Source organism: Lygodium microphyllum, chromosome 17 (assembly GCF_053477565.2).
Source record: "Lygodium microphyllum isolate KBCC chromosome 17, Lygodium_microphyllum_v1.1.10, whole genome shotgun sequence".
In the NCBI taxonomy this organism is placed as follows: Eukaryota; Viridiplantae; Streptophyta; class Polypodiopsida; order Schizaeales; family Lygodiaceae; genus Lygodium; species Lygodium microphyllum.
In genome coordinates, this window is record NC_141151.1 from 118,449,766 (window position 1) to 118,738,123 (window position 288,358).

The 288,358-nt window shown below is 42.6% G+C and overlaps 1 protein-coding gene and 1 pseudogene across 2 annotated transcripts; both read right to left on the minus strand.

Annotated features, from left to right (window-relative positions):
* Positions 1-47,023: 47,023 nt before the first annotated feature.
* On the minus strand, positions 47,024-235,790 carry LOC148022293 (mannosyl-oligosaccharide glucosidase GCS1-like). Of its 2 annotated transcripts, none has more exons than XM_087697922.1 (23): positions 235,468-235,790; positions 218,070-218,143; positions 217,821-217,962; positions 217,581-217,690; positions 203,233-203,404; positions 202,096-202,182; positions 158,121-158,189; positions 157,887-157,983; positions 141,399-141,481; positions 141,161-141,271; positions 124,130-124,251; positions 103,346-103,453; positions 103,187-103,260; positions 102,547-102,666; positions 67,390-67,457; positions 67,091-67,231; positions 66,952-67,002; positions 50,586-50,642; positions 50,366-50,479; positions 50,131-50,222; positions 49,167-49,276; positions 49,013-49,076; positions 47,024-48,827 (listed from the first exon to the last, which is right to left on the minus strand). In XM_087697922.1, exons 1-23 carry the CDS (start codon positions 235,753-235,755, stop codon positions 48,689-48,691), a joined length of 2,493 nt encoding a protein of 830 aa, XP_087554048.1. In that variant the 5' UTR covers positions 235,756-235,790; the 3' UTR covers positions 47,024-48,688. The 2 variants fall into 2 exon arrangements, with proteins under 2 accessions (XP_087554048.1, XP_087554047.1); XM_087697921.1 differs by having other exon boundaries at positions 47,028-48,827; positions 50,327-50,479.
* LOC148022294 (uncharacterized) lies at positions 52,561-56,415 on the minus strand (annotated as a pseudogene).
* Positions 235,791-288,358: the final 52,568 nt, after the last annotated feature.

A 288,358-nucleotide genomic window follows, 5' to 3' on the forward strand; every position in this document is an offset into this window, starting at 1 on the left:
GGATCCTAAGTTTGTGAAATGCATTTATGTTTACTTTACATGATGTATGCCATGTTTTGTCTTTGACCAAAAGCCTACTTTCGACTAGATACTTGGATGATGCAAATTATGTTGTATCTTTTGGTGATTCCTCATGGATGCTTACCTATGGGAATCTTGTCTTGGTATGAGGTGCCAAGTTTGGCACTCTTTATCCATTACTTGTATCTAGGTCTATTGACTATGTTTTGACAGTGGTTACCATACCATATGTATTCCCTTTTGTAGTATCTTCCATCCCTTGACTATAAGTGTTTTGATTCTTGTGATCATTGTCTTTATGGTAGGTAGACTAGTAACTCACATAATAAGTTTAGCATTATGCATATAGGTGAGCCTCTGGCTCTTGTTCATTTTAATGTTTGTGGACCTATGCCTTGCAAGTTGTTAGGTGGTGGGGAGTATTTCATTACTTTCACTAATAATTACTTGGCATAAGGCCTGTGCATATCACATAACACAAAAAACAGAAGTCTTGGCTACCTTTCATCATTGGCTTGCTTTTGTTAAGAACCAATCTAGGTATAGGCTGAAATGCCTACAATTTGACAATGGGAGCGAGTATGTACCTAAAGCCTTTGAGTAGTTTTGTGATGAGAGGGGTATTAAGTGTTAGTTGACGGCCTCGTACACCCCACCCTAGAATGGTATGACTGAGCACATGAATAGGATGATTTAAGAGCGAGTTCAGCCAAGCAAGCTTACCGCATCACTTTTGGGCTGAGGCAGTTACTACCATCATACATTTGATTAATTGATTCCCATGCACTGCTCTTGACTATTAGATTGTAGAGGAGGTATGGCCTTGAAAACCTCCACCATATGCTCATTTACATGTCTTTGGTTGTGAGTCTTTCTACCATATTCCCAAGGACAAGCGCAATAAGTTGGATCCTAAGTCGGTGAAATGCATCTTTCTTGGTTATAGGGATGTAGGTGAGATGGGCTATCACCTATGGGATTTGTAGGCTCAGAAGGTCATTCTCAGCCATGATGTTGTTTTCGATGAGGAGAAAATGCATCAATAGCACGAGCAGGTTGTTAATGCACATAGAGTGGGTGATATTTTAAGAGGAGCCTCAGGTTTCTGTATAGCTAGCTAGACAACCTGGAATAATTGATACTCAAGTGGCCCAAGACCTTGATGCTAGATAGGATGCACATGTCCCATAACTTGTTTTGTGATAGTCTACTAGAGATAGATATTAGCTTGATTGGTTTGCATCCTCTATAGATTATGTTATGGGGACAAATGCTAGTGAAACTCTTACCTATGATGAGGCCATGTGCATAGCTCTTGGGAGAGGGCCATGTGTAGAGGTAAAAGTCACTCTTGGGAGAGGGCCATGCATTTAGAGTATGACTCACTGCTAAAAAATTATACATGGGATTTGGTTTCTTTGCGTGGTGAAAAACGTGCTTTGTCATGCAAGTGGGTGTACAAGTTGAAGAGTGACCATGGATTCCCTAGGGCATCCTATAAGGCCAAATTGTTTGCTAAGGGTTTTAAGCAGGAGCATGGTGTTGCTTGTGTGCTTTCACTCGGGCTCTACCTTTTAGACCTTAAGTTACAACTTAACTATCAAGACTTTTCCATTTAGGAAATACTTGTTTACTTCAAGATAAGGGTGCACATTTTCATAATTCAAGAACAAAAGAAGAAGATACTTTTGGAAGGCCAAATCTCTCCATTTCCAGGACACCCTAGCTACACCAAAATGCTCAATGCAAGAAGGAAGAGATATCATTAGAAAAGCTAAGGGGTGATATACTTCAGTATATCCATGAATACCTAAGTTTCCAACAAGTGAAAGCTGAGCATGTTAAGATACTAGGGAAGCTCCGATCGCTTGATATCCCTTAGATGAAGTGGGAGTTCATGAGTATGGATTTTATAGTAGAGTTACACTCAATTCAAGGAGGATACAACTCTATCATATTGACAATGGATATACTAATAAAAGCTGCTCATCTCCTTCCCGTTGATACAAAACAAGGCACAAGACATTGCAAGGCTCTTTGTAAAAGATATTTTTAGATTCCATGATTACTAAAAAGGATTATTAGTGATCGAGATTTCCTATATACTTCTTAATTTTAGAAGGGGTTATTTAAAGCCATTGGGACCTAACTTTGCTTTAGTATAATCTACCATCCTCAAATAAATGGCTAGACAAAGTGGGTCAATCAAGTTATTAAAGGCATATTAAGTGCATATTGTTGTAGGGAACCTAAACAGTGGAGTTAGTAGAGTTTTCTTACAATGCCTCATATAATCAAAGCATCAAGATGGCCCCTTTTCAATATTTGTACAGGTAAGATTGTCTCACACTACTTCACTTTTCTAATCCTACCCCAAAGGTGGAAGTCTCCAAAGATGATGTTGGATAAGATGGGTGAACAAGTTAAAGCCATCATATACAATATTTAAGCATCCAAGGATTGCCAAAAGACCTACATCGATCTTAGAAGGCAGGAGTGGATATTTAAAGAAGGAGACATGGTTTTTATTTGTGTTCTCCCAAAGAAGAGCTCATTGTCATTGGAAGAATTCAAGAAGCAGAGTCTAGGATAGTGTGGGCCTTACAAGATCCTCAAGTGCCTAGGGACTAATGCATTCGAGTTGCAACTTCCAAAGCACTTGAAATCCACAATATATCTCATGTTAGCTTATTAAGAGCCTATGTTTCTAACCTTGGGCATATTCTTGATGATGATCAACATGTTGTAATGCCAAGCCAAGGGATCCTTGAGCTTCAACTTGAAAAAATACTTGATGCAAAAGAAATAATCCTTAGAAATATAACTCTTAGGGAATACCTTATGTGGTGAAAAAAACTATCATAAAGAGAATGCCACTTGGATTGATGAGGATACTTAATGTATACAATACCCTCAGTTTTTCTTGAGGTGGGGACATCTCAATTTCTCTAAGGGGGAGAGGATATAATGTCCTATGCTTGCATGCAAAAGGAGACCAAAGCATTGATGTTAAAAATAATAAAAAATAATTTTTTTTTCACAAAAAATGATGTAGCTATTTAATCTATCATTGCACTGATCATTGTACTCAGAATTGATCGATAACTTCATTGTTCCTATTATCAAACTGATTGCCATCCTTAAACATGGATATGATGAGGAAAACAATAAGCTCATAGTTGCACTCTCAATGATAGTCGAGAGATAAGGAGTTCAAATCCATCGATTTGGAGAAGTATTCTATATAATAGACTCCTATAGTTGAGATTTTTTTTTGGGTTGGCAAAAATCATTCATATATATATATATATATATATAGAGAGAGAGAGAGAGAGAGAGAGAGAGAGAGAGAGAGAGAGAGAGAGAGAGAGAGAGAGAGAGAGAGAGAGAGAGAGAGAGAGAGAGAGAGAGAGAGAGAGAGAGAGAGAGAGAGAGAGAGAGAGAGAGAGAGAGAGAGAGAGAGAGAGAGAGAGAGAGAGAGCCAAACAAGGCACACCCACCCCCCATCATATTCTTCAACTCCACATCCCCATATCTCATATCTAAATGCTACTTTCCTCCCCCACTCATAATCCACCAAGGGATCTATCATTCAAATGTTTTAAACCATCATAATATTTTCCCTCTTCTACTTATATCAAGATCATTCCTTGAGAATGAGATTCTCCTTCCATAGTAATTGTGCCTTTTTCTAATTGCCTTGCTAAGTCTCAGACTCAAGAACGCTTGAGGTTTTTTTTTTCAAGAGTGATGAAGGCTCATGGATGAGGGACACATTAGAAGGGTTTGTGTGCTCATGATGTCTCCAAAACAAAGGAATGCGGGAATTGGAAAAGAGGTGCCACATGCAAGCAATGTTTCTATCACAGAGGGACTCAAGTCCAGGTGCCCTTCATTATGCTTTAATAAACATTTTGATACGATAAGTATTAGTAGGTGATATTATTACGAAAGGTTAGGATATTGTATAGTGCAACTACTAAAGTTTCCAATAACCTTATGATGTCTCAAGACCTTAGGAGGGAGACATTAAATTCGTCACCTAGGAGGAAATATATGAAAGGAGTATCCCCTACCATGATGGGACTAGTTCTCATGTAGCATGTTATTTTTTGAGAATTATAATAGATTCTTTACTTATACGATCTCTCCCTGAGGTTATCTCAAAAATATTTCTTGAGCGCAATGGTGTGTGAGATCCTGTGATGTTGGATGAACAAATGGGTTTGTCATACCTTTCCCAAAACTTTTGTGGTTTTTCAAAAAGACTAGGTGGATTCAACCAATCAAGTGGTGATCAAACAAACATTGTGCATGCAGAGAAGACATGCATATGTTGGAGTCGATGTGTCTAGTCGTGTGGTAACACTCCAACACAACATTGAGGGAGAGTGCCATTAGAGGATACATGAAGTGTATTCCACATGGAGACTCTATGTGTGTGTGTGTGTGGTTATTGAGGCTTGAGAACACCATTAGAGGGTACATGAAGTTGGTATTTGGATTACCAAGAGCATTGTTTCATTTTGAATCCAAGTAAAAATTGTTTAAAGCATGTTCTCATTTACATCTTAATCCTCTTTTTCTCTTAATATTTGTGTTCATAAGTTATTTAAGAAGTTTTTTAAAAAAAGTCATGATTGAATGATATAGTCCTTTCTCTTCTTGCTTGAGGACATGGATAAAGCTCCAACAAAATAGTAAAGTCATATTTGCATAATTGTAAAAGAAGTGTGTTCCACATGGAGAGGGAAGAACTATGAGGGTTTTATATATCAAGAGTTGAAGCCAAAAGGTTGGCCATTGCTTGGCAACTTGTACTATTTTTGATGCCTTCAGCAACTTGTTGCAACTAACTTCATATTTAGGAGGAACCAAGACAATTATACTAGAAATGTGGCAAAAAAGTACAAGTTTTCTAGCTAGAAAAAAGCTAAGAGATAAATGTTAAAAAAGCACATTGATTTTTAGGTGGATGGAGGGCTATATTGAAAATATTTTTTAATGGGTGTGAAAAAGGTGGTTTTCTTAGATATTGGTAGGAAGGGATACTATTAGTGGTTTATAGTCATAGTCAACATTAACTATATGAATGGCTCAAATGTTTGACTAGGAGTAAGCTTATTTGTAAGACATTACTGTTTGGTATTTACTCTGCCTTTACACCCATTAAGTGTTGATATATGGTGACTATCCCCACTTCTGCATGCATGCAAGGTGCCTTAACACTCAAACGGCCTCATGAGGCTAGGGTGGCACTTGATGCAAATAGTAGAGGTAATGGAGGGGAAAAGACTTAGAAATGTGGAGAAGCAATGAACTGGACTATGCTGGTGCCTTGCGCAATAGTCTTGATGATCTAGATATTGAGAAATTGCTACATGAAGATCAAATGAAGTTCAATGACAAGAGGAGAGCGACAATCACAAAAGAGAAGCAAGTACTACCCACCCACATTGCCTTTTCACTCTCTAAGCTCAATCAAAGGTACTTAGAGTTTGCTTATTGTGGATTGTATATGTTCATCCTTGGCCAACCTTCGACAGAGGAGGAGTTCCCCAAATGGTTATGGAGCATGTTTGGAGGTAGGGCTTCACTATCTCAGTTTCATTTTGTGGGTAAAGGTTTCTTTATAGTTGTTGTTGGTTCCAAGTTGAGAGGGAATGGATCATTAGCTTTGCGGTGGGTTTCAAAGGAGATTTGAGTTATTCTCTGCCTTGGTCTTCTAGCTTTTCATCAAATGATGTGCTATAACACGAGTACCTTGTCTGGGTGTCTTTTAAAGACGGTGAAATGTATGATTGGGATCTCTAGAGAAGCAACAACTATAAATTCATGCTTGTGGGTGTGAGCCTGCTTGAAAATACATACACTCTCTCATTATAGGTTAAGTAAAAATGGATCCGTGGTTCATACACATTTGAAACCAAATTATTTTTAAAATATCAAAACATTTGTGTTGATGCCGAATGCAATATCTTGTGGGAAAATGGTTTAGTTGAACAAGAGTTATTTGTGAGTGATGTAGTTCCAGAGAAGGCATAATTCCAATGAGTCCATACCACATGTCTTATCTAGATCTTGAGACTTGGAAAGACTTTGCACATCTTGGTATTAACTTAAGACATTTACACAATTTCTTCTTTGAATATAATAATGGGTTGAATTTTAGAACTTAGCTTTGGGTGAAAAATGTTATAATATGCATACTATGTGTTTCTAAACAAAAAAAGACTACATCTATACTATTAGTTAAGGAAAGGTGGGGGGCGGGTGCCTCGTGGCAGCCCCCCACCGCGGCCGCCCCCCGCCCCCCCTCCCCGCGGCAAAAATTGCGCTTGCCCCGGCACCGGGGCGAGCCTAGGTGCGGAGCACCTAGTTGATATAGAGCACAAGATTTGGAAAGGGAGTTTCTAAGTTTCGAGCTTTTGAAGTCATTTAATTATAAAATGATTATATTACATTGCAACTATTGAAGTGAGATAATGCCAAGGCACTTAAAATAACTTATTGATGAAATGCATGCAAGTAAGTTTGTAAACAAAAATAATGCATTGCAAGTTTATATGTGATATGCACTTAAATAACTTATTGGTGATTTGCACACAAATAAAATTTAACCCTTTTCAAGAGTTGAAAGCTCTTCTAGAATTTTTTTGAAAATCTTATTCAATATTTTGAACATGATAGACAAGTGTTAAATTAAACAATAATTTTTTAACACATTAAAGTTTGGCATCATTAGATAAAGAGGCTCTTTCTAAAGCTTCATTCTTCCATATGCTACTTGTGTACTCCTCTTTAATGGTGAACATTGAGTTTGATTGACATCTCTCAAATTTTGCAGGATAGCAAGCCAAACTTAGCATTGAAACGATAGACATGAAGCTTATACGGTAGTTATCAAAAGATGTAAGTTTGTCACATGTAGGACAAAAGCTCCATTTATACTCATGAGATTTTGGTATATGAAAAATGAGTTATTGCAAGATGTCACGGAGATATAACAAGCTACCCTAAAGTACTCACAAACGTGTAGGGATTCACCAGATTTTATGTAGTGCTGGTCAAGAGGAAAATTATTAATTATTTAAATACATGGTGGAACATTTGTCAACCACGTTCGCATAGCACAGGGGTAGTGCATCCGCCTTTTAAGCGAATGGTCGTGGGTTCGAACCCCACTGCGGACAATAACCGATTAGGGGGTTATTAAGATATATATATGTACCTTATGTGTACCTTAGTGGAACTATCCTTATATCCTTTTTTCGTTGCATCTGCACGCGCTGGTCGTCCGAAAGATCGAGAGAGATGTTGGAACAAAAAGCACATTACTAATTCTGCCTGTACAGCAGACTTCTTCCAGCCCAGCCCCATCAACCCAATAAGCCAAATGCTTCAGTACAGTTAGTTCAGTTTGGCATCTTGGAACCAAGTGGGAGATCTTTGCTAAGAAATGGAATACTTAAGGCTAGTAGGTCGGCCTTTTCCAAGAAAGGAAAGAAAGTAAGGACAATTGGAACCCCTCCGAGGTCTCCATGATGGTAGTATTCTTTCCTTTTAAGAAAGGAATATGCTAAGAAATGGAATACTTAAGGCTAGTAGGTCGGCCTTTTCCAAGAAAGGAAAGAAAGTAAGGACAATTGGAACCCCTCCGAGGTCTCCATGATGGTAGTATTCTTTCCTTTTAAGAAAGGAATATTACGCTTCAGCATTGGAATTAATTGAGAGCAAATTGGCATAAAATTTTTTTGGCTTTGAAATTGCCTTCACAATTGAGTATTTGCTTGAAAATTAGGGCATGGGAGCAGTAATGATTGCTCATAAACTCAAGAAAAGGGGGCCATTTGAAGGTAAATGTTGCTATGGAAAAGAGGAAAGCTATGAGACACCTATTTTGGGTGGCTGCATTGCTGCTAGTGTGCCATGAGATACTACCTCACTTGGGCTTTCAAGAGCTATAAATCATAAGTTTGGGCTTCTATATTTGGTGAACTAGGGAACATGAAAGGCTTACGAAGCTAAGGGTCGAATTGATTCTTGAGGGGATCAAAGTAGAAAGAAAATGGGATAAGACCCTTAACTTCATAAGTGTGGGAAAATGGGACAAGAGTGTTAAGGCTCAGTGCTACTGGAGTATAACATGCATGGTAGGAAAACTAGCAAAAAAGGACATGGCTAAAGTGACAACACGCTAAGATTAGTACGATTCTCATAATCAATTGCATTAGATTTGTTGTTGTTAATGTTGTCAATGTTTTTGCATATGAAAATCGACTTCCAATGTTATTAGACTCTAGGATATGACCCACTGCATGTATGGAATAGTTAGGAAGAAGCTTCTTATAGATGTAGTATGGCTCGTATGTTCGCTTCAATATGGAGCAACATTGATAGATTAAAAATTTTTAATGAAATTTTGACAAAAAAAGCCATGGAAAGTTGATAAATTAAAATATTCTAATAGAATTTCATTGGCTATGCCTTTTATTTTATCACACCTCAAGTGGTGGATTGGGCATTGAGATTTTATAAGGGATTGTATTTATCTCCAAAAAAAGTGGTGAATGGGGTGTTGAGACTTTATAAGGATTGCATTTAAGAGGATTAAGTGATCAATTTTGGCCTATCTATGCGATATCATGTTGTGATTGTGGCTTTATTTTTTTACCAAAGCTCCACAATTATCCCCATCCTTCAAGATGACCATAAGATCCTCCCAAACCTCTCATTATTAGATGTCTCACAAATTCCTTTGTTTTGGTTCATTGTCAAGCTATTGTTCTTAACTTTTAAAGGTGTGATTTGAAGCCATCCACCTCTCCACCTAAGTAATGTGTCCATATTGATTGCATCTATCCACCATGAGTAAGACTAGTTGGTCTATGATTCATTTTCAAGATACCGTTCTTACATTTTAAGTGTATGATTTGAGGCCATCCACTTCTTCACCTAAGTAATGTGACCACATTAGTTGTAGTTATGCACTATAAGTAAGACTAGCTAGCCTAGTAGGCTCACTTCAAGTATTTGTGAGTAGAGGGAAGTATAAGTGTGCCTTCCCTTTTCTTACAAAAAAGGGATAGGGAAACGTTCTTTACATGCAACAAATATTGTGTGTGTGTGTGTGTGTGTGTGTGTGTGAGTGTGAGTGAGTGAGTGAGTGAGTGAGTGAGTGAGTGAGTGAGTGAGTGTGAGTGTGAGTGAGTGAGTGAGTGAGTGAGTGAGTGAGTGAGTGAGTGAGTGAGTGTGTAACTCCCATATAATTGTAGAACTCATGAAAACATGTGACCATCACCACTATATCACAACATTCCTTTTGGATGCATGCCTTAACACTAGAAAAAGTATTTGGAGGGTTGAGGTATAAGTGTCTTCCATTTGGGCGAGAGAGACTTGTCATAGAACTCGTGAAACCATGTGATTATGACCGCCATCACTTATTTGCATCTCTATGATCCTCCCATCTATGTCTTAAGACTAGAAAGCATTTAGAAGGTTGAGGGACACGTCTCTTCCACTTGAGAGAGAGAGAGAGAGAGAGAGAGAGAGAGAGAGAGAGAGAGAGAGAGAGAGAGAGAGAGAGAGAGAGAGAGAGAGAGAGAGAGAGAGAGAGAGCATAATGACAAGAGCTTCAATAAGGGGTCATTGACATACTATCACTTTAGTATCGATACACAAAATAACATATGTAAGCTCAAGGGGATTGAACTGCACTCATGTGCCTACCAAGGAGTTCAATTGTGAAACAAAATAATAGTAAACTATATTAAAGACTTTGGTGGATACAAATATACATGCACTTTACATCTCCCTCTACTATAAAGATTTAGAACAAATGTCATATTTTAGATCTATCTAAAAAAGGATCCCAAATCTTTAGACTCTAAATGCTATAAAGAATATTTCTACTGTACATAAAAAAGCATGAAAACTTAATTAAGCCTACAGGTTAGCAAACATGATGACACATTGAACCTTAACACATAGAGAATGGCATGGTTTGCATAGCTTTGAGGTATATAGAAACAATGGTAGGTATCTTTTGATTCTCTTACTCGTAGAATTAGGAAGATTTTCTATTTAAACTACTTTATAAACTATTTTCATCTTATTTAGGACTCCTCTTACTTATAAAATTATATCTCTTGCGTATAAAAGTTTCTTGATCTAAAAGAATAGTCAACCACTATACACATACATGTGCATGCATGCATGCACATGCATATGCATAGAGGCATACACAAGGGCATGCTTATTGTGAATGCTATAGAAGTATAATACTATTTTTTCTAGAGGATTTTCCTTGTCAATTTGAAGCCCATTTATTAGCAATAAGGCTCAACATCTGTCACACCCACTAAGTGCTAGGATAATGATTGGAACACCTTATGACACTTACAATTGAAATTATAGAATGGAGTTTATGTCATTTTGTTCTCATCTTCTTTGTTTATCATGTTCTACTGCATAACCTTGGTTAAGTCACATGAGCTATTAATTTATTCATATGGATTTATGAAGATTAATTTCTACTATGAGATCAACAACTCATCACAAAGATGGGTTACATGTTGTTTTTGAATATGAAAACGTGTAAAGTCTCCATTTACATTGGATCGCATTAATGTAAGGGCTCTGACAAAGGAGATTTGTGCTTACACTTACCAACATGTTACATACAAAGGAGATCAATACCTACTAGATATTGTCCAATAGCTCCAATAAGAAAACAAAACATTAAAAGAGGAGCTAAATGGAACAAGAAACAAAGTTCAAGAATTGAAAGAGCACATCAACTAGGTGAAGGAATGCAAATACTAAACCATCCATAATGTTCAACAATTTGAACCACAAAAGGAGATCCTAGTAAAGAAAGTCATAAGAAAGATCAAAGAAAAAGAGCTTGAAACTTGGGTCACAAGGGAATCAAGGTAGGTTGCTTGGATAATGTATGGGACAACATCAAATTCTTGGAAGATGAAGAGATTTAGAAAGATATTTTTATTCTAGAATAGGAAATCATACAATGAAAGGTGGGTAGAGCCATCGCTTTCATTGACATTTGGGATTCTTCAAGCATGGTCAAAGGAAAATGTATGATTCTAAGATACACAATGATGTACGAAAAAATAGAAGTAAGGAAGTAAACTAGATCCTTGCAAGAATGTAAGATATGGATGGCAGAAGAGCTCACATCCTAATAAAAAACAATAAGCAAAAATTAGCTAAAGTACATGAAGCCCAAAGACATGGAAAATGGGTGGTTTGTATGGTAGAGCCATCATTGCAAAGTTCTAGATATCGGGTAGATACCCAATGCAAAACAAAACTAACCACCTAAAAATGTCATTGTTGGGGTAAATGCCAATGGCCTATAACCTACAGCAAGCAACCCTTGTATATATACACACGGGACAATAATTTATAAGTGAAGATAACAAAGAACGATGGTATCATTTATTTTAGAGGCCCTTGGTTGGTTCCGATAGTAAAGGGAATATTTGTTTGAATATTCCTCGTTTGACTAGGGAAGGTATGATGGGATAGATTGACCAAACTACCTTCTTGGAATATAAATGAAAGACCCCTCTCGAGCCATCATTGATTTATCTCTTACCCAACCAATCAAAGCTCTTTTAGCTACCCTTAGGCTCTTCACCTATTATCTATCGAGATCACCATCTAAGCTTCACAATGGAAGTGCATGGATGGACAAATCCATCTTTATATTAATTTGTTTGGAATTAAAGGTATTGTGTATTCTCTATTTGCCCAAATTTAATTTGTTGCACCATGTATTTTTTTACAAATAGATGGCTTGTGGCTTGAGGAGCCATTGAGGCTTGATTTGGGGGACTTCCATAGCTTGATTGGGTTGCATTAGAGTAGCCATTAGTGGCTAGAATTGATGAAGAAAGACTTAGATTTGGATGCTTGGAAAGAGCTTTTGGATGCTTAGAGGGATTGAGCAACATTGAAGCTTTCCAAGAGAAGATGAATCATCATTATCTTTTATTTTTCTTCTTGCAAATGTATGTCCCATAGAGGGGAAAGTGAAAATACCTTTAAATTATTCACTTTGGGAGCCATTTTATCAAATTTCAGTAAATATAGAGCATCATGTAGAAGTCACAACTATGGTAGCTTAACAACACTTCAATGTTTTGGCCATTGCTTTTGCATTCGATATCCGATTGATATGTTCTATAGATCAAAGCAAAGAGTGTGATGAGAGCCATATATATATATATATATATATATATAATAGAGTTGATTCTATGTAATATTTAGGTTCTCCTTTTTACATAGAACAAAATTGTTTTGGATTAAACAACACTTTTAAAAAACAACTTGCACTTAGAGGCTCCTAGATTACCCTTAGCTTCAGATTGCATATATATTTTGACAAATTTGTCATGTTAAAGGATTTTTATTATGATTTATGCTCATTTTGTAGAGATTATATAAGTTGAAATTGATTTGTGAATGAATTTTGCATGTATTTGGTATTTACTGACTGTTTTATGCTCAAAAGATAGCTAAAATACTTTGAAAAGTTGCAAAAAAATCGTATACTTTCGGGAGTGCTGAAATTTCATTTTTGCATCAAATTCTACATTAGTTTGATATTTGAATGGCCATATTTTGGCTTTGTGGGACACTTTGTTTTATGTGCATACATAGTTTTGTCCTTATGGTTTCTTCTTCAAGTTTAGAAAATGAATTATTCAATATTGAAAATCTTGATGGTATGAACTATTCATACTAGAAAGAGTAAATATACAGTGTATTAGCTCAAAAGAAGTAGGTGAAACTAATCAAATATAATAGTAGAATTAAGCCTCAAGACATAGATCCAAATATATGGGATGAATCACATGAGTTGGTATACTCCACTATTATGAAGACATTCTCAAAACATTTGTATTTTAATGTGAAAAACTCGAAAGGTGCATGTTGTGTATGGAAAAAGCTTACCGATTTGTTTAAAAAAGAAAGTGTAACTTAGTAGGTTTCTTAGTTGAAAAAACCCATTGATAACCACATGGAAAAGGGTGCATTGATGTCTAGTCACCTTAATAAGCTTAATACTATCTTCAACCAATTGACATATCAAAAGATTGTCTTTCATGATTTAGTGAAGGCCATGTTCTTATTAGTTACCTTGTGTGAGAGTTAGGATACTTTGATTGCCATTAGTCACTCCACATCCATGGTTGGTCTTATGAGTACTAATGCTGAGAATAGTTTGCTCATTGAGGAGGTGAATAGAAAGGATAATGTAGGATCAAAGAGCTTCATTGCACTTACAATGAGAGAAAGATCAAATGCTCGGGGAAATTTTCATTAGAGAGGCAAGTCAAGAAGCAAGTCACATAGCAAAATGGGTATGGAATTCTTCTTTTGTAATAAGAAGGGACACATAGAAAAGGATTGCTACAAGAGGAAGAACAAGAAAAAGGGAAGAAAGACAAATGAGAATGATACTTGTGTCACTTCCAAATGATTCTTTTTTGTCTTGCGTAATGCATGATATGTTCTAGACTTGACAAAAAGTTTGATCAGTATAAGATAGCTTGATAATTGTGGTTATAGAGTAATCTTTGATGATCATGTGTGGAAGAATTTGCAAGGATCTCTTGTTGTGGCTAAAGATTCAAAATCTAATACCTTGTATCCTTTTCATGTTTTTGATGTTAAAGGCCATGTTGTAGTTGTCACTAAACAACTATTTGTTTCTTTAAGGCATCATCAATTGGGACACATGCCAGTCTTTGCAACGAAAGCTTTATGCCATTTGCATTATTTTCCATCTCTAAAATTTTCTAATCTTGGTTTTTGTAAGAATTTTCTCTTTGGAAAGCAAAATAAATTGTCACATAAGAGAGGTAGTGGAAGTAGAAGATTAAAATTTATTGATTTTATTCATAATAGTTTTTTGTGGGCCAATGCCCATAGTTTTATTGGGTAGAGCATCATACTTTGTCACTTTTATAGATGATGCCATAAGAAAGGTTAGACTTAACTTATCACTCTTCTTATTCATAAGAAGCGTGATGTATTGGATGTATTTGACAAGTTATTGGCATTTGTAAAGAGTCAATCATGCAATAAGCTTTTGTACTTTAGGACTAGTTATGGTAGAAAGTATACCTCATATGCCTTTATGAATTTTTGTGAAAGTTGTGCTATCAAGAAAGAGTTGCCAACTCCCAAGAACTCTGCTCAAAATTGTGTGTTGGAAAAGATGAACATGACCATTCATGAAAGAGTATGTAATATGCTCACTAATACTGGTCTCACTAATGGATTTTGGGCTAAACCTATAAAGTCAACAATGCATTTGATCAACAAGTATCTAAGTAAGCTATTGGATAGCAAGATGCCAAAGAAGTTATGGTCTAGTAGGAGACCTAGTTATGATATTTATGTGACTTTGGATGCGAGGCATTTATGCATATACCCTAGGGAGAAGCAGAGTAAGCTTGATCCTAAGTCCAAGAAATGCATTTTTCTTGGCTATGGAAAATTAGATAAAATAGGCTATTAGTTGTGGGATCCTAAATCTAGAAGGATAGTACATAGAAATGATGCGATCTCTAATAAGGAAAAGATGCATAAGCAACCTATCAAAATGGTTAAGATACGTAAAGTGGTACTTTTGGAGGATAGGTAGCTAGCACATGAGTAGACTTACATGAGGATACTTAATAGCTTGAGGGGTTTGTTGTGGAAGGTAATGAGAAAAGTTGGTGTGTAAGCTACATAAGATCTTATATGGTTTGAAATTGGTTCCCAAGTAATAGTATCATAACTTTTATGCTTTTATGTAGTCTTAGGGGCACAATAGAAGTGAGATCAATTTTACTGCCTATGTATTAGGATGGCTAACAATGATAGCCTTAAGGACTTAATTCTTTATATGGATGACATGCTGATTATTCGAAACTTTGCTATGGATGTGGATGCATGCTTTAAAGAAAAGGTTGCATGAAACCTTCGACTAAAGGGAGAAGCCCAAGTGGAATCACGAGCAAGCAGAAGTAAGAGAGGTGTGAGCTATGGTGGATGCAGTAAGAGAGCAAGAGAGAGAGACTCAAGATGTGGGAACTCCAATTTCACAATGTGTGATCAGTCTTCCCTTTATTCAAATGTCACTAAAGAATAAAAAATGAAGTGACAATGATGGGCGCCTGCATCAGGCAGCTAGGCACATGTGCCTTTACCCCAAACTCACTACACCCATAAGGTAGGCATTGCGCGTCGGCTATGTGAGAGGTAGCCATGGCCGTTCGGCTTGAAACACTTGATCAATAAGCAGTCCGTAGGTCTCGGGGTAGAGCTCCCTAGCTCCCCTTCATTTTGGTTCCGTTGCTGAGACCAACGGAATAGAGCCTTGAGTGCCACACGCATCGAATCTAGCATAGAAGTAGGGTTTGCAGCCCGAACCGGTGCTCGAGATAGTTAGGAGATTTAGGAGGGTTTAATCCTTGGAGCAAGTAAGTATTTTGATTTGTTGTTGAATATTAGAGTAGGACCATCTATCTCCATCTCTATTTTTGATTTCTGTGGCATTAGGTTAAGATTAGGATAGGAAAAAGAAGGAAAACAGAAAGGGTTCTGCTGCTGCTGGAAACAGGGAAATAGGGGCACAAATTCTGGAGTGCCGTTTGATTCGAGCACCACAGTGATTCCAGGTATGTTTGACATCTCCTTGTAGTGTTTTGCACCTATCTGGAAGGCACTGGATGATTCCATGGAGTAGGCGCTGAGTTGGGATTATCCTCAAAGTAAGCTTCCTCTTCCTCTCAGCCTATCTAAAGAGAGAGAGAGAGAGAGAGAGAGAGAGAGAGAGAGAGAGAGAGAGAGAGAGAGAGAGAGAGAGAGAGAGAGAGAGAGAGAGAGAGAGAGAGAGAGAGAGAGAGAGAGAGAGAGAGAGAGAGAGAGAGAGAGAGAGAGAGAGAGAGAGAGAGAGAGAGCATGCTATTTTATGTTGATAAGAGAGATTAGTTATAATTTATGTATGATTGCTTTCTCTATACACTTTGATATATTGTTAAATAAAGGTGTTGTCAATTACGAGCACATGGAAATTTAATCTAGAGTCCAAAAGCATCCATAGGTCTAATCACATTAAGTCCATTCACTTGTTTCCTTTCTCTTTTATATGATGACTTGACAAACTTAGTTTTATATGATAAATTAAAGATTCTCTACCAATAAACTTATATGAGAGCTAGTTGGGGCTCTTTTAACTAATTCTATTTTGAGATTAATCTTTTTGAATCCATTTAGATTCTTTTAATAGTTGAGTATACCTTTTAGGTTTCTACTTTCATCCTTGCCCTTTGATCCCTATGTTATCTTTGCTATTTTTATGCAATCTAATAATCAACTTATGTAATATTTTTTCCCTTAAAGTGATTAGAATAGTTATGCTAATGTTTTAATATCTACTTGATTTCTATGATGTATATTCCTTACCTTGCCAAGTATCCTAGATTTTGATTTAAAAGAATTCCATAATTTCTACTTTATTAAGTGTGAGAAGAATGAGTTAAATGATTAAGAACAAAAGTGCACCTCAACCTCATGAGAGATATGTGAGTTGTTGAAGTTTCATTGGTGGTAGAGGATGATGTGGCAACATTGAGTATATGTGTGTTGCCGTTTAAAAGCTTTGAAGGTCTCCAAATAAAGCTTTAACAAACTTGAGACTTTGAATCATAATCCCTTGATCTCTATGAAGATGGGTAGGCTATATGAGTGAGCTTATGTGTCCAAATAGTAGCTAATGGGACTCAAGAGTAGCGAATAGGCTATATGAGTGGATCTATGTGTTCAAATAGTAGCGAGTAATGGTGGCAAAGAGTAGAGCTATTGAAGATAGAGAAGGTTAGATAGGAGAATGAAGATAACCAAGCAAAGGAGATGCCCAAGACTATGAAATAAGCCAAGATGATGGTGGCAACCAAGGTGGTAGCAAAGCCACAATTGTAGTTGTGGTTGTCCTTATCTCCCCCCATAGTTGAACTCATAGGTGGTTCTATAGCCAAGCTTATGTGTGCATCAAGGGACATGCATCAATATTTTGCAAACAACAAAGCGTGCTCTTACATGTGATTTTAAATGTGCTTTAATTGAACATTTTTCATGAGCTCAAATGCAAATTTAAACATGTTCCATTTGAATTATCATGTTTTTTAAAATGTGAATTTAGATGCTATACATCTACAATTCTCATAATGTACAAATAAATGTGGTATTTGCAAGCCAAAAAATGGGAGCTATGAATTGTCGAGATATGGCTAGAGCCATATTTTAGCAACCAATAGCTATATGGTTTCTTTTTCACTCCTTGCATATACGTTGAACATTGATTATATGTATCAAACACACTTATAAAAAATTACAAGGAAGAATATAGCTTCACATAATAAAATGTGTTAGATATGCTCAATGTGCCACCCTCATAAGGTGCCACCAATGATCCATGGTGCTCAAAGTTGTAAGGCCCCTATTATGAGGAGAAGCCAAATGTGAGCCTGGACATTGGTTGAGTCCTGACTTGTATATCAGATGAGGTCTATGTGACCGAATGGCAAAAAGGTGACCATTGTGGGTCTAATCTTTGGGTTGGACTGAGTAGTTAAGCTGGTAGCAACTCGAGGCACATTGCATGGCCTGACGGTAAAGGAAATATTCCTTGGAATATTCCCTGGCTGACTAGTGGAGGCTCATATGGTAGGTTGGTCATGCCGACCTAACTGCCTTCACGGGCTATAAAAGCTAAACCCCTTTTCACAGCCATCGATCATCTATCTTTCACCCAGTCAGAGTTGTTCTAGCTAGCCTTAAGCTCTTCACCTATCTTCTATCTAGATCGCCACCTAAGCTTCACTGTGGAAGTGCAGCACGGGTGGACAGAGCCATCTTTGTATCAGTTGTTTGGAGCTAAATAAATTTTCTAATTCTCCTCTTATCTGTTGTGTACTCTCTATCTCTATCTCTTTCTCAGATTCTGTTCATTGTGCCGTGTAATTTTTACATGGTATCAGAGCCTAGGGGTCTCTAGGGATCGGAGAGTGCGAAAGAGGCAAAGGCTTCAACAGCAAAGAGGAAAAATGTCATCTTCCGAAAGCGGTTCTGGTGCATCAGGAAGAGGTGTAGGAGGTGGTGCTATTGTACTAGCTATTCAAACACTGAGGATTCGTCCACCAACCTTTAGCGAAGGAAAGTTAGATGGTACAAACTATACCTTGTGGAAGTTCAAAATTACAACTATCCTTGATTCTTATGAGCTTCTGGAGACTGTGTTGGGGACTGATGTAGAACCACAGCCTACCCCCGACCAATCAAATCCTAGTGTGATGATTCCTCCCAATGCAGATCTTCTATGAGCTTGAAAACGAAGGAATGTAGATGCATTGTGTGCCTTAGTTACAAGCTGTTTTGACAGTGTTTTGACTTTGATTCAGCATACAACCAAAACATCAAAGGCTTGGAATGTACTGAGGAGTCAGTATGAAACACGAAACCAAACAAGGATTCAAAACTTGGAGAATCAACTAGCAGAGGAGAAGTTTGTTGAAGGAGAGACAACTGAAGCATTCAGCACTTGGATTAAGAATTTGTGCGACCAGATGGCTGGTGTTGGGATACAAAAGACTAGCGAGGAGCTAGCTTGGAGGTGTCTTCGGATTTGTCCACAAAATTTTGATGGACTAGTAATTGCCCTTAATACTCAGGTGAGACCTCAAGCTTTGAGTTTTGAGGAGTTTTGTGCATTATTACTGGAGGAGGAGTTGAGGCTGAAAGCCCGAGAAGGAAGCAACAATGGAGATGCTACATTCTCTGCCAATGCAAAAGGCAAAGGTGGTTTCTCCACCGAAAATGATGGTGACAAAAAGAAGAAGGGCGGTAAGAAGAAGTTTCAAGGAGAGTGCTTCTACTGCAAGAAGAAAGGACATGCAATCGCAGATTGTCGTGTCAAGAAGGTAGATGAAAAGAATGGTACCCTTAAAAGTAAAGGGAAAGAGACAGCCAATACGACTGAAGTAGAGTTGGAGTTATTCACGACAACCATTGAGGAGGTGTGCTCCTCGGTGCAAGAATAATCTACCACTGACTCATGGGTGTTGGATAGTGGGGCCTCCCGTCACATGACCAACAAGAAAGGTCTATACAGTTCTATGCAGCCTCTACAAGAATCTATCACTGTGACGATTGGAAATGATGCAAAATGCCCTGTTGTGGTTACATGTACTATTTCATTTGTTGCTGCTAATGGTGATGTCAAAAAGCTTTCAAATGTGTTGTATCTTCCTAAAATTAGGAGAAATCTGTTATCAGTTGCTACCATAACTGATCTTGGTCATGAAGTGAGGTTCAAGAAGACAGGTGCAAAAATTCTTGACAGTGATGGCAAAGTTGTTGGCAAAGGAGAAAGAAGGAACAACCTATATGAGCTAAGTGCTCTTACAACCACCGTTGGAGTGGGCACAAGTAAACTTTGGCATGAAAGGTTTGGACACATTGGATTTGCAGTGTTGAAGGAGATACACAAGCAAGGAATGGTTGCTCACCTACCTGCAATGACTAAATTGAAGGAACCATGTGAAGCTTGTATGGTGGGCAAGCAACATAGAAAGGCATTTCTATAAGAAAGCAAGAATAGAGCACAGGCTTCTCTAGAGTTGGTGCATGTTGACTTGTGTGAAAAGATGCCTACACGGGCCTTGGGGGGATCTTCTTATTTTATGTTGATTGTTGATGACTACAGTAGGAAGATGTGGGTGTACTTCCTTCGTGATAAGGCTCAAGCTTTTGATAACTTTAAAGAATGGCTAACACTTGTTGAGAATGAAACATGGAAAAGTGTGAAGAAATTTAGAACAGATGGTGGTGGCGAGTTTAACTCAAAGGAGTTTGAAGAATTTTGCAAGAGCAAAGGGATCAAACGTCAATTGACGACGCCTTACACACCTTATCAGAACGGTGTTCTGGACCATAGGAATTGCACCATTGTGGAGATGTCAAGATGCATGCTAAAGGGCAAGGGATTGCCTATGGGCTGAAGCTGTTAATACTACAGCCTACATTTCAAATCGGAGCTACACAAAGGCTCTCAAGGGAAAAACACCCTCATGAGGCTTACACTGGTAAGAAACCATCTGTCTCACACTTCAGAATTTTTGGATGTGAATGTTATGCACATACTCCAGACGAGAAGAGGAATAAGCTACAACCAAAAAGCAGAAAATGTATCTTCTTGGGTTATAGTGATGAGCAGAAGGCTTACAAATTATATGACCAAGAGGCAAAGAAGATCATCGCAAGCCGTGATGCGGTGTTCAAGGAGCAGCTACATACAGTGGAGGAGGAGAAGGCAAGTTCTTCCAGTTTATCATCAAGCGAAGAAGTAGTCCACTATGAACCTGTCCGGAGAGCTGTCCCTATCCTTAAGGAAGAGGAAGTATCATCTTCAGATGATGAGGAAAAAGTTCACCAACCTGACATCACCCCACCGGAAAAGCCATTGCCGTGTTGGGTGAAGCAGCTCTATGATCACAATAATCCTATGCCCACATCTATTGAGGAGAAGGCAGATGGACCAAGGAGGTCTCAGAGAATAGAGGAGCAAAGGAGGGCTTCTACTCACATGGTCAATATGGCCTTGATGGCTGAGATTATGAGAGAAGTAAAGGAGCCAACTGACTTAGAAGAAGCACTTGCAGATCCAGCATGGAAGGCAGCTATGCAAGTTGAGTATGACATCATAATGAAGAATCACACTTGGGAGAGCTAGTGGACTAGCTAGCAAAGTGGAAGGTTATTGGCACCAAGTGGCTCTGGAAGGTAAAGTACAAGGCTTACGGTACCTTAGAAAAGTACAAAGCTAGACTGGTTGCACAAGGATTTTCACGGGTTGAAGGGTTTGATTTTCAAGAGTCATTTGCCCCAACTGCTAGAATGACCACTATTCGCACGTACTTGCAGTGGCCGCCCACAAGCAGTGGCTAGTTTACCAAATGGATGTTAAGTCAACGTTCTTAAATGGTGACCTCAAGGAGGAGGTATACATGGCTCATCCACTAGGGTTTGAGGCCCCCCATTATGAGAACAAAGTATGTAAGCTGAAGAAGGCATTGTATGGGATGAAACAAGCCCCCAGAGCATACCAGTGGATAGATAAGTTCTTTTTAAGCTTAAACTTCAAAAGATGTGCCTCAGATGCTAACTTGTATGTTTACAGGGATGGTGAAAATTCTGTAGTGATTGTCCTATATGTGGACGACCTTCTTATTACAGGTGACTATGAATATATGATCAACCAAACTTGAAAGGCTTTGAGTTCTGAGTTTGAAATGATAGACTTGGGCTTGCTGCACTATTGTTTGGGAATTGAAGTCTAGCAAGAGCCAGTAAAGATATTCATCTCTCAGAAGAAGTATGCATGGGAGATCTTGAAGGCATTTGGCATGACCGAGTGCAAGGAGATAGCTATACCTATGGCGGTGAATGCAACGTTATCCGTTGAGGATACATTAGCACTGGCAGACATTGGGAGGTACAGGGGGATGGTCGGCAATCTTATCTACTTGTGTATTACCATACTAGATATCAGTTTTTTTGTTGGTGTTTTGAGCAGGTTCTCAAATAAACCTCATGAGAGTCATTGGAAGGCTGGGATGCGGGTGCTCAAATACTCGAAGGAAACTCTTGACTATGGTATCACATGTAGTTCTGGAACTTCTCTTGTGGGGAATCGTGACTCAGATTGGGCAGGAGACAGTGATTCTAGGAAGTCATTTTCTGGTTATTGTTTCTCTTTGGGTTCAAGAATTTTCTCTTGGATTAGTAAGAAGCAGCCAACAGTGGCATTGTCTTCTACCGAAGCAGAGTACAAGGCAGCTTGTTTTGCTGCATGTGAAGCAGTATGGTTGAGAAGGATCCTATGGCATATGGGAGTACAAGATGAAGAACCAGCTATGCTGAGATGTGACAATCAGAGTTGCATTGCCATTGCTAAAAATCTAGTGTTTTATGCATGCACCAAACATATAGATCCAATATCACTATGTGCATGATTTGATGGAGGATGGGATAGTGGAACTGGTGTACTATCCAACAGAGGAGAATGGAGCAGATATCTTCACCAAAGCACTTACGAAGGATCTGCTTCAAGTTCATCTTCATAGACTCGGCATTGGGCCGAGGAGATAGTTCACCTATGGGTGGACATTGAGGGGGGTGTTAGATATGCTAAATGCCCCACCCTCATAAGGTGCCACCAATGATCCATGGTGCTCAAAATTGTAAGGCCCCCATTATGAGGAGAAGCCAAATGTGAGCTCGGACATATTCAAAAAATGTATATTATATTCGAGACAATATTTGCACCACACAAGTTGGGATAAATACACGAAATAAGATAGCCACCAAAATAAATTTCTAAGCAATCTGTTAACTACTTGAAAAGCTAGATCTTTCTTTCCCATATTCTTAGAAATATAATGGGTTTCAACAAATATATGAGCACTACAAATAGCTAAGAATTCTCTAGATTTTTTTACTTTGCTAAAGGCCACCTCATTCTTGAAAGACCACACATAACAAGATCTTTGAGCATTGCCAAAATATTCTCTATTTGTTCATTCAAATTATCTCTATCTTTGAAAATCAGCTCCTACCTAATTACATGTTGAGTGCAAACAATTGTATTGCTTGCATTCCTTCACAAATGGTTGATGCTATAACAATCTCAAAATAAGTGCTTAACATTCTCTTTAGATGATTTACATAGCACATGCATTGGTGACAACCCTGACTTGTATATCAGATGAGGTCTATGTGATCGAATGGCAAAAAGGTGACCATTGTGGGTCTAATCTTTGTGTTGGACTGAGTAGTTAAGCTGGTAGCAACTTGAGGCACATTGCATGGTCCGACAGCAAAGGGAATATTTCTTGAAATATTCCCTAGCCGACTAGTGGAGGCTCATATGGTAGGTCGATCATGCCGACCTAACTGCCTTCACGGGCTATAAAAGCTAAACCCCTTCACAGCCATCGATCATCTATCTTTCACCCAGTCAGAGTTGTTCAGCTAGCCTTAAGCTCTTCACCTATCTTCTATCTAGATCGCCATCTAAGCTTCACTGTGGAAGTGCACAGGTGGATAGAGTCATCTCTGTATTAGTTGTTTGGAGCTAAAGAAATTGTCTAATTCTCCTCTTATCTGTCGTGTACTCTCTATCTCTATCTCTTTCTCAGATTCTATTCGCTGCGCCGCGTGTAATTTTTACAAAATGTATAGTGTGAATATAGAATAAAAATGAGACCAACCAAATACTAGTCTTTATTGCATTATCAAATATAGAAGGTGTACATAAAATAAAATGTACAATGTGAATATAAAATAAAAATGAGACCAACCAAATACTACTCTTTATTGCATTATAAAATATAGAAGGTGTAATGATTAAGACTATCTACCTTCAAGCTCTCTAGCATTGATTGATTGCTCATAGCTTTTTTAATACCATAAACCATTAGTAGATTGCTCCTTTTTACATGTGTTATGAAGGGGGATTGAAAGGAGTGAGAAAGAAGAAAAGAATAGAAAAGAGAGAGAAGGACTGGATCAAGAGAGAGGAAAAGCAGAAATGAAGAGAGAAAGAGAGAGAAGCCATGAAAGTTGCAAGAGAAGGTGAGATGAAAAAAATTGTCTTGATCATTATTAATATCTTCATAGTCCTTTACGTTCTATCCCCACCCCGAAGGTTTTTGCCATCAAAAACAAAATAGGGACTTATTACAATGGCTAGAATGGTAGGAAAATTACTACTTTATTTCAATATTACAACGATACAAAAAGTTTTGGAACAAGAAACATGATTGAAATGAAGATTGAGACCGAGCCTTTGTTATATATAGCATGTGGATGCCTTCAAAGTGAGTACTTAGCCACTAAGTTCACTTGTCTATAAGTAATAGACAACTTGTTATTCAGATTAGAACCTCTGGACAAAATCTTAAATAACCTTTCATAGATTGGTTTGAATGGGGCATGGCATATATCAAAATGAAGCTCTTTTGGAGAACTTTAACTAGGTAGGTTACATTTTCCTGTCATTATGGCAAAGTACAATATGTTCCAAATGGTCGACTAGGGATGAGTGTTTGTAGCAAAATAGGGCCAAGTGTAACTAGTTCTTAGCCCTTGCAGCACTTCCATTTGATCAAAATTTTTGAAATATATGGCCAAGTTTTTCATCCACCAAATAGGCTTGTAACTTTTCAATACAATCACTATAGAGCTCGATACCTAGGGACACCAGTCATAAATATATGTATGTATCACGTGGGTTCAATTTAAGGGATTTCAAAAATACCATTTTAACACATTGTTTACATACAAAAGGGTCCTGTACAAAGGGATTACTTACAGATTGAATAGAAAAGGGTTATGTTTTATTAAGGGAAAATTCACAAATAAGGATATTTATAAATAGGCCTTGAATGCACGTGGTATATAGGATATACATATAGTGAATTCCTCAAGGCTAGGTGATGACTAGACCTTTACATGTATACATCCTAGAGAGAGAATCGACCATTATATAGTGATATACATATAGTGAATTCCTCGGGGCTCGGTAATAATTAGAACTTTACGTGATATACATACAATGAATTCCTTGGGGATCAGTAATGACTAGAACTTTACATGTATACATCCTAGAGAGAGAATCAACCATTATATTATCTTTGCCTCTCATATGAATAATGCCAAAATCATGGTTTTGAAGTGTAGCCACCTACATACATTGATTAGGAGTAAGATTTGATTGGGAGAGAAAATACTTAAGAACCTTGTAATCACTTTTAACCGTGTATAAATTGCCATACAAATAATGGTCATAAACATTTCTTGGTCATACAATTACATACATTTCTTGGTCATAAACATTTATTGCCATTTTCTTTTTTGTAATCTTGCAACTTTTGAATGCAATACCTCCATGGTCTTGTAACAAAACTATATCGGTCTATGACCCTTTCACTAGCATCATATTGAATGGTAAACTCCTTAGAGAAGTTTGGGAAAACCACTTTGAGTGCTTGCACACTTTGAATCGAGCATTGAAGTAGGGAATCGATGCTTGAGATAGGTAGGAAGTGAGGGAGTTAAAGAGGTATTCAATCTCCTTTGCAAGTTTTTTCTATTTTTTGGATTTAGGTAAGTAGGTTGGAGTAGTGTAAGTAGTTGCTTGTGATTTGGATGCATTTAGATGAGGGAAAAATAAGGAAAATAGAGAAACACACAATAGGTTTTTTTGTTGTGATAGTAGGCCCAAAACAGGGAAAAGAGAGCTTCAAGGTATTAGGACAACAAAGAGAGAGAAGGGAGAAGTAACATGGCAAGAGAGAAAGGGTTTAAGAAGCCAAGAGGGCATAGAGAGAGCTCATTTGTGTGCATTCAGGGGAGAGAGAGAGAGAGAGAGAGAGAGAGAGAGAGAGAGAGAGAGAGAGAGAGAGAGAGAGAGAGAGAGAGAGAGAGAGAGAACATTCCCATAACCTCGAGCCCTATAGGTATGCTCTGAGTGTCAACTAATGCTTGTTGATCCTAGTTAGGACCCTAGTTGCATTGTTAGAATACGCACCAAGAGTATTTGAGGGATTTTTTGTCATTTTGTAACCCGATCATCGCACTAATATGTCATTTGTGTGGCCTCAGATAGCCTCGACCGACTCGGACAGTTTGAGTCACAAGTCCACTTAGACAACCAAAAAATCGTATAAGTTTGAGACTCGGACTCGGATCTTGGACCTAATTTGGCCTCGGATGGTCATCCGCATGGAATCAGATGTCAGGCCACTTGGATTTTGACAAGTTGAACTTGGATGGGCACTCGACTCCGACGTCTGAGTTTACAACTCACACGCTACAATTCAAACACTGTCACTTGGACGAGCTATGCAGAACCCAGATTTTGGCAAATTGGAACCACCCCAAGGTAGGCAGAGGCCAAGCTAGATGACACTCTTGTAGGCCTCAAAATGTGTGGAACGGCTCATAAGGCCACTAGACACATGAATCTCGATCTAACGACTAAGAGAATGACTGTGGTCATTGACCCTCAACTGTGTGTCCTAATGGAAACCCGAACTAATTGAACATACCTGCTACCCCTCAAACCACACATTTAGAACACCATAGAGACCAAAATGAGCTAGCTAGAGTGGCCGTTAAATGCACGAAGGGATCGGGAAAAGCATACGCTGCACTATATTGTTTTCATTGAATCTGCACACTGCATCGATTGAATATTTGATGCACACCAAAAAAAGTGAAAGCCTAATTTTGCATAGTGCACTTTGAGGAGCACACCACTAGCATCTAAGTGCATGTAACATTGATGGTTATTTTAAATAATAAGGAATTCACGCAAAATAAGATAAGTTGAATGAACTAGCTAGTAGAAGGAGATCCCACACATCAAAAAATGGCTAAGGACACTAATTATCGAACACTGAGAGACTTGAATCGTCAAGCAGCTCCAGGAGCAACAATGACATGCATGATTAGGGATGCAACTCTACTAAACTTGATCAATCTGATCGATACCCTAGTCGCTCAAGAAATTGGCAACATGTCAAGGGCCAGCACCAACCTTGAAAATGAAGAGCTTGACTTGGGATAATTCCCGATCGATATCCAACAAATGATAATTTGGTATGACTTGCAAAACAAAATGGAGCATCACGGTAGACCAGCTAAAGACATCATAGCAGCCGATCTTGACGAAGAGTGGAAGTTGGCAAGGAGATTGGTATAAGGCATAACTACCTACAATCAAGAGCAATGAGCTCAAAAGATGAGGCAAGATATAGAAATGCACAAGGTCCAATGCGTCTTAGTGCTCGCCAATCGAAATAGGACAAGATCAAACGCTAAGAGGGAGAGAGCACTAGAGGCTGATCTTACACTGAGCGAGCTTTGAAGTGACTCTTAGACAACACGACTACAGAATAGAGCAGAGAAGCCCTCACAAATTCGTTGCTCTAGCAGGACTAGGAATCACCTCAATTTCTAAGAGCCAGACTAAGATCCCTATGGTTGCTAAGCAACTCGCAAGTATAAACCTGACAATGACTCGTATAGCTTTGTGGAGCATTTTGAGCAAATGTGCAAGCCGAATGGCCTCATGGACCTCGTTCAATGTGCGCAAGCTTTCGAACTTTGCCTAGGAAACAAAGGAAAAACATGGCACACTAGTCTAGACAATGCCGAACACAATAACTTTGACGATAACCTCAAGAGTCTCTTCATCAAGAGATTCTTTGAGGCAAGATACTCTCACAACCTCATTGTTAGGTTGATGAACATTAGTCAAAAGAACAAGGAGGATATTAGAGACTATGTCACCCATATGCGGAGTCTCTACAAGAGAATCCCAGCCGCTACCGCAGAGCAACCTAGTGAGCGAGTGGTCTCCACTGTGTTCATAAGTGGAATCCAAAGTGAAGAGCTTTACAAGGCCTTGGTGAGAAACTCAATCTTGCAAAGGGATGTGCTAGCTAGGGTCTTCGAAGAAGCCATACGGGATGACCTACTCAAGGAGAGGAGCTCAAGACCCACAACCTGAGACAAATGCCCCACTAACCAATCCACCAAGATGGCATCCATTCCTAAGTTATCGAGTCCAACCTCCCACATGCCTCAAACCCTCCTACGAGCGTAGATCTATCTTTACATTGGCCTTGGATCTAGTGACTAATATGGGAATGACTTAGTCACCTACATTAGACGATTGGATGCTACCTTCACCATGCTAGCTAGGAGCTATGAACGGCTGGGACTTAAGGCTCCTAAGTGAGCCATTAGCAGCATATGTGTGCTCCTTGCCATGCACCTGGGAAGAATTCGAAATCATGTTTGTCAAGATTCCCATGGTAGCCAAGGAATTGATTGCCACCGAAATCTCTCTCGAGAAAGCTTGCACACAATGACTAATCACATCCTATAGCAGGAGAAAAGTCTGTGCAACAAGCTAGGAGCTTGAAGAGATAAAAAAGCTAGCCAAATTTGACTCTTTGGTACGCTCTTCATCTCCAATGGGAACAAAAGGGCTGCCAAATTATGACCAATGTGGAGCAGAGACGGGCAATCAAAACCTTTGGGTACAACCCAACCTATGTAGAGCCTACCTCTTTCAGAGTACTAGCTATTGATTGATTGCAATCAACCATTAGAAGACCACATCATGACCCAACCACCTCTATTTGGATCAAATCTTGACCGAGGAAGAACTGCATATCACTAGTAGGATGAACTTCGACAACTTCCTCATTGATGTCCCGACGACCTACATTACATATGTAGGCATTAGACCTCATGACATGGACCATCACACTCACTTGGAGTATAACCCAACCTTCTACGATTGGCTCATGATGAAGTAAAACATGGCACACATGCACTTCATGCCCTTAACCCTTTATCCCCCAATCCTTGGAAGGATTTTTATCACTCCCAAGGGAGGGGGTAAGGCAGAAAAGAAGACATGACTTGAACCTTAAACCAAACTTTAAAAAAGCAAAAAGGATTGATAAAAGTATTTGTACTTAATGAAAATTTTCACGAAATTCTAGGTGGAACTATGTGGACTGATTGAAGCAAAAGTTTCATTCTGTACTTGAGTACTTCATCTTTCTATATCATATATTCATAACCCCCTCATCTTTTTTCAAAAATACATTTCAAGTAAACTAGTAGTGAGTTGTTGCATCATGATAGGAACCTGAGGTGGCCAAGGGCACGACAAAGGTAGCAAGCTCCCATTCACGAAAGAAGAGTAGGACAAATACGGCCTAACAACGGAAATAAGGGCCTTTAAGCACCTTAAATTCAGAAGCATTTAGAACTTGGAAAGTGTAGTGATGAAAGAGCGTGGTAAAACAGATGGTCGACTAGGGTAACCTTGGTAAATATATGGAGAAGGTCGGCCAAGCCATCAACTACATCAAGTGTGCAAAATTCCCACAAACTTTCAATGCGAACATGAACCGTGGCACCATGATAGTGAGACAAGGAGGAGAGACTCGCATAGTAGAAGTGGAGTTGAGCCCCGAAATAGTGGAAAGAGCTCTAGGGATGGTCAACAAGCCTGAGAGAGGCAGCCCAAAAGAGATCTCTATAGTATGTTAGGGATGGACAAGGCCCAAGTGTACACGAATGATGGAAGCAGCCTAGCTGACATCCCCCTTGACCTCGACATTAGGTTGCAAGAAAAGACAGTCCATGCTCTATTCTCTAGCCAGAGGTACAATGCCTTGATGAGCAGGATTGGAGTGCCACTACTCGAGAGCCTCACGGCCAAGTCTCTCGATGAAATCAATTAGAATGGCTATGTGCGCAAGACCATGGAAACCTTAGCGAAAGCGCTATAGCCACAAGAGCCAGAGCAGCAAGTGGAGAGTCTCTAACTTCCACAGTGGAGATAGTAAGGGAAAAGCCAACAACCAAGGCCTCCAACATAGGTTTTGGAGATGTGCTCATTGTCATTATCCAGGAGGTTGTGGGGGACTTGGAAAGACAAGAAGTGGTAGAAGAAACCCCTGAGCACTCACACGCCCATAGATCATTGCTTCCTTGTGCAGTCATCCGAAAAGAGGAAAGCTCCCCAGCAGCAACAAGAGGCCTCGAGTGAGAGAACCACTAGTGGGGAAGGGAAGGAGGGCTTAGTCCCATTAGGCCAAGGCACAAAAAGAAAAGTCAAGTTGAGCATCCTAAGGAAGAGGAAGAAAACCATGATAGAAGAAGACAAGGAAGTAGAAGCTGCATAAAAGGAATTGAGAGAATTAGAAGATGAACAGAGAAATAAGCGGGAAGAGGAAGAGGAACAAGTAAGAAAGGTGGAAGAGGAGTCAAGAAGGGAGGAAGAGGAACGAAGAAGGAAGCAAATAGAAAATGAGGAAACGTTGAAAAGAGAAGAAGACAAGCAAATGGCCCTAGTGTTGTGGTTATCGGTAGTAGAGCAAGCCTCCTAACTCGAAGAACTCACAAGGAGAAGCCCAAGTGATGAGCCAAGCTCCAACGCTACAACAAAAGAAAGAGCTCAAGGGCCCATTGTGCGAGGCAAGGGAAAGACCCCCATGAACTGACCACCACCACGGGCCTCGATTGCCACAACAGCCACCACCTAGGAGACCTTAGAAGGGGGAGTTGACCAAAGCAATGTGGTGGTGTGGATGTAGTATCTCCTGAACTCGGTAAAGTAGCTTGGCTCAGCGCCCACTAGTGTAGCGGAGCCCCAATAATAGGGACAAAGAGATCTGCTAATGTGGACGCAGAATCTAGAAAAGGGACCCAAAGAAGTCCAAGGTCGAAGCATCCACAACGTCTATGCCATTGGCCATACCCGCAGCGACCGACCAACTATGATGAGTAGTGCAGGAGCTCCTAGGCCAACTTGAAATGATAAAGGAAGACATGAAGGCCACCATGGTGGAATTGGAGGTGGAAAAGGATGCATTCATTGCTTATCAACTAGACTAGAGAAGACAAAGTAGATAACCATCTATCAGAGGGGGGTGAACGACCTAAATAAGAAATTAGAAGCAAGGATGAAAATGAAAGTGGAGAAGGAAGAAGAAAGTGCAAAAGAGCTATAAGTGGAAAAGATAAAGGGAGAAATGGGGCTTCTCAAGCCTCATATAGGGGAAAAAGGATATGAAAGAGCAATTCAAGGAGCTCATCGAGGAGCTGAAGAGAGGGTAAAGACACAAGCCCATGGAGAGTTCCAAAAGGAGAGGAGGAAAAATGAATGACTATTGAAGGAACTACAAGAGGTTAAGACCTAGAAGGACACAGAGTTAACTAAAAAGCTATTGGAGGCAGAGAACCGGCTCCTCGAGACCATTCAAGACCAGGAATGGCTAAAAGAAGAGCTAAATCACCACAAACATGACAAGAAAAAGATGTTGTCAATATGGAGAGAACAAGAAGAGGCAGTGACAATGCTGTCACCAGAGCTGCAGTGGCTGAGTCAAGGTAAGATGGAGGAGAAGGCGGAGGCCTAGGAAGAGAGGAACCTTGGAACAGTTAGGGACTTGGTCAAACACCTTGCCCTAGCAAAAAGCATGAGAATCATGGCAAAAGCAAGGGCCGAAGCAGTGAAGGCAAGGCTAGAGGTCCAACAACACGCCTTCCTCAATACAACGCTTCATGTAACTCAAGCCAGGGATGATGACCCTATGAAAGGGCTAAAGAGGAAGGTGGAGGTCTTAAGGAGAGCCATAAAATATGGGCTTCAAGATCACACCCCAAGAAATAGTACTAGCCCAAGCCATTGGAGAATAGAAGCATTAAGAGCAGCCAACCACAACAGTCTAGGAAAAACCACCAAGGGATGAAGGGCCCAATTTTGATCTATCTATCAACACTGAGGCACAGCCTGGTGAATAGAGCCCTCCCCCACCTCTGACAATGGAAGAAGAAGGCCAAGAAGAAGATCCTACCACCGCAGAAAGAATCATTGAGGCCAAAAGAAAACGTAGAGAGTTGACTGGCTTCACGAGGAGAAAGTTTAATGCCAGTCCACAAGACATGCCTGATATCCAAATGCCGCAAACCGAGGAACAACTCCCTATCAATTGGGCATTGGAATTAAACCATTTGAAGCAGTGGGAGAATGGGTGCCAACCATTTGAATTGAAATCTTCTACCCTTATGCCCTAAATTGAGTGCTACCCCCTCAAGTGGTTGAAGGAGCCATCCAGGTTGCAAAGAGACAAAGCAGTGGCTAGACGAGAGGACTAGAAATCCCATGTTATGGAGAAGAGAGCCTATGAGGTATTGGGAGGATAAGGTTACAAAAGAGCCAAGAAAGGTCAAAGCCTATGAGGCCCAATCTAAATGGCATCGAAGAATCTGGGACACCAATTTGGAGGCATGGATGGATTTTTGCAACATGCTACTGTACGAAAGGGATGATCCCACCTACTTGGCTTACTCAAGGTGCCATGGTGTGGATTTTGACCAAGGGAAGCATGGTAGGTAAGACTTCCCTTTGATCTACAACGTCAATGCCACCACTCTTGAAGAATGCCTGCACTTTGAAGCACAATACCTGACCTTCCATTATCCACTTTTTGGATGAGTTCACGGCATGCTCCGACCTCGCTTTCCTTTACCACTTGTAATTACCTCCTTCTCTTGTGAATTCTACTAAAACAAAAACCAGTAGCCCAAGAAGAGCGCCTACCACCCCTCTATTTTGATATCAATGTAGGAATAGATAGCTGTATAATGACCCACCTAATATTAAGGGTTGCTCTCTTGCCAGCCTTTTGCATTAGCCTTTTGGAAGATATGAGTGGACAAGAGGTTCTCAAAATGTAATAATCCTTTTCTCTCTACTACCCCTCTCAACGTAAGGATTAATCAACAGGCCCCCAACAGGGCTACATGCAAAGCCATGCATTCCTTAGCAAATCTCTTAGACCCCCCCCCCCCCCCCCCCTCGAAAATGTAACTATTGAAGAGGATTAAGAGGAGGTTTAGTGTACTTCCCCCCCAATGTAGCAAAAAAACAAAAAGAAGAGATAACAAAGAAAAGACCCACGTGAAGCAATAGGAAAGGAACAAAGAGCTTTCTCATGTAACATCAGAGTGCCACAAATACTACACCTCTAGGGGTTCTCAAGCTAGATATGTCTGGCAACCTCGTTTAGCCGGCTCCGCGTGCCTAACCCCCTAGTCCTCTGTATCCCCCTAGTTTGCACTTATGGCATATTAAGGGCAAGACACACCTAGGGAGTTTGCGCTCAGACCTATCTCCCTAAGTCACACTCATGGCACCTCCCCTTGTACAAAAATTGGGTCCTCAAGTGTGGGCCAGCACCACAGGCTTCCTTGAGATTCGACCCAACTCCCAGTTTCATTGGCATGGACACCCCCACTAAACGGTGAGGTAGACACACCCCCAGGTAGCGCACTTCCTTTTCCTTTTCAAGTATATTCAACAATCCACGACCAACCCTCGACTTTGGAGGTCCCCATCACCCACTCACTCTAACTCTCGACCTCCATAACCTCACATCCATTTTGTGATGCTTCTTCTCCATGTCTAATGTCCATGAAGCCCCATCCTCGACCCATCTGGCAACCTTTTAACCACCTGCGCCCTCATCAACAAGTGCCTAAAGTTCCATGGGATTGGCACTTGACTAGAAGGGGGTAATGTTAACCCCAGTGAAAAGAAAGCAAAAATAAAATTAAAACAATGCAGGGCAAAGCCGGAAAAGACGGCCCAACTAAAGAAATAGGAGGAAAAAAGGCCAAAAGTGCAAGGGCAACCTTAAAAGTTCAAGGCAAGCACAAAAGAGGAAATGCACATTTTAAATATAAAAAACATACTCTAAATCTTTGTTGAAGAGCACCAAGCTCCCTCTTGTGCAATTTATAAACATAGATGAGCATGGGTGAAGAAATAATATAAATAGAAAAGAAATAGGAAAAGAGGACCTAGGCTAAAATGTCCAGTCATGTGAAAAAAGGGATGGGTGCCCAAAAGGGATTAGGGCTTATATAAAAGACAAAAAATGAATGAAGAAGCTCATTCTTGTGTGTGGCCACTAGCTCTTCTATTCTTTTTCTTTTTGTTCTTGCTTGCTTGAGCTCGTGCTTGAGAGAGGGAGTGTGAGGGAATGAGTATGTGAGGGTGAGGGACTCTAGTGGAGAAGCTCTCCATCTTCTCCTCTCTTCTTTTTCTCTTGTCTCCTTACGTGCGGCAATGGAGCTTGGAGCTTGAGGATCGAGCTTGCATTTTGGATCGTGGAACTATTGGAGTGCTTGAGGGAGGAGGCAACTCGATCGAGCATGGGGGTAAGCTTACTACACTCATAGGTGTGAGAGCTTGTATGACTATGTGAGAGGTAGCCATTGCACTTGGCTTGAAATGCTTGAAACAATAAGCGGTCCATGGATCTTAGTGGTCAAGCAAGAAGCTCCCACAAAGAGAGAGAGAGAGAGAGAGAGAGAGAGAGAGAGAGAGAGAGAGAGAGAGAGAGAGAGAGAGAGAGAGAGAGAGAGAGAGCACTTGAAGCATCCAAAGCTCATTTGTTAATAATTTCTATTTGTCGCTTATTATTGTTTGTTATAAATCAACTACAATGAGAGCTCCACAATCGGCACTCCATAACTTTAAAGGGCCTAGAACTTGGGAGGAGATTTAGGGTCCACCCAAGGCCATTGGCCTCGATCAATTGGCCTTGATCAACTTCAGTATTGCAGAAGAACTTAGCTCAAAGGATCTTGTCCAAACTTATCGACAAAAAAATGATGATCTCAAAAAAATAGTTTTAGCAATCAAGACAAGCAATATGGGAAAATTTCCAAAATAATCCTCATCAATTAGAGTATTTGTAAAAAAAACTCTAGCTAAACAACCCATCATGGTTAATACAACAATATCAAAGTTTTAACTAAGAAAATTCTAATTCATGCTAAAATATCATAGTCATCATCAATATGCTTAAAAATTGATTAAAGTTCTCCATACTTATGTTTTTTTCGTAGTTATAAAAAACATTCTAATGATCATACTCATGTTGCTTGCTAGATGGTAGCAGTCAACAACTGAGAAATACAAAATTTCCATATCAAAGATTTAGTACAAGCTCCACTTCATACACATTGAAAAATGCAAGCAATACATGTATTGAGTAATAAGACGTGCTTGCCAACAACCCATCTACTAGAGACCTTGCCATGTAGTGTCACTTATTGTACTACATTGATACGTTTGATATCCCTATCAACTATTAAGGTCACAATGAGTTTTTGGAGACCTACCCTAACATAAAAGGACATGCACTATTAGAATAAAAACCCTTCAAAGGGATGTAATGTCCAAGTGACTATGAACCCTATAGTTGTAGACTTTTTTTTGTTGCTATACTTGCACAAATCCATACCTTTTAGGTGCATAAAACTCCTAGAAACCATTTCCAAATGCTCCATGTTTAACTATGGTGTTTTCGTGCTCAATAAATTCTATGAATTGGATCTAAAAAGGAGAAAGTTCCTCCATAATGCAGTCTTCTCTCGAAAGCCCACCATCCCAATGATGTTGCGTTAGAGGCACTTCATGGAAGACCTCTTTTATGACAACCTCCACACAAAACTTGAAATATTTTGGCTTGAGATGTTCTATAACATAAAAAAGTTCTTAAGAGAGATGGGAGTATTATAGGTGTGAAGTAAGCCTCACCTTGATCATTCACAAAGCCATAGAGAGGACAATAAGTACCAAAGGTCTACAAACCAATGAAGAAAGATTAGTTGCTAAAGAGAGAAGAACCAATAAAATATAAGACTACAAATGATGCCCTAAGAGAAGAAACAAGAAGAGGAATCAATGATATAAAAATCCTATCCCAACAAAAAATTAGTCAACCAAGGTGAAGTTGATAAGAACCTCCTCAAGAACCAACCCTACCTTGAATCCCAAAGAAAACAGTCAAAGAAGAGTTGAGGAAATGTGTGATCAAAAGAAAACATTGGTAAACATTGAGAAATAGGTTCTTAAAGGGGATAGAAAAGCCTTTATTAGAAAAAAGCAAAGACATAATAAAATGCACCTTAGAATAGCTCCAATACCTACTGATTGTGTTGAGTTAGCTGCAATGGAGCTTCTGTGTAGAGATGCATGTTGAGAGAGAGAAGAGATAGAGACACACGATTTGTGGTACTGAAGAGTGTACCTCAATAATGATTTTAGATAGGTATATGTACTATGTACAACCCGGCACTTATAGGCAGACATGGGCACTGTCCTTTATCCCAACAACCTCCCCCCTAAAGGTAGTGTGCCCAAAGGCAGAGGAAAAGAATCAACTAAGTCTAAGTATGTACAAAGCTAAAAAGACTATACCTATACAATACCCATCATCTGTGCAGCAATGGGCCAAACCTGTTTGTTGGAAGTCCTTTCTTGAGAAGGTCTGTACGGTTATCATCAGTGTGCACCTTGACCAACTCAATGCTCTTGCTGTCAAGTACCTCTTTGATGAAATGATACTTCACCTGTATGTGTTTTGTCTTTGCATGAAAGATAGGGTTTTGTGCTAACATGATAGCACTCTATCACAGTGGAGGACATGAATCTCAGTAATCCCAAGCTCAGCAACCAAACCTGTAGCCATAAGGCCTCTTTGCACGCCTCAGTGGTAGCCACATACTATGCCTCCGTAGTAGACAGTGCAACACACTTCTGTAGCCTAGATAGATCCCTTGGTGAAGTTAAACACATACCTTGTGTAGTGGACTACTTGCAGTCTCTGCATGTCCAATATAGTTTACATCTGTGAAGCCAATGACAAATGTCTTCTGCTTACCAAAGAAGATTCACAAATCCTTTGTGCCCTTGAGGTATCTCATAATGCCTTTCACTGCTTCCCAATGCTCCTTGCCAGGTTTTGCCATGTAGCTGCTATAATCACTCCCATTGCAAAGGCAATGTCTCGACGTGTAGCAACCATAGCATACATCAAAATGCCGACGGTTGAAGCATATGGAATCTTGACCATTTTATCCTTTTCATCATCAAATGTAGGGCTGTCCTCTACATTGAGTTTCACATATGGAGGCAATGGAACTTTGATTGCTTTCCCCCCCTCCATATTGAAACGCTGCTAAATCTTGGATACATACTCCTACTGAGATAGATAGAGTAACCCCTTCAATCTATCTCTGAGTATCCGCATCCCAAGAATGTGATTGGCATCACCAAGATCCTTCATGTCAAAGTTGCCATGAAGAATTTTCTTCAATGAATCCAAGGCATGAGTATCCCGGTCAACAATCAGCATGTCATCAACATACAAAACTGAGATAATTAGGCTGTTATCTGCTGCCTTCTTGGTGTACAAGTAGTGGTCAACTTGACTTCCCAGAAAGCCCTGAGACTACATGAAAGTATCAAACTTATGATACCATTCCCTTGGTGCTTACTTCAGCCTATACAAACTCTGTTTCAATTTATAGACCATCGTCTCTTTGCCTTTAGCAACAAAACCCTAAGGTTGCTATATATATATGTCCTCATGTAGATCACCATGTAAGAATGCAGTCTTTACATCCATCTGTATGAGCTCCATATCTTCAGCTGCAACCAAGCCCAAAATGGTTCTTAGAGTAGCTATCTTGACTACATGAGAGAAGATCTCATCAAAGTCAATTCCATGTTTCTACTTGTATCCCTTTGCAACTAACCATGCTTTGTACTTTGGCGAAGAACCAGAAGTGACCTTCATCTTGTAAACCCACTTGCATGGAAGAGTTTTCTACCCTTTAGGTAGTTGCACCGAGTCCCAAGTACCATTCTTATCAAGTGAAAAGTGATTCCATTTTCGACAGTATGTCCTTGAACCACTTCTTGCTGTCCAGTCTAGTCATTGCTTCCTTGAAGCATGATGGCTCACCATAGTCAGTAACCATGATATAATCTGGAGCATACTGCACACTAGGAACAAACCTATTTGGTTGCCTTGAAGGTCGGGTTGACCTACGCAGCGAAGGTTCTACATTTGCTAGCTGCAGGGCCTGCAAATATGCATTTATAGGTTGATGTTTTAAAATATGGCCCTCTAATTTTGCATGTATAGGTTGTCTTGAAATAGAAGCTTGAAATTCTGCATGTACAGGTTGTTGTCTTGAAATTCTAGCATGCTGTCCTGACAGCTCAGGTTGTCCTAACTACATGTTTTTAGGCTGAAACTGTGGTGTATCATGGACAATACCTTCTTGGTCATTTCCAACACAATTTCTTGCATTTTCAAGAGTATTTACAGCATGTATACGTTGCTGTCCGCCGCTGGGCACAAATGGCTGTCTAAAAGGTACATCCTCCTTGAAAACAACCCTCTTGACTTCCTTAGACTTCTCGGGCTACTTATGCATGTGATCTTCACAGAAGATGACATCATTGATGCATACTATCTTTCTTTTCTTGAGATCCCAAAGTCTATATCCTATCTCACCCTTGTCACCGTATCCTAGGAATATGTATTTATAGGACTTTGGTTTCAGTTTGTTGCATTCTTCTTTCTGTATATGTGCACAAAAGCCTCATAGCCAAACACTCGCAAATGAGCATAATAAGGTGGCTTGCCTGACCACTCTTCTTGAGGGACTCTCCCCCCCAAAGACCTGCTCGTCGGTGACCAATTAATCAAATGAACAACTGTCATAACAGCCTCTACCCAAAATCCATGGGGTAATGCAACATGAGACATCATCCTATGGACCTTATCTTGTATGGTCCAATTCATGCGCTCTGCAGCTCCATTTTGGGGTGGATCATGAGGGGTAGTGAGCTCCCTCTTTATCCCCTTGCTATCACAAAATGCTTGAAAGACTTTGGACACATACTCCCCACCGTTTTCAGAGCGAAGACACTTAAGTGTCTTATCAGTTTGGTTCTCAACCAATGCCAAGAATTTTTGAAACCTGTCAAGCACTTCGTCCTTGCTATACAAATAGGGGTAAACCCATACCTTCCGTATAGCATCATTGACAAATGTGACAAAGTATTTCTTTCCTCCTAGAGATAACCCTGGCATCTGACATACATCGGAATGTACTAACTCTAGAGGCCAAGATTTAAGTGAAAGAGACTTTTTATGAGATGTCTATGCATGCTTACCATAAACACAATGATCACAGTGCTCAAAATTAGCATTACGAAGACAAGACAAGTAACCCAAACGAGAAATTACTTTCATTCCTATTTGACTCACGTGTCCCAATTGGCCATAACACAAGGAAATACTTGGTTGCTTGGTCACGACAACATGGTCATGCACACTAGATACTTGGAGAGAATACAAAGTATTACTCTTTGAGCCTCTAACAATAACCCTAGATCCTCTGTAGATCTTCCATTTCCCATCGCCAAATGTAGTATGAAATCCATTGTCATCTAGCTGTCCAGTACTAATCAAGCTCTTCTTGAGCTGAGGTACATGTCTTACATTATGAAGAGTGAAGATAGATCCATGCTAAAACTATAGTTGCACACTGCCAATGCCTACTATGTCACATGCATAGTTTGTAAACCACTCATGGTGAGGGGTGACATGAAAAGATCCACCTTAATCCAAAATCCAAGTGTGCATGTCATCATCCATATCGGCTATCATAGCATGTGCACTGAAACATGAAGAGACAAAGGGTACATCATTCCCACTATTGCTCTCATGTGACTGACTACATTCACCTCTTCAATCTTTACACTGTTCTTCTTAGCAGGCTGACTCTCTTTCTTCTCTTCCTTGCTGTCATCCGTCTTCTTACCCTTCCCTTTCTCTTTCTTCCATTTATAGCAGTCACATTTGAAGTGACCCTTCTTGCCACAGTGATGGCATTCAACATCCTTACCACATGATTTCCTGCGTCCCTTGCTATTAGATTTGCTTTTCTGCTGTGATCTGCCTCTAGTATGCAAAGAAATGGAAGACTTACTGGATGCATTGTTTTACTGATTCATTTCTTCCATGAGTAGAGAACTCTCTACATCAGCATACAAAAGCATAGCATTAGAATTGCTCATAGCAATCCTGAAGGTATCCCAGCTCTTTGGCAGAGTGCAAATTAAGAACATAGCTCTTTGAACTCATCATCAATATTGAACTTCAAAGCAGCAAGCTAGTTGAAAATGGAGTTAAACTCACTAAGGTGAGTAGACATTATAGTACCCTCTTTCATACGTAAATCCATGAGTTTCTTCAGTCACAATAGACTTTGCTTGCAACAGTACTCTTCCCTGGGCATACAATTCTTCCAGTTGCTTCCAAATGTCATAAGCAAAATCCAACATTTCAATGTTAAACAGCAAGGCATCAGAAATTGATAGCTCAATGGTCAAAGTGTGCAAGATCATTCAACTCATCCTAGTCGTCCTACTCTACATCATCTGTTTTTGTTTCCTTTACTTTAATTGGCTTTGCTTGCTTCTTTTGCAACAAGATATTATAGCACTGCTTTTGCCAAACTGTAAAGTTGTGTGCTCCTTCAAGCTTCTTGATATGCACAAGATGATTGTCACTGCTACTAGCCATGATCCATAACCAAATAATTGTATGGCAGTAAATGACAGCTAATGCCAAGCAATGGAAGCTCCAAAATCCACTTAGTAATATGTTAGGAATATCCCCAAGTATGTAGCAACAAGAACATACATAAGTTCATTGCCCAAAATGCCTCAAAACATTCAATGAGAGTAAACATACCAATTTCCTGACAAAAATAGAGTGCAATCTTGAAATTCTTGACAATACAGGTGGTTATTTTGCAATTCAGGAGTGCAATCCGGTAATTCCTGACAATACAGGTGGCTATCCTGCAATTCAGGAGTGCAGTCCTGACATTCAAATTCAAAACTGAAATAACCTCTTAGACTGACTGAGATTGAGCTCTAAAGATCATGCAAAGCTGCTTAAAACATCACCATGATGTTCTTGCATAGAAACATATCAAATTTCCTAACAGTAAGGTATGCTATTCTAAATATGCAAGAAACTGTCTTGAATGTACATCAATAGACTTGTAAGTAAAGCTGATCCAAAAATGAGCTTTAATCACAGCTCAAATGCATTTGGGAATCAAATCCATGCATGTAACATCAACCATAAGCACAAATACATGGTATAGAATGCCTGAGACCAAGTCTAGAAGCAAGACATAATGCATACACAATCAAATTGTCATTTAGCCCTATTATTCTAGCCGCAAAATATGTCTACAAAATGAGCCAAATCCTTGCCAAGATTAGCTCAAAATGGCCTCAAGATAATGCCACATGGTTCCCAAAGCATCCAATATCAAGATACATCCAAATAGCTATCATATGAGCTTTAATCTCAAGAGAGCAGGTGCTTCCCTGTTTATTATAGATCTAAATATTGTGTATTTCAGGCCTGAAGTTGAATGTATATCAGCCCCAAGTGTAATACTACACTTCCATGCTCAATGTTAAGCATTAGATGCAAAGTATGGAGCACGACCATGATGCCAAATGAAGAGGAGTAGCTTGATGTAGGTCTTGAGCATGTTGAAAACCAAATCTGCATACCCACATTGATGGTGCCTTCAGCCCTGAAGAGATTGGAATGTTGGTCCAAGTGTTGGAGATTATGGGGAGGGTCCCCAAGTGGCCAATGATAGCTACCAACAAGCTCAAATGAAGAGGGAAACTTCAAGCTTCAAGAAGAAGCTTCAAACCTTACTGCCCTGTCTGCAGACTCTTCATAGTGAACTATTCTTCAACTTCAAGCTTGTGCACCTGAAGAAATGGCAAGCTCTTGATTGCCTGAACCAAGCTCTGATACCACTTTGTTGAGTTAACTGCAAGAGAGCTTCTGTGTAGAGACGCGAGTTGAGAGAGAGAAGAGATAGAGACACATAATTTGTGGTACTCAAGAGTGTACCTCAATAATGATTTTAGATAGGTATATGTACTATGTACAACTTGGCCCTTACGGGCGGGACACGGACACTGCCTTTATCCCAACAGATTGAATCAAGCCAAAGGCCGGAGACAAAGGTAAGGATTCATGATAATACATCATGCCACCACATATTGATTCAACCTTAAAGCAAGCTTTCACTATGGTGCAATAAGTAATGAAGCTCCTAGATTCAATGCGTAGCTCAAACCAAAACCCTAGCAACCTATATTAAAAATAATACCCACTCTCTCTAGAAGAGACCTCTAAAGGAAACCTATATATAGACCCTTGACTAAGCTTCAGAAGGGCCATGATACCATCATAAGGCTGTCAAATTTAGGCTATCATGGCTAAGGAGTTAATCAAAAGTGAAATCAAGCACTTAAGGGAATGATTAAAAAATAAAAGGGCTTTCATGAAGGATGAGCTAGATCAAACGCAATAAGCCTAGAATTCCCTAAAAAGGTAAGGTGAAGCCCTTGAAGAATACCATGCTACATTCTTTGAAAATAATAGGAGTATGATATGGCCAAACATTTGTTGAGGCTCATTGTGAGTGTGACCTCTTACGCAGCACATTGTCCTCCCCAAGAAACTCATTACATAATAACAAAAGAATTTCTATCAAGTCATGGAGCAAACAACCACCCTACAGAAGAGGATGACATGGCAAGCTTAAAAGCCAAGTTATAGGCTATCAAAGCAACACTAGCCAACAACTTTAGTGCAACCATAATTTCTATGGAGTTGAAAAGACTACAGAGGACTAGTGTCAACAATCTCATTGAGCAAGGTTACTCAAAGGAGTGGGTAACAACAATAGGATACATTTCAAACTCCTCTACAAAGGATGCTCTACCTCACTATTAAGTCTAAAACCTTTATCTCCACCTTATTTTGTTGATTGATCACTTTTGCCCAACATCTTTGAGTTTTTGGTGCTAGCATGGTTCAAAAGGTTCTTCCATTGAATAAGGCTGATGCCATAGTGAGAAAAATCTTTTAAAAAATGTGGCTTGCTCAAATATGTGCAATCGAGTACAATTTTTTCTATGTGATAATCACAAATGGTGAGTTTCTACTCATTCAACTTTAGTAGAGTTTTGTGACTTGCGACTCCAATAAGGCAAATTTTTTGAAAAGAATCAAATTGCATGGACAAGTTACTAAAGTACCAAGTGTTAAAAATCATATTGACCTTGCTTACTTGTAGATATGGACCCCCTTTTAACACATCGAAGTTTACAAATGCTAATAATCATTTTGACCCTACTTATTACACCTTTCCTTGTTGTAGATATGGACCCTCTTTTGATCCATCCAAGGATATGAGTGCTAATAATCATTTTGACCTTGCTTACTACATCTTCCCTTGTAGATATGGCCCCTCTTTTGATACATTTAAGGGCCATTATAATTTCTAAGATATTAAATATCAATGAAAAGGAAATTTCTATCTCTTTTAACCTCAAATCTCATTCCCTCCTTTAAGGCCTTTATACATCTCTTTATGCTACATTGCCCAAACCAATTTATTATCTCTAGCTTTGTGATACTAAACAAACTAGGATCCCTCATGATGAAGAGAGCTTGTTGGAACTCTTTTTTGACATTACTGCATGTATATGATGCTAGGGTAATGATTTGCATGTTTCTTTGCACAATCCTCCTCTTTACTTGTTAGATACCATAGATGAGGTGAGAGACAATAGGTTCCTAACCTACAATCACCCATTTCTTTGTAACCACCCCTTCATCTTAGATTATCACAAAAACAATGCATCTTTAGTAGAAACCTCATCCTCAAATCCCTTAGACCAACACCTCTCTCAAAAGGTATGAAATCTTATAACATTGTATTTAATAGAATGAAAAAAGGAGAGAAAATACAAAGAAGAAAATAAATTGAAGAAAGAAAGGAAAGCAAAAACACTTCCATTATAGGTGACACGTTTACCATTGCACCTAGTGTTTCTCAAGTTAATGATGCCAAGTGACCTTGAGTTGATAGTATCCATTAACTACTTGGCAATTTTCCCCATTCACACTCTAGGGTCCTTAAGTGCAAGATATGACTTCGTCTTGGAAGCACACATGTCTCCTTGGACACATTGCACATGTATTAATTATGTACCAACATTTGAAACATCAAGGTAGGGACATATCCTCAATGTAGTGCCAAAGGGACTCGCACAAATCTATGAGGGGAGTTATGTTACTAGAATTATTGATCTATGAGAAAAGTGGAGGAGGAAACAAAGGAATCAAAGAAACTTAGCATGAAGATTGGAGAATGTATAGCAAGTACAAAGGAGATGCCATTGTAGAAGGTATCTTAAATTCTTACCATATCTTGTAAAATTGATGTATCAAGATCTCCCCCTTTGAAACGAGAATGAAAAGGCTTCGATCAAATGTTGGGCATTATAAATAAAAGAAGGTAATCAATGTTAAATCAAAAAACCATAATCTTAACCTTAAAGCATATGAAATGTTAAATGGAATAAAAAGGCTCATTCTTGTGTGTGGAAACTTTAGTCTCTATTCTCTTCTCTTTTTTCTCTTCTTGTATAATAGTGAGTGAGGGAGGGAGGAAACTTGAATAAGTGAGTGGGGGAAGTGTGACGCACAAGGCGTGCGTAGAGTGAAACTTCCCACTTTGCGTTCGTCACCCAACGGTTGTCACTGTGATCCCCCGCAGTCTTTCCCCACCTTTGCTTACAAGAAGGCACTTTGCTTAGAAAGAAAGTAAAGAGCAAGATAGCTTTGGGAATGAAAGAAATGGTACTTGTATTATGAAGGCGTAAGGCCCGGGTGGAGGGAGGAACACCCAGGCGTATGCGAAGGGAAGCTTCTCTACTCATTCTTTTCTACTATTTTCTTCTTTCCTGCAAAGTTTGAAGCTTGGAGCCATCCATGGAAGTTGGAGCTTGGAAATGGAATCTTGGAGACCTTAGAGATTGGATCTTGGAAGCATGGACCCAAGAGGCATCTAAGCATAGAGGCATTGGAGTGCTTGGACCATTGATCCTTGTAGATAGTTGGAGGCCATGCATGGATCAAGAACCCATTGGATCTATCCCACCTTCATGACTATGGTGGATGGAGGAATAGATTTGGTAAATTCATGTGTTCCATGAGATTTAGCATGCTAGATTGCTTGCTTAGAAAATAGAAGTTTATAGCTTGCTTGCCTAGGATAGGGACAGTGGATGAGGAGCATCCTTTGTTAAAATTAGGACACCAATTGAGTGCAGAGAGCTCTTGTGGACAAGAGATCCATCTGTGTCCTATTCATGTTGAATTATTTGAGAATGATAATATTGGAGACATTGAGAGTTCTGGTTTTAATTTGATGGTGCAAAATGCCTTTGACTTGCCAAGTTATGAAGGGAATCTTGATCATTTATGTGAGCTAATGTCCATTGAAGACAACTTTGCAATGAGGGAAACAAAAAAAAATGAGAATATTTATGTGATGAAATGCACCAAAAACTATGTATCAGATAGTGAAGGCATGAGAGGATACATGGCATAACAAAATTGTTAGAGGGGATAATTTAGTTGAAGACTTATATTATGACCAAGTTGAAGGCAAGATTGACACATATAACCAGCTTCTTAACAACTCTTGTTAAATATCTTGATCATCTGAGCAATCCTTGGAAGGAAAAGAAGTTAACATTACTCTAAGGAATGCAACTAGTAGTACTCATTTCAATGAAGTGTAATAGTGAATAGCATTCACCTAGTACTAATAGTTAGCATTAACACTACAATATATTAATGTTGTTTTTGCCTCTTAATTTTATAATATACTTAACTTCATATGCTTCTTGCAAATGATGTGATATTGCATTGCATGCATAGATGATTAATAATAATTGATTTTCCATGAGCAATACAAGTATCAAAAGATACAATTCATAAAATGCATATAAAGCTTTAACAAGCATGCATAATGAAGCCCCACAAAAATTCCATATTCTTAGCATATGGCACATATTTTCAATTTTGTGTATTCACAATAATGCTGATTATTTAAGTTGTTTTGTTTAAGTGTTTATAATAGTTGCTTGCATACTTTTCTTATAAATGTAGGAGCCCTTCATAAGAATGTTATAATCTTTAAAGCTAAGGTACACCATATTGGCCCATAGAGGTGAGATGATAAGTAGCACCAACACATTGTTCATGCCTTAGGCACCAACACATTGATGCTTTTAGAATACTGGTTACCATTGTAGCAAGTGGGGGTTCATGGTGGAGGGGTAAAGACAACATACATAAAGATAATGATATAACTAACATTTTGAGAGAGATGATGTGTTGTATATGTGTAGTAAAATTGTAGACATAACAGAAGCACCATGATCCAAGGACAATGGAAGAGTAGAGCAATCATGCCAAAAAGCTTCAATGGGCAATACCCCCAACTCCCTCTCGATCCTCCATAATATCCAATAAGACTCTCAAGCAAACTTTCAAATTGTTTGATTCAAACCATCTTATGCTCTTATGTAGCTTGAGATGCCTTTTGACTCTATTAAGTCTCAATTTCAAGGAAAATGTAAACATTTGAACACATTATCCCTCCCCCCCACCTTTCTTTCCCCTCCAAAACTAGCATCACAAGGAGATATGGACAATGGGAAAGCCAAGAAACCAACCTAGAAAACTTAAAGAGGATACCCTCAACTCCCTCTCAATTCCCACTTAACAACCAATCAAGCTCTTAAGCAAACCTTAGATTTGTGCAATCCAACCCCACTTATGCTTCTATGTAGCTTGACATGCATTTTATTCTAGCAAGATCCTTGAGATTTAGAAAAGCACAAGACATTCTTAGTATCCCCAACTTCACTCTCTTGACTTCTCATTTTAAGCAATGGGGCCCCACCTTATGCTCTCTCTTGAGAACTCTCCTACCTTTCAAAAAGGTGCAATAATAGTCATGATTTTTTATTATTAATGTAAATGTAGATTTGAACATCCAAAAACTCCAAAAAAGATCTAGTTGACACTTTTCTACTAGGCAAATCCATCATAGTTTTGTGTCAATTTGAGTGGCATGCAATACTATTTGCTACAAGTGTAAGTCTAACACTAAAATGATCTCGATTGTTCATTTGTTGTACATGTCATAAAAGAGGCTTTGAATCTATTGCAAGCCCATTTCATTCACCCAACTTAGCTTAATGGAAAAGAGCATTTGCTCGGGAAATTTAATGGTAATTTGCTTTTACAAGAAATTGCATGAAGGTTGGAAGAATAAAAATCATGCCCTTCAATTATAATCAATGCAATCTAGTTTTTGGGTGAGGCCCAATAATTTCTAGTGGCCTAAAGCAAATGTACAAGTAGATGACACTAAGCATAATGTCAAAAAGAGAATACAACAAGACATTCAATGAGTCATCCCCCATGATATATTTTTTTCCCAACCAAGTTGCATGAGTTTTTTAAATACTAGAACTACACATGCAATATGGCACTCAAATAAAAATATTTGGGGCATCGTGATATTTTCATCAAGTAGATCTAAATGAAGGGTTCACAAAAGAGTGACACTGAATAGCTAATAGAGTTACACTCACAAATGAGTTGCATAAAGGTTTTACAAAGTCTAGAATCTAACAAATATCACATGGCACAATTGTTAGGCTTGTAAAATTCTCACTATATTGTGGCAGGATGAATTTTTCTTTGGGGTGACATCACCACATTGGCTCCTTTACCCTAGAACAATATCCCAACTTTGGATGGCTTACTAGTAGCAATTCTTCTTCAAAATCAATCCAATGAATCTATCAAAAACTAAGATTTTCACCCAAGACTGTGTTGTTTTGTAGAAGTCTGTATGATGCTCCGCAAGACCCATATGCAAAATGAAGTGCAGTATAAGGGCTCTTCCTTTGAAAACTCTCCTTCCTTTAGTACATCATCTTGTATTTAGAGAAAGAGTGGCAGGTCCTCCATAAATGGTGCATGCCTCCAAGTAGCTTGTGATGTAGGTGTTTCACACAAGGCACAATTTTGTGAGTTCCATGTGAAAATAGAAGATGTGAGTTGTATTTCTTGCTGTGCCAAAGGCAAAAGTTTAAAATCTGAGGCATAGTTAGGCCCAGTTCAAAATGTGCAGAAGGCCATATTTAAAAACATACGTACAGGCTCGTGATGCCGACGTGTTAAAAGGGGATTTGCCAATATGATTTTTGAGCGAAGATATACATGTCAGACCTTAATGTACCGAACAAGGCCCATTAGCTTTTTGGAAAAAAAACGAGCCGCAAGATTTGAACTCCTGTCCAGATTGTGTATATATTACGTTGCCACATAAACTAACAATCCAAGCAAGAACTTGTGAAATCTATGGCCGGCTGTTAAATATATTCACATACAATGCAAAGAAAGCATGATCCACACAAGCATTCGTCTGCCATTGTCTGAACGGGGCCTTAGCAGCATGAAGGTGTGGAGAAGAAAGCATCATTAGAGGGGTAGTACAGCGAGTGTACAAAGGCCCTCTTATCCATCAATGCATCGTTTGTTATTTTTAATTTGTAGGCTACAGGTAGGGGAAAAACTCAATGCTGATCAATACCCAGGGTTGAACACAGCAGATATCTCAGATTCCATCATCCCACTTATCTTATCCATCAGAATATACGCCAACTGAGGGAGATCTCCCCCCATCTTGAGCTTGAACAGAGCCAATCGTAATCTATCTGGCAAATCAGAATTCTGTTTGCAAGCATCTGATGCATGCAAATATTCCAACCGCCTTTCACTAATGCACTGTAACATTTACTTTCTGTTGAATATATTTAACTCATGTGCTCCACATAGTCGCGCTTGACTCTACAAATGGGCACTGTCTCAGTCTAGTAAAATAGTAAGCTTCTATTGCTCAGCTAACAGCAGTTACTGAGCATGTGAAGATGCGGTCCATCACTGAGGACAAGAGATCGATGTCTTGCTCTTACTCAGGCCATTCTTTCAAGCCCGCCTGAAAAATCAACAAGTCACATGAGTAGTATCAATCTACGCAGAACTCATGATGAGATGGAGAACCTGAATGTACTGCCGCCTATCCATTTCTGTGACGATCCATCTACCGGGCAGAGATATTCATTTCCTTAGAACGTTTCAGCCATGATCAAAAGAATAAGGGACGTCCATCCACTGAAGGGATGGGCTCCTTTCCCTCTTCCTTCAGCAGTATTATCATACTGTTCCCACAAATAGCCACTCTCGTAATAGGAGTCGACCACATTCCTGCAAAGCTTATCCTCGATTGATTAATAGACTGATACTGCAATCTCCAAAAACTAGAGTCTACAACTAATGCAGCCCAATTATTAAAAGTTACCCCTTCTCTGGAGCTCAGCTAATATGATATTACAACATAATGAACTGCACACATGATGTGCACACACATAAAAGGCAGAGGATGATAGAACCTTATCAAATTTTGTCGTAATTGCGAGTACAGCTGTAGAGCACTATCCTTGTACGGGCCAGGCACTGATGCATATAAGAAAATGAGTAGACAGAGACACGGTCAACTAATGAAAGTGCGTTCTGAAACAAAAAACAAGAAAGGATTCCCTATACCTTTGGAATAATGATGAAGCGAAGTCAGGATCAGATAATTCAAGTTGATCCACACAGGTCCCCTCCAATATGGTGGATCATGCTCAGTGTTATGCTTCATATACAAGGAGCTGCAAAGATCAAAACCGTATTAAAGAAAGCTTTGCAAATTCCTGCCTATCTTAAAACCGTATTAAGGAGTTTGTCCGTGGATGCATTGCTCTATGCACCCATATAATTTTCTTTGGCTATACTATGAGGCTGGGGAGGACTCAGATGAGCAGGATTAAAGCAACATCGGCTGCCACCGAACCTGAACACTCATACAAACAGGGCATCCCTTAAAGCTTTTCCATTTAACTTCTGGGTAAGACTAGACAATACTTTCCTGTGGAGATCTCAGTCTTCCTGTGGCTTGTTGCACATGCCATTAGCAGTTGTTAGATGGCTTGGATATCACCAGTTCATGCTACTTATGTGACTGTCCCAAAACTCGAGGTATGTAGAACTCCCAGGTTGGTCTTTTGTGGCACAGTTGAGACTGATAGTGATCTGAAGGGAAGTAGCGTAATTTGCCCACAGAAAGAGGTCCAACAGGTGGCTACGAGGATATTCAAGGGAGTCATTCTTGCCTTGTTTCTGGATAGCAGCTGAGCATTTTCTCACAGCAGACTTCGTACAGACAGAATGACTTTGGGGCATTGTCACAAATGGAGAGTTGATTTCTACTAATATTGTTTGGTGCATCTAGACAGCCAGACGCAGCCATGCCACTGAGGCACACTACCTATCCACACAAGAGACCCTTTCTAGGACTCAGACAGAGATCATTCACAAGCTTCATGGGAGGATGACTTTTAAGCACATGAGGCAGAGAGATGGGTCTCCCAATACTGAGGCTCCTGGAACCTTCTTTCTGCTAGCGTCATGTATGGTGTGGTATTTAGGGGAAAAAAAAATCAGGGGTATGGGTGCTGGGACTAACCTTGTAGTTGCTAAAGATCTGAGCCCATATCCTGTCCACAGGAGTTTCTCATCTTGAATAAGTTCCAGTTGTCTTTGAAGAATAGGCGAGTCCTAATACACAAGCTCAATATCCTCATGATCTGGCATATTACATACAGAGATGCTTGGAAAGAAGATCAAAGAGCATTAGGGAGCTCTCATGTTTCCACACTTACGGCTGGTATGATTTTCATAATAAAGGGGAACAGGCTCACATATCCAAAATGTGGAACAAGCCTCAGTCGTGGATGCCCATGTGTTTCTCTGACCAAGTCTCGGTGCATATATCCAGTTCTTGGATCCTGCCAAACTTTCCAGGCCAGTTTGACCTGCAGAAAGAACTTCCACATATTACCTATGAAGATAGTTGCGAAAACATCTGGTTTGGCAAGCATCTTGTACTTAAATGAAAACACCTCTTTGAAGCAAAGTTACCTTCTCTGTATGGTTCCCGTAGTCATAATAGCGACCACTAACTGGATCATAGTGAAGCTGCCATTTCATGTGCATTTACAGACAACGGAAACAGTACAACTCATTAGTCCAGGGTATTCTATGTGAGAGACGAATGCTTAGATGAAACATTCCTATTCACTTTATCCAGCAAAAAGAGAAACAGTGGCTTGAAAAATATGAATATGAATATGAATTCAAAACAGTTCAGGTAACATCCAACTCATTTCTCAACTCAAAACCTTCTCATTGGGGCCATGGCATCTGAATCACAGACAACAGCAACATGCTAGTACTAAGTCAATCAACATCCAACAAAAATCCACTGCACAAAATATGAATTAAAGTTCTACCGCATGAACTATCAGTAACATGAGCTGGGTAATCTGTGGGACCCTTGCTGAATTTTGTGCTAAGGTTGTACTAGTGCAACATCTACTTTTTCAAAAAGGGGAAAAAAAGGTGAGAGGCTCTAAACATACGAATCTGGTTTACATAAATTTCCATTTTAACATCCAACTCTTATTGGTGAAATGTAATCTAGAGCAAAGACAAAATAGCTACTTAGGACCCAGTACTAGTGTTTGTATATGCTGACATTTTGGCAGCACTAGTGGCTCTACAATGAACCAGACCCTGAACTCCCCACAGCTGCATGGACAAGGAATGGCATATGCTGACATTTCGCAGCAGTGGCTGCTCTATAATCAACCAGACCTGGACTCGCCCATAATTGCACGGGACAAGAAATGGGGACAGGTATAGAGGATAGGGAACAGAAATGAATTGCCATCCCTCTGACTATATAGTCACATGGGATGGGAACTAACTACCATCCCCTATGCAAAGCAGAAATGGCAATGGCCATCCCTTGAAAGACCTTTGAAATGGCAATTGGCCGTTTTTACTTATAGATCTTTAGGACAGCAATCTGTAACTGACAAAGGGTAAGTGCCATTCTCAATTGAGTTCTTTCAATGTTGATGGAATCTTACAAATCCAATAGAACTATCAAAAACATTAAACAGCAGGACTGAAAACTGAAGAACTGCAGAAGCTGATGGATAATCAGAAAAAGTCATGAAGGCCATCAAGTTCCACCACAATGCAGCCCTGCATGTGACAGTGTGTTTGCAGTGAGGGTGCCAAGAGTGAAGGCTTGAGCTTCCAAAGGGAATGGTTGGTGTTCTAAAGAAATGCTCGACTACAAAGTACAAACACAATCCTATGACAAATGGACAGATTGATAAAGAAACACAATTAGGGTAAGGGTAACACACAGACAATGAACACAAAAGATGAAAGAAATCTGAATAATAAATGAATACAATGCTTAATGCAGCTAACACACTTTGCAAAGGTGAAATACTGACCCACAAACTCTTTTGTCTCTAGGACCATGGCAAAGAGTATGAGTAAAAGAATGTGATGGATCCCAAAACACAGCATACAATCACCAAATATGTCTGGCAGCAGTAAACACAGCTCCAAGATGGCTGGATCAGCAAAATGCAGCATGTTGATGATGTGGCATCTGAGGTGATGCTGCAGATGGCAGAAACACAGCCTAGATGATGATGTCAGCCATCCATGCAGGCTGCTATGCAAAAAACACAAGCTGGCAGAGAGGAAACAGTAGTAAACACAGGCTGAACAGGCTGGAAATGGACGCCACCTATAGGTAGGGTTGTGTTCATACATAGTACAGACAATAGGCACTTTTTGGCCACTCTCCAAGCCTACAACATTCTTTTTTTTTTCTCCTTTCTTTTTGTTCCTTCTTTCTTTCTTATTTCTCTCTCCCCCAAGCCTCTCTCTCTCTCTCTCAAGCTTCTCACACCCTCTTTTTCTCTCAAGCCTCTCTCTCTCTCTCTCTCTCTCTCTCTCTACCCTCTCACTCTCTCTCAACCTTCACTCTCTCAAGCCCACACTTCTCTTATTTGTATGATCATTCATGTATGAGTATCCACTCCCATCTATGTAGTTGTAAGTTGTAGGTAGTAGTAGCGCATGTTGTGCATGCAACATCAAGTTTTGGCATGTTACCCTCAAGTATTCATATTATATACTCTAATAGCATTGCTATTTAGACATGAAACATCTATTCTATTATCTTTAGTCCAAAATAATCAAGTTAATTTTTTTTTCGTACGAATATCGTACCGTACCTTATAAAATCTTAAGGTACCATTTGTACTGTATTTTATCGTACCGTACCGTATCGTACCTGACAACTATGACTATAGGGAAGGACAAAACGATAGTCGCTGCAACAATGGAGACGGACGGAATAGCAATGGCCAACAATTTGGGAGTGCTTGCGGCTTGGAAAGTGGCGCCAATAGCAAACAGTAGTAGGCAACAACTCAGACTAAGATATCCTTCGAGTTTAGGCAGGGTTGTCAAGTATGAAAGGTACGATATGGTACAGTATGATAAAATACATTACTGATTGGTACCTTGTGATTTTATAAGGTACGGTACAATATTAGTACGCAAAAAAAAACAAAAAACTTGGTTATTTTGGATCATAGATAATAGAACATATGTTTAGAGCTAAAATAGCAATGCCACTTGAGTTAATAGGATGAATACACGAGGGTAACAAGGTAAAACCTCATGCACAACATGTGTAACGCACTACTAAAAGAGAGACGGGAGTGTATATGTAATACATTATACAACAAAGCAAAGTGTAGGGTAGATGAACAAAGAGGCTCTTCATTCTTCTGAGAGAATGATGAAATGATATATTAACGCCTACAAAAGGCCAAAATGACCTATGAGACCATGAGTTACAATCATGTGTATGATGGTACAATTGTCTGGGCAAAATATGTAGCACAAAGCAAAATAAAAAAGGAAACTAACTATGGCTATGTGTAAACATAGAGCTCTATCTAGTAATAATGAGCTCCAAATGGTACAATCTCATGTGGGTATGGAGGGCCTAGCTCTAGCCTGAGCAATAATCCCTTGTATCCGCCTATGAAGGTGTCGTCGGTGTCTGTGTCGAGGCCTAGGACGTCTGGATCGGCTAAGCTGAATGGCTCGATCAATCAATACTCCTTGTCTCTGTGTGGACTGTGGCGGTGGGAGAGGCTCTCGTTTGGACTGTGGCTGTAATTGTATTGAAGTCTTCAGAGTCTCATTTGCAAAGAAGTCAGTGAGCTACCTCTACAAAGGGCCTTGGTGTCCTGGAGCAGCTGTACTCTTGAGGAGCATGTCACAAAGCCGTCGTATCTCAAGAAGAAAGAAGCCAAGGTATCGCTGATCGGTAAAATCGATAACTCTAGATAGTGGTCCAAATCCGTCTCTAAAGAGACAGTGGAAACGACCACGGACCTCATAATATGCTGGGCAGCGGCATATATAATGCACCTCTGTCTCTGGCTCTAATTGGCATATCTGGCATATGCACTCCTCTGGTGGGATGGATCTATATCTGCCCGTCTCAATCTCTAGCTGATGTGAGGAGGTACGGAATTGGCCAATAGTACATTTGATCCCATGGGAAAGGTGGGTTCCATGTATCTTGGGCAAACAATGAATCCATCGTCAGTAGTGTGAAGGAAATGCTCGCGGTAGAAAGCCATCTTTGTTCCTAGCTTTTGCCCTGGCATTAGCCATATCCGCCTGATATCCAGCTGGGTAAGATCCATCCTAACGATCTTGCGAATCTCTAACTTGCTCAGATCAAGAGATGGTGCATCAAGGGAGTACTGGAAGGGGGGTAACTTGTCCATGCTAAAGCCATGCAGCTCAAACCAAGCCGACATCTGTGCATACCAACACGAAGTATCACCCTCTCTAGCAAGTTGCCTGGAGGACTCAAGGGCCAACCGTGAATATCTGTGTCTGGGTAAGTCCCATAGGCTATGTATGTATGTGACCGATCAGGTGAGGGCTTCTACCACAATCGGTGTAGCTGCTAGCTCGGCTCTGATGATCTCATGTGGCACTGAGGCCTTACATCTGATAATCCTCGATATCATGGACACGAGGGGTTTCTCCATCGACCTCCATCCATCATAAATGCGCCTTGATCTGCAATGGTGGTCAAGACTGGGCCCCCGTATCTGTACTCCATAAAGTAGTGTGGATGTGACCAGTGTATCGAAGAGCCATAGCTTGGTGCGGGGTTCTTGGAATTGCACCTATGAGCACATCCTCTCCAAACCACCTAGTGTTGTGTATCCGCGAGTCAGTCTAGCGTTTGCTGCCTCTCGCATGGAAAAGGTGGGCCCTGTAAATAAGACTCCCAGGTATGTATAAGAATCCACATACTCCAGTTCCTCAGATCCATATGTAAATTTGGGCGCTGATCTCCTGACCCACTGTGTAGTATTAAGTACCTTCACCTTGGTTTTACCACGGTCCATTGAAAGCCCACTGTCCTAAGTATAGGAGTGTAATGCGTCCAAGTGTCTTTGTAGACCCTCTGGAGAGTTGCCATCCTGAGGTTCATCTTCTGCCTAGCTCGCCCTCTGTCCTAGGTCGCATGTGCACATAGCGGACCTGATCTCTCCTGTCTTTCTTGTGGCGCCCTGCTAAGTCGGACTCTGAGGGTCTATCTATGACGACCTGCTTTCATCTCGGGATGACTTCTCCTACCAACGACGAAATGGAAAGCGACACTTTGGCTTTGCAATCTAATGGTATCGATATGGCCTTTCTGGATCAGTAGATTGGGCAAGGGAATGACAAAGACTTTGCCGATCCGGATGGTGATTCCTTGGCTGCTGAACTCGGGCTGTTGCAGGATAGTGAAGAGACGGGCAAACGTCGTAGGATGTCGATCGAAGAACCGGTCTTGGGCCCGACTTTGTCTCAGTTAGAGATTCATGCTTCGTGTTCACCCCCCGATGGATCTTTACAATTCAAGCTGGCCACTACCAATCATCTTATGTCAGATTATGTCCATTGTAATGAGGATAAAGCTAGCACATTACCAGATGGGAATCAAGTAGTTGCAGTCATGGGAACTAACCTGGTTTTACAACAGATAGTTGCTTTCCATGAGAGGGCAGCCATATTTTATTTTACTAGGACTCCTTTGATCACTAGAATTCGTGCTTGACTGCAGTCTATGCTTCCTAGTTTTGAACACTGCTTTGAAGATATTTCAAGACGTATGCAGTTCATGTGTTCCCTTGGAGGCCCATGGCTAAGTTTCAGGAGGTGCTGAGACAGGCATGCCCAATTTGGGTAGAGGTGGTGGGTTTCCTTGCGCATCTCTGGAGACTCCTCCCTCTGGTTTTGAGAACCATTGGAGAGGTTTTGGTGAAACCTCAGTTGGCTTCCCACTATCGGAATAGGGCATGTATGCTTTGGAATATAGGGAAACCTCGCCCGATGAAGATTCGTTTTGAGGCTCCACGGTTACAAATGTTGGTGTATGAGTTGAAATGGGGTACTTTTGCAGGACACTGTTTCAGATGTGGCCAGTTGGGCCATTTTATTTCGGAATGCGACAAAAATATGGAGGTAGGGCAATGCCCTATGGACCCTGATATGGAAATGCAAGACCACCTCCCTCAGTAGACGATTCAAAAGCCCGTGGCTGATCCTAAGCAGCTTTCTCAACATGGTCGTAATGAAGGCAAGAAGGACGTTTCCCATGGTGATGGGGAGCGTGCTTCGCTTGCGGGTGGGCGGAATTCGCCTCTTTAGGAGGATTCTTGGGTTACAGTGGTTTGTTGTAATGCAAGACAAGATTCTCACTCCATTCCTGCCCATCCTCTGCCGCCCCCTATCACTCAAACCTTTCAACGTAGAGGAAGGGGGCTTTATATGAAAGCCCAATCTTTGCGTGCTTCGGCAGTAGAAGATAAAAGGCCTTCTCATTAAGCTCTGCGCTTCGATGCACGTGGGAGGCTTGTGCCTCCTCGGGATGTTTTCCGCTCCTAGCAACAGCACTTACCTTCTCGTGCTTCCATTGCCAGCTTGCAGAGGGCAAATCTTGTTGATGTTATTCGAGGTGAAATCGAGAGATTTCAAGCTGCCAAGGCTATTCATGTAAAAGGGAAAGGGAAAGCGGCGGTTCAATAGTTCTTCTCATTTGTGATTTATTATGAAAATTGCTCTGTGGAATGTGAAAGGTAAACTTCGGGAAAAAAGCAATATTGGTTGTGAAAAGTGGTGCTAGTTGGAAAATGGGATGTTTTCTATGCTGTGGAGCATAAACAACATGCTTTGGCTAGTGGATCTTCATATGTATATAAGGATTATGAAATTTTCTTTAGTGGTCATTCTCCGCACAGATCACGAGTTATGTTGGCTGTCAAATCCTCCCTACAATTATTGTTGGTCTCTCAAGACCCTTGTGGCTGATTTTTGATTCTTGAAATAATTTACGAGGGTGAGGTTTTGTGGATTCTATGTGTGTATGCTCCTTCTAATGCAAGGGAACATCGGTAGCTTTGGGAAGACCTACACTACCTTGCCATGGCTCGTCAAGGCTTTGTTATGGGTGATTTTAATGCCTATGTTTCTGCAGATCAAGCAACCTCTCCGCATTCAGTTATGGATGGTCCTAAGAGACAGGCTTGGGACGCTCTTGCAGCAGCATCTTTGAAATAGGACATGTGGTCCTGGATGTATCCATCACAAGTTGAATAGACTTATCGTTCTTTTCAGCATCAAACACTTGGGCCAGACTGGATAGGATATACATCTGCCAAAGTGACTCTTTTCTTCCAGTAGTCATCGATATGCACATGGAAAACCAACATGTTTTGTCTAATCATTACCCTTTGCTCCTGGAATTGAGCCACAGACCTGTTCATGCATTTAAAAGGCCCTCCTTGCCCGTTTGCCTCTTCCGTTTAATCAATCTTTTTTGCAGCTTTTTAAGGATAATGCGTGAGCGTTATCCCAACAATATGGTATTCAGCATGCTTCCTTGTTTCAAGCTGAATTGCAACATGCTCAATCCTTATTAGCTCATTCCTTGTCTCTGTGTCAGTCTGAGATTCCAATGATGGCTTGCTCACATGCATTGAATGGCTAAAAGGAAGGGTCAAATCTCTTCAAGAAGAGGAATACGCAAAATACAAACTGTTGGCCAGAACCGAAGCTTTACATGATAACAACTGTCAAACTCATCAAATTTTTGCTCATCTACATCAGAAATATGCCTGAGAAAATATTGTGCACTTAGATGGGCAAGGTGATATGGTGACCGATCCTGCCTCTATTATTTGGATGATTGTTGACTTTTATAAGGCCTTATTGAGTCTGCAAGAGATTCTTTCTGATGCTGTTCTCTTTGCTCGAACATATATTTGTGACCTGGTTAGTAATCAGGTCAAACCAGAATGGGTGAATCTAATGGAGGCTGATATTTTTGAAGAAGTGAAAGAAGTGTTGTCTCACTTGCCTCGAAGGAAAAGTTCAGGTTGGGATAGGCTTCCTAATGAGCTGTTTTCAGCCCATGTGCAACTGCTTAAAAACCCATTAACTCGCTTGTGTCAACATGTGTGGAACTCTTGTATGATGCCTTTGGATTGGAAGATTGCTGTCATCACGTTGTTGCCCAAGGTTCCCTCTCCAACCTCTTTGAAACAATGGAGACCCATTTCTGTTATGGGATCATTATATACAATCTTCTCCAAAATTATTGCCAACAGATTGCAGAAAGTTTTTCCGCACCTCATTTATCCACGTCAAGACGGTTTTATGAAAGGTCGGAATATAATGCACAACATTTTGAATGTTCCGCTCGGAATTGACTATGCCAAAGCTTCTAGCCAGTAGGTGTTATGCTTCAGCTGGATATTGAGAAGGCATTTGATCATGTCAACTGGTCTTTCTTGCGGCAATTAATGTCTACAATGTGTATTCGGCCCCATATGATTTCTCTAGCTAATACCATCAATTAGGGTGCTGTGGCCCGTATTGCTCTTAATGGAGGGATTACGGAGGAAATTGCCTTATCTCGGTCCCTTTAGCAAGGCTATCCTCTCAGCCCTTTGATGTTTCCTTTGGTAACTCACCCCATACTCTCATTATTGGATAAGTTGGCAGCTCAAGGTGAGGTAGTCGGCTTAACTCTTCCTGGCGGTGACTAGCTTGTGGGTCAATCTTTGGCAGATGATTCTTTTATGTTCTTTAAGGCGGATCGTATTAATGTTAATCGGGCAATGGTCACCTGGAATCTTTTTGCTTTGGCATTGGGTCTTCACATTAATACTAAGAAATCCACCCTTCTCTCCTGTCCGGAGAATGATCTGCAGGCCTTGGGCTCGAGTGGAATTGTGATCAGAAGGGGTAATATTACCATATACTTGGGATATCCTATTGGTGTGGAGGTTGCTCCCCAAGCCTTGCTGGATTAGATGGCCTCCCAAATTCATGATAGGTTCATGTACTGGAAATCCCAGAGTTGGCCACTACATATTAGACTAAAAGAGCCCAATGCATTGTGATCAGTATGATCTCATTCTTTCTTCGATTGCTTCCTTGGACTAAGAAGTTCATTTTGGATTTGGTTCAGCCTATCAGATTTATGCTCTGGAAAAAGAAAGGAAATCGTTTGGGGTAGGTATGGATCTCTTGGCAGGATGTGACCACTCCGAAAAGGATGGGGGATGTAGCCTTGCTAGATGTCAATTTGCATATGGCGGCTTTAAGGCTATCCTTGTTGCAGAGTCTCTGTATTCAGTGTCATCCTTGGTCAGACATTGCCAAATTCTTCATAGAAAAGACTGGCATCTCTCATGGTAGCATGGTTATTCATGCTTCCTAGTGGCAAGCGCTTAATTCTACAAGGCCTTAAAGGTCTCCTAGTCTTTTCTCCTTTCTCATTCGATAGCTTCCTAGAAAGAGATGCTTTGTTTTGCAGTTTGGCGTCCCTCGGATATTCGTAAAGAGAAAAATTCACTGCAATGAGAAATATTGGCTTGCTCAAGGTTGTTGGATTGGCCACAAAAAGATTTGCAGCGAGACAAGTTCAATCGGATGGCTAGATTGGGGTTGAAGATAGTCCGTGATGGCATTATTCTTGGGCACCCCTGTCTTTATTTCCTTTAGGCGTATTCGTCAATACTTTAGGGTGCCTCTTGGATACAGGGACATTTGGTCGTCCGTACAGGACAAGTCTTCAAAGGTTCTTTCCTTTGTCTGGGTTATAGCCATTGGATCCTTGGCATGATTGGATGTATGTGCTTCTTGATGATTTTGTGAAAGGCTAGCTAATCAGATATATCATCAAATGGTGAAAGCCAAGAGGTGGATCATGGGAAAAGTGAATAGGTTATGGCATCATAGGGACACTAAAAAGAAGTGGCGGGAAAGATTTATCTAGCTTTGGAAGTCTAAGGTCCTGTATCAGGGAAAAATGTTCATGTGGCGGCTGCTCGTTGGGGGGTTTTCCAACGGGAGAAGTGCTTCATGCCCGATAGATCTCTGTTGGGCATTGTGTTTTCTGCACTGCGTGTGATGAGACATTGCTTCACCTCTTTGTCTCCTGCCCTGTTGCACGACAGATCTGGAATTTCATTTTCCGTGCGTGGTCCTCGGTGACTCAGCACCGCCTATTAGTTCGTTCGTGGATTATGGGAAATATATCCTCTGTATTTCACTCATGCCTCACTCACGCCTACGCTCGATCTGCTTCTTGAAGCCGTCTAGCTAGACCCTTGCTGCTCCGCCAATTCAAATTGCATACGCTCTGCTCGTCAGCAGTCATCTTGCCTGAGACTAGTGCTTGCCTGGACTAGTGCCCACCACTTGTGCTGTGCCACTTGCCAAACTGTTGCATGCCTTGCCTGTACTTGCCTTTAGCGCCGCCTGCAGTTGCTAAGCCTGTCAATACCTGCTTGACAGCTCCTGTTCGCCCGTCGACTGCGCCCTGTGCCGTTCGTCGCATGTCGTGCCCTTGGTATCACAGCTTTTAAACGTCCCACCCGTTGCTGCATGCTCCGCCCGTCAATGACGCCGCCTGACACTTGCTTGAGACGGCCTCCTGTCAGACTGCCTCACCACGTTAGTTGTAGACAACCCGTCCGAAGTGCCAGTCAATCAGCCTGATACCTGGTGCCAGTCAACCCGTAAATTTCTGGTAATTTTTTAAATTTTTTTTAATTCCAGTATAAATTTCTGGAAGCAAGGGTTCCTATGCAGCAGACACAGCATTCAGAAACGTGTCTGGGACACTTTGGATGCAAATTTCTCAGGCACATTCATAAATTTTTTTGGAGCTTTCATATTTTCTAAGGACATTGGCATACGCACTGCAGTTACAGTTACAGAAAGACTGTTTTGGACAAACTTAAGGCAAGAAACTTTGGGGATTTTGCTGGTATAGTGTTGCTGAACACTAAATGCACATTGAATTACATGCATTAAAGACAGTTTTGACTAAGTGCACCTCTGTATACTAATTGCAAAAAGTTATTTCTTGCAATTTCTGAAAATTTTCAGATTTCCAGTGTGGTCTTGCTTCCACATTACTCTTTTGCTTTTTCATGGTAAGTGATAATCATGGCAAATCAAGGAGAAGATGTCTTCACCTATGTATCCAAAGAGGACAGATTGGATGGAAATAACTATTCACTTTGGCCCTTCATGATGAAGAATGTACTTGTGGTAAAAAATCTTTGGGATTATGTCAGTGGAGAAGAAGCTCGACCTGGAGTTGTCGCTCCAGCTACTCCTCCTCCAGGAGGACGTGCACAGCGGGCACCTAAGCCTGCCCCACTTCAACCACTTCCACAAAGAACAACAACTCAAAAATCATGGGATACATGAGATGCACAAGCTTTGTCGCTGATTGCATTGGCAGTTCAGTGGTCAATTATCCCCCACATTCATTAAGCAGCTTCTTCATGAGAAGCTTGGCTAACTTTGGAGCAGATATTTGCAGGCAAGAATGAGACTCGCATACTTGCGAGAGCAACTCATGAATGTTGATGAGTACTATTCGGATGCACAGATGATATCTACCACTTTGAACTCATTACCTCCTTCGTACTTGGCTTTTCATATGGCCTTAAATCTCACCACGAGGATTGGTGCACACCCAATCACTTTTCTTCAGCTAGTGAGTTTGCTCTTAGAGGAGAAGCAAACAAGAAGAAATAGTGGTGTGGATGCTATAGCTCCTGACCAAGCTTTTATGGCTAGACAGAAGGGTAAAGGCAGCCAAGTGAAGAATGCTCCGCAGAGTTCTGGAACTTTTGCCACATCACAGGCAAGTAAAAAACAAGGGGGTACATAAGTCAAAAAGGGTAAATGCCATTACTGTAAGAAGCCAAGCCACTACATCACTGAGTGCAGGAAGCGAATCGCCAAGGAGAAAAAGGAGTCAAGAATGTCTGTTTCTGATGCTCCTTCCACTAGTACCAAGTCCGTGTCCTTTGTTGCAGACAAGGACTGTTGTTTTTACACATGCAGTTATGACACCTCTTGGGCAGATGGAGCATTTAGCTCTACTGAGGATACACGCACTTGGTTTTCTGACAGTGGTGCTTCGAGGCATATTACATCTTGCAAAGATTTATTTGCATCTGTTCATGCAGCTCCAGTTGGCAAGTCTATACAGTGTGCCAACAATGCATCATATACCCTCTTCGAGGTATCGGGAAGATTATGCTCACAGCCATTGATGATTCTATTCTCCGCCTGCATTATACTTTATTTGTGCTAGGCATAACGAACAATCTGCTCTCTATTTCTTCTTTGGCACGTTTTGGATTGTAGGTCACATTTGATGATGACAGATGCATGGTGAGAGACAAAGAACACATAACTTTGGCCTTGACAGGCACTTTATGTCATGGGTTATACGAGTTGGATGCTCTTTCAGTTGATCAGTCAACGTATTTGACATTCACTTCTAATCCTGCCATGATATAGATAGAGTTATGGCATGCTAGGATGGGGCATGTAAACTTTAGCAGCTTGATGCTCTTGCAGCGTATGCAAATGCTAGATGAATTACCTCTACTGGAGAGAGCTTCTGAGCACTTGTGCGAAGGATGTATTTTGGAGAAAATGCATCGCTTTTCATTTCCCCGTGATGTTGCTTTTAGAGCTACAACCAGATTGCAGTTAGTGCATTCGCATGTATGTGGGCCTATGCAGACAAAGTCATTGGGAGGATGTTAGTATTTTGTGACTTTTTATTGATGACTTTACTCAATTTTGCTAGGTCTACTCTTTGGTAAAAGAGTCAGAAGTGTATGATGCATTCTTGGCTTTTATTGCACTTGTTGAAAATCAGTATGGTTGTAAAATTAAGACTCTCCGTTCAGACCAAGGGGGGAAATACATGTCCTTTATGTTGAATTCCTTTTTGAAGCAGAAGGGCATTGTCTATCAGTACACTACTGCTTATAGTCCACAGCAGAATAGGGTTGCAGAGAGTAAGAATCGGTCACTCATGAAGATGGCCAAATGTATGCTGAAGGCAAAGAGCTTGCCTCACAATTTTTTGGATGAAAGCAGTCATGTGTACTTGCTATGTTTTGAATAAATACCCCACCAAAGCTTTGAAGAAAATTACACCTTTTGAGGTTTAGAAGAGCCGGAAACCTTCTGTTGGACACTTTCGTACCTTTGGGTGCCTTGCATATGCACATATTCCAAAGGTACTTAGAAAAAAGTTGGATAACAAGGTTGTTAAATGCATTTTTGTGGGATATAGTAGCGAGAGAAAAGGCTACAAACTCTATGATCTTGTTTCTAAAAAGGTGTTTGTTAGTAGGGATATACTATTTAATGAAAAATCAAAATTGTCCTTGACTGGTTTAGACACATATCTAGCCTGCCCGTGATGTATTTGAAGGGCTGCTGCCCATTACATTTGGTGATTCAACTGGAGTTTCAGCGAGTGAACTCAATGTTTAGCCAGTTGCTCCTTTGGAAAATGTAGAAAATCAGCCATTGGCTGATCTAAATATTCAGCAAAGTGCTGAAACTGAAATTCAGCAAAAGCTTACACACAGTCAGAAGGCAAGACAAATGCTTAGATACTGCACATACCATGGAGTTCGTTATGGCAGCAAGCACCCTTGATGATGAGGAGCCTGAATGTTATGCACAACAGACTGTGCATTGGATGGCAGCAATGCAAGTTGAATTGGATTGTATCATTAAGAATCAAACATGGGATTTGGTGTCTTTGCCATTTGGCAAGAAATCCATTGGAACAAAATGGGTCTACAAGCTAAAACGGAATGCAAATGGATCCATTGACAAATACAAGGCAAGGCTTGTAGCCAAAGGCTATGCATAGAAGAAAGGCATAGCCTATGAGGAGACATTTGCTCCTACTTCCCGTATGATGACCATCAGATCTATGGTTGCTTTGGTTGCTCATTATGGATGGACTGTACATCAATTGGATATTAAAACTGCATTTTTACATGGGGAACTTCATGAGGAAGTATATGTACAGCAGCCCATTGGTTTTGCAGTTGAGGGCTTGGAACACATGGTTTGCAAGCTGAAAAAAACGTTATATGATTTAAAACAAGCTCCTAGAGCTTGGTATGCAAAAAAGAGGGGGGATCCATGCTGATCATTTGTCTTTATGCTGATGATCTCTTGCTTACAGGGACACATGCTGATGAGATTTCAGCATTTAAACAAAATTTGCAGCAAACTTTTGACATGTCAGACTTGGGGTTTTTGCATTATTGCTTGGGCATTCTATTCATACATGATGCTAGAGGTATTGGGTTATCACAGCCAAGATACATGGGTAAACTTATTGAGAAGTTTGGCTTACAGGATTGCAAGCCAGTCTGTACACCAATGGAACCTGGACTTAAACTGTCATTACATGATGACAGTGATTTGTTTGATATACACACATATGCTCCAGCAGTTGGATGTCTTATTTACTTATGCAACACTAGGCCGGACATACAGTTTGCAGTTTCAGCCCTGAGCAGTTATATGCATCAGCCATGCATGTCACATTAGCAAGCTAAGCGTGTCTTCTGTTACTTGCAGGGTACTAGATCTCTTGGATTGCTTTATGCCAAGGGGGGAGCTTTGAAGTTACATGCTTATAGTGATTCTGATTGGGCTGGTGATTATGATTCACGTCACTCTGCTAGTGGCAATTATTTCTTTCCTGGCTTGTCTTGCATATCTTGGTAGAGAATATGAGCAAAAGAGTGTATCATACTCTAACAAATCCCAAAATGCAACAAGCAGTCACCAAATATGTATGGCAGCAGGGAATGTGGCTCAAAGATGGCTCGATCAACATCAAACAAAGCAAGAAGAGGCTGGATCAGCAAAATGCAGCAATGTTGATGATGTGGAACTGAGGCGATGTTGCAAATAGCAAAAATGCAGCCCAGATGATGACGCAATCAGGCTGAATGATAATGTTAGCTGTCCATGTAGGATGCTATGCAGAAAATGCAAGCTAGCAGAGAGAAAACAGCAGTAAAAGCAAGCTGAGTCACGATGAAATAGGTTGGAAAAAAGTTATCAACCGTAGGGGAGGCAATAGTTGCTAGTAGTGGAGAAGGGCTGAACAACAATTGCCAACATGCTAGAAGTGTCTAGAAGCTAACGCCAACAACAAGTAGCAAAGGCAACAGCTCGAACTGAGATATCCCGCATGCGGGAGGTAGACAGCAAAGCTCATGCACTAGGAATTTGCAAAAGTGAGATTAAGTCTAAGTTGTGGGCAGCCTGTCTATTTATAGCACGTTGCAGCAGGTGGGCAAAGCACGTTGCAGCAGGTGGGCAAAGCTGGCCAATGCTCCAGAGGCCAGGCGCGCTGTTTGCAGCCTAGAAACATTTGCACAGGAAAGAACTGTCCAAGATGATTGCAATGATACAATTTTAAAATGTGAACTGAACTAGAACAATATGACTGAAAACTGAAAGCTGAAGAACACAACATATAATCATGAAGAAATCCAACACAATGCAGTCCCTGCACATGACGCACTGTTCCACATTGCTATGGACTTTATATTTGAGCTTCCTAGGACACCTACAAGGAATGATGGGATATGGACCATTATTTGCAGGTTCAGTAAGCAAGCACATTATATACGGTGAGGAAGAAAAAGGCTAATCATATGGCACACTTATTTTTGCAGCATGTGTCTAAGTATCATGGCATGCCAAAGTTGATCATCAATGATTGAGACCATCGAATGACCAGTTTGTTTTGGAAGGAGCTGTTTGAAATATGGTTACCACGCTGAAATTTTCTTCGTCCTTCCATCAACAAACAAATGGTCAATCAGGAGAACAGTAAGCATCAAGAGTGAAGAATACTGCAAGGATGGGAGAAAGAATGAGTGAGTGTACAAGCTATCCTATAATAGCTGCACACAACCAAAAACAACATGGGTGGGCCAAGAAAAGAGGAAAATGACCAAGAAACAAGACCAACCAAGACTAATTTGAAATATGGACATGACTGGACAGAGCTCCTAATGTTCCTTACACAGTTTCCTACGGTGAGTTTGAAAAGAGACATGAAAAGGGCATGAAAGTGTCAAACACATAGCCTGGAGTTTGGAAGCACCTTCCCATGCTGTTAGTAGTAACTAGGAAAACTAGTGCAACTGGTGAGTATGTGGTAGCAGTGAGAGGGAGGAGCTAAAAAAAGTCTGACCTCCTATTGTGGGTAATGATGGTAAAACTATGATGTTTCTTTCATAACTTTTGCTATTTAGCAGAAGTTTCACAAAAGGAATATAGTTCCCTATTGTCATGTATTCCTTCCCAAACTCACCATTGGGAGGGGATAGTTTCAAGAAAGTTTGCAGTTTTGGCCTCCCAAACTCACTGTGGGAAAGCCCATAACACGTTCATGACCAATACATGTAAGTGATTGACAAAGTGAAGTAGAAATCCCAGCATTGTGAATAATTCCTAAAAGGATTAGCTGGATTCTATGCAGAGTATAACCCTTTTCCACAAGCTCCTGAATTAGAAATGATACTGCATGCTGTTGGCAAATTCAAGATATGCTTGACTGTCATGACAAACAATGCTTTTGAGCAAACCAAATCCACCACAACATATTGAAGCACCCTGTGGAATCCAAATGGTCATCCGCTTCTCTTGTAGAAAGAGAGACTGATTTCTGCTGTTTGGTGAACCTGCCTATTATAAGAATCCAATCCTTGCATATTGATGATTGCACACATCCTTTCTGTGGTAAGGTTAACCTCCAAATTCAAATCTCAATATCTTCTAGAATTGGTCCTTCAGTATATGTGGAAATCACAGGGTGACTTCAGTAGCAAAGCAAACAAGAACAAAATGCAATGATACATCTATTGAAGGTTGCACAGAACAGCATTTGAAAGGATACCAATGTGAATCAAGTAATAATCATAACAGTACTAAACATGGTTACCCTATTCAGCAGCTGTAAATCTGAGAGCCACTTTGCTGTTTCTTCATACTCCTGCACATGGTAGACCATTTTAATGATACACAGTTCCTTCAAAAGATGTCTATAAGTCCAAAAATGTGGTACTCTGTACGTGTTGTACCAAGTTTTCTGCATCTACTAGTGAAGTAATCAAAGCCATCGACCTTGCTGCCAAAGCCATCCAACAATGTAGGTCTAAATGTCTTTCATCTGTACTAGGATGAGATGCACGAGGATAATCATCTAATCCAGAAGATAAAGTCTGCATTGTAAAGATGAAATTAAATAGTTAGCCTTTCATCAGAATTCCAAAGAGCCTTATTCTTCTTAATCTGGTGAACTTTATCACCCCTGCATTAATCGCATCTTGCAAACTACAAAAATCTATGCATTGTCACTCCTGAATTTAGGTTTAATCACCTTTGGATTCAGTTCTCGAACGGTTTCTGTGCTTCTTCCATGCCAAAAGTAGCTCCCATGGATTTTTCCTGAACGGACCAGAATAACAAAAACAGAGCTTTAATGACCTTCTATTTCACATTCAAACCTAGCCTTAAATTAAGGTGGTTTCTGTTGTCGACCCTCAGCAATCTCTACAATATGAGAATGATTAAGAGAACTCCTGCATCTGTCCAAATGGTAGCATGTATGCATAGGTGCATCACCCCTTTAACAATGATAACAGGAATTAGAACAGTGTTAGAATAATGCATACAGTTAACAATTATGTAAGATGATATTCTTTCAGACGAATTTACATGGTGTTCTTATGCTAGACACTCTCGGGATAGAGGAAATCAAACCCAGAAACCAGAAACTGCAATTAATGAAGTGCTGAGCAGATTGCACAGCAGCTAGTTTCTGGCATCTAATGGATGGTTCTGATTCTAATTAAAGCCTTCTCATCCATATAAGTAGCAGGTACATATGAAAGTGTGCCTGTATCTTGGTATGACACAGTAAGTTTGTGTGTTAAATACATGGCATAGTTTTAAATATGTGCATGTACTTGTATTCAAAATACAAATCCTGGCACTGTTTAAAAATCAAAAATCAAGACTTCTGTCAGCTGTTGGCCAAAGTGCCGTTGCAGTAACCACAAAAGGTGGTGCATCCTGCTTTCATTTTTTGGAGATCCCCAGCTGATAAAGAGGATGCTTTCGCATCTGAGCTCTTTCAGCTGATTTTCAGATTTTCACTGGGAGTTGATGTTAATTGGCTGACTTTCAGCTGATTTAAGTGCAGTAGGGTTTTTGAAATTCTTTGCCTAAGTTCTGCATCAATTTAATTGTACCTTGGCTGGCTGCCAGGTTGACTCATCGCATGTCAATTCATATTTTGTCCTTAAGCTTGGTGGACATACCTTGACTGCATGATACACACAAGTTACTTCAATTTGAAGAAGTCACAAATTCATGGTTTCTCTTGGCCATCCACTACAAATTACCTTGATTACTGTTGCGTGTAAAGGCCCTTACACTACTCCCGTGTGTATATATATTACTTTACACATGTGAACTCACCCTTGCGGATGTAAGTGTACCGTACCCTAAGTATAAATACACTCTTTTATTCTTTGTGTGTACCACACTGGTACACACCCATCGGTCGACTCTCACTCACTCACTGTTCACTAAACCATTGCCGCACCTCGATCAACATGCATAATCTTTTGCTTCCGCTCGTACTCTTCAAACTGGTATTAGAGCACAAGAATTGATGCAGATAGTCATGACCTGCATTCATTCATTCATTGGCAATCGTGACCATTACCAGACAGGCAACAACTATCAACATTAGGTGCAAGCCTAACGGGCACTCCACAGATTTGACAGATTGTCGACATCTGGTCTGCAGCAGACAAACACACAGCAGGTGACCAGCTCAGGCAGGCGACACGCGTAGGCATGACAGGCAGGTTGGGTAGCAAGCAATAGGCGCAGGCCTGGCAGAAGGCAGAAGGTCGACTCGATAGTTGGCAGGTGACCAGATTGCGCGTGTCAGACAGACGGCGACGGGCCAGGACTGCAGGCGACGGGTCATGCAGGGGCGATGGGCCAGAACAGTCAATGTTTTGACATTTATTTATTTATTTAATTTCTTGAAGAATCAGTCCCCTTATTTTAGCCCATGTTTGTGCACACAAGCACAGAACGCAGATCTATGCGAATTAACACATAAAATTTGTGGCTTTTCCCAAATTTGATGCAAGACATGCATTACAATGACTATTGACCCATAAATTGTAGACATTGGGTGCACATGCCTTGAAAATTTTGGGACTTTTCACATATCAGTGAAAGTTTGCTCTGTTGAGCCAATTTCATTGAAATTTGTGCACTCTTGGCCCTAAAAGTTGGGGCTTTTGTAGAATTCATAAAATTTCTGCAACATTTACCCATATTTGATGCTTGGGAAGATGTGTTGATGCAATTGGGGCAGATTCACTGCAAAAAATTTGGGGCTTTTCACATCGGTGATGCACATTTTGAGTTGATTAGAGCCTAATAGTGAAATTTGCAGCAGATTCATTGCTAACTAGGAGAAATTTGGAGAAATTCACTTCTAGTTCTGGCTACACATCGCGCTGCTGTCCCCTCGCCAGACACGCGCGTCCAACTGGTCGCCCGTCCGATCGCGCCTTCCGTTTCGACTCGCCCACTGTCCGACTGTCCTGCATGCTGCCCGCGACTGATCTTGGCCGTCTCTGTTCTGCTCGTGCGCCCTCGCCCCCAAGGTGTGTAACGGCCGCCTATTCCCCCTCTTGCCTGGCTGTCCCCCAGGTTGACCGTCTCTGCCCCCCCCCGCGCCAGGCCACTGTCAGTTACTTGTGCGCGCCGTCCGATCTGCCCTAAACCCCCCCCCCCGCCCCCCAACCCCCAACCGAGTGCTGCCTGGACGAGAGGCCTGGCCCACGATCAGTCCCCCCCCCCCCCCCCCCCCCCCCCTTTTTCTTTTTTCGTCCCTTCCCCTCCAGTTGCTCCCTCCCCCCCCCCCCCTCTTTTTCTTTTTTCGTCCCTTCCCCTCCAGTTGCTCCCTCCCCCCCCCCCTCTTTTTCTTTTTTCGTCCCTTCCCCTCCAGTTGCTCCCTCCCCCTGCAGCAACTCTCCATTCAGCGACACAGCAGCGCAATAGGTAGGTTCTCCCAGTAGGGACGGGCAATGGAAACCTTTGGTCAGACGCCAGCGTACTCACCGAGTGTCCCCCCAGTCGAACACCTTGCACGTAGTCCTCTCTAAGGAGCAACTCTTAGCCATCCGAGCTAAGGAGCTGGAACTAATGGAAACAGCAATCTATGGTCAGGTAGTAGGACATTCCCCAGCTAGGGCCTAGCTTCGGGACTGGCTCCACTCCACGCTGAGCATTGGCTCGGCGCAGATCATGGAGGCGGTCATGTTGGGCCAAGGGATCTTCATGGTCTGCCTTAGCTCGGCAGACGCAGCTCGCGAGTTACTCGCCAGTTCACCTTATGCATCCACGAAGGGGGTCATATACATGGTCCCTTGGTACAGTGGCTTCACGGTGGAGGTGTTTGCACTCCACAACAGGTTTCTTCGGCACCCGGTCACCCTCCTCTTCCCCGGCCTGGCGATTGAGTACCGCCAGCTAGTGGAAGACTTCGGGAGGCTCTTCGGCACTGTCCTTCCCGCGTCCTTCGCGGATGCAGTGACAGCGGCAAGGATCCCAAAGGTACGGGTGGCCGTGAAGGAGGTCAAGAATATCCCATAGTTCCTAGAGATTGAGGCAGGCGAGCATTCCTTTAGGTAGAAGGTCATTGTGAGTGGGCAACCAGCACAGCCCCCCCTTGCCAGGGTTACCACCCCCTCCCCACACCCACCATGCATCTCTAGCCACTCCACCATAGCGCGATCCAATCCACCCCCATCCCCCCCCCTACCGAGCACTCCCCCCTGATCCGCACCCAAGTCAGGTGAGCCCCCCCCAAACCCACTCCCCCTCCTCCCACAGGAGGAGATGAGCCACACACACCTACCTCCTTTACACACCAGCAGTCCCCCCCCCCCCCCCCCCCCACACAGCCACCACCTCATCTGCCCTTGTCACCCGCCTTACTTTCCCGAGACAAGCACAACTACTGCCACAAGAGTTTTTTCGCAGTGGCCCATGGTCTTACCTGCGAGTTGCGGAGTGCGGAGAGTTCCCACTACGTCTAGAGGTGGGGATCTTCGTGGTTCGTAAGTCAAGGAGGGGCAAGGTCCACCTACTAGCACCACCGGATGGACCAAACTTCGCTTTCTTCTTCCAACCATCCTTCTCAGAGGAGTGGACGACTACACAGATTGAGGAGGAATTGAAGAGTCAGGTGGTAGATCACATCTCCCAGTGGATGGGAGATGAAGGACTAGCACTGTTTGCACAACAGTAGCCAGGCTGCATGATGGACATTAACTGATGGACATTAACGGTGAGAAGCATTGAGGGATGTGATTGCGTGGCCCCCGGCACAGGCGGCCCGCTTCTACCAGTGTACAAAGTCGCAGTTTTCAGCATGGCTAATAGATGCATTGATAGTACCACCTAGAGTATCTATCACCCCTATGGTCGGGCTAAGGGCCACCATGGGGGACTAGGGCTCACCATCCAGGCCAATGGCAAAACGTACCTGCACGCTTCGCAGTCTCTCCTCCTCATCTGTAGCTTCCACGCCGAATAGATGCATATTCGGTCAGTCACAAGTTTCCCCACGAGCCTACACCTTGCATCCTGGAATGTGAACATTCTCCACTACAATGGAGCACGTGGCTTGAGGTAGTTGATTGTCCGACAAGAGCTGCAGCCTGCCCTCGCCGGACGGATAGACATCTTGTTACTACAAGAGCACAAGCTCACCCTCGCCCAAGCTCAGTGGGTTGGGAAGGTACTGCCAGGCAACTCGCATACTTATTGGGAGCAAGCCATAGGTGCCCACGGCAGAAGCGGAGGCGTATGCACATCTATTGGTCCGAGTCTCACCAGGTGTGTACGAGACCACGGGACGATAGTGGCAGGAAGGGCTCTATGGATCAGACTCAATATGGGGGACTCGTGTGTTGGAGTCTTCAATGTCTATACCCCTACGGAGGTTAGGGCACGTAGCAAGTTTTGGAGGGAAATTGTAAATGGACTCCCTGAGGTGGACTCCTGGATTGTTGGAGGAGATTTCAACAATCTGGAGGCTTTGGAGGACCAATAGTGCAGGTGAAGAAACTACTAGGGCATGGCCGGGGAGGAGCAGGAGGCATGGGAGGTCTTTTTGCTTGCAGTCAGAGCACGGGATGCCTGGAAAGACCCTGCCTTCCACAAGAGGGAGACGTCGTTGGACTTCTCTTGGGGATATAGACAACTAGGCGGAGCCTTGCTGGAGCGGTTGGAGAGGTTTTATGTGGGAGAGTGGGGAGGTTCTCGCGGAGGCCAGATTGAGCAGTTGGCAGGTACCACACTATCCGATCACTGCCCGGTTCTCCTGGCACTTGATCCCCCAGCATCCGCCCTAGATACACGATCCTGTTGGATCCCTGACTCAATCTATAGAAGGGAGGAGGTGTCGAGACAGATAGAGCAGATCTGGACAAGAGAGTGGGAGAGGAGGGATAGGATAGCAAAGGAGGTCGCAGAGGTCCTAGCCGAGTCAAGTAGAATTTGCCAAGAGGCAGCCCTACAAGCCAGGCAACAATGCTGGGAGAAGGAGAAAGCACTCCGGCGGGACCTGGCAGCTACGCAGAGATTGTTGCAGGAGGCACCAGGGGACCCCATCCTCCACGCACAAGAGGTACGTGCGCATGCAGCCATTGCTGGCCTAGAGGACAGGTGCTTGGAGTTCTCTTTCCGCAATTCAGTAGCTTTTTGGGCGCGAAAGGGAGACACGATGTGTAAGGAGTTCTTCCACGTGCACCAGCCCAGCACCGCGGGAGAGTAGATACGCAGCCTTAGGGATCAGTATGGGAGGACCCGTTCTAGCCCTAACGAGGTGATGGAGATTGCCACTGACTATTACACACGCCTCTTCCAACAGGAGATAGCTTCAATTAGAGAAAAAAGATGCAGACAACAGGTATGGGATCACATCCCGTCCCTTGTCACAGAGGAGATAGGATACGTCCTCCTAGTCCCCTTGACAGAGAAGGAACTAGAGGAGGCTTTTCATACACAGGATGGGCAAAAATGCCCGGGGAGGATGGCCTCTCTAAGGCCTTCTTCACTACATACTGGGAGGTGGTGAAGGACCCCCTACTGAGGACTTTCCAGGAGATATTCTCCTCAGGACAGATGCCAGGGAGGCTATCGGCAAGCCTTATCAGTCTCCTCCCCAAAGGGGGAGACCGGTTGGAGCTATCCCAGTGGAGACCGATCACCTTATTGTCAGTGGCCTATAAGGCTCTGGCAAAGATGATTGGTAAACGATTTCGCCATGTGCTTCCAGACATCATTCATGACACACAGACAGGCTTTGTACAGGATAGGAGCATCCTAGACAATGTATTTACATTCTTTGAGGCAACAGAGTGGGCTCAGCACAGTGGGCAAAGACTGGCAGTATTACTATTGGACTTCGAGAAAGCCTACGACAGGGGACTGGGATTGCCTAGAGGGTACCATGGTGAAGTTAGGATTTCCCCACGCTTGGATTCGTGGAGTCTCCGGCCTGTACAGATCAGCCACCAGCAGGGTTCTCATAAGAGGAAGGCGAGGGGAGGAGGTCCGAATGGAGAGATCGGTCCGACAAGGTTGCCCCTTCGCCCCATACCTGTTCCTATTTGTCGCAGAGGCGATGTCCCACTTCCTCAGGTCATGTGTGAGTGGACTACGCAGCCTCCGACTTCCAGTGAGAGAGGAGACTGAGTTGCTAGACTCAGAGTACGCAGATGACACAGGACTCTACCTAGAGGATGATGAGGTGATGCTGGAAAGAATGAGGTTGGCTCTTGAGGTGTTCTGTGTTGCAGCGGGTGCGAAAATCAACTGGCGAAAGTCGGTTGGCTTCCTCACAGACCCGAAATCCAACACGGAGTGGGGAGTCCACTTGGGATTTAGATGGGTGAGCAGAGGGCAAACCGTCCGATACCTAGGGTTCTAGGTGGGACTTGATATCACTCCTGCCCAGCAGTTTCTTCCTGTTCCAGAGTCTATTAGGAGGAAACTGACCTATTGGAGCACAACTCGCCTCTCACTAGCCGGTCGAGCCTTGGTGGTTAACCAGGTCCTCCTAGAGACGGCCTGGTACATCGCCTCGTGTTGGTGTTTCTCCTCATCATGCGCAGGGCAGCTTCGCTGCCTGGTGCGGAATTTCCTCTGGTCAGGGTCTGATGGCTCCAGAGACTCCAGGGCCAAGGTGGCTTGCGATCATAGACCCAGAATATCAGAGTAGGGCCCTCTTGGGCAAGTTAGTTGTCCGCGGTCTCATACCAGGTGGGCAAACCTGGAAGGTCTTACTGCAGGAGGGCCTTCAGGATTGTAAACCGAGGCTTGGCGGGGAATGGAGGCCGTCCCTGAGATGGATCTTCACTTCAGCCCAAATTACCCCGCCCAGATCACCTTTCCTGCGCAGCCTACTCCGCATGTGGCAGGGCCTCCGTAAGGCCCTAATCCAGAGCCCCTCAGGCTACCAAGAGGAAATGGACCGTCAGCCGGTGATCTGGAACCTCCAGGTCAAAGACAGGGAAGGGGCACAGTTGGGTGAGCGCCCCCACATCCAGTGGGTTGGGTGGGAGGCCGGCTTGGCTCGCTCCATCAGGACATGGCGGGAGGTGTATAGGATGGCAGACAAGGAGGTGCTACAGCGAGTATTAGGGTGCTCGAGAGGAGTGGAGTTGAGGAGAAGAGAGATAGACGCAGCAATACCTCCCGGCAGCCAGGTTCTCTCCAACAGGCATCCCTCTTCAGGTGGAAGGTAGAGTGGGCGGGGCCCCCTAGGGAACCTTCTTTACCGTTCAGGAGCGGGGACGTCTGGCCCTTAACAGAGGGCAACAGGATGAGGGGATTGCCACTCTCTCATGGAGGAGGATTTGGGTGGTGGGCCTTCAGGGGAAGACCTAGCGACTGGACCCCTATGTCTTCTGGATGGAGCTCAAGGAGTGGCGCCTTTGGATCTGGGAGGGTAGACCACTTGATGAGCTGGAGTGGGACCCAGGAGAGTGGATATGGCCGGCCTCTGCGGTTGCAAAAAAGCCACCCAAGCTCCTAGAATACACTGCGAGGATTGGCAAACATGTACTGATGCAGGAGGATATGGATTGGGCGCCGTCATGTAGCAAACACTGGGCGGAGCACAGCATCACGGAGCCCTTCCAACAGACCTTCTGGCGCTGCTTATGGGATAGCTGGAGGCGGAGGAGGGTGTCGTATTTTTTATGGCTGGTGGCACACGGAGGTTTGGCGGTGGGAAGCTGGCTTGCCTAGATGCAGAAGAAAGGAAGTTGTAAGCGCTGCACACAGCAGCCTCTAGAAACCCCAAAGCATTGCCTTTGGTCTTGTGAGGAGGCTCAACTTGTATAGAGAGGAGCATGCCGTATCCTTCGATGTATAGCCCCCAGCCTTGGGTGTATTTTATGGGGAGCTTTTTGTTGGCAGGCAGTTAGCCAGGGCCGTCACCTTTTGTATGAGGCCGGGATGCACGACATGATTTTCATGATCGAGGCAGGGTCATGTGCAATGGTTAGTCTGGAGGATTTACCCATCCCCCAGGTACTAGAGCCCACAGCAGACCGCTCAGAGATATGGGAGATCATAGGGAGTCTTACTGGATGGCATATTTGGAAGGCGCCATGCTAGGTGGTCTTCGGCGGAGAGAGACTTTCAGCACTTACGACCTTGGCAAAGCTATGGACCTCCATCATTCACTCCCTCAACGGCCGATGGGAGCAGGTGCAAGGTGAGTCCATGGCGCGTCAGGAACTCCGTGGTCACTTCATGCGTACCTAGGGTGGCCAAGGCCTATTCTTTGTGCTGCAGGCAGGTAGTCCCGTTTTGCGATGCATCAGCTGCAGTTTATTCTGTTGAGCTTGAGCACTTTGTTGTAATCAACTTTTGAGTAATATAATTAGCCACATTTTCTTAGAAAAAAAAAATAACTAGGAGAAATTTGAACTTGGGATGTTTCAAATGTTGTAAAAGGGCAGCTTCTCTTGGTACATGTATTGCTGAATGCTCATTATGCAGTGAAACAGTGGTATATACAGCACTTGGGTTATTGCATTTGGGCATTATGGTGATGTATTACTGAAGTGGTAGCTGTTATTCATGCAAATGTATCAGATTTGATTTGTGTACATGCTGTAATCAGTACTTGAGACTGAAATTGCAGCAAAACATCTACTTCTTGGACATCTTGGAAGTACAAGTATGTATACTTGCTGTTACGCTCCGCAACTTTGCTAATTGGCTGAAAGTATTCAGCACTTTATTCTAGTTTTTATTGCCGAAGATGGCTGGCAGTGCATCTACATCTAACACAAAGAATCTCTTTGAGATTCGTAAATTTGATGGCAATGGCTTCGATCTTTGGAAAGATCGTATGCAAGGTATACTCTTTATGAAGGATTATGATGATACCTTGGCAGAACATAAGGCTATTGCTTTGTCAAATGAGGATTGGGCTAAAATGATTAAAAAGGCCATTACTTACATTAAAATGGCTGTCACAAATGATATCTTGGTTGATATCTTGGAAGAAACTCAAGGCTACATACGAGAATACAACTCCTGTCAATCAAGTACATCTCATGCGAAAGTTGGTTAACTTGAAGCTTGATGAGTCTAAACCTGCCTCAGAGCATTTGAAGGTTTTCACTAGTATTTTAAGTCAGTTATACAGGATGCAGGATTGCCAGCTTTTGATTCTAAATTGAGGGCTATCTTCTTGCTCATGACATTGCTTCATTCATGGAAAGCACTGGTTGTATCATTGAGCAACAACCCCAACTTGACATTTGATGGTATGCATAGTTCTATTCTCAATGAAGAGATTGGATGCAAGGCAAGTGGGGAAAACAATGGATTAGCCTAAGAAAAACAGCAAAATGTCACTTGTTATCAGTGTGGTCGCAAAGGGCATAAAAAGCCCGATTGCATGTACTTTAAAAAGAAACAAGCTAATGAAAAAGGCAAAAAGAATGAAAAGGATGGAGCCTCTACCCCTAAGGAAATAGAAAAAGAAAATGTGGTATCTAGTGTTGTAATTGAGGAGATAGAAGAAGATACAGATGCTGATTTGTTGGTTGCATCTTCATATTCACATGCTATGATAGTGAAGGACATGTATATCACTAAAACAGATGTGATAGATGCCTTGTTGTCAGCTCATGATGGTTTGTCACAATCGTGGATTGTTGACAGCAGTGCTTCATTTCATGTAACTTCATCTTTAAAAGTGCTTTTCTTCTGATCTAGAACATAGAAAGTCTATCTAGACAACAACCATCCATGTGATATTGAAGGAATGGATACTCTACACCTAGCTCATGGAAATGGTCAGGAATTGATCCTTCATGATGTTAGGTATATACCTGGCATCAAGAAGAGCTTGCTTTCTGTTGGACACCTAGACAACAAAGGTTACTTCACTACTTTTGGTGGTGGAATGTAAAAGATACAAAAAGGGGCTATGCTAGTCACTAGAGGTGGTAAAAAATGCACTCTATATTATCTCTACTGTAAGGCACTTCCTGGAAAGTTTGCTGCAATTGCTGAAGTGCAGTCACACATGGAGTTATGGCACAAGCGTCTTGGACACATGAGCCAAAAGGGTTTGCAGGCACTTTCTTCGCTTGGAAGAGTTGTTATGAAAAACTCAAAGCTTAACTTTTGTAATGACTTATGTTTTGGGAGCCTCTAGGAAGGCAAGTATCTTGGATTTTGTCTTTTATTGATGACCATTCTAGAAAGCTATGGGTTTACTTGCTTAAGCAGAAAAGTGAGGCATTGGATGCTTTTAAAAGGTTTTATGCATTTGTTCATACTCAAAAGGGTTTAAAATTAAAATGCATAAGAATAGATAACGGGGAAGAGTGTATATCTAAAGAATTTAATAAGTTTTGTGATATCAGTGTGATTAAACGTGAGCTTACAGGTCCTTATAATCTGTCATCTAATGGTGTGGCTGAGCGAATGAATCGCACATTATGTAAGAAGATTCGGTGCATGCTGTCCGCAACTAATCTCCCGCAATCGTTTTGGGGAGAGGCACTTAAAACCGCACTGCATAGATTTCCACATTATGCACTTGAAAGTGGCATCCCCCCTGAAGAGATTTAATTTGGCAAGCCTGCTTCATACGACCACTCAAGAGACATTGGTTGCGAATGCTATGTACATGTATCTATTGATAGCAAAACCAAACTTGACATGAAATTTCATAGAGGCATCTTCATGGGTTATGGAGATGAAGGTGAAATGGGCTATAGAGTTTGGGTTTCAAGCATGAAAAAGGTGCTATGCAATCAGGATGTGGTATTTAATGAATCAAAGTTGCTAAAAAATGTTACATCTAATGACTTAGACAAAAAGAAAGTGAAATTTCAACATGATCAACCACTTGAACAGCCATCAGCCCACTCAAAATTCAGCTCCATTTGATGCTAATTATGATAACCAATGTATCATCATTGAGCCACATGAAAATAGGTAGCAAGGGGATGCTGAAAACCAACTTGGGCAGCAAAATCAGCATGCTGAAAATGAATTACAGCAGCCTAAAAATGTATTATAGCAACCTGATTATGCAATTCAAGAACCAAATAATGAGATCATTGACATTCCTTTGGATGTGGATCCATTGCTTGATAACACAGATCATTGGATAAGAAGATCTACATGTATCAGAAGACCTATACAAAATTTTGATCCCTCTTTGGACTGCATTTTGCTCAAAGGCAAAGGTGAGCCGCTTACGTATAAAGAGGCATTATCATGTGAGTTAAAGAAAAAGTGGGAGTTAGCTATGCAGAAAGAAATAAAATCATTGTATCAGAGTGATACTTGGGATTTGGTTCCATTACCCAAAGATAGGAAAGCTATTCCTCACAAATGGGTAAAATAAAATCAAGTGTGTGGATGGCAAACAAAAATACAAAGCCACGCTTGTGGCTAAGGGCTATATACACAAAAAGAGGACATTAACTTTTAGGAAGTCTTTTCACCTCTTATCAAAATGACCACTCTTCGAATATTGTTTGCCATTGTAGCATCTATGGATCTTGAACTTGATCAGATGGATGTTAGGACTGCATTCATGCATAGTGATTTGGAAGAAGACTTAAACATGAAGCAACCAAAAGGCTTTGTTATACAAGGCAAGGAGCATTTGGTGTGTAAGCTTAGGCAAAGCTTGTATGGTTTGAAATAGGCTCTTAGACAATGGTATAAAAAGTTTGATGCATTCATGCTCTCACATGTGTTTAAAAGAAGTAATGCAGATCACTGCTTATATATCAAGAAGGCTGATGATGGAATCCTTATTATACTTGTGCTTTATGTGGATGATATGCTTATTGTTGGTAAGCTTAAAAGCCAAGTTAATTCATTGAAAAAACAGCTGAATTTAGCATTTTCCATGAAGGACTTGGCTCTAGTTGAACACATTTTGGGCATGCTTGTGACGAGAAATCGAGTGTAGCAACTCTTGTTTCTCTCATAAGAAAAGTACATCAGCAAAGTACTTATTCGTTTTTCTATGGCTGATGCTAAGCCACTTGAAGTTCCCTTACCAACATATCTTAAGCTTAGCAAACCAGATTACCCAAGAGATGATAAGGCAGCCAACTCTATGAAGGGTGTACCTTATGCTTCACCTTGTGGTTCACTTATGTATGCTACGGTTGCCACTAGATCTGACATTGCTCATACAATGGAAGTTGTGAGCATATTTATGTCAAATCCTGGCAAAGCACATTAGGAAGCAATGAAATGCATCTTACGATACATTAAGGGCACACAAAGAAAATGTATTTGCTATGGAAAGGGTACATTGGATCTGCAGGGGTATTGTGATGCACACATGGTAGGTGATTTGGATACTCGCAAATCTACTAGCGGGTACATCTTTACCTTGACTGGTGGGGCAGTTTCTTAGTGCTCTACATTGCAAAAGATAGTAACACTTTCTACCACTAAGGTTGAATATATTTCAGCCACCCATTGAAGCTTCGAAAGAAGCTCTTTGGCTTGGTCCTTTGGTCAAGAATTTTGGGCTGCCCACCAAAACACCTATACTTTGATGTGATAGCGAGAGTATTGTATGTCTGGCTAAGAATGCCATGTTTCGTACACGTACCAAACATATTGATGTCAGATATCATTTTATCATAAAGGTTCTTGATGATGGTCTAGTCACACTGACTAAGATCAAAACACAAGATAACCCTGTGGATGTTCTCACTAACAATCTTGCAAAGGCTCCACGTGAGCATTGCATTTGACTAGTGGGAGTTGGTTAATGGTTTGCTTAAGACGTTTAACTAGTAGGTTGTTGGGTGTAAACGCCCTTATGCTACTCCCGTGTATATATTACTTTACACATGTGAGCTCACCCTTGCGAGTGTAAGTGTACCATATTGTAAGTATAAAATACATTCTTTTATTCTTTGTGTGTACCACATTGGTACACACCCATCGGTCAACTCTCACTCACTCACTGTTCACTCAACCACTGTTGCACCTCAATCGACGTGCATACTCTGTTTTGCTTCCGCTCATACTCTTCAATTGCATCTCTATTTTGTGGCTTGTTTCACAATTCTTGTACACGATGGCAAGATAGAGGGGGAGCTAGACATGCAGTTCCACTAACCAGTCTGAGACCACGTTCCAAGTCTCATTCTTTGAGTAAGGATCACACAGTGCTCATTTAAATGTGAGGGGATTCTTGACCCATTTATCGACACACTCAAGGTGAGTAGTCATTGAGATTTCAAATCTAGTCAAACATTATGTTGACTTTTTAGAGACAGTTGTTGTATTACTGAAAGACGCAAGGCTTATATATTAAAACGCTATAGCTATGTTAGATTGAAAAGAACAAAAGGGAGATAACCCAAGCTTTTAGAAGTCATTCTCATAGCAATCTAAGTTGAATAGGAGGAAGGAAGCAAAATCCATCAAAGCCTGCTATCCTCCAACCATGAAACCCCACTAACGGTCTCCCTTCCCAATTGTTTAGAAAAGATGGTAGATCCTCTACTAATGACAAAGAGCTGGCCACAAAACCAAACATTATCAAGGTCCTTCCTCAACAAGGCCAATGTCTACTCTTGTGGTAAATGCAAATGGACTAGGAAGATCTTACCTCTCTAGAGTGAAACAATGTCTATTCTAAATAATTGTACTTGGGAGAAATACAAAGAATCACATAGAATATAGCTATAACCCTCTAGATGGAAGGTTTCATGTTCAATAATACGGCGTAGAGAAGGCTGAACAGAAAGTAGAGAGACCTTGAAGGATCCAAACACAAGATGCCATAGATGAACATCCATGATGGCATTGATGGTGCACACCCAAGCATATTAGCTCTATGCATGATGAAGAGATATAGACTATAGGCAAAAGACACATTGATAAAGAATCTACTCGAAGCATTTGATAAATCACGTGCACCTCTATGAGTGCTTGGCCGAGCATGAAACCTCTATTTAACACACATGCAGACAATTAAAAAATTACCATTTTTTCATTGCTACACAAGGTCAAGAGAACAAACTTTTGAATGTGACTTTTTTCACTGCCAAAGAGGTGCAAAGAACAAGATATGGCATACAATCATTTATTTAAAGATGAAAAAGAAAACCAATTGGGATACAAATGCTAGACCTATAATTAATCACTGTCTCTAATATCATCCTAGTAGAGCATTATCCAACCTTGATCATCCTATGATAACAGGAGAGGTTTATCAAATAATAAACATCCATCTCAGCATAGCTTAGTAGCTTTAACCAATTGTGAGACTCTCTTAGTAGGGCTTCTATGCCATATCCAAGGAGGGCAAGACAAAGATCTGGTAGAAAGCCATTCGAGTACTTTGGAAAATTCTAAAAAAGAGGTGGCGCTTGCTATCTTCTAGGTCACAAAAGCATACATGCATTGGGAAATCCAATCTAGAAAGCATCCTCAAAGATTATGCTAAGATCTATAAGACTGGATCATCTTTCAGGTCTTTGAAGGTATTCAAATGAATCCTAAATCTTTCATGTTTTTGAAGGGATTCAAATGAATCCTAAAAACATCAAGATAATTTAAGAATGGTGTGATCTTTGTGACATACATGAGATGATCTTTTCTTAGCTTATGTTTCTATTACCGCTACTTCATCAAGCATTTTATACATACATCTTCTCCTCTTCATGACCTTACAAAGGAGAAGAGCTTCTTCCAATGAAGGAAGAAAGAGAACGTAGCCTTCACAAAGCTAAAATAGCCCTCACTTCAAGTCCTATTCTTAGCATTCCAAATTTAGAAAAACCATTTGTATTGGAAGCATTTAAAATCCATCGTCTAAATGATGTGGAGAAATATTAAATTTCAACAAATTTATAGCAATCAGGCTTTCATCCAAATTATTCCATCAAAGATTATTATATTCTCAAGAACAATCACCTTTGTATCACTTTTCATGTTCAACAGAAAGTACTGAAAGAAATCATGAGCATCCTTATGTAGGACATAGAGAAAGACTAGCCACTTTAAATGGAATTGTGAGTTTCTTTTATTGGTCAACATTACAAAGAGATACACATAAGGCTTGTTTAGGTGTGAAAAATCCAAGTATGAAACTAAAAAGACTCTAGGATTATTACAATCTCTTCTAGTGCTTGATGCTCCATGGAATCTACAATGGATTTCATCTCGCGTATTCCAAGAACACCTCAAGATCATGATATGGTTTGAGTCATAATTGATAGATTCAACAAGCAATCATATTTTATTCTATATCATAAAACATTCAAATCCTCACAAGCTACAAGATTTTTCATTCAATGTATCTTTAGATTACATAATATGCCTTTTGAAATCATCTCAAATAGAGATTTCAAATTCACAACCTTTTTATGTGCTTTATTTGAGAACATTGAAATCACTTTAAAGTCCTCATATTTTCATGCTCAATTTGAAAATCAAACAAGGTTTTCTTTAACCTGGTGCATGGATCCACAATAAACTATGATCACTCATCGGTTCTCTGAATCTCACTCTTTTGGATATGTTAAAAGCGTTTGTTAGCAAACATAAGTCACAATGGGAGAAGTATCTTTCATTGCCAAAGTTGGCTTACAAAGATACAACGTACCCATCCATAGAAAAATCTCTAAATGTGATAATACAAGATAAAGTGATTTTTTCTCCAATCATTCGGACTAAACATAATATTTCAGCTGCTGATGATTTTACATTAGATTTAAAAATAGTAATGGATTAAGCTCAAGCTACTATTAAAGCTACCCAAGGGCAGCAAAAGAAGGAAATAGATAAATATAAAAAACATTTGGGTCTTGAAATCGGTCAATACATCTTGTTGAAATTTATTAAAAGTAAGCTAAATTAAGGTTCTAGTAAATATTCATATTTTCCAAAGCTCTCCAATAGATACTTCGAATCCTTTAAAGTAATGAACAAAATAAATAAAGTTTCTTGTCAGCTAGAGCTTTCTATTCATTGCAAATACATAATGCCTTCTGCGTAAATTTGCAAACCCTTGCATAAAACCAAAACTAGAGGAACCCATTATTGAAGATTCCACAATAGTCGAAGAAATAAAATATCTCTTGAAACTTGAACAAATTTCGTTTTATAAGGAGTGAACCATAAGAAGTGACACTGTGACGCAAAATATTTCAAAAATTTACATGCAATAGATGTATAGTGGATAGATGAAAATTTTATAAATGATTACCTAAATATTTTGTGACCATATGAAAAAGCTTTTTAAAAGAGCATAATTGGATAAAAGCCAGAGGACTGCCATAACACTTTTAAAAAAATATAAAATTGTATCATTTCTATTATTATGCATATTTAGTTCTTTATTACATTCGTTTTCTTTGCACTTACTAGATATAAAGAAAAGTACGTTAAAGTTGACCACCAAATGAGTGGTCATAGGTTATGGTAGATCCATGTAGTGGATTTAAAAAAACATAGTACACACTTCTACCTATATGACCAAACTAGATGCTTGTGACCAAAACTCCAACATATCAACGTCTAGCTCGCATATAAAAAGAATTAATACCTTGAAGTGTGACATCGATCTGCCACAGCACAGACAGTTATATTCTACAAGATGACATAATCATGAAATGTTTCTACGACGTACATGTGTAGAGCAAAATCTTAAAATGCATATATCTTAGCATAGATGTGGGAGCTTTCGCTCAACCGCCAAGACCCACGGACTGCTTATTGCTTCAAGTGTTCCAAGCCGAGCACTAATGGCTACCTCTCACATAGCAGACGCGCCATCCACATCTACAGGTGTAGTGAGCTTACCTCCATGCCATTCGAGTTACCTCCTCTCCGGCGCACTCCGGTAGCTCCACGATACAAGTGCAAGCTTCAAGCAAGCTCCATCCTCGAGCCCCACGCTCCAAGCTCCATCACCGCGAGCAAGAGAAGAGAAAAGAGAAGAAGAGAAGAAGAGAGGAGAAGATGGAGAGCTTCTCCACCCCACAGTCCCTCACCCTCACACACTTACTCCCTCACACTCTCACACTCCCTCTCTCAAGCACAAGCTCAAGCAAGCAAGAACAAGAAGAAGAAGAAGAAGATAAGAGCTACTTTTGGCCACACACAAGAATAAGCTTCTCATTCACTTTTCAACTTTATATACAAAACCCTAAATCCCTTTTAGGCAATCATCCCCTTTCCCCCTTTTTTACATGGCCGGCCATAGCCTAGGCCCTTTTTCCCATTGTCCTTCTATCTTCCTAGCTTCCTTTCCACCGCCCGTCTACATTTACAAATTGCATAGGTGAGAGTCCGGCGCTCCTTGAATTAAACCATGATACGCTTGCGCTCTTTTACAAAAGTATTGATTCGCGCTTTTTCTTGTGCGCCTTTGCCTTCCATTTCTCTCGCCTTGGCCTTTGTCTTTGTCTTTGTCTTTTATTTTGGCTTTCTGGCTTTTCCACTGCCTGGCACTCTTTTACAAGATTTCAGGGTGCGCCTTTGTATTTTAAAATGTACCTTTTCCCTTTTGCAGCTGCCTAGGACTTTTAAGGTTGCCCTTGCACTTTTGGCCTTTTCTCCTCTTCTTTCTTCAATCGAGCTACCTCTTTTCCGCCTTTGCCCTGCATCTTTTTTATTTCCTTTTGCTTTCTTCATGTTAGAATTAACATTACCCCCCTCCTAGACGAGTGCCAGTCCCATGGCACTCTGCATCGAAGGTAGCATGCGGAGCTTGCACCGAAGACGTGAGTAGAAGGGTTGTTGTGGGTTGCCTTGGAGGAGCTCTTATGTTGGTGCGGAGGAAGGAAGTTTGTGGCACTATGCTATTCCGATTGGCTGATAATAGGATTGTTGTATATGGCGATAGGGCTATTCTTTGTTGGGAATGGCCACTCATGGCTGGCACGGGGTTTGGTGTGCGTGGGATGCTCATGGTGGATCTTGCTCGTGATGATTTGTTGGTGGTTTGCATGATGAAGTTAAGGACAAGGGTTCAGAGTTGAGTGTTGATATAGAACTGACGGTGCTTTCGTTGGAGTCTTTAATACCTGCAATTGGAAACCTCTCAGGTGGTCTCTCCCTAAGAGGTAATGCTAGTTTTCGTAGCATGCATAATACATATTTGGATTAGTTTGGGAGACAGGTCGAACTCTAAGCAAGCCTGGAGTATTGCCCTGTACTTGAGGACCCAAACTATGTATAGACTTTGGTGCAGATATTACGTAGTTAGAAGGCCATGGGCTAGGTTCTCGTAACAATGTGTGGATGAAGCCAAGTTGTCCCTGTTGAGAAGTTCTCGTGAAAGTGTATGAGACATCCTTTGCGTTGTGACTGCACGACATAGCATAATTGAATACAAGGACACCGCACTTTCGGTAGCTGGAAGCTATTGGACTTGTTTTGTGGAGGACGGTGTACTTTTCATCGCCAATCGTGCGGTGCCTACCACCATTGATCGTAATGGTATTAAAGCAGAGTGCCGGAAGGGACCGTGCAAGTGGGTCAGGGTGACAGGTCTAACCATAGGCGAGACAAGCTCACCTCGGTATGTCCTGCCCTTGATGTGCCCTGAACTTTTGTGGGTGATGCTAGGGGGTTAGGGGGCTAGGGACGGAGCCAGCCGACCAAGGTCACTGGACGCACCTCACTTAAGGACCCCTAGGTGCGGTGCTGTGATCGTGGGTGATTCTTATTTCTTCTTCTTTTTTTTTTGCCAAAGTACAATCACTGCAATATGCTGAGGCTATGAGCCGTTTTGGCTGGGAAATGTCAAGCCTAGAAGGCTCTGGAAATGGATATGACAATGATGATTGTGCCCGAGCCTCATTGTTAGGGGAGCCGTTGTTGCGATATTGGTGTGATTGCGGGGATACCCGTCGTGAGCTCACTGTAGCGCTTGGTCCTAGAAGAGAGTGTAGCCCACGACTATGCTTTGGTACGAGAAATGTGGGTACTCGCAAGGGTGATTTTTCGCATTCCGCATCATGGCTGTGTTGAGGTTCGTGTGCGGTTTGTGGTCTTGCGGTGGCCTGGCCGTTGGACACGTTTGTGCGACAACCTGTGTCATCCTGCATCCACTTGTCACTTCGTAAGAGTATATGCTCGCTTGCGTTAAGTACATCGAACAAATGCAATCATGTTAAGACATAATTTTTCAGAATTCTATGATGTCTATTGGGATGCCTATTTCATTGCTTGTCAAGGTCGCATACATTAATGAGAGGTAACGGAAATGTGTACAAGTGGAGATCTTGCCTCTTAACTCATCAAAAACAAAAAGTTATGGCATACTGACTTGTCGAGCTACTTGCACATCATTGGGGTTTAGTCGATAGGTACGAGGAGGGGTAAGTCTGGTTGGCTAGGCGACCGGGGCGGTACTAGTGCGGGTTTCCCGTGAGGCTGTACAGGGAACATGTCGGCCGAGACATGAATGGTGTAGTCCCGGGCCGCTACTGTTTCCAGAATGTCTCTAAACAATTCATTAAATTCTTCCCTATCCGGGGCCGCCTTGTCACTTCGTAAGCACCTGGTGCTTGAGCGTGCGTTGGGGGTCTGTGCAACTGGCGTTGCCACATACTGCGCGTTCCTTTGAATCTCGACTTTCTTGGCCCGGGGATTATTCGGCCTTCGTCCTGGACGGTGTCGCTTAGGGTCTCGCTTTTTCGTGTACCTTTTGAGGGTGGGCACGTAGCGCACCGATGGAGGGGCACGTGCCGCATGTTCCTAGCGTGTGCAAAGAGCGTCCTTGCACGCCAGCTGACCGTGGTTCTCTATGTTTTTCTTCTGGAAACCTGCAAAATGCCATATAAGAGTTAGGCTTTGATACGGGATAAGAGCGTTCGCATGGCGGAATTTTAGTGTGGGTTATCTAACGCATATGACTTAGAAGAGGCGGAGTGGGACGCACTGTGCTCGTTGTAGCGGGGTGGCCCTCGTGATGATGTTGACTCAGCCTCCCGCCATTAGCAGGTCTTGGCTCACACCGAGTTACATTGGCTGGTGGCTCTGCGTTTGGAAGGCTCCTCCTCGAAAGGATAGGCCGGGGAGGGGATCGTGGACAGAGAGAGAGAGAGAGACTGTGCCCTGCTTACATCCTTTGGACAGAGCTACCGTGGTGGTAATGCGGAGCACCTGCTCTTTGCCCGGAGACGTGCATAATCTAGTGAACGTGGAACCGGCCTAGCATAGCTTGGTAGCCCTGATTTGTCTGTCTGCGCTTGACTTGTTATGGCTTATGCGTGTTGATAATGTCTATACAAGGTGATACGAAGATCATTGTATATATATGTGTACACACATTTGTCCGAACCCTTGTCGCTTCACTAAGATAGAAACCAATGGTAGAACTCGGGATTGTACTGAAGCGTGGCACACGCATCTAGCACACGTGGTAGCTTACTTAATACTGATAAGTATTTCGCCACATCGAGTAGCATGGAACCTTGTCCGAGTCTATTGGCGACATGTAACTCCTTCTCAGCAAGAACTTTATCAAACAGAGGGTTTTCTTGGCTTTGTTCGGCCAAGTCCTTGCCCCGAATGGCAGTCAGCACTCGAAGGGAAGTTGGTGCCACATAGGTTGGGTCTCTTTGGGATCGCCATTTGGCCAATCGCTCCTCAGAGACCGTCATGATCTGAGCCCCTAGTTCGGCCATTGCAAAGCGGCTTTCACACCAACGCTGCTCAAATCGACTCTGGCCTGCTGACAGTTGCTTTAGTTGCTCTATGTCTACGAGATTCGGTTGGCAGAGCACTTCATTGAACGTGACGGTTAAGCGCAGTTCGTCAGCTTCCTTGCCCGAGATGAGTCGCAAGCGTTCGTGTAGGAGCCTGCTATAGTGCTCATCAAGATGTTCCTGCTCTTCCCAAGATAAAGGGAAGGGCAAGTAATCTCCAAGCTTCTCCTTGGGGATTGTGCCCATGTCCGCAAGGACGTAAACTCGTGCGAACACCTTGAGCTTAGCATCCAACTCATTTAAGCATTCTACGACACTTCTATGTTCAACGAGGGCTTGCTCGGTTGCTATCTCATGCAAGGTTCTAGGAGTTTGCCTAGGCTTTAGCATGGCTGGGGGTTCAAGCCTATATGAGCAAGATTGGTCAATGCTAGGATTGCTCATGCTCTTGGCGTTTCCATGTTTCTCTTGAGGCTTCGTTATTGCGTCATGGTTCTTTTTGGGTGTGACTAGTGTGAATTCGTCATCCCGTCGTGACAGTGTTGTATCCACTCTTGATTTGTCAATGCGAGTTCTATTGTCAGTGGATAGAGTGTTGCAAGCAGCCATTGATGGTAACGACAGCTTTGATTTGTCGGAGCATACGGATGTGTCTGAGGTTTCACCGCTATTAGGAGAGGCATCAGTGGGCTCATTGGTGGATGGACTTAATGCTTTATTCATCAGCTCTCCAGCACTCTTCGTCCCAATGTTCTTGGGGTCCACAACCACCTGCAACTGTTGTTGTTTTCGTTGTTTTCTCCTCTTTTTCTTGGTCAGTGCAGGTGCATCTAAGGCTCCAGACCCTGGGCTATATCGACCATTGATGTGCTTGGTTGGGCCTCAGCATTTCCGTTCTCTAGTGGGTCCTCATGGGACCTAGTCGTGGCTTGCGGAGTAGCCTTGCCAGGTTGCATGGGTACAACTGTCTCCCTTTTGGGAGAGTCTAGCTATTCCGCTCGTTCCCCTGTGCTTACCCCTCCAGCCCAGGTTTTAGGTGCTTTGGAAGTGCTGGAGTTGTCAAGGAGGTGGGTCGCGACACCTCCTTCACAGGTAAACTACTAAGGACACGTTCCGCAAGGGGCATTGTCACGGCCAAAGGCTGTGACGGCTGTGATCCCTGATTTGAAGTACTAGCAGCTAGTTCGATGGACTTGCTACTATTGGCGGATTGCGGTATCCGATCCTTAAGGCGATCGGAGATGGTCGCATCTTTTGTTGCCCTTTGAGCATTCATCTGTGTAGATCGAGCATGAGTTGATCTGGTCACATTGGGTTGCACAGGCATATCCGTGGGCCGAGAGACACGGCTAGTGTCAAGTCCTCCCTCTTGGATATTTGGAAGCCTTGATGGAGATAGAGATTGAGAGTGAGCAGCCGCCATTGACGACCGCTGTTGTTCTTCCTGTGTCCGTTTGGAAAAACAGGATATAGGAGATTTGGGACTCCTACGTGGGCTTGGCACTGCCTGGAGAATTTGCTCGTGATTGTTAGACGATTCTGTCATTAGCTTTGTTGAGCAATCAGCCTCATCTTGAGCAATGTTGTGCCTGTGGTGCTCATTATCCTCTTGGGAAGTCAAAGGCTCCCTGGGCACTAGTGGACCTCGTGCATGCTCGACAGTTACCTCTGACATCTGCTTGCTAAGTACGCTAGACTGGGGATCCACTTTTTGATAGGCCATGTTTGGTTTCTTGATTTCATTAGTGAGGGGTTCAATCACTCCAATATTTTTGGTTCAAGACTTGGATTTTCGTTTAGGTTTCCTCCTACGCCTCTCTACTTTGGACATAATTTGGGCTTCTGACAGGGGTGGTTTAGCAGGGGGTTTTGGTACCCAAATCCATTGATTTCCTGCATAATATCCTTGAGCACAAAGCAACGCCTTGGATATCCATCGTGGCGTTGTGCTAGCTCTCTATCAACGCCTTCGTCTATAAGGCTTGGGCTTCCTTCTTGGTCTTCTACGATATTTGTATGAAATCCTATCCTTGGCCTTGTCTCCTAACCCTTTTGTTTCAAGTATGGCCTCACTCACTGGTTCTTTCTGTTTAACCTGCGCTTGTATTAACTCTTTCAACAACTCCTTGCTCTCATTACCAGGCTCGCTTGGCATGTCAAAATGCTCCTTGCCGTTCCCTCGAGATTCGTTGAGATCACCCTTGCTAAAGGTTGTGACTATCCTCACACCTTGTAGTGTCAGGTGTATCCTCTATTCTACATAGTCAGCTCACATTTGGTCGCCCTTTTGAAGGGTCTTCCCAGGAGGAATGTGAGGGGGTGATAGGATCCAGGTGCAGCTGAGACTGTAGTAGACAGTGAGAGAGTGAGAGAGACAGAGTGAAGCACGATACCCAAAACGAATAGACTGAAAGAGTGTGGAATGAAAGTACAAAGTACAACCTTTAAACCTTAGGGTTATAGCGGGTGTTCACACCCGAATACGGTAAGTGCCCATAAGTGTGTAATATAAGCACATAAGCGCATACGAAAATAAGACTATTAAGTCTGGGGAAAAAAACCTCTCCTACCGAGAGTAAAAAGTGCCCCAGTGTCCTACTGATCCCCGACACTCCCATATGAGCGTAGGCGTAAGTGAGGCGTGAGTCAAATACCCAACAAACCCCCCTGGAGTGAAGAGTGATCAAGAGTACAAGGATCATCCGCCACCAAAGAATATCAAATTTAAAGCATCGCGAAATACTTCAAATTTGTCACGAGGAAGAGCTTTGGTGAGAATGTCTGCCACATTACTGGTGGTAGAACAATAGACAAGGCTGATATCACCTGCATGTAGCCTCTCTCTGACAAAGTGATAATGGATCTCAATGTGTTTCGTCCGGGCATAAAACACTAAGTTCCGTGCCACTGCAATGGCACTCTGACTGTCAGTGATGAACAAAGGAGTAGGCTCTGTAACAGATACATCCACATCAGCTAGCAAGCGTCTAAGCCATACACATTCAACTGTGGTAGTGAAAGCTGCCTTGTATTCACCTTCACATGACAATGTGGCAACAGTGGATTGTTTCTTCCTAACCCAAGAAATGCAAGAAGAGCCAAGAAAGAAACAATTGCCACTAGTGGAGTGACGTGTATCATAATCACCAGCCCAATCAGAATCACTGTAAGCATGTAACTGCAGTGGTCCCCCTTGGCATAAAGCAACCCAAGAGATCGAGTACCCTACAAGTAACGAAAAACACGCTTGACAGCTTGCCAATGTAACATACGTGGCTGATGCATATACCTACTCAAAGCTGAAACTGCAAACTGTATGTCCGGCCTAGTGTTGCATAGGTAGATACGACATCCAACTGCAGGAGCATATGTATGTATATCAAACAAATCACTGTCATCATGTAATGACAGTTTCAGTCCAGGTTCCATGGGGGTACAAACTGGCTTGCAATCCTGTAAGCCAAACTTCTCAAGAAGCTGCCCAATATACCTTGACTGTGATAGCCCAATACCTCAAGTATCATGTATCAACTGGATACCCAAGTAGTAATGCAAAATTCCCAAGTCAGACATGTCAAAAGTTTGCTGCAAATTTTGTTTGAATGCTGAAATCTGATCACCATGTGTTACAGTGAGCAAAAGGTCATCAACATAAAGACATACAATCAGCATAGATCCTCCTTCTTTACATACGTAAAGGGTAGACTCAGATGAGCTGTTGAGAAACCCCTAACCAAGCAAGAAAGCATCTATTTTTGCATACCAAGCTCTAGGAGCTTGTTTCAAACCATATAGTGCATTTTTGAGCTTGTATACCAAATGTTCTGAGCCTTCAACTGCAAAACCAATGGGCTGCTGTACATAAACTTCCTCCTGAAGTTCCCCATGTAAAAATGCAGTCTTGATATCCAGCTGATGCACTGTCCAACCATAATGTACAACCAAAGCAATCATAGACTTGATGGTCGTCATACGGGAAGTAGGAGCAAATGTCTCCTCATAGTCAATGCCCTTTTTCTGTGCGTAGCCTTTAGCTACAAGCCGTGCCTTGTATTTATCAATGGATCCATCTGCTTTCCTTTTCAGTTTGTAGACCCATTTCGTTCCAATGGCTTTATTCCCAAATGGCAAAGACACCAAATCCCAAGTTTGATTCTTAGTGATAGAATCTAATTCAGCTTGCATTGCTGCCATCCAATGCACACTGTGTTGTGCATCCTCAAAACATTCAGGCTCTTCATTATCAAAAGTACTTGCTGCCATAACAAACTCCATGGTAGGTGCTGAATCATGCAAACGAGTTTGCCTTCTAGTACGACCAGCCATGGGTGCATCCAAAGGACTATCTTGCATAGTCTGCAAATACCATCTAGGTAACTGTCTAGCTTCCTGACTGTGTGCAAGTTCTTGCTGAATTTCAGTTTCAGCATTATGCTGAATATTCCGATCAGCCAACGGCTGAATTTCTACACTTTCCATAGGAGCAGCTGGCTGAACATTAGGTTCATTTTCTGAAGCTCCAGCTGATTCACCAAAAGTAATGGGCAGCAGCCCTTCAAAAACATCACGGGCAGCCTGATATGTGTCCAAACCAGCCAAGGATAATTCTGATTTTTCATCAAAAACAACATCCTTGCTAACAAAAACCTTCTTTGTAACGGGATCATAGAGTCTGTAGCCTTTGCTCTCACTGCTATATCCCATAAAAATGCACTTAACAGCCTTGTTGTCCAACTTTTTTCTAAGTACCTGTGGAATATGGGCATAGGCAAGACACCCAAAGGTACGGAAGTGGCCAACACAAGGTTTACGGCTGTTCCAAGCCTCAAAAGGTGTGATGGTCTTCAAGGCTTTGGTAGGGCATCTGTTCAAAATATGGCAAGCACACATGATTGCTTCCATCCAAAAACTATGAGGCAAGCTCTTTGCCTTTAGCATACATCTGGCCATCTCCATGAGTGACCGATCCTTCCTCTCTGCTACCCCATTCTGCTGTGGAGTATAGGCAGTAGTGTACTAATGGACTATGCCTTTCTGCTTCAAAAAAGAATTCAGCATAGAGGACATGTATTCCCCCCCACGGTCCAAACGGAGAGTCTTAATTTTGCATCCAGATTGATTTTCAACAAGTGCACTGAAAGCCAAAAATGCATCATACACTTCTGACTTCTTTTTCAAACAGTAGACCCAGCAAAAACGTGTAAAGTCATCAATGAATGTCACAAAATAGTAACAACCACCCAATGACATTGTTTGCATAGGCCCACAAACATCTGAATGCACCAACTGCAATCTGGTTGTTGCTCTGAAAGCAACATCATGGGGAAATGAGAAACGATGCGTTTTCCCCAAAATGCATCCCTCGCATAAGTGCTCAAGAGGTCTCTCCAAGAGAGGTAAGCCATCCAGCATCTGAGTACGCTGCAAAAGCATCAAGCTGCCAAAGTTTACATGCCCCAAACGAGCATGCCATAACTCCGCCTGTATCATAGCAGAAGTAAGAGTGGATGTCAAGTATGCCGGATGTCAAGTATGCCGACTGATCTACTAAAAGATCATCCAACTCATATAAAACATGACACAAAGATCCTGTTAAGACCAAAGTCATGCATTCTTTATCTCTAACCATGGAACGGTCATCATCAAATATGACCTGCAAACCACAACATGCCAAAGAAGAAATGGATAGCAAATTCTTCTTGATCCCAGGCACAAACAAAGCATCCTGCAGGCGGAGAATAGAGCCATCAATGGCTGTGAGCTGAATCTCCCCAATACCACAAACAGGATATGATGCATGATTGGCACACTGTACAGATTTCCCAACGGGAGGTGCACTCACTGAAGCAAACAAATCTCTGCGAGATGTAATATGCCTAGAAGCACCACTGTCAAAGAACCAAGTGTCAGCATCTTCTGTAGAGCTAAGTGCTCTATCAGCCCAAGAGATGTCATAACTGCAAGTGAAAAAACAATAGTCCCTGTCCACAACAAAGGACGCAGACTCACTAGCAGTGGAAGGAGTAGTAGAAACAGACATTCCTAACTTCTTCTTCTCTTTCGCAATGCGCTTCCTGCACTCAGTGATATAGTGGCCTGGCTTCTTACAATAATGACATTTTCCCTTTTTAGCTTGCGTCCCCCCTTGTGTCTGATTCTGTGATGTGCCATAAGTACCAGAATTCTGTGGAACATTTTTCACCTTGCTGTTTTTGCCTTTCTGTCTTGCCACAAAAGCCTACTCAGAGACTATAGCATCCACACCACTATTTTTCCTTGTTTGCTTTTCCTCTAGAAGCAAACTAACCACCTGAATAAAAGTGAGTGGGTGCTCGGCAATCCTCATGGTGAGATTCAATGCAGTATGAAAAGACAAGTACGAAGGAGGTAAGAAATTCAAGGTGGTGGATATCAACTGTGCATCCGAAAAGTACTCATCTACATTCATGAGTTGCTCCCACAAGTCCTGAATCGTATTCAAGTGATCCTGCATAGAATCACCCTCATTCATCTTCAAAGTCTCTAACTCTTTCTTTAAGAAAGAGATTCGAGTCTCATTGTTTCTTGCAAACATATGCTCCAAAGTCAGCCATGCATCTCGTGAAGAAGATGCTGAACGAATGTGAGGGATGATGGACCGCTGAACTGCCAAAGCCATCAGCGAAAAGCCTGTGCATTACGTGTATCCCAAGCTTTTTGAGCTGCAGTTCTTGGAGGAAGTGGCTGAGGTGGAGCGGGCTGAGGTCCCCGTTGTCCACATGCTCCTTGAGGAGGAGGAGTAACAAGAGCTACAACTCCCGGTCTAGTTTCCTCTCCACTGACATAATCCCATAAATTCTTAGCCACTAATACATTCTTCATCATGAATGACCATAGCGAATAATTGTTTCCATCCAATTTGTCTTCCTTGGATACATAGATAAATATATCACCTCCCTGATTTGCCATGATGACAAATTTCCAAAGACAAATGAGCAATGTCAAAGCAGTAAGGGCTGGAAATCTGCAAATTTCCAAAAATTGCAGCAAGCACACTTCTACAATTAAAGTGCAAGGGTGTACTCTGTCAAGAACTGTCTTTAATGCACGCTTCCCAAGGTGCAAACAGTGCTCAGCAACACTGTAATGTCAAAATCCCCAAAATTTCTGCCAAAATTTCTGTCACAAATACCCCAGAATGTGCATTTAATGTGTCTCTGTCACACACACAAGTACGTGTCCCAATGCAGAAAACTGATCCTGCTGCGTCTCTGTCACAGACACAGGCACGTGTCCCAATGCAGAAAACTGATCCTGCTGCTGCACGAACTCCTGTGTTTGAAATAAAAAATGCAAAATCTTACCTCTACAGAATGATTGCAGCTGACTGACGACGTGCATGGATCCCGAGGCAACGTCTGCGCACAGGAACAGGCTGGCGAACCTGGTGGCGGGCTGCTGCAGGTACAGGAGGCGGCGTCACACGAACAGGTGGCTTGTGCAGGCCAGTGGCGCGTGCAGGCAGGACTGGCGCGCTGTGGGGCAGATTGCGCGCTGTGCAGAGTTGGCGGCGCCTCCAGCTGACAGGTGGCGCGCTGGGCAGGGCGCGCGCAGGTACAGGTGGCGCACTGGCGGGTGGAGCTGCGCGCTAGCGGCTCGAGCTGATGGCGCAGGCTAGCTCAGCGCACGGAGGCTGCGCAGGCAGACTGACAGGCGCAGGGGCACGCTGGGCAGACGCAGGGCAGAGGACACGCTGGGCAGAGGTGACGGCGCCTGCAGGTGCAGTGACAGCACGCAGGTACAGGGCGCTGGTACAGGTGGCTCGGGTGCGGTCGGGACTGCACACTGCAGACAGGAGCTGAGCACAGAGCTGAGCTCTGATACCAAATGTGAGGGGGTGATAGGATCGAGGTGCAGCTGAGAGTGCAGTAGACAATGTGAGAGTGAGAGAGACAGAGTGAAGCACGACACCCAAAACGAATAGACTGAAAGAGTGTGGAATGAAAGTACAAAGTATAACCCTTAAACCTTAGGGTTGTAGGGGGTGTTCACACCTGAACACGGTAAGTGCCCATAAGTGTGTAATATAAGCACATAAGCACATACGAAAATAAGACTATAAGTCTGGGGGAAAAAACCTCTCCTACGGAGAGTAAAAAGTGCCCCAGTGTCCTACTGATCACCGACACTCCCATATGAGCGTAGGCGTAAGTGAGGCGTAAGTCAAATACCCAACAGTTTCCTTACCATATTCAGCACCATTTGGAGGAACATGAAATAGGATAGGCAAGCTTTCAGTTTCAATTATTGCAAGGATATTGCACTTCCCTATAAGTGCTTGTGGAGGTCCCCCATAAGGGCTAAGAGTTGCATTAGTCGGTGTCAGCTCTCGTTGGCCTAGTAGGGCCCATGCCTCATAGGTTAAGACATTAAAATCTGGCCCTTCATCAATCAGAGCATCGATAGTATGCTCTCTCTTTGCGGTGAGTTTGACCCTAAGATAAGCAAGTGGTACTATGTCTTCATCTTCCGGGTCTTGGCTTGTAAATTTAAGCCTTCTGACAAATGCCCTTGAGTCCACACTTGCATGACCAGACGTGGATTCTCCACCAATGTCTTGGGTTGTCTATGCAGTGTTGCTCAAGGTACATCTCTCGTCAAGAATGTCATGTCTAGTCATCTTGGCATTTGTAGCTTGCTGATGTTGCATTTCGCTCTGACTAGACATGGTTTGAACACAATGTCTTTGTGTTCTCGAGATGTGGCCTTTTTTCCCTTGATGGCTAGATTGGCCCGTTAAGGTCTCGGCGCTCCTTTTCCACTTCGTTGCCTCGTTCGTGTTTGGGTCTAATCAAGCTTTCCCCCTCCGCGAATTGCACCTAAGTCCATGGTCTTGTGATTGCCTGCCTCTAGCTCCTAAGCAGTTGCGCCCTACGATTTTGCCTATTCCATGAGCCAGAATAGCGTTCTGGGTGTCCTACGGGCTTCCGACAATTCGCGCTACTGTGTTTTAGCCGGGCCAGGTCAAATTTCTGAAAATTTGATAAAAATTTGCACTCGGACCAATTGGTCCGAATTGCAGGGTCCGAGTGGGTCACTCGGACGAGCCCAGGCACAGGGCCGAGGACCGAATTTCAAGGTTTCACTCGAACGGTTTTGATTCGGAGGGCCGAATGGCAAATTCGGACAAGTTGATTCGGACGGGCCGAATGGCACTTGGGCCGAGGGCCGAATGTGGAGTGGCCGAGGGCCGAATTTGAGGCTCGGACGGGTTGTTCGGACGGGCTGAGGTCGAATGTGCCACGTGACAAAAAGTTTTGACTCGAACGGGCCGAATGGGTTCACTCGGATGGTTTTGACTCGGACTGCGGTCCGAGGGCCGCGGTCTGAGGGCCGACTAGGGTTTGGCTGAGTGGGCCGGGTGGTTCGAGGGCCGAGTCTGGGCCTCGGACCAGAGTCGACATGACTCAAACGCGCCGAACGCCGCGCGTGCTTTCGCCGAAGCTCGCAAAATTCGTCGTCCAGGGCGCTGGGAGGCTTCCCCCTTGTCGAGCAACTCCAGATTGGTCCTACTACTGTAGGGAGAGGTGCAGAATTACCTGGGCTAGCCGAAGATCTCCCTGATGCCAAGATTGAAGCGGATTTCCTCACCAAGCTTTCCTCTTCTCTCCTGCTCTCTTGAAACCCTACAATGCACAATGTGGCCTTTCTTGCCACTTTTGGCCCTTGTACCCTCTTCCGCGTATGGTATTGGCACCCCTAATAACTCACTTACCGACCTTAGGCATCACAAGTAAGTTTTTTACCACTTTTGCACGATTCTTGCCTTGTTTCTGCCCTATTTTGCAACAGTAACCCTAATGCTTATTTTCTTTGTTTTCTCCTACTCTAATGCATACGACTCACAAAGTAAATACCTACTCTACTCCATCTCACTACATAACTCTCAAAAAGCAAAAAATCTACTTCCCAAGGAAATCGAATACCATCTTCAACCCCCTCACCACCTACCTATCTCAAGCACCGGTTCGGAAAAACCCTTACTTGGATACTCGATTCAAAGCACGCAAGCACTCAAGGCTTAAATCCGTTCGTCCCGGCAACGGAACCAAAATGTGGAAGCTTTCGCTCAATCGCCAACACCTACGGACCACTTATTGCTTCAAGCGTTCCAAGCCGAGCACTAATGGCTACCTCTCATAGCCGACGCGCCATCCACATCTACGGGTGTAGTGAGCTTACCTCCATGCCGTTCGAGTTACCTCCTCTCCCGCGCACTTCGGTAGCTCCACGATCCAAGTGCAAGCTTCAAGCAAGTTCCATCCTCGAGCTCCACGCTCCAAGCTCCATCACCGCGAGCAAGAGAAGAGAAGAGAAGAAGAGAGGAGAAGATGGAGAGCTTCTCCACCCCACGGTCCCTCACCCTCACACACTCACTCCCTCACACTCGAAGAATGAGCTTCTCATTCACTTTTCAACTTTATATACAAAACCTTAAATCCCTTTTAGGCGGTCATCCCCTTTCCCCCTTTTTTTACAGGGCCGGCCATAGCCTAGACTCTTTTTTCCATTGTCCTTCTATCTTCCTAGCTTCCTTTTCACCGCCCGTCTACATTTACAAATTGCAGAGCCTGGCGCTCCTTGAATTAAACCATGATACGCTTGCGCTCTTTTACAAAAGTATTGATTCACGCTTTTTCTTGTGCGCCTTTGCCTTCCATTTCTCTCGCCTTGGCCTTTGTCTTTGTCTTTGTCTTTTATTTTGGCTTTCCGGCTTTTCCACTGCCTGGCACTCTTTTATAAGATTTCAAGGTGCGCCTTTGTATTTTAAAATGCACCTTTCCCCTTTTGCAGCTGCCTAGGACTTTTAAGGTTGCCCTTGCACTTTTGGCCTTTTCTCCTCTTCTTTCTTCAGTCGAGCTACCTCTTTTCCGCCTTTGCCCTGCATCTTTTTTATTTCCTTTTGCTTTCTTCATGTTGGGGTTAACAATAGAAAACTCATATAAAGATCTCAGCATTGTTTTTATAATATACTCGTGAAGAGCTTTCATACGACACCTATTTTATGGACCGGAGGAGCAAAGAGAAGATAAAAGGTCCGTAAAATTCAGGAGTTTTAGATTGACCTAAAAATGCTAGTTCTAAGAAATAGATATGACATTCTAAAAATGTAAGTTTTGTGTTTTCACAGGGCTTCCTAAATTTAGTTGTTTCTATTCTTGACAGTATATAACCCAAAAAGAAAGGCCATACAAAAGAGACAAGTGTTAAGGCACTTGCCACACAAGCTTTCAAATGTCCTACCACTTGTTACACCTCATGACACGTGGATGGACACTTGTTTTATACTACTTCACTTTCATTTTTTACACTAGCTCTTCCCTTTCTCCTGTAAAGAAAGCTTGGTTTTTCATCATTCTACATTAGTTTATTGAGCTGTAAACTCTTATACAATAACTCAAAATAGCCTACACTTGGCCCTATTTATCTACATCATCCTTCATTTCTCTATCATCGAATATCTCCATATTCCCTCTACTTTTGCTATCCATTTTACAAGACAATAAACCATAGCAGCTAGAAACATAAAAATCGTTTAGTAACGAAATGTCAAAAATGTGTTTTGTAAGTTTTTTTTAAAGAGATGGTAAAATAAGAAATGCGAGGTTTTTTTATATAGGAATTTTTTATAGTTTTAACTAGAGAAAGAGGTTTTAATCTCTATAGAACTCTCTCTCAAACAAAAAGAGACCAATTGAGCTTGAGTGATAATACATGAGAGTCAATTGAGAATAATGTGTTGCACATTTATGATCCATTATTGACTTATGTCAGAGTTAGTCTTTGGACAAGCTATACTATGGTTCAAACCTAAAATATTATGATTCATACACATCGCATAAATAAAATTGAAATAAACATGTAAATAGCCCATGTACGATATTGACAGAGTAAAGTTGTAACATCATGATTCTCATTCCAAAACAAATTGATAAGATGTCAAAATCTAGAATCAATCATAATATATCATAAATAACTCATAAATGAGACTAAAGTTGTATAATAGTCGACTCTCAAGACAAGAATAAATACTAGATTCACAAAATCTAATAACAAAAAAAAACTCAAAAAAAGTAAACCTTTCAATCTCTCATTCAAAATCTTGGGCCCTCGCGAGTTACTCCTCATTATCATCGTAACATTTTTAAATAGTTTTTGTCAAAAAAGTCATATATTTTTAGTTCCTAATCCCACCCATCCACCCTACCCAATCCTTCTCCCAAAAAAAGAGTTTTTTACTCTTAGAAATGTTTCTTTAAGTAAGAAACGTTTCATAAGTTTCGAACTCAAAGAAACGCGCTTCTTTGCTGCTATGCAACAAATGTATCGAGATCTTACTTGTTGCATAGTAGCAAAGAAATGTATTTCTAAGCTATGCAACAAATGTATTGAGGACCCCTCTCCCTATCTCTATCCTCACCTAGAATTTCTTCGCCCTTAATCACCTTGCAAGCACTCCTTTCTAAGCACTTGAAGTCACCGTCTTTAAAAAACAATATACCAAATCAAATGTACCACCTTTAACAACAATAGCATCTTTAACAACCACCTCTTTGACCCACAAGTTACCTCATCATCAACTACTCTTCTCAAATCCTTGTCCAAAGTATGCTCTTCTTGAATAACCATTCAACCAATAGGCAAGCCAAGACAAAATCCGCTATTTAGCAATATCAAAACAATGTCCTAACACACCTATCATCAACAAGAACAGGTCCACCAACAACAATTGTCACCTCTCAATCCAACCATATCAATCAAGTATCAATATTCAACTTCTACAATGGGTGCTACTGCATGCTACCTCTAATGCTAAATGCCATAGGGCTAGCACTCATATAGTAAAGGGGCAATGCTGTTGGTTTTATGGAATTGGTAACATGGATGGATGTGTGCATGCATCAACATCCGAATGTTCGTAACCAAGTAGTAACATCACAAGGTCAAATGAAAAAGCAAAAAGTTAAGAAATGCATTAGGAACATTTCTGAATATTTATTTTACATTTGGTAGGTCATGGGAGCAAATCATTGTAAAGTCCAAGTATCGGGCTCATTCCTATGCAAGTTGCAAAGTTCTGCACACAAGTTGTGAAGGTCTAGAATAGATCCAGCCATGTATGATGAGCTAGAATAACCAAAAGGCAATATTAACAAGGCAAAAGGCTAAATGGAAGGGTGGAGACCCAAAAGGAAAACACTATTCTATAATGTATGAAAATGAATAGAGAGCTCATTCTTGGGTATACCAATCATTGGAGACTATTTTATCGTTTTCTTCTCTTCTTCTGTATCCATCAAAGAGGGGAAGGAGCTTCAGTGAGTGTAAGAGAAGGGGAGCTTCTCTCCCTGTTCTTTTCTTTTCTTCTTCACTCCTCTTGCTTGCAAGAGATCAGAGCTTGAAACCATTGGAGCTTAGAGTTGAAGCAATTGTTGAACTTTAAGCAAGAAGCCATTGGAGGCCACACAAAGACCAAGGAGCATTGGATCCATTCATTCCACCACTTCGAGTACAAAAGAGATGTCAATGGATTTTGAAAGCATCTAGTCTCTCATTTGAGGTTGAGCTTTCTTGTCACTTACTTGAGGATAAAGCAAGGATGCTTGCTTGAGCTTGAGAGAGAGAGAATGGAATGAGATAAGCTCAAGCAAGCATACTTGTTTGGCCATTCGAGGACACGCAAGGCCCAATGAGCATGGGCTCTCGAAGGTCAATATTATGGCTGCATCCTGCAGTCCAATGTACCAACTATGATACTAGCAATCAGCTCCCATTTGTGACACAGTCCTTGGGTCCACTGCCCCTGCTATGAGTGGAGATCCTGCTCAGATGCTGTCCACAACAATGTGATCCCTTCATGGCATGACCATGTTCCATTGTAATTTGCAGTCTTCTAACAAATGAATCTGCCTTATTGCTATCTACTGTAAGATTCTAACAATTTACAGAAATTCTATTGCTATATGAATCTCCTGGTTCATTGATATCTATTTGTGTAGATTCTAAGAAGCTATTGACTACCCAGAGAAACATTCTCTTCCTACAATGAGGTCACGTAAGATATTTCCTAAAGATTCTGTAAACCTTACAATGAATTTTGATTGTGACCTAAAAAACCAAATGCACAGTCCCTTAGCTCATAAATCTGCAAATAACAGAAAGAAACAACAAAAACAGAAGAATGTGTTTTGGCTGGAACTTACCAACTTGGGTGGTGTTAAACCACTTGAACCATGCTTCTAACCGAGGAAAGCAAGTCCTTAGAAAGTCATAGTCATGCTGACTTGGAGATTGTGTTGATTTCTTAAGATCTAATAAAAAATCTGCCCAAAAAGACGACACATGAAGCTGGTTCATTAAAAACAATAAAATATATAAACTTTGACCCTTAAAAAGTTCAGTATAAATGAGTCAACTACTGGTAGAAGGCAGTATGTGAATTCCCCAACTAATATACCAGACAATGTAAATCACCACTCAATTAGACATCTAAGAAACCACATAGTGCGTTATGCTTCTCACTTCCCAAAAACATCTGCTCAAATCCATTGGACTCATACCCAGTAAGTTTATTAATTTGTAGCATCTCATCTATAATGCTTGCAGATTATGAGGGCTTGGAAAAGCTTTCAGTTCAGTTTTATCAGCCAACACAACTGGCTAACCCAAGGCTTGAATAGTCTAAGCACACAGCTGCAAATTCAAAGTCTTGACATTGCATGTTAGTTACAGATTCTATATTGTAAATTGTAAAGATTCGACTTTTACAAACAAGACAAAAGAATACACTGCTTTACTGCTATCACCAATGTCAAATATAGAGGTTTGCATCTTTAAACATACCATAAAAAGCCAGAAACAATGTTGGAGGATTTGCATTGCTTGTATACTGAAGGATAAACTCCTCTGGGACTTTGCTGGAAATGAAATCGACCTTTCAATAAAACATTTCTGACATGAGAAATAGTTCGTTGATAGCACCCGCAAAAGACCATCACTTACCTGCGTGCCTCATCCCCGAGTATCTGTTCGCGTGGTATCCAACCATCCATGTTAATCAAATCCATCCAATGACCAATTATGTCCATGCTTATATTCTTATCCCATCGCCTATAAGGAGAAAACATACTCAGCATCAATATCCACGAGACCTAATCTGAATTCAATAGACCTCTGAATGTAAAAAATATTACACCTGATAGTTTGTTTAAGCATACAATTCTTATTCTTGCAATTTCGTTTTTCCTTGAGCAATGCCAGTCTCTACAAAATGATTTCAAGATGCATTGATTTTATACACTGGTTCTTACAGCCACTGTAATAGTTTTGTAGATCAATTCTCAGGTATCGGTGAAAATGTTCTAGAACCTCCAGCTAAAAAACATACCTTGGGAAAATCTAATCATAAGAAACAATAATTAGATGTTGAAACTGAGGTTCAATTCCTAGACAATTATACCTAAGTGTAAGCATTTTTTAGCTTAATTATGCCTCTGCCTAAGCCGTATATCAAACTCTATGACTAGCATGGCATTAGATTATCCTTTAGATGAAGATGCGAATGGATTCCATGGCAGGTAGACAGCAGGAGGCATGACATGCAAGGGTTACATGATAGCCCTCCAAGGTGCTATCATGTAACCCTGCAATACAATTGTGCCAAAGGTCCCATAGATTAAGGTAGGCTATGCTAGTCCTCACCTTGAGCCATGGAGCAGGGGGTTAGTCGCTCATTACCCAGTTCCAGTTTCGGGATGACTACAAGTAAGGCCTCATAAATAGAGGCTGCCCCTTCCCTAGTAGGACCGCAAGTTGATCCTTGGAGTGTATGTCAGTTCGTGCATGTTCCCCCCCGCTTCATTCTAGCACCTCAGATTTACAACCTTCCTTTCATTCTATCATAGGTTATCCCATCTTATCTCACCCTACGTTTTAGGCCATCTTTATCTCACCTTAACAATCCTCAGCTGTGTCCTAACTTTCGAAACTGGTACTTCATTGTTGGGAATGCCACATTTGCACTATGCACCTCCCCCACAAGTCTCACTTTGACAGCAGGTGCTGTGTTGGCAGTCCTCCTCACACACACTACACTCTACTCTCAGGTTGCTCCAACACAAGAATCTCCCTTATGTGCTGATGATCTGCCTACCTCAAAGAAGAAAAAATGGAGTCGTAGGGACACTAAAGTGGAATTTCCATGCAATGCCTGCCTAAAGAGAATAGGTTTTCCACTTAGTGCCAAAAAACCATCCAGTTGATAACAATTTTCATTCGAAGATCAGTGGCATTTTACTCATATCCCAGACTGCTGCTGCTATCCACCAGCCTTAGACCTATGTGGTAGTGATAGTGCTATTCCATGGCAGTTGAGAGCGAATAGTCATTGGAATGGTAGAGAGTTTCTCCACACTCTCTGCTATCTAGGTTCATCAATGGCTTGCCACTAGTATTGTAGATTTTGGACCACCTGTTTGATATTGGAGCTCAGGAAAGAGAGGACCAACTGCTACGGTCGATGGATCCATGCAACAGAGAAGGAAAGAAACAATAAAAGAAATATTAATGTCTACTAATTTCAGATTCCAAAATTGGCCTAGGAGACATAGCCATGTACAGTGATGATCATCAATGAGTATCAAAGTGTAGCATACTAAGATATCATCTCTGATAGTAAGATGTGATCTAGATTCTATGATGGTGATATACAGTGCCAAGAGAAACTCCATGTGCAAGACTCCCAAAAATGCATCTGGTAACACTGTCGCTCCCACCTAGCCAAAGCAGCATATCTTCATGTGAGTTGATCCTTGAGCACCTCCGCCATAGTGAACCTCCAAGCCAATGTAGTAAAGGTGAGTTCCAAGCAAACATACGAGTCTACCACCTCCACCTGTCCCTCCCCTAGAGTGAAGACTGACCTCCTCACAGGGGCTCCACCTGCTCTGCAAGGAGATGCCTATTGGACAGAACCTAGCTGCCCACAACTCTCCTAGTTGCACCAACTCTAATGGGCAACTCCAACCACTCCTACCAGACCGCAACATCAATCTCTCTCCTCCTAGCCTCAACTCCTCGCTGACAACCAGATGTGTGCTATAGAGCCACTACCTAATCCACCATCCTATGAACCTCTCACCAACCCCTATCAAAGCAGGTAAGGCCAGCCTCCCAACCCACGAGATGTGTGGACGTTCTCCAATCTAAAGCCTGCCACGGTCATGGACCTTCAGGTTCCAAACCAGAAGCTGATGGTCAATCTTCTCCTGACAATCTAGGGGCCTCTAGACAAGGGCCTTGGGCAAGCCTTACCAAACCTGGAGCAAGCTGTGAAGAAAGGAGGGTCTAGGCCGTGCAATCTGAGCTAATGTGAAGATCCACCTCAAGGATGGTCTCCATACTCCACCTAGTTGTAGCTTGCACTCTTGTAAGCCCTCCTGACTATACCACGAGGAGGTGGAGAGTGAGGAGCACTATATCTGTAGATGCAGAGCCTACAACACAGTCCCAGCTAGATATGCCACGCTATTTGAAGAGCACACCTCCCTCAGTTCAGAGACTCCGCACATCATTAATACAGGCAAGCACCATACAGAGAGGGGGACGCTAGTCACACCTTACCAGTTTCTTCCAAATAGTGACTCCACATATAGTAGCCACATAGAGAGGGGTGACAGTCTAGAGGGTTGAGGAGATCAGAGTAGCATGCTGAACACACATACAAGGATACCACATACAGATGCTACATCAAAGAGAGATGGGGGAGATCCACTAGTGACATGAGCAGCACATGACAGAGCTAAGGGCTCAGTCTAGATACTAACCCCATACTATTTCATCAGGGATGTATGACATAATCTATCCACCGATCATGACTGGGTGGAACCAGATATATGGATATCCCTCACTCATAGCGGAGTCTACTAAAATCATCTTGCTCAGTGCCCTATAAGCCATTGAAAACAAGGTGATCAACCACCACTAGGACAGCTCAAGCTGGTTCCCCCCCTTGGGCAGAAGACTAACTAGGCTCTAGGCCTATGGAAATACTGGCTGATCAGAACTAAAGATGTCTTGAAATGCCCAATGCAAGGGGGTCCTTCACCACCTCCCAATATGCAAAGAAAACGGCCCTAAACAACCCATCCTCTTCAGCGCATCTATGCCTATCCTATGTGTGCAACACCTGGGCTAGTTCCTTCTCTGTGAAGGGCAAAGAGAGACCATCCTTCTACTTTGTGATTAGGCATGGAATGCAATCCCAAACCTAATGTCTACATCACATCACCCTAGCTAAGATTTCCTCCTAATGAAAAAGCTACTTGTAGAAGTCAATGGCAAGCTCCATCACCTCCTCCAGGCTAGAGTGGACATTGTACCTAAAAGATCTAGTCTCCGGAGGTGCAAGGCTAATGCACCTAAAAGAACTCTTTGCACATTGTACCCCCCTTCTGTGCCCAAAAAGTTGTTGAAGTGCAAAAGGAGAACTCCGATCACATGTTCTTGGGCCTGTGAGAGCTGCCCATGCAGACAACTCTTGTCTACAAAAACCAAGATCCTCGAGTAACTCCTTGAGCAACCATTAAATTGCTGCCAGGTCCCACCCAAGTGCCCTCTCCTCCTCCCCACACCATAGCACCAAAGAAACACGTTTCTTTGGGTTCAAAATTTCCGAAAGCTTTCTACAAGTAACAAACGTTTCCACAAGTAAAGAACGTGAGCTTTTTTTTTACCGGGGAGGGAAAAAACTCAAACTTGACTTTAGGAAAATGTTTGATGCTACGAGACCTTAGTCGCTTCCACGCTCCTCCCATCACTCCAATTGCTTTATTGTGCGTGGATAATGGTGGCTTCTCAGCCTGCCAAGCCTGTGAGTTGTTGCCTCCTCCTCTAAGCTGCCACCTCCTCTCTTCACTATTTCATTTCTCTCTGTGTGATATGTATGAATAATAGTATAGCTTGTCTGGAGGCTGAACTTTGGCACGAGTTAATAATGGATGTGTAGCGCTTTTATCCTTGGGCAAGTGTAACAAAACATCCATAACTTCCGCCTCACAAATATCTGTCTCCAAAGTGGCTTGCATGTCCTACGGAACCTGATTGCAGACCTGATCATAAAAAACAGAATGAGCATGAGTAATGTGGCCTGAAGGTGGAGAAGTGGAACCAAGAAGGTCGAGAAAATAATTCCTACACATATTCACGATAGTCTGCGGATCAAGGACCATTTGACCTTCTGCATCCTGGAGTCTAGCCATATTCTCTCGAGCAGGAGCGGCATGGAGAGCTCGAAAGAACTTATGAGTCTGACAAGCACTATCTTGCAAAATCTCCGTCAGATGTTGCAATTTGGCCTACTGATAAGATTTCAACCGAAACTCTTTAATAAGATCAGCCAAATGCATTGCCAGTGACAGCAAAAATACATCCTCTGGAGTGTCCACCAGCAGAGAACGAACCAAAGCTAGCAGGTCATCCGCTGCTTGTCAACGTCGCCAACAAAGAGAGGCATGATGGATCCCATACTGCCGAACAACCCGTTGCACATTGGAGAGCAATCGTTCAAACGAAGCAGTGCCCTGAGAGGAGAAGTCCAATAAGAATCTATCAATCAATTGCTACATATAGCCCTGAAAGATTGAATGCTTCTCAAGCTATAGAGGGAAATGATCCGACAAGGCATATTGCTGCAACACTTTCATTTCGAGCATCTCACGAAGAAAATCATTATTCTGCATGATGTATATGCGGTCCAACCGCGACCATGTAGTTGCATACTGCGCAGAATGGAAAGTAAACCCTGTAGAAGAAGGGTGTAGCCAAGACCAGAGATCCTGCTTAAGAACGGCAAGAGCCAACTCATGCCACACACGACTTTCCGAAGCATCCATGACCAAATGCTCTGATGTGGACTGTGAAGAAACAAAACGCATATCAAAATCCCCCATCAAAAAACCCCGTCTGCCAAGTGACAAGGAGGTCTGCAAAGTATTCCAAAGATCCCAGCGAGATAAAGGATCATTCGGAGCATAGAGGCCAAGTAACCATAAGATCTCTCCTTCAAATAAAACTTCAATCACCACAAAGCGGCCATGTACATCATTTTTAATAAGAACACGATGATATTTTATATGTATAATCATGAGCACACCAGAATAACACATGGCATGTGTCCTTGCATAGAACAAATGAAACCCATGGCAATCCACGACTTTTCCTACTTCAACGTGACTCTTGTGCTCAACAGCACACAAGACATCCCACTGATTCTCATGCAATACGGTCCACATGGCATGTTGCTTATGGCGAGAACAAATTCCTCGCACATTCCACATGGCTATGTTCATGTGTATTCAAAAGAAAATCAGGTACGAGGCACAGTTTGCCTCGATTTTACCTTTTCTGCGAGAATGTCCAGGACTCCCTCATCAAAAAAATCAGCTAACACGGCAAAAGAATTCTGACGACCAGATTTCGAGGTAGACGGCATATCCGCTGTCTTGGGGATGGAACGGGGATAACGACGATTCCATGGGGTAATCACGTTACCTCTAGTATCACAAGCCAGCTTAGCAAGTGGACCCTTTGGACCATCCGTATACACTCTCCTAGTGGGCTGATGACGGGAAGCAGAGGAAACCATAGCAGGAGCAGTGTGCTCTGAAGACAACATTTCTTTCCTGTGCATATAAATGCGCATGGAATCTTGTGAGGCAGTAGGCACAGTATCCGCCATGCCAGCAACAAGCCTGTTGCCTTTTTTTGCACGTACATCTACCCAATCATTACCACGGGAATCCAAACCTAAACCTGTTGTTTACCTTTATCCAAAACTTTAGGTGGCTGGGTGGCATTCTGCGACGGAGTATCACACACCATATCTTCCATGGACAGCGCAACATGCTCAACATCTGAAGTCTATTGCTTCTCCGGGCATTCGGCCATAAAATGCCCCGATTTTCCACACGAAAAGCAATGTCCTGCAAAGTTGCCCCATTTCAAACGAAAGTGCAAAGGATGCATGCCAAAGCAATTAAGACGTAACCAAGCAGGCCTTTTTCTAGCAGTGTCCCATAACATACACAAACGGTTACGATTCATGGCCCTTAGGCTCGGGGGGACCAGAACAGTGCCCACAGCGGCCATGGCATCCTTTAACAGTGGCAAATAGACAGCCAGACAATTTTCCACTTCAACCCACACAGGGCATTCACGTTGAAGCAGGCGCTGAAAATCTGCCATTGGGCGCCAAGGCACAACATGGACCAAACGGCGATCAAAGAACAATGGCAGTTTAGACAGGAGATCAACTCGGTGCGTCTCAGATTTCAACAGCACCTCAAAAAAGCCTCGGGGCCCAACAAATATCTTTTCAACACACTCCCCTTCTAGCAGACTGTGCAGCCACTGGCGAATACGGGAAAGCACTAGGATCCTACCAGTGAAGAAGAGTATAACAGCACGTTCGTAAAACACTGAAAATGAGTGCAATACATTTTTCGGGTCCACAGTGGCTTCCAGAACATCTTCAGTTGCGGAGTCAAAAAAGACTTCCTGATTATGTTGAACATAATCACCAAGCAGAGTGTTGGCAAACTCCAGCAAATGCTCCCAGTCAACGTCCTGACAGTCCTTAGAATCAAAAGCAACCTGAGCATAGGAACGATCCTGATGATCCATTGTCTCTTCCAAAGTATGCTTGGTGCGTTTGCCCGTAGGCTGGAAGTCAAGACCAGGGGGCATCTCCTCTGTGCACGGAACCACATCCTCTAGTTTTCTCTATATCAGAATCCGGACCAAGAGCTGCCACCATCTGGTCTATAAAAGCCAGATCCAGACCAGCCACGTTGTATCACTACGTATGCCGGTCAGAGGCCGAGCCAAGAGCTCACGCTAGGCATAAACCGCGCAGGCCCCTCTCTCTCTCTCTCGGGCAGAACGGACCCTGCACTGGACTGACGAAGAGGCTTAGGGAGCGTGCGAGCAAAAATAGACGCCCGCCGGGCAGAGAGGGCACGTCCACAGGCAAGGAACAGGAGGCCTCGTTCCTTTGCTAGCTCACGCTCTCACGCTTGCTGTGTGGCAACCTGGGTGTGACATGCTGCCACCCCTTGGTAGCAAAAAATGGTCAAAACAGGGCGGTCAACTGTGCGGGGTTTAAGCGGGGCAGGACGAAGACGATCAGTAGGGCGGCAGGTCAGCACGGCGGTCGATGTTCGCAGAAAGAAAGGGTCGTGTCAACAGGACATGTGCACGTCCACGAGACAACAGGGACGCACAGCAGGTGTAGGCAACGAGGGCGACGCCAAGGACAGTCCCCGGGCCAGACAATGGCATGTGACGGGCAAAGGGCCCCGCGGCGCAGGCCCAGCCCAGGCAAGTGCACACAACGGGCACAGGACCCCGACGACAGCAGGGCCACACGACTCAGACAGGCGGCGGGGGCGCGTCTCCTCGTCGATCCGCCCCTCCTCTCTCTCTCTCTCTCTCTCTCTTTTTTTTCCCGTAAAAGGTAATTGTATTAATTACGAAAAAAGTACAAGATTACTTGATTACAAGATACATGACGACAATGTAAGTCATCATGTGAAGAGGTTCTAACTACTACAAGTTACAACGTCATGGCAACGATGCACAGGAAATTGCCCTATGCCAGGGACGTAAGTCCTCCCTAGAGAGCAAATCAGAATGCCGGAGAAGATCCAACTGCCAATACAAGAGGCCCTTAAGCCTCGCAATATGCCGCTGAATATTATAGGCGGAGTCAAAAAGAAAAGCATTCCCAATGGTCCAGTTATGCCAGCAGCCCCAATATCGAAGAAAATGATACACGAGCTTCATATGTGGCTGTGCAGGAGCGGGGTATTTGGGCTGCCCGAAAACCCAATCAAAGGGGCGCAGGGTGAAACCAACCACTCCTTGCCAAACAGCCGACAAAAATAACCAGACTTTCTTTGCGATGGGGCAAGAAATAAATCGGTGGCGGGCGGATTCCACAGCAGTGGTGCAAAAGAAACAGTGGCCATTGGAGATTCGTCGCTTGGAGAGAGCCGAAGCAAGCGGAAGACCACCAATCATCATTCTCCAAAGAAAAACTTTACATTTGAAGGGTGTCTTGTTCAACCAGCCCGCCATCACAGTTTCCCTCCACCCTGACTGGGATTTACGTAATCCCCATAAAGCATTCGCTTTGGTGACGAGCCATTGACGATCTTTAATCAGAATATGATACACTTGGTTAGCAGAAGCTTTGCTTAAAGTCAGCCGGCCTTGTAGGTCCCAATCCTGCAAGGGATGATCCGAAGCAAGGGCATGAAAGGGTTGTCTGCTCTGGAGCACCCTCAAAAGCTGTTCCCATAAAGGCCTGTATCCACGAGGGATCCTGAAAAGCCTCCTGGCTGTACGAAAAGATATAAGCACATTGCGACTGGCAAGGGTGGCATCCGCAACTGAAGACAAACCCAAATGGGCCATCCGGTTGAATTGTGGTCTGAGGTCCTGTTTACCTTCCCATGCAAGCAAACGCGAGATTGCCAGCAACTCCAATTGAAAAGAGTTAGTAGCTAAGCGATCCTCCCCTGGATGCCACTGAGCCTTCTGGAGGACGTGTTTCCAGGAACACACCAAATGAGTAAGCAGCGACGAAGAAGAACTGGAGAACCGCGAATCAGCATTAAGAACATGCCACCAAGAACTCCGGATCTGGGTATTGCCATGTTGAAGCCCATGGCCCTCAAGGAAATAACGGGCTATATCGACCCATGGATGATGATCCGAGCACATGGCGCGGAAAAGCGACCAACAGAGTGCCTGGATGTGAGTTTGGGCATCTAAAATTGCTCCGCCACCCATGCGTTTGGGGGTGCACGCATGCGACCAAGAGATCCAGGAAATACCTGCATGCAATGAGTCTTTCTTCCATAGCATGAAACGAATAGACTGAGTAAGAGCATTGAGAGTTGTAGTAGTCCAGGGCAACAATGGCAAGAAATATGTGAGCATTGGCAACATAATAGTCTGGGCCACTTTGAGGCGAACATGGAAAGGCCAGGCTTGAGATTTCCAATACATAAACTTAGCCACCATTTTCTGCGAAATCCACTACAGCAACTGCTTTGGGGGAACATCAACACCCAAAGGGTACCCAAGGTGCCTGACAATGGAGCCACGAGGAACAACTAGACCCTGCCAGTCCAAGGACTGCAAATCCGACTCCGTGCAGCTGAGAATGGCTGATTTGAGGGCATTGATGCGAAGGCCGGACGCCTAACCAAAGAGGCCCCAAACATCCAATGCTCTTCGAAGGTTATCCCTGTCCGCACGCAAAATCATAAAAGTATCATCCGCCAGGGATTGGCTAATGAAGTGCTGTCCTGTAGGAAGCGACAGTCCTGCCAACTGAGAAGAGGCTGCCATATGAGATAACATCGAAAGAGGATGTGTTGCAAGGGCAAAAAATAGAGGGCTCAAAGGGCACCCTTGTCTGACAGAGCGAGCAAGGACAAATGGCTCAGTAACACCTCTGTTCAGCATGACCCACGAAGACGCTGCAGCGCTAATGGTGTATATGAGACGAGACATCCGCGGTCCAAAGCCCATAGCAGACATAAGTTAAGCAACGAAAGACCAGTCTAGATAGTCAAAAGCCTTTTCCAAGTCCAGTTGAATCAGTACGACCTCCTGATTGGAATGCCTGGCATAATCAATTGCCAGTTGAGCATTCAATACATTGTGTAGGATATTTCGGCCCTTAATGAAACCATACTGTAGAGGGTGCACAATGGCCGACAGATGCTTATGGAGCCGATTCGCCATTACTTTGGAAAAGATTTTGTACATTGAACCCATCAAAGAAATTGGGCGCCACTGTGTCAACTTAGATGGCGAAGGAGCTTTTGGAAGCAGTTTAATAAGGCCTTCTTTCCATGAGGAAGGCATGATCCCCGTTTCCCACACCTGCTGAAACAAAGCCTGCAAAGGTTTCACCAGTTGGGTAGCAAAAGCTTCAAAGAACTCATTAGTGAGACCATCCCAACCCGGGCTTTTATCCTTAGGCAAGTGTAACAAGACGTCCATAACCTCTGCCTCACAAATATCAGACTCCATAGTAGCTTGCATGTCCTGCGGAAGCTGATTGCGGACCAGGTCATAAAAAGCCGAATGGGCCTGAGTAATTTGGGCCGAAGGTAGAGAGGTGGAACCGAGAGGGTCACGGAAATAATTCCTGCACATATGCACAATAGTCTGCGGATCCAGGATAAGGTGGCCTTCTGCATCCTCGAGTCTGGTCATATTTTCTCGAGCAGGAGAGGCATGGAGAGCTCGAAAGAACTTATGGGTCTGACATGCACTATCTTGCAAAGTTTCCATCAGATGTTGCAGTTTGGCCTGCTGATATGATTTCAACTGGAATGCTTTAATAAGATCAGCCATCCGCATGTCCAGTGCGAGCAGAAATGCATCATCCGGAGTGTCCACCAGCAGAGAACGAACCAAAGCCAGCAGATCCTCTGCTGCCTTGCGACGCTGCCGACAAAGAGAGGAATGATAAATCCCATACTGCCGAGCGACCCGCTGCACATTAGAGAGCAATCTTTCAAAAGACGCAGTGCCCTGAGAAGAGAAGTCCAAGACGAATCTGTCAATCAATTGCTGCATATAGCCCTGAAAGAGTGCATGCTTCAGGTAAGATGAGTTGAAGCGCAAAGGGAGTCGGTCCAAAAATCGCTTGAAAGGTGCAATGGGTTGTGCAAGCAGCTCAAGCTGCAGAGGGAAATGGTCTGACAAGGCATATTGCTGCAACACTTTGATGTCGAGCATCTCGGGAATAAAATCATCATTCTGCATGATATACATACGATCCAGTCGCGACCATGTTGTTGCATACTGGGCAGAATGGAAAGTAAACCCTGTAGAAGACGAGTGTAGCCAGGACCAAAGATCTTGCTTAAGAACAGCAAGAGCCAACTCATGCCACATACGACTTTCCGGCGCGTCCATTACCGAATGCTCCGATGTGGACTGGGAAGAATCCACACACATATTAAAATCCCCCATGAAGAAGCCTCGTCTGCCAAGTGACAAGGAGGTCTGCAAAGTCTACCAAAGCTCCCGACGAGATAACGAATCATTCGGAGCATAGAGGCCAAGTAACCATAAGATTTCCCCTTCGAATAAAATTTCAATCACCAAAAAGCGGCCATGAACATCATTTTTAATAAGCATAGGCTGATATTTGTCATGTACAATCATGAGCACTCCCGAATAATGCATGGCCTGTGTCCCTGCATAGAACAGTCGAAAGCCATTGCAATCCACTACTTTTCCGGCTTCACCGTGACTCTTGTGCTCAACAGCGCACAGGACATCCCACTGATTTTCATGCAATACCGTCCACATGGCATGTTGCTTGTGGCGAGAACAAATTCCTCGCACATTCCACGTGGCTATTTTCATGTGTAGTTAAAACCAAATCAGGTACAAGGCACAGCTTGCCTCGATTTGACTTTGTCAGCAAGAATGTCCAGGACTCCCTCGTCCAAGAAATCCGCCAACACAGCAAAAGAATTCTGAGGACCAGATTTGGAAGTAGACGGCATATCTACTGGCTTGGGGTTGGAACGGGGATAACGACGGTCCCACGGGGTAATGACGTTACCTCTGGTATCAAATGCCAGCTTAGCAGGTGGACCCTTTGGACCATCTGAATACATTTTTCTGGCGGGCTGATGACGGGGGGCAGAGGAAACCATAGCAGGAGCAGAGCGCTCGGAAGACAACATTTCCTTCCTGCGCATATATGTACACATGGAATCTTGTGAGGGAGTAGGCACAGTATTTTCCATGCCAGCAACAACCCTGTTGCCTTTTTTTGCACGTACTTCCACCCAATCAGTGGCGTGGGAATCCAGACCCGAGACCTGTTGTTTACCTTTGGCCAGAACTTGGGGCTGGTGGATAGCATCCAGCGACGGGGCATCACACACCATATCTTCCGTGGGCGGCGCAGCATGGCCGACATCGAAGGTATGTTGCTGTTCCGGGCATTCAGCCATAAAATGCCCCAACTGTCCACAGGAAAAGCAATGCCCTGCAAAATTGCCCCATTTTAATCGAAAGTGCAACGGATGCATGCCCGAGCAGTTGAGGCGCAACCAAGCAGGCCTTTTTCTTGCAGTGTCCCATAGCATACACAAGCGGTTGCGATTCACTGCCCGGAGACTGGGAGGGACGAGAACAGTGCCCACCGCGGCCATAGCATCCTTCAACGGTGGCCAATAAACAGCCGGGCAATTTTCCACTTCTATCCACACAGGGCATTCACGTTGCAGCAGACGCTGAAAATCTGCCATTGGGCGCCATGGAACCACATGAACCAACCGGCGTTCAAAAAATAAAGGCAGTTTAGACAGGAGAGCAGCACGGTGCGTGTCTGATGTCAACAGAACCTCAAAAAACCCCTGGGAGCCAACAAAAATCTCTTCAACACATTCCCCTTGTAGCAGACTGTGCAGCCACTGGCGAATACGGGAAAGCAGCGGGATTCGACCAGTGAAGAAGAGTATCACAGCGCGATCATAAAATACCGAAAAGGAGCGTAGGACAGTTTTTGGGTCGACGGTGGCGTCCAGAACATCGTCAGGTGCTGAGTCGGAAAAGGCTTCCTGATTATGTTGAACGTAATCGCCAAGCAACGTTTTGGCAAATTCCAGCAAATGCTCCCAGTCAACATCCTGGGAGTCCACCGGATCCGAAGCAACCTGAGCATAGGAACGATCCTGAGGAACACCTATCTCTTCCGAAGTATGCTTGGTACGTTTACCCGCAGGCTGAATGTCGGGACCAAGGGGGCATCTCTTCGTTGCACGGAACCATGTCCTCAGGTTCCTCGGCATCAGAATCCGGGCCAAGTGCTGCCACTGTTTAGTCTATGAAATCCAGATCCAAACCAGCCATCATGTGACAATTTGATCTTGAAGGAGGACTGACCCTGTCTCTCTCCCGCTCTCTCTCTCACCCGCTGGTCTGTACAGAGGCGCTGTCCAGGGGTGTACTCTACAAAGACAGCTAATGAAAGCTGAGCTGTACCTGTCACCGTGCAGGGGCAGAAGGGCGAAACAAAGGCCTGTCGGTCGCAACGGCAGGACGGGACAGGCTGGGGTGCCGGGCAGGGATCCGTCAGGTCAAGGGACAGGGCAGCAAGGGTGGCCGTGGACAGGGCGTCAGGGGCGGCTGTGGACAGGGCGCCAGGCGAAGAAGGCGTTGACGGCGGCAGGCGCAGGGCGTCAGGAACAGGGCGCGATGGGTGTCGCTGGCGGCGCAGGGAGAAAGCACGAAGAAGGTCGAGGACGAACGAATCTGCAGGCGTCGACGGGGCTGAGGAGGCTCGAGTGACAGGCGAGCAGCAACGGACCGTCAGGCGAGCAGTGACGTAGCGTCGGGCAGCGACTGGGCGGACGCGAGCGCGCGAGGAAGACAGACGAGTCTTCAGTCTGCGACAGCGCAGATGAAGGCGACGCGAGGGCGTGCAGGACCAGGCGAGGGCAGGGCGGCACGACACAGGGGCACCATCGCTGTTCGCTCCGTCGCGTTCTCTCTCTCTCTCTCTCTCTCTCTCTCTCTCTCTCTCTCTCTCTCTCTCTCTCTCTCTCTCTCTCTCTCTCTCTCTCTCTCTCTCTTTTTCGTAAAAGGTAATTGTATTAATTACGAAAAATACAAGATTACTTGATTACAAGATAGTTGATGACACTAAGCCATCAGGAGAAAAAGTTCTCTCTCTCTCTCTCTCTCTCTCTCTCTCTCTCTCTCTCTCTCTCTCTCTCTCTTTAATGGAATTTGAATCTTGATTGCGACAAAATTATATTGCAGACACATCTCCTCTGGTCTTTTGTCTCGCAGAATGTCTGTACCAAAATAACAAGATCTAACGTTTTTTCTTATCAACGGCTTTCACGTATTACTCCAGGATCCCCTGATTGAAAAGAATAATAATAACTATCCGCGTTAGTATTACTGTTACTGTTAGTGTCCCACGGGGTTAAGGCATCAGCGGATCCACTCAATCCCGCCTACAAGCGTTGCTTCTCGAGTGTTCTCAGGCGGCTTACCATGACAAGAATTTCAGAACCAGAAACGTAAAAGCAGAAGCAGGCACGGCACCACGAGGGGGATTAAAAACAAAGAAATCCCCCTCGACACAGAAAACGTATTTTCTTCTTTTATTGCCGGGAGATCCACCCCGTGAGCGCACCCCTAGGGGAAAGATCTGACTGCTCTTACCTTACGTTACTGGTGATACATAGATACATCAGGCAAACCTGGTGTAGTAGTAACACAAAACTTCCATCGCCAAGGGTCTGCTGTTATACAGAGGTGCACGGCAAATCAAACCGATCTCCTCAACGCGATTATGTCGTCAGCATCGCAGGAGGTTTTGAAAAGCCAATCGTGGTCGCTGCTTCCAGCTAGCCTCCATCCCTCGCCCTTGCGCTTGCGCGCGCGCGCGCTCTCTCTCGTATATGAGAAGACTCTCTCTCTCTCTCTCTCTCTCTCTCTCTCTCTCTCTCCGTAAAAGGTAATTGTATTAATTACGAAAAAAAAGGTACAAGATTACATGATTACATGATTACAAGAGACACGAGGGCCCTAGGCCAATGTGTGGGAAATCCCCATACTAATGCACGAAAAAGGTTACGCCAATCATGGCAACGACCCAGAGGCGATTGCCATATGCCAGGGAAGCAAATCTTCCCGAGGGAGCAAGTCGGAGTGCCAGTAACAAGGCAAAACCTGATGCGCAACATGCTTCAAGTAGATGGATGGGAGTATACATAACACATCATACATCACAGAAAAAAGCAAAATGTAGGGTGGATGGACAGAGAGGCTCTTCATTCTTATGTATGTGTGTCTGAGATAGAGAGACTCGAGAAGCTTGGCAGTTTGGGGGGGCAAGGAAGGAGAGAAAGACAAAGAGAGGGAGAGACAAGCTTAGAATTGGGTATTCATCTTCGAAGTTGGGAGAGAGAGTGTGAGAGAGCCTTGAAATTATGATAATAAACAAAAGGCTTGGAAGTTGGAAGATATTGTATGGTCCAGTCTTCACAGGCAAAAAGTCGTCTATTTTTTTATACGAATTGGTACGGATATGTACTGTACTGTATGGTATGAACCATATGGAATGAACCAATCCGTACATAATATGAATGCAATTATGTGGACAAATTTTCATTTTCATCAGGTCCTCCACATGAAAAAACAATCTGCCTAGCTCTTTGGCCATGCCCTCATCAAAATAACATTAAATGGTGCCATTCTCAATTTTAAATTCCTAGTCTCTTTGAACCTAAAGGTATTGAAACTTTCACAAACCTTAGTCTAGGACATTAAATCATTTAAATCTCTAATCCCCTTGACACCAAAAGTCATTTCCAAGGGGAAATTCAACATCCTTAACCAAGATTTCTCCCCAATACCCCACTCGCACTTGTCCATAACAACTTCTGCCAATGTCCCTCACTGCCCAAGCTAGGACTATCTATCATTGTATACATTAAACTTAATCTCACACATGTACCTCATATCTGCAAAAAATTAAGCACCCAAAGAGCATTAAGTTAAAAATTCACGTCCTCATGACAAACATCCCCTAAATCCTTACGATCGCAATCAATTGCCTAGCAATGACACAAAGGGAGCAGTTACCACTCGAAATACACACCAGTATCATAGCCAAACATGTGCACCTCTTGCTTAAACATGCTCTTGCCCTCTACACATCTGAAATTGTAGTTAGTTAAAATATTTACAATCCACCACATGAATCATAACCACTGTTAGAACCATAACGGATGTATCAACATACCAAAACCCAATAGTATTGTGGTCATCAAGGCAATGTAATGTATAAATCAAGCATAAGCAATGCCTTATAGTAGTGACGTACAACATGATGCTCGTGTGAAGCATACATCAACTACAAAGCACTTGTAACTTAGGCAAATGTACTTCTCTTGCTTAAGCTACAAATTCACATTGTATACGATCCATGTGTCTCTTACATGCTCTGTAAATGAACATCACATCCAAATGCACATTCCATCTATCCCATGTAGTCTATACATATCAACAGCCTTGCAAATGTATAATTTGAGAGCCTAAGTGCAAACCATACAAATCGACATACCAATTAACAGTGACTAGTAAATTGAATAGTGATCTGAATGGCAAAAATACTATCAACATGCAATACCTTCGATGCAATGTAAGTACATCAAGGTGTTGAGCTTAAAAATGCATCATAAACTGATTAGCTCTTTATTACAGCCCCAAAACCCAAAATACAGATTTTCATTGAAAAGGAATGCATTCCTAGAGAGTGTTTGTGTCCCATAAGCCAAACCCTAGTTTGGAAGGATCCACTCATCTATCACTAGACATGCTGCCCCACCACTCAGCCCTGTCTTATTTTGCAAATTGTTGGTGTCATCTCTACTATCCACACCCTACCTTAAGGAGCATATATCAATTCAAGCTGCTGTCTACAGCCAAGCGCCTGCATCCAATCTGGTGCAAATAGCTACTGGCAGCAGTTTTCCAGCCTGCTTGCATTGCTCCTAGCCATCACCATCAACTAAGCGACCTTCTATTGCCGTGTTTACTGTTGTAAGACCAGTTTTTTCCCTGCGTTTGCTGCTGTATGACCTGTACCAGCTCGCATTTGCAGCTCCCAGCCTGACGCCAATCTGCCATGTCATCATCATTTTCAGTCCACTGCTGCTCACCTCATTCAGACATTTTTCAGCCAACTATCTACTATTCAGGCTGTCACAGTCAGGTCTAGCACTGATGCAACCTCTCAAAATCTACGTTTGCTATCTGCCATACACATTTGGAGGCTTTCTGCTGTATTATGGGATCCATACACAAGAGAACACACCTCTAGTTTAAACTATACTCTCAACCACGGTCCTTGGGACACCAGAGTTTGAGGTTTTGTATTCACCTTACAAAGTGTGTCTGCTGCATTAAGCATTGTATATATTCATTATCATTGTTTCATCTTCCATGTGCATTGTCTTTGAGTTATCCTAGCCCTACTAAGTTCTTTTATCAATTTTTGATTTGTTGTGTGATTGTGTTTTTTATCCAAAGACAAGTATCTCTTTATACAAGATCCACTACATAACCAAGCTATCCATCACTAGGGGGGTGGAGGTAAAATCTCCCCCTTGAGCATTAGGCAATACTCTGAAACCACTATACTCTATTGAGCTTGAAACAGCCTGATGCACTGTCGGCTCCAAACCGAGACACATCAAGATAGAGTGCACCTCTGAGAATGATCTGCCAGGCCACTCTCCTCCATCCATTTGCATCCATCCATAGGTGAAGCTTCACTGAAATTTCACCAAGTAGCACATTGAAATTTAACTCTAACTTTGCTTGCACCAAGACTTGCAATTGTTTCTAGACCTTTTTCCCTTTGGATCACACCAATCTCCAGAACTTGAACATTGCTGCCCGAAAAATGGTATCGTTGCTGGAATTCCAACTCGACCAACATGAAACATTGCATCTAGTTGACTAGCCCCAAACTAATGTGTATGAAAATCAGCATTAATAGGATGATGCCCATGCTGAGTGCCCATACCAAGATTAGGCATTGGCAATTGCATTATCTCCATTGTCTTCTAAAGAGGCATCACCATAATGCGATTCCTCATTGCTTAGGAACACATGCTTGCTGCATTTCGTGACAACTGAATATAATTTCAACCAATTTTTTGCAATCCTCAATTGCAATCACGTGCCTTGAGGCCAGATACTTGAGAGAATTGATGTATCATGGCAATGGAACCAACCTGCCTTCCTTTCTACAAAAGGGCGGTGGAACTCCTGGACACATTGATTCATAGCAATTTACAACAAGCAACAAATCCATAAAAGAAATGAAAAATCTATTTCAGCTATGATAGGGTGCAACATAGGAGGTGGGGGAGGGATCTTGATTAAAGGAAACTTGACCTTGTGATGGCCTCGCTGAATAGTGAGGTGATCCGCATCCCAATTATGACTAACACTGGCTTGTCAGAGACAAGGTTGGCCCAAAAGGAGACGGTAATCTTCTCCTACCATTTCCATGTTTAACATCACAAGAGAGACCAAAAACAAAATGTTGGTACTCCTATCACCAAAGAGTCGAGCATGCCCAAGGGTCATCCCCACCCACTGATTGGCCATTCTCACCAAAAACAAGGCTGGCTTTCACTCCATGAGACCTTACTCCCAACAAGTGATAACTGTAATGATGTTGACTTCCGAGCCACTATCCAACAAGACATTATCAATAATGCGACCTTAATACCGAACTAAAATTACCGAAATAGACAAATTAGATAGTGGTCCAAGTGGAATTGGAAGATCTTGTGCCTTCCACATAGCATGCACCATTGCTGTTGTCAAAACTCCAACCTCTAACATTGGAGGGGCCAAAAGCATAGGTTGCAGAATCTTGAGCGCATGGTCCCAAGATGTTGGGACTAGATTCAGAAGCTAGCCAAGAGAGCTGCTAACAGAGTAAGGCGGTAAGGTAGCATCCACTGCCAAAACATCTTTCACATGAACCTGCAGGCTAGGGGTTTCCATCAAGGCTTGCAATGTTGCATTTTCCTTTTGTGTGCACATCAAAAATTTGCCCAAAACTAGAACTTCTCCTGGGGTCAGCATCACAGCTAGTACGGCCACAAACTACACTTCCACCTAATGTAGAACTTCTTCCTGCTCGGGCTAGGGAATCCCAATAGGATTGTATGCTGATTATGTACTCTCTTCCCAGATCAAGTACTCAAATTATTTACAAGGTCACGTAACTTCTCAATTTTGACCACACTGATTGAAGGTAGCGCTTTGCCTTTATTGTTATGCTACTTTCAAGCATCATAAGGTTGAGCTTCCACACATTCATGGTACCAATGCCCTTCGTGCATGCAAAAGAAGAAACTTTTGCTAAAGGTCAAGGGAATCCCCGGCCTCCTCTTCTTGGACCTCAGTTCATTTCACCCACTACAAATAAGTTTCCAACTCTCCACAAGTTGATCTAGCATGTACCAATTCTTGTAAGGCTGCCAATGAACCCTACAAATTCTATGGACGAGATCTACTCGCTAAAGCATATAGCACCCATACTGGGCTGAATTTTGAGCATTCTAACTGAAAATAGGCCAAGCATTCAAGCCCTTTGAATGAATATGAGAGCTGAAGAACCAACTAGACACTTCACAAAAACATTTCACTTTACCAGTCTGATCTTCTTTGATTATACTTCAGACATTCTCTCTTACTATCACCTAAAGACTCAGTTTATCTTGGAGATCTTCCTCAAAAGAAAAGCTCATTTCCTTGCCTTTTTTTTAAACAATAACATGTCTCACCACATCTATTAATGTACTATTATACTTTTGAATGAAACAAGCATCCCTCAAAAAAAATTGTATAGGGTAAAGGGACCAATAAGCTGATGGCCCCCAAAAGCAAAACACACCCCACCCCAATTGAGTGATACTTCTGCATTAAAAATAAATCTATCTAATCCATTTAAAGCATAAAAGTTTTTACATAGCTCAATTGTTTAACTCACATATAAGTTTAATGTGAGTTAAACAATTGAGTTATGTATAATATTTTATACTTTAAATTTTGTAAAACCTTAAACCAATGCATCCTTGAGTGTCACTCTATTGGCTCCTGGTTGTCACTCTTCTGTGAACCTCATTTTATAACTACATCTACTTGATAAAAATATCAAAATACTCCAAAAAATTTTATTTGAGTACCATATGATGCACGTAGTTGGAGTACTGAAAGATTTTTATGAAACCTATTTGAGAAAAAAAGATATAATCCAGGACCATTAGATGACACTCCATTGGCCCCTTTACCCTATGCCATGCGCAAAGATAGTTTGCTTGTGTTCAGCTGACTATGATAAATATAAGTAGCCAGAGAGACATACAATGGTCCTTGCAACTAATCTAATGTTGGTGCAGACCTTCTAGATCAACTTTTCTATTTTGATCTGGTATTTAATTATGCTTATGGCCCTTTATAAGTGTCAACTTGGACAAGGAGGCATTCCCAGGGGCCAGCCTCTCAAAGAAAGATACAATGTACCTTGAGGGACTTCTTTAAGTGCTATCTTTTCTTTTTCTCCTCTTGTCTTCAAGATGCAGTGATAAGTCTGAGAAAAGGGAAAAAGAGACTACTCTCCATATACTTTAATGATGGCTACTGCAGCTAGGCTCCCAAAACCCTCCTAACTGCAGTGCAATCTGAAAAAGACAGCTTCTTCTAAGGCTCTTCTTTGGAGAGAATACCTGAAACAATAAGCTTCAATGATAAGGATTTGCTTAATGCCTAGTCCTGCTCCGAATCTCAGTTAAGTGATGGCATTCCATATGACCTTGGCCATTGAGGCAAGGTATATTGCTCAACCTTGGAGGTCAGACATGTATCGTTAGAACCTTAAATATTTAATGGGTTCACAATGATGGTAATAAAGTGGGCTACAGTATCTTAGTCAAACTCCTTATCAGAAACGGCATGAATTATGATACTTGTCAATTGTATGTCATAGAAGCAGAGTGATTAGGAGCATGGCTTTTCAGATATTGATTTAAGATCCTAAATGCTATGGAAGCTACATCGATTAGGTCAACATTAGAAAGCTACCGTTTTTTTCTGTTTTACCTAACTGATTCCTAAAGAGCATTATGAGAGACATCCAACCGTATGAGTAGCTGATGAAACCCCTCATCCCAAAGAAAGCCACGTGGGAACATAGAGCGACTCGGGACAGCAGTATACAGGGCCGCAGGCCAATATAGCCAATATTGTTCATTAGTCTGGACCTGAATGAGTTCAAAAGTTAGATCATATGTGAAAAGGTATATTAGGTACCTGACAACAAGATCTATGTTTGGGAGAAAGTGACAAAATAAGTGAAGTACATGCATGAGATATGAACTGTCTTACGATAAGTGCACACTAAAGACTTGTATGTTACAGGAACTCTAGCTTCTTTCTTCTTCTTTCTTTTCAAGTTAAATATGTGGCAGATCTACATGACTCTTGTAACAATTCATATGATTACTTTTCATCCTTTTCATACAGTACTCATCATTACATTATGCTAGAGTACTGCAATTTGCACACATGAAAGTAAAAGCAAAGAGGGTCAGAAACAGTTCGTGTATTCATGCCTACATCACAGTCAAAAAGGCAGAAAGAAAACATTATGAACATGACATATGAACTAACAGCACCAAGTTAAAGATGAAATATTTACCACACATATCCTAGGTGACAGTTTCCGTTTCTGCTACAACAATCTTCAGTGCACTCTCGCAGAGAGACTCCAGTTTTTTAGCAACAAATGTAAGAACGATAAATCATGAAGTCTCAAAGGCAAGAAAAAGAAGAGATGTCAAAGTGCGTGCTTTAATGACCCCCAATGCCTTACTATGATCTATTCCTTTGTTCTTTGTGTTCTTTTCTCTTCTTTTCTTTTTGCCTATGGATGTTCTCCAAATTAGGGAATCCCTTTTTTTCTTTAAACATAACCAAAAGGGAATTTTTTTGGCATTGTGTTTTTCTGAAATGAAAACAGCCATAAACAACCATTCTACTTCATGCGTGTGTAAACATGCATACCCCTTTTGATTTTAGTACAGAGTACAAAGGTTACTTGCAAGTGCCTATGATGGATGAGAGCCAAGATAGTGATGCCTTTGACTTACAGAATTCCAAACTATTTGAATCAATCAATTCCCTATTCTCCAAGGCTTGATGCAATTGCTATTGTTGAAGGCCCAATGAGCATATTTGATGAGAATCTGTGAGCTATTTGAGAACCGTTCAGCCACATTCCTTGAAGTAGTGGAATGTGACATGAGTTGAATTTGCAAGCCGCTAAATGAAGCAATGTGTAATGGTCTTTAAGACCGGACAACGAAGGAAAAGAGAAAGCTACATAAACTTTTGCCTTGCTCTTGCTGACCCATTCCTGAGGTTGAGTAGTCAACGGTTCTTATGGTCTTCATTGATTGAGTTATAAGTATTGATAAAGGTGATGCTACCACACAACGAGGGAATTTTTTTGGTGAGCTTCTTCGGTATATCTTTATTGTAGGCAAGCTTTCACTCCATAATTCACATCAATGAGCTCATGAATTATAATAGATCATTATATCATTACAACAAGTAGGTGTTCCAAAAGATCTAACATGTAAAAAAACAAACATGAATATAGAACCAGTAGTTACATGTGAAAATTGAAACATTTAGTTCCACCCCAAAGTTCTAATGTAAGCATACAAAAGTCTTAGTGGTGCTAAGAAATACCCTAACGGAGAAACATAAATGATAGCATACGACAAAGTATAAACTCAACAGAACACAGTTAAGGTTAGGGTAACTCAAAGACAATGAACATAGTGAGGATCTGAATGAATGAATGAATATTGACATTACAATGCTCATACAGCAAACAAATTGTGCAAGGAATGAAAACTGTACCCCGAACGCTCGTGTCTGGAGGACCAAGGCAGAGATAATGAGCTACAGAGTGTCATACTCCTGACGCATCCTGAAATGTAACAAGGCAGCCTCCAACATGTCGAACAGCAGCAAATGCAACGGATGATGTGTTGGATCAATGGTGGATGTGCAGAGGAGAGAGAAAAGCAAACAACACAATAGTAGCTAAAGACGTGGCAGCCTGTACAGCAGCCGGCAGTCTAAACACAGATGGGAATGATGAGATGGCAGATTGTACAGCAGCCTAGTGAGGCAAACACACGAATTCTGCAGTCGTCTGGGTCAAGGCAGCAGCCAGCAGGTACAAACGCAGCTGTAGAAGCCAATGGCAGCTGGCAACAACAAGGGGGTGAACAGTAGCAAAGGCAGCTTTGGCTAAGATGTCCTCCGCGAACGGGGTGTAAGCAACAAAGCTAGAAGGCCTGAAACCTACAAAAACGAGACTAGGCTAAATGGAGGGCAGCCTATCTGTTTATAGAAAGTTTCGGAACCTCAAACCTCTCCCTATTTTAAACTCTCTCAAACCGCTCCTCATTTTAGGGTTTTTCATTAATTAAGCATTTTTGGGCTATTCAAGATGTTAATTCAGTAATAATGAATATTTTACTCGACACCCCTTCTTAGGCCCAAAAACTGAGCTAGAAAGAAAGACCAACCCAAAGTTTTTGTGTATGTTTATATTTATCCCACGGCATCCAACCCCAAAGCAACCAAAGCATCAAACAAAGGGTGTGCACCCAATGGCCTACCAACACTACAAAGGCAATGGTTATACCAAGGGAGTCCAAGTGGTCACACCAACGGCTTCCCACTTCTATCTATTGTGTAATTGGAGAATTATAGAATCCTTGTCATTACAAAAGAATGGTCCAAAAACTAATATTAATCTATCATTGCTTTACTTTCTTTTCTAAGATATAACACACAAAAACACACACCAAAACATCCACATGCGAGGAGACCTCCTTGAATTAAGAGAGGGAGACCACTATTGCTCCTATCCACAAATAGGATAGTGCAGAAGCCAAATGAATATCAAAGTAGTGGAACCCTCCTTCTCATTGATGATCACACCAACAAGGAGGACCAATTGAGTATTCAACTTGGCAATAGCCCAAACTTCCATAAGCATATCAAGTGAACATAGGTCTCCAACCAAATGATCCACAAAGCAAGACCTAAACTAATAAGCTTGCAATTATGAGCCTAAGTTTCAACGCCACTAGCCTATCATGTTTGGGGCAATTCATTACAACAATTCTAATCCAGGCCCACAAGGGTGTATACTATTGTATTGGTTTTTGCATACTTCTTTGCTTTCTTTCATGCGGAGTACTACAATTAAAATGCATTTTCTTCATGAGAATATGCAGATGATGACGTCCCTAGAAAGGGGGTGTGACTGACAAGTGAATCTCACGGAGATTTTGTTTACGATTATATTCATGTCATGCCACTATTGTTAGAAATATAGCATGAGAATCCTGCATAAGCAAGGGTGCGTGAGGGAAGGTGAGATGTGAATGGACTAGAGGATTGGCGAAACCCTGACCCTACCTCATCAGAGTCTATATAAACATGGCCCAAGGTCACTCTCAGTAGATGAGAGAGTGTACCAGTTGTACTTTCATGAGCAACTGAATAAGCAAGATCTTCTTCTTGTACTTTCTAAGCTCTCTTCTTCCTCTTATGCACACTCTTCAATGTTGCAACTTTGATATTTCAACATGGTATCAGAGCCATCTTTGATCCATTGAGCTTCCCCTAACTTCATCTCAGCCTGTATGCACATGAGAGTTCCATTTTCCATCTTATCCTCTCAACCTCCATAGCCAATTCTAGACCTACAGACCTTGGAGAAGTTGGTGTAGCCAAAGGAGGGCATTTTACTTCATGGTCTCCATTGGAGACTTCTTCCCACCTCAGGGCACAACATCCCATCACCTCAAACCTCGACATTGGCCACACAAGAGCCCGACATTGTGACATTCACACATCTAGCGCAATCTGGGATAGCGTGATATTTCGCAATTGCTCACGGCTTAGACAAGCCGCACTAGTCGCACCTACCATGGGGCTAAGATAGCTCCCCAAGAGGGCTATTGTCATGAGGACATGTATTGATTAAGTAAATGTTGCACATGTGGGGTGCAACTATGGTTAAAGTAAATTTATGAGCCCCGGACCCGAAAAAATCACGATGTCAAAGGCAAAAGTTCCTATAAGTTATACCACACATGTACTTGGTGGTATTTGGCGCCAATTGTTGGCCTACGTCATTCATTTGGCCATAAGTATCAGTTGGTGACAGTGGCGTTTAATGGTACCTAAACTCAATTTGATGGTTAAAGATGGCGCAGAGACACTCGGGAATGGAAGTTTCCTAGCCAATTTAATTATTGGCCAGTCAGATTATTTTTCAAGATACTGAAATAAATTATTAGATTATTTTTTAGTATTTAAAGATTGAAAATTAATATTAATTATAGATAATGCTGAAAAAACCATTTGGGAAAGCTGCCACTTATCAAAACTGCCCATGCAAGACTGACAAACGTCTTTCAGCTAAAGAGAGGCATTTTTAGTGGATTCAACCTGCAAGAGCGAGGGAGAAGATGCTGCTGGTCTAATTTGCAACCATTAGAGAACCTTTTGAGGTAACCAGAGGCACGAGAAGACCAATCAATAGCATATGATAGCATCCACAGGCTGTTGAGACACGGCAACAGCAGTAAATGACTGATTTTCTTCAGTTCTTTGCATCTACAAGCTGTTGTGGCAGGGCACGAGCTGCATTTGACTAATTTTTAGTCATTCTTCGCGACAAAACTCTGAATTTTCTCTCTAGCTTTCTCTCTCATCTCCCAACCATTTCACAGCCTTGCTCAGAAGATCTCAGCATTTGGACCCTTAAAGACTGAGAAATTGAAAATTTATGTGCTGTAAACCCTAATTTACAGCAGAAATTAGGATTTAGCAACAACCTCGGGAAGCGTGCCAGAAATTGGAAGCTCCAAGACTTGGATTTTTCAAGGCTGAATGTGAATTTCAGTTGAAATCGGGTGGAAGACTAGCCAACCATTGAAATTGGGGCATATCCATTGTCTATGAAGTGGGTGAAGGCCAATTAAGTGCCCCAATCAAGGGGCAAATCAGATTGAAGACTTGCTAGTCAGTTTGGACAGCAAGGGGAATTTGGATTGCTAAGGGAATCGAGAGAATCCCATTGTAAATCAACTTTTTCTTAAATAAAGCTAAAGAAATACTGAAATGGGCACCAATTTTGGAACCAATTAGGTGTGCATTGTCAAAGTTTTAAATTTGCATTTATTGTTTGCTGTTGTAATTAAGTTGTAATCAAGGATTTACCACCCATCCACCGAAGGAAGGCTGGTTATATGGTTCTGTTTCCGGGATACCATCAAATCCTTTGAATTAGTGGGCCCGTGGTACTTGATTGCAACTTGGGACTATTGCATTATTGCTGAAATTGTTCTCAACAGTGAATTACAGCAAGCATATGTTCACATGGTGATATGGGATCAAGTGGAGAGGATACATCACTCCTTGGTCAATCACATGGTGAAGAGGGAAATGCAATGACTCATATTGGGCATGGTTCTCAGCATGCATAGTATGCTGAAAATGTGGGAAATTACCCAAATGTTGGCACTTTGATGCATAAAGAGACTGATGGCCAGCAAAGGCCTAAAGAATTTGATGATAGCTTCAAGGATCGAAAGCATACAGCAGCAAATCTTTTTGCTGAATTGGCAACGGATCCCCAGTTACTCAATTCTTCAATGCCCCAAAGAAGGACAGCAAAGGCAAAGAGAAGAAGACACCTTCCTTCTACAGCTTCGGGACAGCCAGAAGAACCGAAGGAAATGCCTAAGCGTTCTTTAAAAGAGCCCAAAATGCTTGATAAGCACAAATAGTTGGTATCCGTGAGACAGCAAGTGCAAAAGCATGGCCAACTTGGTAGTGCCAATCCATGGAAACATGGCAGCAAGGCAATTATGCACATGCAAGCATGGGACAGCAAGGATACTTTGGTGGTGGTACCATTTTTCATGCTATGATTGGACAAGCACCGCATACGGGAATGCATGGCACAAATACCTATGGTATGCAACAGCCAATGCATGGCTCTCAACACCCAATGTATCTGGGTAATGCAAGTGGAATGCCTAACCCCATGTATGGCAGCATAGGCATGATGCTTGAGGCACAAAGCGGGCCACATGGATATGTATCGGCACCCCCAAGGTCTGTTGGAGCACAAGGATTTGGTGCTGGTCATGTAGGTGCTTCAAATAGTGCTAGTTTTTATGCAAATACAGCCAATGCACCCTTTTTGCAACAACCCATTTGTGATAACTTGACTCCCATAGCTCCACCGAAGGACTTTGATGAAAGTGGCAAAAGCATGAAGTTTGAGCCTTTCAATGGTACACAAGATAGACTGAAAGCACTTGTTTTTATTCAGCAGTTTGATGCAGCCTATTCTAGACGCAACTTCATAGAGGCATCTAAGATACGCAAGGCAGCCACATTTTTCAAGGGAAATGCATTGCAGTGGTGGTCTACACTTCTTATTCAAGGGAAGTCACCTACCACTTGGGTCCAATTCAAGCAAATGTTTGCTTCAAATTGGTTGACAAGTACCTTCAAATTAGTTGAATTCCAAAGAGTGCAAGACCTTGGATCAATACAATAAGAAGTTTTGGGATGCATTGTTGCTAGTTACTTCTAATCGCACAATACCCCTCCATGAGTAGGTGAAGTATATTTGTGGTTTCCCAAAGGGTATTCAGGATTTTTGCATTAAGTCCATTGTTTTCAGCATGTCTCAGCTTATAGAAATTGCTACTACAGCCGACACATTGCTGCGTGGAAAGGATGCAGGATTCCACGACGATGAAAGCAAGTCACGTGTCAAAGAGGCTGAGAAAAAGGGTAAATCTGAAAATAAAGCTGAAAATCAGGGCAGATCTGAAAATAGGGCTGGAAAGAGGAACAAATCGTAGAGAAAGAGTGGGAAAAGTGGTGCACGATGTAGGGAACTGATGGCTGCAAATAAATGCTATATTTGTGAACAGGAAGGGCATATGGCATGCAGCTGTCCTAATAAACAACAAGCTGAAAAGGATGATAATAAGGGAAAGAAAGGCAAAACCACTGCTAGTTTAGTGCTTGACGTGGTGGCAGATCAGTCTAATCAATATAGTACTGAACTTTGCAAGACATGGGGCAAAATCAGAGATCAACATGCATTGATTTTTCTTGATCCAAGGGCATGCTCAAATTTCCTCTCTTGATATGGCAACCCGTTTAAGCATCAGAGAGGATGAGATGGGCCCATGGGTGAGATTGGTATGGCATGCAAGGGACATGCAAAGTTAGCTTCGTTTGCACATTCAAAGTTATGTGGACAGCGAAGAGTTCTTTATTGCTCCATTGGAAAAATGTGATGTCTTGCTTGGTATGCCTTGGTGTCATCGTGTGCGTGCAATGATTGATTCTCATGATAAGATTGTGACCCTCTTCCATAGAGGCAAAGTTCATACTTTGCATGTAAAATTGAAAGGGGAATCTGTCCTTGTTCTAAGTGTTGGAGAGGATCAGTGATACATGCTATAGGCTGAAATTGCCTCCACACTGGCGGATACACAATGCCTTTCATGTGAGCTTGTTTAGACCTTTTCATGGAAATGTGCCTGAGGATGTCTCTGCTGAAATTCAGCCGAAGGTTGAAGAGCTCGACGAAATACTCGTACCAGAGCAAATTTTGGCACACAAAGAGAGGAAGATCAGGAGTAAAGGTTCCAGAAGGTACTTGGTGAAGTTTCTAAATTATTCACCAATAGATGCCAAATGGATGGAGGAGGATGACTTGGCAGACCATCCTTAGTTGTTGCAACTTTACCTTGACGCTTTCCAATTAGACTTAAGTTTGGGCTCAATCAGGTTCAACGGAGTAGAGGTCCAAAGTATTACCTAATGCTTGTGAGGGAGCTAGCACCTCCGCTCCTCAATAATCGACATCTCTAGAAGTAGTGGATCTCGAATGTATTCAGCATATATTCAGGATATTGTATGTGAACAATATGTTTGCCATGAGATCACTATTCAGTGTACTAGTCACTATGTTTGGTATACAGATCGGTATGGCTTTCACTGCAACTCCGAAACTGTCCATTTGAATCCGTTATGATCAGTGTGTAATCAGTTATCCTTGGTATGGCATTGCTTATTCTTGGTGTAGCATCCATTAATGATCATCAAGGGCTGATTATCGAATGTTGGTTTTTAGCATATGATCATTAGTATTCAGTAGTACTCAGCTCAGTTTTTGATCATCTTGACAACCGTTTATGGCCACTTTTTGGATCAGTTTTTGCATTGATTGTTGGTCAGTTTCAGCAATGAGTTTGTCATCAGTTTGGAGTCACATTTACAGCAGTTTGTGATCAGTTCTCAAATCAACAAGTGATCAGTTTATGATCAGATTATGCTCAGTTTTCAATGGTTTATATGTATTTCCATGGACAACAGCATACCTTATGATGCCATTGATGTTTTGGCAATGGTTTATGCTTGGTTATGCTATGCTATGTTTTGGTTTTGCCAAATGAGTTAGGCTCATGAGAAATGGTCGTGTCACATAATAATCTAGCAATGTTTTTGAGATTCTTTAGCAATGTTTTTGAGATTCTTTGTCAGTCTTGTCTTATGTTATGTTGGCACGTAATTTTCAGCATATGTTGGGCATATCGAACGGTTGAACAGCAGTGCGCAATGTTGTGTTGACTATGATGTCCTATGGAAATTTCAGTGTAGTACTTTGCTTTTGATGCATTTGGTAATGCAATCAAAGACGATTGCAAGGATTTCAAGGGGGAGGTCTGTCATAAGGACACGTGTTTTTGAAACCTCACTTAACACATGGATTAATTTTTAATCATATGATTAAGTAAATATTGCACATGTGAGGTGCAATTGGGATTAAAGTAAATTTACGAGACCGGCACCCGAAGAAATCACGGGATGTCAAAGCCAAAAGCTGCTATAATTATGCCGCACAGGTACTTGGTGGTATCTGGTGCTAGTTGTTCGCCTAGGTCATTCATTTGGCCATAAGTGTCAATTGGTGACACTAAAGAAGTGACATTTAATGGTACCTGACACCAATCTGATGGTCAAAGATGATGCAGAGACACTCGCAAATGGACGTTGCCTAGCCAATTTAATTATTGGCCAATTTGATTATTTTTTAGGGCATTGAAATAATTATTAGATTAATTTTCAGTATTTAAAAACTGAAAATTAATATTTCATTATGGATAATGCTGAAAAAACCATTTGGGAAGGCTGCCACTTGTTAAACATGCCCATGCAAGATTGAAAAACGTCTTTCGAGGTTGGAGAGAGCCATTTTTAGTGTATTCAACCTACAAGAGAGAGGCAGGAGATACTGCTGGTCTAATTTGCAGCCTTTGGAGGACCTTCTGAGGCAGCCAAGGGCACGAGAAGACCAATCAACAGCAGGTGACAACATCTACAGGCTATTGACACAGGGCAGCACCAGTAAATGACTGATTTTCTTCGGTTCTTTGCATCTACAAGCTATTGTGGCAGGCCAGCAGCTACATTTGACTGATTTTCAATCATTCTTCGTGACAAAACTCTGAATTCTCTCTCTACAGTTTTCTCTCTCATCTCCCAACCATTTCACAGTCTTGCTCCAAAGATCTCAGCATTTGGACCCTTAAAGACTGAGAAATGGAAAATGTATCTGCTGTAAACCCTAATTTACAGCAGAAATTAGGGTTTAGCAGCAGCCTCGAGAAGCATGCCAAAAATTGGAAGCTCCAAGACTTGGATTTTTCAAGGTTGAAGGTGAATTTCAGCTGAAATCGGATGGAAGACTAGCCAGCCATTGAATTTGGGGCATTTCCATTGTCTATGAAGTGGGTGAAGGCCAATTAAGTGCCCCAATCAAGGGGCAAATCAGATTGAAGACTTGCTAGTCAGTTTGGACAGCAAGGGGAGTTTGGATTGCTAAGGGAATCGAGAGAATCTCATTGTAAATCAACTTTTTCTTAAATAAAGCTAAAGAAATATTGAAAGGGGCCCCAATTTTGGGACCAATCAGGTGTGCATTGTCCAAGATCAGTAGGTAAACTTGTATTTTCAGATTTGCATTTATTGTTTGCTGTTGTAATTAAGTTGTAATCAAGGATTTACCACCCATCCACGGAAGGAAGAGTGGTTATAGCTATCCCCACCTCAGAGGACTTGGGAAATTGCCTTCTCTACTAGCCACACTAATCAAAACTCTAATGGTCAATCTACATGGCACCCATAGCCAGAAGGCTTAAAGCTTTCTCATTTCAACTTTAATCATCCTAGAAGTCACTAACATTGATTTTAATCACTGATTAACCTTCTTTGGAGTTCATTCATAGTTCTGTCTGTATGTACTATGGTAGGATCTATATAGTACGTATTAGTACAATTTTGTACAAAAAATAAGGTGGTTTTGGCTTACACCCACCCCGGACTTCCTTTTTTCAAGCATTAACCTTTTACACACACACACACACACACACTCTCTCTCTCTCTCTCTCTCTCTCTCTCTCTCTCTCTCTCTCTCTCTCTCTCTCTCTCTCTCTCTCTCTCTCTCTCTCTCTCTCTCTCTCTCTCTCTCTCTCTCTCTCTCTCTCTCTCTCTCTCTCTCTCTTCGTGAATATAATTGAATGGGAATGACCAACTTCTACCAGATTCGGACAGTGATTCATTGGCGGAGGATTCCGGCTAGTTGGCTGAAGGGGATGAGACAGGTAAACGTCAAAAGATGTCGGTTGAAGATCCACTATTATGTCCCCCCAAATCTTATGTCCGATTACGTTCATGCTAATGAGAGTAAAGCTAACTCTTTTCCGGAAGGGGATCATGTAGATGCAGTCATGGGAACCGAACTGGTTCTATAGCAGATTGCTGCCTTCCATGAGAGGGCACACATCTTTTGTTTTACAAGAAGGACTCCCTTGATCCCAAGGATTTGTACCTAGCTGCAGTCTATGTTGGTAAATGTTCTACAATGCCAAGAAGATGCTCCAGGGCATGTGCAGGCCCCTCTTGTTGAAGAGATTTATGATAGTCCCAAGGGGTTTTTTTAGGTGCTTTTTCGCTCCTCGGAAGTGCAGTCATTCATCATCCAGTGCATCCCTTTGTTTTTGGATGGGCAACTCGTTCACATGGTCCCTTGGAGGGCCATGGTCGATTTTCAGGAGGTGTTGAGGCATGCATGCCCTATTTGGGTGGAGGTGGTTGATTTTCCTGCGCATCTTCGGAGACTCCTCCCTTTGGTCTTGAGAACCTTAGGCGAACTATTGGTAGAGCCTCGGTTGGCTTCCCGCAATTGGAACAGGGCATGCATGCTTTGGGACACAGGAAAACCTCGCCCGACCAAAATTCATTTTCAGGTTCTAGGACTGCAAACCTTGGTTTATGAGTTGAAATGGGGTACTTTCACAGGACACTCTTTCCGATGCGGCCAATTGGGCCATTTTATTTCGAAATGTGACAAAAATCCAAAGGTTTTGCAGCAATCAATAGATTCATATATGGATATGCAAGATCACCATCCTCCCCACATACATCAACACCCCCAAGCTGATCCTGAGATGCCTCCCCAACATGGTCGGGATGAAGGTAAGAAGGAGATTCCTCAAGTGAGCCTTGGGCGTACTTCCCTTCCGGTTGACCAGAATATGTCTTCTCGGGAAGATTCTTGGGTATCAGTGGTTAGACGTAATGCAAGGCAAGCTTCTCGTTTAGCTCTTGCCTACCCATCGCCACACCCCATCACCCAGACCTTTCAACGCAAAGGTAGGGGGTTTTACATGAACCCTCAATCTTCACGTGCTCCGACCGTGGATAATAAAAGGAATTCCAATTCTGCTTTGTGCTTTGATATGCAGGGGAGGCTTGTGCCTCCTAGGGATGTTTTTCGTTTTCATAGCAACAGCAATTTTCTTCTAGTGCTTCGATTGCTGGTTTGCAAACGGGCAAACCTTGTAGACGTAATCCGAAGCGAGATGGAAAGATTCCAGGCACCTAAAGCTATAGATGTAAAAGGGAAAGGAAAAGCGGTGGTTCTATAATTTTCTCATTTTCAATTTATTATGAGAATTACTTTGTGGAATGTGAAAGGTATCTCTTCAAGTAGCAAGCAGTATCGATTGTGGAAAGTTGTGTTTGCTAGAAAGTGGGATGTATTTTGTGCAGTGGAGCATAAACAGCATGCTTTGGCTAGATCCTCCTATGTTTATAAGGATTATGTTGTTTTTTTCAGTGGTCGAGCTCCATCTAAATATGGAGTTATGTTGACTATCAAATCCTACATGCAGCCATCGCTGGTTTCTCAAGACCCTCGAGGTCAATTTCTGATTCTGGAGATACTTTATGAGGAAGAGGTTTTGCGGTTGGTGGGCATGTATGCTCCTTCCACGGTAAGGGAACGTCGTCAACATTGGGATGACATGCACTGCCTTTCCATGGCTCGCCAAGGTTTTGTCATGGGCGACTTTAATCCATGTCTATCTGGGGATCAGGCTACTTCTCTGCACTCAGTTATGGATTGTCCTGAGCGACAAGCTTGGGATGCCCTTGCAGCTGGATCTTTGAAGCAGGACATGTGGTCCTGGATGTATCCTGGTTATACCTATCGATCTTTGCAACATCCAAACACCTGGGCCAGACTGGATCGGTTATATATTTGTCAGAGTGATTCCTTTCTTCTTGCAGTTATTGACATGTGGGTGGAACGACAACATGTCTTATCAGATCACTACCCTTTGGTCCTGGAAATGACCCATAGACATGTTCATGTATTTAAGGCTCTTCTTACTCGGTTGCCACTTCGTTTTAATCAATCTTTTCTACAGCAGAATCAATTTTTGGAATATGTTCAGCAACTGATCGCTTCCTTTAGCTTGAAGGTCCTATCAGGAGGGATGGACGTATGGGCTGTTTTTAGGGATAATGCCCGACAATTATCCCGTCAGTATGGTATTTAGTAGGCTTCCTCTTTACGAGCTGAATTGCAGAATGCCCAATCTTTATTGGCCCACTCCTTGTCTTTAAGTCAATCAGGGGATTCTAATGATGACTTGATCACATGCATTGAATGGTTGAAAGGTAAGGTTCATTCTCTTCAAGAACAGGAATATGCAAAATACAAATTGTAAGTCAAAGCAGAAGCTCTATACGATAATAACTGTTAGTCCCATCAATTCTTTGCTCGCCTGCACCAAAAATATGCTCGGGAAAATATTGTGCCCTTAATGGATCAACACGGTGTTATGGTGATGGATCCGGCCTCCATCATTCGTATGTGTGTCGACTTTTATAAGTCCTTGTTGGGTCCGCAAGAGAATTCCTATGATGCTGTCCTCTCTGCTCGCCGATATATTTGCGAGTTGGTAAGCAACCAGGTCAAACCAGAATGGGTGGACTTAATGGAGGCGGATATTTCAGAAGATGAAGTGGAAGAAGAGTTATCCAATCTACCCTGAAGGAAAAGCCCTAGCTACGATGGGCTTCCTAATGAGCTGTTTTTAGCTTATGTGCAGCAGCTTAAAGACCCATTGACTCGCCTGTCTTAGCAAGTGTGGAACTCTAGTATCATGCCATTTGATTGGAAGATTGTTGTCATTCAGTTGTTGGCCAAGGTTCCCTCCCCAATCTCTTTGAAACAATGGAGACCTGTTTCTGCTATGGGTTCGTTATATAAAATCTTCTCCAAAATCATTGCCAACAGATTGCAGAAAGTTTTTCCGCACCTGGTTCATCCACGTCAATATGGTTTCATTAAAGGTCAGAATATCATGCATAACATCTTGAATGTTCAACTGGGAATTGACTATACTAAAGCTTCAGGACAACAAGTAGTAAATGCTTCAACTCGATATTGAGAAGGCATTAGATCATGTTAGCTAGCCTTTTTGCGGCAATTATTGTCTACAATGGGATTTGGCCCTTGCATGGTTTCTCTGGTTGACACTAGTGGTCAGGGAGCTGTGGCTCTTCTTGCTCTTAATGGAGGAATCACGGAAGAAATTGCCTTATCTCGATCTCTCTCGCTCTCTCCCCCAAGCCTACACTTCTCTTACTTGGTATTCATATTCCAATCCCATATATGTACTTGTAACCTGTATGTTGTAGCGTATATTGCATATGAGGCATATACCATAGAGGTTTTGGCATGTTATCCTCAAGCAATCATCTTGTATACTCTAATAGCATTGCTCTTTAGACTTTACACACTTATTCTATCATCTTTAGTCCATAATACCCAAGATGATTTTTTTTTCATACTAATATCATACGGCATCTTAAGATTTTGTACGGTACCTTATAAAATCTTAAGGTAGCATTTAGTATTGTATTTTATCGTACCATACAGTATTCTACCTTTTATACTTGACAACTATGAGTTCATTGGAGACTTGGAAGCTCCATCTCAGGGGGTTGGACACACTTGGTGGACATTATGAAGTCCATCAAAAGACTGACATTTCACATCTCAAGTGAGGCATAAACTGTGAGATGAGTGCTTGTAAGCACTAATACTATATTTCTCAATCATTGCTTGCCGATGTTAATCCGAAATCTATATATTAAGTCTCAGATATGAATGCCATTTGGCATTTTAGCACAGTCATTAAGTGCTTATCTCATTAAGTGACACTATAAGGCTTTGTGTAAGATTATAAACACATAGACCATGTCATTGCTTCCCTCCAAATGTTATCTTGCTGATTTCTTAATCGGATTTTAAATCACTTTCAACTTGTTACTTATTTGATTTCAGTATCATTTCATTTGATTCCGCTCTTATTGCCCGCTTTGTAAAGCATTAGACATTGCCATTGCCATTGCCCTGTGCAATTGGTAAGACCTTCCTATCATGGCCTATGTCAATGTAAAACCTCAAATCCGCAAGTTTGATAGGAGAGATTTTCATATATGGCAAGTATTGGTGAAATATAAAATGATGGAGAAAGGTTAATATCCCTTCATCGAAGGGACCAAGGCCATTGGCCCATCCAATCCTATAGAAGTAGAAGATTATGAAAGAGCCCAAGCTATAATAATCGTGTATTTGGATAAATCCTTGATCCACCACATTGATCAACTTGCAATTACAAAGGAGAAGTGGGATGAGCTCCAAAAATTGTATGGTACAAGAGAAAAGAACTCCAAAATCTTTCTCAAAATAGAGTTCTTCGGCTTGGAATACAAGCAAGGAGAAGACTTGGGAAAGTTCATTTCCCATATGAAAGGGCTAATGGCCCAACTAGCTTCATTCCAAACTCAAATTGCTGAAGAAGATGCCATCACAATACTTTTAAAGGCTATAAGGAAAGTCTTCCCAACTCTTATAACTACTCTAAGAAATGTACCAAATCCTATACTTGAAGGTGTTGTTTATTCTTCTCTGGATGAGGAGAAAAGAAATCAAAAGGAATGCAATGCTAGTTTAGCATCTACCTCAACAACCCATGATTAACTCTTAGTTCATACCGTTTCCACTAAATGTTGCTTTTGCAATAAAAAGGGGCATATTGTAAGCAACTGCTAGAAAAATATCCCAACAAGATGAAGTGCAACAAATGTAGCAAACAGGACATATCACTAGTAAATGTCTTAACTCCACTGAAGCACCAAAAGAATTCGAGACCAACTATGTCTCCAAAGCACCTGATGATTGTCTTTTTTAGTATCCTTTGTATCATCTTTTCATAAACATCCTTGTACTCTACTTTATAATGGCATCCCACTAACCGATTAAGAGGGGAAACATTTCCATGCTATGTAATCCAATGCCACCTTGGTGTTAAGGTAAAGGAAAAAAAAAAAGGGGGGCGCACAAGCGTCGAGAGTATATTAATGTCTCTAAAAGGCCAATGAAAGCAATACATGCAATGGTGGCGTGTTTCTCATGTGGAACGAGAAAAGATAAAAAGCATGCCTATAAGACTGAAAAGTAAATTGGTGTCCTATAAAAAGAAAACATGTCGATGATCTACAAGTAAAGGTAGAAAAAGGAAACTCTCCATCAATGAGATGTCTGTTCTCTAAGGAGATTTATCTCTGCATGGCTCGGGCATCTCAGCATTTATCTCTAGTGGCATTCAATGATGGCTCTAGTTTGTCTGTGTGGTGTGGATGTCTAGGCCTTCGTCTGGGTGGATGTGGGTGCCTAGACCGGCTGAGTGTCATTGCTCTATCCAAAGGGACGCCTACAGAAGATGAGGTCCAATGATGATGTACACCTATAGGGTGTGTGGCAGTAGTGGTATTTGACATACTCAGCCGTGTAGCAGTGAAAAATTCAGTGACTGCTCTCTATGTGAGCCGAGCTAGAGAGAGAGAGAGAGAGAGAGAGAGAGAGAGAGAGAGAGTGTGTGTGTGTGTGTGTCATTGCGAAAAAGAGAGAGAGAGAGAGAGAGAGAGAGAGAGAGAGAGAGAGTGTGTGTGTGTGTGTGTGTGTGTGTGTGTGTGTGTGTACAAACCCACCCTCGTTTAGCTAAAAAGGTTCACCCCTAAAGATGTTATGTACTTGATGTATTGAGCCTAGCATTGCTCTTTTACACATCAGTGGATATGGAAGCACAATGAATCCTTAACAAACAACGAACAAGATGGGGAAATCAAGATCTATCAAACATAGCACATATTGAGGAGAAAGATGGCGTAGCAAGCAAGTCACTCTCCCTAAAGGAGGTTAAAATGCTTTGCCCAAATTGGTTTGTGTATGGCATGTTATTCCACACATTAGATAGGGCAAGAGAGATACTTTCCAATCATTGTATAACTAAACTTGCACTTAAGTGCTAGAGACACAAAAAAGGAACTCTAAAGAAGTGTGTGAAGAGTTTAGACCATACAAAGACTTATTTGTACTTTTGAGGTTAATCTTTTCCTAGAAAGCTTAAAAGGTTTTGTATTGGCTTTGCACACTTTCAAGTTGTTACCAGCTGAGTTCCCATCTGTTTGGCACCCACATGGAAAACAGGTTGAGACAATAAACCACTCTCTATTAAGAAACAGATCTTGTCAACACCTATTCAACTGTTTCACTTAGGTTTAAATAAAAAGTTGACTACATTCTCCGGCACAATTCACTAAGGCACATATAATACACACTTGCAGCTCTGAGGGAACAGCAATTCGTGATTGTCCAAAAAAGTAACCTATGCCACCAAGTAGATTGCTGAGAGCTGCCTTCCCAACCTCAATAGACCTATGATCCAAGTCCTGCATTCAACCCAAAAAAAAAGAGAGATGGTATGAAAGCATTTTCTGTATGTAAGCTACTTTAGCTAATAAATTCAAGAAAACTTTAGTAAAAATCAAGTCCTGAAAAAGTTGGATTCAATCACACCTTCTCTTGAAGATCAAAAGTTTGTTGAAATCGATCCTCAAATGTGCTTTCCTTCTCCAAGATTCGTTTACTCAATCTAGATCCTACAAACCAACATGAGTCTAGTTGCAAATTTGGCCACAAATTTAAAAAAGAGTCCAGTGACAGGTAAACTTGAGCACATGAGCAAAGATTGTTCAATGATCAGAGTTAAAGAAAGACCATTTTCTCATGATTTCTTCATCTTATTAGACAAGAAAATCATTACTTACCCTAGCACTTGTGAAGCACACACTCTATTTATAGAGATGGAAACAACCAAAGTTTAGGGATTTGCTTATGGCACACTAAAGCACACTTATACATTTGAGCTTTGGGGTTGTTTAATGAGCTTAATGATTTAATATCAATCCACCTTTTTTAGCTTAGCAGTATTGTGATTTAATATTAATGCGCCTTTTTTAGCTTAGCAGTATTGTGATTTAATTGCTTAATGATTTAATATTAATGCACCTTTTTTAGCTTAGCAGTATTGTGATCCACTGATCGATGCCCTAGATGATTTAATCACATAAGTCAAGGTAAGTCAACTTGAGTAGTGGAGATGATTGCTAGTATCTCTACTTGGTACATTTGGATTGCGAGGTGCAGTGATGTTATTGTTAGCCTGTTTTATTTCATGTTGTCATCTCCTAGTTGGGAGCTCCATCAAAGCTTGACACCTGGCTGACCTATATTTCCAGCCAGTGCATTTCAATTTTCAGCCACCCCTTGGTGCTTGCACACTATGAACAGCCGGTGATCAGGTTTGAGCCAGTTTTTCTTCATCTCAGGGGATTAGTATGCAGCAATTGGCCAGTTTTTTGGGTGCATACTATTTAAGCAACCCCTCCCCATACTTGGCTGGTTATTTTTCATATTCAGCACTTGCAGGTTCAGCATTCTCTCTGTCATTTGGTGCACTGTTTGTCATCAGCCTGAAATGATCCACCCACCAACGCTTTCGGCTACATGCAAGGACTGATTCGTTCACATTGGATTCAGCATTTCATTCACATCAGTGCAGTTCTTTCCATCTTTTTTTTTGTTTATATTATTCTCTCCCTTCCTTCCCTCTCCGTGTTCATGTTCTTTCGTTGCACATTCGCACATGCTATCATCGCCAAAATGAAGAACCCCGAGGTTCTATGAAAAGGAGACCACACTCTACTTGTTGTTTTGTGTAGATTTGTCATGAAGATCAGCCACTTAAGGGGGGTACCAGATGCCAACTATTGGTGACAGCCTTCTACAGCCCTGGCTTCATCAAATGCAGATTTTCTTGCACTGTCTAGACATTCTTCAATATGTGCAGAGCAGCGCTATGTTGCAGTAGTATAGCTGGTTACTCCTCTGTTCAGGCAACCCAGCATCAAAATGCAGTAAGTTTTTTGTGTGTTTGTATAGATACTTCAAAGAATAAATGGATCGCCCATTTATTTTATTAATAACAATGGTGAGAAACAAGGCTCCAAAGATCGACACTCTCATGGGTTAGATCATCACAAAGACCATCATGATCATGAAGATTGCAAGGATTGATGCAAAGAGGACTGAAAATCAAAGCTTTGATCGCACAAAAATCAGCATTCAAACAAGTCCCAAAGATAAGAGTTTTCAAGGCTTCACACACCTAGCTTCTCTCTTTAACTCTGCTTAAGCTCCAACATAATGATCCCATTTTCCTATTATGGCACCATCTGTGGTGTCCGTTCCTTCCACATTGCCCCAAAAATATCATCTAGTCAGCACTAAATACTCCCTTTTATCTTGCAGTGTGAAACTTTTATCATGTGCTTTTAAACCCCTTGAGGGAGGGCGGCCAAGGCAAGAAGAGGAAATTGTCTTCAAGAGCTCCGAGACAGCAAGATGCACCAAAGGAAGAGCCTATACAGCAACATGATGTTCCGAATGTAGTATTGAGCATAAATAAATGATGCCAATGAGACAATTAATGCATATGTGAGGCAAACTTGGAAGTGCCAATCCAATGTTTTTTGGACAGCAGGGCATGCATGCAGTGATGGGGTACCCATGGTACTTTGGTAGTGGCACTACCTTCCATGCTATGGTGGGCCAAAGACTGCATACAAGGATACATGGCACAACTCCTTATCGTATGCAGCAACCAATGTGTGGTGTGCAAGACTCAATGTATTCAAGTATCGTTGGTAGCAATGTTGGCATGATGCTGGGGCACAAAGTGGCAAGTTTGGCAATGCATGTATGTAGCCCACTGTGTATGGGACTCATGGTACTATAGTTGGTCATGCAAATGCTCCATATAGTGTTGGTCATGAGGAAAAATACAGCTAGTAATGGTTGCACGAGGGAAATGCAACTAGTAATGCATGCAATGTATAGGAAAATGCATCTTGGTATGGCTCCTAGTATGCAAATTCCCATGCACAAACGCATTGCAATAGTCCAAAGTATGCAAACATGATTGTTCCCTAATGCAGTTGGTGCTCCTAGCATGTCAAGTATACATGGAGGGGCTAGTCAACCAGATGCGAGATTTCATGTCGGTTAAGATAGAACTACAGTAATGTGAAAGTTCAAAGGAGTTGTGCACTCCAAAGAGACAAAGCCCCAGAACCTAGTGGAGGTTTTGAGGCAAGTAAAGTTAGAGGTAAAGTTTCCATGTAGTGCTTGGTGAAGCTTCAATATTGTTTCACCTAAGAAAGAATGCAACGCAATGAAGAAGACTGACTTGGCAAATCATCCTCAGTGATGCACTTTGATGTGTTTCTGTTAAGGCTGATTTTGAATCGGGCTCTTTCAAGCTCAGCAAAACATAAAAGGTCCAGAGTATTACCTGATGCTCCATGGGAAAACTGCACTTCCAGTCATAGAAAACTCTCCATCTCTGATGTATTCAGAGCATTCAAAGTACTAGTCACTATGACTCAGTATGCATATGGCATGGTTTGCACCTAGACTCTTAAACTATACGTTTGCAAGATTGCTAGCATTTATGGAATACATGGAAAGTACATTTGGATATGATGTACATTTGCAAGGCATGTATGGGATGCATGGATGCTATGCAGTGTACATTTGCAAGTGATGCAAGAGAAGTATAATCGCATAAGTTACATGTAGTTTGCAGCTAATGTATGCCTTACATAACTATCACGTGGTGCATCATTGCTATGAGGTGGCGTTTATACTTAGTTTATGCATTACGATGCCTTAGTGATTAGAACAATGTTGAGTTTTGGCATGTGGATGCATCCCTTATGGTTTTGACACTAGTTGTGATTCATGTATGTGGATTGTAACTGATTTAAGTGACTAGAATTTCAAACATGTAGAGATCATGAGCATGGTTGAGCAATAGGTACACATGTTGTTTCACTACGATGCCAATATGTATTTCCAGTAGTGGCAATGGATACTCTAAAACATTGTAGTGCAATCAAGGATGATTGCAAGCATTTCAAGGAGATGGTCTATCACGAGGATGTGAAATTTTATTGCTTTGCTTAGTATTTGATTAAATGCTAATCAAATGTGCTAATGTGACTTGTACGTGTGAGATGCAAGTTAATTATTTCACAATGTGAAACCCAAGAACCCAATAGATCAATTCATGCCAAAGGCAAAAGTTGTAATGTGTTATGCCTATCAGATACTAGGTGGTACCTAGTGTCAAATTTGGGCCTAGACTAATTTATTGGCCACTTATGTCACTAGTGATATTATAGACTAAGCATTAATTAATCAATCAATGTCAATCTAAGGGCTAATAATTGCTCAAGGATACTTATAAGTCCAATTGGCCTATCAAATTTAATTATTGGCTAGTGAAAGTATTTCTCTGGGCACTAGAATAATTATTAAATTAATTTTTTAATATTGATATTCTAAAAATTAATTTAATAAGTCGAATAATACTAGAAAATATTCATGTCATTTGCAACCACTAGGGACCAGCCCTACAAAAGATAACGACAGTTTGCAAACCTCAAGGTGCAAGTGACACCAACCCAAGCTCCTTCTAGTGCAAGTGATAGCATATAAGAGGGGGCAGCTACCTTTCTCATGGTCCTAAGTTGTTGTAGGTGACAACTTCCATGGTTGTTGAGGAATGCAACAATAGTTGTTTAGCCTTTCTTGTGATGAATCTTTAAAATTTCTCTCTACAGCATTCTTTCTCATCCTCTAGTGATCTCTCAAGTTATCTCAACAAAATCCGACCATTTAAGTCATCAGAAGAAGAAATTTTTGTAAATCTCTATAGTAAACCCTAATTTACAATAGAAATTAGAGTTTTAACAATTGCCTCAAAATGCATGCTTAAAATTAAGGTCCAAAGACTTGAATTCCAACAACTGTAAATGAGGAATTTCAAGAAGATTCAAGAGGCCAGTCAACCAATATCAAATTTGGGGCAAATTGGTTTAAAGGCTTGCTAATCAGTTTTGTCAACAAGATGCACTTGGATTAGCAAAGGAGAACCTCCTCTTGCCTCTGAAAAGTCCAAAGCCTCTTTGGCCTTGTGCATTTTGACCATTCCAAGAATTTTGTTGTTATTGCCCAAATCTATTTCGAGTGTCACCATGACCTCGAGAGACTCCTCAAGTCCTACCACCTCTAGCTCTTTGACTAGAGTAGAAGATTGTATCTCTGCTCTGAGAGATACTAGATCCTGTGTTCAAACCCAACTTGAGTACTTCATGCAGTAACAATACAAGAAGCTCATTCCAATCAGGGGGTTCTGGTCTCACAAAAATAGATGTATCAAAGGCCTTGTATTCTTTACCCAAACCATTCAAAGTGACTACAACCATATCATCATCCTCAACCTTTGAACCAATGGAGGCAAGCTAATCAGCAATAGTTTTAATTTCAATGGTATACCTCTCTGAGGAGAAAGGTTGGTTTCCCCACGACTCAACTATTCTACATGTTCGCAAGATCTGAACTACAGCATAGGTTTGGACAAAGTTGTCTTCTCTTTATCAACTTGAAAACTTAGCCCACATCTCCATTGAGAAAAAGCTCTAAATGCTATCTATTGATGATTCTCCTTCCATGAAGAATCATATTAACAAAATGAAAAAGTTACGAGATGAGCTTGCATCCCTTGGCAAGACCATATCATTGAGCGATAGGCTATGATTCTCATTATCTATCTCCCACCTCCAAAGTATGATGTCTTCTACACCAATTTACTCACCTCTAGAGTTCAAAACTCCATTCTTTAGGAGAAGATTGCCCCACTTGTTCTAGAACAAGATGCACAATACAAGGAGATTGGAAGCAGTGAATCTTGATCCATAAAAGCTTTTACTATAAGTTTGGGCGGGGGCAATAAGAAGCACAAGAATGAAAAGAACAAGGAGGAGCAAGATGATACAAAAGATGAGAAGAAAGGAAAGACTAAGTGCCCACACTGTAAGAGGTACCCATCGTGTAGAAAAGTGTTAACAAAGGCATCCCCACTAGAATCCCGGTATCAAGGATTTAAAAGCTACACTATTCATAACAACATAATTTGTCTTCATCCATCTATTCAAGGTCAAGGACACTACTCTTCCTTATTCCTCATCAAAGAAGCCCTAGCTCATGGACTGCAGTGCATCCTCCCACATAACATATGTCACAATTCGCTTCAAGATCTCCATTCCAAAGGGGGTACCATCACTATTGATGTATACTTTATGTTCCTTATTTGGACTTTAACCTATTGTCACTTCATGGTTTGATACATTTATGAACACATTGTTTTCACACCGGATACTCTTGTTGTTGAAGATACATGCAATAGTGTTGGGTTTTGGGTAGATACACAAGAGGGTGGGCTCTACAAGCTCATGGCCCTTGCCACAAAATATCCCATAACTCTTGGGCTACTTTGTTATGCCCATTATGGGCACAAGCACTTGAGTTTTAATTCTATTTGATAGCCATTGCCAAAGAATATGATGGAGGGACTTCCAAATTTTCTCTACATCACTACCTTCTGTCCTAGCTATTTCGAGGGCAAACAACACCAACGACCTCATCCTAAGACGGCCAAAAGGAACGCTACTAACCACTCGAGCTGGTTTACACCAATTTGTGCAGTCCTATGTACATGGCCTCCCTTGCAAAGGCCAAATACCTAATGCTTGTGATTGATGATTTTTCCAAGTAGATGGCAAGGTTCAAGGGTTTTGAGCCAACCATGGAGCAAAGTTTTGTTCCAAAGTCTTTGACAAGGTTTGCTAGAAGCATAGGATCTAGATTGAGCATACCCATCCAAAAATGGTGTCATGCAAGTAAATGTGACCATGCTAGCAATGGCTTGTTTGATGCTAGAGCATCGAGGACTTCCTCACACCCTTTTTGAGGGGGAAGAAGCCTTCTATCTCCCACTTCCATATCTTTGGAGATGATGCCTATGTCCATGCGGACAAGAAGCAACGGAACAAGCTCATCACTAAGTCAAAAAAACTTGTGTTTGTTGGTTATGGTCAGATAACCAAACGATACAAGCTCTACGACTCTATGAAACATAAAATTATGGTGAGATTGGATGTGGCCTTTGATGAGGCTATGGCTTATGACCCTCCTACCAATGGCGCTTCTACATCAGATGTATCTTCTAGGCTCCCCACCACTTAGCCTCAATCTCATTTTTGCAGCTTGCCCATGCCTTCTCTCAGCTGTCCACACCCCATTCAGGGAGGATATCTCACTTGGAGCTGTTGCCCATTGCAGTCTACCATCTAGGGCCTGTCTTCTAGCCTCCTATCGCTATATCGGAGCGTTCAACCAGCTGACAACTTCTTTCAAAGCTGGAACAGCCTACGTTTACTATTTCCTCACTCCCTGGAGTTGTCATACAAGTTGTTAGCCTACCGCCCTACTGTCATGTCAACCCTACCGCTGAGTTTGACTGATTTCTGCATTCGCCCTATCTCCCACATCATCAAAATCTGTGTTTTGCAGTCTTCTACATCGTACACCTGCCATGTCACCATTGTTGCCTCTGTTTGCTGTTTTCCAGCACCTAATCCAGCATATTACTACTTTGTTTGTTGCTGCTAGACACTCTCAAGGTTGCCTGCTACGTTTCGAGATCCATCAAAGTACAACACACTCTTGTGCTCATACTCTTTGCCCCAGTCCTCGAGACATGGAGTTCAAGGGTCAATTTTCACCTTGCATAGTGTATTTGGTGCATTGAGCATTGCATCTATGCATTCATAATTCAAATTTCACTATCTTTTTTGTTCATTGTCTCTATGTTAGCCCTAACCCTAAGTGTGTTTCTTTATCAATCTGTATGTTTGTCATATGATTGTGTTTGTTCTCCATAGACAAGCATTTCTTTATATAGTATAAAAGCTAGATACTCACTAAAGAAACCAAGGTCCTTGATCGGAAAGGAACCTTCTTTCTTCAAAAGAGTGGTGAATAACCTGAGTAAGCACTAATTACAGCAAGCAATAAAATTCACATAAATTGAAAATGCAAATGTTACCACTTAATCTTGGACAATGGACACCTTGTCGACCCCAAAACTGGCACCCCTTGCGATATTTCTTTAACTTTTATCGCTAAAGGTTAAAGTACAATGAGATATAGCTTGATCTCCTTGCAAGATAAATTCTACCCCAATTTTAAAATTTGTTGGCTAGCCTCTTGAAGTTCTCTAAAATCCTGAAATTTTCAGCCACTAAATTTCAAGTACTAGGCCCCAATATCTGATCACTCATGGTGGTTAGCGTTTATCAACAAAAATTCTTCAATAGCACCCTCTTGGGACTGAATTTGGCTAAGATCTCTTGAGGAAGGCTATGAATTGGCTGAGAGAATGAAGAGCACATTCGAGAGAGAAATTTCAGAGTTTCATCACCAAAATTGCTAAAGTTTAGTACTTCCCTCGTGTGAATGGTTGATTTACTACAGCCCACCATCAATAAGAGTCTCACATGAAGTCACCCATCAATAAGAGTCTCACATGCAGTCACCTGCCATTGTGGGCCCCAAATTTGTTGTCACCTGCCTATAGACAACCTACAAGGGCTATCACCTACCTTCAATGGCCTTCTGATCAGCTCAAGGCAGCTCTTTGGCAGCCTCCAATGGCTCCGCTAATCACCAATGGCCAAAAAATTGTACCAACATTTAAACCCTTGAACGTACATTAATCAATTAATTAATGCCTAGTTCAAAATGTCACCACTGACATTAATGGCTAATAAAATGATCTAAGCCAAAATTTGTAACCAGGTATCACCTAGTACTTGTCAAGTACAACATATTATAACTTTTTTCTTTGTTACCCGCTGACATCTCAAGGTTCTTGGCATGCCATTGTGAAATAACTAACTTGCACATCACATGTACACCTCACATTTGCATATTTGATCAACACTTAATCAAATGCTAAGCAAAGCATCAAAAATTGACATCCCCATGACAACGAAGGGAAGTTCAAATCAAACACTTCCACATGTACTCAATCCCCAAAGGAGATTATGTCGAGAACTCAATAGGAGCGGCTTCCACAACCAACTGTGCAAGGTTTTGACGTGGCCGAAGATCCTTCTAACTACATTGAAGAGACGAGTCCTTATTCTATCACAGATGAGGAGCTACAATAGCTAATCATGGCGCATAGAGCCATAAAGAGTGAAAAGCTTGACAAAAAGATAGCAATTCAACAATAGATACTCCACGAATGTATATATGGTTCTTTTCCATCACATATTGTACGTAAACTGCAATGTTGTCGAGACCTCCATCAAGGATGGGCCCCCACTAGGAGAAAGAAATTCAAAGTATGTCCTCTACTTTCAAACCATTCCATCTACTCTAGTGCAAGATACACAAGTTTAAACTTTTCACCCTTCTGTAAGAGTGCGCAATGGAAAGAGGAAAGTGAACACGAAGAGAAGCAGACAAAGAGAACACAAGAGGGAGAAGAAGCAATGTAATTGCAATGGCAGAAGGTGAAGGTTGCAATAGTCAGCCCCAATATGCAGCTCTATGCGTCAATGTGGGTGCCAAACGATAGCAAGGGGATGAGAGAATGAGGAGGGCAGGCTAATCACAAGGAATCGATGATGGATAATGAAAGTGGGAGAGCATGCTGCCTATATATAGATGAAAAAGAGGGAAAATCCTAAATGTGATCAAACCACTAAAAGAATAGCCAAAAGTGCACAAAAACAAAATGCCCTAATGTGTCCTCCACCTAAAGTGTCTAAAACACATAAACTAGCAGACAAAGACAATGTCAAAGCTCCTAATGTACTCATCTGCCTTAGACTGAGGCTCATGACCACGCAAGACACACATGATTGCTAACACCCACTCTCATATACTGGATGTGGCAAAAGGCCAAAGGAGATGCGGATCCGAGGGTGGCAAGAAGAGTGCCAGTGCAGATGAGGTCCGTCAATGAAGAAAGCTAGCCAAGAAGCAAAACACCCTCTCCATATAAAAATCCGATCAAATAGAAGGCCACCAAAGGGCAATGGAAACAGAGAGGCCTCAAACAAATCACTCCAGAAAACTCCAATCGGGAATGGGTGAGCCAAGCCTCTAACCAACTAGGAGACGATAGCAAGGAACTTTGGAAGGTGCCATAAGTTGTATAGAAACAACAGGGACCAAGGGCTAAGCAACAAGGGATGGTGGCTCGATCACGAAGAAAAGGGATGGCTGCATAAAAGAAAGGCCCAAAGTAAACAACCCTAAAGAAACTCCTCACGATCTTAAGAAGCCTCCGTTGAAACACAAAGGGCCAAGAAATCCATAGCCACATCACCAATATCGTCCCCCGTTGAAAGGGATGGGAGGTACAAGGGAACCACCAGAGGAGATGGTGGGGGATGGGAGGAAACCTATGGAATAGATGGTGCACAGGCAAGAATGAGTGCGGAAAGTGAAAACGGCCTTGAAGGGCACTACACAATGGAAGGGAAATGGACTATAGAGAACCCACGCTCCAACAAACTTGTCACAAAAGTGGCTCCTATAGAAGAATCCTTAACAAAGACGGCCGTGTGATAAAGACAACACAGGTCCCGAGTTGAGGAAGGCCATAAAGTGAGAGGGCAAGAAAGCCCAAGTCAAGAACATGTAGGGTCTCAGAAATAGAGCCCGATGGACGGTCAAAAAATAGAGGAAAGGTGCCAACACCACTAACAAGCACCGAAGAAATATCATCAAAAGGAACAATACCCTCTGACAGATAGAGATCATGTAATAAATCACCTCAGGGAGTCATATGACTCAAGGCACCATTGTCAATGAGCCAAGGCTACTTAGAAGCCGAGATAGTCAAAGAAGGATCCTCCACCTGAGAAATGTATAGAAACACTGACTCGGTGGTAATAGTAGGTGACAAAGTAGAGGTAAACAAACACTCAAATATAGATCCACCCTCCACTCCCAGACAAAGGTGAGGGTATATCCTCCAACACTTCTCCTCAGGGTGCAAGGTCTTCCCACAATGAGGACACGTGGGATATCCTCTATGCTTCCCCACAAAATCCGTATCAGAGTCGAAAGATTACTCCAACTCCTTCCTCTTTCCTTTCTTCTGCTTGGCATATCCTGTACCTGTAGATAAAGAAGCATAAACACGACCATGTGCGCAGGCTTTGCAAGAATCTATCTCATTGTGATGCGCATTCTGCTCAAAAACCAATGGAACTAGCTCCTCCCAAGTGAGTCTCCCAACTACAAGAAGTGAAAAGGCTGGTGTAGAACAGCTCATATGTCGCTGACAAAAGATGTAACGGAAGTGTCACAGCTAGGTCCTCCGAAGAAATGTCTATACCAAGGAATAAAAGCTCATACTGAATCTCCCCCATCCTATGGATGTGATCCCTTATTGTAGGGGAATCTGTGACAAAGAGTTGTTGTAGCTTCAACTCAAGAGATAAGTGATGCCAAAATGTCGGGGTCCGAAAGAGAGATGCCAATCTCCTCCGAATCTCTGCAACAGTGCAGATATGTCGCACATCCACAAGCACAGAATCTGTACAACTCAATAAGAGAAAAAAGCAGGCACCCAATCCCATAAAGCTTCCGAATTTGCGGTTATATCATCATGAGGACCATGGCAAGTCGAGAAATAGGAGACAAAAACAAAATCCCAAAGGTCACAATTGTCGAGGAGACACTCCATGCGGCATAACCATAGAGGGTAGTTCATCCCATCTAGCTCTGTTCAATGCGGAGAGAGAGGGTAGAACTAGCATCTACTCTGGAGATGCCATCACTGCCAATTGGGGACTAGAAACCCCAAAAGAATATAATCTATCATCTAAATTCCACTCACAACTACAACACTTTAACCTACCATCAAAGCAATGGGAACACTTGACTGACCACTATGCGGCTCCGGATAGAACCCGATATATAAATCTCAATCATGAACTTCCAAATTTCAAAATCACTCATCGGGAAGACCTTAACTTCAAGTTGGCTGAGTATTAGTAACTTCTCATCGAATTCTCTACTACAAGGGCTCCTAAGTCCCTTCATGACCAAGTTACATTGTTCCTTAACAAGCTAACTAGAAAATACTTTCATTTTGTCCAGCAAGTGATCTCACAGTTCATATGCCTATGTTCTGTAAATTTGAGTGTCAGTTATTCCGTTACGCATTGAATATGTCACTTCAATTCCTTATGGACTTTTGAAAATTATCCACCTAGACTCGTAGCAACTAGATTCTTCAGTGGGTGACTCACATAAATGTTCATTTTAGGGTGTCTGAAACCAGCCTTCCTCCTCGGATAGGGTGGTAAATCCCTGATTACAACTTAATTACAGCAGCAAAATAATAAATGCAAATCTGAAAATACAAATTGACCTATTGATCTTGGATAATGCACACCCAATTGGCCCCAAAATTGGCGCCCCTTTCAGTATTTCTTTAGCTTTATTGAAGAAAAAGTTCACTTACAATGGGATTCTCCCAATCCCTTTCGGTATTTCAACTCCCCTTGCTGTCGAAAGTGACCAACAAGTCTTCAATCTATTTTGCCCCTTAATTCGGACACTCAATTGGCCTTCACCCACTTCATAGACGATGGAAATGCCCCAAATTCAATGGTTGGCTAGTCCTCCACCTAAATTCAGCTAAAATTCACCTTCAATCTTGTTGAATCCAGATCTTGGAGCTTCCAATTTCTAGCACGCTTCCCAAGGCTGCTACTACACCCTAATTTCTGCTGTAAATTAGGATTTACAGCAGAGAGATTTGCAATTTCTCAGTCTCCAAGGGTCCAAATGCTGAGATCTTCGGAGCAAGGCTGTGAAATAGCTGGGAGATAAGAGGGAAAGCTGTAGAGAGAGAAAATTCAGAGTTTTGTCGCGAAGAATGACTGAAAAACAGTCAAGTGCAGCTGCTGCTCTACCACAACAATATGTAGATGCAAAGAATTGAAGAAAATCAGTCACTTCCTGCTCCTGCCGTGCCTCAACAGCTTGTAGATGCTATCTCCTACTGTTGATTGATCTTCTTTTGCCCCTAGCTGCCTCAGAAGGTCCTCCAATGGCTGCAAATCAGACCAACAACCTCCCCTCCCTCTCTCTTCTAGGCTGAATTTATAGAAATGCTTCTCTCCAGCCTCTAAAGATATTTTTCAGTCTTGCATGGGCACTTTTGACAAGTGGCAGCCTTCCCAAATGGTTTTTTCAGTATTTTTCATAATTAAATATTAATTTTCAGTCTTAAAATACTGAAAATTAATCTAATAATTATTTTGGGTGCCCTGAAAAATAATCTGACTGGCCAATAATTAAATTGGCTAGGAAACTTCCATTTCCAAGTGTCTCTGCGCCATCTTTGACCATCAGATTGGCGTTAGGTACCATTAAACGCCACTTCTCTAGTGTCACCAACAACTGACACTTATGGCCAAATGGATGACCTAGGCCAATATCTAGCACCAGATACCACCAAGTACCTATGCAGCATAACTTATAGCAACTTTTGCCTTTGACATCTCATGATTTCTTCGGGCCCCGAGCTCGTGAATTTACTTTAACCCCAGTTACACCTCACATGTGCATCATTTACTTAATCATGTGATTAAAAATTAATCCATATGTTAAGTGAGGTTTCAAAAATACATGTCCTCATGACAGTGTCTCCTATAGTTGGCAAAGATTAGGGTTGCCTCTAGTAGAGGTCTGACTAGCATCATTGTAGACAAATTCAAACAAGGAATGTAAATCCATCCAATTACCTTAATGATAGTTGACTATATACCGAAGATATTGTTTCAAGACTTGATTCATTCCCTCTGTTTGTCCATTTCTTCAAGCGTAATTGGTTGAAAAGAGGTTGATTTGAATGCCTAGGAGCTTGAGAAGAACTCTCCAAAACCTTGACATGAACTATGGTTCACAATCTAGAACAATGTCATCCAGTAACTTATGATAGCAATAGATATATTCAAGGAAAAGTCAAATGTGCCTTCACCAAAAATTGTCTCATGCATAGGAATAAACTATGCCATCTTGGTGAATCTATCAAACCCATAAGAATGGCATCGAACCGTTTGAAGACGATAGATTACTAATGAAGTCCATCGACACAAATCACCAAGGGTGATCAAGGATAGACAAGGGGTAGAGTAACCCATGAGGTCGATGGTGAGGGACCTTAGCTCTATTGCATATATCACATGTGTGTATAAATTCTTTGACCAATTTCTACATTTAAGGCCACCAAAAGTCTCAAGTGATAAGCTCTATTGTTTTATTGACTCCAAAATGTCCTTCTGAAGGATGTGTAACGGAAGTGATCTAGGTGGTATATATACAGATAATAGAGCAAGCCTTCAACTTCCTCAAGGTCTACAACACTTGTACATCCTTCTTGGATTTTTTGCTATATATTCTAAGGGAAGACAACCTTGGAAAGTTATTTCTTAGCTTGCAAAAGGAAATCAAATCTTCGGAGCCTTGCATAATATTACACAAAGTTGGAGTTGTTCTAGTTTTTGGAGAATAAATCTTGTTAGTCATGAACTACATCTCCTTTCTTAGATGCACGATACGAGTGTTTAGACAATGGATCTAGTTTTCCTTGTTGGCTACTTGGTTGATATAATATAACAAATCTAGAAAGAAAGATGCTCCATCTTACTTGCTATCGATTCAAGACACAAGAACCCATGAAATACTCTAGGTTTTTATTGTCTATAAAGACTTTGACATTATGGCATGCTTTTTTCAATTGTTGAGAATTTTCTAGAATAAAAGACCACTAGATATACTCAACCATAATCACTAATTTGGGAAAGTATAGCTCCAAGAGCAAAAATTAATGCATCAATCTCCAAGAAGAAACGCTTAGATGGATCTATATATACAAATATGGATGTTGTGATAAACGCTTCCTCGAGTGTTTGAAAAGCCATTGAGATAAGTAGTAACATAAGCAATATTGATGTAAGTGGTGATGCAAGTGATGTTCTTGTTTTAGAATCTTCCAAAACTTTCTAGAATCTTCTATTACTTTCTAGAAGACACTAGATTTGTTTGTGTCCATAATATATCGCATACTTGTTACTAGTTAGTTGATTCATGCTTAGTCGTGTTTAAAATTTTAGTATCTGAGATATCCATATTTTGAATTTACAAGTCAATAATATGAGCTTAAGCTCTCAACAAGCACACTTAAAAGTGTTGAAACATTATCATGACTCAGAGGAGGAGCAAATATTCACGGCCTATAGGTGGAGCTAGAGGAGATAGATCAGCGAGTCTCCACACTCCTACATGCCAGAGTGTCATTATCTAAGCTTGTGTCAATAGCCATCGAGCATCCACATCAAGATCCATTACATATAGCCATGGTGGGACCCTTAGGTGCTACATGAGCCATGACACTGACTCAAGAAGCACCTCCATTGCCACTGTGAGTGCGGCCCACAAGGACACACCCATCTCTACCTCTCCTCTACAAGTTAGAAAGCCCAAGAATGATGATGAGGGAAATGCCTTGCAATGAGTCCTCCATTGATAGTGAGCATCGTTTAAGCTTTGATATCGAGAGTGACATGAGCACTTCCAGCATCATAATTTGTGGCCTTGACTCTTATCTCTATCAACTACTATTTTGAACATCTTCCTGTATAAGATTGCCGATTTTGGCTCATTATATTTTTGTTGTTTTAGTACTTACCCTCATTTCAACTCTCTTTCGCACTTATATTTGAATTGAGGTCTCTAATTGTTTGAAGTATATTGTTTTAGGTCCCAACATTGAGTATGAACCTTAAAGTTATATGTATAACTTTTTTGCATTAAATGTAGCATCGGACATATATCCAAGATTTATTAGTCCGAGGTGCAATACAACATATGCTCAAGGGGCCATAATTGCCATGTTTCCCTTCCTTCTTCATTTGTGTTTTGCTGCATTTGTTGTGTTAGTCCTATCATACACTTTTGGTTTCCTCTCCAAACCTTAGCTATACCTCATATGATATCAGAGCTTCCTTAAGTCAAAGAGTATCAGTGTGATCTCCTCACGCAATTGCTGAGGGCACTACCTCAGATCTGGTCAAACCTGAAAACATGGATTGCATAACAACTCTGACTCCAGATATCAAGGTAAATGCCAATCATGAAGGCAAGCTGGACTGATAGCAAAACACAACAAGCTGAGAGGAAAATACAGCAGTAGTCCCTCAAAATCAGCACACAAAATGGAGGAGCAGCAGTCACTAACAAAAATCAGCTTCACCTGGTGAAAAGAGTGGGAAAGTGCATCACCATGCTGAAAATAGCAAATGATGCATGAAAAGTCTGATTCTAGCGACAAAAGGACAAAAATAAATGAAGGAAAAGGAAAAATAGGCAACATTGTGGAATGAAATCACAGCGCTATGCATCCTCAAACAGTAAAAGCACTGTTGTATATGGACACAAGCAGCAATAGACAGCATGCGGGATCGAACATAGAGATGATACAATGTGTGAATAAACCAAGTTAAATTTCTTTATTGCCAGTTCATTTAGTAGCCACTATGGTTTAAAGGGCATGAGGAAGGCAAACAGCCCAATAAGCTGAAATTAAAACAGAGCGGCCCTGGAAGAGAAGAGTGAGGTGCAATGGTGCTGCCCCGAAGGCAGGATGCCTATACATAGGCAAGCGGGATGCCATGTGAAACTATCTCCAAAAAGAATGGGCAATCACAAAGCAACCAAAAGACCCAGATAACGAATGGACATGAATTACTAACTGGCTGAGGGTGCTCATCATGTGCACCACTAACACACTGATGGGGCTGACAAACAAGAGATGATCATAATACTAGCACGTCTACTTTGCAATCTTTTGATAATCATAACCTTTAGGCTTTAGCTTCTTTCATGCAATAATATTCAAAGGAATGCATCTATGCCCTCTAAAAGATAAAACTCAGAATCAACAGTGATTTAACTTTGTAAGACTGCGGAAAATGAAAATTCTCTTTCTAAGCAGTCAAATACCTGAGAGATCTTGGACACGTGCTTGTACATCAGTCTCATTGCTGCTGTTTCCAGAGACAAACACTAGGTCGATTTCAAATGGCAACTTGAAGTTGAACTGCCAAAAACCATACAAAGAGCACACATGTAAAAACGTGAATCTATAATGGCTCAAATAAACCATTCATTTGCAATGCGTAGCTAGATTTCAAATGGAAAAACAATCAGAAACTAAAACATAACCTGAAGCACAACCTGAAATACTACAATGTTTGAAGAATCTTGCAAGGAATCTGGTAGTTGAAGCAAGTTAGTTGTTCTTGCCTGTAAGATATATAACACCCCCCCCCCCCCCAAAAAAAAAAAAAAACAAAACAACACAACACAAATAAAACCAATAAAACAAAACAAAGTCAAGCATCTAAGGCGTAGAATTATACTAATCAAGTTTTATTAGATCAGCATATTTTGAATAGCATGTTTATTAAGAAACATCACTTGGCAATTGTACAGCTTCAAATCTATGCGTACAATTTCTTTTATAAACAAACAGTAACTAGAACAAGGTTTGCTTATTATAGCAATGTTCAGGCACAAGAAATATAAAATCTCAATTCCAGATATTCCATCACAATGTTAGCTCTATCAGATGTTATATTTCAAGGAATTTAAGGAACTTTGAGCATAATTAATAGCTCATCAGTACATGAAACCCTTTAAAACATGGATGTTTACATGTCCACCCATTAACCTACATAGAGGACCAGTGAGGCATAATGTGAAGTGATCTTTGATCTGGTTGTATTCAATGAATTGCATATACTCACCATGCATGTGGTTGAATTATGAGAGCTATGATGTCCCCCCTCCATCTTCGCAAGTTAAATGTGACTCTGTGTTTTCGCATTCGGTTTTCTCCCAGGATATCATAGCTTAGGCCCATTTGAGCACAAATCCGGTGTGAAAATTGATGGCCCACACAAGCAACAAGAAGAAAGGAGAAAAAAGAAGAAAAGGTGCTAAGGTCAACAAAGATCACACATGGCACACAGCAGAGATAATAGACACTAGAGACAACCAAAGTTGCCAGGAGTTTCTGAAACAAGAGGTATGAAACATGTTTCATAGGTTTCGTACAAGTTTCATAAAGTTAGAAATGTGTGTGTGTGTGTGTGTGTGTGTGTGTACATGTCCATGCACATACATATATCTACATATTACATATAAAACTCATGTAACTTAAAAAACACACATTGGTTGGGATCTATGATCCTACACGATACAAATGAACACTCAACATAACATCTATATTTACATGCATCATGGTCCATTATCTATGACCAACATTAACTTTGAATATAAATATGACATTGAAACCAGCCTTCCTCCTCAGATAGGGTGATACTAACCTGCTACAGCAAGTAATTAATTCACATAAATTGAAATGCACACTTTACGACTTTTAACTTGGACAAACAGCCCCAAAACTGGTGCCCCTTGCAATATTGCTTTAGCTTTTATTACAAATGGATGGGGTACAACTAAGCTTCTCTGATCCCCTCCACTAATCCAAGTGCCTCTTGCTGTTAAAACCGACCAACAAGCATTCAAACCAATTCACCCCTTGGTTTGCTTGGGGAATTGGTATTCACCTTGCTCCTTGTGAGACAACTTTGGTCCTAACTTGAAATTGGCTGGCTGGTCTCTTGAATCTCCTTGAAATTCATTGATTTTCATTGTTGGAATTCAAGTTTTCTAGGCCCTCAATTCTAAGCACGCATCCCAAGGTGGTTGTCAAACCCTAATGTCTGCTATAAATTAGGATTTACGGCAAAGATTTTCCAATATCTCCACCTCGATGACTCAAACTACTGGAAAATGCTATGGGGAATTGAGAAATGGCTATACGATGAGAGAGAATGTCAAAGAAAGAAATTTAAACTTCCATCACAAGAAAATGGAAAAAATTAGTTGTTGCCTTGTCTAGACAACCATGAAAGCTCTCTCCACCTATGGAACACACAAAATATAATGTTGTTTGGCTGAAACAGCTCTCAAAATATTGTCACCTACTGTTGTAGTCTCTTCACGGGGTGTCACCTGCTCTTGGAGGGTCTCTTGCTGGTTGCAAATCTAAAATGGCTATCAACTGTTGTAGAAGCTATGGCAACCTTCTCTCTTTGTCTTGGACCCCCTCTCTCTCTCTCTCTCTCTCTCTCTTTTTCGTAATGGATGTTATATTTATAAAGTACTAAACGACAAAAGAGATACAAAAGTCATGGCAAAGACGCATAGGAGTTTGCCATATGCCAAGGAAGTAAGTCCTCGCAAGGGAGTAAGTCAGAGTGCCAAATGAGATCTATCTCCCAATGCAAGAGACCTTTAAGCCTAGCAATATGTCCCTGAACATTAGAGGCTGAATCAAAAAGAAAAGCATTACGAATGGTCCAATTGTGCCAACACCCCCAGTATCTAAGAAAGTGAAACAAGATCTTCATATGCGACTGTGCCGGTGTGGGATATTTGCGCCGCACAAAAACCGAATCAAAAGGGCTTTGCAAGAAACCAACCACTGCTCGCCAAACCACTGACAAAAGTGACCGGATTTTCTTAGCGAGAGGGCAAGAAATAAATCGATGACGAACCGATTCCACACTGGTGGTGCAAAAGAAACAATTGTCGTTGGAGATTCCACGCTTGAAAAGAGCTGAAGCAAGAGGAAGACCACAAATCATCACCCTCCAAATAAAGACCTTACATTTAAAAGGTGTCTTATTCAACCAGCCCTCCATTACAGTTACCCTCCACCATGACCGGGATTTACACAATCCCCATACAGTATTAGCTTTAGTAACCAGCCATTGATGATCTTTAATCAGAAGATGATACACCTGGTTAGTTGAAGCCTTTTCTAAATTCAGCGGGCCTGCAAGGTCCCAGTGCTGCCAGGGACGATCCGAAGCAAGGGCAGGAAAGGGTTGTCTGCTCTGGAGCACCATCAAAAGCTGTCCCCATAAATCCCTATATCCACGAGGGATCCTGAAAAGCCTCCTAGCTGTACGAAACGATATCAACACATTGCGACTGGCAAGGGTGGCATCTGCAACTGAAGTCAAGCCCAAACGTGCCATGCGGTTAAATTTTGGTCTGAGCTCATGTTTGCCTTCCCAAGAAAGTAACCGCAAGGCTGCCAACAATTCCAGTTGAAAAGAGTTAGTAGCTAAGTGGTCCTCTGTTGGATGCCACTGAGCCTTCTACAGAACCAGTTTCCAGGAACATACTAAATAGGCAAGCAAAGATGATGAAGGACTAGAGAAGCCAGAGTCTGCATTAAGAACATGCCACCAGGAGCTCTGAATTTGGATATTATCATGCACAAGCCCGTGATCCTCAAGAAAATAACGGGCTATAAAGACCCACGGCTGATGATCCAAGCATATGCCACGAAAAAGAGACCAACGGAGTGCCAGCATATGAGTTTCGGCATCCAAAATAGCCCCACCAGCCATGCGTTTAGGGATACATGCATGTGACCAAGAAATCCATGAAATGCCTGCATGCAACGAGTCCTCCTTCCATAACATGAAACAAATGTATTGAGTAAGAGCATTCAACGTAGTAGTAGTCCAAGGCAGCAATGGCAAGAAATATGTGAGCATTGGCAACATAATTGTCTGAGCCACTTTGAGGCGAACATGAAAGGGCCAAGCCTTTGACTTCCAATACATAAACTTAGCTACCAGTTTCTGTGAAATCCACTCTAGTAGTTGCTTTGGCCGAACATCAACACCCAAAGGATACCCAAGATGCCTGACAATGGAACCACGGGGAACAACCATTCCCTGCCATTCCAATGACTGCAAATCTTACTCTGTGCAACTGATAATGGCTGATTTCAAAGCATTGATATGAAGACCAGAAGCATGACCAAAGAGAGTCTAAACATCTAATGCTTTGCGAAGATTATCCTTGTCCACACGCAAAATCATAAAGCTGTCATCAGCCAAGGATTGACTAACGAAGTGCTGTCCAAAATGAAGAGACAATCTAACCAACTGAGAAGAAGCTGCCATATGAGATAACATTGAAAGAACCAGATGAGTCCCAAGGGCAAAAAAGAGAGGACTCAAAGGGAACCCCTGTCTCACAGAGCATGCAAGGACAAATGGCTCGGTAACACCACCATTCAGCATATCTCGCAAAGAAACCACAACACTAATGGTATAGATCAAACGAGACATCCGAGTACCAAAGCCCATAGTAGACATAAGTTCTACAATGAAAGACCAGTCTAAATAATCAAAAGCATATCTCGCAAAGAAACCGCAACACTAATGGTATAGATCAAACGAGACATCCGAGTACCAAAGCCCATAGTAGACATAAGTTCTACAATGAAAGACCAGTCTAAATAATCAAAAGCCTTTTCAAGGTCCAATTGAATCAAGACCACCTCCTAATTAGAGTGCCTTGCATAGTCAATAGCCATTTGCACATTTAAGACATTATGTAGAATGTTTCGGCTCTTAATGAAACCATATTGAAGAGGATGCACAATGGCAGGAAGATGCTTATGGAGCCGATTCGCCATTACTTTGGAAAAGATTTTATACAAAGACCCATCAAAGAAATTGGACGCCAATGTTTCAACATAGACGGCGAAGGAACTTTTGGAAACAGTTTGATAAGTCCTTCTTTCCATGAGGAAGGCATTAATCCCGTTTCCCAAACCTGCTGAAACATAGCCATCAATGGTTTCACCAGTCGGGTAGCAAAAGCCTGAAAGAATTCATTGGTGAGACCATCCCAACCGGGACTTTTATCCTTGGGCAAGTATAACAAAACATCCATAAACTCCGCCTCACGAATATCTATCTCCAAAGTAGTTTGCATGTCATGTGGAACCTGATTGCGGACCAAATCATAGAAAACTGAGAGAGCATGAGTAATTTGGTCAGAAGCTGAAACAGTAGAACCAAGAAGGTCTAGAAAATAATTCCTACACATATTCACAATAGTCTGAGGATCAATGACCATTTGACCTTCTGCTTCCTGGAGTCTCGTCATATTCTCTCGAGTAGGAGATGCATGGAGAGCTAGAAAAAACTTATGAGTCTGACAAGCACTATCTTGCAAATTCTCAGTCAAATTTTGCAATTTGGCCTGCTGATAAGATTTCAACTAAAACTCTTTAATAAGATCAGCCAAACGCATAGCCAATGGCAGCAGAAATACATCATCTGGAGTCTCCACCAGTAGAGAACGAACCAAAACCAGTAATTTCTCCACTACTTGTCGATGCCGCCGACAAAGAGAGGCATGATGGATCCCATACTGCCGAACAACCCGCTGCACATTAGAGAGCAATTGTTCAAAAGAAGCATTGCCTCAGAGGAGAAGTCCAATAAAAATCTATCAATCGATTGCTGCATATAACCCTGAAAGATTGAATGTTTCAAATAAGACGAGTTGAAACACAAAGGGAGTCTATCCAGAAATTGCTTAAAATGTGCAATGGGTTGTGCAAGCGTCTCAAGCTGTAGAGGAAAATGGTCCAACAAGGGGTATTGCTGCAACACTTTCATTTCCAGCATCTCAAGAAGAAAAGCATCATCCTGCATGATGTACATGCCGTCCAACCGCGACCATGTAGTTGAATATTACACAGAATGAAAAGTAAACCCTATAGAAGAAGGGTGCAGCCATGACCAAAGATCTTACTTAAGTACAGCAAGAGCAAACGCATTCCACACATGGCTTTCCAGAGCGTCCATCACTGAATGCTCTGATGTGGACTGCGAAGAATCAACACACATTAAAATCCCCCATCAAAAAACCCCGTCTGCTAAGTGACAAGGAGGTTTGCAAAGTATTCCAAAGATCCCGGCGAGATAAGGGGTCATTCGGAGCATAGAGCTCAAGTAATCATAAGATCTCTCCTTCAAATAAAACTTCAACCACCACAAAGCGGCCATGTACATCGTTTTTAATAAGAACCGGCTGATATTTCTCATGTACAATCATAAGCATACCAGAATAATGCCCGGCGTGTGTCCTTGCATAAAACAATCGAAACCCATGGCAATCCACAACTTTTCCAGCTTCACTGTGACTCTTGTGCTCTACCGCACACAAGACATTCCATTGATTCTCATGCAATATAGTCCACATGGCGTGTTGCTTATGACGAGAACAAATGCCTCGCACATTCCACGTGGCTATCTTCATGTGTATTCAAAAAAGTAAAATCAGGAACGAGGCAAAGCTTGCCTCGATTTAACCTTTTCTGCTAGAATGTCAAGAACTCCCTCATCCAAAAAATCAGGTAACACGGCAAAAGTGTTCCGACGACCAGATTTAGAGGTAGACGGTGTATCCACTGTCTTGGGAATGGAACGGGGATAACGAGGATCCCATGGGGTAATCACGTTACCTCTAGCATCAAAAGCCAACTTAGCAGGTGGGCCCTTCGGACCATCTGTATATACTTTCCTAGTGGGCTGATTGCGAGGAACAGAGGAGACCATAGCATGAGCAATGTGCTCTGAAGACAACATGTCTTTCCTGCGCATATAAGTACGCAAGGAATCTTGTGAAGCATTAGGCACAGTATCCGCCATACCACCATCAAACCTTTACCTTTCTTGGCACGTACATCTACCCAATCATTGTCACAGGAATCCAAACCGGAAACATGTTGTTTGCCTTTATCCAAAACTTTAGGTGGCTAGGTCGCATCCTGCGACGGAGCATCAAGCACCATATCTTCCATGGGAGGCAAAACATGCTCAACATCTGAAGTCGGTTGCTTCGCTGGACATTCGGCCATAAAATACCCCAATTTTTCACACGAAAACAATGCCCTCCAAAGTTACCCCATTTCAAACGAAAGTGCAAAGGATGCATACCAGAGCAATTAAGACGTAACCAAGCAGGCCTTTTCCGAGCAGTGTCCCATAACATACACAAACGGTTACGATTCGTGGCCCTTAGGCTCGGGGGCACCAAAACAGTGCCCACAACGGCCATGGCATCCTTTAACAGTGGCCAATAGACAGCCAGACAGTTTTCCACCTCAACCCACACCGGGCATTCATGTTGAAGCAAGCGCCATTGGGCGCCATGGCACAACGTGAACCAAACGGCAATCAAAGAACAATGGCAGTTTAGTCAGCAGATCGGCACAATGCTGCTCGGATTTCAACACCACCTCATAAAAGCCTTGGGGCCCAACAAAAATCTCTTCAACACACTTCCCTTGTAGTAGACTTTGCAGCCACTGGCAAATATAGAAAAGCACTGGGATCCTACCAGTGAAGAAGAGTATAACCGCACGTTCATAAAACACTGAGAATGAGCACAACACATTTTTAGGATCCACAGTGCCTTCCAGAAGATCTTCAATTTTAGAGCCAGAAAACGCTTCATGATTATGTTGAACATAATCACCAAACAGAGTGTTGGCAAACTCCAACAAATGCTCCCAGTCAACATCCTGAGAATCCATAGAATCAGAAGCAACCTGAGCATAAGAACGTTCCTGATGATCCATTGTGTCTTCCGAAGTATGCTTGGTGCGTTTGCCCGCAGGCTGGAAGTCAGGACCAAGTGGCATCTCCTCTGTGCAACGAACCATATCCTCTGGTTCCTCTGTTTCAGAATCCGAAACAAGGTTTGCCACTGTTTGGTCGATAAAGGCCATATCCAGACCAGCCATATTGTATCACCACTTTAACCCGAGATCTGAAGCTATTTACAGGGCGCTCTCTCTCTCTCTCTGCAGGTCCTTCTACCTTAGGTCCTCTGCACAAATCTATATTCTGCAGTACTGTTTGTACAGACTTGAACACAATCTGTCTCCTTCTGGGATTAGAGCAGGCCGTCACAGACAAATCCTCGGAGTCAGACACAGGGCAGTGTGCCAGAGGAATGTCACGATGCAGATCAGCTCAATGATGATACCCGAGGGTGCTGGGACAGTGCGCGCAGGACAAAAAAGGGACCTCTAGAAAGCAGCGGCAGGATTCGACGTGTCGGGCAGAGAAGACGGCTTTCTCTCGCTCTCTTTCTCTCGCGTTGCTTCTGTACGCAGGGCCAGGTTCGTCGGGCACGGAAGACGGCTCTCTCTCACTCTCTCTCTCTCGCGTTCCTTCTGTACGCAGGGCCAAGTCGAACCTGCACAGCCCTGAGGGAAGAGCTCAGGCTATGCACAAGGCAGGGAGGCGCACCTGCAGAACAGGGCTAATCTGATCCGCCATTGCCATCGCTACATGTTACCATCGCTCGCTCAATCTTGTTCTCTCCCTCCCTCCCTCACTCCTTCCCTCCCTTCCTCCCTCCCCCCCCCCTCTCCCTCCCTCCCTCCCTCCCTCCCTCCCTCCCTCCCCCTCTCTCTCTCTCTCTCTCTCTCTCTCTCTCTCTCTCTCTCTCGTAAAAGGTAATTGCATTAATTACGAAAGAAGATACAAGTTTACATGATTACAAGATACACGATGGGTCTAAGCCATCGAGTTACAAAAGTCATGGCAAAGGCGCAGAGGAAATTGCCATATGCCAGGGAAGTAAGTCCTCCCGAGGGCGTAAGTCAGAGTGGCAAATGAGATCTATATGCCAATGCAGGAGACCTTTAAGCCTCGCAATATGTCCCGGAACATTAGAGGCCGAATCAAAAAGAAAGGCATTCCGAGTGGTCCAATTGTGCCAGCAGCCCCAATATCTAAGAAAGTGAAACAAGATCTTCATATGCGACTGTGCCGATGTGGGGTATTTGGACTGTACAAAAACCCAATCAAAAGGGCTTAGCAAGAAACCAACCATTGCTCACCAAACCGCTGACAAGAGTGACCAAATATTCTTAGCGAGAGGGCAAGAAATAAATCGATGACGGGCCGATTCCACACTGGTGGTGCAAAAGAAACAATTGCCGTTAGAGATTTGAAAGGTGTCTTGTTCAACCAATCCTCCATCACAGTTGTTTTCCACCATGACTGAGATTTACGCAATCCCCATACAGTATTGGCTTTAGTAACCAGCCATTGATGATCTTTAATCAGAAGATGATACACATGGTTAGCTGAGGCCTTTTCCAAATTCAGCCGACCTGCAAGGTCCCAATCTTGCCAAGGACGACCCAAAGCAAGGGCAGGAAAAGATTGTCTGCTCTGGAGCACTAGCAAAAGCTGTTCCCATAAATCACGGTATCCACGAAGGATTCTGAAAAGCCTCTTGGCTGTACGAAACGATATCAACACATTACGACTAGCAAGGGTGGCAACTGAACTGAAGTCAAGCCCAAGCGTGCCATGCGGTTAAATTTTGGTCTAAGCTCATGTTTGCCTTCCCAAGAGAGTAATCGCGAGGCTGCCAACAATTCCAGTTGAAAAGAGTTAGTATGTAAGCGGTCCTCCGCCGGATGCCACCGAGCCTTCTGAAAAACCAAATTTCCAAGAGCATACTAAATGAGCAAGCAAGGATGAGAAAGGACTAGAAAACCGACAGTCTACATTAAGAACATGCCACCAGGAGCTCCGAATTTGGGTATTACCATGCACAAACCCGTGATCCTCAAGAAAATAATGGGCTATAACGACCCACGGGTGATGATCCAAGCACATGGCACGAAAAAAAGACCAACGAAGTGCTAGCATATGAGTTTCGGCATCCAAAATAGCCCCACCACCCATGCATTTGGGGGTACATGCATGCGACCAATAAATCCATGAAATGCCTGCATGCAGGGAGTCCTTCCCTAACATGAAACGAATGTACTGAGTAAGAGCATTCAAAGTAGTAGTAGTCCAAGGCAGCAATGGCAAGAAATATGTGAGCATTGGCAACATAATTGTCTGAGCCACTTTGAGGCGAACATGGAAGGGCCAAGGCTACGACTTCCAATATAGAAACTCGGCTGCCAGTTGCTGTGAAATCCACTCTAGTACTTGCTTTGGCCGAACATCAACACCAAGAGGGTACCCAAGATGCCTAATAAGGGAACCACGGGGAACAACCAGTCCCTACCAGCCCAATGACTGTAAATCTGACTTCGTGCAATTGAGAATGACTGATTTGAAAGTATTGATATGAAGACCAGACGCCTGACCAAAGAGCGTCCAAACACCTAATGCTTTGCGAAGATTATCCTTGTCCGCACGCAAAATCATAAAGCTGTCATCAGCCAAAGATTGACTAATGAAGTGCTGTCCAAAAGGAAGAGACAATCCAACCAATTGAGTCGAAGCTGCCATAGATGATAACATCGAAAGAACCGGATGAGTCGCAAGGGCAAAAAAAAGAGGACTCAAAGGGCAACCCTGTCTCACAGAGCGTGAAAGGACAAATGGCTCGGTAGCAATGAACGACCAGTCTAAATAATCAAAAGCCTTTTCCAGGTCCAATTGAATCAATACCACTTCCTGATTAGAGTGCCTTGCATAATCAATAGCCATTTGCACATTTGAGATATTATGCAAAATATTTCGGCCCTTAATGGAACCATATTAAAGAGGGTGCACAATGGCCGGAAGATGCTTGTGGAGCCGATTGGCCATCACTTTGGAAAAGATTTTATATATCGAACCCATCAAAGAAATTGGTCTCCAATGTTGCAACATTGACGGAGAAGGAACTTTTGGAAGCAGTTTGATAAGACCTCCTTTCCATGAGGAAGGTATGAACCCCGTTTCCCAAACCTACTGAAACATAGTCGTCAATGGTTTCACCAGTTGAGTAGTAAAAGCCTCAAAGATTTCATTAGTGAGACTGTCCCAACCGGGACTTTTATCCTTGGGCAGGTGTAACAAAACATCCATAACCTCTACCTCACAAATATCTGTCTCCAAAGTAGTTTGCATGTCATGTGGAACCTGATTGCGGACCAAATCATAGAAAACTGAGCGTGCATGACCAACTTGGTCAGAAGGTGAAGGAGAAGAACCAAGAAGGTCTAGAAAATAATTCCTACACATATTCACAATAGTCTGAGGATCAATGACCATTTGACCTTCTGGATCCTGGAGTCTAGCCATATTTTCTCAAGCACGAGATGCATGTAGAGCTCGAAAGAACTTATGAGTCTGACAAGCACTATCTTGCAAATTCTCAGTCAAATTTTGCAATTTGGCCTGCTGATAAGATTTCAACTGAAACTGTTTAATAAGATCAGCCAAACGCATCGCCAATGGCAGCAAAAATACATCATCTGGAGTGTCCACCAGCAGAGAACGAACCAAAGCCAGTAAGTCCTCCGCTGCTTGTCGAGGCCGCCGACAAAGACAGGCATGATGGATCCCATACTGCCGAACAACCCACTGCACATTAGAGAGCAATCGTTCAAACGAAGCATTGCCCTCAGAGGAGAAGTCCAATAAGAATCTATCAATCAATTGCTGCATATAGCCCCGAAAGATTGAATGCTTCAAATAAGACGAGTTGAAATGCAAAGGGAGTCTATTCAGAAATTGCTTAAAAGGTGCAATGGGTTGTGCAAGCATCTCAAGCTGTAGAGGGAAATGGTCTGACAAGGCATATTGCTGCAACACTTTCATTTCTAGCATTTCAAGAAGAAAATCATCATTCTGCATGATGTACATGCGGTCCAACCGCGACCATGTAGTTGCATACTGCGCAGAATGGAAAGTAAACCCTGTAGAAGAAGGGTGTAGCCAAGACCAGAGATCTTGCTTAAGTACGGCAAGAGCAAACGCATTCCACACACGACTTTCCAGAGCATCCATCACCGAATGCTCTGATGTGGACTGTGAAGAATCAACACACATATTAAAATCCCCCATCAAAAAACCCCGTTTGTCAAGTGACAAGGATCTCAGATTTCAACAGCACCTCATAAAAGCCTCGGGGCCCAACAAAAATCTCTTCAACACACTCCCCTTGTAGCAGACTGTGCAGCCACTGGCGAATACTGGAAAGCACTGGGATTCTACCAGTGAAGAAGAGTATAACAACACGTTCATAAAACACTGAAAAAGAGCGCAAGACATTTCTCGGGTCCACAGTGGCTTCCTGAACATCTTCAGTGCCAAAGTCAGAAAACGCTTCATGATTATGTTGAACATAATCGCCAAGCAGAGTGTTGGCAAACTCCACCAAATGCTCCCAGTCAACATCCTGAGACTCCACAAAATCCGAGGCAACCTGAGAATAAGAACGATCTTGATGATCCATTGTCTCTTCCAAAGTATACTTGGTGCATTTGCCCGCAGGCTGGAAGTCAGGACCAGGGGACATCTCCTCTGTGCAAGGAACCATCTCCTCTGGTTCTTGTGTATCAGAATCCGGACCAAGGGCTGCCACCGTTTGGTCTATAAAAGCCATATCCAGACCAGCCATATTGTATCACCACTTGTGCGGATCACATGCCGAAGAGCTCACGGGAGGAAGGAACGGCGCAGGCGTCTCTCTCTCTCTCTCTCTCTCTCTCTCTCTCTGTGTGTGAATGCAACACTGGAGGAGGAGAAAAGGAGAAAGCTTAGAGCGCTCCACATCCGGGTGGTCGGATGGAAGGAAGGGGATAGCCCCCTGGCAGATGCCCAACAGATATGTGGAAAGCTGGGAGTAGAGGACCCTCAAATAGTGGAGAATGCATGGCGTGTAGGGAAAGACCTCACCAAGGGAAGGCCTCTTATCCTCAAATTTGCCAACTTAGAATCCAGACGAGTCTTCCTCTCTAAAAGGACAGCTCTAAAAGGGGAAAAAGTCTACCTGGAGGATGACCTCACACCTGCACAGGTGGCACACCGTAAAGAATGCATGCCACAGATCCTGGAGGCTCGCAAAGCGGGAAAATGGGCAGTATACAGAGATGGTCGGGTCATCATCACAGATAAGCGCCAATGACGGGGCGCGGTCTATGAGACCCACCTGAGTTTTGCAGTGTGGAATTGCAACGGAGCTATGAAGACAGATGCAAGATTATTCCAAGAGACCTTCACCTGCAAGGACATCGTCCTCTACACAGAAACCCACCAAAGCCCAGGCACCTACTTACCAGAAGTGAGGGGATTTAGATGGGAGACGGCATGCCGCCCTAGAGCCCGAACAAAAGGAGGGACCCGAGGGTCCGGAGGGGTGGTTGTGTTGTACAGGGAGGAGCTACAACCCATGGTGCAAGTCATGCGGAAAGATGAGGAAGCCCGGTTCATGTGGATCCGGATACACACAGATCGCCCCTGAGACATATACATGGCGGTGTGCTATTTCCCACCAGGACACTCCCCATACGCACCACAGAAGGCCGAGTCACCATACCTACCATTGTACAAAGATATCATGCACTACTCCAACTTGGGGGATGTCATGTTGGCTGGAGACTTCAACGCACGCACAGCACAAAGGCAGACCCCCTTCTTCGAGAGCGAAGACCACATGTACAAAGAGATTGCACCAGAGAAGATAGGACTCAACCAGGCGTCACAGGACACAGCTGACTGCACCGAATATGGCGAACACCTACTGGCGTTAGGGGGGGCACACGGACTGGCCATCCTCAACGGCCTCGACAGATGGCCCGGGTCGGATGCCCTCACATGCTTCCCACACAAGCACGCGGCCAACTGCATCGGACGGGGGGCACATGGAGCACCCACACAGAAACTAGGAGCAAGCACAGTGGACTATATCCTCGGCCCTCTATCACTTATCCCCGACGTCCAGTCCTTTAAAATATCACCTCGCCCACTCGCAGTGGCTACCGATCATGCATACCTACAATTTGACATAACCTGCAGGTATGACCTAACCCCCCCAGCAAGCAACCCCCCAAGATTACCCAGGTACCACTTTACCAGGCTAACTGCGAGCGCATACTCCGACCATCTCTATTGGAGCCTGCAAGAAATGAACCCCCACGCACCCCTGGAGGAGGTCACATCACAGTTGGTGAGCACACTACACACCTCAGCTGCCGAATACTTGCCCCACACATCCCCCTCCCCCCACCCCACCCCTCCGAACAAGAATGTCCCACAGAATAGCTGGTACGACGCAAAGTGCAGGGAAACCCGGCTCTGTCTTCAACAGGACGAAGCACGGGGAGTACACACGCATAAACAGGCACGCTTGATCTTCCGTCGCCTAGTGCAACGGAAGAAACGAGCCTACCTCTCCAAAGTGGAACACGAATTCTACCAGCTATTCTTAGGACAGGACAGCAAAGAGGCATAGAAGCCATTTCAGGAACCCCGAGCCCAGACGCCCATCACCTCCCCGAACACTTGGCACGCATATGCAACCTCACTATACCAAGTACCCAAGCAGCCCCAGCTAATCCGGCCCCCAGGGAGCAGACCCGGATCATCCACATTCTTCAGCACGGGGCGGGTTCGGGACGCCATTGACAGACTCCAAAATGGCCGTGCCCAAGACCACGAAGGCTTGGTAGCAGAGCATTTGACCCATGCCAGAGACATACTGGCACCTCTCCTAGCACACATGTTCAACAGAGCCCTATGCGAAGGCTTCCCAGCCAGTTGGTCAGCCAACACCATAATACCTATCCTGAAGGCCGGAGACCCCATGATTCCCACGAACTACCGAATAGTCATGGTTGGCCATGTACTAGCCAAGCTCTATGGATCCATACTGGACCACGAGCTGAGCAAGTGGGCAGAGCAACACCAACACTGAGCAGCAGGACAAGCAGGGTTTAGGAGGGGGGTTCTGCACCCTTGACCATATCCTCACACTGAGAGCCATCATAGAGGAGGGCAGAGCACATGGAAGGCGGGTGTACTGCTGCTTCATGGACTTCCGCAAGGCCTTTGACACAGTCCCACGAGCGAGGCTCACGCAGAGACTACAGGAACTGGAGGTACCAGCCGAAATACGATGGGGGATACTGGCACTATACGAATCGGTAACGGGCCGAGTTCGGGCACCGGGAGGGCTCTCAAAGGAGATCACCAGCACCATCGGAGTCAAGCAGGGATGCCCACTCTCGCCCACCCTATTTGGCCTCTACATTGATGAGATCTCAAAGTAAATAGATAGATTGGGCGAGGTGGGATCGAGCCTGGGAGAGACACTGATACCTATCTTACTATATGCGGACGACATAGTCCTCATCTCCAGCACACCCGAAGGGCTGCAGCGCCAACTGGACGCACTACAGGCCTTCTGCCAAGACAAAGACCTAACTATGAACCTGGGGAAAACCAAGGTCATGGTGTTCAACACGTCAACCCAATGGCTCCGTCGGTTGGTACCCCCCTTCACATACGGTGGAGAAACCGTGGATGTGGTCCAAAGATACGTCTATCTGGGGATTACATTCTCTGGACCAAGATTTACCCTGAGAAAAGCCGCGGAAGATAGACTAACCCGAGGCTATGCAGCCCTCGGGTCAATGGAGAACCATGTGCCCGCATACAGTTCTAGGAACCCCGGACAAAACTCTGGCTTTTTGACACCTTGGTCACACCAACCCTCCTGTACGGGACTCCCTATGGGGGTCCAATCTCTATCACACGCGGAGGGCCCCACAGGATCAGCCACTGCCTGAGGAGGAGGCCACCTATGAGGGATGGGACCAGATGGAGAGACCCCTAGTACTTATGATCTCACGGATGATCCGAAGCAAGCCCTCCGTACCACACGAGATCATCCGCGCAAAGCTGGGGGCACCACCCCTCGTGGCTGAGGCCCTCTTCCAGACCGTGACCTTCTTGCGCCGAATATGGGACCTGCCCCGGCACCGGTACCCCAAACTCGCCCTGAAGTCATCCAAACAGCTAGCAACACAAGGGGACACTGAGTGCTGGTATGCTCGAACAGAGACCTGGCTACGGCTCCATGGCCTACACATGGACCAGCTCCCCCCACTACAATACAGCCTAGACTGCCCACACCTGGAGCTCAGCCGAGAGGAGGTAAATCGTATCACCAGAATGGATATCATCCAGACAGGCACCGCCAGGACATGGGTGACCCCCACATCGGAACTAGGAACCAAGAAGGCTTTCTACCGAGAACACTTCCTGCATATCTCCCCGGACGGCTTCATCACGCGCCAAAGCTACATGGACACACACCTGTCTCACGGGGTCAGAAGTGCCATCGGACAGATCCGCACGTCCTCACACCAACTACGGTCAAAACGGGCAGATACGGGGCCAACCCCCTCCCCCTAGAAGACCGAATCTGTCAGCTCTGCCATCTCGAGCCAGAGACAGAGGAACACTATATCTATAGATGCCCAGTGTACTACGAAATCCGGGGACGCTTCCACTGCCTATTCAGCGAAGGATTCGGACCACTCTCCAAGGTGATGGAATTCAAAGACCAGAGATGCCTGGGGCTCTTTCTACTGGAAATACAACGCCACAGAGACCACCTCCTACGAACCACGGAGCAAAGACAAGGAGCCACCAACCAACGCACACTCAACGACTTCTACCAAATACCAGCTACCCTCCCCACCACCGAGGCCCCACCAGCCCAGCCGGCCTCCCGGCCCCCGGGGACCACCTTAGAAATAGCCACAGCGAGAGGTAAAGCCCAGTGACCACGCCTCGCCGGCCCCCGTCCCCGCAGAAGACACTGGTCGAAGATACAAGGGATACTACGCCGCCATCGGAGGGCCCTGCCCCGCCGCTTTAGCCTCTCCATGCTAGACCGACCCATGCGGGACATCTTAGGATGAACACCCCAGGAGCAGTTCCACACCGCACTGGGAGTACCTCTAGATTGTATCTAGTCCAGATATCATTTTGTACCTACTCAATTTAGTTCAACATAGCATAAATGTTAGCTTCATTGGGACTTTTGAAATCTCCCAGACATTTGTATGCAACATTTTGGTCTCATAGGCCAACTTGGCCTGTTGTAGACGTTAATATAACTTTCTTTCTTTCTTTCTTTCTTTCTCTCTTTTTCGTAAAAGTGAATTGTATTAATTACGAAAAAGGTACAAGTGTGCATGATTACAAGATACACGATGGCTCTACCCCATCGTGTGTACACATTGACTCTGTACAAGAACCAGACAACCAAAGAGTTACAAAGTCATGGCAAAGACACAGAGGAAATTGCCATATGCCAGGGACGCAAGTCCTCTCGAGGGAGCATGTCAGAAACAGTTGCTCTTGGAGATTCAACGCTTGGAAAAAGCTGAAGCAAGCGGAAGAGCACCAATCATAACCCTCCAAAGAAAGACCTTATATTTGAAGGGTGTCTTGTTCAACCAGCCCTCCATCACAGTTCCCCTCCACCATGACCGGGATTTATGCAATCCCCATAGAGTATTAGCTTTAGTAACCAGCCATTGATGATCTTTAATCAGAAGATGATACACCTGCTTAGCTGAAGCCTTCTCTAAATTCAGCCGGCCTGCAAAGTCCCAGTCCTGCCCGAGACGATCCATAGCAAGGGCAAGAAAGGGTTGTCTGCTCTGGAGCACCATCAAAAGCTGTTCCCATACATACCTGCATCCACGAGGGATCCTGAAAAGCCTCCTGGCTGTACGAAACGATATCAACACATTGCGATTGGCAAGGGTGGCATCCGCTACCGAAGTTAAGCCCAAACATGCCATGCGGTTGAATTTTGGTCGTAGCTCATGTTTACCTTCCCACGAAATTAACCGCGAGACTACCAACAATTCCAATTGAAAAGAATTAGTGGCTAAACGATCCTCCGTTGGATGCCACTGAGCCTTACGGAGGACCAGTCTCCAAGAACACACCAAATGGGCAAGCAGAGATGAAGAAGAACTGGAGAACCGAGAATCGGCATTAAGAACATGCCACCAAGAACTCCGGATTTGAGTATTACCATGTAGAAGCCTGTGATCCTCAAGCAAATAACGGGCTATAACGACCCATGGATGATGATCCGAGCACATGGCGCGAAAAAGAGACCAATGGAGTGCCAGCATATGAGTTTGGGGATCTAAAATAGCCCCTCCACCCATGCGTTTGGGGGTGCACGCATGCGACCAAGAAATCCAGGAAATGCCTGCATGCAAGGAATCCTTCTTCCATAACATGAAACGAATAGACTGAGTAAGAGCATTCAGTGTAGTAGTAGTCCAGGGCAGCAATGGCAAGAAATATCTGAGCATTGGCAACATAATTGTCTGGGCTACTTTGAGGCGAACATGGAAGGGCCAGGCCTGAGACTTCCAATACAGAAACTTAGCTGCCAGTTTCTGTGAGATCCACTGTAGTAGCTGCTTTGGGGGAACATCAACACCCAAAGGGTACCCAAGATGCCTGACAATGCAGCCACGGGAAACAACCATTCCCTACCAGTCCAATGATTGCAAATTGGACTCCGTACAATTGAGAATGGCTGATTTCAAAGCATTGATGCGAAGACCGAAAGCCTTACCAAAGAGAGCCCAAACATCTAATGCTTTGCGAAGGTTATCCTTGTCCGCACGCAGAATCATAAAGCTATCATCAGCCAAGGATTGACTAATGAAGTGTTGTCCAGAGGGAAGCGACAATCCCGCCAATTGAGTAGAAGCTGCCATATGAGATAACATCGAAAGAATTGGATGAGTCGCAAGGGCAAAGAAAAAAGGACTCAAAGGGCACCCCTGTCTGACAGAGCGGGCAAGGACAATTGGCTTGGTAACGCCTCCATTCAGCATGACTCGCGAAGACGCTGCAGCACTGATAGTGTAGATCAGACGAGACATCCGAGCACCAAAGCCCATAGTAGACATAAGTTCTACAATGAAAGACCAGTCGAGATAATCAAAAGCCTTTTCCAGGTCAAATTGAACCAGTACGACCTCCTAATTAGAATGCCTTGCATAATCAATCGCCAGTTGCGCATTTAATACATTGTGCAAAATGTTTCTGCCCTTAATAAAACCATATTGGAGAGGATGCACAATGGCAGGAAGATGCTTATGGAGCCGATTCGCCATTACTTTGGAAAAGATTTTATACATGAGCAATTTGGCCTGAAGGAGGAAAAGTGGAACCAAGAAGGTCGAGGAAATAATTCCTACACCTATTCACAATAGTCTACGGATCAAGGACCATTTGATCTTCTGCATCCTGGAGTCTAGTCATATTCTCTCGAGCAGGAGAGGCATGGAGAGCTCAAAAGAACTTATGAGTCTGACAAGCACTATCTTGCAAAGTCTCCGTCAGATGTTGCAATTTGGCCTGCTGAGAAGATTTCAATTGAAACTCTTTAATAAGATCAGCCAGACGCATTGCCAATGAGCAGAAATACATCATCTGGAGTGTCCACCAACAAAGAATGAACCAAAGCCAGCAGGTCCTCCGCTGCTTGTCGACGCCGCCGACAAAGAGAGGCATGATGGATCCCATACTGCCGAGCAACCCGCTGCACATTACAGAGCAATCTTTCAAACGAAGCAGTGCCCTGAGATGAGAAATCCAATAAGAATCGATCAATCAATTGCTGCATCTAGCCCTGAAACATTGCATGCTTCAAGTAAGACGAGTTGAAACGCAAAGGGAGTCTATCCAAAAATTGCTCGAAAGGTGCAATGGGTTGTGCAAGGAGCTCGAGCTGAAGAGGGAAATGGTCCGACAAGGCATATTGTTGCAACACTTTCATTTCGAGCATCTCAGGAAGGAAATCATCATTCTGCATAATGTACATGCGGTCTAACTGCGACCATGTTGTTGCATACTGGGCAGAATGGAAAGTAAACCCTGTAGAAGAAGGGTGCAGCCAAGACCAGAGATCTTGCTTAAGAACGGCAAGAGCCAACTCCTACCACATACGACTTTCCAGCACATCCATTACCGAATGCTCTGATGTGGACTGTGAAGAATCAACACACATATTAAAATCCCCAATCAAAAAACCCCGTCTGCAAAGGGACAAGGAAGTCTGCAAAGTATTGCAAAGCTCCCGGCGAGATAAAGGATCATTCGGAGCATAGAGGCCAAGTAACCATAAGATCTCTCCTTCGAATAAAACTTCAATCACCACAAAGCGGCCATGTACATCATTCTTAATAAGAACCAGCTGATATTTTTCATGTACAATCATAAGCACCCCAGAATAATGCCTGGTATATGTCCCTGCATAGAACAAATGAAAGCCATGGCAATCCACAACTTTTCCTGCTTCACCGTGACTCTTGTGCTCAACAACACACAAGACATCCCACTGATTCTCATGCAATACAATCCACATGGCATGTTGCTTGTGGTGAGAACCAATTCCTCGCACATTCCACGTGGCTATCTTCATGTGTATTCAAAAGAAAATCAGGTACGAGGCACAGCTTGCCACGATTTGACCTTTTCTGCGAGAATGTCCAGGGCTCCCTCATCCAAAAAATCAGCTAACACGGCAAAAGAGTTCTGACGACTAGATTCGGAGATAGATGGCATATCCGTTGTCTTGGGGATGGAATGGGGATAACGACGATCCCATGGGGTAATGACGTTACCTCTAGTATCAAAAGCCAGCTTAGCAGGTGGACCCTTTGGACCATCCGAATACACTCTCCTAGGTGGCTGTTGACGGGGAGAAGAGGAAACCATAGCAAGCGCAGAGTGCTCTGAAGACAACATTTCTTTCCTGCACATATACGTACGCATGGAATCTGGTGAGGCAGTAGGCACCATATCCACCATGCCAGCAAGAAGCCTGTTGCCTTTTTTCGCGCGTACATCTACCCAGTTATTGCCACGGGAATCCAAACCCGAGACATGTTGTTTACCTTTATCCAAAACTTTAGCTGGCTGGGTGGCATCCTGCGATGGAGCATCACACACCATATCTTCCATGGGCAGCCCCACATGCTCGACATCTGAAGTGTGGTGCTTCTCTGGGCATTCAGCCATAAAATGCCCTAATTTTCTACACGAAAAGCAATGTCCTGCCAAGTTGCCCCATTTCAAACGAAAATGTAAAGGATACATGCCAGAGCAATTAATACGTAACCATGCAGGCCTTTTGCTAGCAGTGTCCCATAACATACACAGACGGTTGCGATTCATGGCCCTTAGGCTTGGGGGGACCAGAACAGTGCCCACAGCGGCCATGGCGTCCTTTAATAGTGGCCAATATACAGCCGAACAGTTTTCCACTTCAACCCACACAGGGCATTCACGTTGCAGCAGGCGCTGAAAATCTGCCATTGGGCGCCATGGCACAACATGGACCAAACGGCGATCAACGAACAATGGCAGTTTAGACAGGAGAGCAGCACGGTGCGTCTCAGATTTCAACAGCACCTCAAAAAAACCTCGGGGCCCAACAAAAATCTCTTCAACACATTCCCCTTGTAGCAGACTGTGCAACCACTGGCGAATACGGGAAAGCAATGGGATCCTACCAGTGAAGAAGAGTATCATAGCACTTTCATAAAACACTGAAAAGGAGCGCAAGACATGTTTCAGGTCCACAGTGGCTTCCAGAACATCTTCCGTTGCAGAGTCAGAAAAGACTTCCTGATTATGTTGAACATAATCGCCAAGCAGAGTGTTGGCAAACTCCAGCAAATGCTCCCAGTCAACATCCTGAGAGTCCACAGAATCCAAAGCAACCTGAACATAGGAACGATCCTGATGATCCATTGTCTCGGCCGAAGTATGCTTGGTGCATTTGCCCGCAGGCTGGAAGTCAGGAGCAGGGGGCATTTCCTCTGTGCACAGACCCATATCCTCTAGTTCCTCAGTATCAGAATCCGGACCAAGAGCTGCCACCGTTTGGTCTATAAAAGCCAGATCCAAGCCAGCCATATTGTATCAGTACGTATGCCAGACAGAGGCCGAGTGAAGAGCTCACGGGAGGCAGATACACGCAGGCCTCTCTCTCGTTCTCTCTCTCTCTCTCTCTCTCTCTCTCTCTCTCTCTCTCTCTCTCTCTCTCTCTCTCTCTCTCTCTCTCTCTCTCTCTCTCTCTCTCTCTCTCTCTCTCTCTCTCTCTCTCTCTCTCTCTCTCTCTCTCTCTCTCCCCTGTACAGAGACGCTGTCCAGGGGCGTATTCTGCAAGCACAGCCGATGAAACCTGAGCTTTACCTGTCGGCCTCAGTTGTGGCCTGTCCCAATAACGCGTGTGGCGGGGCACAACCCTAACAATGCAGGGGCAGGAGGGCGGAACACAGGGCTGGCAATGGATGACAGAGCGGGACAGTCGGGGGCGCAGGGCAGGGGCCAGGCGTCAGCAGAAACCCTAACGCACAGGGCGAACGGGTAACAAGCAGACGTAGAGCCCGCAGTTCAGGCGGGTAACAGCAGGGCGGGGGACGCAGTCAATGGGCCTGCAAACAGCAGGGCGGGGGACTCAACCGCAGCCAACGGGGCTTCAGAGACGGGCGACGAGCCTGCAGGCGACGACCAAAAGGCGGCTGCAGGCGACTCTCTCTCTCTCTCTCTCTCTCTCTCTCTCTCTCTCTCTCTCTCTCTCTCTCTCTCTCTCTCTCTCTCTCTCTCTTTTCGTAAAAGGTAATTGTATTAATTACGAAAAAAATACAAGATTACTTGATTACAAGATACATGACGACAATCCAAGCCATCATGTGAAGAGGTGCTAAGTACTACAAGTTACAATTTCATGGCAAGGATGCGGAGGAAATTGCCATATGCCAAGGATGGAAGTCCTCCGTAGATAGCAAATCAGAACGATGTAGAAGAGCTAACTGCCAATACAAGAGGCCCTTAAGCCTCACAATATGCCGCTGAACATTATGGGCGGAGTCAAACAGAAAAGCATTCCGAATGGTCCAGTTATGCCAACAGCCCCAGTATCGAAGAAAGTGATACATGATTCAGCCGGCCTTGTAGGTTCCAATCCTGCCAGGGATGATCCGAAGCAAGAGCAGGAAAGGGTTGTCTGCTCTGGATCACCGTCAAAAGCTGTTCCCATAAAGGCCTGTATCCACGAGGGATCCTGAAAAGCCGCCTAGCAGTACGAAACGATATAAGCACATTGCGACTGGCAAGGGTGGCATCCGCAACTGAAGACAAGCCCAAACGCGCCATTCGGTTGAATTGTGGTCTAAGCTCATGTTTACCTTCCCACGAAAGTAAACGCGAGACTGCCAGTAATTCCAATTGAAAAGAGTTAGTAGCCAAGCAATCCTCCGGTGGGTGCCACTGAGCCTTTTGAAGGACATGTTTCCAGGAAGACACCAAATGAGTAAGCAGCGATGAAGAAGAACTGGAAAACCGCGAATCAGCATTCAGAACGTGCCACCAAGAACTCCGGAGTTGGGTATTGCCATGCCGAAGCCCATGGCCCTCGAGGAAATAACGGGCGATAGCAACCCACGGATGATGATCATCCGAGCACATGGCGCGGAAAAGGGACCAACGAAGTGCCTGCATGTGAGTTTGGGCATCTAAAATAGCTCCGCCACCCATGCGTTTGGGGGTGCATGCATGCGACCAGGAGATCCAGGAAATACCTGCATGCAATGAGTCCTTCTTCCATAGCATGAAGCGAATAGACTGAGTGCTAGAGCATTCAGAGTCGTAGGAGTCCAGGGCAACAATGGCAAGAAATATGTGAGCATTGGCACCATAATGATCTGGGCTACTTTGAGGCGAACATGAAAAGGCCAGGCCTGAGACTTCCAATACATAAACTTGGCCACCATTTTCTGAGAAATCCACTGCAGAAGCTGCGTTGGGGGAACATCAACACCCAAAGGGTATCCAAGATGCCTGACAATGGAACCTCGAGGAACAACCAGACCCTGCCAGTCCAAGGACTGCAAATCCGACTCCGTGCAGCTTAGAATGGCTGATTTGAGCGCATTGATACGAAGGCCTGACGCCTGACCAAAGAGACCCCAAACATCCAATGCTTTTCGAAGGTTATCCTTGTCCGCACGCAAAATCATAAAAGTATCATCCGCCAGGGATTGGCTAATGAAGTGTTGTCCTGTAGGAAGCGACAGTCCGGCCAACTGGGAGGAGGCGGCCATATGTGATAACATGGAAAGAACTGGATGTGTCGCAAGGGCAAAGAATAAAGGGCTCAAAGGGCACCCCTGTCGGACAGAACGGGCAAGGAGAAATGGCTCAGTAACACCTCCGTTCAGCATGACTCGCAAAGACGCCGCAGCACTAATGGTGTAGATCAGGCGAGACATCCGAGCACCAAAGCCCATAGCAGACATAAGGTCAGCAACGAAAGACCAGTCCAGATAGTCAAAAGCCTTTTCCAGGTCCAGTTGAATCAGTACCACCTCCTGATTAGAATGCCGGCATAATCAATGGCCAATTGGGCATTCAAAACATTGTGTAGAATATTTCGGCCCTTAATGAAACCATACTGGAGAGGGTGCACAAGGGCAGGGAGATGCTTATGGAGCCGATTCGCCATTACTTTGGAAAAGATTTTGTACATTGAACCCATCAAAGAAATTGGGCGCCACTGTGTCAACTTAGATGGCGAAGGAACTTTTGGAAGCAGTTTAATAAGTCCTTGTTGCCATGAGGGAGGCATGATCCCCGTTTCCCACACCTGCTGAAACAAGGCCTGCAATGGTTTCGCCAGTTGGGTAGCGAAAGCTTCAAAGAACTCATTGGTGAGACCATCCCAACCCGGACTTTTATCTTTGGGCAAGTGTAACAGGACATCCATAACCTCTGCTTCACCAATATCTGACTCCAGAGTAGCTTGCATGTCCTGCGGAAGCTGATTGCGGACGAGGTCATAAAAAACCGAACGGGCCTGAGTAATTTGGGCGGAAGGTGGAGAAGCGGAACCGAGAAGGTCACGGAAATAATTCCTGCACATATGCACAATAGTCTGTGGATCCAGGATAAGGTGGCCTTGTGCATCCTCGAGTCTGGTCATATTCTCTCGAGCAAGAGAGGCGTGGAGAGCTCGAAAGAACTTATGGGTCTGACATGCACTATCTTGCAAAGTCTCTGTCAGATGTTGCAATTTGGCCTGCTGATATGATTTTAACTGGAATTCTTTAATAAGATCGGCCACCCGCATGGCCAGTGCAAGCAGAAATGCATCATCCGGAGTGTCCACCAACAGGGAGCGAACCAAAACCAGCAAGTCCTCCGCTGCCTGTCGACGGCGCCGACAAAGAGAGGCATGATAGATCCCATATTGCCGAGCAACCCGCTGCACATTAGAGAGCAATCTTTCAAATGACGCAGTGCCCTGAGAGGAAAATTCCAAGAAGAATCTGTCAAGCAATTGCTGCATATAGCCCTGGAAAATTGTATGCTTTAAGTAGGACGAGTTGAAACGCAAAGGGAGTCTCTCCAGAAATTGCTTGAAAGGGGCAATGGGTTGTGCAAGCAACTCGAACTGCAGAGGGAAATGGTCCGACAATACATATTGCTGCAACACTTTTATTTCGAGCATCTCAGGCAGAAAATCATCATTCTGCATGATATATATACGGTCCAACCGCGACCATGTTGTGGCATACTGGGCCGAATGGAAAGTAAAGCCTGGAGAAGACGGGTGTAGCCAGGACCAAAGATCTTGCTTAAGAACAGCAAGAGCCAACTCTTGCCACATACGACTTTCCGGCGCATCCATGACCGAGTGTTCCGATGTAGACTGGGAAGAATCAACACACATATTGAAATCCCCCATGAAGAAGCCCCGTCTGCCAAGTGACAAGGAAGTCTGCAAAGTCTGCCAAAGCTCCCGGCGAGACAACGAATCATTCGGAGCATAGAGGCCAAGTAACCATAGGATTTCCCCTTCAAATAAGATTTCAACCACCAAAAAGCGGCCATGAACATCATTTTTAATAAGAACAGGCTGATATTTGGCATGTACAATCATAAGCACACCCGAGTAATGCATGGCCTGTGTTCCTGCATAGAACAAACGAAAGCCATGGCAATCCACAACTTTACCGGCATCACCGTGACTCTTGTGCTCAACAGCGCACAGGACATCCCACTGATTCTCATACAATGCAGTCCACATGGCATGTTGCTTGTGGCGAGAACAAATTCCTCGCACATTCCACGTGGCTATTTTCATGTGTATACAAAACACAATCAGGTACGAGGCACAGCTTGCCTCGATTTGACTTTGTCGGCGAGAATGTCCAGGACTCCCTCATCCAAGAAATCCGCCAACACCGCAAAAGAGTTCTGAGGACCAGATTTGGAAGTAGACGGCATATCTGCTTGCTTGGGGTTGGAACGTGGGTAACGACGGTCCCACGGAGTAATGACGTTGCCTCTGGTATCAAAAGCCAGCTGGGCAGGTGGACCCTTTAGACGATCCGAATACATTTTCCTGGCGGGCTGATGACGGGGAGTTGAAGAAACCATAGCAGGAGCAGAGCGCTCGGAAGACATCATTTCCTTCCTGCGCATATAGGTTCGCATGGAATCTTATGAGGTAGTAGGCACAGTACTCTCCATGCCAGCACCAATCCTGTTGCCTTTTTTGGGACGAACTTCAACCTAGTTAGTGGCACGGGAATCCAGACCCGAAACCTGTTGTTTGCCTTTGGCCAGAACTTGGGGCGGGTGGATAGTATCCAACGACGGAACATCACACACCATATCTTCCATGGGTGGAGCAACATGACCCGCATCTGAAACGTGTTGTTGCTCTGGGCATTCAGCCATAAAGTGCCCCAACTGTCCACAGGAAAAGCAATGGCCTGCAAAATTGCCCCATTTCAAACGAAAGTGTAACGGATGCATACCAGAGCAATTGAGGCGTAACCACGCAAGCCGTTTCCTTGCAGTATCCCATAACATGCACAAGCGGTTGCGATTCACAGCCCTGAGACTGGGAGGGACCAGAACCGTGCCCACAGCTGCCATAGCATCCTTCAATAGCGGCCAATAAACAGCCGGACAATTTTCCACTTCTACCCACACAGGGCATTCACGTTGCAGGAGGCGCTGGAAATCTGCCATCGGGCGCCATGGAACCACATGAACCAACCGACGATCAAAAAACAAAGGCAGTTTAGACAGGAGAGCAGCACGGTGCGTCTCTGTTTTCAAGAGGACCTCAAAAAAACCTCGGGATCCAACAAAAATCTCGTCAACACATTCCCCTTGTAGCAGACTCTGCAGCCATTGGTGAATACGGGAAAGCAGCGGGATGCGACCAGTGAAGAAGAGTATCACCGCGCGATCATAAAATACCGAAAAGGAGCGTAGGACAGTTTTTGGGTCGACGGTAGCTTCCAGAACATCGTCTGGAGCAGAGTCAGAGAAGGCTTCCTGATTATGTTGAACATATTCACCAAGCAGAGTGTTGGCAAATTCCAACAGATGCTCCCAGTCCACCTCCTGAGAGTCCACAGAATCCGAAGCAACCTGCGCATAGGAACGATCCGGAATAACACCTCTCTCTTCCGGGGTATGCTTAGTACGTTTACCCGCAGGCTGGATGTCAGGACCCGGGGGCAATTCTTCAGGGCACGGAACCATATCCTCTGGTTCCTCAGCATCAGAGTCCGGGCCAAGTGCTGCCACCGTTTGGTCGATGAAATCCACATCCAAACCAGCCATCGTGTACAACGAGCTGATCTCCTGTTGTGCGTTCTCTCTCTCTCTCTCTCTCTCTCTCTCTCTCTCTCTCTCTCTCTCTCTCTCTCTCTCTCTCTCTGTGTGTACAGTGGTGGCAGGGCTGCTCTGCCTCAATGTGCAGGGCTAGATTGCACGTGCAAGAAGAAAATGTCCTGTCGGCAACCTCTGATGTCAGCAGGGACAGAGTCGTGCTGCCGTTACCTCCAGTCTGCCAAACCACACGATCACAAGAAGGCGGGACGCAGGACAAGTTGGTGCGTGCCAGGCACAAACGCAGGTAGCGGAAGACAGGGGCGCAGACTCGAACGCTGGATGCTGGCTCTCGCTGAGGCGAAGGAGAAATCAATTGGCCCTGTTCTGTCGCACGCAATCTGTTACCTGTGGCAAGCTGACAGGCGGCTGATAGACGGCTAACAAGTGACGGCACCCAGGTCGGAAGGCGACGGCAAGGACCCCCACACGCAGGGCGGACGGGCGACGACGGCGACCAAGACCCGCAGGTCAGACGGCCGACGGAAGGGCGAGGCGCTCAGGCGATGCCATCTTCCCACTGGCGGCGCAGGGAGCAGGGGCGAAGGTCAGGAATTCTGCAAAAGGGTCTCGCACTCTCTCTCTCTCTCTCTCTCTCTCTCTCTCTCTCTCTCTCTCTCTCTCTCTCTCTCTCTCTCTCTCTCTCTCTCTCTCTCTCTCTCTCTCTCTCTCTCTCTCTCTCTCTCTCTCTCTCTCTCTCTCTCTCTCTCTCTCTCTCTCTCTCTCTCTCTCTCTCTCTCTCTCTCTCTCTCTCTCTCTCAAAAGGTAATTGTATTAATCACGGAAAAAATGTTAAAGTTTACATGATTACAAGATATACGATGGCTCTCAGCCATTGTGTGTAAATCTCTCTCTCTCTCTCTAAAGTACTAAAAGACAAAAGAGTTATAAAAAGTCATGGCAAAGACGCAAAGGAAATTGCCATCTCTCTCTAAAGTACTAAAAGACAAAAGAGTTATAAAAAGTCATGGCAAAGACGCAAAGGAAATTGCCATATGCCAGGGAAGTAAGTCCTCCCAAGGGAGTAACTCAGAGTGCCGAATGAGATCTATCTGCCAATGCAAGAGGCCTTTCAGCCTAGCAATATGTCCCTGAACATTATAGGCTGAATCAAAAAGAAAAGCATTCCGAATGGTCCAGTTGTGCCAACAGCCCCAATATCTAAGAAAGTGAAACAAGATCTTCATATGCGACTGAGCTGGTGTGGGGTATTTGGGCCACGCAAAAACCTAGTCAAAAGGGTTGAGTGAGAAACCAACCACTGCTCTTCAAACCGCCAACAAGAGTGACCAGATTTTCTTAGCAAGAGCGCAAGAAATAAATCGATGACGGGCCAATTCCACACTGGTGGTGCAAAAGAAACAATTGCCGTTGGAGATTCAACGCTTGGAAAGGGCTGAAGCAAGAGGAAGACCACCGATCATCACCCTCCAAAGAAAGACCTTGCATTTGAAAGGTGTCTTGTTCAACCAACCCTCCATCACAGTTACCTTCCACCATGACTGAGATTTACGCAATCCCCATATAGTACTAGCTTTAGTAACCAGCGAGTGATGATCTTTAATCAAAAGATGATATACCTGGTTAGTTGAGGCCTTTTCCAAATTCAGGTGACCTGTAAGGTCCCAGTCCTGCCAGGGACGATCCAAAGCAAGGGCAGAAAAGGGTTGTTTGCTCTGGAGCACCATCAAAAGCTGTCCCCATAAATCACGGTATCCACGACGGATCCTGAAAAGCCTCATGGCTGTACGAAACCATATCAACACATTGCGACTGGCAAGGGTGGCATCTGCAACTGAAGTCAAGCCCAAACGTGCCATGCGGTTAAATTTTGGTCTAAGCTCATGTTTGCCTTCCCAAGAAAGTAATCGCGAGGGTGCCAACAATTCCAATTGAAAAGAGTTAGTAGCTAAGTGGTCCTCCGCTGGATGCCACTGAGCCTTCTGGAGAACCAATTTCTAGGAACATACCAAATGAGCAAGCAAGGATGATGAAGGACTAGAAACCCGAGAGTCTGCATTAAGAATATGCCACCAGGAGCTCCGAATTTGGGTATTACCATGCACAAGCCCGTGATCCTCAAGAAAATAACGGGCTATAAAGACCCACGGGTGATGATCCAAGTACATGCCACGAAAAAGAGACCAACGAAGTGCCAACATATGAGTTTCGGCATCCAAAATAGCCTCACCACCCATGCGTTTGGGGATACATGCATGCGACTAAGAAATCCATGAAATGTCTGCATGTAAGGAGTCCTTCTTCCATAACATGAAACAAATTCAGTGAGTAAGAGCATTCAATGTAGTAGTAGTCCAAGGCAGCAATGGCAAGAAATATGTGAGCATTGGCAATATAATTATCTGAGCCACTTTGACGCAAACATGGAAAGGCCAAGCCTGTGACTTCCAATACAAAAACTTAGCTATCAGTTTCTGTGAAATCCACTCTAGTAGTTGCTTCGGCCGAACATCAACACCCAAAGGGTACCCAAGATGCCTAACAATGGAACCACGGGGAACAACCATTCCCTGCCAGTCCAATGACTGCAAATCTGACTCCGTGCAACTGAGAATGGCTGATTTCAAAGCATTGATATGAATACCAGAAGCATGACCAAAGATAGTCCAAACATCTAATGCTTTGCGAAGATTATCCTTATCCGCAAGCAAAATCATAAAGCTGTCATCACCCAAGGATTGACTAATGAAGTGCTGTCCAAAAGGAAGAGACAATCCAACCAACTGAGTAGAAGCTGCCATATGAGATAACATCGAAAGAACCGGATGAGTCGCAAGGGCAAAAAAGAAAGGACTCAAAGGAACCCCTGTCTCACAAAGCGTGCAAGGACAAAAGGCTCGGTAACACCACCATTCAGCATAACTCGCGAAGAAACCGCAACACTAATGGTGTAGATCAAACGAGCCATCCAAGTACCAAAGCCCATAGTAGACATAAGTTCTGCAATGAAGGACCAATCTAAATAATCAAAAGCCTTTTCTAGGTCCAATTGAATCAATACCACCTCCTGATTAGAGTGCCTTGCATTGTCAATAGCCAGTTGCACATTCAAGACATTATGCAAAATGTTTCTGCCCTTAATGAAACCATATTGAAAAGGATGTACAATGGCAGGAAGATGCTGATGGAGCCGATTCGCCATTACTTTGGAAAAGATTTTATACATAGAACCCATCAAAGAAATTGGTCGCCAATGTTTCAACATAGACGGCGAAGGAACTTTTGAAAGCAATTTGATAAGACCTTCTTTCAATGACGAAGGCATGAACCCTGTTTCCCAAACCTGCTGAACCATAGCCGTCAGTGGTTTCGCCAAACTGGTAGCAAAAACCTCAAAGAATTCATTTGCGAGACCATCCCAACCGAGACTTTTATCCTTGGACAAGTGTAACAAAACATCCATAACCTCCGCCTCACAAATATCTGTCTCCAAAGTAGTTTGCATGTCATGTGGAACCTGATTGCGGACCAAATCATACAAAACTGAGCGCGCATGAGTAGTTTGGTCAGAAGGTGAAGGAGTAGAACCATGAAGGTCTAGAAAATAAGTCCTACACATATTCACAATAGTCTGAGGATCAGTGACCATTTGACCTTTTGGATCCTGGAGTCTAGTCATATTCTGTCGAGCGGGAGATGCATGCAGAGCACGAAAGAACTTATGAGTCTTACAAGCACTATCTTGCAAATTCTCCGTCAAATTTTGCAATTTGGCCTGCTGATAAGATTTCAACTGAAACTCTTTAAGAAGATCAACCAAACGCATAGCCAATGGCAGCAGAAATACATCATCTGGAGTCTCCGCTAGTAGAGAACGAACCAAAACCAGTAATTCCTCCGCTGCATGTCGACGCCGCCGACAAAGAGAGGCATGATGGATCCCATATTGCCGAGTAATCCACTGCACATTAGAGCGCAATCGTTCAAAGGAAGCAGTGCCCTCCGAGGCGAAGTCCAATAAGAATCTATCAATCACTTGCTGCATATAGCCCTGAAAGAGTGAATGCTTCAAATAAGAGGAGTTGAAACGTAAAGGGAGTCTATCCAGCAATTTCATAAAAGGCGCAATGGGTTGTGCAAGCATCTCAAGCTGGAGAGGGAAATGCTCCAACAAGGCATATTGCTGCAAGACTGTCATTTCCAGCATCTCAGGAAGAAAATCATCATCCTGCATAATGTACATGCGGTCCAACCCGCGACCATGTAGTTGCATACTGCGTCGAGTGGAAAGTAAACCCTATAGCAGAAGGGTGTAGCCAGGACCATAGATCTTGCTTAAGTACAGCAAGAGCAAACTCATGCCATACCCGACTTTTCGGAGCGTCCATCACCGAATGCCCTGAAGTGGACTGCGAAGAATCAATACACATATTGAAATCTCCCATCAAAAAACCTCGTCTGCCAAGTGACAAGGAGGTCTTCAAGGTATTCCAAAGATCCCGGGGGGATAAAGGGTCATTCGGAGCATATAAGCCCAGCAACCATAAGATCTCTCCTTCAAATAAAACTTCAACCACCACAAAGCGGCCATGTACATCATTTTTAATAAGAACCGGCTAATATTTCTCATGTAAAATCATAAGCACGCCAGAATAATGCCTAGTGTGTGTCCCTGCATAAAACAAGCGAAACCCATGGCAATCCACAACTTTTCCAGCTTCACTGTGACTCTTGTGCTCTACCGCACACAAGACATCCCACTGATTCTCATGCAATATAGTCCACATGGCGTGTTGCTTATGGCGAGAACAAATGCCTCGCACATTCCACGTGGCTATCTTCATGTGTATTCAAAGAGAAGATCACGAACGAGGCACCACTTGCCTCGATTTAACCTTTTCTGCTAGAATATCAAGGACACCCTCATCCAAAAAATCAGCTAACACAGCAAAAGGGTTCTAACGGCCAGCTTTAGAGGTAGACGGAATATCCACTATCTTGGGGATGGAACACGGATAACGACGATCCCATGGTGTAATCACATTCCCTCGAGAATCAAAAGCCAACTTAGCGGGTGGGCCCTTTGGACCGTCGGTATAGACTGTCCTAGTAGACTGATTACGGGGAGCAGAAGAAACCATAGTACGCGCAGCGTGCTCGGAAGACAACATTTCTTTCATGCGCATATACGTGCGCATGGAATCTTGTGAAACATTAGGCCCAGTAGCCACCAGGCCAGCATCAACCTTTTTACCTTTTTTGGGACGTGCCTCTACCCAGTCATTGCTACGGGAATCCAAACCCGAAACCGGTTGTTTACCTTTATCCAGAACTTTAGGTAGCTGGGTTGCATCCTGTGATGGAGCATCAAGCACCATGTCTTTCATAGGCAGCACAACATGCTCAGCATCTGAAGACAGTTGCTTCTCTGGGCATTCGGCCATAAAATGCCCCAATTTTCCACATGAAAAGCAGTGTCCTGCAAAGTTGCCCCATTTCAAATGAAAGTGCAAAGGATGCATGCCGGAGCAATTAATGCGAAGCCAAGCAGGCCTTTTCCTAGCAGTGTCCCATAACATACATAAACGGTTGCGATTCATGGCCCTTAGGCTCGGGGGGACCAACACAATTCCCACAGCAGCCATGGCATCCTTTAACAAAGGCCAATAGACAGCCGGGCAATTTTCCACTTCAACCCACACCGGGCATTCACGTTGAAGCAGGCGCTAAAAGTCTACCATCCGGTGCCATGGCACAACATGGACCAAACGGCGATCAAAGAACAATGGCAGTTTAGATAGAAGATCAGCCCGATGCTTCTCGGATTTCAACAGCACCTCATAGAAGCCTCGGGGCCCAACAAAAATCTCCTCAACACACACCTCCTCTAGTAAATGGTGCAGTCACTCGCGAATATGGGAAAGCACTGGAATCCTGCCAGTGAAGAAGAGAACAAATGTTCATAAAACACCGAAAAGGAATGCAAGACAGTATTCGGGTCCACCGTGGCTTTCAAAACATCTTCAGTTCCAGAGTCCGAAAAAGCTTCGTGATTATGTTGGACATACTCGCCAAGCAGAGTGTTGGCAAACTCCAGCAAATGCTCCCAGTCAATGTCCTGAGAATCCACAAAGTCAGAGGCAACCTGAGCATAAGAACGTTCCTGATGACCCATTGTCTCTTCGAGGGTATGCTTGGAGCGTTTGCTCGCACGCTGAAAGTCAGGAGTAGGAGGCATCTCCTCTGTGCAAGGAACCATATCCTCCGGTTCCTCTGTATCAGAATCCGGACCAAGGGCTGCCACCGTTTGGTCGATAAAAGCCATATCCAGGCCAGCCATGCTTCTCTCCTCTGTCATGAAATATTGATTCTTGCTGAGCCAAAAAAGAAATCTGTTTACCCTGCTCTGTCACACTTGATCTGTTACCTGAGCTGAGACGGGATGACGACAAAGGTGAAGAGGCAAGTCACATGGCCGCCATCAACCAAGACCCAGAGAGGACGGCAACTGCTCTGCAGATTCCAGTGGCAGCTAACGGGCGTAAGCCAGACCGTGGGGAAAGCAGGGACAGCAGGGCGCTGCAGGCGCTAGCAACGGGGCGAACTCCTAGTCACAGCAGGCAGGCGTAGGCAGACGGCAGCCACGAAGGGGCAGTCAGCGGGGCGGCATTGGCGGAGCAGGAACAGGGCGACCAAGGCCACAGCCGCAGGCGGGGAAGAACGCGTTGTCTCTCCCTCGCGTTCCCGGGCGTCTGCAGGCATGGTAGCGGGAGTGGTCAGGAAAACAACGCAAGGGAACCCGTGACAGACCAGGACGGCGCTGAGGAGTAGATCGCGTGAAACGAACGCTGACAATACGGGCGGGCGACGGCAGGGACTCCAGCCATCAAGACGAACGACGGGCAGGCAACGGCCTATGCCATCTGTACGCGGGGGGGACCAGGCCACGGATGGCGACGAGGCGGCAGGTCGCGAGCGGGCGCCATCTTCTTCTTCTTCCTCTCTCTCTCTCTCTCTCTCTCTCTCTCTCTCTCTCTCTCTCTCTCTCTCTCTCTGTGCCTCAAAAATGTGTTTTCCACTTGCTTAGGCAAGTTTTACCAATTGGAAGCCTTCTAATCCCATTCTAGTATCTAGAAAAATAAATCTACCAACTACTAATTAAATTAGTTAGGCGAATTTGTCTCCCAAGTATGCCCAAGTAGTTATTGACCCCTAGACTGGCATTAATTAATTAATTAATTAATGCCTAGCCTCCAATATCATCATAGACATTAGAGACAAATAAATTGGTATAGGTCCAAATTTGACACCGGATACCACCTACTACCTATTAAGTATAACTTATTACAACTTTTACCTTTGGCACCAACTGATATCTCGAGATCCTAGGTACCACACTCTGAAACAATCAACTTGGACCTCACATGTGCAAGTCACATTAGCACATTCAATTAACTTGTAATCAAATGCTAAGCAAAGTAATAAAATCTCACGTCGTCGTGAACAAACATACATGAACAAAAAACTTGCAATCAATGCCAATAATCAACAATAATCCATGTTAATTAGCTACAAAATTTCAAATATACATTTTAGGATAGAGATTTTTTCCAAAAGTTCAAAATAGGTATTTCATACATTCGTGATGTTGGCCCATGAGTGGAGTAATTGCGCAATTAATTGACAGAGAATGAAAGATAATACGAGAATTAATTGATGCACAACGTTACTCAACTACAAAATGAGAGGTAATGTGTTAATGATTGAAAGAGAGTACAATGCACAATGTGGCCACAATGAATAATGCCACAATTATGTGCTACACATTTACAAAGTGTTCTAAAACCTAATCTTAAACAGCTTAACCATCATATAAAACCCTAACCCTCGTGTCACAATTGTCCTAGAGCACTAAAAGAAACGACTATTTTAATGACAATTTAAATACCTAGGAAGCCTAAAATATGGATTTTAAGGACATCAATGTGAAGCCCATGAGATGGCCTACAAACTCCCCTCCATGGAATGGGTGGATTAATCTAGGAAAGATAAGAAACTCCTAGAAAATTATGTTTTCTAGGAGTTGGCTCTCACATGGTTTCTCTTATTGACACTATTGGTCAAGGAGTTGTGGCTCGTATTGCTCTTAATGGAGGGATCACGGAAGAAATTGCCTTATCTCGGTCTCTTAGGCAAGGCTGCCCTCTCGGCCCTTTGTTGTTTGCCCTGGTCACTCACCCAATGCTCTCCTTGCTGGATAAGCTAGCTGATCAAGGCGAGATAGTTGGTGTGTCTCTTTCCAGTGGCACTCAACTTGTGGGTCAATCTTTGGCAGACGATTCTTTCATGTTCCTTAAGGCTGATCACACTAATGTTAATGGGGCAATGTGGCATGGAATCTTTTTGCTTTGGCATTTGGTCATCGTATTAATACTCAAAAATATACACTTCTATCATGTACGGAGATTGATCTGTAGGCCTTGGGTTGGCATGGAATTGTGATCGCAAAGGAAAATATCACCAGACACTTGGGATACCCTATTGGTGTGGAGGTAGCACCCCGGGCCTTATTGGATTGGATGGGCTCACAGATTCATGACAGGTTCATATACTAGAAATCTACAGGTTGGCCTTTACATGTCAGACTGAAAGTTGCTCAAAGTATTATGATCAGTATGATATCATTCTTTTTGCCTCTGCTTCCCTAGACTAAGAAGTCCCTTTTGAAACTAGTTAAGCCTATTAGGTTTATGTTGTGGAAAAAGAAGGGGAACCATTTGGGACACGTCTGGATTTCGTGGCAACATGTGACTACGCCTAAATGAATAGGGGGAGCAGCTTTGCTGGATGTTAATTTGCATATGAAAGCCTTGAGGTTGGCCCTTTTGCAGGCGTTATGTGTACAGAGTCATCCTTGGTCAGACATTGCAAAATTTTTCATTGAAAAGACTGGCATCTCCCATGGTAACACGGTCATTTGTGCCTCCTGGTGGCATGTGCTTAATTCCTCGAGGCCTCTTAAGATCACCCAATCTTTTCTCCTTTCTCATTTGATTGCATCCTGGCAGGAGATCTTACGTTTTTCAGTTTGGCACCCTCTTGACATTCGTAAGGACGCGAATTCGCTGCAAGGAGAAGTCTTGGCCTCCTCCAGATTGTTAGATTGGCCAGATAAAGATTTGCATAGACTCAAGTTTAATCGGATGGCTCGTTTGGGGTTGCTAACAGTTTTGGACGGTGTCATTCCTGGGCAGTCCCGGCTTTACTCTTTTCGGCGTATTCGTCGACACTTTCGGGTACCCCGAGGATATGGTGATATCTGGTCATCCATACAAGTCAAACTTCAAAGGCTCTCCGTTACCAGTGCTACAGCCTTTGTATCCATGGCGTGACTGGAAGTTTGTGATACCGGATGATTTTGAGAAGAGGTCTGCTAACCATATTTACCATCAGATGGTGAAGGCCAAGAGATGGGTCACTGCAAAGGTGAATAAATTATAGCATATTAGGGATGGCTAAAAAAAAACATAATATATCTGGTCATGGTTGCATATCTTCATCTTAAACGATATAGCAGCCTATTAGAATACAATAAATGATAGATTATGTTTTAAAGGTATCAAATGTAGAAATAGCCAAACAGCTCAAACTCTAATGGAGAAATAGCCTTCATTAAAAGATCTGCCAAACTGTATTCTAAAGAACCAACCTAATGATCAATCACAATCCATGAATCCATGCGTAATAAGTGAAGAAATAGTCTTGAAGAAAAGGGTTAAGTCTTTAGTGTCCTTGAGCTATGTGATGACACTCTTCATTGCTAGCCAATGATTGTCCTTTGTATTGTACCCTTCGTCCTCCCCTCCGCTCACATCCTTTGAGTACTGAGTTGTGTCTACTACCTGCTCCTAACCTTCCTACAAATACTTTAGCTCAGAGGCCTCCTCCACGAGACCCATTACCGCACTCGTACCAGCAAACCATGCAGGATTCAGGAATTCTTCCACAAAATTACACTCCAAAGGGCCCTAGAATGTCTGCTCAGCTCACCCCTCAAGCTTCATATGCATCGTTGTTTACAACTAATTACATCACACATTCTAAGCCCACTTGCTAGGAGGCTCTCCAAGACCTTCTGTGCCATAAGGCCATGGAAAAAGAACTAGATAGTATTGATCAAAATGGAACTTGGACATCAGTGGATTAGTCATAAGCCGATCATCGAGATGAAGTGGATTTTTAGGACCAAGCTAAAGGCTAATGGTACTTTAGACAAATAAAAGGCACGCCTTGTGGTATAAGTTTTCAAGCAAAAGCATGGCATTGACTATGAAGAAACCTTCGCACCTACTGCTCGGTTGACATCATTTCGTCTATTGGTTGCACTCGCCGCTCACCACAGTTGGTCAATCAATCAGATGGATGTCAAAGGTGCCTTTCTGAACGGTTGTTTGGAGAAAGAAGTCTATGTGGAGCAGCCTCTGGCTTTTCTTCCACTTACTAGAGTGACAAGGTATTTCGCTTGCAAAAAGCTCTTTATGGGCTAAAGCAAGCGTTGAGGCCTTGGTACCACAAGATGGACGAGTTCTTACAAACTCATCGATACTATTCTATCCCCTGTGATCCAAATCTATATGTGCGCACACTAGCGCGGGGGCCAGCTATATCCTGCTCTATGTTGATCATATATTACTCATTACCTCAAATCCTATAGCTATCGCAAAAATTAAGGCACATATTTGCTCTATATTCAATATGAGTTGTGTTATTTCTTGCGTACGGAGATTGTTAGATCCAAGGAAAGTATCTTTATGTCATAGCAAAAGTACGACCTACAGCTAGTGGAACAATATTGCCCTGATCAGACATGGCCCGTGGCCATGCCTCTAGATCCCACTATCCATCTCCACAAGGATACCTCGGATCAACCTTTTGATACTCATATCTATCGTTCTGTTGTAGGGAAATTACTCTATTTGATTCATACCAGGCTAGATCTTGCATTCTCAGTTAGTTTGCACAGTATTTTAATGCAACTAGAATGTCTCATTGGATTGCTTGTCTTTGTATGTTAAGATATTTAAGGTGCACCTATAATTATAGACTGACTTTTAGTCATGGTTTACACTTCCAAGGATATACTAATTCCGACTAGGTGGGAGATCATAACACCCAACTTTCCCATGGAAGGTTGCCTCTACACCTTGGGCACAACACCCATCTCTTGGGCTAGCCGTAAGTAGAAGACAGTTGCGGCTTCCATGACGGAGGTAGAGTATCGGGCTCTCTTCGATGGTACTACGGAGGCCATCTATCTAAGGAACTTGCTAAGGATCCACCATAATTGTGTCATTGCACATAGCAATCTCCAAAGGAAATTTTTTCCTATGCTTGCATACTCGCTTTGCTTGTCTTACTTGCTTATCCATCTTGCCTTTCTCTCCATATATTCTCCATATGATTGACACACACAAACCCTTATTTTGCTTGTTTTATGAAGGTAGTGGGGCTATCCATCCTTATTTTCCCATACTTCGGGGCACCGTGACTCAATGGGATGAAGACTAATTTGAAACCATCAATTAATGCTAAATCTTTTGTATAAACTACACCAAAAGCCCTCCAAAAAAAAAAATCCAAAAAATCAAAAGAAAAAAAAACACATTTGCAAGACTTGGTAGGCTCTTAGGCAACCAAGGTGCACCCTTGGTCTGATACCCTGGTCTCTTTGGGATAATCACATGGGCTCCCTTGGTAAAATCACCATCGCCTCTATAGTCTTGGTAAGTCCTTGGGCGACCGACATGCACCATTTGCAAATGCCGTGGCTGCTTTGGAGTGGGACGCCTTGGGGTAAAATGGGGAAAAAAAACATGAAGGGCCTACTTCTCACCGCACAATTTTGGGCTTGAGAGGGAGTATTGAGCTAAAAATGAATCAATCTAGCTTTAAAAACCCCAGAACACACTTAATCGATGAAGAAACCTTCTTATTTTAAAACAAAGCGCGATCCTAGAGAGTTACTCTGTCCCACATGCAAAACCCTAATTTGGGTGTCTTAAACTTTCTAGAAATAGGTATGCAACCCATCACTCTCTCTCAATCTCGTTTTTGCAGGTTTTAGGAGCCGTATCTCTATTGCCTACACCTTGTTTACGAAGAACATCGCGGTTGGCTATCTACTACTATCTGGCACCCCATTTCAGCCTTCACCACATGTCTGCAACTATAGCCTAGTACCTTGGAGCTGTCACTTGCAGTTTGTTTGCTGCATTTGGTGCTAACATCAACATTTGGATGCTATTGCCAGCAGTCCAGAGCTGTCACCTTGATCTTCTCTCTCCTCCACAGGCTGCATTTACAATCATTGGCTGCCGCCCTGATCTTCTCTCGCCTCCACAAGCTGCATTTACGCCTAATAGCTGTCACCCAATTTTTCTCTCTCCTCAAGTACCTCCGTTTTTAGTCTTTCTCTCTCCTTCACTGTCATTTGCATCAGATCCAACCTTTCTTGGCTGCATTTACTAGTGTTCAACACTCGAAGACTACCTTTGCTGTGATTCAAGATTCGTTTGGAGTACAACACACTCTACAGCTCATAACCTCTGCCTTGATCCTAGAGATATGAGAGTTCGAGGTTTACTATTCATTGCATAGTGTGTTTGTCACATGACCATTGTATATTCATTATTCATTAACTTTATTATTCATGGTGTTCACTATCTCTCAATTACCCTAACTATGTTCTATATTTATCAGTCTTGCTTTGTCGTACAATTGGTTTTGTGTTTTCTATGTTTAGAGCACTTCTTCACATGGCAATCTCGATCCTGATAGCGAGATCAAACTCCTTCAAGCCAATGTACTTACGACATTTATTGAAGATGTGCAAGGTCTTTCAACATTAATTGCACCACTTTGGTTTGGCAAATATACATTTTGAAGGATTGGAAGAGGATGGGCCAACTTGGAAAGAGGTCTTCAATGTAGAAGGTTTGAAAATTAAAGAATGACCACCATAGATTTACTTGTTTTTTACCAATGGTGCCTATTTCTGACTTTAGATTTTCACATTTCATGATAATGGGTGGAAAAGACCTATTCACCTACTACCAAAGTAGTAGTGTGGTTAAGATAGCTTTGTTCTTCTTGTAACAAAAGAAACACAAGTTGGTCAAAAGTATAGGTAACTTGGTTACCCATAGTTACCAACGCAAAATGGTTACAAAGCCTTGATAGGATTCAAGTTGACCATTCAAAGTGATAGAAACAAGTTGATTATCTCGCACTACTTCATCACTATTTCATAACTACTCTCAAAGATCTTTCATGTTGTGAGACAGACATCCATATTGTCAGGAAATGACTGAGCAACCAAAGAGACAGTAACGTTTGCAGGAAGAAACACACAGTGTGTCAACAAACACTAACAAAAGAAAAGAAGAGAGACTCATATGAATGAATGAAATAATGAAGTGAATCTGATACAAGGGTGTCGTAGCATGAAGGATGCCCAGAAGCAAGGAGACTACCGAAGAAGCCTCTGAGTTTGCAAACGCAGGGATGATAGGGTGTTGCCTAAAGTAGAGAGACTTCCATAGAAGAGAAGCCTCTGAATCCACAACACAAGGATGATGACCGATGATGCCTGGAGCAGGGAGACTACTGTCAAAGGGTGAGGAGCCTCTAAGTCTACAAATGCAGGCCTAAAGACTGACGTCAACTGCTCTGGAGTAACGTTGGAGGTGAAGAAAGAGTGAGAAACTAAAAACACAAATGTAGACAGTCTTTGAAGATGAAAGCGCTAGCTGGAAGTGTGATGTTTGATGAAGGGGAGTGGCCACGAACCAAAACGCAAATGTGTGGAGTCTAGAAAGCTAACACCAAGCTAATGATGCAGACACCAAGTGAAGGAGAAGTGTCCACAGGCTACAAACGCCAATCAAGGGACTGTGTAGATGATGCCAAGTGAGTGGAGATTGACGCCTAGGTGGAGGAAGCTATTGCCAAGCTGGGAATGCTGACGCCAAACAAAGATGAGCTATTGCCAAGATGGAGAAGCTAACGCTAGCAGGATGAGCTCCAAACGCAAACCTAATGCTAAAGGTGGCAGGGTACCTAAAGAAGATGATGGAAGGAGAGAGGAGAGATGAAAGTCTCAAAAGAAGTGAGAGAGTGTGTTGAGTATAAGTGAATAATAAATAGGAGGTGTCATATATATAGGCACAAACAATCTTGAGTCTCGCCAACTGCTAAAGTCTCTTGTATGGCGCTCCGACTTTCTCGGAAGACCCTAGAAAGCTTTTTCCACGCTAGAAACCAAAACCAAAAATGGAAATGAAGAAGGGAAACTCTATGGAATGATGTGGTTTCTCAACACCGGCTCTCATGCCCAAAAAGGAGCACAGAAAAGGCGTGAGATAAAGAGAAGAAGATCCACCCTAGAATCTGAAAATGCTACCTGAAAGGAGACTTGTGAAGTTAGTCAAGAGACGAGATGAGTAGTAGAACCAGAAACACAATCTCAAGTGAGAAGCCACTAGCTCCATTACACCATGCTGGAAGGAATACAAAGGCCTAGTCATAAAGTCGCGACTAAAAATCCAAGGGCCCCAATTGAAGATAGATCCTTTAGATATTGAGTGCAATTACCAAGAGGACTCGAGTTGGCACAGCAACAATGGCTCAGAGGGTAGCCGACTAAGGAAGAGGAGCTTAGTGGCAATGGCTAGTGACAAATGATCGCGAGTGATGGCGATGGAGTTAAGCTGCTCTAATACCATTGTTGGCCCAAGTGTGGAGTAATTGCACAATTAATAATAGAGAATAACAGATCATGTGAGGATTAGTCAATGCACAATAATACTCAATCACAAAATGAGAGCCAATGCATCAATGACTAAAAGAGAGTACGACACTCAAGGTGACCACACTGAATAAGGCCATACTATGTGCTAGGGATGCACAAAGAGTTTTTTTACGATAAAATCTAACCCTAAACAGCTTAACCATCATATGAAACCCTAACCCTAGTGTCACTACCTAGAAAACCCGAAACAAGGATCTAACGGCATCGACGTAAAGCCTATGAGATGGCCTACACATGAAACACCTTGAAAAAAGTTTCCTAACATTATGAAACATGTCTCTTGGCAACTATGATAACAGCAATGGGTTGTGGCACAAAGGAAGAGATCAAAGGAAGCAAAGGAAGGACAAGGGCATAGATTAGCTGCACCAACGAATGTCAATAGCGAAAGACAAGTCCAGACAGGTGGAACACCCCAAATAGCTAATCACCACTTGGCAACTTACGACCCGACAAAATAACGATGCATGAAGACCCAAAAAAAAAAAGTAAGGACGCATACAGCCCGATAGCCAAACCTCCACAAATGGAGCCAAAGATCAACATAATCAGATTAGCAATTGCAGGTAATGTAGCATGCTGAGCCTGACACCATTGTTTTGCTTCATGCTTCACGCTCATTGTGGTTCTCTGAGGTGTATACTAGCAGAGGCCTACACTGGAGTGTCCATGGCGGACCTTGTGCCTCTTCAATGTTCCACCATGAGCTGACAAAGGATGTTGCTGGTCATTTTAGCATCTCATGTGTGCCACCTCATGAGGACCAGCTGGTCATTCTTTTGGCCGCTTCGCATTTCTTCCACAGGGCAGTTATTTGAGTAGTATTCCTATATATGTGGCCTTGCCCCTTTGTAGGATTACTCTGACTCTAAATTGTGGAGACCTTGGATGTGAGAGCTGCTAACCTTGGCATGGATGGGATGGCTATTGTATCTGTCATATTGCACTAGTTGATTCAGTTCTGTTGCAATCAGGAGTTCTTTATATATTCATGTGTTTGTATTTCACCTCTATGCTCATCAATCTCATGCTCAGCTTCTACATTGTGTCATTCCGACATGATGGCATTGACATGGAGCTGGTCATTGCAAGGTGTAGAGTAGGTTGGTGATGAAGCTTGGACATTAAATTGGGATAAAGTGTGTTTGTCCCCGTTGGCCCCGTTCCAAAGTTTGGGCAGGCTTTGTCCTACACAATTGCAACTTCAAAAACAGCTTAATTTGGCCCTTTTTGGGGTTGTTTTCAATGAATGAATTTGGTATATTAAATAACAATAATGTTGGCCTGATTTAGCATTGCATAGCACCTTATTCTTCACTTCATTCCAAGCACCAACCTGTAGCACAATCTAGAGATTGCTGTACTGATTGAGCAGCTTCAGCCAATAAGGTGTCACAGCGATTGTTTCACTGAAACTATGCATGGCAGAGGACATAGAGAAGACGTAGAGCGGCCCATTTTTACACAGTCAAAGGATAAGATGCAGAGAGTTCACCTAGAATGGAAATTCTATTTGGCCTAAACTTATGGAAGATGCATCACTTAAAGGAACTGAAGGAATGTGCTGTGCAAGTGTTCTTTCATTTCCAAGCAAGGGGAACAAAACCTATGCATCTGTGTATCGTGGGACAAAGATATTGTTTATGTGGAACATTAGTTTTACTTATTTGAAAGTGTCACATCAAGATTGCTTCATAGCTGATGCATTTAAGTGCCTTGAAAGAGACAGTAACATGCCAAACCAATCAAGAAAGTCCCTTTCAGCACATTACTCCGTGTACTTTGTCCAAGTTTCTTCTCTAACCCCCCGTCTTCCTTGTTTAGCAATGGAAGCTCTAGTTTCCTATACAAACTCAGTCAAGGTATTCATCTTGAAAATTGAGTTCTACAAGTGCAGACTTTGCAAAATGCATTAAGACATTACCTGAAACTCCAAGGTTTGCTGCACCAACTGAGTTAGATTGTGTATATGTGTTGTTGAGTACCCCGCATAATGTACATCGGTCTCATCCTACAGAAAAAAGAAAATGGTGCATGTGTTGTTGACAGTTGAGTACCCTGCATAATATACATCTATCTCATCCTACAGAAATTTAAAAAAACAAAAAAAAAAAAAAACAGCTCAAATGCCTCTAAATCAAAGGGCTGCTATTACTCCAAAGCACATCCACACAAGCGGTCGATTAACACACTTAACAAGAACCAGCTCAGTTGGTGTTCATTCACTCAAATCAACCATTCCAAAATAAACCATGCAATCCTTTTGAGAACAATCACAAGTATCATCAGCTTGAATGTAGGCTCATATGACTTGATTCATTCAGATAATGCTGACAATTTATATTATATGACAGATAGATCACATTCACACTAGCTTTGCAGAGTTTCATGATGTGTGTGTCTGCAAATAAAAACACCCGGGGATTCTGAATAGACCTTCACGATTCTGCAAGTAAGTGAGCATATGCTGAATGAGATTTCCATGTCTTTTGCAGCATTAGAAATGTGTAACCTTGGAGAAAAAGAACAATGCATCCAAACATCACAATGAACAGTAAAGTAGTCTCCTAAAATTTATTGTGCAACATCAAAACTGTGTTGGAGGGGAAGAATGTTGAATCCAAGCTCCCTACATACATAAAGTTGGTCGAATGGATGCTGAAATTTAGTTAACCCAATCAACTAACAGGCATTTCTTGGTTTGCTTCAGATAAGCTGATTAAAACTGATCCTAGGATAAGCTACCAAATAGATACTCCATGAAAATACACTATAGCTTTCAGTTGCTCTCTTTATTCAGAATTGTCCGTGCCAGATTTTCCAGTATGAGATATTCTAGACATATTTTCGTCAACTTGGCATGACAATCACACCAATACAGTTCACTGTAGGTTGTTTGCTATCAAACATTGACTTAATAGAAGCTGGCAATGTTTTCCAATTTAAACGTCCACACTGGGTTGACCTTTATGCCTTCAAGTTTATTAAATTGTGAGGTACAACTGTAATAAAACCCAGGCTCAAAACCTTAATAGCCAAGTATAAATGATAGTCCACTTACCATTCCTACAGCATAAACGCGCCAGTCGCCCAGACCTTTCATTACTCCAGAGACAAGTTTATTCTGTCTCTTGGTGATCCATCTTTTTGAGGTCAACTTAAGAGAGTTTCCAGCCTCATCCGCAAGGTAAAATAGAACTGACATAACTTTAAGGGAAGAATGAACTTGTGCACTGGAAGAAAGAGGAAACATACTCAGTGCAGTCTCAAAACCTTGGAAATATGGTACCCACGACCCATTTCTCTATCATTAACTGGTGTATGTTGATCACATGTAGCAGGCAGAAACTCTGAAAAGAAGGATTTAAAGACAGATAAAACCTCTGAACTATCTGAAGTCAAAATAAAAATATTGAGCCTACAATTTCTTATGACAGACCAATCCATATTCAACTTGGCAGCTTGTGTGCTTGACTTAAAGCATGATTTCACAACCAAATTTGTAAACATTTACCAACAACTTCCCATAACATGGTAGCTTGTATTTAACTTGGCCTCCTTGTCACCTTGCATCAAAAGGATAGTCTCACAAACATTATGGTTTGGGTTGCAAGAGAGGAGGTGAATATTTTAGAATTCAGCAGCAACAGTGCAAGCATTGTGGCCTCATGGAGAATTAGAAAGTACAAAGATCATGAGAGGAACAAGGACACATGTCAAGAACCAGCCTTGGCATCCCCACAAAACTTATGATGTCTTTTTGGCTATTAGCTCAAAGGGATCAGCCAGTAAGCTCTTGTATAGCTTGATGAGGACGACAGGTAGTTGCACAAATTCCCAAAGTTAAATTCAGATCATCCATCTCTCTCTATAAAGCTGCAAAAGTACCTAGTCAGCTAATGTATAGATGCTACACCAGGCTGTTCAATCTTTAGAGCATATTTCATTGAGGATCAGATTACCGATTGCACCTGGACTGGAGGGCATCAGCACTTTGAGGCTCTAAAAATACATCAAGCATTGGTGGGCAAGTTACTTTTGACCAACAATAAAGCAATCATTCTGCCAGATGAGGACCATGATATGTGGTCCATCCTACCCAGGCAAGATGGGAGCTCTATACACACTAGCTAGGTGATGATACCATGTAAGAATGTGCAACCGAAGAAGGAACACAAACACAGAGACAAAAGAACACAAAGAGACTGCAAGAAAAGAATAAAGAAATCTGCACTCGACAAGGAAAGAATGCTAAATATGGAAGGAGGACTGATCAGTCCCTACACGCAGCCCACAACGTCAATGAGGGCACCAGATCAAGCTGATGACGATGGCAACACCGAAGACGGAGGAAGATGACGAAGTCAAAGTGTGCACCTGCCAAGGAAGCAAGAAGACGATCTGCCAATTGAGTAGGGGAGGCTATAAATAGCCAAATACCCCCAAATCTGGTCGACCTGAAATCTAGGGCCAAAATATGGCCGACCATCATTTAATGCTGGTAAAAATGCCAGTTGAGCTCAAAAATATCCTGAAAAGGGTGGATAATGTCAAGCAATGAGGCAAACTGCAATATGCAAAAACTGCCCAGGAAATGCACAAAAAAATCCCGACTGGAGGAGAAAATGCACTAAAAGGCAATAAACTGACTGTTCTAGAATGAACTTCCTCCTCTATCAAAACAAGTGACAGATGGATCAAAGCTCCTAAATTCCTCATCTGACTCAGATTAAGGCTCACAAGCAAGAGATGACAAGGCATGACAAGCATGAGTGCTAACAAGTTCAAGCACAAGACCACTTGGGAGTCAAAATAGCCTAGCCAATTTAATTATGGATGGGCGCTACTAATTTTCTAAGCAAGGATAAAGGGCTAAATTAATTCTGAAATTTAATTTAAATGGCTCAAATTTCCATTTAGAAGACTACCAAGTAGTAGAGCAAGCTACAAATGTCAAAAGTGGATGCAATGATAGAAGGGTAGAAGACTGTTGGACACAATACAAGAGAGAAGAGAAAACACAAGAACAGAGAAACTAAGGAACACTGTGCAGAGAGAACTCAAAGATATGCCCTCAAGAAATTGAATCCATATGCTAACCAACGTTCGCATACAACAGTGAGTCACTAGCTGAGTGGGCACTAGCACTAACTCCCTCTCTCCAACAAAACCTCCTCTGGAAGTTTGCAAGTGAATGAATGAATGTGGAAGGAAGCCCAATAATAAATAGGCAAAAATATGCCTAAATCTAGATCAGGTTGGCCAGCAATAAAATAATCTTAAATGCTGGTTGGCCATAAAATAATTGCATAAAATCACAAAAATAGGCATCAAAAAAATGCATAAACTATGCTTGTCCCTAATCCACTAAACTGCATCTAGATTCAATCATGAGCTAACTGATTTGCTAACACCCTCCCTCAAAGCATGGGTGATCTAATACAATACAATGATACGATGACCCATCCTAGTCCATACAATAGAGACTATTAGAATACCACCATGGATACCAAAGTACTGAGTGGCCAGCCCACCACCAAGGTGCCTCCAAGAGAACCTGATGTCAATGTGGATCGTACGAGCTCCTAAAAATAGAGAAAAATCACAACCGCTCTCTATGTCTCTCATCAACACCTCATAGTAGCATACATGACCATCATGTCAACAATGCCTCTAAGCATATGTGATCATGGATGCCTTGCCTTTGGCCACAGCACCAAAGTGTCCCCTCATGTGAGCTCGCACTAGAAGCGAATTCCGCTCTCTATCACGAAACAGTCCAACTTGAACCAGGATGTCAATCCCAACCCATGATTTCAAACCTATCTTTTTTTACTTCAATCAATACAAAAGGAATGTCCCTCATCTTTCAACGAGTTATCCTCATCCTCCACCAACTCCAACATGGATCTTTTGGACAAGGCACGAAAAGGGTCATCTTCTTCACAGAAGGGAAAGGGGCTAGCCACCCCTCTCTCTGCTACTTTCTAGTGACAAGTGATGAGATTATCCCTCAGGACTCTGGAGTGCCCAAGATGGAGAGTGAGGGGGTGGTGAGGTAGGACAGGAGTGCCTCATCTATACAAATATATAGGTGCAAAGGATCTAAAGACAAACTTCCCTTTTGCATCAACTAAAGTCTTGTAGATTTTGAAATCCTCAAGCTGGGATTGATATTCGGGTTCATGGTGGGTTATTTTATAACAAAGAGCGGATTGGCTCCCAGTCCAAGCTCACATGAGAAAACACTTTGGCAGTCTAGCCAAAGGTAGGGAATCCATGGTCACGTATGCTCAAAGGCATTGTTGAGAGGATAGTCATGTATACTATTGCGAATCATTGTTTATAGACATAGAGAACTTCTACCATTCTTCTTTGTTTTCAAGTTTTGGTACAATCAACATCAACATCACGTTCTCTCTAAGGCACCTTGGTGATGCCTCGATCACCCATTGCTTAGATATCGATGGTCCTATTTTGATGATCTTTGTTTAAGGACTATGATGAGTCATTATCATTATATCATTGCATTGTATCAGATCACCCATGATCTGAGGGTGTTAACAAATTAGTGAGCTCATAGTGTGTCTCTACATGCATTGTGGGTTGGGTATATAATTTTAAATTGTGCATTTCTTTTTGTAGGCACCTGATTTATTAGGACAACTAGACATTTTGCTAGCCAACTTCCATATTCTATTATTATTGTGTAGCCGAATTTTTGCTGGTTCTTGCTGCTAGCAATCTAATCAGCTCATAAGTGAGTCTAGGCATGTGCCTTAGTGGGACAAGCATTACTGATTATTTAAGGAATTTTTTATTTGTCATTATGATGGTGATTTCGGCATTTATTGCTGGCTTGGCTCCCTCCTCCATGGTCTTATAATTTATCACTTGCAACTCTTGTGTAGACCCTGTTGGAGAGAGGGAGCCAGTGCTAATGCCCTGACTCACTCTTGTACGCAATTGTCTCCCATTTGGTATATGGATTTCATTTCCCGATCATATCTTTGAGTTCTCCTTTGCAGTGTTCATGTGTTTTTCTCTTCTCTCTCTCTTCTATCTTGTGTTCAGTAGTTTATTTCAGCATTCTTCTATGCTTCCATTGCTACATCCACTTTTGACACTTGCCTCAAATTTCAGGATCTACGTTCTTATTGCTCTTTACTGCTGATTTTGATCAACTGTGTCTGCTGTCTACTTTTGTCAGCCTGGGCAATATCAATCTGCTCTCAATCGGCCTATCTACTGCCCCCAATTCTGTGTTTTCATCAGCAAAACCTGCATTTCATCCTGTGGCAGCCTGCATTTTGACATTTTGCACGCATTTTTAGTTTTGTCATCTCCTATAGGCTGGGCATAGTGTTTTCAGGCTGCTGTTGCTGATTTTGATTGATTTCCCCCTGCCTAATCTGATTTTTCCTTATGCAGCAGTCATCTTTGTGATGAGCTTCTTTCTTCACTACGTGTGAACTCCATTTAGTGCAGTCTGTGTTGTGCTTTAGCTGTACTCGCTCTCTCTAGTCCTTATCTTCTCTTTCTATCCTCTCCAAATGGCTCCTCCCTGTTGTTTTACTGATGACAAACTTCACAGCCTTGATTACTTAACCTAAAGTGCTATTATGAAAGCATGGTTTGTGCAGAAGACTATGGTACATGGTTTTAGGAGCTATAGAGCATCCTCAGCTGGCTGCTGCCCACTACTCTTCTAGATGATTGAGACGAGGACACTCACAAGAACGTTGTGCTTACATGGGATTCCGACAATGCATGTACATATTCTTCTCTTCTTCATTGTATCTCTATAGAGGTTCTAATGATGGAAACATCCCACAAGATAGCTTCAACGATCTATGCGAACCTTTATGTGAGAGAGGACAGGATCAAAGCTCAGCATAGAAAACCAATAGATAGTATGAGAGTGAAGCTCGACACCCAGTGCAATAAATTGAGAGAGTGTAAACTGAAAGTACAAGGTACAACCCTTAAACCTTAGGTTGTAGGGGGTGTTCACACCCGAACACGGTAAGTGCCCATAACTGTGTGTCATAAGCACATACGAAATAATACCATAAGTCTGGGGGAAAAACCCTCTCCTAGCGAGAGTAAAAAGTGCCCCAGTGTCCTACTGATCACCAACACTCCTATGAGAGCATAGGCGTGAGTATAGCATGAGTGAAATATCCAACAAACCCCCCTGCAGTGAAGAGTGATCAAGAGTACAAGGATCATCCACCACCCAAGGAGATCAAATTTAAAGCATTGCGAAATGCTTCAAATTTTTCACGAGGAAGAGGTTTGGTGAAGATATCTCCCACATTATTGGTGGTAGGACAATAGACAAGGCCGATATCACCTACATGTAGCCTCTCTCTGACAAAGTGATAATGTACCTCAATATGTTTCATGCGTGCATGAAACACAGGGTTCCGTGCGACTGCAATGCCACTCTAACTGTCAGTGAACAAAGAAGTAGACTCCGTAATACATACATCTAAATCAACTAGCAAGCGTCTAATCCATACGCATTCAACTGTGGTAGTGAAAGCTACCTTGTATTCAGCTTCACATGACGATGTGGCAACAGTGGACTGTTTCTTGCTAAGTCAAGATATGCAAGACGAGCTAAGAAAGAAACAATTGCTACTAGTGGAGTGACATGAATCATAATCACCAGCCCAATCAGAATCACTGTAAGCATGTAACTGCAGAGGTCCCCCGCTGGCATAAAGCAATCCAAGAGATCTCGTACCATGCAAGTAACGGAAGACACGCTTAACAGCTTGCCAATGTGACATGCGTGCCAGATGTATATAATTGCTCACGGCTGAAACTGCAAACTGTATATCCGGCCTAGTGTTGCATAAGTAAATAAGACATCCAACTGCTGGAGCATATGTGTGTATATCAAACAAATCACTGCCATCATGCAATGGCAGTTTAAGTCCAGGTTCCATTGGTATACAAACTGGCTTGCAATCCTGTAAGACAAACTTCTCCATAAGTTTACCCATGTTTCTTGACTGTGATAACCCAATACCTCTAGAATCATGTATGAACAGAATGCCCAAGTAATAATGCAAAGACCCCAAGTCCGACACGTCAAAAGTTTGCTGTAAATTTTGTTTAAATGCTGAAATCTCATCAGCATGTGTCCCTGTGAGCAAGAGATCAACAACATATAGACAAATGATCAGCATGGATCCCCCCTCTTTATATATGTAAAGAGTAGACTCAGATGAGCTGTTTATGAACCTTTGGCTAAGCAAGAAAGCATCTATCTTTGCATACCAAGCTCTAGGATCTTGTTTTAAACCATATAAAGCTTTTTTCAACTTGCAAACCAAGTGTTCCAAGCCCTCAACTGCAAAACCAATGGGCTGCTATACATATACTTCCATGAAGTTCCTCATGTAAAAATGTAGTTTTAATATCCAAATGATGCATAGTCCATCCATAATGAGCAGCCAAAGCAACCATAGACCTGATGGTCGTCATACGGGAAGTAGGAGCAAGTCTCTTCTCATAGTCTATGCCTTTCTTCTGTGCATAGCCTTTGGCTACAAGCCTTGCCTTGTATTTGTCAATGGATCCATCTGCATTCCGTTTCAGCTTGTAGACCCATTTTGTTCCAATGGCTTTCTTCCCAAATGGCAAAGACACCAAATCCCATGTTTGATTCTTAATGATACAATCCAATTCAGCTTGCATTGCTGCCATCCAATGCACACTCTGTTGTGCATCCTCAAAACATTCAAGCTCCTCATCATCAAGGGTGCTTGCTACCATAAGGAACCCCATGGTATGTGCAGTATCATGCATACGAGCTTGCCTTCTAGTACGACCAGCCATGGGTGCATCCAGATGACTATCTTTCATAGTTTGTAAATACCATCTAGGCATTTATCTTGCCTCCTCACTGTGCATAAGCTCTTGCTGAATTTCAGTTCCAGCACTTTGCTGAATATACAGATCAGCCAATGGATGATTTTCTGCATTTTCCAAAGGAGCAGCTGGCTGAACATTGAGTTCACTTGCTGAGACTCCAACTGAATCACAAAATGTAATGGGTAGCAGCCCTTCAAATACATCACGGGCAGCCTGATATGTGTCTAAACCACCCAATGACAATTCTGATTTTTCATCAAATAGTACATCCCTACTGACAAACACCTTTTTAGAAACAGGATCATAGAGTCTGTAACCTTTGCTCTCACCACTATATCCCACAAAAATGCATTTAACAGCCTTGTTATCCAACTTTTTTCTAAGTATCTTTGGAATATGTGCATATGCAAGGCACCCAAAGCTATGAAAGTGTCCAACAAAAGGTTTCCGGCTGTTTGAAGCCTCAAAAGATATAATTTTCTTCAAAGCTTTGGTGGGGCATCTGTTCAAAACATGGCAAGCACACATGACTGCTTCCATCCAAAAACTATGAGGCAAGCTCTTTGCCTTCAACATACATCTGGCCATCTCCATGAGTGACCAATTCTTCCTCTCTGAGACTCCATTCTGTTGTGGAGTAAAAGCAGTAGTGTACTAATGGACAATGTCCTTTTGCTTCAAAAAGGAATTCAGCATAGAGGACATGTATTCCCCCCCTCGGTCCAAACGAAGAGTCTTAATTTTACAACCAGACTGGTTTTCAACAAGTGCAATAAAAGCCAAAAATGCATCATACACTTCTCACTTTTTGACCAAAGAGAAGACCCAACAAAATCGAGTAAAGTCATCAATAAAAGTCACAAAATAGTAACATCCTCCCAATGACTTTATCTACATAGGCCCACATACATCTAAATGCACTACTTGCAATTTGGCTGTTGCTCTAAAAGCAACATCACGGGGAAACGAAAAAAGATGCATTTTTCCCAAAATACATCCTTCGCACAAGTGCTCAAGAGGTATCTCCAGTAGAGGTAATCCATCTAGCATCTGCGTACGCTGCAAGAGCATCAAACTCTGCCTATATCATAGTAGGAGTAAGACTAGATGTCAAATACACTCTGATCAACTAAAAGAGCATCCAACTTGTATAACCCATAACATAAAGTACCTGTCAAGACCAAAGTCATGTGTTCTTTGTCTCTCACCGTGCATCTCTCACCATGCATCTGTCATCATCAAATGTGACCTGTAATCCACAACGTGCCAAAGAAGAAATAGAGAGCAAATTCTTCTTTATGTCTGGCACAAATAAAGTATCCTATAGGCAGAGAATAGAGCCATCAATGGCTGTGAGCACAATCTCCCCAATACCTCGAACAGGGTATGATGCATTGTTGGCACACTGTACAGACTTGCCAACTGGAGCTGCATGAACAGATGCAAATAATTCTCTGCGATATGTAATATACCTCTAAGCATCATTCTCAAAAAACCAAGTGTCTTCATCCTCAGTAGAGCTAAATACTTGATATGCCCAAGAGGTGTCATAACTGCATGTGTAAAAACAATAGTCCCTATTTGCAACAAAGGACGCCGATTCAGTAGCAGTGAAAGGAGCATCAGAAACACGCATTTCTGACTCCTCCTCCTCCTTGGTGATTCGCTTCTTGCACTTAGTGATGTAGTGGCTTGGCTTCTTACAGTAATGGCATTTGCCCTTTTTCGCTTTCGTGCCCCCTTGTTTTTTCTTGCTTGTGATATGCCAGAAGTTCCAAAACTTTGCAGAGCATTCTTCACTTGGAGCCGCCTTTGCCCTTCTGTCTAGCCATAAAAGCCTACTCATAGGCTATAGCATCCACACCACTATTTCTTCTTGTTTGCTCCTCCTCTAGACGCAAAGTCACTAGCTGAAGAAAAGTGATTGACTGTGCAGCAACCCTCATGGTGAGGTTTAAGGCCACATGAAAAGCCAAGTACGAAGGAGGTAATGAGTTCAAAGTGGTAGATATCATTTGTGCATCCGAATAGTACTCATCAACATTCATGAGTTGCTCTTGCAAGTCCTGAATTTCATTCAAGTGATCCTGAATAGAATCACCTTCATCCATTTTCAATGTCTCTAGCTCTTTCTTTGAGAAAGAGATGTGAGTCTCATTCTTGCCTGCAAACATCTACTCCAAAGTTAGCCAAGCTTCTCATAAAGAAGCTGCTGAACGAATGTGGGGGATGATTGACCGCTGAACTGCTAATGCAATCAGCGTCAAAGCCTGTGCATCCTGTTTATCCCATGCTTTTTGAGCTGCTGTTCTTTGTGGAAGTGGCTGAAGTGGAGCAGACTGGGTTACCCATTGTGCATGTCGTCCTGGAGGAGTAGCTGGAGCCACAACTCCAGGTTGAGCTTCTTCTCCACTAACATAATCCCAAAGATTTTTGGCCACAAGTACATTCTTCATCATGAAGGACCAAAGTGAATAGTTATTTCCATCCAGTCTGTCCTCATTGGATACGTAGGTGAAGACATCTCCTCCCTGATTTGCCATGATTATCAATTACCAAGAAAAAGCAAAAGGGCAATGTGAAAGCAGGACCACACTGGAAATCTGAAAATTTCCAGAAATTGCAGGAAATAACTTTTTGCAATTAGTATACAGAGATGCACTCTGTCTATCAAAACTATCTTTAATGCACGCATTTCAATGTGCAATTAGTGTTCAGCAACATTGTACCAGCAAAATCCCCAATATTTCCTGCCTTAAATTTCTTCAAAATAGTCTTTCTGTAACTGTCACTGCAGTGCGTATGCCAATGTCCTGAGAAAACATAAAAGCCCCAAAAAATTTTATGAATGTGCCCAAGAAATTTGCATCCAAAGTGTCCCAGTCACGTTTCTGAATGTTGTGCCTGTTACGTAGGAACCCCTGCTTCAAGAAATTTATGCTGGAATTAAAATTTTTTAAAAAATTACCAAAAATTTACGGGTCGACAAGCGGCAGGTGTCAAGCGGATTGGTTGGCGCTTCAAACGGGCTGTCTGCAACGTGGTGAGGGAGTCTGACAAGCGGCCGTCTCAGGCAGGTATCAGGCGGCGTGACTGACGGGTGGAGCGTGCAGCAACGAGTGGGACATCTGAAGGCTGTGATGCCAGGGGCACGACAGGTGACGAACGGCATAGGGCACAGTCAACGGGCGAACAGGAGGCATCAAGCGAGTACTGATGACAAGCTTAGGGACTGCAGGCGGCGCTGAAGGCACGCACAAGCGAGGCGAGCAGAAGTCTGGGAGGTGGCACAACACAGGGGGGGCACTGGTCTAGGCGGGCACTGGTCTCATGCAAGGTGATTGCTGACGAACGGAGTGTGCGCAGTCTAAACTGGCGGACAATAGGCGTCTAGCTAGACGGCTTCAAGAAGTAGGTTAAGCTACTACAGGTAGTGTTGAAACTGACCCGGGGGGGGACAATAACGACAGGGAACAGTGTTGGACTGAGCCAGAAGCTCCTAGAGACTGAGCGGAGCTGAGCTGAACTGCACTGAGTAGAACAGAGCCAATGCTCTGATACCAAATGTAAGAGAGGACAGGATCGAAGCTCAGCACAGAAAACCAGTAGACAGTGTGAGAGTGAAGCACGACACCCAATGCAATAGACTGAGAGAGTATAAATTGAAAGTACAAGGTACAACCCTTAAACCTTAGGGTTGTAGGGGGTGTTCACACCCGAACACGATAAGTGCCCTCAAGTGTATGTCATAAGCACACACGAAATAATACCATAAGTCTGGGGGAAAAAAACTCTCCTAGAGAGAGTAAAAAGTGCCCCAGTGTCCTAGTGATCACCGAGACTCCAATGTGAGCGTAGGCATGAGTGAGGCATGAGTGAAACACCCAACACTTTATATGTTGTACAAGGCTCCGTCGACAATGCATGGAGTTACCCTTTATGGACAGCTCTGGCAAATAAAGTTTGAGCCAAAGGATACTATCCAATCCTTATTGCTTCATATTACCCAAGTACATGATCAGCTCCATCACATGCGATCCCCCCTTTCAATGGCTCATCTTGTGGGGACTCTGCTCTACAAGCTCCCTCCGGAGTTTGATGGAGTAGCCATTGCTTCGCAAGCCCAGACATCATCGACACCAATGAGCTTTACACATATATCCTCGATGCAACTTGAGCATGAGGCATCTTTGCAGTTAAAAGGGAGTAGCCATTGCTTCGCAAGCCCAGACATCATCGACACCAATGAGCTTTACACATATATCCTCGATGCAACTTGAGGAGGCATCTTTACAGTTAAAAGGGAGGCTTTCATTTCAACATGGTGGCTCCAATGAGGCATTTGCTACTGACAGTAAGAAGAAGTCGAACGCCTAGTGTTATCACTGTGGTAAGAAGGGACATTTGTACAAGGATTGTAAGGAGTTAGTAGCTTTGAGGAAGAAGAAGGAAAAAAAGAAGTAGAATATAGACGACTCCACAAGTCATATGCCTCCAACTCTGACCCGGATCCTCCGACCAAGGCCAAAGCACAGAAGGGGTCATCTTCAGATCAAGGGAACAGCTTGGTTGCCCCTCCTCCTACTGCTTTCTAGTACGTGTGATGGAGTCATCCCTCAGGACTCTCTAGAGCCAAAGAGAGAGTATGAGAGGGTGGAGAGGTGGGGTAGGCAAGCATCGTCTATATAGGTATGCATGTGCACAAGTTCCAGAGAGGGACTTTCCTTACGCATTGACTGAAGTTTGGTAGGTTTTGAAATCTTGGAGCTAGGATTGACTTTCAAGTTCACGATGTGTTGATAGAGAATAGGATTGACTCCTAGTCGGAGCTCATGTGAGGAGTTTGACGGTCTTGGCCAAAGGTAAGAAATCCAAGTTTACGTATGCTTAGAGGCATTTTTAACAAGGTGATCATGTATGCTCCTACAAGGCATTATTGACAAATACAAAGAACTGTTATGGTTCTTCTCTATTTTCAGACTCTCGTACGATCAACATTGACATCAACGTCAACTTCTTTCCAAAGCACTTTGCTGGCGGCTTGATCACTCACTACCTAGATATCCATGGTCCTATTCTAGTTGTATTTGTTGTATGGACTATGACAAGTCATTATCATTGTATCATTGTATTGTATCAAATCCCCCATGATCTGAGCGAGGATATTAGCAATCTAGTCAACTCACGAGTGAGTCTCAACATGTGCCTTAGTGGGACAAGCATTACTAATTTCGTAAGGCATTTTTTATTCGTCGTTATGATGGTGATTTTGGCATTTATTGCTAGCTGACTAGCATTAAATTTTGGCCGACCTTATCACACTGTTGACATATTTCCGGCCTATTTATTTGGGTCCCTCCTCCATAGTCTTATCATTCATCACTTGCAGATTCTTGTGCAAACCCTCACGGAGACAGAGAGCCGGTGCCAGTTTCCATGCATCCAATGACTCACTGTTATACGCAGCTATCTCATGTTCGGTACATGGATTTCATTTTCCGAGCATATCTCTTAGTTCTCCTTTGCAATGTTCTTGTGTTTTCTCTTTTCTCTCTCTTCTATCTTGTGTTCAATAGTTTATTTCAATATTCTTTAATGCTTCCATAGCTACATCCACTTTTCACACTTGCCGATTTATTGTCTAGCTCTCTCCTTTAAAATCATTCATTCACTACGGTCTTCCACAGCAGCAGGCTCTATTGTGCAGACGGAGCTAGTGGTAGTGCCCACACAACTAGTGACTCACTATTGTATGCAATTGTCTCGTGTTTGGTACATGGATTCCATTTCCGAGCAACTGTAACCAGTCTTTCTCCTCGGATAGGGTGGTAAATAACCTGATTAAGCACTATTTACAGCAATTAACAAATTCACAAAACTGAAAGGTATACTTTATCATATAATCTTAGACATTGGACGCCCTATTGGCACCAAAACTGACGCCCCTTTTGGTATTTATTTAACTTAATTGAAAAAGAAGTTGATGTACAATGGGATTCTCCCAATCCCTTTCGGTATTCCAACTCCCCTTACTATTCAAAATGGCTAGCAAGTCTCTAATCTGATTTGCCTCTTGATTTGGGCAATCAATTGGCCTTTATCCACTTTGATGGAGATAGAAAATGCCCCAAATTCAATTATTCGCTAGTCCCTCCACTTGAATAGGCTAAGAATAGCTTCAGCCCTATTGAATCCAAGTCTTGGATCTTCCAATTTCTGGCACGCTTTCCAAGACTGCTGCTAAACCCTAATTTCTATTGTTCTAGATTAGGGTTTACAGCAAAGAATTCTAAAATTTCTCAACCTCTGGTGATCTCAATGCTGCAATCTTTGGAGCAAGGCTGTAGAAAGGCTGGGAGATGAGAGAGAATGCTGAGAAGAGAGAAAATTCAGACTTTTTTCGCGAAGAACTGAAGAAAATCTGTCATTTACTGTTATTGCCCTGTCTCAACAACCTGTAGATGTTGTCGCCTATTGTTGATTGGTCTTCTCCTTCCCCTGGCTACCTCAGAAGGTCCTCCAATGGCTACAAATCAGACCAATAGCATCTCCTCCCTCTCTCTTGCAAGTTGAATACACTAAAAATGCCTCTCTCCAGCCTCTAAAGACGTTTTTCAATCTTGCATGGGCATTTTTGACAAGTGGCAACCTTCCCAAATGGTTTTACAATTTATTCAATTACTCTTCACCAATTGCTAGAATATGCTAAGAAATTGTTGAGGAAATGTCTCAAGATGAGAGAGAAAATTGATAGAAAGGAGTATCTCTTGAACGTTAGCTTTGATGGCGATTCCAATGGTACCAACAGCTTCAAAAGAGGGGTACACTCGACAACTGCAAGCCCTCCTCTTCTATTTCCGCCTCTCACTGAGGTAAAGAAGAAAACCTATTGTCCTTATCGTGTCATGTTACGCAAACAGTTGTCGCCTATCTCAAAGCTAATCTGGCAGCTCCTCCTTCCACCCTCAGTCTCTAAATGGCTGCCTCCACACTCAGCTAGTCCCAAACAACCTTCTCTCAGCTTGCATGGGCAAGTTTGCCAAGGGGCAACCTTCCAAAAGCAATAATGATAGGTCATCTCTCAAGTGCACATGCAACTAAAATTTACTGCATATAGCTACAATGGGCCTCATGCCGTGCAAGTGCTCAATGATGGTGCAATAAGTGCATCAACCCAACCCATGGCATTTGAATTTCAGCTGTCCATGGAAGTTAGATCCAAAGAAAAAGTCTTTCTTCTTTAAATTGAAAGGTGGTTCGCAAATGGCCTTTCCGTTTGCACTTGTTTTCTTCATTTTTTTTCATTGGGGATGCAACAGTACTTCTTCAATAGCAACTTGATAGATCCCATCAATCATCAGAATGTCAAAACAAAGCTCTTACATGACTCTCAAGCATTACAAAAACGTGTTTATTCTGGAAGAGGTGAATCCTTAGTGAAGTGTTTGGGCATTACAGCCATTGACTTGTGTCCCCTTTACTTAAATCTATATTTCACTACACACACACTGAAAAAAATACCTTGTATCTTTCAAAGAAAGGCGGACTGCCCAATCACCTCCAAACCCACTAGTTGGAAACCTTGCCTTCAAGAAAGTAGTTGATATCGAAACACTTCCATCTACAATTTCCTGCAACAGTTAATTGAAGGAAACTTCTTGGTTCAATGAAATCTGTGAACAAGAAAGAGTGGCCCTATATTCAGAAACCAATCTCATGGAACATAAACAAAAGGCCTCAATGCTTGGCAATTGAACAAACCTGTCTTCCATAAGACACCCCATCATGTCTCAGCCATCCATATTGCCTCAATTTGTCAGAGGCTTCGCATGTGTGACGAATTGCAAGCATTTCTTCATTAGCAGTAATCCACATTAATCCTGCAAGTAAAGATTTTGGAACCCTGCATAGCACAGGCACTTAGTTCCTCCAAGTAAAGGATCTGGAGTCCTGTTCAAGCACTGTCATTACACTCTTAACAGACCCATATCCAATCACTTGATTGCACACCTTGCCCGTATTCCAAGGTATAAGTGTGGTCGATAGGTTCCCCAGAACAAATCCTCTTGGTGCTTCCCTTTAAACTGCAAACACGTGTGCAAAAAATAAGCCCCTATACAAGCAAAGCTGTTGCATATATGCAATATAATACAAGGAAGGATACATGATGATGAAAAATTTTAAGCAACTCCTTCAATAGAGAAGGGGTTGTTCCTATGGACAATAGCTGAAATTTTTTTAAACACTGCATAAAAACGTTGGCATAAAAGCAAGCATGGAAACATCCACATTGACACCCCTAACTGGAGTACTGCAATAGACTATGTCACTCTCATCACTTCCGTTCATGCTCTGCTTTCAGTCCCAAAGGGGCTTCTTTAAAAGTCATATCCTGTTTGTTATCCCAAGTTGAGCAACATCCATAAAGATCATTCTGTTGGAGAAAGTTCCCTTTTCTAGTGTGACTGTACAGTCTAAGTGGAAAGCTTTTGTGGCAGCAAAACATGCATGAGAACAGCTTGTGCAGCACAATTTAGACAGAGCATTTTAGGTGAACCATCTGTTTTTAGTAGGCAGTTCTTTGCAGGCAAGAGTGGTAAACCACATAGGGTGTGAAGCTGCTAGGTGGGGTGATTTCCTAAGGTGTGAAGCTGCTAGGTGCGCAGATATTCTGGATCATGACTAGCTTCTTCCTTGGCTAGTTCAAGGATAGGGTTGCTAGGCACAGTCAGGTATGCAGCTGGGTAACTACCCAATCAGGCAGTTTTACCACAGCACTCTGGTGATCTAGTGCAGGGGGTTTCTGCTGGGCAGCTACTTCAAAGCCTCTTATAACCTCTCACATAGCTGTAAAAAGCAGTTTACAGCAGTCCAGTCGTTTCCATACCAGTGGTTTACTGCAAGAAAGCTTACTGACTTCCCGATAGCTACTTCTCAGTTCCCAATCTAGGCCATGGGGATTAACTCCTCTTCGTTGTAGCTCTCCAGAAACAGTGGATAAGAATCGCTGACAATAGACTTAGGCATGCCATGATGCTTGAAGATACACACTATGAACATTTTCACCATATCCTTTGCAATGACCTTCCACAATAGCAAGAAATAAGTCCCCCTTATTAAACCTGCAAATAATAGCCCACCTGCCAACATTTCCTAAACCAAACCTTGGGAAGATCAGGATAAATCTATGGCAATGCTCTTCCATGGTCTGTCTGAAATAAATGACGCCACCCTGGTGGCTCCTGCCAATTATACTGGGTAATTAGTAGAATGAAATATACAATGATGGGGAACATGTTAAACCCTAGAGACAGCCACCATCTCCCACACCACATCAGTGATCTCCCAGAAGCTGTAACATCATAATACATACAAACAATGACAATCAGCTAGGACTATGAATACCCATAAAATTAGTGATCAAGCCACAACCAAGGTGCCTCAAAAAGACACCGATGCCAATGTCAATCATCCTAGATCCCTAATCATAGAAAATGGAAGTAGTCAAATCACGATATCTATCACTAATGCCTTGCAGAAGCACATCGTGCCCATGAATTCCCTCCTTCAACTACACTACCAAAATGTTTCCGCATGTGAGAACAGACTAGGTGCAACCATTGCTCACTATCCAACCTCCCATCATGGAGCTAGACCACACCAATGCCAAGATTGTGGGCTGCCAGACTAATCTGATGCATGTGGCAAGCTCCCTCAAAGTCCATGGCATCAAGAAATCAATGAAGCTGGCAATCCCAACCACCACCCTCTCATGGCCCATTGAGCTAAAAATGCATTTGCTTTATTAAAACAGCCCCAAAACTCAAATCAATTAATGAATTAAAACCTTTTATTAAAAAGAAACACCGCCCTCCAAAGTTTTTATGCCCCCAAACTTTCTACAAATACATAGGCCGACCTCCATTCAGCCCAATCTCATTTTTGCAATTTGCAGGTGTTGTAGCTTTGTTATCCACACCACCTTCACAGGGTATCACAGTTAAAGCTGTCTATCATCATCCTCTACTATCAAGTGCTTGCTGCCCCAAATCTTCCAAGTAAAAGGGCAGGAGATGTTGAGAATCAGAGTTTGCAGCAGTAGAATGTGTGCACAAGAGGGAGAAGAGAGCTCAAAGTACAAGAATGAAATCTTGCCTACTAAGTTGCTTAGAGTACAACTTGGGTACACTCTCTCACAAATGATAGTGACCCATAGGCTGTTTATATAACCCTTTGCCAGCTAGGGTTAGGGTTTCCCCTGCCCCTAGGGCTATTCACACTCATCTGCCCTTATACTCCCTTGCTTACAGTGGGTTTCTATGCCCGTCTTCTAACACCCCCCCTCAATGCTAGGGTGGCATTGGATTACAAGGCATGTAAAAGATTCCCCCCCTTTTTGGAATGCCTTTATAAATCAGGCCTACAAGGTTGTTTTAGATAGATAATTTAAGTATTCAAAACAGTCGATCTTCAGATGAATTGGAGACATAGTTGGCCACCAATTCTTTGGGTATTTCAGGAGTGTTGGGGCATTTACTAGTGATATGCCCTGTCTTCTTGCATTTGTTACATTTCATCTTCTCGGGATACTTCTTCCAGCAGTTGTTTACAATATGTCCTTTTTTCTTACAGAAAGAACATTTAGTGAGAACTATATGAACCAATACTTGTTCACAGGAATTTGAAGTTGCCTGATTGTTGCTGCTTTCTTTGTGGTTCCTCTTTTTTTCATCCAAACAGGACTGAATGGTACTTGCCAAAGTAGGATCTGGAATGTTGGTGAGAGTGGTTACAAGAGTAGGAAACACCTATTTTACAGCTTTTAGGAGAATAGCAATAGCATCTTCTTCATGTATTGGAGCTTGTACAGAAGCAAGCTGTGGCATAAGTCCCTTCATATGAGAAATGAATTTTCCCAAATCTTCTCCTGAACGATATTCCAAGCTAAAGAATTCAATTTTAAGGAAGATTTTAGTATTTTTGCCAGTGGCTCCATAGAGCTTTTCAAGCTCATCCCATTTTTCTTTAGCAGTGTTTAGTTGATCAACATGATGAATCAAGGATTCATCTAAGTGTAGCATTATGATTGCTTGAGCACGTTGGTCATCCTCTATATCAATCATATTTGCAGAGTTTACAGCTCTACTGCCTTGAATAAGAGGCCAATACCCTCTCTCCATCATTTTGTATTTTATAAGTACCTGCCATGGGTGGAAATCCTTACCATTAAACTTTCGAATTTGAGGACGGACATCAGCATATGTTGTGGTCATTGGGAAGGTCTTACCACTTGTTAGGACAAGGGCAATGTCTAGTCCCTTACAAACTTTTCACTGAATGCGGAAGCAAATTAGACAAAGTGAAGTCAAAGTTGCAATGAAGAGAAAGGCTGAAAATCATATAAGTGTAATATTTCAAAGTATGACTTTGGTGGTCCTTTCTTATGTGCAAGCTTCTTCCGAGGTTTAATAGTCTTTTTAGGTCTTAATGAAGTAAACCTAGACTGGACTTCAAGCTCCTCCTTGTGGTACGGCTTAGTGGATGAAGCTTGTGTTGGACACGGTTTGTCTATGATCTCAATGCTTGTTGCTGATGATTCCGAGGAGAGTACGATGACACTCATGCTATTGATTTCACTGACCAATGTACTTGAGACAAAGTCACTCACGGTACGCACTACACTTCTTGTGCATGATGGTCTATGTGTTAATTTTACACATAACCTTACAACAATATATGAAGAGGAATAAAAAACTCACTGGGTTTTAATGAATGCCCAGCAAGCAATTAACCTAATGATTTATGATTAGTGTTAAAAAAACACTATTGTCAAGCTTAGTGAAGTGCTTGAATGGAACCCGGTTGGAAGTCGGCTTCCCGATGCTTGGTGATGTCCATTGAGCATGCCCAAGAGCTTTAGAATCTGGAATAGGGTTCAAAGACTCTGCTTCAGTGATTAGAATCATTGTTAATGAAGCTCAGAGTGTAAAAATGACAAAATGTCAAGCTTGGAGCTTGTTGGCTATGGCTGCCCAAAAAAACACAGTTAGGGTTTGTCTTGTAGCAGCCAGCAGAGGTTGAATTTCTCAGAGCCCTCTTAGCTGAGGATAGCCCACTTAGGGGGCTATCAGAGCCCTAAGATAGCCGCACAGATTGCGCTGCCTGTTGCATGTACAGCAGCCCGAATTCTGCGCTGTCAGAAAACTGTGCCGTTTCTGGGATTTTCGCAATGCTGGCCTCACACATGGACAATGTCGGGGGTAGAACTAACGAGGAGCTACGCCCTGATGTGGGGAAAAGATCTCCAGAAGAAAGCACAGGCTAAGATGAAGGAAAGAAGAATAAGATGAAGAAAATGATATCTCATGTGCACTTAGTGATAACTGATACTGAGGGAAGCTGAGGAGATCAGAGATGGCTCTGATACCATGTTGAGAATCAGAGTTTGCAGCAGTAGAATGTGTGCACAAGAGGGAGAAGAGAGCTCAAAGTACAAGAATGAAATCTTGCTTACTAAGTTGCTTAGAGTACAACTTGGATACACTCTCTCACAAATGATAGTGACCCATAGGCTGTTTATATAACCCTTTGCCAGCTAGGGTTAGGGTTTCCCCTGCCCCTAGGGCTATTCACACTCATCTACCCTTATACTCCCTTGCTTACAGTGGGTTTCTATGCCCGTTTTCTAACAGGAGATGAATCTGTGACAGAAAGACTCAACCATAGTAGTATAGAAGAAACAATTCCCATTAGAAATATGTCTACAGTGAAGAGCCAATGTAAGGGGAAGACCCCCCTGTGAAGAAATGCTCTAAATGCAAAAAGCATGAATCCAATCGTACGACAAAGCACAAACTGATAAACACAGAACACAATTAGGATTAGGGTTAGGGTGACCCAGAAACAGTGAACACAATGAATAATAAAACGAATGAATTAATGAATATACAATGCTAATGCAGCAAACACACTATGTAGTGAATACAAAACTTCAAACTCTCGTATCTCTGGGATCAAGGTAGAGGTTATGAGTCGTAGAGTGTGTCGTACTCCGAACGGATCTCGAATCGCAGCAAAGGCAGTCTTCAAGTGTTGAACACCAACAAACGTAGCCAAGGAAGGCTAGATCTAATATAAACAATAATGTAGGAGAAAGAAAGACTAAAAAAACAGGTACTTGAGGAGAGAAAATTTGCACAACAACTGTTAGGTGCAAACGCAACAAACAGTGGTGAGAGAATGTCAGGGCACAACAGCCAAAAAACCAAAACACGGAGAAGATGATGGCAACAATTGTCAACAGGTGGTGATAACATCCAATTGTAGACGACAGGATTCAATTGTAGACAACAGCTCCTCGGACCTGGCGACAACAGCAAAAACGCGAGGAAGGCTGGAATCAAGTACCAAATGGTAGCAAGTGGCTGGTGGAAGCTTTGGCCATGATGTCCTCCATGAATGAAGTGTGGACACCAGAGTTATGGCTCCTGAAACATGCAAAAACGAGATTGAGGGAGAGTGGTGGGCTGCATATATATTTATAGAGAGTTTGGGGTTAGGGTTTTGCATGTGGGACACAGTAATTCTTTAGGATCGCGTCTCTTTTTAAAATAAGAGGTTTTCTTCATTAATTAGGCATGTTTTGGGGCTGTTTAAGTCAGGCTAATGCATTTTTAGCTTAACACCCCCCACCAACATTCTCCAAATGAATAACTTGCATTTGAAAGGCGTTTAATGTTAGCAATTTTTGTCATGCTTTATCATCTCCTGCTTGTGAGCCTCAGTCAAAGTCAAATGAGGACTTTAGGAGCTTTGACCTATCTATCACTTGTTTTGATAGAGTAGGTAGCTCATTCTAGAGCACTCAGTTTTGTGTGCATTTCTCGGGCAATTACTACTTTTCAGAGTCTACTTGAGCCTATTGGACATTGTCTACCCTTTTCAAGATTTTTTCAAAGCATTTCTAACATTTTTACCAAATGTTGGTCGGCCATATTTTTGGCCCTAGATTTTAGGTCGCCCAGATTTGGGGATATTTTGCTATTTATAGACTCCCCCACTCAGTTAGCCGATCATTCATCTCATCTTCCTCCTTCCCTTGCAAGTGCACACTCCGACTCCGTCATCTTCCTTCATCTTTGGTGCTACTGTCATCATCAATCTAACCTAGTGCCCTCACTGACGCTATGGGCTGCGTGTAGGGACTGATCAGTCTCCTTCCGCTTTTCCATTTGTATCAGCATTCTTTCTTATTTAGTACTGATTTCATTTTTCTTTCCTTGCAGTCTCTCTCTGTGTTCCTTTGTCTATGTATTTTTGTTCCTTTCCGTTGCACACTCTCACATGGTATCATTGTCTGAGAGAGACAAAGTGCCTGATTCTTACAAAGGAGGCCATCCACATCTATGTTTTGCTGAAAACGCAGCTTTCTTCTTGAAGGCGACAATATTTCTCCCCCAAGCGGAACCTCTATATTGACTTCCTTGTGATCCTGTAGCCGTTTCCTCCTGCTTTGGGGTTGTCTACCACCAAAACACAAATTTCTTGTGGGTGTCTTGTAGGATTTTAAAGATGTCTTACCACTAGTTTTACGACTTTGATGATATAGATGAAGAGCTTTCTCAGCACTCCTCCGAAAGGCAGCAAGATTATCACACGGATTGTGAAGAACGAAGGTCACCTAGCCCATTTGTTCAGGAACCCTCTCCTCCCCATTCTCTCCATGTCTCACAGAAGCCATCTTCTACTGTAGACAAAGCTTGCTTCTTTGTACCATCGGAAGACATTTGCCCACTAAATTACTCTCGAGAAGAAATTACGGATGCTCATTGTTGATGATTCTCCTTTCATGAAGGATCATATTAACAAGTTGGAGGATATGAGGGATGAGCTTGCATCCCTTGGCACGATGATTTCTTTAGTTTTCAAGAGGGAGGAAGAAGAAGAAAGGCATGTCAAAGGCTACAAGATAGGAGAGTATTTTAGGTTCTGACTCCGATTTGGAGAAGCCTAAATGCCCATATTGTGAGAAGGGGACATATCCAACGGAGAAATATTGGAAGAAGTACCCTCACCTTTGTCCAAGAGCGAAGGATGGAGCTCAACCATCTAAGCCTTCTACCTCTACTCCAACGGTTACTCGTGAGTCAGTGTTCCTTCATATTGTTGAGTTGGAGGAGCCTTCTTCAATGGTTGCCTCATCTTTTGAGAGATCTTGGCTGGTTGATAATGGAGCTTCTAGTCATATGACTCCACAAGGTGATTTGTTGTAGGATCTATGTCCTTAATGGTTCAATCATTATTGGTGACCTTATATCGGTGCCTATTTGTGGTGTTGGCACTTTTCCTTTGTTTCCAGATCACACTTCGAGCTCCCTTTCACAGGCCCTTTACATTTTGGACTTCAGCTTTCCACTCCTCTCAATTTATGGCCTTACTAGGCTTGGTACCCATGTTGTCTTTACCGAGCAGACAGTTTGTATTGTGAGGATTCTTCTACAAGGATATTATCAAGATAGGTTGGCAGGAGAGCGGGCTTTACAAGCTTCATTCCCCTTCTCTTATAAGGGGTCCTCTAAGGCAATTGTCTATTGCTACACCCGTTCCCGCTTGTGCACCAACTATTCAATAGGTTTCTTTCCATCCCCCACCATTGTCAAAAGATGACGTACTAGCGAGACAGAAGGGTTTGCGGGGAGGAACACGGAGTGAACTCGGCAAACATGGAGAAGAGAAGAGAAGAGAGAAGAAACTCTTATGAATGGAATGATGAAGTTCTGAATCATGCAGTGAATGTGAAACAAGGGACCAAGGGTGCCGTAGCACAAGGAAAATGATGAAGATAGCCACGAACCACGAACCGCAATGTTCTCTCAAAGGGGTGTGAGGATAGTGGAGAGGCTGGAGAGAAGAGGTGACGGACTGAATGAATCAGCCGTAAGGAATGAATGAGAGAGTGGCCTATAAATAGGCACAGTCAATCTAGGATGGCACCCCTTTTTGGAGCTGCAAACCCTAAACGCAAAAACGCAAACTGTGGGTGAAGGGTGAAGGGTTTCTCAACACTCCCTCTCAGGCTCAAAAAGGGGAACAAGAGAAGAGTGAGGTGGAGATGCAATGCTACATGCTGAAGAATGCTCATGCAGCAGGAGCCACTTGGACAATGTCTCTCGTGGGGAAATGGTTCACTTGCCCAAGCGCCCTAGTACAAAGATGATAAAAACATGCAATGCATAGGAGGAATGTCGGACTTTGTGTGGTGCCGAGAACCATAAGGGTATGCCCGTACTCGATCTCGAGAGGTGGCTCCATGCTAACCAAGTGACCAAGGCAAGAAGAGAAGAGAAGGAAAAAGATGTAGAGGATCCCTAAGATCCAAGATTTCCATCGAAAAGGGAACCTACAGTGAAGACCAATAGACAGAGTGAACTAGAGAACCAAAAACACAACCTCGGGAGAGAAGCCACTAGCTCCGTGCATCCATGCTGGAAGGAATACGAAGGCCTCATCACCAAGTCGCGGCTGAATCTCCGAGGTCCCGATCTAGGTGGTACCTAAAGATCCTAGGTATCAGTAGAAGAGATGACTGGTCGAAGACAGCCACCCCAAGAAAGTAGAGGATGGGTGAAGAGCTTCATGTGGAGTAGGTTCCCTCTATGGTGGGAGGTGAAGGGACCCCCGTTGAAATCGAAGAAGAAGTAGATGCCCCCTCTGAGGGCAAAGAAATAACATCCCCCTTTGAATCCCCCTCTAAAGTAGATAGGGAATCCAAAAACTCATGGATCACGGACTCCGAAATGTCTTATGACGAAGGAAGTGCCGTCGGTCATGCCAAAGAAGGTATCTAGGGTGCCGAAGAGCTCCCAGAGGTAACCTCTCGAACCTGAGTCGTCGAGGGTGGGGAAGGGTGGGGCTCAAAATGAGCAAGAGGTGGGCAACAGTCGCTCTCTCAGTAGAGCGGACTGGGTAGCCGAAGAAGAGAAAGGAGTCCAGCAACCACTGTCTCTTGAAGGAGTAGACTAACGAGGAGACGGTATCAAACAATCACTGTCTCTCGATGGAGCGGATTGCAAATCCGTAGGTCATGGAAGCCACTGTACCTGAAAATAAGTGGAAGAAGACTGCCGCTGGTATTGTGACGATCTCCAGGAGATCGTAGCGCCAATCAATCCTCCATGTGCTTGAAAGGACTTAGTGCGCATTGGATGCGTCTTATTGCCTTGGGCATAGTACTTTGATAGCCGATGCAGAACGATCTCTATGGCCCAAAAAGGAGAGGTGGCACAAGGAGTGCCTGGTGGAAGACGCATGTACTCCGATGGGGTGGGAAGCAAAGGTCGATGTTAACAATCTTCGGTGGGATGATCGTTCGTGCCGCAGTAGGAACACCCAGTAGAAGGGCAATCTGTCGAGGGAGACGCCATGGTACCGGTGTGGCAAACTGGAGAAAGGAAAGGTCAGCCACCATGAACCACGAACCGCAATGTCCATCTCAAGGGACATAAGGAAAGTGTGAAGCACGAACCGCAATGTCCGCCTCAAAGGGTGGAAGGGCAGTGGAAGGGCTGGAAGTGAGCTACTAGTGGAAGGAGAATGCGACTAGCACTAAGAGGTTGCAGCCAATAGAAAAATGCAATAGAAAAATGCAAGTGAGGAGAGAGAAAGACAATTATCTACATTATTTAAATTAATTTTCAACTTTGAAATTCTGAAAATTAATTTAATAATTCTTTTAATGCCCATAAAATTAGTTTGACCAATCAACAATTAGATTGGCTAGGATAATTTATCTCCGAAGTGTTCCTAAGCCTTCTTTGGTCCCAAGATTGGCATTAAGTACCATTAAATAAATGCCAAATCCCTAACGTCACTAACTAACACTTTTGGCAACATTACTTAAGATAACTTTTGCCTTTGGCATCCACTATTTTCTCAAGTTTATAGCTCGTAAATATGAAATAATCTCATTTGCACCTCACAAGTATCACACATCCTTAAATATTTCATTAAAAATTAATCCAAATGTTAAGTAAAGCAATCACAATTTCACGTCCTCATGACACTCTCTCATCATACAGCCATTTCTCAACTCCCCTCAACATTTTTCAACAGTTTGAGTCATCAAAGTAAGAGATTTCAGCCACTCTCTATTATAAACCCTAATTTACAACAAAAATTAAGGTTTGACAGCCACCTCAAGATGTGTACTCAAAATTGAGGGCCTAGAACTTGAATTCTAGTAGCCAAAATTAAGGAATTTCAATGAGATTCAAGAGGCCAACCAACCCATATCAAATTGGGGGCTTTGTTTGTCTTTCAAGGAGCAAGGTGAAAACCAATCCCCAAGCAATCCAAGGAGCAAATTGGTTTGAAGGCTTGCTAGTCAATTTTTGACAACAAGAGATACTTCAATTAGCAAAAGAGATCAGAGGATCTCAATTGTACTCCATCCATTTGCAATTAAAAAAGTTAAAAGAAACACCACAAGGGGCGACAATTTGCCAACAGGCTATCCATTGTCCAAGATGAAAGCGGTGAAGTGTGCATTTTAGTTTATGTAAATTTTATGCTTGATGTAATTGTTGATTAATCAAGTTATTTGCCACCCTGTCCAAGGAGGAAAGCTGGTTTCAGTAACACAAAGACAATGAACACAAATTTTTTTTTCCTTTTTCCTCGTGGGAAAGGGAGCAGCAAGGCGATTGGGAGGAAAAAAATGCTTTACCACAAAAAACAAAACACAATCATACGACAAACCCACAGACTAATAAAGTAACACAATTAAATTAAGATAACACAAAGACAAGGGACACAAAGATTTTTTTTTGTTTTGTTCTGGCAAGGGGAGGGGGGAGCAATTGGGAGACCTGTAAAGAAATGCTCTACCACTAAAAACAAAACATAATTGTACAATAACACACAAACTGATAAAGAAACACACTTAGGGTTAGGTAGCATGGAGACAATGAACACTGTGAATAATAATGAATGAATACTTAATAGAATACCATGCTCAATGCAATAAACGCACTATGCAGTGAAGAATACTGACTTAAAAATTAATCCAAATGTTGAGTAAAGCAATCAAAATTTCACATACTCGTAAGACTCTCTCATCTTACAATCATTTCTCAACTCTCCTCAATATTTTCCAATAGTTTGAGTCATCAAAGGAAGAGATTTCAACTAATCTCTGCTATAGACCCTAATTTACAATAGAAATTAGAGTTTGGTAGCCATCTCGAGATACGTACTCAAAATTAAGGGCCTAGGACTTGAATTCTAGCAACAAAATTTTAGGAATTTCAAGGAGATTCAAGAAGCTAACCATCCCATATCAAATTTGGGCTTAATTTATCTTTCAAGGAGAACGGTGAAGACCAATCCCCCAGCAAACCAAGGGGCAAATTGGTTTGGAGGCTTACTAGTTAATTTTGATAGCAAGAGACGCTTGGATTAGAAATATCGCAAGAGATACCAGTTTGCCAACAAGCTATCCATTATCCAAGATCAAAGTGATGAAGTGTACATTTTAGTTTATGTGAATTTTATACTTGTTGCAACTGTTGATTTCAAGTTATTTACCGCCCTATCGAAGGAGGATGGTTGGTTGTAGTAACAATAAGACCATGAACACTTTTTTTTCTTTTTCTTTTTTTCTTTTTTTTTTGGGTGGGGGAGGCGGGGGGGAAAGCACAATTGGGAAGCCTATAAAGAAATGCTCTACCACACAAAACAAAACATAATTGTATGACAAACGCATAGGCTAACAAAGAAACACAATTAGGGTAACGCAGAAACAATGAATACATTGAATAATAATAAATGAATACTAAATAGAATATAATGCTTAATGCAGCAAATGCACTATGCAATGAAGAATATAATGAATGAATACTAAATAGAATATAATGCTTAATGCAACAAATGCACTATGCAATGAAGAATATTGACCTCCAAACTCCAGAATCTGGAGGACCGTGGCAAAGAGTATGAGCTAAAGAGAGTGTCATATTTCGATGCATCCCCAAACATAACAAGACAGCCTTCAAATGTATCTGGCGGCAGCAAAATGCAACACTGGAGGGCTCTGAACTCCTAAGTCTCGAGGACTAGGGCAGAGAGTACAAGCTAAAGAGTGGGTCGTATTTTGACGAATCCCAAGACATAGCAAGGCATCCTCTAAATGTATCACACAGCAGCAAAACGCAGCACTGGAGGGCTTTGAATAGGCCAAGCAGCAACAAAAAAAGCAAAACTCAGCCTTGGGACAGGTAAGATGTCACAACTGCGTGGTGGATACAAAGGTCTCATAATCTATGCCATGTTTGTTAGAGGTAGAGTCATCCCCTGGACAAGCTGTGTTAGGGTTTCTGCACAGTTAGGGTTTGATTCAACAGTATACAGCATACGGCAGAGTGCAGATGACACATCAGCAGCTTACGGACAGCGCAGGATGCCACGTCAGCAATACGGCAGGATACCACGTGGCACTGGTACAGTCGAACACCAGTTTTATCCAATCGGACAGCAGTTTTTCTGCAGTCTGCAGCCGACCTGGTGCTAGGGATTTTCTATTTTTTGGCTATTTATAGCCAGTTTGTGGCACACTCCAATATTCATTATTCACATTCTGATCTTGAGATCTGTTGGCTAAGACCGAGCTGACGGAGATCGAGGTCATCAAGTCGGAGACACACGCAGATATTTCCTCTGCCCTCATGTGTATTTCTGCACTCTTATACAGCATACTACACTGCAGATTCTCTGCGTTTACACTGCCTCCTTTTCTCTCTCTCTCTAATCTCTATGTTCACTCTCTCTCAGTCTTTGTCCTACGCTTCCGCATCACTGCACTCTGACAATGTTTTTGTTGAAAACCTTGCACTACAAGATGAGCCTTGTATTTATCCAAAGTTCCATCAACTTTCAATTTGGTCCTAAAGATCCACTTGGTCCCATGACTTCCTTGGAGCTCAAAAGATCCACCAAGGTCCATGTTTCATTATGGTCAATGCTCCCAAGCTCCTTTTCCATAGCCTCTCGCTATTGAGGATGCTTTAGAGCCTCTTGCCAACTCTCCAACTCAGAATGCACTATATAATCTCCTGTAAAAAGAGATGCAAATGAGACACTAGGTGCAAGGCACGCAAATCTTGGAAGGATCTCCAAATCCCGAATAATCTCCTAGTACCAACGAGGTAATAGGTCTCGCAAAGAAGGCTTGGGTGTTAAAGACTCTATAGGTGGATCAGGAGCAACTAGCATACCTGGCTTAGATAGCACTATCTCCTATGTGAAAGGAGAAGGGATTAGTTCAAAGGCCAGTGCAATGCATTGTACAATATCACTCTCATCAAAAATAACCTCTCTCTGGACAATCATTTTGTTTATCTGAGGATCAAACAAATAATAGGCTTTCGCTTCAAAAGAGTAACCTACAAAAATTAGGAGATCAGCTCGGAAAATAAGATTTCCTATCTTATCATCAAGAGAGTGCATGTACGTACAACATCCAAAGACTCTTAAATGGGACACGATAGATTGAGTACCAAAAAATGCCTCGAAGGGAATCCTCTGAAGAACTACCTCAATTAGGCACAGGTTGAGGATATACACCAAAGTGTTAACATCCCTGACCCAAAGGCACTCAAGAAGCTCTGTTGTGAACAACAAAGTGTGCCATGTTCATCATAGACCGATTCCTACACTCTACGACTCCATTCGAAGAGGGAGAGTTGGTAGAGGTGAGCTAGTGTGTGATGTTGTGCGCCTTTAGAAACTTGGTGAACTCGTGGAAGATAAACTCACAACCTGAATCACTCCTCATAGATCCTACTTGATAACCAACCTGATTATGTACAAGCAACACTCATGAAGAAAAGAAGATGAATGCATCAAATTTATACTTTAGAAAATACACCCATGTGTATCAAGAAAAACCATTCACTATTAAAAAGTATGACATGCCATTAAGGGTGGTAATGGATGTTAGCCCACAAAGATCAACATGAATCAATCTAAGAGGCGCCTCAGCTCTATATGTGGTCTTCTAAGAAAATGGAGTACAGTGCTACTTTCCAAGCTGACAAGTTGGACAAACGTCCTTAAACAATTTTAGACTTTAGACGTGCAAGGCCCTCAACCACCTGACGGCATGATAGCTCATAGTGTCAAGTATCCTAAGCGATAGTGCCAAAGGCACTCATTGTTTGTAGGCTCCCACGTAATGGCTAAAGCCTAAAAATGATGGAACTCTAAGCCCTCAATTATTGGCTGAAAAAGAAACTAAGTCATCTCCTAGAGGTCGCCAACCTCGCCACAAGCAATCACTAAACTAGTCTAGGAGTCTATGACCTCGACTATGGTTGTTGCAAAGAAGACATCTCGCCCTAATCGACAAAGTTGCTCAATTGACAATAAGATTACCCCAAGCTAAGGGACATAGCATATAGTGTCCAGCAAAGCAAGATCTCGATTCTCATTGGTATCAAACTTAACGTGACCTAGATCATGGTTCTTGATCGAGAAGCTCTTCTCACAACGACCATTCTCAGCTGCAGTAGCTTGAGGTGACAAAAATGTCCTGAATGGGGATCATGTAATGGGCGGCTTCGCTTTTCACGATCCAAACAGGTGTGCTTATTTGAGTAGAGTGGGTCTTTGTGATCATCTCATCGAGAGGTAACTCATAAATATGGAGTAAGCTCAAAACATCTAATGCCCCCAAGGAGACAACATAAGCCTTATATCTAAGCTTAGTCCAATAGACCAGTCAAACATGCCCTTTGTAGTTGAGAACGATATTGGTTGTGATCACTGACTGGTGGCAGCATGGGTCTAGCCTCGCCATTGTCCCTAATTTTGATTGCCACCACCCTCTCTCACTTGCTAAGATTTACCCAACTTTGGGGGGGAAGGGGGGAGAGGGGGGAGAGGAGGGATTTGAGTATTTCTGGATTGTATACCTCTAGCCTCTAATCTACACTCATCATCAAAATAGCCTACTTTTTAACAATGTTGGCAATACCAATTTTTCTTTGGTGCATTCTGCCAACTAAGTTTAAGGGATGACTGGGAGCTTCCTTGGGTCTTAATAGCTTGGTTTTGGTTTTGATTTTGTCTTTGATTTTCATTTTTGATTTTTGTTGCTTTGTCCTTGGTGCCTTCTTTAAGAGAACAACAAGAGTCCCCTCTATGAATGAAGCACTATGAAATTAATCAAACATCCAAGTATAACACAGTAGCTGACACTCAAATTAATAGAATATAGGCATAGTGGACTGTGAGATCACCTGTTGCACAAAATGGAAATATTTTCTGATAGTATGTCTAAAAACAATGTGATCTGGTCATCAAGGGACTTAAGAGCTCCTGTAGTGGAGAATTCTACGAGAAGTCACTGATACTTAGCCAACTTGACCCTAAGATCATCTGGGTCAATGATTGAATTAAAAAAAGTGACTTGTAACGGTTTTAAGTAAAGGGTCTTATAACAGTTATAAGACCCTTCATTTATCACTTAGGTCAACAAGAAGTGACTTATAGCAGTTAAGTCACTTTAGAGTTAGATTCGTTTATAAAAGAACATTTTGTGCAACACTTAAAAGAAGTAACATCATTCATTCTTGTCATTTGAACATTGTACTTTCATTCTGTCATTAGTAAAACAGCTTCAATAGTGATTGAGTATCATTGTATTTCAATCATTTCTTTCTCCCTTCCTTTTTTTCTCTCATTTCGTCACACAATTGCCCCACTCTTGGGTCAATATAGCAAACTTTACGTCCATTTGAGAAACATGCTGCCAACCAATGGCTGTCAATATTGAGCCACTAATATTAGGTTTTGCATTAATATTGTATTAATCTCTAATTACGTCTCTTTAAAATGGTCCCAAAAGAGCAATTATATTGATTACTAATAATAAATGGCTTCACTTTTAAACAACTAAGCAATTGCTCCAAAATCCTCTATAAATAGAGCCAATTATTAGGGCATCCCTCATCCTTGATCATTCACACACACAACCTTCAACCATCAGCCTTCTACCCTCACCCTGCTGCCTAGACCTCAGCGAAAGCTACTACTGGTCTATCTCAGTCCACAATCCATCTGGAGGACACCGCCATCAGTGGAGGATATTGGTATGCTGTCCAACAATTGCCCAAACCTACCACAACTTGTTGCAACCGCCGTTTTGCAGGTCAATCGCTGCCACAAGCTGATTGACAGGACACCCCTGCTGCAGGCCCTCTATTCCAATTAGGCAACCTACCCAAGAGCTGATTCGGACCTACATCTTGCAGGGATACCAGCTACCCTGCAGTCATTTTCATCCTGGCTGTCATTCAGAATGCTGACATCATCACAACGATGATTACAGTTGTGTTTTCACTGCCAATACCTACATTTTTTGCAGCCATCATTATCTGAGTTAGACAGAGACTGTGGAGGAAACTGCGCGCATCTTCCTTTGCTGCATTGATAAATTCCTTTTAGACCGGAGAACTATAGTTACTACATTTATGGACCCCTCTTGAGGTTGATGCACTTCAACGCCACTCTCAATACCACTGCTTCGATCCTTGAGATGCGAAGGCTCAGGGCCCCTTCAATGCATCGTTCATGTTCTGATTCATTCATTCTCATTCAGCAGTCTACAAATAGTGTTCTAGTTTTTGTCATACACTTGGCATTTCCCTGTGTTTGCTATATCTTTTCTTTACAGTCAATGCAAAAATCAACCTGATGATAGACATGCGGGTTGTCAGGGCAAAAGTCTCTACATAGTCCAATCCAAGCTTCTAAGCAAAATCCTTGGTAATAAGCCTGGCTTTGCACTTATCAAAGGTTCAACTTGAGCAAACATCCCCCTCTTCTCCTTAGGTGCATGCAAATAAGCATCACAGCCAAAACCACGAAAATGAGAAACAGTTGGCCTCCTCAGGAACTAGCTAACCAAGTTGAAAATTCTCCAACTACAAAACTGGCCAACCTGTAACATGGCAGGTCTGTTCTCCATGCTAACCAACCTGTTTTATATCCATAAAACGCAGCCATTATCTGTGCATACAAAAAATGAACCCTTCAAAGCCAGCCAATAGGTAGGTCTGGGATGTGGCGATATTCCCCAGAGAGTGTCTATCGCAGTAGCTGCAGACAATATACTGAAGAGAAAGAGAACAACCATCCTAGTCTTGAAATTCAAAGTTAATGGAGCTGCGAGTGTTCCCAACCATACGGTACTTTCAGCCTATAAACTGCGTTTGATCGAGCATCGAGATTTGTTGTCGATACCGTGTAGCAGAGTCTGCCTGCATGTCTTTGTGGAAATTCTCTTTACCTTAGCCCACCAAAGGGGAAAAGAAAGAAGGGCAAGACAGAGTTACTCTGCTAGTAGTCCGACCTGAGGGAGATCAGTGACCCTTGGGGCTGGCAATGGCGTAATGGATCTTTGTTGGAGGGAGCTTCCATGTCTGTTGGGCCAATAGATGATCGTCAACAAGCTTAGGAGGAAGACCAGGCTGAAACTGAAGAGACCGATGGTGAAGTAGGTCTGAAGCCTCTCTAAATCCCACTTCTTCCTCTTGACTCCCCTACTTGGCCTTCCTGGCCTCCTTGCAGGCTTTGTTGAACGGGAGCTGCCCTCCCTGCTTCCTGCCGACGATCGACGCTCTTGCAGAGAAGAAGCCATGGCAATGAACGTACCTCACAAGAGCTTACGTACTGTGAAATTCAAACTACTGAAAATAATAATAATAATAACTAAGAATATTGAAATTTAATAATGTATTAATCGAAACATATGTATATACATCTATACTTTTAGTTAAGGAGAGGTGGGGGACGGGTGCCACGTGGCAGCCCCCCACCTCCCCCAGAAGAAGAAAAAGAGAACGCGGGGCGGGGCCACGCGTCCAGCACCCGCCCCTGCCCACAAAAATTGCGCCCGCCCCGGTGCTTCGAGTCTAGGCGCGGAGCGCCTAGTCAGTGTTGTTAAAATGACATTGCCACAAAACTCTTAGGCCTTAGAGAGCAGGTTGTAGGGTAAGGGGATCAGTAAAGTGAGTGCCAACCCCTGCACAATGCCACTTCTACCCTAGTCAAAGAATAATCGGGTGCCAATAAAGTGACATAAATCTAATGATCTTATTGGAGGGACAGAAGCAGCCATCCACCTCCTTGTGCCACATGGCCTATCTTTCTATGGGCACCCATCTACCACATTTTAATCGCTGAATTTTACTACATCACAAGAGGTGCAAAGCTTCAAACTTTGTGTATCAAGGACTAAAAACTTTTTTCTAGTCTCACCTCATTTAGTAGAATGTCTGCACCAAAGGATTTTCTACAATTCTGCGCATGTTGAATTTTTGAATAGGGATCCAGTAGCTACCAATATACCAACCCCCTTACCCTAGGATGCTTTACGTACTTGGATCTTGTAACTCATAGCTTTCAAGAAAACTAGCATCTAATCTCTACATTTAGCTACCATTCTATCTGTTTCCAACTTATCTTCTTTTGCTCTTGAGATTGTTACTATTCCACCAAATATTATTGCTTTAGCAATGTTCCACAATCTTAATATCTCTTTATCCATATTAGCATGGTCTCCTAAAAGGGTGTGTTCATCTTTAAATTGGGACTAAAGCTAGCTTTGTTAAACCAATCCTTGATTTTTGTCCATATTTTCTTAGCCTCTCCAAAGCAAGTGTGGGATAGTGTTTCCTTTATGCCAGCACATCACACAAAAGGACAGATTTTCAATCCCCTTTAAACTATCTGTAAATCAAATTTTCTTCATCATATTCTCCATGGCATGAAGTTTAACTTCAAACAAATCCTCCACAACGTGAAGTTTAACTTTAGACTTGGGGTTGTCTTCCATGTATTTTTACTTCATCGCTTCCATTTGCACACCTGCAAATGCTACACTTTCAAAAAAAAATCATTATTGGGTTTTGGGAAATCCACCCTCTTCTTCATCTTGCATGCTAGTTTCCCCAAATGGTTGACCAGGGATTTCCAAATATTGTCTTGCTTAACTACCTTTTTGGGTGGCTAGCCCTCCAACTTCCATCGCAAAATATCTGCTAACAACCAACTCCTCTCATTTTGGGTAAGAGCATACTTCCTCCCACCTTCCTTGACTAATAGCAACTCCTCATTATTCCATAGATCCTTCCAATGGCAAACATCTTTATTGATAAAGGAAATTGCAAGGTTAGGTCTCCCATTCATCAACAAGCAACTTCCATATTCATAGGATCTAAAGTAACGCCATATAGCTTGCAATAGAGTATGATCTCCCTTTCTACCTAGACTCATGCTCAACTTCAACCCTCTCAACGTTTATCTCCAAGTTTCTATTAACCCCTTCATTACAGAGTTATCTTTAGTTTGAACCTTCATGGGTGCCACCAAGATTTGTTTGTCTACCTTAGCCCATGCTGCTCCTTGTTTTTCATGGGCACCCACACCAAAATCACCTTGGTTATCATCATCCATGACTCATTGCTCCATTCAAAACAACAATTTGAAGACAAATGCAATGGCTTGCTTTCCAATGGTTCCATCATTGCACCTCCATTAGCTTTGGGAGGAGTAGTTAGATTCCATCCAATTGAATGCCATCTATCTCTCCCTACTACCATACAAAAGTGTACATCTTCTTTTCCATTTATGCCCATTGACACTTGTTGAATGGTGCAGGCGCACCCACAAACATGGTCAACGGGGTGAGGACTTTATCCACTATGGTCACCCTCCCCAACAGCTCATTGGTAAACTCATAAACTTTTTGATATTGGCTTCAAGCTTTTTGCATAGCCATTGTGCTCTGTACTTGACAATAATACCTAGGCCCAAGGGTGCATCCAAGTATCTAAAGATTGCCTCATCTTGATCACTTTGAATCCTAGGCTTAGGGGTGCATCCATGTATCTAAAGGCTGCCCCATTTTGATCACCTTGAATCCTAGTCTATCCACCCACTCAAGTCTACCATCCAAACCAATGTACATTAATTCACATTTTGGCACACTTACCGAACACATCTATAAATTTGCAACAAAGTTTTGATGTTAGCTTCCTCCACTTTTAGGATGTTTTAGTTATCATCTATAAAGAGTTGGATGATGCCATTCGGAAGATCCAATCCTCTAATCATGCCATCCCTGAGCTGTTCTCTTTTAGACAATTTCCTACAAAACTGATAGCCAAAGACCACTTCCATGAAGTCCCATAATGGCCAACCATATGCCTTATTGAGATCCATGTTCAATAGTGCAAATTGATTCTTACTGTATAATGCATAATCTAAGGAAACCATGAGGTCAAGCACCCTATCATTATCTTTGTACCATGAGTAAATCCATAGTGCACACTATGAAGCACTCTAGGTAAGATGAACTTGACTCTAAGGGATAGTGATTTCGCTATGAGCTTATATGCTACATTTGGCATAACAAGGGGTTGCCACTAACTTAGTTTTACACTTTTCAGAGACTTAGATAGCACCTTAATCATACCTTCATCAATATGATTTGGTATGCTACCACTTTGATACATGCATTGGCAAACATATAAATTGGCCACAGGTTTCCCAAACAGCCCTCATGCACCTCCACTTGTTTCCTATTGTCATCTTCTTCATTACAAATTGTAATTCATCTTTTGAACATGATTAGCTTAGCAGGAGTACCATATCTTTTGATATGGTCCTCTCCACGAGGCCTAAGAATTGTTACACCTCTCTTTAGTAGTTAGAGCCCAAGTCTAGGGGATTGCCAACTAATGGTTAGAGATGTTCCACAAACTTTTGCAATCAAGACATCATCCTTGTGAATATGTCCATCTTTGTCTTCAATCTCCATGATCATTTCTCTCCATTGTTTTGTTTGTGGGGCATTGTAGAAGGAGGTTGATGTTGCATCTCCATCTACCATCCAGCCTCCTTTCAACCTTAATTTAATAGCATCTATCTACTTTTTCTCTACCATAGCCAAATAACTCTCCGTCACTTTAATATAGTACATAAGTATAGGATTGGCAAGATTAGAAGCAATAGCAAACATGAGGCTCCTATTAGCCTACCCTATTTTGTATGTCAATCTATCATCTCATGGTTGTGAGCCCCTATCAAAGTCTGGCAAGAGACAAAGGAGCTATGTCAATCTAGTATGTTGTTGTTTTAGTGTGCATTTCTTTTTTGGGTGGCAATCTGCCCAATTAGGGCATTTCCTATGCAACCGGCCCATTTCTTGGACAGTTGGCCAGTTTAGGGTTGCTACCAGCAAGTTAGCCAAATTTGGAGGTTGGGGGCTATATATAGCAAGTCCCCCTAGTCATTCTTGTTCAATTCTTCTTGCAGATTCAACACACTTTGCTCCCTCTCCTCTCTAACATTGGTGCTGCCATCTTTTCTAGCTTGATCTAGTGCCCTCACTAAGACTCCGGGCTGCGTGTAGGGACTAATTAGTCCACAGCTTTGTATTCAGCATTCATTTTAGTCAGTGCAATATTTCTTCCTTCATTTTTTACTCTCCCTCTCTCTCTCTCTCTCTCTCTCTCTCTCTCTCTCTCTCTCTCTCTCTCTCTCTCTCTCTCTCTCTCTCTCTCTCTCTCTCTCTCTCTCTCTCTCTCTCTCTCTCTCTCTCTGTATTCCTTCTTTCGTTGCACAATCTCACATTGTATCATCGCCTAACAGAGAGCACGAAGGAGAGCTTCCATTGTAGAAGAGAATACCAACCATCCAATTAGCCCTTTCTCCACCCATTGCAACCAAGGTGGTGCAACTCTAGGCTCAAACGCAGCCTCTACAACCTGCGTTTTTCTAATCTAGAACTCTTGGAGGTGGAGGCGACAACTATTTTGGTGGTTGCAAGCCTGCATTTTCATCAAATGCGGCTCTTTGGGGGTCTGCAACATCAACTAAAGAGGAGGTGACTTCATCTGGAGGACAGGAGATAGTTTTTCTCTCTAGGCGATAGATGTTTCTCTCTCCTTTTGTAGGTGACAGCATTTACTGTGGTTTCCCTTGAGCAGGTGGCCCATTCTGCTTGTCTTCTATTGCATATTTCTTGGTGATTATAGATTTGAAGGACGTCTTACCAATTTTCAAGCTTTGATGACTTGGAGGAGGAGCTTCTTTCTCACCACTCCTATGAACAGAGACGTGACTATCGGGAGCCTCGTGATCGTAGATGGGATGAGTCTTCTCAACCCCGTCCTTCTTCTGTCCATGTCTCTCAGAGGGTTCCATCTACTGTGAAGGCCCCGTCAGAAAAGCATTTGTCGGATGTTCACATGCCTTCCCTAATTCCCTCTATATAGGTACCCATTCTCCCTTCGTTTCCCAAGGAAGACAAGTTGGATGGTTCCAACTATTCCCTATGGTCATGCAAGGTGGAGCGCGTCCTTGACACTTTCGATCTATGGTCGTGCAAGGTGGAGTGCATCCTCAACACTTTCTATCTATGGGTGCTTGTTTCTTCACCTATTGCTCATCTCAAGGAGGACCTTGATGATGGGGTCTCCATGGACCGTGCCACCTTATGGGATCGGCTCAACTTTGAATCCTTCTTGTCTTTGGCCTTCTCCTTCTGCTTCTTCTTCTTCTTCTTGCCGCCACTTGTACCTGAAGTAAAAGCCTTACCACTAGCCCCCACCTCTCTAAGTCACTTGTCATGCTCCAAGACAAGCGGTGAAAGCTCCTACCATAAGAGTGTCTCACGGGTCCTCGAGGTAATAAGGATGGTGTAGAATTAGATCCTCCATCTTCTTGATGTGCTCCTTTAGTGTGGGAGCTTTCGCTCAACTGCCAAGACCCACGAACCGCTTATTGTTTCAAGCGTTCCAAGCCGAGCACTAATGGCTACCTCTCACATAACCGACGCGCCATCCATATCTACGGGTGTAGTGAGCTTACCTCCTCTCCCGCACACTCCGGTAGCTCCACGATCCAAGTGCAAGCTTCAAGCAAGCTCGATCCTCAAGCTCCACGCTCCAAGCTCCATTGCCGCGAGCAAGAGAAGAGAAGAGAAGAGAAGAGAAGAGAAGAAGAGAGGAGAAGATGGAGAGTTTCTCCTCCTCTCTCAAGCACAAGCTCAAGCAAGCAAGAAGAAGAAGAAGAAGAAGAAGAGGAGAGCTACTTTTGGCCATACACAAGAATGAGCTTCTCATTCACTTTCCAACTTTATATACAAAACCCTAAATCCTTTTTGGGCGGTCATCCCCTTTTCCCCTTTTTACATGGCCGGCCGTAGCCTAGGCCCTTTTTCCCATCATCTCATGTGTTTCGTTTAGTCATAATTGCAAAGCATGAATTCTAAATGATTATTCATGCACTAAACTGGCTTAAAAGCTATTATTTTATGTGAAATAATGAGAAAACCTTATAATTCCATGTGTGTAAAAGCTATCACTCCATGCATATAAACTTATGCGAACTCCATACTCTACCATTTCACGCATGCAACCTAGCGCTTAGAGTAAACAAAAATCCTACGACTCGTCCTTGTTCCATGCACGTAGCTAACCCCTTCATTTCTTCCACGGGAAATAATACATAATTAATTATAAAGCTAAAAGAACCTAGGTTTGATTCACGATTGTAGGGGCATTCGTTGCGTTGGTCGCTCCGCTTGTCTCTCCCGCATTACCGATGCCAACGGTAGCTTTGGCACCTACGCTTCCCACGACTTTCTTTTTGGAAGCCATTTCCATGTGGAATTTTGATAGACCAAACCTTAACGGCCTTCAAGACGATAGGATCGGGTAGAAAGGTCATTAGATGGGGGTCCTTCGCCGAGGGGGTGGTTTGAGTGTGAGAGAGAGAGAGAGAGTTGGTGAGAGGTGATGGTTCGAGGAGCCCTGTGCGTGTATCAACTCTTCCAACAAGTCCTTGTCCTCGTTTGTAGGCTTGACTATTATGTCATCGCCTTCCTTGCCTTTCCCTTGAGGTTCGATGAGGTCACCCTTGCTAAAGGTGGTGACTATCCTCACACCCGGTAGTGTCAGGTGTATCCTTTGTGCTACATAGTCAGCCTCACACTTGGTCGCCCTTTTGAAGGGTCTTCCTAGGAGGGTTTCTTTCCTGCAGCTAGCACTTTTTGGAGGAACATAAAATAGGATAGGCAAGCTTTCCGTTTCAATTGTCGCAAGGATTTTGCACTTCCCTATAAGTGCTTGTGGATGTCCCCCATAAGGGCTAAGAGCTGCACTAGTCGATATGAGCTCTGGTTGGCCTAGTAGGGTCCATGATTCATAGGTCAAGATATTAAAATCTGCTCCTTCATCAATTAGAGCATCGATAGTATGCTCTCTTTTCGCGGTGAGCTTGACCCTAAGATAAGCAGGTGGTACTATGTCTTCTTCTTCCGGGTCTTGGCTTGTAAATTTAAGCCTTCTGAGACATGCCCTTGAGTCCCCACATGCATGACCAGACATGGATTCTCCACCAATGTCTTGGGTCGTTTGTGTAGTGTTGCTCAAGGTACATCTCTCGTCAGGACTGTCGTATCTAGTCATTCTCGTTATTGTAGCTTGATGTTGTTGCTTTTCGCTTTGACTAGATGCAGTCCGAATACAATACGTATGTGTTTTTGCAGTGTGGCCTTTTTGCCCTTGTTGGCTAGATGGGCCCATTGAGGTTCTAGGGTCTCTGTTTGTCTCTATTCGGGTACGGGCTTTTGGTTGCTCTTTTGCAAGTGAGAATCCATGCTCATGTAGAGCCATTACTACACTAGGATTTGTTTTAGAGGACCTGTCATGGCACGCGTTTTCTCCCCAACCTACTCGGGGGAGGTGCGAAGGGGGGCAGAGCCCCCTCTGCGAGGGTCCGGGGGGGTAGTCCCCCCCAGCCCACAGGGCCGTTACGGTAAAAGCCATGCACAATTTGGAGGACCGTTTATAGCCAAATTTTGAACCACTTGCTTTAAGTTTCAGCCTAGTGACGGATCTGTGATGCGCCTTTAGCTCTATGTAGCCTTTGGGGTCAATTTCGGGGTTTAGATGTGTCAAAATTTGTGTTCTAGATACATGTTCGATTTTGACAGTTTTTTGTCCAATTCCCAGATGCCCGATTTTCAGGAGTTCAATTATTAGAATCAGACGTCCAATTTTGGGTTGGTCCGATTGGCCCAGTGGTCCGATTTTGGTCACATCCGATTCTGGGAGTCGGATCGAAAAAGTGGTCCGATTTTCAAAGTAGTCCGATTCTAGGAATCGGATCGGACAGGGTGGTCCGATTCTAGTGGCCTGATTCTGGGTGGTCCGATTCTGACTTGTCCAATTCTGACTGGTCCGATTCTGACTAGTTCGATTTTACGATTCGGACAGGGATGGGTGTGATTTCCTCGATCCGGCGAGATGTCCGATCGGACAGGTTGGTCCAAGTTCGAGTGGTCCAATTTTCAAAATCGGATGGGTTGGTCTGAGTGGTTCGATCGGCCAGGATGGTCCGATTGGACGGTTGTCCGAGCGTCCGATTATGGACAGGTCCGATTCTGGGACTCGGACGAGCTGGTCCGACTACGCGGCTGACGGCCCGCAAGTTGCACGCGATGCCTCTAGGCTGACGTCTACTACACCGAATCGTCCAGAGCCTTCCAGATAGGTGCAAGACACTACAAGGGAATGCCAGACATGCCTGGAATCACTGTGGTGCTCGAATCAAACGGCACTCCAAGGGTCTGTGCCCCTATTTCCCTGTTTTAGCCTGTTATACAACAACAGAAAACCCTAATGTTTGCTTCTTTTTCTTTGTTTTTTCCTATCCTAAATGCATCCAAATCACAAAGTAAATACCTACACTACTCCATCTCACAAAATAAATCTAAAAAAATAAAAAAACCTACTTGCCAAGGAGATCGAATACCATCTTCAACCCCCCTCGCTTCCTACCTATCTCAAGCACCAGTTCGGGGGAAAACCCTTACTTTGATGCTCGGTTCGAAGTGCGCAAGTGCTCAAGGCTTGAATCCGTTGGTCCAGGCAAAGGAACCAAAATGTGGGAGCTTTCGCTCAACCGCCAAGACCCACGGACCGCTAATTGTTTCAAGCGTTCCAAGCCGAGCACTAATGGCTACCTCTCACATAACCGACGCGCCATCCATATCTATGGGTGTAGTGAGCTTACCTCCTCTCCCGCGCACTCCGGTAGCTCCACGATCCAAGTGCAAGCTTCAAGCAAGCTTGATCCTCAAGCTCCATGCTCCAAGCTCCATTGCCGCGAGCAAGACAAGAGAAGAGAAGAGAAGAGAATAAGAGAGGAGAAGATAGAGAGTTTCTCCTCCTTGGTCCCTCACCCTCACACACTCACTCCCTCACACTCTCACACTCCCTCTCTCAAGCACAAGCTCAAGCAAGCAAGAACAAGAACAAGAAGAAGAAGAAGAAGAGGAGGAGAGCTACTTTTGGCCACATACAAGAATGAGCTTCTCATTCACTTTCCAACTTTATATACAAAACCCTAAATCCCTTTTGGGTGGTCATCCCCTTTTCCCCTTTTTACATGGCCGGCCGTAGCCTAGGCCCTTTTTCCCATTGTCCTTCTATCTTCCTAGCTTCCTTTCCACTGCCCATCTACATTTACAAATTGCACGGGTGAGAGCCCGACGCTCTTTTACAAGATTTCAGGGTGCGCCTTTTTATTTTAAAATGCGCCTTTCCCCTTTTGCATTTGCCTTGGACTTTTAAGGTTGCCCTTGCGCTTTTGGCCTTTTCTCCTATTCTTTCTTCACTCGGGCTACCTTTTTTCCACCTTTACCCTACGTCTTTTTTATTTCCTTTTGCTTCTTCGTGTTGGGGTTAACATTTAGAGAGGGAGAATCATCAAGACTAAGTAGCTGCAACTTCTTCTTAAGGAAAATCTTGTGAGCAAGCGTCTTGTGTTGATAGAAAGATGCAAGCTTCACCCACACTTCCACCACAGTCTCTGCAACCTATGAACATGCACAAGAACAAAATCTTGTAGACTTATAAAGAGAAAGGAACGAGCTCAAGAGTTGAGCTACACTCTCTGAAGTTCACTATAGATCTAGAAGTGCCAGAGGAAGCTAGTCATCCACAAAGTTCGTGAGAAATTGATAGACAAGAGGCATAAGTGGTAAAACTAGTGCTTATAAGCACAAAGCATAAACTTTTAGTCATTTGTCTACTAACCTAGATCAGATCAGAAATAAAAATCCATGTATTTAAAGCCTCATTATTTGTAAAGGGATTAGACACTGCCATTAAGCGTGAGTGCCAATTGGTAAGACCTTCCCGTCTTTTGAAGAGGAGATGTTTTATGCACGTGCCCAACTTGGATAGAAAATCCAATGAAGAAGCCCAAGTGCCCACACACTGTGGGAAGGGCACTCACCCCAAAGAGAAGTGTTGCTAGAAGTACCCTCATTTGAAGTCGAAGGAGAAGGATTTGAAGGATTCAAAGGCTACCCCTGCTACCACAGAGTTTGCCTTTGTACATTTGTTTGAGAGGTGGAGGATACAGCCCTTGCTTCTACCACTCAAGAGAAGCCTTGGCTTGTGGATAGTAGAGCATCTTCCCACATGACCTTCAAGAAGGATTGGCTTCAGGATGTACGTTCCAGAGAGGGGCACTATCACCATTAGTGACAAATCTATTGTCCATATTCGAGGTGTGGGAGGAGGACTTTACCTTTGTTCTCAAACATGCAGTCTTCTTCTGCCAAAGTTCTTTATGTACCTGATTTGGGTTTTGACCTCTTGTTTGTCCATGGTCTTACACAGCTAGATACTTGAGTCATTTGCACCCAGTATGCAGTCATTGTGGAGGATGCTTCTATAGGTGTAGCTCTTTGGACATATACACAGGAGGGTGGGCTCTACAAGCTTGTAGCCTTAGCTGCGAGGGCTTCCCACAAGCTTGGGCTGCTTTGGTATGCTCGTTATGGGCATCTAAACCTTGATGCAATTCGGCTGGCTTCTCAAAGGAAGATGGTGGAGGGACTTCCTGATTTCCCTCCTCTTCACACTTTATGCCCCATGCTTGAGGGGCAAGTAGCATAGGTAGCCTCACCCACATGTTACTTCTAGGAGGTCTTCTTCTCCACTGGAGTTGATTCATACCGATCCTTGTGGACCTATGGGCATAGCCTCCCTAGGGAAGGTCAAGTATATGATGCTGACTGTTGATGACTTTAGTTGTTATGTGTGGCCATATTTTCTAGAATACAAGAGTGAGGCATACTCTTGATTCTGCGAGAGTGGAAGGTGTTTGCAAGGACACAAACTACTTCCAAAGTTTGTGGTGTTTGAGTTGATCACGGTGGCAAGTTTACTTCTCACCTCTTCTCTCAATTTTGTAGGGATCACGATATTCGGGTGGAGCATTCTCATTTGAACACACCATCAGAGAATGGTTTGGTGGAGTGTGCAAGAATTAGACCATGGTGGACATGGCCCGATATCGATGTTGGAGCATTGGAATCTTCCTCATTCCCTTTAGGGTGAGGCAATGGCTATTGCAGTTCACATCCGCATCGGTTCTTTGACTTTAGCCTTACATGACATGACTCCCTATGAGGCTTACTTTGGGAGGAAGCCTTTCATGTCTCACTTTCACATCTTTGGATGTGATGCCTATGTCCATGTGGACAAGAAGAAGAAGCAGATGAAGCTCGACTCGAAGTTTAGGAGGCTTATCTTTGTGGCCTATACCACAACCACGAAGGGCTATTAGCTCTATGACCCAACGACACAGAAGATTGAGGTGAGAAGGGATGTGATCTTCAATGAGGCTGCAACCTTTGAGGATCCTATTGATGGTTCTCTTACAGGTGAGACTTTGTCATCGATTGACCCTCCCCCACCTTCTATCCCTCTTACTCCTTCTAGGTTGCTTCTTAGCACTCCTTCTTCGTCCTTGGCTCCTCCCCCTCCTAACATTCCTCCTCCTTCTTTACCCTCTACCTCGGCTTCCCTTCCACCTGTGACGGACACGACTACTTCTTCGTTGAGTTTTACTATCCCTTCAACCTCCCTTTTGGAGTTTTCTAGGGATACTCAATTGTCAAAGGGAGAGCCTTCTTCTAATGAGGAGGATCTACCTTCCCATGTGAGGGGGAGTCTCTTTCACAGACACGTGTTTGGCAAGTTCCAGAGGCTACACGATCTCCCTCGTAGTAGGGGGAGTCTCTTAGGATTTCTCGATGGTATGTGCAACTTATGTAGGATTCTAGTGTTTCTCACTTTCATGCTACTCTTGCAGGTCCAACAGATGAGCCTAATTACCCAGCCGGATAGTTCACTCTATGTGAACTATGCTCTTATGTCTTAGATTCTTCAAGATTCTGAGCCTTCTACTATTGAGAAGGCTCTTGCACATGATGTTTGGAGATAGGCTATGTAGGATGAGCTCGATTCCATTGAGAAAAATCAAACTTGGGAGCTTGTACCACATCCCAATAAGTGGAAGGGGATAGGTGTGAAGTGGGTCTTTAAGACCAAGTATCATCCATATGGTTCCTTGAATTGCCTCTTGCTCTGCTTTTCTTTTTCTCTCATATTTGGCCCTCTTGGACTCTCTTTGAGCCCTCCTTGGCTAAGCATGTTCCTCCCTTGTCATTGTTTCTTTTGTCTCCTTTTGTAGCTTTGATGGGATTCCCTTCTTTGGCGCCTTTGGCTCTCCTTGGCCGGATTGTGTCTCCTGATCTTCTCTATCACTTATAGTCCTTTCACTGGACTATGCGTGTTTGTGGGGTGAGGCAATTGATTAGGGGTTTCCCCTACTCCCTCTTTGCCTCCTTCTGTGTCCTTCAAGGCCTTGTGGATGATGGCCATTATAGGATTCCACCAAACTTGATGGTGAATGCCTTGGAGGAGGACTTCTTTCGAGTTGATATTGTTGTGGGGGTTGAGGATTCCCCTCCTGCTGCCCATTGCTATGCCGGTGGTCAGAGCTTTCAATAGTTTTTTTCATGAAGGCATTCCAGTCTACCTCATTTGGGGATCCAACTACGATGCTTTCCAACAACGGCACATCGATTGTGTTCATAAGGGCATTTGTGCCTTTGACTGGAAAAGAGAGCATGAACCATCTTTGCCTGTAGCTTGATCTCATGATTTGGGATGTCCGCTAAGCTTATCCCATCCACTATGCAACGTATGGCAATCTTCTTCATCCCTAGCATGGTATACACATCCCTCTTTGGGCATCTCTCTGTCCTACTAGTCAAACCTAGGGCCTTCTCCACCACTACAGGGCTCAATTCCACCTCTACTTGGTGGGCTTCTTCCCCTTTCCTAATCATCACCGTGCCAGAGTTCCTTTCGGCATTGAAGCTCCTTAGAAATTCTACGCACTTGTTGTAGTCCCGACCTTCTCTATGTACTTATGTAGATTACATTGGTCCATGAGTTGTTTTATGGGTGGCTCTTCCATGATGGCGTCTTCTAGGTTCATGGCGTGCTTGAATGTGAACTGGTTGTAGCCCCTCATTTCCATTTTCAAGCCATACTTTGCTTGCTCTTCCTCCATGAATGGGAGCTTGCTACCTTTATCTTGCCCTGCCATTTTAGGTTCCTGTCATACATCATGGCCCACACCATTAGCTTTCTTGGGTCGGCTTCCACAAAAAGGTAGATAAAGCATACATGAAAGATTCTTGAGAATGTGAAACACTGAAATATAGATTAACATTTCCACTTCAAGAAATCCACAAACATGATAAAAGTATCCTTGATAAATTTTCCACATTCTAAGTCTTGTTATTTCAACGTTGATTGATGCTTAAGGTGTGTTTGTTTTCTTCTTTTCCAGTTTTCTTTTTATGCTTCTTTCCTTTCCACCCACCCCCTCCCCCCCTTGGGGAATGAGTTGAATCCTTCCCACCAGATCGGAGAGCGAAGGACTACAGGTGTTTAGGTGCCTTTGAGCAGGACATGACCTTGGAGAAGCCAAGCATAGAATTTTGGGTTATATTCCAAGTGGGCATGGTGGTCCATATCTTGAGGTCTAGTGCCTACATGTGTAATACAAGTTGACATCAGTGATGATAAGATTGCCAAAGTTGATCTTGCTAGCAATGTGTAGCTCTTCTTCAGTAAGGATGCAATGTAGTTAAGGGTGGCTCATGACATGGTCTTCCGATGATTGATTCTGAGTGGTGGCCAACACCCTAAAAGAGGTAGGGGCTACATAGGTGGGATCATACCCAGAGGTTTTAATGGCGTGCCATTGCTCCGCATTGATTTGCAACCTTGTTGTTCTGACTGAAGTCGAAGAGTGTACCATGTATGTAAGAAAGAGAAGTAGTTAGTAGCGCGCTATTACAACTGTGGAATTTCTTGGTCCGTGACAAGGACTTTACTTTTGACATAAGAGGTGATTAGGCATTCTTTGCGGGCTTGCTCAATGGAGAGCTCGATGGCAATGAGTTCCTCGCTGCCTGGGGAGTTTTGATGAATATGAATTTAGATTCCTCCCATGAGTAAGGTAACATGCGCACTTCCATTGTTAGAGGCTCATCTAAAAGGCCTAAGTCCAATGGATCATAAGTCTTAGCAAGCATAGTGAATGTGGCGTCCAAGCATCTAAGGCAGGAAACGAAGTCGTCTCCTATATTCTTAGCTAGGTCAGCGGCAGCCAAGGTTTGACCAAGGAATAAGATAGCTTAGTAGGTGATTGTTGTGGCTTGGACTGCTTTTGAGGTTGTGGCTTGGCCTCTTGTTTGATAGGTTGAGAACTGCGGCTGCTAATGGTGCTTCCAAAGTTTGAGGGGCATTAGTAGGCCCAGGTTGAGAGTTTGTGAGTAGTGGCCTGCGATTGTGGCCTATAGATTGTTTTAGATTATGTGGGCCTAGACTTGGTGAGTTCTATGGATTTAGCAGCATGGGTCTCTCATGGCTTGGGTGCCTAATCTATCTTGATGTTTTGTGTGGTTAGGCTTGAGGGTGACGTTTGAGTAGGACCTTTGGCCATTTTGGCTTTAGGTACCCAGATCCATGTGTTACCCTCATAGTAGCCTTGTGCTTGCAATAAGGTTTTGGGGACCCATCGCGGCTTACCGTACATCGATGTCTATGGTTTTGTCTTGGCCTCCTAGATTTCGAGTGTTGAGAGTATATGTATATAAACCCTCCTTATGCAGGAGTGGATAAGGGCAGGTAGGTGTGATTGGTCCTGAGGGAAAGGGAAAACCCTAACCCTAGCCAGTTGGGGCTATATAAACAGCCCAGGGGTCTACATCAACCTTTGAGTGAGAGTGACCCAAGTTGTACTTTCATGAGCAACTGAATAAGCAAGACTTGTTCTTGTATTTGTGAACTCTTCTCTCCCTCTTGTGCACACTTCAATCTTGGCTTTCACTTTGATTTTCACATGGTATCAAAGCCACCTCTGATCCTTGAGCTTCCCTCAGCCTCATTACACCATTAAGTGCAAGTGAGCCTTTAACTTCTACCTCTTGCCTCTTGATCTCCATAGAAACAGTTTGACCCACCTCTATTGGATGACCTGGGGAGAGCAAAGGAGAGCATTTTAGCTCAAGGTTCCTCTTGAATATCTCCTCCCCAACTCAGGGCACTTCAGAGCATGGTGCATTAAATGTGGAGATTGGGCGATGTTGAGGGCAGCATTGCGGGCTCTTCCAAAACTAGAGTAGATATTGTTGATGCCAGTTCAGCTCCTCGGCGTGGCCTGTTGTATGCGCAGTCATCTTGGCTATTATGGGGTTTTCATAGCCCCCCAAGAGGGTTATCTACAACTAAGAGGGTTTAGAGAAATTGCCTCTCTATCGCCCACAATTAGCAAAACCCTAACTGTGGGTTTCCTGGCAACCATAGCCAGGCTTTCTTATTCTCATTTTTTTTCCAATTTGGACATTATCAACAGTGATTTTAATCACTAAAAAACCCTTGTTAAGATTTGTTATTGCCTTATGGAGCTCAAATGCAGAATCTCTTCTCATTCCATGGGCACTACTAAGCTTGTAAAGATCAACCTACATTATGAGTAGAAGAATGAAAATTGGTAAATGTGATTCTTAGCACTATTGATGCATTCAACTAATGTTTCTTACTGCTTTGCTGCTGGTAAATTAGAGAAATGAGTGTTATTGTACTCTCCTCTGATTCATCCCATAGCATAGAGTTGATTGATAAGCCTTGTTCCACCAAGAACACCTCTAATAAGCCACATTATCAAGAGGAGCCAGAAGTGTAGTCTAAGTTCACCTCACTAAAGCCAAGAAAAACTGCCAAGCACAAAAAAGGGGTATGTCAAAGGCAAGGACCACCTAAGTCCTATTTTGAAATACTTCATATGTATGATTTTCAACCATTCTCAACCTTGAAGTTTTAATGGTAAAATCTACATTACTATCATACTTACACTAGTGGCCCCTCATAAAGGATAAGACACTGCTACTTGCACTAAGCAAGTAGAAAGACCTTCCTATGGCCTCAGCCTATATCGACCTTCGTCCTCAGATTCATAAATTTGATGGCAGAGACTTTCACCCCTAGCAAGTACTCATTAAGTACAAAATGATGGAAAGAGGTTATTGGCCTCTCACTCAAGGGACTAGAGCTATTGATCCTACAAATCTTTCTGATGTGGAGGATGATCAACGTGCTCAAGTAATAATCATGTTACACTTAGATGAATCCTTTATTCATCATGTTGATCAGCTCTCCACTACTAAGGAAAAATTGGATGAGCTTGAAAAGCTCTATGGTGCTACAGGTCAAAACACTAAGATTTTCCTTAAGATTGAATTCTTTAGCTTGGAATATAGAGAAGGAGAAGACTTGGGAAATTTTATTTCTCATATGAAAGGTGTCACGACACAAATTTCTTCACTGCAAGCACCTATCCATGATGAGAATGCTATTGTCATTCTTTTACAAGCAGTCAAAAAGGTCTTTTCCACACTTGTAACAACCCTTACTAATATTCCCAATCCCTCCTTGGCAAGTACCATCCAATCCTGTTTGGATGAAGAAAAAAGAAATCACAAAGAAGGAAGCAGCAGTTAGAAATCTACTTGGTGCATACAATTGTCAATAAGTGTACCTTTTGTAAAAAGAAGGGGCATATTGTAAACAACTGTTGGAAAAAATACCCATAAAAGATGAAATGTAAGAAATGCAAGAAGATTTGACATATTACAAGTAAATGCCCTAACCATCCTCCTGAAGTACCTAAGGAATTGGAGGCCAATTTTGCCTCCCAATCCATAGATGAACGACTCTTTCGAGTCATATATCCCTTCTGCCTATAACCATCCTTGTAAGCCTATTCTATAAAGGCATTCTAATTTGGGTTAAAGGGAGGCATTCTCTTATGCTTTGTATTCCAATGCCACTTGGCATTGAGGGGGAGTGTTGAGAGTATATGCATATGAACCTTCCTTATGTAGGAGTAAATAAGGGCAGGCAGGTGTGAATGGTCTTGAGGGGAAGGGAAAACCCTAACCCTAGCCAGTTGGGGCTATATAAACAGCCTAGGGGTCTACATCAACCTTTGAGTGAGAGTAACCCAAGTTGTACTTTCATGAGCAATTGAATAAGCAAGACTTGTTCTTGTACTTGTAAGCCCTTCTCTCCCTCTTATGCACACTTCAATCTTGGCTTTCACTCTGATTTTCACATCGAGTGTGGGTTCTTAGCCTTACGGGGTCGGGGATGTGTGTTTCTAGGTGGTAGGTTTTGATGTTTAGGCATCCATTGAAGCCTTGGTTGGTAGGCCTCAGCTTTGGCTCTAGTGATTCACTCATCTTGGGGTTTGGCGGGGGTGGTGACAGGTCATGACCCCCCTCCTTAGACTGGATGATGGGTTTCTCTACCAATGGCTTTGTAGACTTTGAAGGAGTCGCGCAATCCTTGTTGAAAGCGGTGACTATACGCATGTTGCCTATGGTGAGGTGAATGCATTGGGACTCATAGTTGACATTGCAATGAGCTTGCTTTTTAAATGCGTGTCCTAACAACAAGTTTGTACTTGCATATTTAGTGTTTGGAAACACATAAAAGATCATTGGTATGCTCTTAGACTCGATAGATATTGCTATTTTGCACTTTCCCAAGAGTGTATATGATCGGCCCCCAAATGGGGTAAGTTTGGCATTAGTGGATTGTAACTACGGTTTGCCAATTTGGGTCCAATGCTGCTCGTCAGTTAGGACATTAAATTCAGCTCCCTCCTCGATCAGTGCATTGAGGGTGGTCATGGGCTTTGCAGTGATGACTATTATGCTTAGATAAGCTGGCTCTACTGTTTCCTTGTCCTCATCTTCAATCTCCGTATAATTGTGGCCACTCGCATGTTGACAGGGGACTCCAACATTGGAGGCTCATATAATGGGTGTGTGCGAGGGTAGTACTTCTTGATGTGACTGCCATTCAATAAGCCTATGCCCTCTCCTTCCAAGATTTTGAGTTCCACATTACCGATTCTGCTGATGGCATGGTCCCTAAAAGGTCCTAGCCCTCTAAACTTCATCTTCTGTTTATGATCCTTGACAGAGTACAATAGTACTAAGTCTCCCTATTCGAAATCTCATTGTTGCTTGACATGCTTGTTGAACCAACTTTTGTGTCTTGCCTTCTCGTATATTAGCGCATGGGTGGCTAGAAGTCGAGTTTTTGATAGGCGTTCTAGCTCAATTAGGCTCTCTGTCCATGCCTCCTTTCCATCCCATCTCTCTTGATGAGCGATTCTTAGGCTAGGAACAACTCTATAGGTAGAATTACTTCAGTCCCGTAGGTTAACCTGAAGGGAGTCTATCCCCTAGCCATTTTATAGGTTGTGCGGTAGGCCCATAAGGCTGCCATGAGTTTGTTATCCCAATCGCTTTGCGAACAGAGACTACCTTGGTCAACACATTTACTAGTATCTTATTTGTAGACTCAGCCTAGCCATTAGCTTGAGGATAGTACGGTGAGGATTTTCGATGGATGATTAGAAAGGTGGATAGGAGATGAGCGATCACTTCATTGATTAAGTGCATGCCTTGGTCGCTAATGAGTTTGATGGGATAGCCAAATCTTGAGATTACATGTTCCAAAAGGAACTTGGCACTTGTCCTAGCGTCATTTTTTCTTATAGCTCGTGCTTTCGCCCACTTCATGAGGTAGTATGTGGCAATAATGATGTATTTTTCTTGTGAGTATCATGCTGTAGGACTTATTGGCCCAATGAATTCAATTCTCCATTTCTTGAATGGTTGCCTTGCACTGATTGGACTCAACTCCGTTTTGTCCTGCGAACTAGTACCTTGGGCCTTTGCTCATCACAATGCTTTATGAATTGTGTTGCATCTCAGAAAAGAGTAGGCCACCATAGCTAAGACTCCAACACATTGTGGGCTGTTGTGTCTCTACTGAAATGCCCTCCCACTATTCCGTCATGTGCCTCTGCTAGTGCATCGTGCATTTCATGCTCGCACACATCTGCGCAACAATTCGTCTTGCCCTAGCTGATAGAGTTGGCATGCTATCAACTAATAAGGTTGGACTTTGAGAATGAGTCACCTAAGTCGGGACTTTTCTATTGGTCATTCAAGGAGTCCTTGCTCAAGCACTTGGACTATGTCATCTGCCCAATAAGGTGTCAAGTCAGCTCTAAACAAACCTTTAGCGTTGGATAGGCTGAATAGATGGGCATCAGGTAGTTCGTCTGCAATACCTTGTCCAGCGGCTTCTCCCGTGGGGATGCGAGACAAATTGTCAGCCATATAATGCTACTTTCCTTTACGCACGACCACGGAGAAGTCAAATTCTAAAAGCAAAAGTAACCATTGAGCTATGCGTCGTGTAGCACATGGTTTATTGACAAGGTAGAGCAGGGCTTGAGAGTCAACAAAGAAAGTAAAAGGCATAGCCAAAAGATAATGCCAAAACTTCTTTATAGCAAACACCATGGCTAGACATTCTCTCTCCGTTGTTGAATAATTCATTTCCATATCTGTGAGTTGTCTGCTAGCAAAGCTCACAGGATAGTCTAAGTTATGTTCACCAGGCTAGCATAGCACCGCTCCTATAGCGAGCTTATAAGCATCAATGTGAACATGAAAAGCGATTGTCGAGTCTGGGGCTCATAGAAGTGGCTCAGTGGTTAGAGCCTTTTCTAACTGCTCATATACATGTTGGAATTCCTCGGTCCATTCGAATATTATTAGCAGCTTGTATAGAGTTCGAGCAATCAATGCATAATTCAACACAAACCGCCGATAATACCTTGTATGGCCTAGGAAGCACTGAACTCCCTTGCAATCAGTTGGTGGTGGAAGATCAACGATAACCCTGACTTTCGAGAAGTCGGTGGCAATGCTGTTTTTTGACACCACGTGCCCTAGGATGCATCTGTGCTTCACCCAGAACTGGCACTTTAAGGGGTTCAACGAGAAATGATATAATCAACACCATTGAAAGATGGATGGGAGTTTGTCTATGTGCTCCTTCCAAGTGGAGTGAACACACAGATTGTCAACAAAGCCTTCGAACGCCTTCCTAAGCATATCCTTGAATATAGCACACATGAGCCTCTGAAAGGTAGTTGCTGCGTTAGTCAACCCAAAGGGCATGACTATGCAGACAAAGACTCCTCACTTGGTGGCAAAGGCAGTCTTGTGCCTATCGTCAAGATGTACTTGCATGTGGATGTACCCCAAGAAGCCATCCAAGAAATTGTAGGCCTCTTTACTAGCCACTCTTACCATGTTCACTCCCAGGTGCTCTCAAAACATCCATGGTCTTCCTTACTCCAGGTGTAACAATAGGAGGAATACCCAACTCATCATCAATGCTCTGTTCTGAGCCACTGGATTCACCATCCACATAAGAGTGACCTGCATTCACATCAAACACGGGATGATCTACCTTCTCTTTTCCTTTTCGTGATACCTACATACCACTATCTACATTGCTTTGAGAAGATTCTCCTGATCTCAATCTGCCTGTCCATGGCGAAGAATGTGGACCACTGCTAGAGGACGCTCTAGGTCCACTAATATCTTGTGACTGCTGCTGTGAATTCTGTGCAGCATTACCATTTTGTGCATCTACATTATCAATCACATTTACTGGTTTATACCAGCTACTCATCTCATCAAAAACAACATCTCTGCTCACTATAAACTTACGAGTAGAAGGGTTATAGCATCTATACCCTTTCTGCTGCAAAGAGTAACCAATAAAGATGCACTTCTCAGCTTTTGGATCCAACTTGGATCTCAACTCATCTGGCACATGAACATAGGTAATGCAACCAAAAATTTTCAAATGAGAAATATCTGGTCTCCTACCAGTATACCTCTCCTCTGGAGTCATCCCATGTATTGCTGTAGTGGGAGTCATATTCATTATGTAGACTGCTATAGCAACTGCCTCAGGCCAATAAAAATCTGGCAGGTCTTTTTCATTGAGCATGGCACGAGATACCTCTCCAATATGCCTGTTTTTGCTTTCTGCAATTCCATCTTGTTGTGGGGTATGACTGTATGAATATTGCTACTTTATGCCATGCTCCTGCAGGAACCTTGCAAACTCATTTGAGAGGTACTCTCCCCCTCCATCTGACCTTAGGCATTTTATTTGCAGGTCTGTTTCTTTTTCAACCATAGCTTTAAGAGTTTTGAAATGCCCAAAAACTTCACTTTTCTTTTTAATAAAATACACCCAAACTTTTTTGCTATAGTCATCAATAAAAGTGACAAAGTAATGACAGCCTCCAAGAGATGCAGCTTTAGTAGTCCAAACATCTGAGTGGATTAATTCCAATGGCTTCTTACTCTCTTGAACATGACTAGGAAATGGTTCCTTGCCTGTTTTCCAAACTGACAGGCTTCACATACCTTATGCATTTCTGCAACCTTGAATTTAGGCAATCCTACAACAATATTTTGGGCTTGCATTGATTTAAGTCGCTGTATATTAACATGACCAATGCGTTTATGCCTGATATCAATATCTGCAACTACACCGGTCCCATGTGCAAACATTGCTGCACTCAATTCAGGCATGTCTGCATCCAACGTAAACATTCTGCCCTTCTTATTTCCTTTTGCTATCAAGTGACCTTTATTTTTCATATCCTCAACAAAGCGTCCATGAGAATTAAATCTGACCTGCAAGCCCTGCTCAACCATTTGACCAACAGAAACTAGGTTCTTGGTGATATTCGGGACATGAAATACATCCGACAGGTATTTGTTTTTCCCATCCTGCATAGACAAAGTAATTTTTCCAATCTGCACAATAGAATGTGCAGTATTATCACCGGTCTCCACAAATCCTAGTTTTTCCATTTTCCTTGCATCGTGCATCCATTCTGCATGACCTGTCATGTGGTTTGATGCACCTGAGTCAACATACCACACATCATTGCTTTCTTCTGCACTTGTCACAGAATTGGTCATATGCTGCACCATAAACAAATGCTCATTTCTGTCATCACCCTGTCTACTAGAAGATGCATAATTCCCTTGTTGCAATTTTCCATTCATGATGTCATTCTGCTTTTTATAGCAGTCTTTAGCCATATGACCCATTTTACCATAGTAGTAGTATTCAACATTGCTGTTTGCATTTTGGCCTCTTTGCCATCCACCACGACCTCTTTGGCTCCCCCTGCCTCTAGAGTTACCACGTCCTCCTCCATAGGACTGGTTTTCTTGAGTTTGCTGCATATTCTGATTTCTACCACGGCCTCCAGATCGGCCTCCTCTTCCTCTGCCTCTACCTCTTCCAACATTTGAGTAGAAGACAGCTTCTTTTGAAGTTCCTCCTAAAGAAGATGCACCACCATTTCTCTGCTTCTCAGAAATTAGAAGAGCTATCAACTCCTCAAAATCAGGAAATCTTTCACGGACGGAAATGGATGTTCGGAACTGTGCATAATCCTTTCCTAGACCATTCAAGGTCACAGAATCTAAATCATCATCTTGCACTGGCGACCCAATGGAAGCAAGTGCATCTACAATCTTCTTCACCTTCATGTGGTAGTCATTGATGCTCATATTTTCTCTTTGCACATTGTGCAACTCTTGCTTGAGCTGCATTTTCCTGGCTTGCGTATTTGTGCTATACATTTTTGACAAAGTATCCCATGCCTCCTTTGGCGTACTTGCATCTTGAATATGCACAATCATAGAGTCTGAAATGCTCATAGACAGCCAATACATAACTTTCCTGGCTCTCCATGCCATGCTTTAAATGCCTGCATTTGCTGTTGATTGGGAACATCAGGAAGAACTGGTTCTTCTTCATTTCCTACAACGAATTCCCAATATCCTTTTCCCATAAGGAAATTCGTCATTCTAAACTTCCATGCTTGGAAGTTGTTCTTGTCAAGCTTTTCAGTGACAATCTGTGAAAGAGAATCAGACGCCATTACAGAACACTGCAAAAAATTCTGTCATTGCAAAGAACACAGCTTCAGCCTCACAAGGGCAAATCTGCAAAACTGACGAAAGTGGTATTTGACCACACAGTCACTTCCTAGTGACGATTTTGTATCAACAGGCAACATGGATGATTCTATAACTCCCAATGTCTCTACGCACATGCATACGATGCAATTTCTACAGTAACTGTTCACCGACCTGTAGAACACTGGTCGCACAGCATAAAACTGGGCCTTTTCCTAAGTGCGTGCAGAAAACTTTCGCCTCTAAAACAGGCCCCGAAATGGCCTCAAATAAAAAAAACAGAGATACCACGGGCTAAAGCCCTTTCCCGCAACATATACTGCCCTCTTGCCACACCGCGAAGGGCATCTCAATCTGAGACAATGCACTCCCAAACATAAAAATGAAAGCAACACTGGTCCTCTTACCAGAACACCGCGAACTTGGCTTGCTTTCTTGAGTTCCTTACCACGAACAAGGCTTTGATACCATGTCAAGATTGTGGGAGAGAAGGAAGGAGTCTCACTTGTAGCTTTCTTGCTTGCACAATGGGGGAATACACACAAAGGTGGAGGCTGAAAACAGTTTTCCTCTTCTTAGTTGTGTAAGCCAAAAGAACTCAAGTACATAGAAATATAAGAACCCTATATATGGGTCTCAAACCAAACTCAACTAACTAAGGTGGCATACTAACTGAGCCACGAACTAGAGTAGATAAGGATAGCTATCATCTAGCTATTATTTATGGGCGGTGTACCAACCGCATCTGCAAACTGACAAGTCGGTGACATAAATGCACAACGGTCACCCTGGCATATCACGAGTGGAGCTCGATATCTCAACATTGTGTAGGAGAGAAGGAGACTCAAGAAGGATGAAAAGGTGCCAACTTCCAAGTTGTGCAAGTGTTAGCCGGTTGTATACCGTGCAAGAAACTGTAATCTTGTTTCCAAGATCTACAAGTAAGAACTGGCTTATGTGTAATGGAGGAGCTTGATCCTTGTCAATAATATAACTTCACAAGGGGGGGGACTGGCCCATCTTCCAGCCCCTAGTGTGTTGCCAATTTTTCTACCTCTCTCTCTACATCTTTCTTTTCTCTCATCTATTCTCCCTTTGTGCCAACATAATATTCGCCATATATATTTTAAGTATATAAGAAAGTTGAGCGTGTATCTCAGATTTTATAATATATGCGATACTAAAGGATGACTCATAAGGAACGTGCAAATGTCGACCCTTAACTAATTATATTCCTGGTCTTAAGGATGAGCATAATTGGATGCATCTATTGACAACCATTGACTTACCATTCTCAAATGATGAGGATGACTATAGGCAGCTGTAGAAGTAGCTAGTAAACCCAATGGAGTCAGAGCTTTTGAGTTATCTAAGAATGATGTTATAACATCAATACCTCTTTGCATGATGGCCAAGAGTTCCATCAGTCAACCAATGCTTGTTACCTACCATGTATCAACAAATAAACTTGAACTCCATACATTTCTTGAGTACCTAAAGAGAGAGCTAGTTGGTAACCCAATTGCACACTTTAAGCCTCTTCAGAATCTCATCGAGAATTCGAAATGGCAATGGACAAGGGTGCATGACCTGAATCTATTGTAGAACATTGGGCCCTCATTGCGGATGAGAAAAGTCCCATGAACGGGAACCATGGGAATGATGAATAATTTGAGTGTGAGGATTCTGATGATGAATATGAAGATTGTTGTTCCAATGGTGAGAAAAGTAAGGAAGAAGCCGAGACCATAGAATACGACATGAATGGATGAGTGATTAAGTAGATAAGAGCAAAATCTAAACCCCAAGAGGCCAATGCTTTTAGGGTGAAAAGAGGAGCCATCAATGTAAATGTTGTATCTGGCTAAAGCATATGGACTGACTATGAGTGAGTTGGATTAGTTCAATCACATGCCACACCATTTCTTAGAGTAGAATTAGTGTGAGAGGCATGATCACTAGGGGAAACTCCTTCTTCCAGTGATTGTTGTGAGTTCATCTCTAAGTTTGAAGTTAGCTTTGAGAGTGATCCAAAAATCCCATGACCATCTAAGACCAAACGCACCAAAGGGGACATCATGGTCCCCATTTGAGGCACAAAATGCGGCTCAAGAAAGAAAGAAGGAAATAGCCAAGCCCTTAGAAGCTAAATGACAAAAGAAACCACATGACTTACCCAAAAAATTCACTAAGTATAAGATAGGCAATTGCATAGTGGTATTGGTAGGTGCAAAACAAGAAATACACGCTAGTGAACCCATTGAAGGACCCATTAAAGTTAAGGAGGTCAACTTGGCAAGGAAAGAGGATAAGCCTCGACTGTGCTTTGGATTCATTACCTACGTTGACTGGTGTTGCATTGGGGGTCATAGGAATATTGTGAGTCACAATACAAGTTGTTGAATGTTGGATTCATTTACAAGATTGAGTAAACGGACAGGGTATCACCCATAATAATTGTCCTGAAGAAGAATGGGAAGATTCAAGTGTACATGAATTACAAAAAATTCAACACAGTGACAAAGAGAGACAATTATCCATTATCATACACCAAGCACATGCTTGAGATAGTGGTAGGGAAGGAAGCCTATAGTTTCTTAGATGGCTTCTCTAGCTATAACCTAGTGCAAGTGTACCCAAATGACAGACATAAAATGACATTCACAATAGAAGGGGGTGTGTTTGCCTATATAGTCATGCCACTTGGGATGACTAATGTGCATGCTACCTTTCAATATCTTATGTGTGCTATTTTCAAGAACATGCTTAGAAAGTGACTGGAAGTGTTGGTGGATGATCTGTGTGTCCATTCTAGCTTGGGAGGAGCACCTAGATAAACTCTGCATAGTCTTTGAACGGTGTAGAAAATACGGTCTCTCATCACTGAAACCCTTAAAATGCCAGTTTTGGGTAAATCATGGATGTAAATGGCATTGCTATCTACTTTTCCAAAGTTAGAATGATTGTCAATTTACCACCACCAACCAACTACAGGGGAGTTCAGTGGTTCCTCAGCCACACAAGGTACTATCAACAATTTGCATTGAATTACGTACTCATTGCATGACCACTTTACAAGATATTGATTATATTTGAGTGGATTGAGGAGTGCCAATGTGCTTATGAAGAATTGAAAAAGGATTTGATGATCACACCTATTCTATGAGTCTTAGATCATTCCACTACCTTCCATGTGCACATTGATGCATCAAAGTTCACTATGGGAGTAGTTTTGTACCAATCTAGAGAGCATAACTTGGATTACCCAGTGAGATTTGTAAGAGACAACTCACTGACATGGAAATGAAGTGCTCCACAATAGAGAGGGAAGGGCTAGCTATGGTGTTTGTGGTTGAGAAATTTTGACATTACCTTCTAGCTATACCCTTTACTTTCTTTGTTGATCATCAAGCATTGCTTTGTCTTGTGAACAAACCTTGTGCAATAGGATGCATTGCTTTATAGTTACTTCTACTATTAGAATTTGACTTCTCTATGGTAGTATACAAGGGAAAACAACATTAGATGGCAAACCATATGTCTCACATAACCACATGAGAAGTACTTGGACAAAGCATTGTAGATGATCTACCCAATGCACATTTGTTTAGAATGTCCAGTGAAAGATATTTGTTTAGAGTAGATCTTACACCTTATAAGGCAGTTGCCATAGTCCACATCCTAGAACATGGATTGCTTGAACCTCCAATTAAGAAGGCTAGGCTAAAATGTATCATTCTAAAGATTCAACACTATCAATTGATTGCTGGCCAACTCTATCGATTAGGATAGGATGGGCAGTTGAGGAGATGTGTTTGTGAGCATGAGATGCATGATGTGCCTCATTGTTGAATTTCTAAAGATTCAACGTGGGATAGGATATCAAACAATGTGACTTTGGACAATGAGACTTAGTGTTGTTGTACTCTGTAAAGGGTCACAAACAAAACATGAAGTTTAGGGAATTAGAACCTTTCAAAGTCCATAACATTGGTAGAACTAGCAACATGGAACTTGAAACCCTAGAAGGAGAGGATATAGGCTTTTTCAATGGCAACAGTCACATCAAGAAGTACTACCCTGCATCACATCTACTACACGAGCCTCCAATGATAACACCACCCATGAACGTTAGAATGGTAACTATTGCAAGCATAGAGGATGAGGATGAAGAAACAATAGCACCAACCCACTTGTTCATAATGGTAAATGCCTAAAAGGCACACATCTTTGATGCATTAAGCAACGAGGAATCTAACAACGAGGAATCTTTGATGCATTAAGCTACAAGTGCAATTGACTAATGCCAAACTCAACCCATTTGGGGGGTAGTCCTATCCACTACTAGGAAAGTGCAAGGTAATGGTTTCTATATCGAGACTAAGAGTCTTTTGATCATCTTTTATGTACTACCTTACAAAAAAGGTATTGGTAAGGAATCACTTTTGGGTCGCAATTTCAAGAAACAGATTCACTACAATGTTGATTCACTACAATGTTGATTACTACAATCGACCTTGCCATAGGCAATGTTAGGATAGCCATGGCTTTCAATAGAAGGGTACTGTGGCTTCACCAAAGCTCATAGCACCACCGGTAGTTAAACCTAGTGTCAACCCTAAGGAGGGGGTAGTAAACTTGCACATACATTTAGTGTGAAATACTTGCAGCAGTTAGAAGCCCCAACCAAAGCCGCACTCTCAATAACCAAGTGGGTTCCCAAATGTAAATCATAGCCTATCAAGGGCACATATGGAAAATCTCATAGCTCTCATGTCCCATACACCAAACCCAAAAGAAAAAGATGGCATTACACAAATAGGAAAAGGACTAAATTGTGATGGGTGCCAAAAGACCTATTGCATGCCCAAGGCTTCTATGATAGCAACACCCTCGTGTGGTTGCCTAAATCCAAGAATGGCACACTTGCCCATCCACCGCAACCTTTCAACCAACATACATGTATCGATAAGCCAGTAGGAGGTAAAAACTAGAGCGAGCAAAAATATTCTTAATCCATGAACACTCTATGGGTCTGTTACCCAAAACTCAGATGACTCACTACCAATAGGCATTGCCCTAATACCTCCAATGCATCACCCACTACACAAACAAAGAACCATAGGGCCCCTAAACCTCAAGCTCAATATCATAGGTGTGAGATAACAAACACTCCAATGATCACCTCATAGCGGAGATAACCATAGCTAACCACTAGTGCAATCAAGTCAAACCCCAACCACCCATAGGCCTTAAACCATCTTATCAATGCCGATTCATTCTCAAATTGACATTCGATATGGCCATGAACATGGGAGATGACTTAGTGACCCATATCAGATAATTGAACTCAACTTTTATCCTATTTTCTAGAAGCTATGAATGCTTAGACCTAGGCATGCTTGACAACAAAAAAATAGCAAACGCTATACGCTCTTTGCCTTATTCTTGGGAGGAATTTAAATTCATATTCACAAAAAAATCCAGATTGCAGAACAATTGATTGCTATTGAAATATCTCGAGAAAAAGCCTTAAATCAACAGTTACTCATGTCGAGCTCATGTCCTTCAAGAAAATTAGAAGTTCAATGTCATCTGATGAACTTGATGGGCAAAAAATGCTAGCTAAACTTGAGTCCAATTTCCTACAGAAATGGTACAATCTCCACATCCACAATAATTGCTCATCTCATAAAAAAATAACTCCCTTGCTCACTCTAAACTCACTTTGACAAGGTTATAACAACAATACCCTTTCTGCTCTAAAGAGTATCTAATAAAATACATTTTCCAACCTTTGGATCAAGCTTCTTTCGTAGCTCATCTGGCACATGAACATATGCAATACAACCAAACACTTTCAAGTGTGACATATGAGGCTTCTTACCTGTAAATCATTATTTGGGGGTCATCCCAAGACCTGTAGTTGTGAGAGTTCTGTTCATAATATAGATAATGGTATGAATAGCTTCAAACCAAAAAGTTTATGGCATATTCTTTTCAGCCATCAATACCCGTGCAACTTTTGCAATATGCATATTTTTTCTTTATGCACCCCCATTTTGCTATGGAATATACCTACAAGTAGAGAGTCTCTTTATTCCATGAGACCTCAAGAAGGCACTCAACTAATTAGAGAGATACTCTTCCCCTTTGTCAGATATCAGGCACTTAGCTTTCAAGCTTGTTTCTGTTCTAATTGCAGCCTTGAAAGTTTTGAAGTGCTCAAATACATCATACTTTTTTTTCATGAAATATACCCACAACTTTCTTGAAAAATTATCAATGAACATAATAAAATATTTGTTGCCACCAAGAGATATGTTCTGTGTAGGGTCCCAAACATCTCTATGTATAATATCAAGTATGTTTTTACTCACATCTCTATCATGCAAAAAGGATTGTCTTGCCTGCTTTACCAAATTGACATGCTTCACACACTTTATGAAATTCTGTAACTCTAAAAGCAAGCAACCTTGTAACAAATACTTTGGATTGTATTAATTTCAACCTTTGCACATTTGCATATCCAATATGTTTATGCCATATTTCAATGTCTACAACCACTCCTTTTCCTTTAACATACATATAACAACATTCATGATAAGAATTCTAGCATTTAAAGTGAACATGTAGCCATCTCTACTTCCTTTTTTGACCAGCTTGCACTTATTATTAGAGTCTTTTATAAAAAACAACCTTTTGCATTAAATCAAACAGACAACCCTTGCTTTGCCATTTGGCTAATAAACACTAAATTCTTTGTGATTGATGTGGCACATGTAATGCATCTAATAGACTCTTTGTTTGGCCATCATGCAAGGACAAGGAAACCTTTCCAATGTGTAAAATTAGGTGGCATGAATCATCACCTGTTGCACATAACTTGGATTTTGTAAGTCGTGCATCTCTCCAAACCATTTAGCATGACTGGTCAGATGATTAGATGCACCTAAATCGACATATCATACATCATCATGTGTTCCCTTTCTTGTAATAGCATATACCAAATGCTACATAACAAACAGACACTCATTTTTGTCTTCATTTAGATGTGAAGACAATGCATAATTTTCTTACTGAAATTTACCACCACAGATATAATCCTTCTTAGCATAACAATGGGCTATAATATGACCTGTTTTGCCACAATAGTGACAAACAATACCAAAATTTCTAGAACCTCTGTTCTGCCATCCACCTTTTCCTCTAGAAATCCCTCTGCCTCTAAAGTTTCCATAGCCTCCTAAAACTTGTATCTCACCGAATTGCTGATTTAACCTATTTTGCTAGTTATCACCAGCACGTCCCATATCATGGTCTCTTGAAGAGAATCTACTACGTTCCCTTCCTAAACTTGAGTAAAATGCTTGGACATGTTCACCATTTCTTTCAAATGAGTCACCTTGCATATTGATCTCTTCAATAATCATGAGAGAGACTAACTCATCAAAATCTAGAAATGGCCTTTGTACATATACAGAAGCGACAAATGATCTCCAAGCCTTCTTATTATTAAGACCACCCAAAGTAGATGAAAGTAAATCATCATCATCAAGCATTACATCAATCATTGCCAAAGCATTTGCAATGCTTCTCACCTTCAAAACATACTCATTGATATAGACTTGTTCTTTTTTCAAATTATTGAGTTGAATCTTTTGTCCCTTCGTATTTATTGAAAACATGTTTTCAAAAAGTATCCAAACTATATGTGAAGTTTTTATATTTTTGATATATCTTAGCATAGTATTATTAATGACCACATATTGTCAATACATCACCTTTTTGTCCTTTGCATTCCATTCTTTCCATGCCTTTAATTCATCTTTAGTCATTCGCAGGGATACTCAGCTATGTCTCATTTTCTTCATATGAAACAAACTCATAAAGGTCGTTTTTAATAAGAAAGTTTATCACACAAAACTTCCATGAATGATAGTTGTTCTTATTCAACTTCTCAAAGATGGGATTTCCACTGCTCTCTACCATTCACAAAAATAATACAAAATAGCAAGCAAGTCTTTTGCAACTTTTCACAACAAGTGCACAACAATACACCAAGTGATCTTTTTTACTAATTACTCAACAATACATATAATCTGCAACTTGTTTGTAGATAAAACTTATGTTTACTTCTTGACACCTCAAAAATTACAAATTTGAAATATACAATATGTACATCCACTTTTAGTCAACACGGCCAAAATCACAATATATCTTGAAATTGTTGTGTGCAACCTTGTATCTCTAAAACGGGGTCCAAAACGGCCTCACATGCCCAAAAAAGTTGGGAAACAACCCTAAAGGGCTGTTTTGCAAAATAGATAGTGCTTTGCTTGCACACCAAATCCCACAGCAATCCGAGATTTTTGCTTTGCCCTACTTATGGTGCCCCCAACTTACTTGCTCAAATCCTTGCATATTCTCCTTTTCTTTAGCCTACAAAACCGGTCTCTCTTAGTGGCATTGCTTTGATGCCATGTCAAGAATCATGTGGTGGGGGGACTTGCTTGAGTTACTGCTCCAAATACACACCATACACACAAGAGGAAGCTCACTCAAAAACACAAGAAGAGAGATGGAGGCCAAAACATTTTCTTTTTGGTTTCTTCTTCTTCTTCTTCTTCCACACACAATACAATGTACACAAAGTATAGGTAGGATACAATATAAAAGGAAGTGGCCTACTAAGTCAAACAGTGCATAACTAACTATACTAATCAGTTGGAGCTATAAGTATGCCAGCTATAGGTAGGTGCAACAAACTAAATATAATAAGTGATAAGTTAGTGGCCATGTGAGGATCATAATGACCATTGATATGCTAAGTGTAGATATGCAGACCTATCTAGCTAGGCAGTCTATCATCAATATCCCACATGTTGAGCTTGCCATCTCAATAGAAGTAAGGTGAAATGTGAATGTGAATCAAACTATGATTGAACTCCAAAGAGAAGGATGAAATAATTTTTTAGATAGTAAAAAATTCTCGTGTGAAATGTATGGTTTATTTGATATGAAAAACTTTCATTTCTTGGCACATGCATTTTATTATTTGATAATATTTTCTTCTAACCACTTTGTTTTAAAGCAAAGCTTGTCTTTCAAAGAGAACTCATTGTGAGCTATTATGTTATGATAGGAATCCAATTGGCAAGGCTACTGTTTTTCAAGGAAGAATGAAACAAATATCACCTAACCATAGAGATGCAGGTGTTCAACCAGTTATTACGATATTGAGCATATACAACTTGGAAAAACTTGTGGCAACAATTGAGGATAGGGCCATGTAGTTTGTTGAGCAGTTCAATCTAGCCAAGTATGTTGAGAAGGTTGGCTAGCAAATAGATCACAACAGGTACACATAATTTCTTATATTTGTTGATGCTAGGAAGAATAGTGGAACAATGACAATTAAACAAGGGGATGTAACCAGGAGTGTGGAAGTTGTGCAAGCTTGGAGTTGGTTGAGAAAGCTCTAGGGTTAGTGGACAAGCTAAAAAAGAGGTCAAAGAGAGATATATATGACATAATGGGGATAAATAAGCAACAAGTGTACATAAATGATGGAATTAACATAGCAAACATCCCTAAGCCTACTATCACATTGCAAGCCAAGATGGTGCATACTCTCTTTTCGAGCCAGAGGCACAATGCACTCACGAATAGAGTAGGGGTGCCATTGCTTGAGAGCATTGCAACCAAGGCACTGGACAAAGTAAACCTAAACTCCTATATCCGAACAACAATCCAAGTGTCAGCTAAGGTACTAGCGTCATCTCTAAGAGCCACGGGTGGAGAATCCCCAACGATGAGGGCTGAGTTAGAAAGGAAAAAACTTGCATCCAAGGCATCAAATATAGGTTTCAGAGAGTGCTAATAGTTCTAACACAAGAGGCCATGGGGGGAATGGATAGAGAAGAGGAAGGGAAGGAAACACCAAAACAATTGCCAATCCATGAGCACCATTCACCCATTCCAGTGAGTCCTCTTGTCTTCTTCTCTACAAGGAACCTTGGGGAAGAAGAAGCTAACATGATTGAGCAAGAAGTAGAGCAAGAGGATAAGAAGAGGGAAGCTGATTACCAAACTCAACAACAAGGAACCTAAAGTGAGAGAATGGTAAGTGATCAAGGGGAGCAAGGCTCAATATCATCTAGCCAAGGGGATATGCAAAGAATTATGCTAAGGATTCCCATAAGAAAGATTAGATCCACCAATGAAGAAAGCAAAACTTTGCAAAGAGATGAAGAAGAGTCAAGGAAGCTCAAAGAGGAATGTAAAAAAAGAGACATGAAAAGGAAGAAGAGAGGTTAAGACAACAGAAGGAGGAGCAGGTAGCCATTGCCTTTGGAAGATTAGTAGAACAACCCTCTTGATCCTAAGAGCTAGCCATGATGAGCCCGACACATGAAGATGTGCCTAGCATAAGTACTGTTGTAGAGGAGGATGAACAAAGACCAATGGTAGAAGGTAAGGGAAAGCCCTCCATGCATCCAATACCATTATTCATGGTTGCCACAACCACCCCAACACAAGGAGCCATAAAAATAGTGGTCAATGAGAATAACGTGATGGCATGGATGCAATACCTACTGGGCAAAGTGCATGAGCTAGCACCAACAACATCAGAATGGGCCCCAATGGTAGGTGCCAAGAGACTAGCAATAGGAGATGCAAAATCTTGCCAAGGACCTAAGGTGCCATGCCTTGAGATATCAACTACTTTGGTACCATTGGCAGTGTAACATAGAAGAGTATGACGAGCTAGTGAAAGAGCTTCAAAGCTAGTGTGAGAGAATGAATGAGAGAAAAGTTGCACTTGTCGAGTTAGAAGCAAAAAATGACAATTTTGCAGCCTTTTGACTAGAAAAAAACAAGGCAAATGATGATATACATCAGGGAGAAAGTGATGGTGCTAAAATAGGCCCTGAAGGCAAGATAGGGTGGAGAAAATTTGTGGGGCCTATATGAAGAAGAAAGGGAAAACTACACGGCTTTAAAGAAATTATATACCTTAAACTCCAAAAGTTAGAAAACAAGGAGTTTAAGTAACAGAGGGATGAATTGAGACAAGATTTGCATGCCACAAAGATGTAAAAAGATGAAGAGGCCATGAAGAATATGGTAGAGTTGCATAATCAACTCCATGTAGCACTCCATTAGTAGGGCATCCTAAAGGAGTAGGTGGAATGCTAGGGCCAAGACAAAGAAAAGGTGCTTGTGATATGGAAAGAGCAAGAGCAACTAGTAACCATCCTCTCATGAGAGCAAAATCAAAGTCTCAAACAGATGAGAGAGAAAGCTGAGGGATGGGCAAAAAGGAATGAGGCTCGAATCAAATATTTAGTAGAGTGCCTGGCACTATCAGAGAGTGAGTACATAATGGCTGAAGGAAAAGCAAAGGTGATAGAGATGGGGATGCTGGCACATCAAGAGGCTTTCTTGAACATAGTGCTACATGTTACTCAAGATGAAAGAGAGGAGAAAATCAAAGGGCTCAAAAGGAAATTAGAACTCACAAGGAGAGCTATAAGATATGGCCTCCATGAAAAGATACTTAGAGCCAACACTAGCCTAAGCATAGAAGAGCAAAGGCAACACTTGATCAAGGCAGGTTTGACCTGGTAGGATTTGGGAAACAAGAGAAACAAGCATAACCTCCTACTCAGGAGCCTATAGAGACAAATCTTGAAGAAATGCCTTATTTTGAGTAGAAAAATAATGAGAAAGAGCAAGCTAATGTGCCAAGCCCGCATCAATAGCTTGAATTGCAAGCAGAATTGCATGACAAAGACCTCGCTGTCCTAGAGAGAATTGTGGAAATGAGGCACATGAGGGAATTGGCACAGTTGTCATAGAGAAAGCTTAGTGCCAAGCCTCAACCAGTGCTGCATGAAGCCTCTATTTGTCAACATGAATAGTGCTTTGCTAGTCAACTAGGCATGAGAACTATCCATATGGGAGCAATATGAAAGCCATTGCAATCCTTTTGAATTCACATTCTCCTAATCTTGATCACTTGATCGAGTATTGCCACCATGAGTGGCGGAGGAGGTGATCAAGCCTTCAATGCAGCTAGGAAAAATGTGGCTATAGGAAAGGGCAAGGCAACCAAGATTGTGGTAGAGGAAACCTGCCACGTATTGGGAGGATAAAGTGATGGATGAGCCTAGAGCAGTTAAGGGCTATGAATCCCAGCTGAAGTGGAGAAGGAACATATGGGATGCCAATATGGATGCATGGATGGCCTTCAACAACACATTGCCATATGAAAGGGATAATATGACCTACATGCCCTACTCAAGGAGATACATAGTAGATTTTGATTAGAAGGTGCATGGAAGGTAAGATTTCCCTTGATCCCTGAGGAGTGCATGACCTTTATTGAAAAGGATCTTTGCTCATCTATTGCGCACTTCATTAAGGTGTTTTCTTCATATCCAAATCTATTGTTCATCACCACTTGTAACCATCTACATCTCCTAAGAATACTTTTGAAGCAAAAGGCTACTAACAGAGGAAGAGCGGATACTACCCCCTCTTTTTTAATATAAATGTGGGCATAGATAGTTGTGCTATGACTAGGCTCATAATGAGAGCTACTTTATTGCCAGCCTTTTGTATGAACCTCCTAGAGGACATACGTGATAGTCAATTTATGAGGTGTAACCATCCATTTTTATCCACTACACCTTTGAATGTGAGAGTTAACTTAAAAAGCTATATGCTAAGCGGTCCTTTCTAAGTAGGCCACTTCAACCTCCACCCAACCCTGCCCCTATAGGAGAATGGAATGCAACTTATTATCATCCCTTGTAATTTATTTATTTAAAAAAAAGAAAAAATAAAGGAAGAAAGAAGAAGAAGAAGAAGAAGAAGAAGAAGAAGAAGAAGAAGAAGAAGAAGAAGAAGAAGAAGAAAGAAATAAAGAAGGAAAGAGAGAGAGAGAAAGAGAAGAAAAAAACTAAATTTTCTCATTTGTGAAATATGAGTGCCACGAACAGTGCATCTAGGAACCATTAAATCCCTAGCCCCTCCCCATCTTTCATACACTTATGGCACATCAAGGGTAGGACATTGTAATAGACCTATCTCCCTAAGTCATGCACATCACCTCCCCCTTCCACGAATTGGGTCCTCAAGTATGGGACAACATTGCCTATGGTTTGACCCATCTCCCAGTTCCATCAGCACTTGCACAATGCACTACATGGTAAGGCAGACACAACCCCCTAGGTAGTGTACCTATTCTTGTTTTATAGGCACATTTTGTAGCTTGCAACTAGCCAACAACTCTGGAGGCCCTCTTCTATCAGTCAACATGTATTCAATACCAGCAATCTCCAATAATATGTCATAAGCTTATCCTATATAACCAATTGCCCAAAAGCCCCAAGTACCATTTCCAAAACCATCCTCAACTCTCCAATTCATACCATCCAATGCCATGGGACTAGCACTCAGCTAGGAGGGGGTAATATTAACCCTCGAAATGACACAAGGCACAAAGAAGGCTTGAGAAGGAACACGAGAAGACAACCTAATAGAAAAATAAGACTAAGAAGCACGAGAAAAATTTTAAAATCAAGGACAAGATATACAAGAGATAAAGCACATTTTAGTCCTTCATAAAAGAGCGCCAAGCTCCCTCTAATGCAAGTTATGAATGAAAAGGCGTATATAAAGGAGCCAAGAGAATATGAAAGATTAGGAAAAAAGTGGGAAAAGAGGACCAAGGCCGCAGGCGGGGACAGCCATCAGTCATGGAAATGGGTTGGTTGTCCAAGGGGAGAAGTGCATGTATAACAGTCAAGAAGTGAATGGATAAGCTCATTCTTGGTATGTGTGCAAACTAGCTCATTTTTGGTGTGTGTGTATAACATGCATGAGAGAGGGAGTGTGAGAGAGGGAGAGTGTGAATGTGAGAGAGGGAGCGTGTAAGAGTGTGAGTGCTCTTCTTCTCCTTCTTCTCTTCTCTTTTCTCTTGCACATGGCTATGGAGGTTGGAGCATGGAGATGGAGCTTGCTTGAGCTAGCACCTTGAATCATGGAGCCATTGAAGGATTTGAGGAAGATGACTACAACAATTAGATTCAATGGTAAGCTCACTACACCCTTGCGCGAGAGCGATGCATTGCCACTCGCTTGATTATTCCCCTATTTTAGATTGGATTCATGATATATCAAGCACGCTGCATCATGAAGCACACTAGCTAAGGCTGAAAATTCACGTGTCGGAGAAGAAGAGATCAATAATGGTGATAATGTCAAGCCTAGAAAAAATTCTAAAGAAACTAGGGCCAAGTTTAAGGATCCTGCAAACACCAATTCGTCATCATCGATCAATTTGATGGTAATTCAGTTGATCTAACCAAATATATCATTGTTGCAATGGATTCAAATTTTCACTTGCAATCAAGGAGGGAGCTAAAGGTCCTAATGGTTAGTGAAAAAATGAACTTCCATAGTTTCTTCCATTGAAATGATTTCAGTTAGACATTAGTGTTCTTAATAAGGATATGATTGATAGTGCTTTTAGTGAAAACCCAAACTTGGTGCTTGCCACATTAGTATAGAAGTTGTAGTTGGTGTTGAGTGCAAGCTATAACCAAGTTAGCCTACATGCGAGCTACAATGTGAAGTGCTCAACTAAGGAGCCCTCATCAACACAATTTAGTGGCCCATTGAGAGACTTTCCTAAGTGATGCTGCCCAATACTCCTTGAATATCTTATTATTCACCTCCTCCTTCCAATCATACATAGATTACATTTGCAAATGGAGAAGGGAATATATATACATAACTGATTTTCAATAGTTTTACAATGAGAATTTTTTGTACAACTTTAACAAAGTACATCTCCATATGACTAGGGATAAAGACTGTTACATGCATCCATACAAGAGAACAATGTTAGAGCCTAGACTTCAGATGTGTACTACAGGTGTCAAGGAATTTACCCAATGGTTATCCTCCTGGACCCATCTAGTTGTTTACATTGTTGGTGTCCATGTTGTGTAAACTGTTTGGTTAGAGATGTTGGATGGCTGCTGATTTGAAGACATAGAATATGGTGAGAGAGGTATATGCTTGGAGAGCAAGGTGTGTTACAATGCTTTTTTAAGTGGAAGTTTCGACAATATGTCATCCCGAACTAGGTTGGTTCAAGGCATTGAAGGTGAGAGAAGGTAGGTGGCTCGTGATATGCACTACAAGATATAGGCCTCATATCGATGTTCAAAGAAACAAAAATGTTCATTAAAAAAATTTCCCATGTCGTCGCAAAACACGTTGGTATTAACGACGCCATAGAATCATCGCTATCTGCGTCACAAATAGCGACGGTAGAGAGAGAGAGAGAGAGAGAGAGAGAGAGAGAGAGAGAGAGAGAGAGAGAGAGAGAGAGAGAGAGAGAGAGAGAGAGAGAGAGAGAGAGAGAGAGAGAGAGAGAGTAGAGCAGTTTATTATCGTCCCCACAGAAGGCCAAATTATGACCCATAGGACCTTTTCAGATATACAATGATTCTCCTCTCCCATGGTAGGAAAGGATAGCTACGGTGAAAGAGCGATCTATGCAGCATGGTTCTCTCGAAAGTGTAACATGCGGGTAATGAGAGTCCCTAGTTGCAATATAGGAGTAGTGGTTAGAAATTGGTGAAGTGGCCCCTGTAAAGGGATATCAAAGTCAGCCCGTATGTGTGCATATGCTAGGCATGTCATAATCATGTGCTCCTCTGATTTTACACTCTGTAGTTCACATAGCTTGCATAACCTCATCTCTCTTGCATGTCCACTCCATGCACCTCTCTCGATGGATCAATAAAGTGTGCGATCAAGTTCAAAGTCATGCAATACTCCATCTAAATACTACTGAGAGCGGGTTGCTATGTATGGTTACATGTGTGCCTCTGCTTGCATGTAGGATTCCCAACATGAAGGATAGATATGCATACTATAATAAGCAAGTTTTCCATTTTCTCCCTTGCTTTGATGTTTTTCTTGATAGGATCGTAAGAGGTCAGATTGAAATGTGTCCATGCATATATCTTCAGATGCCATATCTAGATATCTATCCAAACCATTTTCCCATATCCAACACCCATCATGTTGAAAGCACTTTACTTTTCCACGTTTTTTGTAGGCATGTGCTAGCATCCCATGCTCGTTTGGGGAGCCTAATGTCATCCATTTGACATACTCGGGTGGCATATCTCAGTACTCAGATCGTAGCATGTAGCTCAATTGGCCGGTGGCCAGTTTCCAAAAGCATAAGTACATATGGTGTGGTGCTTTTGATGCCCAAATGTCTACGAATAAAATAGTTTTGCAACTTCTCAATGTCGTTCCATGCAGATGAGGAGATGCTCCGCCTCCCCCCCCCCCCCACACACACACACACTAATACCACCTGTAGAACATATGCATCAAAAATCATACAATGTATTTTCTATCATTTAGTATCTGTACGGTTATAGTCATTTTCAAAGTGATAATACTTGCTTTTTCCTGCCACTAATCACTGCTCCACACATGTATGCCATCTGTGGTCTACAGGTATCTCAATCCCCAAGTATTTGAAAGTAGATAATATCTCTATACACTATCCCGTATAATGTACTTTTGGTGGGGTCTTTGATTGCTTGGTACGCACATCCATTAGCTTTGTTTTTGATACATTCACCGTCAAACCACTATCTTGACAAAATCGTTCAAGAATCCCCATGAATTGTTGCATACGTTCCCTAGTATATGTAAAGAAGACCACATCATCTGCATAAAGCAAGAGCAAGATGGCAAACATACCAATATGCGGGATTTTGGCTTCCTCTTCATTCATAGCCATGAGAAGTATTTTCTCTAGCTTATCAATGCATAAACCAAATAATGTAGGGGAGAGCGGGCAACCTTGTTTGACTCCCATATTACTCTCAAATACTTGTGACAGCCCGTTGCAACCTCTGAGGTGGCACACCACTCGTTGATATATCCTGTAAATTCTCATGCATAGATCATTTGGGACCCCTAATTCTTGCATTCGTTGCCATCAGCCAACCCTTGGTACGGTGTCAAAAGCCTTCTTAAAATCCACAAAATAGCAATACAAGGTTGCTCCCTCAAGCTGACTCTCATCCATAAGCACACGTAAAGTAACCAAATGGTCTATGGTGTTATGACCAGGGTGAAAACTTGCTTGTCCACAAGCTCGGTTGTTATTACTTTTTGCCCATTTACTCAATTGCATTTCTAGGATAGTGCTGAATAGCTTTGCCATGGCTACAAACCATAATCGTGCGGTAATTTGTGAGAAAATTGCAATCTCCTCCCTTATGCAACGGTTGTATCCAATTCTTCTGCCATTCTTGGGGAAAACCATATGCAAAAGCATGATGTATCACATGCAACATAGGTAGCCTTGTCTCCTTTGTTGTCCATTTCAACATCTCTGCATTCAACTGCAAAGTATCACATGCTTTTCCATTAGCCATCTTGTTGAGGGCTGCCTCCAATGTTTCTAAAGTGAACAGAGTACTAAATGGCTGCGTATGTACATCACATCTGATGGGATGTACCCCTTTATGCATGTAAAGTTCTGTAACATATGATAGCATGTCAACATCTGTAAGATCCCCCATAACATTTGACTGTTTGGTTTGCAATTTTCTCCATGCTTGCCTTGGACATTTCTCAAACTCCCTAGCATCTTCACTTTCTTTGGCCACTACATATCGTCGTCGCTTTTTACGGGTGAGAGCATTATATCGTTTTTCCGCCTCACTTTGTTCTTGTCCCTTAGGAAGGATTTTCAGCTTTCTATGTGTAGCCTTACATTCATCATCAAACCATTTCTTGCATGGTAATCATTTGACATTTCTGTGCTGCTCTTTGGTTTCCCAAAAACCTCTATAGCTGTATTTAACATTGCATCTCTCAGATCAATCCATGTGCTCCTAGTAAGATTGCTCATAAGACTATCCAGGTGACCAGCATATGCTTGTTTCTTGTCTACATCAATATGGAATGCAATAGTACCTACTGTGTCCCCTGCATGCCCTACATGGTGGCAGATATCAAGTGTCAAGCCCAAAGCTATATGATCCAATTCTACATGTTTTCCACCCAACCAAAACTCTCTGATCATGCATAAATCATTCATGTGTACCATTGCATAGTCTACCACACTTGAACCTCCACTAGCTAAGTAGCATGTGTATCCTTTGGTGTCGGGGAAACAATTCATACCATTCAATATCGGCATGTGCAAACCATTAACCATATCCATCAAAGCACGCATGAGCGTTAATGTCTATATCTTGAGATTGTCTACACCAACATGCATCTACATCCACAACCTCTTCCTTATCTAGCTCATCATGCACTATGGGTTGAAATTGCATACGTCCAATATGTGCATTTAAGTCACCTAAGACCATCACATGTCCTTGTTGCATATATGTGCATGCATCCATACATAAATCTTCAAAAGGTTCTTGTGAATCCACTTCATGTCGTGCATAGAAGGGGGACTCCTTATGTGGAATGTAACATCCCACAATGTACATTGGTGTAGTGTGCTTGAGCAGAGAGAGAGAGAGAGAGAGAGAGAGAGAGAGAGAGAGAGAGAGAGAGAGAGAGAGAGAGAGAGAGAGAGAGAGAGAGAGAGAGAGAGAGAGAGAGAGAGAGAGAGATTTATAAGTGGAAAGTGTGGCTCCCAAAGGGAGGGAGACACGCACCAATGGTAATCTCGCATCTAAAAATGGAGCCGCCAGCCAGGGTGTTATTGCTAATACGAATACAACATCGGGTATGGATAATTCATATCTAAATATCCAGGTACTAATTGCCATCTCCTCTATTCATTAAGGCCTAGGCTATATCACTTTGACATGCGCATGAGTTCATTTTAACTAGTAGTGTGAATTATTTTTCAATAGTTAACTCATAGGGGATTATAGGATAATTCTTTTAGCAACCGTAGATGACCTTGCATAGATTTATGCATGTGGCACTTTGAGGTTCGCACAAACTCTTGTACCCAAATACAATCATTGCATCCCAGTGCTACATGACAAAATCATACGTAGCATGAAGAGCATATAAGGTTACCTTGAGGGTTGTGCACATAGACGGCATATGCATGGAAAATATTATACCAAATATACATCGATGGTACATGAATTGATCTTGCATTAAAGTCTTGCATCCATTCCTATGAAGGTTTCACAATTAAATAATGGTTAAAAAATTTATCCTGTGCTGCCAAACCATGAGTTGATTACAACTCGCACAACAACTCAAAGATTATTTTACATTGGAAGATAGTCTTGCATTGTTACAAATTTGTCTCGCATTCTTTGCCTTAGGAGAAAGAAAGATAAAGTCAAGTTAAAAATTCTGCATAGTATTGCTCTTTGACCCCAAGGGGGAGAGCAAATATGTGATGGAAAGGTTATTGCGACTATTCTTGCAATGTTTGGAAAAGAATACCATTGTTTTGTTGGTTGATCAAATAACATCCTAAATGCTTTTATGTTCAACTGATTGTTGGGTTGTTGTCTGGATGATTATTCCAAGTGCTTGTGATTTATGATAGGGGTCTGTGATGACAAGTTGCCATGAAGATAAATGAATGTTTTCTTGGAAGATGATATTAGGCTGATTGCCTTGATTGTGCTTGATTCTTAAATCAATTAATTAAGGAAAGGATATTTTGCATGGGTGGATCATCTCTGAGATTGCACCGCAAATTAACTTGAGAAGGGCACTGCTCGATTCACGGGCCGAAGGTCGAGTGGTGAAAAGGCCAACCACAAAAATGGTGTTTCACTCCTAGGCAGCTTGTGGTCAGGTGGATCTTTGGACACCCCTTGCCTAGTCCAGAATGGAGTTGAAGACTGCCGTGAGCCCAACATCTGTGGCATTGGAAGATCCTATTCTAGATAAAGGATGAAAATTGTGGTGCCATGTGATTTGGACCAGTTACTTTTGCAAGGAAGAAGGGATATATAATTTCTTCTGTATGGGTAGGAGACAAAGATTAACTTGAAGAAAAGTTAAGGAACTTGTTTGCCAAAATGACTATTTGCTGTGTTTTCATGTCAATGCTATAAGTTACATGAATGAGCGCTGTTTCCTAAAAGGCTTAATTAAGGAAGCTGAATTTAAATGTCACACATAATTGTGGTAGGACATAATTAGAAAACTAAAGCTATTAAGGGAAGCGGGTGGGCAGAACCCCAACGGGTCTCTTCTATGGCAGGGTGGTCCCAGAGAACTGAGGGGCTTCTCACAAGGTTTTACCCTCGTTTGACCTTTAGTATTGTTAAGTTGGAACCCGATTCATGCCATTTTAGGGGATCAGAATGGGACTATGCCCTATGAGCATAGAGGTTGAGCAGGGCATCCCTCTCGTTTCCCACTCTCTTTGAACTAAGTGCAGCATGGGTCTGCTTTGGCTTGGGTATCTCTGTGTAAAGTAGGATGTCTAGGACCCGATGCTAGAATGCTATCAGGAGACCTTGACCACTAGGGACCCAAGTTTTAGGTCGATCCTAGTGGGTTCGACTGCGAACATTTCGTTGCAAGGCGAAGTCGAGAAACCCTAGGCAACAAATGTCGTAACATTCCATGGGAGTGTAGGGCAGTGACGCTTAGATTCATTTCTCGATGGACCGCTAAAAATGTGCCTGGATAGCCGGTATGTTACATATGTGCACACACACACACACACACACACACACACACACAATGCTTGTCTCTTCAAAAAAATAAATAAATTTAGTATTTCTTGATGTCATTTATTAGAATTTATTTAATTATCTAATTATCTATTGGTATTAGATTCTCTTAAATAACAATCATTATGGGATTGCCATATTGAACAATTGGTACAGAGGCAATGTGTTACGTGTTCATAGGCATCTATTTAACTCTACCAGGTATAAATGAAGATAAACCACTAGACTTAGGGCTTAGATGGTTTGACTACAAATAGAGCATGCATTTCTCAATCTATCACAAAGCAGAGGGGTCTGCTTGATGAGACATGATAGGTTGTGAAATATGATGCCTTTGATTTCAAAATATGTATTCTCTCCTAGAAGTTGGGTACCATCTTTGGTTTCAAAATATGTATTTTCTCCTAGAAGTTGGGTGCCATAACATTGGACAAAGAAGAGAAGACTTTGTAATGAGACATAATATGTTGGTTGATATGATGGCTTTTGCTGTTCAAAATATGACTTCTCATGTCGAAGCTTTAGCTTGGAATATTGAACAATTGTTCATATACATGAACCTTTAGTGTTAGCAAATAGTGGCAATACTCTAAATGATCAAAGCCTAGACAATCCAATGATTGTGAAAAAACGTATCAACAGTGTTCCCATTTTGAATCCCCAAAATGAAGGATTTTGCTCGATCCTAGAATATTGCTATTTCAAGACCCAAATGTGCGTTCAATTGGAAGTCTTTTAGAGATATGTGAGAGATGTTTACCAAAAATGTGGAGGTGTGAAATGCAAGTGCAACACTCCATTAAATTTGGTAAACATTGATATCGTAATGGAAATTTGATGTTAGCACTATTGCAACATCCATTGCAACCATTGCATGATCTATTGCATGGTGTGTATCCTAAGAGTAAATAGCTTAAAGATAATATACGAGCTTATAATAGTGCCCTTGCATTTTTGTCACTCGGTGCACATGTTGTGAGCTTTTATGTGGTGCTAGTGTGGCTTACATTTTTAGAGTGCATGACTCAATTTATTACCACATAGGTTCACTCTTGCCTAATGTGCAACATAAAAAAAGGCCAAGATTTGCTTAGCTTTATGTTTATGATACTGAGCAGCATGAGTTGTCTAATCAATTGGGGGATATGCTAGATCTCTTATCAAACTTACTTGGAGAGCTTCAATCTATGATGCATTGCCTCAATGTGTATGCACATGCTTTAGATATGTGGATAGGAAATTACAAAACAATCATCTGATGGAATTGAAGATGACTATTTTTTGTGTTCAACAGAGTAGTAGGCAGTACTCAACTCTAGTAGGAAATGAGGTAGCAACTATTATGCTAGGTCAAGGTAATGAGTATGCTCTTGATTGTTGATATATTCATGTTTATACTCGAGATTGTCATTTTGTTGCTATTTAAAACTTGAACAAAGCTTATATGCCGATGTTATATGTGCTTCTTTTCCCGAAAAGTGATGATGGTTGGCATACAAAAGTGCCTTATAACAATATCAATGTTCCAATAAATGCATATGAATTACACGATAGGGACTGCAGAATTCAAATGCAATTTCACCCATTTTGCCTCCAAGTGTGTGAATACACCAAAGCATGCTATTGCTAACCCTTGTTGTTTGATCCTCAAGCTTGCCAAAGACTAGGAGGAAGCATCATGAGTGTTGCACGCAAAATTTGTCAAGTTTGTGCCCATCTTTGCCATCACAGTTAGACTGTTTGATTCCCAGAATCGGACCGTTTGACTACCCAAAAGTTGACCAATTTCCATAATCAAACACATTAGATCGTCCGATCGGACAACACTTGGCTAATCAAAAATTGAATAGATGTGACCATATGATTGAGACAAATTGGACTCAGACAGAGTCCAAAATTGGATGTAGGAATCGAACTGTCTAGAATAGAATAGCTTAGAATCAATGCACAATTTCGGGAATCAAACCAAAACCTGCAAATAAGATAGGAGAGCAAAACATTAGTTTCTAGTAGATTTTGGCCTTCCCATATCCTGTAGGGCCAAACCCTAGCTATAGGACACCCTAGTAGATCCCCAGGCAAGTAGATAGGGTAATAGAGCCGACTGACTCAAGGGTTGAGACCCAATAGTCAAGGAGCAAATGCAGTCACTGACCATACCCCAATAGAGGTTTGAGCTAACAACTTGAATTAGAAACACACATCAATCATGCAGCACGGACCTAGAATCCACTCGAGGGTTGCGACCCGATAGTGAAGGAGCAACTGCGATCACTGACCATACCCCAATAGAGGTTAAAATTGACAACTTGAACTCGCTATCCTTCAGACACACATCAATCATGTAGCACGGACCTAGAATGGACCACTACGAGTGGCATCCACTTATAACACAAGAGCTAGCACTAGTTGAAACTAATTAAGGGGAGTGTGATCTACATTGATTGTGATTGAACTCACACAATTCATCAAATAAACACTTGAAGTACACAAGGAAAGATAGAAAGCCTAATTTGGCACAAGTCCATGGCACAAGTCCACTCCACCACTCATGTGTCCATTTCATGTAACATTGCAAACTGATTTTTATAACAAGGAACATACTAACAAGGTCTAATAAGGAACAAACCCACTAATAGGAGTAAACCCCAAGAAGCTGGATACAACCTGAGAAAGAGAACTTGAAGTGAACAACTAGGAACCGACATGACTAGGGACACAACGTTGCCTGATTTGATCAATCTAATAGACACCTAGTTGCTTAGGAAACCATTGACATGTCGGGAGCTAGCACCAACCCTCCAAACGATGAGCTCGACTCGGGAGAATTCCCAATCAACATTCAATAGATGGTAAACCAATATGACTTGCAAACCAAAATGGTGCATCATGGTAGACCAGCCGAGGAGATCATAGCCGATCTCGAGGAAGAGAGAAGGTTGGCACAAAAAGCACTCCAAAGCATTGCTGCCTACAACCAAGAGTAGCGAGCTCAAAAATTGACACAAGATATAGAAATGCGCAAGGTCTAATGCATCCTAGCTCTCACCAACAAAACTAGGGAAGAACCAAATGCTGAGAGGGAGAGAATGCTAGAGGTTGATCTTATGCTAAGTGAGCTTCTCATGAAGAGACTCCTAGACAATACAGATGTAGAGTAGAGTGGAGCTACCCTAGTGACTACGTTGCTAGTAAGACTAGGAATCATGCAACACTGCAAGAGATAGACCAAAATACATGTGGTTGCTAAGCAACTCGACAAGTATGGGCAATGAACTGTACAACTTTGTGGAGCAATTCAAGCAAGTATGCGAGGAAAACGACCTCACAGAACTTGCTCAACGAGCACAAGCTTTTGGACTTTGCCTAGGAGGCAAAGGATGGACATGGTCTAGTAGCCTAAACAATACCAAATGGAATAATTTTAATAACCTCAAGAGTCTCTTCATCAAGAGGTTCTTCAAAGCGGGATACTCTAATAATCTCATTGTCAGGTTGATGAATGTTGGCCAAAAGGATTAGGAGGATATTAGAGACTATGCCACCCACATGTGCAGTCTCTTTAAGAGAACCCCAATAGTGGAAAGACCTAACGAATGAGAGGTCTTCATTGTATTTATAAACAAAATCTAAAGTGAGGAGCTCTACAAGGCCTTGGTGAGCAACTCAAACTTGCAAAGGGACGTGCTAGCTAGGGTCTTTGAAGAATCCATATGCGTGGATGACTTGCTCAAGGAGAGAAGATCTAGAACCATGACTCAAGACAACATTGCCACTAGATCCTCTAAGAAAGCTATGATCATTGGTGAGAGGTCTAGCCCGAGCAAACAAGACAAGGGAAAGGACATTGAACTAGAGCTAGGAGTTGGCAGACATGAAGCTAGAGTTGACAATTTAACTGTAGTTACAAGAGTAAAGTTTTTTCCAATACAAGTTGTATTTCATGTCTACAAAATTCCTAGGATCTCTAATCATCCTGAAGAGGTGTAGTGGGTTCTAAGTCTTGTCTTCATCTGATTTCTCTATATATCTGAAGACTGCACTTGTGTAGCTTCGTTTCCTTGGAGGCTCCATATCTTCTAGATTTAAGTGAAGGAAGTCTACTTGGACGTGCCCTAGCTCATTGCAGTGGAAACATCGATGGTTGGGACATCTCCTACGGATGTGCTCTATCTCTCCACACGTGTGGCATCTCTTGTCCTGATCTCGGGAATCATCTTTGCTATGATTACCCGATTTAAGTTCTTGGATGATTGGATTCACTGGAAGTAATGCATCTTGCAAGTCTGTTGGACAGATTGCTTCAAGATGGTGGTTCAGAGGAGTGTTCAGGCCATGGTAAAACTTGGTTACTTGCTATGCAATATCCATAGGTGGTGCATATTTTAGTAGGGTTACAAAATTTGAGTAGTAAGATCCCAAGGTTAATTCCAGCTCCTTGAGCTTGAAGAATTCATTCATTATATCAAAGTCTAGTAGGTTGGCGAAAGGTAACCTTGATCTGTGCACCATTGCTTCCACCATATCCAAGCTGGCCAACTAACTTAAGTTTGGCTATCATTGCTTCATTGGTAGCAGCAATTCTTGAAGCAAAGAAATAATCATCCATTGACTCAATCCATATCTCTGCCTCTGTTGTGATGTCTATCCCTTCTCCATCAAACTCGGGTGCCTTAATTTTCTTGAGAAGGAATTTATTCATTTTCATGTCAGCATTCGTGGGTGCAAAAGGTACCTGAGAATTAAGCCATACCACTTAGGATACTCTATTTAGAATGTGCCTACAAACCTTACATTAATCAATCATGCATCATTATGAAGTTTTGCTCTAATACCAACTGTCACATGCCCGCCGCCTATCAGCTATCCAAGCATGTTTTTAGCGGTTCCATCCAGAAACGAATCTAAGTCTCACCACTCAGCACTCCCATGGAATGTTCCGAGGTTTGTCGCCTAGGGTTTCCTGAGTCTACCTCGCAATAGAACGTTCACAGCTAAACCCACTAGGATCAACCTGAAATCTGGCCTCCTAGGGGTCAAAGTCTCCTAACAACATTTTAGTGTCAGGTTTTGGACATCCTACTTTACGCAGAGATATCCAATTCAAAGCAGATCCATGCCACACTTGGTTCAAAGAAAATGGGAAACAAGAGGGATGCGTCACTCAACATCTCTGCTCATAGGGCATAGTTTATGAAAACCTACCTTTGTTAGAGGAAGAGACTGAAATACTTGAACCTGAAGCTATCATAGATACTGACTTTCTGACCACTAGAACTGGCCGAAGATATTCTAGATATCTAGTCAAATTTAAGAACCATCCTGTAGAGGAAGCACAATGGATGCACGCTAGAGACTTAAATGCTTTCCCCACTCTGTTAGCTTCACATTGAGCTAATAGCAATTGAGGTCAATTGCTATCCCACCCCGGGGGTATGATGCCAGGAGGCATATTTCACGGTGGATTCCGTGAGGTTTTATGGTGGATTCCGTAAACTTTGATGACCCGGGCTCATACACAAAGTGGATTCTTTGTGCGAGAAGTTGATGGGGACGCCTGTCCTTTTCGGGCGTTTCATTAATTTAGTGTGTACATGGGTGATTCCATAGCGGGTGATTCCACAAAATGCATAGGTTTCCTCATGAAAGTAGTCATCAAACTGACTAATGAATGCAAGAACAGTTTTTCCCTCTCGAGTGCCATTGAAAGTACGGAATTTGAAATTTCTTTTACTTATCTTTGTTTCCTTTCGGATGGATTAAGCTTCGAGAGTTGCGTCGATGGTACGTCGAATAAGGTCTTCAGAGTGAGGTCCCTCTTTGTCGGTAGTCGATCTTTGTAAATTAGCTAATTGAACTTGCAATGCTTGCCTAGCTCGTCGTTCTTCATCCAATTGCATCATAATTAAGTCCAGCTTTTGCTCCATCGTAGGTTCAGGTAGGTCGCCTTCAGCCATTAAATCATCCATATGTGATTTCGTCATCCTGCAAAACTCAAAATACCTCTCACTCTCAAAATCAAGTTAGCGCGATGAGCGTAGCTCAAGATCGGGTATACAAGGCTTATATATTTTTGGGTGTGTCTTTCACAATCTTCGTCTTCTGGTGCGCAGATCAGATGCTGTACGCTCGCGTAGTGAATGCCAGAAGGTCCCCAAGAACAATAGAACTCTACTTTTTGCACAAAATTCAAGGTAAAAAGCATGAACGACATGAAAAAGAGACCAATTGGGTGCAATCTCTCCCCATGCCTTGTGTGAGCGCTCACAAAGCATGTATTTTATGTATTAATAATCTTCAAGCTCAAATAATAGCCCAAATTACAAAATAGCAAGCTTTTAGCTTTTGAGTTTGCTTTAGCACAAAATAGGAATAAAGCTAACGGGCGGTGCCCAAAGAGTTTGGCATGCCCAATACAATGTCCAAGTATAAATAACATAATCGTGCGCCCATGCGCATACAAAATAATAATAAATATCCAACGCCTCAATAAATAGGCGCAACAAAATATAGGCGCCATGCTTAAGGTATGCGCCCATCAAAATATAAGTAATAAATCGAATACTTGCTATCCTCCAATGCTTTCCTCCGCACTGCTGCTATCTCTACACATCAATTGAAGCATTCACAATCATTAGTAAAATAATACAATTAAATCGACAAAAGTGAATACCTAGCAGTCTTCAGCTACATAAATAAATCAATTGGTTAGAAATCAATCCAACCTTAATTTATTACGAGTGCGCACTCTAAACTCATAAATCTTTATTAATTTAATATGCATTTTGCAGAATCACCCGCTATGGAATCACCCATGTACACACTAAATTAATGAAACGCCCGAAAAGGATAGGCGTCCCCATCAACTTCTCGCACAAAGAATCCACTTTGTGTACTTATAGCCAAACTTTTTAAAAATCCTTAAACTTGAATTAATGTATCCATGCTTTGAAAAAATATGACAAATGATCCGATTAACATGAAATTTTACATGTGGACTCCTCTAGGGCACATCAACTACCCAAAAAAAATTTGGCCCCATCAGAAGCCTTTGGGATACCTGTCCAAAGGATTGCATCTAGGGCCCTGAATATGTTGTCCCAGAGGCTTCTGATGGGGCCAATTTTTTAATATCCATGAGTTTTTATTATGCCTAGCATGTGGATGAAGTTTCACCAAATTTCAATTTATAAATTGATAGTTCAATCATTTTTTGAAAATGCATTAATTGGATTATACTTCACTGATAATAAAAAAACTCACCAGCGAGTGTACATAGCTGCATATTAAATGTGTTATCAACCAAACTACGTAAACATTGGAAACTTTAAAAATCACAAAAAATAAGTCATGGATCAAATGGAATATTATATATCAGATATAGTGTTGCATAACCACTAAATACAATAAAGATATAGTGAATCGGCCCATGTACAATTGATCACTGATGTGTGCATGATTGCGCATTGAATTTATCCTCAATGAAACTACTTTCAAAATTGGAAACTTGAAAATATGTACAATGCAAATCACGGCCAAAATAGAATATCACATATTGGATTTGGCATTACGAAACCATGAAATACATGGTAGATAGTGCATTGCACCAAGTACAACTAGAGCTAGGCAAAATTTAGCTCCATTTTATAGGCCACTACTATCAAATACTTGAAGGTCTAATGGAAAGATAATCCAAAAATAAGCTTCTTACAATCTACAACCAAACCTGAGCTAAAAGCATAGATCCAATTACAAGGTAGCTTCTTAAAGCATATTGTCGACATTAAGATTAAATGCATCCTTGTTGTTGAGGATCCTACGAACAAGAACCATATCTATGGGCTTAATAGTGATATATCAAGCATGAATGACTAAAATTCATTACATCAATCAAGTAACTTTCAGCTACTTCTTGGAGAGCAAGCAATGCTTGGCTTGACCATCATCCCACATTCCTTGCTTGGTTCCTTGAAAAGAACTTGTGATGATGCCCTAACTGCAGATCTTGCAATATTTCTCACACCAACCTAGAGAATGCTGCCTTAGGTATTGGAAGAGAGGGAGAGACAAATAGTGGAGCATAACCCATGAGCATCAGCTCATCTTCATCTTTTTCATTATTCCATTACTCGACTACAAACTGAAAGTGAGACTTACACTAGGTTTTACTAACCATCATCTAACTATGGTTAGATCAAGTCTACATCGACTTATTCAATGACACACACATATACAACTGTATCTAGCTAATGTTGGTAGGTCATACAAACATAAAGAGATACGCATGGAGCTTGATTTCTAACACTCCCCGTCAAGCTCAAACCATCTGCAACACTCCAAGTGGCTGCCTAAAATAGATGAACTTTTCTTTACCAAGTGATTTGGTAAAGATATTTGCGACCTGGTCTTCAATCTTTACATGTATCAAGTCAATCTGCCCTGCTAGTACCATTACTATGATGAAATGGTAATGCACTTCAATATGTTTAGATCTCGCATGGTAGACGGGATTTCTTGCAAGCATCAGACTGCTCATATTATCACAATGCAGCTTCACTTTACTATCAAAGTGTATCCCCAAGTCATCCAGTAACTTCAACAACCAAACAGTTTCACAGGCCACCAAAGCCACACCCCTGCACCTAGCTTCTGTACTAGACAATGCAACTGTAGGATGTTTTTTACTCTACCAAAATGATCACGTTGCTGCCCAATCCAAATGCATATCCACTGGCTGACCTCCTATCACGTGCACAACTAGCCGCCCAATGAGCGTCAGTGTACCTTGTTAAGTGAAGGGGTTTATGATATGCATAAAAAAACCCATAATCTGTTGTACCCTTTACATATCTCATGATTCTCGTGACTACATCCAAATGCGTTTTGCGAGGCCTCTGCATGAATTAACTGATTAGCCCCACAACATAGCTCAAGCCAGGTCTAGTAATACTCAGGTAGATCAAGCTATCAACCATTTGTCTATACATGGTAACATTCTCTATCTTAGTCCCAACATCAATCTGTAGCTTGTTGACATTTTGGTCTAGGGGTGTATCCATAGCCTTACATTCAACCATACAATACTTCTATAACATGTCATAAGCATACTACTTCTGCACTAACCATATGCCTTGAGGCGTAGACACTACCTCAATTCT

Coding starts and splice junctions, on each gene's coding strand:
- LOC148022293 (XM_087697921.1), bottom strand. CDS start 235,755: ATGGCTTCTTCTCTGCAAGAGCGTCGATCGTCGGCAGGAAGCAGGGAG. Junction 103,454..124,129: donor TTTCATCAGCTACTCATACG/GTTGGATGTCTC, acceptor TTCTCCTTATAG/GCGATGGGATAAGAATATAA. Junction 102,667..103,186: donor ATTGTTTCTGGCTTTTTATG/GTATGTTTAAAG, acceptor CTTTTTGGGCAG/ATTTTTTATTAGATCTTAAG.